The 237,102-nt window shown below is 45.2% G+C and overlaps 11 protein-coding genes across 36 annotated transcripts; 7 read left to right on the plus strand and 4 right to left on the minus strand.

Annotated features, from left to right (window-relative positions):
• Window positions 1–25,318: 25,318 nt before the first annotated feature.
• Window positions 25,319–34,273, minus strand: AARSD1 (alanyl-tRNA synthetase domain containing 1). Of its 2 annotated transcripts, XM_081161358.1 has the most exons (12): window positions 34,130–34,273; window positions 33,879–34,010; window positions 32,035–32,194; window positions 30,514–30,571; window positions 29,914–30,070; window positions 29,701–29,817; window positions 29,342–29,472; window positions 29,078–29,144; window positions 28,801–28,892; window positions 28,268–28,322; window positions 26,751–26,845; window positions 25,319–25,548 (listed from the first exon to the last, which is right to left on the minus strand). In XM_081161358.1, the coding sequence occupies exons 1-12, from the start codon at window positions 34,166–34,168 to the stop codon at window positions 25,413–25,415; spliced, it is 1,239 nt and encodes a 412-aa protein (XP_081017484.1). In that variant the 5' UTR covers window positions 34,169–34,273; the 3' UTR covers window positions 25,319–25,412. The 2 variants fall into 2 exon arrangements, with proteins under 2 accessions (XP_081017484.1, XP_081017485.1); XM_081161359.1 differs by lacking the exon at window positions 26,751–26,845 and having other exon boundaries at window positions 34,130–34,255.
• A 249-nt stretch (window positions 34,274–34,522) lies between these two features.
• PTGES3L (prostaglandin E synthase 3 like) lies at window positions 34,523–40,946 on the minus strand. 4 transcript variants are annotated; one of them, XM_081161363.1, is made up of 8 exons: window positions 40,537–40,940; window positions 40,060–40,220; window positions 39,887–39,953; window positions 39,683–39,781; window positions 37,658–37,747; window positions 36,932–36,985; window positions 35,898–35,925; window positions 34,523–35,712 (listed from the first exon to the last, which is right to left on the minus strand). In XM_081161363.1, exons 2-8 carry the CDS (start codon window positions 40,125–40,127, stop codon window positions 35,705–35,707), a joined length of 414 nt encoding a protein of 137 aa, XP_081017489.1. In that variant the 5' UTR covers window positions 40,128–40,220; window positions 40,537–40,940; the 3' UTR covers window positions 34,523–35,704. The 4 variants fall into 4 exon arrangements, with proteins under 4 accessions (XP_081017489.1, XP_081017487.1, XP_081017488.1 ...); XM_081161361.1 differs by having other exon boundaries at window positions 40,060–40,173; window positions 40,537–40,934; XM_081161362.1 differs by lacking the exon at window positions 35,898–35,925 and having other exon boundaries at window positions 40,537–40,946.
• A 73-nt stretch (window positions 40,947–41,019) lies between these two features.
• On the plus strand, window positions 41,020–50,108 carry RUNDC1 (RUN domain containing 1). Its single transcript, XM_081115604.1, has 5 exons — window positions 41,020–41,556; window positions 45,386–45,544; window positions 46,584–46,782; window positions 47,461–47,580; window positions 48,004–50,108. Exons 1-5 carry the CDS (start codon window positions 41,059–41,061, stop codon window positions 48,867–48,869), a joined length of 1,842 nt encoding a protein of 613 aa, XP_080971730.1. The 5' UTR covers window positions 41,020–41,058; the 3' UTR covers window positions 48,870–50,108.
• On the minus strand, window positions 47,291–74,249 carry VAT1 (vesicle amine transport 1). Of its 3 annotated transcripts, none has more exons than XM_081115607.1 (7): window positions 73,751–74,227; window positions 70,745–70,952; window positions 70,176–70,346; window positions 69,993–70,082; window positions 69,144–69,385; window positions 54,683–54,720; window positions 47,291–47,608 (listed from the first exon to the last, which is right to left on the minus strand). In XM_081115607.1, exons 1-7 carry the CDS (start codon window positions 74,153–74,155, stop codon window positions 47,599–47,601), a joined length of 1,164 nt encoding a protein of 387 aa, XP_080971733.1. In that variant the 5' UTR covers window positions 74,156–74,227; the 3' UTR covers window positions 47,291–47,598. The 3 variants fall into 3 exon arrangements, with proteins under 3 accessions (XP_080971733.1, XP_080971731.1, XP_080971732.1); XM_081115605.1 differs by lacking the exon at window positions 47,291–47,608 and adding an exon at window positions 54,336–54,467 and having other exon boundaries at window positions 73,751–74,228; XM_081115606.1 differs by lacking the exons at window positions 47,291–47,608; window positions 54,683–54,720 and adding an exon at window positions 67,409–68,986 and having other exon boundaries at window positions 73,751–74,249.
• Window positions 54,255–56,644, plus strand: RPL27 (ribosomal protein L27). The gene is made up of 4 exons (XM_081115609.1): window positions 54,255–54,336; window positions 55,313–55,482; window positions 56,343–56,453; window positions 56,559–56,644. The coding sequence occupies exons 1-4, from the start codon at window positions 54,256–54,258 to the stop codon at window positions 56,605–56,607; spliced, it is 411 nt and encodes a 136-aa protein (XP_080971735.1). The 5' UTR covers window position 54,255; the 3' UTR covers window positions 56,608–56,644.
• IFI35 (interferon induced protein 35) lies at window positions 58,090–67,858 on the plus strand. Its single transcript, XM_081115608.1, has 7 exons — window positions 58,090–58,331; window positions 65,385–65,501; window positions 65,880–66,027; window positions 66,100–66,206; window positions 66,307–66,493; window positions 66,589–66,695; window positions 66,911–67,858. Exons 1-7 carry the CDS (start codon window positions 58,311–58,313, stop codon window positions 67,100–67,102), a joined length of 879 nt encoding a protein of 292 aa, XP_080971734.1. The 5' UTR covers window positions 58,090–58,310; the 3' UTR covers window positions 67,103–67,858.
• A 1,572-nt stretch (window positions 74,250–75,821) lies between the features above and the next one.
• Window positions 75,822–81,603, plus strand: RND2 (Rho family GTPase 2). Its single transcript, XM_081161969.1, has 5 exons — window positions 75,822–76,064; window positions 76,557–76,644; window positions 77,406–77,515; window positions 78,201–78,335; window positions 78,559–81,603. The coding sequence occupies exons 1-5, from the start codon at window positions 75,963–75,965 to the stop codon at window positions 78,811–78,813; spliced, it is 690 nt and encodes a 229-aa protein (XP_081018095.1). The 5' UTR covers window positions 75,822–75,962; the 3' UTR covers window positions 78,814–81,603.
• Window positions 81,604–91,997: 10,394 nt separating this feature from the next.
• BRCA1 (BRCA1 DNA repair associated) lies at window positions 91,998–142,541 on the minus strand. Of its 12 annotated transcripts, none has more exons than XM_081161600.1 (24): window positions 142,264–142,541; window positions 141,239–141,337; window positions 134,908–134,961; window positions 128,964–129,041; window positions 127,253–127,341; window positions 126,577–126,716; window positions 125,240–125,342; window positions 124,047–124,092; window positions 122,105–122,140; window positions 121,599–121,675; window positions 120,890–121,003; window positions 117,163–117,251; window positions 113,836–114,007; window positions 111,129–111,255; window positions 109,315–109,505; window positions 107,349–107,656; window positions 104,526–104,613; window positions 102,118–102,195; window positions 101,575–101,615; window positions 99,627–99,710; window positions 96,008–96,062; window positions 94,402–94,475; window positions 93,953–94,013; window positions 91,998–93,145 (listed from the first exon to the last, which is right to left on the minus strand). In XM_081161600.1, the coding sequence occupies exons 2-24, from the start codon at window positions 141,316–141,318 to the stop codon at window positions 92,973–92,975; spliced, it is 2,358 nt and encodes a 785-aa protein (XP_081017726.1). In that variant the 5' UTR covers window positions 141,319–141,337; window positions 142,264–142,541; the 3' UTR covers window positions 91,998–92,972. The 12 variants fall into 12 exon arrangements, with proteins under 12 accessions (XP_081017726.1, XP_081017728.1, XP_081017727.1 ...); XM_081161604.1 differs by having other exon boundaries at window positions 92,000–93,145; window positions 117,626–121,003; XM_081161609.1 differs by having other exon boundaries at window positions 92,000–93,145; window positions 125,240–125,345.
• Window positions 142,542–142,653: 112 nt separating this feature from the next.
• On the plus strand, window positions 142,654–167,851 carry NBR1 (NBR1 autophagy cargo receptor). Of its 6 annotated transcripts, none has more exons than XM_081161613.1 (21): window positions 142,654–143,077; window positions 146,461–146,571; window positions 148,596–148,658; window positions 149,345–149,363; window positions 150,357–150,379; window positions 152,455–152,649; window positions 152,989–153,063; window positions 153,758–153,972; window positions 154,478–154,645; window positions 154,994–155,203; window positions 156,010–156,169; window positions 156,261–156,551; window positions 157,192–157,341; window positions 157,821–157,896; window positions 158,406–158,516; window positions 158,790–158,954; window positions 160,579–161,008; window positions 161,785–161,879; window positions 162,765–162,822; window positions 163,544–163,652; window positions 165,951–167,851. In XM_081161613.1, exons 2-21 carry the CDS (start codon window positions 146,470–146,472, stop codon window positions 166,122–166,124), a joined length of 2,889 nt encoding a protein of 962 aa, XP_081017739.1. In that variant the 5' UTR covers window positions 142,654–143,077; window positions 146,461–146,469; the 3' UTR covers window positions 166,125–167,851. The 6 variants fall into 6 exon arrangements, with proteins under 6 accessions (XP_081017739.1, XP_081017737.1, XP_081017742.1 ...); XM_081161611.1 differs by lacking the exon at window positions 142,654–143,077 and adding an exon at window positions 143,332–143,451; XM_081161612.1 differs by lacking the exon at window positions 142,654–143,077 and adding an exon at window positions 143,631–143,720.
• A 124-nt stretch (window positions 167,852–167,975) lies between these two features.
• Window positions 167,976–174,699, plus strand: TMEM106A (transmembrane protein 106A). Of its 4 annotated transcripts, none has more exons than XM_081160853.1 (9): window positions 167,999–168,078; window positions 168,496–168,529; window positions 169,310–169,536; window positions 170,053–170,116; window positions 171,286–171,439; window positions 171,910–172,050; window positions 172,163–172,206; window positions 172,727–172,780; window positions 173,133–174,699. In XM_081160853.1, exons 3-9 carry the CDS (start codon window positions 169,329–169,331, stop codon window positions 173,251–173,253), a joined length of 786 nt encoding a protein of 261 aa, XP_081016979.1. In that variant the 5' UTR covers window positions 167,999–168,078; window positions 168,496–168,529; window positions 169,310–169,328; the 3' UTR covers window positions 173,254–174,699. The 4 variants fall into 4 exon arrangements, with proteins under 4 accessions (XP_081016981.1, XP_081016979.1, XP_081016980.1 ...); XM_081160854.1 differs by having other exon boundaries at window positions 168,027–168,110; XM_081160855.1 differs by lacking the exon at window positions 168,496–168,529 and having other exon boundaries at window positions 167,976–168,078.
• A 31,856-nt stretch (window positions 174,700–206,555) lies between these two features.
• On the plus strand, window positions 206,556–208,484 carry ARL4D (ARF like GTPase 4D). The gene is made up of 2 exons (XM_081162523.1): window positions 206,556–206,648; window positions 207,214–208,484. Exon 2 carries the CDS (start codon window positions 207,309–207,311, stop codon window positions 207,909–207,911), a length of 603 nt encoding a protein of 200 aa, XP_081018649.1. The 5' UTR covers window positions 206,556–206,648; window positions 207,214–207,308; the 3' UTR covers window positions 207,912–208,484.
• Window positions 208,485–237,102: the final 28,618 nt, after the last annotated feature.

Raw genomic sequence — 237,102 nt, forward strand, 5'->3', positions numbered from 1 at the left:
TCTTGTTGATTACTATATTTTAGATGCAATGAGATCTGAAGCTTCTAATTCTGGCTCGGCTAAATTTCTAGCTCTTTCTCTGTTTCCCTAAACAAATGCTTTAGTTTCTGTGTTTTCCCTTTGGAGAAAAAAGGTGCTTTATGTTGAGTTGATCAGGAGTCCCAGTTGAGTTGGGGAGACTTATAAAGTGTCCATGGGGCACAGGTAGAGTTGAGTGCAATATCTTTCGCCAAGATTGAACATTAGTTATCAGAACACAGGTCAGCCTGAGTTGCTCTAGGGGATCAAACCAACTTGGGAGCAGACAAGCAGGGTCATTACCAAACTAAACATTCAGGGAATGTAAGTTGTAGCAATAGAACGAGACTGGGCAGACTCTGGAATCCATAACCTGGCGTCAGCAAGATTTGGGGTTATAGTTAAAGAAAGTCTTCAGGACAGGTCATAGCTCCAAGGAGTGCTCAAGGGAGCTATTGCAAGTTTCCCTGCTGAATGATTTACTTCACCCTGGGTCCAAAGGCCTTGACTCACCAGCATAACCCTGGATCTACTGAGGGTGAGATCTTCTCACTCATCTCAGAACTTTGAAATGTATTTATTTAGGGAAAGTTGAGTCTCCCTACTGAATTTGTCTTTTTCAGGGGGAACCAGGCTTCAAGAGACTCTAATGGTCTCATCAAGGGAGAAGGGAAATGTCTTGTTCTATCTGAATTGAACCCTAGTGCTTAGGCAGGGACCCCCATCCTTAATGTTTATTTGCTCTCAGGGACCAAGTCCAGGCTCCTTGCAATGAGATTCTGGCACAAAGTAAATAGTGCCTCTGCCCCCGACAGTTGGTGAGGTTGATAAGGCCTCACAATAACAAATTAAATGTATTGAGTGCTTACTACATGCAGGCTCTGTTCTATGCATTTTATTTATTTATACAGTTAACTCACTTAATTCTCCTGACATCTCTGTGCGGTGGGTGCTATAGTTTACCCTCAAATTACATATGAACAGACTTAGAGGGGTTAGGTGCCTTGCCCAGAACTGTGAAGCCAGTTTAAAAACCAGTCACTCAGCCTTAGCCGGTTTGACTCAGTGGTTAGAGTGTCAGCCTGCAAACTAAAGGGTTCGATTCTGGCCAAGGGCACATGAGCTTCGGTTGCAGGCTCAATCCCTGGCCCTAGTTGGAGCTCGTGCAAGAGGCAGCCAAGAGATGTGTCTCTCTCACATCAATGTTTCTCTCTCTCTCTCTCTTTCTTTCTCTCTCTCTCTTTCACTCTCTCTCCCTTCCTCTCTCTCTGAAAAACAATGGAAAAAATATCCTCTGGTAAGAATTAAAAACAAAACAAAAAAAAACAGATGGCCTGACTCCAGAGTCCATGCCCCACCATTTACCTTCCTCACCCCCATACCCAGCATCTGTATCAAACTATCCTTCAGATACCAGATATGGTTCTTAATTCAAACCATGGAAATTTTGATTTCTTGTGGGCTAAGGACATTATAAAATTTAGAATAGTCCTCCCAGTGAGCCAGTACTCATTTCTAAGTATGAAGATACCATATTTCAAAGGTATTTCATAAAATAACCATTAGAACAGGCACAATCATGTTAAATAGCAGTGTCGAAAACAACTTTAGCTCTTTGTTTTCTTTCTTTCTTTCAAGAAAGAGATTAAAAGTCATGCTCAGACTATCTGGGTCAGACAGTAGGATAACTTACTTCTATTTCTAGAATCAAGATAAAGAAAGAAGATAGAATTACCACAAAGAACTTTGGGTATAAATCCATACACAGACATAGAAAATAGAGACACTGTGGAAGCTTGTTTAGATCAGAGACTCCACAAATACACGATTGCTACCTTTTATTGGAATGGGCAAAGTCTAGAAATGGACAGCCCCAAAGGCTTAGAATTTGTAATGGGTAAAGCCTAGAAAGGGGGTGAGCCCACAATCAACTCGGAATATAGCCATTGTAATAGCACATTTTATCACTGATCTCTCCCCAAGTTACAGAGGGGAAGTGACTGTGAATCCTCAGGAAGGAAATAAGTTTAAGTGGCCAATGACAGTTTTAAACCAAGGTCCATGGCATGTTATAATATAATTTACTAAATTGTTCTGGCAGCCTAGCAGTTTTGAGGAGGTGGGTTGGGGATCACACACACACACACACACACACACACACACACACACACACACTACAATTGTATTATTGCCCAGGGAAAACAGACCCATTAAGAAAGTGCAACTTCTGCTCTCTGGGTTAATGCTGCTGCACCAAAGGCTTAAGGCTTTGGTTTTTGCTTTTGTACTTTAACAAAATATATATAGCTTTTAAAAAATTTATAACAACTTTTTTGAGATTTAATTTACATACCATACAATTTATCCATTTAAACTATACAATTCAATGGTTTTTAGCATATTCAGAGAATTGTATAACCATTAGCACAAGTCAATTTTAGAACATTTTTTGTCATTCCATAAAGAAACCCCATACCCATTAGAAGTCACCTCCACTTCACCCCAACCCATCCAGCCCTAGGCAACCACTAATCTACTTTTTGTCTCATAGATCTGCCAGTTCTAGACAGTTCATATGAATGGAATGGCTTCTTTCACTCAGCATGATGTTTTCAAGGATCATCCATGTTGTATGGCCAAACGATATTCCATTGTATGGATATACTAAATTTTGTTTATCTGTTCATCAGTTGATGGATATTTGGATTGTCTCCACTTTGGGGCTGTAATAAATAATACTGTTATGAACATTTGTGTACTAGTTTTTGCAAGGAACCATGATCTCATTTTCCTTGCGTATATATCCCTAGGAGTGGAATTGCTGAGTCATATGGTAACTCTGTTTAACCTTTTAAGGAGCTGTCAGCCTGTTTTCCCAAAGGCTTAGTAAGGAAGTTTTACAGTGGTTTTTGTTTTGCCATCTCTTTGGATTTCCTAGGATCATACGCTGTATAACTTAGTCTAATTCTTTGCTTTGGAAGAGTTTTAAAGCAAGATTGATCAGGTGATCAGATTTTTAAAAAAATATATCTTTATTGATTTCAGAGAGAAGAAGGGAGAGGGAGAGAGAGGGATAGAAACATCAATGATGAGAAAGTCACTGATGGGGGGCCTCCTGCACGCCCCAGACTGGAGATGGAGCCCACAACCCGGGCATGTGCCCTGACCGGGAATCGAACTGCCATCTCCTGGATCCTAGGTCGATGCTCAACCGCTGAGCCACACCCAGCCGGGCAGGTGATCAGATTTTAATGATGAAATGTCAATGGGCTCCTCCTACTTTTGTTGGCAATGGCTCTATTGTTCCAGTGTGCATCCCAAGAGCATTTCATTTGAAGACATGTCTGGATACCTGAAGTTCCAGCCCTAATCAATTGACTAGCTGTTTGTAACGTGTCAAAATTTGCTGACTTGTTTCCTTGAAAACCATTACTTTAGCTGCTGAATTATTAACACTTACTGATTTTGCTCTGTAGTAACTGCCAAACTAGGATACTTGCCTTTAAGGCCTGTATATGTAAATAAAACAGGAAAATATCATTTGTATCCAAGAGTTTTTCAAGAGCCTCTTGGGAATGGAAAACACTCTGGGCCAAATAGCCTTCTGATGATGTTGTTAAGGAAAGAATCAACTTGAAACAGTATAGAGAAACAGTCAACAAAAGCCACTTCCATTAGAGAACAAAAAAACCTAATGAATCTGGGAGAGAAACTAGAAATTGTCCAGTCCAGTGATGGGCAACCCAAAGCCCAAAATCTAATTTCAGAGTAAAATATTAAAGAGCTGCTGCTGTGTTGTTGCTTCTCAATAAAAAGAAAAAAGTCTATAAATAATTTTCTTTTTCCTGAATTGGCCCCTTTTTAAAAGTTGCTCACTATTAATTCTATTCAATTTATTTTTTCATTTCACAGATTCAGAAAGTAAGGCCTAGAGAGATAAATTAGCTCCTCTAAGTCACATAAGTGATCTGTCCCCAGGTCTCCTGATTCTTAGCAGAGAGCAGTCTCCCCTTTGCCGTCTCCTGCACTGGCCTGGGCTGCTATGTCGACGTGAAGCTGTTGAAACAGAAGTGAAAGACATAAGTCAACAGTGAACTCGCTTATTTGAGCCAGATCCAGGGTTTGTTAACCAAATTAAAGCCACAGCTAGAATAACTGTATGCAAGGTGGCCTGTTCCTAATTATGTTATGTGCTCCTCTCTTCTTTTGCTTTCATAAATCTTTCCAGGGCAGAAATGTAACTACAACAAGAAACAACTTGGTGTTTTTATGGGGTTTTTTTTTAGCATGAGGGTAGTTTTCCAGCCAGCAAATTTTCAATGCTTTCCTTTACGCCGCCTCTCTCCTTCTTCTTTGGTCCTCGTGTACCACAGTCCTTGCCTTCAGCTCAGCTCAGCTCACTCCAAGGTTTGAAGGCTGGAAGAGCTCCACTCATTTTGCTCCATCCCAGAATCTGGGATCCAGTCCTTTATTAGGTGCATTACTTTCTATCCAGAGGAAAATGATGGAAAATGATGGAAATCTAATTCCTTTCTCCTCCACTGTGAATGGTTTGGGACCCCTTGGCCGAGGCCTGCCGTCACAATTTCATCTTTCCGTCGCCTTATTTCACTCTGGTCTCCTCCCTCAACACCAGCCCATTGGCCACATGCCGCTGATCCGTGCTTGATCACCCTAGTAATGAACTCAAGTGAGCCTTCTGAGAGATGTCATTAGGCTTAATGGATTTGATAACCCAAGTGGCATAAATCAATTTCGTTTGGTCATGCCTTTAGGCTGCCAGTGTCCTCCTAACCAGCCTCCCCCCCCATACAGTGACTGCAATGGGATGACAATGGCATCGTCTTTCCCTACAGGCTGTAATGAAACCACCACGGACACGCTGCACCAGAGTCTCCAAAAAGTTTCTTGGCTTTAGAAGACTTAGGGGAGGCCCTGGGTCCTGACAGGTATCAGGGTTGATTCAGGAAAAGCTGATTCAGCAGCCCCAGTCCCCAGTCTGATCTGGCTCTCCAAGCTTTGTCAGCAGGTTCCCTAGTTACAGTGGCTGCCAAACTTTTATCTCCAGACCTATGCCCTTCCTCGTTTTCTATCTACAGTGCTCTGCACAACTAAACAACATGCTTCTAAGAACTTCCAAAGGTCAAGTGACCCCAAACATAATGACTGGTGAGTTAATTCCTCAAGTTGAAGGGTGGCTGAACTATTATGTCCACACAAAATACCTAATAATACAATGGTTCCCAACTGAAGGCAATTTTGCTTCTCAGGTGACATTTGGCAATATCTGGAGACATTTTTTGGTTGTCATTACTGGAGGGGGTGCTACAGGTGTCTCGAGGGGGAGACCATGCAGACTGCTAAACATCCTGCAATGCACAGCTGCCCACAACATAGGATCATTCTGCCAGAAATATTAATAGTGCCAGGATTGAGAAACCCTGTAACAAACTAGAGGAGAATCATCACGATTTTCTTCCAGTGAATGTTTTTCAACTCAGCATCAGAGCACTGCTGTGCAAGTGGGTCATTCTGGTGTGCCAGAACCTTTCCCTCCAACGAGGTCAACTTGTTCACGTAACTGGAGTCCTTGCCTCTGGGCTCATGTGAGTAAAACCACTCTCACCTCTAGGCCTTTTGCAGAGATTCTGAAGCTGAATGAGTTACTAAGTATCCACAGATGTGGACCTCATTAAATCCAGGATAAAATGTGTAAACAACTGAGAATTTTAGGTGGAGTTAGGGTAAGAGGGGAGGGGTCTGGCAAAGAGCCACCTATTGTAAGAGTTTCATAGACAAACTGCCCTCCTCTCCCAAAAGGCTCTGGATATAGTTAATATTGTTGTTAAATCACCAGGGAGAGGGGTGAGTAAAACAAAACATATCCTTAGATGAATAAACAAAGAACGTAGTTAAGACACACTGCATAACACCAGTGCTGAATCCCACTGAGTTTGGACTTTGGAGAAGACCTAAGAGATGAGTAACTTTCTTGATGTCTCCTTGCTACAAAACTCAGTGTTCAATTCCATTAAAACTCCTGTTTTAATTTCAGTTACTTGCCGAAGGGAAAAGCCTAATTTCATTGCGTCTTACTGCCCAAGTTAAGGTTGAGAAAGGAAAAAAAACAAACAATCCCAGGCCAGATAGCCTTCTGATGATGATGATGTTAAGGTAAGAATTCACTAGAAAACTGATTTTAAGTGCTGTGTAAACTTTAATAATAGTTTATTCCAGTGACTGTTTCCTTGCTTTCTAGTTGTTAAAGAGTAACCCATACCCAAGATACATTATTTTTAAAATATTCTATATATCCTGAACTTGCCACAAATATCCACCCATCTTTTTCCTGTTTCTCACATCGCCTTGATTTAATGTCCTCTTAGTTTCTGGATCTGGCCATCCAGTTCCCTATTCTGAACTCTTTCCTTTCTAGTTTTTGTTGTTGTTTTAAAAGAAGTGAGTCAGGCTGTAGGTCTGACTCTGTAATAGTAACTGAAGAGCCGGTGTTACTTTTTTTGTAAATGTCTCTTTGGCATCTCTGATATATTCTGGCCTCTCAAATCTAATTATCTTCTCTTTGCCCATTTAAAAAGTAGGTCCCTGCCGCTGGGCTGGTTATTGGTAAGGCTTCAGCCGGGTCTGAGGATTGTCTGCCAGGGACAGTAGGCTGACCCCAAACAGGCCGTGATACGCAGCATGTCTTTTCTGCAGCTCTGGTCCTTTCTTGGTGTCTCTAGATTCTATAGCAAAAAGTTCTGATGCTAGAGCTCACACTTCCCCGTGCCTTGGCACGTAACTACGAAGACTTTTTGCTGCAAAACAAAACCTGCTGGTCTATTTTATAACCTCAAATAGCTGTTTTAAGCTCAAAATGGTCAGACCCTGGAGGGTATTGCAGCTCACAAGCAACTTTGCAGAAGAGGCATCGAACTCAACTCTAAACTATATTTCCCTTTCCTCAAAATTCATTTCCAATTTTTTTTGTGTGCAACACAAATTTTACATAGTTGTAAACTTCCCCTTCGGTGTGTTTTGTCACTTAAAGAAATTTAATCTACACATTCCCAGCAGAGGCTCCATTCCTGTCATTGAAAATAGTTCACTGGTGTTTCCTTATGTCACTATAACATAATTTGCCGAGCCATTCCCTTATTTGGCATTTGGCTTATTTCCAATTCTTCACTCCTATAAATAACAGCACATAAACATCTTTGCACAAATTACATTTTTTCCCTTTTGGGTTATTTCCTTAGGGTATATTCCCAAAACTGGCAGTAGTGGGTCAAAGGTTTGAAACGTTTCATAGCTCTTGTTACCCGCTGCCAGAATATTCTGTAGGCAGGCTGTGGCATATTTGAGCATTTCAAATGTTTCACTGGGTTTCCCACGATATACAAGATTAACTTTCCTGCCCTGGCCAGTTTTGCTCAGTGGTTACAGCGTCAGCCCAAAGACTGAAGGGTCCCGGGTTCGATTCCGGCCAAGGGCATGTACCTCGGCTGCAGGCTTGATCCCCACCCAGCCCTGGTTGGGACAAGTGCAGGAGGCAGCCAACCGATGTGTCTCTCTCACATCCATGTTCCTCTCTCTCTCCCCCTTCCACTCTCTCTGAAAGGCAATGGAATAAATATCCTCAGGTGAGGATTAAAAAAATGCAAAAGATTAACTTTCCTCTTCTGCTCTTCTTGCATAATCATGCTACCCCACCAGGGCTGGGATGAAATATTCATATTCCAGGCAGAATAGAAAATGACACCCAAGGTCTGTGAAGTTGTGTCAGCTGATGATATCTGAGACTGAGATGGTTTCAGGGACAATGCAAAGCTGGCAAGTGATGAATGATCGGCAAGATTCGGTAAAGGGGGTGGGAGAGAGGCAGAAAATGAAAAGAATGCGAACTCCGGTCATCACTGCCTTTGGGGTGATGGCACCAGCAGTGAGGGAAATAAACCGGTTCTGTGCCTTTGAGATTCAGATTACCCACCATCCCGAGGTGACTTCTAAGAACTTCCAACGCTTAAGGAACCTTAGTTTCCTTGGTTTAAGAATCAAAACCAAACCAAACCAAAACAAAACAAAAATAACCCACTGAGTCATCCTTACCACCTAGTTCCTTGAGCTGATTATAGTGATGATGGTGACAGTGATGATGATGGTGATGGTGGTGATCAGCATGTACTAAGTACTTACTGGGTGCCTGTCACTTTTTTAAAAATTGATTAGAGAGAGAGGAAGAAAGAGAGACATCAATTTGTCATTCCATTTATTTATGCATCATTGGTTGCTTCTTGCATGGGCCCTGACTGGGGATCGAACCCGCCACCTTGGCGTATCAGGCTGGCACTCTAACCAACTGAGCTACCTGGCCAGGCTTCACACATATAACTCACTTCATCCCCCAACAATCATTGTTATCCCCACTTTACAGACGAGGAAACAGAATCGGAAAGCCAAGAAACTTCCTCAAGGTCACAGAGCTAGTAAATGTTTGAGCCGGGTTCAAACCAAGTCAGTTGAGCACCAGACCTGTGCTCTGACCACTGCACACACATAGGGCCTCAGGTGCTACGATGGAAAATGGCTCACACATGGTTAAACGATGCTCTAGAATATCCAATTTTAGGTTCTTTTAAAAACTTCTGAATGTTTAAAATTACTTGCTTTCTTTCTACTCATCTAAATTGGAAAAAATGGGTTATTCAAATGTGTCTTATTTAAGCTTAAACTATATACATGTGTGTATAGCAAAAATGGTTTTTAATTGCCTAAGAAAGAATGAAAGCCAATACACCAAAACGACACGGAATCGTGGGTATTTTTTTTCTTTCCACATTTCTGTTTTTCTCAATTGTCACATAATAAGCATGTTACCATTTTTTTCCTACTCTTTATTTTGGAAAAAAATTTCAAGTTAAAAATAAAATGCAATGAACTTCTATATACCCTTCATCTAAAATATATCACCAGTGATTCACATTTTGCCATGTTTGCCTTAGCACTATCTCTCGCTGTATATATGTACATATTCTTTTTTTTTAAACACTTCTTTAAGAGTAATTAGCGAACATTATTACTCCTTTCCCCTTTTTTTTTAAATCCTCACCCAAGGATATTTTTTTCCATTGCTTTTCAGGGAGAGTGAAAGGAGGAGAGAGAGAAACATCAATGTGAGAGAGACACACCGAATGGTTGCCCCCTGCTCGCACACGGACCAGGGCCCGGGATCAAGCCTGCAACCAAGGTATGTGCCCTTGGCCGTAATCGAACCCAGGACCCTTCAGTTCGCAGGCTGATGCTTTAACCACTGAGCCAAATTGCCAAGGGTTCTTTTACCTTCTACATACTTCATGTTATCTCCTAAGAACAAGGACATTCTCTTACGTAACCACAGTAGCGTGTTTCTTTTCTAATCCAAAAGAACCTCAGTTTTCCCGGCCAGGGTGGCTCAGCTGTTGAACATCAACCTAGGATCCAGAAGATCGGGGTTCGATTCCCAGTCAGGGCACATGCCCAGGTTGCGGGGTTGATCCCCAGTAGGGGGCGTGCAGGAGTCAGCCGATCAATGACTCTCTCATCATTGATGTTTCTATCTCTCTCTCTCCCTCTCCTTTCCTCTCTCTGAAATCAATAAAAGAATATTAAAAAAAATAAACTAAGGCAAATATAATATTTTCTGTTTCAATACATTGCACTCTGGGCTAAATAACCTTTCCTTGCTCACTGAAGCTCACTTGCCCTGCCCAGTCTTTGTCCACATGCCTGGCTGTGGCCCCTCCCTCCTGGGGAACCTTCCAGAACACCCTTGATTCCTTGGCATCACTGCGCCTGTTTCCTGTTGTTAACGGAAACCACGATGGGGCTTGGGGCTGCCTGTTGCTGTATCCAATTCAACTGGAGGCAGGGTGGACTGTGTAAGGCGTTAATTGAGAAGGCGGGCCAACCAAGAAGACAGGGCACATACCAGCATCCAAAACCGGTCTTCAGGAGTGGCCTCAGGGATCAGGTCACATGGGGCAAACTGAGGCTGGGAACAGAACGCAGCTACGTGCAGGCCTGGAAGTCATTCTTTTGATCTTAGTCACCTGGGGATGTCTGGATGATAAGGTGATATCTTAACCCATTGTTCACAGCTGTGTCACCTCCTGAATTGCTTCAGTCCTGGGTCAAGGTGAGTGCAGGGTGCAGAGGCCTAGGAGAAAGAAGCCTAAGAAAAAAAAAAATTAAATCCCTGCTTATATATGTCTTCTACAATTTTATAAGTAATATAATTATATTTCAGATTAATTCAGGTGCTCAATCTTTGGAAATTATAAGTGCCCTTATCACTGTCAGTGTTCTGGGTGTCTGTGCCAATCTATGCTCCTTCCCTCTCTGAAAACCAACAAGCGGATTATTCAATAAGCATTTAGATTACTGTTGGTTCAAAGTCACTATCTTCTTTTTTTTTTCCCCCCCCCGTATTGAAAAAATTTACAACCCTAAAAGTTTTTAATTCTTTTTCCTTTTTTTAAAAAAGAAAATCTCCTACAATTATTACTCAGGGGGCCATCTTTTAATTTAACTTAATAATTTTTTAGCTAGAATAATTTATTCATTTAACAAATATTTTATATATCAGACATTGCTGAAATGAAAATTGCTAGCACTTTTGAGCAATTACTATGTCCCAGGTACTTCACCTGGAATACCTAAGTTAATCCTCACAACTATTACCATTTTAATATCCCAGAAAGGTAAATGGAGAAGTTAAGTCATTTGTCCAAGGTCCTGTGGCTAGCCAGAATTCAGGCCCAGCTGTCTGCCTCTGTCCCGAACCTGTGTCACAGGCACCAGGTAAACTGCTGCGGGTGCCTTAAGGGAGACTTATTTGAGGGGTCAGCCAGGGCACTATAATTTGTGAGATAGTGAGGATTCTTGCCTTAGATGGAATTGCTTGTGGTCAAGGGAGGGACCCAAAATGCAGTTGCATTTTCCCTGCTTCAGGGCTCTAGCAGATAAAAGTGATAAAAGCAAGAAAATTATGGGTCTGTGTGTGGGCCTGGAGCTGAAATACAACTGAGGTTTAGATGTTATCTCTAGAGAGGGAAGGTCAGGGGGTCTAAACTGCATGACCAGCAATATACTAGGGGAGGAAAGGTCACCCTGGGATTGAGGTCCCACCCTACAATTGTCCCTTGCTAGGCATCCTGGTGACCTTCTGTACCTGGCCCAGCGTCCTTGCACTGCTCATGTCTGTCTAACTGCCTACCACGGAAACAGATGGCATATTCCAACTGGATACTTCTAGAAGAGTTTAAGAAACGTATTGTTTACGAGAGTGCAGGCAAGGCTGAAGGGTGACTGGAAGCCAAAGAGAGCTGTGTGGAGAGGCGGGGCCCCACAGTAGCTGTGGACTTCTATGAGGGGCACCGCCAAAGCTTAGTGACCCTTGTTCAAAACAAAACAAAACAAAACACAGGCCCCAAACAGCATCCCTCGTGCTAAAAGCCCGTGATACCAAAACTAAATTTAATGCCCGATCAAACTGCAGTTGCAGCCTCTCCCAGAAACAAAATCTTAATCAATCGGTGTGGAATTTCCCGGTTACGCAGCACTAAGGTAATGTTATGAGCTCACTGAAGAAAGAAGAGGCCGCCTGCATGATCAAAACCCTTCCTGTGCCCTTCCCCCAGAGAAAAGGTGTCCGGGCCCCAACTCTGGATATACTAAAAAAAAAAAGAATTGTATAGTTTACATGGATGAATTTTATGGTATGTGAATTATATCTCCATTAAGCTCTTAACCCCACCCCCAGTATATTATTATAAGGCTTGATCTGGGCTCACCTGCCTTGCCTCCCCCACCTCGGTCCATGTGCCACACTTCAGCCTCTTCTGGGCTTCTGCACAGCCCTCCTCTCAGAACACTCTCCCCCCACTTCACACAGTAAATTCCTCCCCATTCAGTGTCACTTTCTGAGGGAAACCTCCTCGCCCACCCATCTTCAGTGTAGGCCAAGAGCCCTCGCTAAGCCTGCGCATAGCCCCCTTTACTCTTCCTCCAGCAAGTGTCAGTTGGTGGTTATTTGAGTGACGTCTGTCTTCCCCCCTGGGCTCTAAGCCCCGTGAGGGCAGCTCCAAGCCTGCTTTGATCACCACTGTACGTGATCTCAGGGCCTCATGAAAAAGGAGGCCTCCGTAAGTCTTTGTTTAATAATAAATGAAAAATATACAATTATTTGTGGCCAAGTTGGAAAACCAGCTAACAAATTATAGATTCAAGTAGTTTAGAATTCCACAAATGACTCGATAAAAAGACATCCTTAGGCACTCCCAATTCAAAATTACAAAGAGGCTGAAAACCCAAAGAACAGGGCAGGCTTTTATAGAAACATTGACCTTTTCCCAGGAGAAGTTTCTCCCTAGTACCCGGGAACAAACTGAGCAGCCAACTACTAGGAAGTCATGACTAAGATTTGTTGCCATTTTTCAAGATAGAGATGGTCTCTCAAAGGTTCTAGGGTAAGGGAGATAGTGTGAACCAAACCTTCAGCCCCATGGGTTTTCAGTGCAGGCCTTTTGCTTTTTGCTGGCAGTCACAGACCTATTGGTGGCTTAACAATAACCATATTGCCTCCACCCCTGTGACACTCCAGCTCCTTGTCACCTTTCTGATGCTTCAAACATCATGTAAGCAGAGAAAACACAAAACACCCAGTGATAACAGAATTCATTATTACACACCTACACTTAGTTACGTAAGTATTAATACCATGGGTGTCAGTTTTCTTTTTTAATTTTTTTGCTTTTCTTGATATTTAGAGAAAGAGAAAGGGAAAGAGAGAAAAACATCGATGTGAGAGGGAAACATCAATCAGCTGCATCCTACACACACCCCTACCAGGGATTGAGTCCAAAACCCTGGCATGTGCCCTGATGGAATCGAACTGACAACCTTTTGGTGCATGAGATGACACCCAACCAACTGAGCCACACCAGCCAGGGTGGGTGTCAGTTTTCATCTTCATCATCTCTATACATTCTTCTTGCTTTCCTGGGTCATCTTTCCCAGGTTATTTGACACTCTCCTAGGTTCACAGAAATTTTTATTCCTATGTCTTTGTAAGCTACAGTAATATTCAGAAACTAGAGAAAAAAGAATAATAAATCTGACCTGCTAAGGTTCAGACTTTGCATTGTAAACCACTTGGCTGTGGACCAGGATATGGACCTGCTCATACTTTTCAACCCCAGTTCCCACTTTCTATTTAAACTTGACTTGATACATCAATAAGATTTTAAAAATTCATCCCTTGGAACCTGGTGTCTCTTACCAAAATAATGCATTCTACAGTCTTGCTCAGCCAAATCCCACTGCCTTATCATTGAGATATGCAGTATTGACTGAATCTGTTACAAGTATTAAAAATGTATGTGTGCCCTCTCATATCTCATTATGATTAATAGTGAGCTCTGAGGTTCCACCTTTCCTCTTTTAGAATATTTGGGTAAGCCCTGATTGGTGTGGCTCAGCGGTTAGAGCATCAGCCCGGGCACTGAAGGGACAGTACCAGAAAAACATGTTTCTGTTAAAAGACCTCATTTTACAATGATTTTTCCAATTCAATTTACATTTCCTTTTCTTTTTTATTTCTTGTATGCCTTGCCAACCACCATTATGCCATCCCTTTGTTGACATGATGTCTATGGGGTTGGTCTCCTTGCTCCAGTTGACTTCGTTCATAAGCAGCAGGAAACACAACCCCCCAACACACACACACACACACACACACGCACACACACACACCCCAGAGCCAGCATTCTTCTGTGCATTGTTGGAGGCAGCCAGGCTCCTGACAGCCAGACATCCTTTTAAGACAATGACTCCTTCTGGAGTAAAATCATAACTCAAGAGTTTCAGGGCACTTTTGCTTCTGTTGTTTTATTGTTTTGCTGAGTTGACATTTGGGAAGCTGACATTTGTTCTCACAGGATATTTTCTTTTAATTTTTAAAAATTACAGTTCTTGCCTGGCCAGGCGTGGCTCAGCGGTTGAGCATCAACCTAGGATCCAGGCGATCGGGGTTCGATTCCCGGTCAGGGCACGTGCCCAGGTTGCGGGCTCGATCAATGACTCTCTCATCATTGATGTTTCTATCTCTCTCTCCCTCTCCCTCTCCCTTCCTCTCTCTGAAATCAATAAAGATATATTTTTTAAAAATTATAGTTCTTGCTTTTTCTGATTAGAAAAGTATCACACAAAGAAATTATAAAGAAGACCATTTCCCTAAGAAGTGTTGGAAGCTACTGAAAAAGTATTAAGATGAAAATTGAAACAATTGAAAGGTGTTTTATTTTTAAAAATAAAAATCCTATCTTATCACCAAGAAATAACTTCTGCTAACCTTTTGAAGTAAAAAGTATTGAATGTCGCAAAAAAAGAAAAGAAATCAACATGAAATTAAAAAGCTGCTGGTCAGACAAATATTTCATCAGACACATTAGAGATTTCTCTAAAAGGTAAAAAAAAAAAAAAAAAAGTAAAAAATATTAGGAGTCAGTTGGGCCACTGTGATTTTGTTTCTATATCCACCTTATACAATTGTAATGAAAGTCATCAAAATGGTATAGCTCTGATTTAAAAGTATGTATTTACAAGAAAACATGTCCTGAGTTAAAACATCCTTACAATCAAAATGGCAAAATAAAAACTGTGGTGACCAAAAGTGTCAGGCTTTCCCTAACTGTTTTCATTTTTGTTTACTATACTTTATTGTTGTCTTTGAATTAACTTGAGCAACATTTGTTTCTAGATGGCTAAACTTAGTCAATCCCATAAAGATCAGAAGACCTCTTTGATATGTAACTGGATAATCAAAAACCTATTTTTTAATTAAAAAAAAAAAGTTTAAGATCCAAGCCTACTTTTAAGTTAATTCTCCAAGAAAAAGGAATAGGGAAAAGCTGAGCTAAAGCACACTATCCAGGGCTGCTACCAGCCACTGAGCACCATTATAGACGCTGGCTGTGCAGAGCTCCCCAAGTGTCCCTGCTATACTGGCACCTCCCTTGGGGCCCTCACCCGCCATCACCTAGCAAGGGGCTCCCACGGCCTTGCTCCAGAGCCCCAGCCCTTCCTGACTGGCACCCTCCTTCGAGCCCAGGGGTCATCCTTTACTGCTCTCTCACACTCACTCCCACAACCAATCAGCCAGGAAGTCCCCGTGGCTCAACCTTCAAGTATACCCAGAACCCACCAGAACATGGATCTGAGCCACATGTTCAGCTCAATCACCTGGTTTACAGCGTTAGCCTGCAACAGACCCCCAAGTCCCCCCATGCCTCCTCCAGTCTTCTCTTGACAGAACAGCCACGCTGATTATTTTAAAATGAAAGTCAGGCATGGGAGGTCCTTGTACTTAAAATGCTTCAGTGGGTGGGATGACATTCAGAGTAAGAGCTACACTCCTGACAGGTCCACAAGACCCTTATCTCTCTGAGCTCCTCTCCTTCTAGTCCAGCCCAACCCCAGCCACTCTGGCTCCTTGCGGTCTGGGGAGCAGGCCAGGCGCATTCCAGCCTAAGGGCTTGGCACTCTGCCCCACGCTCTGCCCTCAGATACCCCCTCGCCTGGTGCCCTCATCTCTGTCAAGCTGTCAAGTCTTTGCTGGATTCTCATCTTCTCAATGAGGCCTTCCTTGCCCAGCCGATTTCAAATTTCAACCCACTCAACGACTTTCCTCTCCCCCCTCCCAATTCTCCTTCCCTTCTACCTTTTTTGTTTTCCCGTATTGATCAGATTTATTGTTTACTGTGTGTCTCCATTACTAAAACATAAGCTCTACTGGGGCAGGAATTGTTTCGTTCACTGTTGGTATTCTAAGCACCTAGAATAGTGCCTGCCACATGGTAGGTGCTCAGTAAATACTTGTTGAAATTGGTCAGTGCTCATTTCATAGCAATTTAATAAATAATTTGAATACATCACCTAAAAATGTCCTATAAAACTATCCTATAAACAGCAGTCAATGGAAAAAGAAACAACTAAGTGCATCATGGGGAAACAATTGTGGTTAGCAACTATTAAAATCAAAATTATTGTACCCAAATTCAGAGTATCCGGCAGTCCCACCCCCACCCCAGATTACCTGACTAAAGGAGGCTTGGCCTTGTGGCTATAGAAAACAGTGCTCCTTCTGCTCCGTCAGTTCTCAAATTCATTTCAAAATTATGGCTTGCTTTATTTTCAGATGGTGACTTTCTTGACCAGTGTCTCTCTTTTTTTTTTTAGAAGTTTCTAATTGTCTTTCCATTTTCTCTTTGGAAGATAAGACATATGCCTTCAGCTCCTCAAGGACTTTAACGCTCCTTGTTATATGACTCAGCTGCTACATTGCAATTTCTTTACCTGCAGTCCTCAATCAGTTTTGCTGTTGTTTAAATCCTGTTTTCCTCTTTCTTGAATACTTCTCTTGTTTTGCTGAAGTTCACCCAACAAATCAGAAAGGAAGCACAGGCGCTGATCTTTCCAAGTCTTTCCGCCAGGTATGCCCATTGCGTTCATGTCTAGAATCTTGTCAAGTTTCTATTCCAGGTGAGTGCTGATGCCGTCAGAGGCTGGTTTGCAGCCACAGCTCTCTTCCTATGCTGCCCGTGGTCCCTCTGCATGTCCCACTCACAGTGGCTCTGAAGCCACAGGAACAGCTAAAGGCAGCTCTCCAGGATAGATATGCTCTATGCTTGTAAGAAGCAGTGAACGAATTCTATGTGTGTCTATCAAGTAATATTATGAACTCATCAATGTGTCTTGCCATGAAAGCCTCCTGGGAAGGGTTTTATAAAAAGGAATTGCCCATTGATTTATCACTGGGGAACATCTATATTCTTATAAAGCACATTTGCTTAGAGCAAAGCATGCTGAAGGAGCCAGAAATATGGAACGTCATTGTTGCTTTCTATCAAACACATCTAATTCTTTTAAAAGGGCTGTAGGAAGTCAGGAAGATGAAAAAAAAAAAAATGAGTTAAAGATGCAGAATGTCAGGAAGGTAGAGAAAGACTGAGAGACAACCTGGAGGTAACAGTCAAGCCTCAGCTTTAAAAAAAAAGAAAAAAAGAAAAAAAAAATGTTATCTTGTCATCCATGGGTAGGATTAGAATTCAGAGGGAGCCTAGGAAAATGGGAATAATAAATGCTGTTTTCTGAAGTGAATTAGAACCCACCACTATTCAGAATCTCTGGTCTTGGTGGAGTTAAATGCGTAAAACATCAAGCATCAATTTAATCAGAGAAGGGTTAACATTCTCAAAAACGCAAATGACAAGATTACTTCCAGAAGGCCACACCTCAGCTCTTGATTCCCTGCTGGCATTTTGGGAAACGTCTGATTACTCCACAGCCCGCAGACAAGGTCTTCAAAAGCAGCCAGAGGACAAGACCATTAGGAGCCTTCTGGCGGGCTGGCCGGGCGTTCGCCGCGGCCCTTGCAGCTTTTCTCTTCCAGGCCGAGGCCTGGGCAACCACAGGCTCTCAGCACCCTCTGCTGTTACATTTCCAAAGACGGCGCCCGGTGCTGGGGCTGAGACTGCTCAAGGATTCTGGTCTGGGGCAAGAGGCAAATTTTACAAGAGCTGAAGAAATTCAAAGTTTGTTTTCATGCAAACCTTCAGGATGAGTTAATGTTGCCGGTAACAGCAAAGACAAAGCAAAATAAAGAGGGCAGCTGAACTTGTCCAGCAAGGCGGCCTTTCAGCCTTTTCCAAGCAGAGTGGAAATCCCCCAGTCACCCACACCAAGGCTCCAGAACAGGAAAAAACACACTTTTTCTAGCACCATTTGTGAAACACATCTAATTCCGTCTCCATAGACATCGAGCCCAGAGTAACTGAAAGGGGGAGATAGGATTCGAATTAAATGTAGGGAGTTAGGGGCTTCTCTTTTGGACCCTAAAAGAATAAGCCCCTGGCTTTTTGGTTCCAGGGTTACAATGTGTGTACCTGCCCTGCCAGAGGTAAAATTAGAGGCTGCATGGCAGCATTATAATGGAAGGTTTTCACCTTTATTTATAGCTTGCTTATTTGGTCATTTCCCCTCGCCAAAAGCACCAGACGGCCTCAAGGTCCTTAAACGCCCTCGTCCTAAAATCACTTATTTCACCATGAGAGAGGCTAGTTTATAAAAGAAAAGATATTGGTCACAGATAGAATTTGTGTGCTCTTTTAAAGTATGTTAATGGGCATACCAAGAAGCCACGATCATCTGGCAGATGGACTTGAGAGCCAGGCTGCTGGTTCAAAGCCGTGCCCTGCCAGTTACTAGCTCAGGCAAGCTCCTGTGCCTCGGTGTACTCATCTGTAAATGGGGATGAAACTGGATCCGTCTCCCGGGGTTTTAATGAAGATCAAATGAGTTGGTAATTATAAAGTACTTAGAACAGTGCCTGGTAGAACTGTGTAAGCGTTGGTTTAATACCAACTAATAATTAATACAATAAAAATTGTGCAGCGGACTAAAGTCTGCTTTTCATTCTTTGAAACTGCACCTGGCAGAGGCGTCTGTCAAGCATACCTTCCCTGTGCTCATGAGGTCTTTTTCGGACTGTTGTGTCTGTCACCTTCCTCCTCCGAGGTGTGACGCAGGGTTTACCTCCTGCAAATGGGGAGGAAGGGGGGCCTCAGGGGTCAGAAGAGATGGCCTAGCGGAGGTGAGAGGGGCTCATCTGGGTGAAGAGCAGCACAGCTTCATGTTGGTTCTACTCTTTGCTTCCTTGTAACCGCCACATAAAAGGTCCCCAGGATATGTACAACCCACCGATGAATCCAGCAGCCTCCTCAAGATCCTGGTCACCTTCTGGGGCTGAAGACTATTCCCAGCTCCAGATTTTCTACAAAGAAGGGGCTTAGCAATGGCCATCCGCTTGTAAGAGAAGCCATGAGGATTGTCTTAAAATAAACTGTTAGTTTTGTTTGCCTGTTAAGCACATGGCTTTATTTGAGATGGCCTGGATGCTGGAGATCAGGAGAGGACTAACCTCTCCCCGAGCCTCCCTTGTCACTGTCACCACCCTCCCCTGCTGCCCCCACCCCACTTTGCTTCACCCTGTTCTGTTCTTTGATTTAACAGATGTATAGTTTTACATCTATTCGCTTGGGTTTTTCCTATCTTTTTTCTCCATGGCCATAAATGCTGAAAGAACAGTGACCACAACTGTATCACTCATCGATGTGGCCAGGTCTTAAAACAGTGTCCGCGCACACGACTCTCAATAAGTATCTGTTGAATAAACGAACAGATGAATTCTGTGATTATTATATGCGCAGGAACAACAACAAACATGAGTAAGAGAAAACGAAAGGAAGAGGGACTGTCATTTACTCAGGAGAAACTGGTGACCACCCTTACTTCTGAAACACTTGGCCTTGAGATTGGTGCTTAGAGGTGAACAGGAGTATTTCCCAGCAAGCCTCTGCCGAAGGTTGCTTCTGCAGGGAGCTTATGAAAAGACTCAGCAAAAGAGAGAGCAGGGGGTCCCTAGGAGCGGCTCTTCTGCTCCGGACACAGGCCCAGGATGGTTAACTGAGACCCGCTCTTGTTCCTTAAAGTTGAAAGCCTGGCACGCTACCAGCAGTCGTCTGCACACAAGGTGCAGACCTGCCTGGAAAAAGAAAGAAACTTCTCCATCACTCTTTCCCAAGTAGCCCCGGTTGCCCTCCACCGAGGGCGCTTTAGTCATAGTTTGGACCCAACTCAGGAAACGAATGGGAGACACAGAAGCTTTCTGCAAGAGAGTTTCTCAATAGGGTATGTTGAGCTGTCTGTGTTCCCAGAGGGGCCCTGGAGTTTATTTAAGTTCTTATTAAAGACCTGGCATTCGAGCACAGCTTGGCCGACTCGCTGGTTTCCACTCAGGACTGAAGGGTGGGGTGGGGTATAGGACATTTAGTCACAATAACTTCCTGAATTCACTCTGTCACTGCTCTTTGTCTGCTTCTCATACTAATATCTGACCTATTTGTGCACGTACAGTTACACAGGAAACCCTCACTTTGGCACAAGCCACAGCGTCTATGTCTTTGGCAATTTATGGGAACTTAGGTCACAAGACTTTCTTAGACAAAGTGTCCCTTTTCACTATTTCTAAGCTGTAAAAGTGGGTTATAATAATGCTCCAGGATATATAATCTATTATATGTGTGTGTACATAAAACTCTATGACATTTTGTGCTAATAAAAAACCTATTATTCTGTCTGTGCTAATTTAATGTTACTCTAATAAAGGATTAAACTCGTTCTGCTTTGTTTCCTGGTGAACCTCATGAAAGACAATCCAGCCGTCCCCTGAATACAAACTGTTCCTCTCCCCCTGCCCCCTCTCCTTGGGGCATTGGAATAGGGCCCCTTTCACAGGCGCGAATGACATCACCAGTCCGAAAAACAGCTGCTTTATTTTCCCTTTCTTTATACAACTAATTACTGTTTTCACATAATTTGCTCAAGTGTTTATGTATTTTCCTAACTGAGTTATTTCAGAAAGTTCTTTCTTTCTTAGGATGCTGTCTTCACATCCCTTTATTGATTTATTTATTGATTTATTGATTTATTTAGAGAATAGTTTCTTGGTATTTTAGAGCAGGGGTGGGGAACATCCACCCGAGGGCCATATGTGGCCTGCAAAATCATTTGGTCTGGCCCTGCCAAGGCAACCGCAGGCGGGACTCGAAATTCAATAAATCTAGAAGATTTTTTTCATAGCTGATTTTTAAGTTGATACTTTTATATTGCCCACAAACGATGTTATAAATATCCAAATGGCCCTTGGCAGGAAAAAGGCTCCCCAGTCCTGTTTTGGAGCGAGAGGGAGAAGACGGAAACCTCGATGCGAGGCAGGCCGCCTCCTGCGCGCCCCTGGCCTGAGCCTGCAGGCCGGCCGCGTGCCCTCACAGGCAATCGGGGCGCGAACCAGCAACCTCTCGGCGCGCAGGACGGCCGCCAACCAGCTGAGCCACACGGGCCGGGGCTCACCCCCCCATTGTTAGGTAAAGAGACTCAGGGGGAGTCTCCGTGGGGAGACCAGACACCTGGTGTGCCTGAGACCGTCCTGGTTTGTGACTGTGGGTCTGCTGTGATGCTGGAGCACCCCTTTCACTCTCAGATAATAACCAGAACCCACCTGAGTGACGGGCAGCAAGGGTGGCCTCCAGTCCACCGCTCTTTTTATTCTGCACTGATGAAGCAAAGACATAGAGGGACAGAGGGAGGTCACGCACACACGCACACACACGCACACACGCACGAGACAATGAATTCACGTGGGTCTCTGTTCAAGGGAATTCTGCCTGAGTCCTTCTGTAAGGAATCTTCTTTGAAGCAAATTATGCTTCCCCGTGTCCCAACAATGAGTCATTTCGCACTGCATGAATTTTATACTATGGCTCTGACTTAAAATATGGCGCTCATTTAACTGAGAAAAGCAAAACCCAGAGGAGTGTACGGCATATACCAAAAGAGGGAAGATTTATGCACATCTATGAAAAAATACTCCCAGAGGATACTACTGAGAAAGCGATGACAGTTGCTGTCTCTGGCAAGGGAAATTGGGTGGCTCAGGGGCAGGGTTGGAGAAAGGCTTTAAAAAACTACATTTAAAAAAATCTCTTGATGATGCCTTTTGTACCCGTAGATATGCTAAATTTTGCCTCAGAAACTCGAATTCCCCTTCCTTCTGGCCACCTCCCTGCAGCCCCAGGTCTCCCACTCGCTGCCTCCTGGCTCCAGGTGAAATCCTCAGACTCCAGATCCCTGTCCCAGACAAGTAGGTTGCTTTGTGGCTTTCAGTCTTACTAGACAAGTTGTTTCAGCTTCTTTCACTTTGGGAGAGGGCTCATTGGACCCTGTCACTCTCTCCTTAGGGGCTCTTGACACAAGAGGAAACATGATTGCCCGCCAGAGCTGTACCCACCCAGAGGCCCAGTCTATGCAACTTCAGTTCTCTCTCATTAAACCGTGTTTACAGCCAGACGCTCATTTAATGATGCTCCTCTCAGGGTTGGAAGAAGAATATGGAAACAGCTGCCCACAACCACAGCTTATCTCCCCTGGGTGTCAGTTTTCTTCTTATTTCTCGTCTGTTATTTCATCCTGGCTGTCTATGCCTTGACCATCTTTATGTGGCTAAAGTTATAGCTGGATCTGAGTGTCAGGCTGGTTTCAGTTTAAGATCCGAATTAGAAAGGTGAATAATTTTTGCCAACACCAATAGAGAGCTTTTCCCCCAAATGAGGGGCTAAATGTTTATCACTGTACATGGCAATGTCAGCTTTGGGCTCATCATGGATTCGGCTGTTTTAATTACTCACATGTAATTGGAGTTGGTGCGTTATTTGTACGAGGTCACCTGGGCTATGAAACCTTGAGTTTTGAGGCAGTGCTCTGCAGTAGGAAGAGATGCCTCTGGGCAAGTCACTGAAGAGTTTATCTCCTTTAATGGTGAAAATGTTAAACTTTTGTTGTTTATTTTACCACATTAAAGAAGAAAAAAAAGAGTTTATTCCCTCATTTGCCAGATCAGATTGTCAATCTCTAAGGTTCCCTCCAAGTCTAGAATTCTGTTTTGATTCTGTGACCTTACTTAGGATAGTCCTGAAACCAATTTGGAAAATAGGGAATCAGTACTAGACAGCTTCTAAAATTGGCATTGTGTTTAAATAAGAGGTAACTTGGAAATAAATATCTCTTCCTTTTTATTTCAAAGACCGAAAGGATTATCAGTGGGATTTCCTAGTTTTGCAGGCTACATCCTTATGAATAGTACCCTGAACCTTCTACAGGCATGTCACGTGCACATGCAATCACACCACTTCACCAGGAGACTCAGGATTCAACTATAAGTTTGATTTGAAGGACCAGCACAACTCCAAACATCGTACTAACATGTCCTGTGCGGAAAAAAACTCAGGGGCTGTTTGGGGGGATTTGTCTACGCTTTACATGGAATGGCATGCTGCCCTGGCCGGGTAGTTCAGTTGGATAGAGCATCATCCTGATACACCAAGGTTGTAGGTTTGATCCCCAGCCAGGGCACATACAAGAATCAACCAATGAATGCATAAATAAGTGGAATAATAAATCAATGTTTCTCTCTTCACTCTCTCTGTCTCCCTTTCTCTCTCTCTAAAATCAATAAATAGCCCTGACCAATATGGCTCAGTTCGTTGTGTACCGAAAAGTTGCTGGTTCGATTCTCACTCAGGGCATATGCCCCAGGGTTGCTGGCTCCATCCCCAGTAGGGGGCATGCAGGAGGCAGCCCATCGATGTTTCGTTCTCGCATCAATGTTTCTCTCTCTCTTCCTCTCCCTTCCCCTCTCTCTAAAAATCAACAAAAATATTTAAAATAAATAAATAAATATAAATTTTAAAATTTAAAAAGAATAAATGGAAGGGCACATTAAATATTACTTGTTAAATTTGAAGCTAATCTTTTCAAGTAACTACCTCAGGAGCTTATTGCACTATGGAACAATTACGTGTTCTTAGGTCAACTTGGGGAATTGAGTGCTACATCTGAATGCTACCCCACGACACCCCAGACAACTAGGTACTTCCCTTACTGCCACGTTATCAGTGAGGAAACTGAAGGTTGAAAAGGCAAGATAACTTCCCAAGGCAAGTGAAAGAACCAGAGTGTTTTTCAGTGTATTCTTAAATTGTGAAATATAGCCTCATGGAATAAAGGATACATGTAAACTATAATGAATTTTATAAGCAAACACCTATGTAATTGCTACCCGAGTCAAACAATGGAATATTGTGGGCATCCCAGAAACCACCCTCACACTCCCATCTTGCGTCCCTTCTCCATCCTGCTTCACACTCCCTCCCCCAGAGGTAAATGCTGGCCTGACTTTTCAAAGTAATCACTTCCTTGTTTGTTTGTTTGTTTAACTAATTTTACCACCTAATGAATGCACAAAGCCAGGATTTCTACTCAGGTCTGTGAAACCCCAAAGTCTGTGCTCTTAACCTCAAGATAATACCTCCTCTTGTTCTATCAGTTGCTAATAGATTAATTTAAATCTCCTATCAATTGTGGATTTGTTTCTCCTTTTAGATCTGCCAATGTCTGCATGATGTATTTTGAGGCTGTTGCTAGAGACATACCAATTTAGAACTATTTTATGTCCCTCTTGACTCTAACAATGATTCTTTTTAAAAAAAAAAAAATTTTTTTTTTTAATTGATTTCAGAGAGAGGAAGGGAGAGATAGAAACACCAATGATGAGAGAATCATTGACTGGCTGCCTCCTGCATGTCACCTACTGGGGATCAGGCCGCCAATCCGGGCCTGTGCCATGACTGGACATAGAACTTCGATCTCCTGGATCATAGGTCGATGCTCAACCTCAGCCATGCCTGCCAGCCGGGCTCTTTTGTTTTTTGATTTTTAGAGAGAGGAAGGGAGAGGAAAAAGATACAATGAAACATCGATTTGTTGTTCCATTTATTCATGCACTCATTGGGGTTTTTTTTAAATGTTTTTATTGATTTTGAGAGAGAGAGAGGGAGAGGAACTGGGAGAGAAGCATCAATCCGCTGTCTCCTGCTCACCCCCTACTGGGGATTGAGCCCCAAACCCCAGCATGCGTTCTGACCAGGTATCGTGCCTGTGACCTTAGTGAATGGCGCAATGCTCAACCAACTGAGTACACCAACCAGGACTAATTGGTTGCTTCTTGTATGTGCCCTGGCCAAGGATCAAACCCACAACCTTGGCATATCGGGACAATGCTCTAACCAAGTGAGCTACCTGGCCAGGGCTCTAACAAGGATTCTTAAGGTTTTATAGTTTAGAGCCTTAAAGTCTCATTTGTCTGATTTTAATAATGCTACACCAGCTTCCTTTGGATTAGTGTTCATGGTATCTTTTTCCATTTTTTTTCTGCCTCAATAAGACTTGGAGCATCTTTCTATATATTTTTGTGGCTTCTTGACCTATTTGCAAAGTCATCGGTACTTTCTAGTTCTGAAATACAAGACTAGAACAAGAAATAAGTAAAAAAGAAAACAAAAAGATGAGAATGAGTCTAAGCCTGAGGTCAAGCCCCCAGCCTGACTTGCACTGTCCTTTGGCAGCTATATTTCTATGTGAAGAAAGGTCGCAGCTGGGTTTCCATAAATTAGTGCACTTTGTCAACATAACACTCATTCACGTAGGTTATGTCTAGTGGGTCCAAATTAGTAAGCTGTTTATTCACAGATACTTATTGCATAAGCACACTGGAGTATACTACATAAATTAGTTAAACGTGGTACCACAATCATTGCAAGTCAAAGAATTTTATTGTCCAAGAGACTCTTTCTGCTGACACAGGAGGCCTGTTCTCAAAGGCAGGAGCACCAGGAGGTGCCCAGTCCTCACTCCTCCGCACTCTGTGTGCTGATGTAGTCCTGGAGAAGCACCTGTGCCTCTGCCCGCCGGCTCATCTTGGTGGCCTTACCCTGAAAGCGGCCTTTCTTCCCCGCTCCTTTGCCTTCCAGCACCTCAGCCACCCTGGGAAGCAGAGATACAGTCAAGGGGGAAAGAAGTCTTCAAGGGAAAAGCCACAGAAAAACCCAGAGCAGCCCTGAGTCTTTCCCCGTGGGCTGGGGGTGAGGGAAAGGAAGAACAGATGGCTTCTAGAGATCCTTCTTAAACACATTTGCACATGTGCACATAGGTAGTATAAGAGTGAATCACTGGAGACAACAGAAGTGACTAGAAATGGGCTAAATTATGGCATCTCCAGGGAGCAGGGTGAGTGTACACTAGGGGTAAGGAGCTACAGACATGCCTGTGGGGAGCAGCAGTGAGGCAAACTGGGGGTGGGCGAGAAAGGTGGGACTGTGGCAACCTGGACAAGCCTGTCGTGTCTGAAGAGGGCGGCCACTGCTCAGGTTCCTTGTAGCTACTACAGTGTGAGAATGTGAGCCTGGTGTTGCCTTTTCCCCCTCTTTTTTTGAGAAAAGCTAGAACGATGTATTTTTATGTAAAAATCTCCTGATTTTAAAATGTAGCAACTAATTTTTAAAATATTAAATAGTATAAGGCCAAACCAGTCTACAGGCCAATTGTGGCTGCCTGTCAGGAACCTCTGCTCTAAAAGCTTGTGTTTTCCTACAATGCATTACAGCAAGAGCATATTCATTGAGGGTCACTCAGGACTTTGCAAACTCTGTTAGAAAGAATAGGAGGCACTACACCACCATACCTAATTTAAAATAAAATATAAACAATAACATAAGGGGAAAGAAGCCCAACAAAGTTCTAATTGCTACTTAACAATTACATCAATGCCTTTTTAAATTTTGTTTCAAAATCCTAATTTTTCTCCCCAGAGTATGTGCCTCTGCTTTGCTTGTGCCTTAAGCATCTGCCTCATTTGCCTACTGATAACCCGGCACCTGTACTCATGTATCACTTATGAATCTCAATTTCTAAAAGAAAAAACAAAGCACATGAGATTTGAAGCCAAAAGACCTGGGTTCAAGTCCCAGTTCTGCCACTTTGTGAGATCCCAGGCAACTGGTGTGCCATCCCTCACCTATAAAACTAGGAATGATAGTTGGTGATAATTATTTCAGCTCACCTTGCAGGCCTGTGATGTGAATCAAAATGAGACTGCAGATGTGGCAGCCTTTGTCATCAGTAAAGGGCTTTACTGGGTTAGGCTTACAGGCTCTCCCACCCATGCAAGGCAGTCCACGGAAGATTACCTGGGTCCCAGGGTCTCTACCGCCTCATCTGGCCCTGCCAGTAAGAAGAGCCCAGCGCCTTTTTCATCGCCTACAGTTAAGAACAGGAGGGTCTCCTAGGAGGTAAGACAAGGAGATGAACCCTAATACTTAAGGATGTGGGCTCAACTCCCTAAACTGTGCACTCTCCTCTGCCTCCAGAACAGATTTATAAATCATATTGCAATTATAAATGTATCAAATCAACATGCTGTACACCTTAAATGACACAATGTCCTAATCCAACTAAAAAAAAAACAGGCTTTTTTCCCTAAACCACAAGTGATGTTCTGGATGAGTGATAATGCAGCCTCTCCATTCTGGCCCACAGAGCCAAGAAACTTTTTGAGAGTGATCACAAGAACTTAGGTTCAACACTAAGAAGATAAGCCCTGGCTGGTTTTGCTCAGTGGTTAGAGCACTGGCCTTGTAGACTAAAGGGTCCCGGGTTCAATTCCAGCCAAGGGCACATATGTCGGTTACAGGCTCAATCCCTGGCCCCAGTGCAGGCATGTGTGGGAGGCAACCAGTCAATGTGTCTCTCACTTCGATGTTTCTCTCCCTGCAGCCCCACCCCTTCCACTCTCCATGAAAAGCAATGGAAAAAATATCCTCATGTGAAGGTTAAAAATAAATAAAATATTTAAAAAAAACAAAACACCAAAAAGATAGAAGGCTGACGACCATGGCCAACATAAAACACCTTTCGTGATCTGACTCCCGCCAACCTTTACAGCCTGGCCACCACCAGTACCCCACATACCCTGTTTCCTAAACCTCCATGTGTCCCTCTGCCTGGCCACCTTTGCTCCATTGTCTATGACCACTAAGCAGTCTCCAAGGCCTCCTCCCATCAAATAGGTAATGTGCTCCTCTGCCTCTAGTATTTACCATCCTAAATTATAAATGTCGACAGAGTTCTGAAAAGAGATATAAACACTGCTCGACCCACAATAGGTATTCCAAGTGATTTCTGGAGTAAATGTTAAAGAGAGACCTGGAAGTTACTAAGCCCTGGACTGTCAGGATGGGGAAGGGCAGTGGAAGCCAGAGGAAAAGGGAAATGGAAGGGATGGCCTTCAAAGGGCCTAGCCGATCCTCCCATTTCTAAATAGGCCCAATCCTGGCCGGTGTGGCCCAGTAGTTAGAGCATCAGCCCACACACTGAAGGGTTATGGGTTCAATTCCCAGTAAGGGCACCTAGTTGGGTTGCAAGTTCGATCCCTGGCCCCAGTTGGGGTGCGTGCAAGAAGCAACCAATTGATGTCTCTCCCACATCAACGTTTCTCTCTCTCTCTCCCTCCTAACCTCCCTCCCACTCTCTCTAAAAAAACAAAAAATCAATGAAAAAATATCGGGTGAGGATTAAAAAAAAACAGTACCAAATAAATTTCTAGTCCTTGGTCTTCATGTGCTCATGTGGAGGGACTTCACCTAAACTAACACCCCTCATTTAGGTCTCTACCCAGAATGCATGGAGAACCTCATGCGCCTCTTACCTCTGAGCTGATCTCGTTGGCAATGATATTCATGAACTCAGAATCACCCTCCTTCCTACAACAAAAGGCACAGACGTGAGATCCAAGCTGGAGAGGGAGCTAGGAAACCCCATGATGCCCAGCTCCTCCTCGGGAGGTTGGCCTCCCTGCTGCCTGTTTGTGTGAAGTTGGGAGTCTGGCTTCCCTGACTGTTTGTGTGAGTCCCAGACTCCCTTAGCAAAGGGAAAAAGTGTGGGCTGGGGACCAGCAGGACATTCTTCTCAACATCAGCAGTTCATAACAAGCTTTGCATTTATTTCTGTCTCCCTTTAATAGGATTCACCAAGGTAAGTGGAGATCTGTGAGATGGTGAAGGAGGTGAGGGAAGATGCTAATGAAAGAGAGATGTTTATATCAAACCCTAGAAATCTTGTAGGTAACACATTTCTTAGGGTCTCCCCAGCCTTGAGAATATCAGTGAGTGACCCGCGACCCACTGCATACAGGGGAGAGGCTGAGCCCTAAAGCCTAAGGGCCCCTGCCTTGTTTCTCACCTGTGTAATGTGACCACACCTCCCCAGTCTGGGCTGTTCCTGAGGCTGTGGGCAATGTGCACAGCTAGGTCTCTCAGCAGATTCAGGTTGTTCTGAAATGGATGTCAGATCTGAGTAGACAGGAAGAAAGGATAACAAGAGCACCACCTCCCTCCATTGCGTTCTCCCCTCACTCTCCCCTCTGACAAACTACACATCTGGTTAGGCGGAGGGGCCGAGTTCGGGGAGCCTATGCCAGGCAGAGCCCATGCCTCTCTACCCTCCATGGAATAACCACCTTCTGCAGGAGTTTGGTGGAGTTCTGCAGCTTCTTCACTGCCTCCACATGATCCTCTGCTCCACACCTGCAAGTGAAAGGTCCGTGGAGATCTGCCCAGCTCCCCAATTGCTTTGGTGTTGGGCATACATCCACAGCACTTTATCACTTATGATCACATCTTAACCCCCCGAGACAGGTTATTCTGTCTGCCTTCCAGGCAGGAAAGCTGAGTCCCGGGGTGTCCAGGACCTGAGAAACAGGAAATAACAGAAGGAGATATACTTAAGCAGAGAGGTCAGTGCTTTTTCAGTTCCATAACTTCTTTCCATCCACTTCAGCACCCGGTTCCCAGCCAGAAATATCAGGTTGGTTTTGTTCTTTTTCCCCTTCTCAGTGCCCAGAAGTTTAATGACCTACATGAGGCAAGGGGGTAACACACACACACACACGCAGAAACCACAGTGGGTGCTGGACCCGAAGGTAGGAGACACCTAGATCTCCCCCTCAGCTGGGAAGCAATAAAGGAGTGATTTCACTCAAGACTCCCCAATTGTCCCCCTCTATCATTCCCAACCCTGTCATGATCCCACACTCCCCTGGCACCTTCTCTCCTCACCATTCAAAAGCCCTTCCTCACCTACCTGAAGGTCACTGAGATTGCTCACATGGGTCCCACAGCACATGTTGGAATCAACACTCTTGATGGTAACAACTCGAATGGGCCCAGCATGGTCATCTGGCAAACCGCGGCCCCTCACCTAAAACACAGGGGAGGGAGAAGGGCTGTCTGAATTTTGATGAGGAGCCCTCAGAGGGCGATTCTACAGAAGCCACCCCACTGGCTCTCCCCTCACCTGTTCCACCTCAGGATCATCTAGGCTCAGTTCTCGCACACTCACGGGCAGCCGATCTCTGATTTTTTCATTGACCCTCTGCTCAATGGCAGCTACTTGCTCTGCAGTCACAGAGGGGCTGTCCAGCTCAATCACACTCCGGAGTCGCCCTAATTCCCTGTCAGAAGAAGTAGAGTAGCCACAGGATGCTGATGATGACAATAATAATAATATAAGAAAGTTTACAGTTTACAAAGACTGTCCACATAAATTACTTAATCCTCACAAAAATCCTGCAATGTAAGGATTGTCATTTCCATCTTACAGGTGAGGGGTAATATGAACATGATCAAGGTCACACAGCCAGGATTCACCCCACAGGTCTTTAGGCTCAAAATGCTATGTTCTTTTCTAAGCAAAAGCAGATATCTCTCCTCTCATCCTAGTGTTTCCCCCAAGAAACACAAGGTCATCCACCCCTGCCTTCAAGGGGATCAGGAGAACACAGCAGATTTTGAACACTGCTCCTTCTTTTAGCCTCCTATCCCCTGACCCATTACTGGGAAAAGAGCTGGTAGTCAGGGCCCATGCTCTACAGTTTGTCTTACGCCTCCTGCTCACCACGATGTTGTTTTCAGCCCAAACAGATGATCGGCAACCGCTGTGATGAGATGCTGACCTGAGAAGAGAAAACAAGAGACAAAAGAGTGAGAAGCCCAGTCAGTCACATACTCCCATATCATCACAGAAATTTTCCTTGCTGAAGACCTGCCAGGCAATGGGTAATATTCTTGAGATACTTTATTGAATATCCTCACGAGAATTCTGCATGAGGCTTTATGATGCCATTTCAAAATGAGGAAACTGAGGTCTAGAGATGTCCAATAACTTGCCAAAGCAATGTAGCTTATCAGAGGCAGGATCTGAACTGAAGTTCTAATGTGCCACATTCATCCAACAAATATTTATCAAGTGCCTACCACATGCAGGGCTTGACATTAGAAATACAGCATTATCCTTGACTGATGACAGTGGGGAGGAGGAGGGGGAGGAGGAATTAACTGTGAAGGCAATGGGAATAATACAGCCAAAGGCCTTGAAGGAGGAAAGAAGCAAGATGTGTTCAAGGAATGGAGAAGAAGGTCAGTGTAGTCAGAATGCAATGCAGAGAGCAAGAGGGTAGGACGCCAGCTGAGGCTGGAGCAGCAGACAAGTGCCAGCCCAGGCAGGGATTGGGGGCCATGGTAAGTTTAGCTTTATCATGAACAACAGGAAGCTCTTGAAAAGCTTTAAGCTGGAGAGTTCCATGATCAGATTTTAATTTTTAAAAGATTATTCTGGCTGCTTTGTGAAGAATGGACTGCAAGAAGCAAAACTGAATGTGGGAGACTAGCCAGGAGGCTATTACAAAGGTCTGGGGAAAGACAATGAGAGCTGGGGCCTAGATGATCACATTGACAGTGGGAGGAAATAGGGAAGTATTTAGAAAAACCGACAGGACTCAGTGATTGACTGGCTATCCCCAAAGAGGCATCTGGACTAACTTCCAGGATTTCAGCAACTGGGTGGATGCTGATGTCATGCACTAAACACAGAGAATGCTAATGGAAGACCAGGTCTGGGGGAATGGGTGACTTTTTTTTAAATATATTTTTATTGATTTTAGAGAGAGAAGAAAGCAGAGGGAGAGAGAGAGAAGTATCAATCGGTTGTCTCCTGCACACACCCTGACCAGTAACGGAGCCTGCAACCTGGGTGTGTACCCTGATCGGGAATCAAACCAGTGACCTTTCGGCGCAAGGAACAACACTCAACTGAGCCACACCAGCCAGGGCTGGAATGGGTGACTTTTAAATACCATTTTGGACATTTTGAGTTTAAGAAGTCTATGAGATATCCAGATAAAGATACCAAGTGGGAAGCTGGTAATACTCAAATCCAGCAGTTATTCTAATACTTTTAATTGCTATATTGTTTTTATAACATCTATCATAACCCGCCTCAGTTGGAGCTGATTCTGAATACGTCTGACTTTTCCAAAAGGCTAACTCCTAGAAAACCCAAACCATATCTCAATCATCGTGGTATCCCTAAACATAGCAGCTACTCCTCTGATAGATTCTCTTATCCTGCCCCACCCACCTGAGTGCTGCTGCATGTGGTCAAACCTCCGCTCCCAGTCCACCCGGACGCGAACCTCAGTCCCAGGGGTCAAGGGTGTCTGTGTGAAATGATCAGCCTCGGTCCCTCGGCGGGTCACTCTCAGCACAGAAATGTCATTGATTGTACCATGGTCATCAGGCTGGGGAAAAGAAGATAATCAGCAGTGGAAGGCAGGGCTCACCCTAACTCCTGGATACAAAGACCCTCTAGGGAAAGTGTGTGAGAAACACACTCAGAATTTGAGATTCCCTATGGAATGCCAAGTGAGGAGGTCCACTTTGTTCCATGAGGGAACTGTCTCTGTCCTCTTCACTCTGAACATTTATAAAACAAAGATTGCAACTACAGCAATGAAGATTTTAACAAAACCCAAAGAACCTTAATCCTTACTCTCATTCCCTTAGTTTAGATCCTTCTTTCAATAGCTTCTAAAATGATCTGACTTTTCTTCCCTCTCTCCAGTCCATCCTCTGCACTGCTACTAGAATTAGATTAAAAAGTATTCACTCATTCATTTTTTGAAATATCAAGTGCCAACTGCTTATAAGACACTGTGCCAGCCTAAACACACAATGTAAACAAGATGTGATCCCTCGTGGAACTTTAGAGTCTGGAGAAAAATACAGACATGCAAACAAGTAATTGTAATATGATGTACAACATGTCATGAAAAACATGTCATGTGCAACATGAAAAAGTACACTGTTCTAGAGGAGCTCAAAGGAAAGAAACCTAACAGTCTTAGGGAATCAGGGAAGACTTCCTAAAGTAAGTGATGTATAAAATGAAACATCTATGGTTGCCTGAGGTCAAAAATTTTCTTTAGTAGATCAGAAAACATCCATGTTGGAAAAATCACTGTAATAATGACACTGATATGAAACTGGAACTATCTCACTATCAAGTTTACTGAACATGTCCTTTCACGTCATTTTTTTGCCTATGTACCTCCATGGCTTACCATAGATTCCTGAATGAAGTCCACACACCTTAACACATCTTTGAAGGACCTCTGAAATGGCACCCACTTACCTTTCCAAAGTCACCTCCAGCCTGTCATCAACCAAGACACACCACAGACTCTGACTCTGACTATTTGCAGTTGACTAGACTTGTTAGATTCTTTCAGGCTTCCCTGCCATTTTTTGCGCTACTATCTCTGCTGGAAAAGCCTCTCCCACAATGCCCACCTTTGGCATTATTATCCTCCTTTCCCATGTTCACACTGCACCTTGTTGCTACCCCATCACAGCACTGATAAGTCTGCCCTCTGTTGTGCTGGCTCAGAGGAATCATTTTTAGTTCCTGTCAAACACACAAGCAAATGCCTATCTCAGGGCCTATGCACTTGCTATTCCTGCTACCTGGAAAACTTCCCCCTCTCCCACCAGCACTAGACAATTGCAATGGCTTACCCCTCACTCCCCTTAGGTCTCTACTGAAATAACTTGCCCCCTACCTAGGAGAACATCCCATCACTCTTTCCCTCAAGCTTTATTTATAGCACTTATCATACCTGGCATACTATTTACCTATTCCCAGTTTTGTCTGTCTTCTTCAATACATATTCCATGTATGTAGAGGAACTGTTTTGTTAACCCCTTACCCTTAAAGCCTGGAATAGTACCCAGAATGTGTTACGGCTATTTAAGTATTTGTTGATCAACATCTGTTGAATGGACAAATGAACTGAACTGAACTGAACTTCCATCTGATTTCACTACGGCAGGGACAGAGGAGGGGCAGGAGCACATTTTCCACCTGGGCAGAAAGGAGCTAGGGGCTTCGCGGGAGGGGGGGGAGGGAAGGACGGCGCCGGGTACCTGTCCCCCGCCCTCCGGGAAAAGCAGCGTGTCTTCCAGCACCACTTGGAAGCCGCTCAGCACTTCCTTCTTGCCTTTGCTCCCTTCGGTCTGTAGCTCCGCCGGACGGCAGGAGACCACGGTGGTGGTGAACTGAACAGAGGAATGAAAGAATAAACTGAATCTCGCTCGGCTCCCCCCCGCACGGCGCCCTCTTCCCGCCCCGCCCCGTCCGCTCCGCAGCATCAGGTCCCTCGCTGAGCCGCCCGCACCTCCCGGGCGTAGCTGTCCCGCTGACACCGGAACGCCATCGCCACGGTTCCCCGGGACGCGGGGATCCCAGCTCTGAGGCGCCTGGGGGCGGACGGAGGCCGGCGCGGGACAATCCTCCTTGCGGACGCGTCTCTGCGCAGAAGCGCGAGAACGAGGAACGGGGTGTGGTTGGGACAAATTTGTTGAAAACGCGACTTGCAGACGTTCCGGGCTGTTTAGCAACTGTTTTATGACTTCTAAAGGACCAGAGAACAAAACAAAACTGTGCCCTGAACTTGCCAAGGCACTTTTTAGCCCGTTGGGCTCCGGGGATGTGTGGTAGATTGAGGTGGGGATGGTACCGGTTTGGATACTCGACAGCGTGCGCAACAGAAATAATGCAAGCCACGTTTGTCAATAACACATTTTACTTAAATCAGTATATCCAGAATTTTTCATCATGTAATAGGCACATAAAAATAAACTTTTTCCAGTATAAAATTTTCGAAACCTGGTCTATTTTACACTCACATCTCATTACAGATTAGCCACAATTCAAGCGCCACATGTGACGAGTGCTACCGAATTGGGACAGTGTAGACAGAGGTTAAGAGAAGTTAACAAACTGCAGTCAATGCCTTAAAACTTTGAACCGTTTCAAAGTTAAAGTTAATTTACTTTCTGCTCTTTCAAATTAACTAATAAATAGCCTGAAGACTCCAGATGTTTCAGAATTTAGGATTTTTCAGATTTTAGGAAGTAATGGAGAGCATACTCCATGTGTTACTTAACACACTCCATTTGGAACTCAGGAGCAATATCATGTAATCAAAATCATTAATATTTATGAGAAATAAATACACTAAATGGAATAAACAGACTATAAATAGCCTCACATCATTTTAGGTCATGTTTTGCTGTCAAATGAGTTTTGGTGTCAATTTTTGTTGTTGTTGGTTTTCAGGAATTTTCATATTTCAGAATTGTGGATAAGGGGACATGCTATACAAATTCAAGTTCCAACTTTGCCACTTATTGTAACCTGTTTGATTACCTATGAAGAAAAGACTAATCATTTTATAGGGTCCATAGGACATTCAAAAAATTTTAAAGAGAAAATAGTAAATTGTAAAACATAATACAAATATAACTTTGTATTAGCAGTATTTTTCTTAAAGAACTAATGCCACCTTTAAAAGTATAAAGAGATTCTGGAGTGTGCGGGAAGCTGAGGTGGGTTTCTGGCTGGTTCTAGGGGTGGCAGTATTAGCCACATAGGGAAAGGCTGGTTTCTCGAGCAATGAGGGCCAGGATCTCTGACATCCACTCCTGCCCCCTCCCTTAAAGAGAAACTATAGAGGGAGAAGAGGCTTGCCTCCAGGAGGAAGAAATACAAGCAGGAAAGAGACAGACCAGTTCCTAGAGATTTATTATAATCTATATGCTGCTTCTTTGGCTTTTGCTCTACCTCATACACACACATGCTCAAATACTCAAGGGAGCCCAAACACGGAGATGATAGCTAATTGGTAGGAAGTCAGCAGTCCCACCGGTCTACTTCTCTGCTATTTTGCCATTTGATGCTGCAGCCATAGTCAAGTACCTAGGAGGGAAAAATAAAGCATGAAGGAGGACCCTTAATTAAGAGCTTCAAGGAAAGATCTGAGATCCCAGAGGACCATGGTACACAGCCAAAGAGCTGGACAAAAGCCCAGGCTCTGGCTTGTCAGAATGACTGGAAGATAGCCACAGCTTCCTCCCCAGCTCTGCTTCGCAGAAGTTAATTACTTGTTGCATCGGCACTGTCAGAATCATCCTAGAAAAAAAAGATGAAAGTACTTGTAGAGTATGGAAAGAGTGAACATTTGTGTTCACTGTTCAGTCCCTTCTGCTTTCCAAGTTTTCTTTTGTGATTTTCTGAGTCACACAACTTCTTGTGAGGCTACTATGGAAGGATTTAAACTTTGGAAAATAAAATAAACCACTAGTGTTCACTAAACAGCACTGTGTCATTTATCATTTAGTTTCAGGATATCAATTAATGCTGCTGCTCCTTACAACTGTAAAGATAGTCAACAGGGCCAGATCTGCTCTAGGATGGAGAAGCAGAGGGAGAGATGAAAATGAGGAGGGTCTTGCTAGGGTTTTCTTTTTCTTTCTTTTTTTTTATATGCAAAAGTTTATGTAGAAAGTAAGAGAGGTAGACGTGAGCCATAGAAGAAATGGGTTCAGGCCTGGCCAGTGTAGTTCAGTGGTTGAGCATCAACCCATGAAACTGGAGGTCACTGATTGCCGGTCAGGGCACATGCCAGGGGTTGCAGGCTAGATCTCCAGCAGGGGGCATGCAGGAGGCAGTTGATCAAGTATTCTCTCTCATTATTGATATTTCCATCATCTCTCTCTCTCCCTTCCTCTCTCTGAAATCAATAAAAACATTTAAAAAATTAAATTAAAATAAAAAATAAAATAAAATAAATGGATTCAGGAAACAAGTTACAGAGGCAAAAGAAGGGCCCTTGGAGCTTAGGAGAAAGAGAGAAAGGTAAAAGTAGCATGCCTGGGGGGGAAGAAGAGAGGAAAGTAAAGGCTCCGGTGTGCTCTCAAGAGGGAGAGCACTTGCTGGGGTGGTTTTTCCAAAGCCTGGAGAAGAACATTCTCCCTCCTGTATCAAATTCAAATTTGGCTAAAAGAAAAAATCAAATTTGGCCAACATGTATTGAGAACTGCTGTGTGCTAGGGACTGAGACAGGAGCTTTCTAGTATCTTATTTTTAAGAGCAAAAAGGAAACTGAATGAAGGGTTGAGGGGCAGGCCTTACTTACATCCAGATCGTCCATGGCAGGGGGAGGTCTCTTGGTGCTGACTTTCTGCAAAAGCTAAAGGGAAAAGCAGTCACAAGGGAGAAGAGCAACCCACATACTGATGGACCATAGGAGAACGGTCCCAGCCAGACAACTGCCCTCTCTTTAAAGGCCCTAACAGATCAGTGGAATGAGTTAGAGAAAAGTAAATGGATCCCTTTTTAAAAAATTTAAACACACACAGACCACCCTCCTTACTAATCCAGGTCAGGATCTGCTAGTGTTTTTGCAACTTGAATAACTAGTACTAAAATTCTGAAACCAAGTAATTTATTGGGAAATAGTAATCCTTTAATGTGAATTTTGTACTGCTTAGTTTGAGCTTCCCATGAAATTGTCTGGCTCAATACAAACACACACGTGGGTGCATGTACACACATGCACACACACACAAGAAAGAACAAAAATTACAGAAAAATAGGAAAAGGTTTTGCCAAACTTTTTTCAGAACACAGGCTCTACTCTATGAATAGTGAGTGAATCTATGTATACAATTTCACTAATAGAATATTCATTTTTCCCAACCCTGCTCCATAAACATTGCACAAAATATGTAAAGAATATCAGCACCAATGAGCAGTCAGTCTAAGGAGCTCATATATCTCTGCCCAGCCCTGATGACAATCCTGCAGAGAAATGTGTGCAGGGATACACAGTATGATCAAGATGGGCAGGAAGTGGCATTACCTCTGCATAATGTTCCACCTGAGCCAGCTCCACCTCTTCATCCCCTTCCCAGTCTCTCCAGTTATCAAAGTCCACAGACAACCACACTGGCTGCAAGAGAAAGCACAAAGAGTGACAGGCCAGGAGGGTAGCAGAAGTGTGGTTCTGTGCACAGGAGCATGCTTGGGGAAGGTCAGTGGGAGTGGTCTTCCCAACAGCACCACTTTGAGTAACCCCACCTCCAGGCTGCCATGTCATCATCATCATCCATAAAGACTTACCAAGAGCCTACTAAACAAAATGCCAGGATTTGTAGGAGATGGAAAAGCATAGAAATTCTGCCCTCCAAGAGCAGATTGGCTAGGAAGATAACACATCCAGAAATATAACTGTGTCATAAAGTATCATAGAGTCAACAAAGCAAGACAGGGCCAAGCTTTCAAGATCCATGTTCCAAGTTCCCACACTTAGACAGAGAAAGAAGTTATTCACTAATTCATTTAAAAGATATTTATTGAACAGATACTATGGGTTAGACTCTGAGATTGGCACAGGGATTATAAAAATGTTTAATACATAGTCCCAGCCATCAAGAAGCAAATGGGGAAGGGAAATGTAAATAAACCATTATAATACAGTGTGAAAAGGATGGTAGGAGGTTATGTAGGGGATATCTTGGGAACCCAGGTTTCCTGGAGTCCTGGCCTTGAAGGATGAGCAGGGGTTAGGTAGGAGAAGGTGGTGGTGATGATCAAGGCTTCCAGGAAGAAGGCACAGCTTGAGTAAAGGTACAAAACTGAGAAACAGCCTGATGTGTGCAAAAGAGCTGCAAGCTGTTTGCTGTGGCTGGAATGTGAAGTTTGAGGGAGAGAGTAACGGGATATAAAGCTGCAGAGGGAGGAATAGCCAGGTCATCATCTTATATATCACGGTATGGTGCTTGGATTTCAACCTAAAGGGCAGAAGTTATGAGTTCAAATGCCTGAAAGAGTCATGAAGATAATGAAAAGGAGTAAACTGAGGTGGACCACATGTCCCATTTAAAGTTCCAACTCTAGGCAATTGGGAATTTTAGACCAGTGTGGCCAAAATCTCCATTTTTGGGGAGAAGCTAATAATCCGTATTTGTAGGTGAAATCTCCACATTTTTATATGTCAGCAACTAATCAAAACTTCAAAATAATTTTTATTTTAATCCTCACCCAAGGATATTTTTCCCATTGCTTTTCAGAGTGTATGGAAGGAAAGACAGAGAGAGAGAGAGAAAGACATCAATGTGAGAGAGACACATCTATTAGTTACCCTCGAGCACCCGCCACAACCTGGGCCAGGGATGGAGCCTGCAGCCAAGGTACATGCCCTTGGCTGGAATCGAACCTGGGACCCTTCAGTCTGTGGGCTGATGCTCTAATCACTGAGCAAAACCAGCTAGGGACCAATCAAAATAATCTTTAACACTGTGAAAACTGTGAAAATAAACTTGAGAGCCAGATCCAACCAGCAGATGGCCAACTTACAATCTCTAGGAGAAAAGAAGCCACTAGAGCGTCTTAAGTAGGGGAGTGACAGGGTCAAATGTGTGTTTTATTTTTTTTAATGTTTTTATTGATTTGAGAGAGAGAGGAAGGGAGAGGGGAAGAGAGAGAAACATCAACTGGTTTGCTTCCTTGCATGCCCCCTACTGGGGATGGAGTCTGCAACCTGGGCATGTGCCCTGACCTGGATCTAACCTGCAACCTTTTGGTGCATGGGACAATGCTCACACCCGCCAGGGCTTAAATGTGTGTTTTAGACAGATAATGGGAGAGATGCATTAGACAGATTGGGGGGTGGGGCTGAAAATATGCAACAAACCCAATGATGGATGAGGCCTGAATTAGGAAGAAATGAAGTAACAGATTCAATACTATCCAGGTAGTCAAACAGGCAGGACCTGGTGAATGATCAATGTTGGCAGAAAAGGAGGCAAGGGTGATTCCCAGACCTCACTTGTGTACCTGCGGACATGGATACAGAGCACAGGAGAAAGACCAGGTCACTCCTTACCTTGATATCCTCCTTGGTGAGCCGGGGCCAGGCCACTTTTTCCTTCCATTTCCTCACAAAGCAAGTAATGGAGCGGCCAGAGCGCTTATCCTGGGAGTCCTGCCACAGAGAGAGCCTCATTCTTAGAGTCTGAGGTTTAAAAGAAATCTCCCATTTCCCATGCAGCCTTCCCATCCAAACCTTACTGTCCCACCCCATCCTTACCTTGGAGTTCACCTTGGCATAGAACTCAATCTCATTGTACAACTCCACTCCATCCGCATTCTTGCAGCTGAGGAGATAATGCAGCTGAGAAGATGTGGGAGGCTCAGTGCAGGGACATTAGGAGAAGGGAAAGGTTCCCAGGAAGCCAGGCTTTACAAAGGGGAGGCCATTACCTGAACACAATGCGGTGGTCTTCTAGGAGCACGTGGACATCGGTGCTGTCCTCAACACAAAACTCCATGAACACATACTTGGGCCTGTCATACCACAGGGTCCGGGCATGCTGCCTGAAGAGGAGTTGATGTGGGGCTTCACAGAGGTGGGAGAGGGAAGACTGAGAGCATTTGGGAAAGATGGAAGGAGGGGAAAATATAGGGATATTTTATGCTACAGCCCTGTCAAAATGAGACAGAAGGAGGTGGAATGGGAGTTATGGTAATGGGGGGGTGTGGTGAGGGTGAATCTGGAAAGAATAAGTGTGAGAATGGAGAGGTAGGGGATTATGGAGACCACTGAGTCACACTGCCCCTCACCACCCCAAAGTTAGAGACCTGGGGCCTGGGGTTCCCATGGGACTTCACCGAACCTAGAGCGCCCAGAAAATGTGGGGCAAGGAATCTAAAAAGAAAAGGGCGGCCGGGACCACTCACCGTGCCATGGCGGCTCCCGCAGCCCGGTGCCGTTAGGAGTCCGAGGCGGGGGCCGCTATCTTTAGATCCTGGTGACGCCCCCAGCAGCTGCCTTTCCTTATATGGTTGGTGGAAGGTTTTAGAGGCAGGAGAAACTTGGCCCTACACCCAAGGGAGCCACGCTCCGGAGAGACTGTGGGAAAACAATCCCTGCAGCCCTTCACATCTCCGGTGCCCAGAAATGTACAGCTTTGGGAAGAGACGGCCCGCCCTCTGGGACCAGGGCAAGGTACACACGGAATGACTTGTCCCCGGCTTCATACACCTGTTTCTCCAACGCTTAGTACATTCAGTGCCTGATTCACAATAGGCGCTCAATAAAAAAATTGTTGGCCCGAATTAAATCCCTGCGGAAGCCCGCCCTCGGTGACGAACTCGGTGACGTCTGAGCCCCGCCCACCCGCTCCTCGAGTTTCCCAGCCTGCCCGCCGTTGCCATGGCAGCAAGGGGGCGCAGCTGACGTGCGACGGCGTTTCCGGGAAGATGGCGGCTGTTGAAGTAGCTTCGGAGCCGGTAACGGTGGTGGCTGCCGTTGGACTGAAGGCGAAGGACGAAGAGGAGGAAGAAGAGGAGTCACTGTCACCGTGCGAGACAGTGCGCTGGGCCCCGGTGGGGGCGGTGGCGGAGGCCGGGCCTGGGGCGACTGCATTCTCGGAAGAGGTGGCTGCCGAGGAACCCGGTGCGGCCCCGTGCTCCCCGCCAGACTCGCCTGGCCGGACGCTGCGGCGGCTGCGGGCCGAGCGGCGGCAGCTGGACTCAGCGCTGCTCGCGCTGTCCTCACACTTTGCGCAGGTGCAGTTCCGCTTGCGCCAGGTGGTGCGCGGGGCGCCGGCGGAGCAGCAGCGCCTCCTGCGCGAGCTCGAGGACTTCGCCTTCCGCGGCTGCCCTCACGTCCTGGGTTATGGGGAGCCCGAGGACCCCGCGAGCGACGAGAGCGACGGGCTTCCGGGGCACCGGCCACAGTTGCGGGGCGAGGACCAGGTAAGCAGCTGGGGCCAGGGCCCGAGGGATGTGGGAATAGGAGGGGCTGGGTGGGTGGCGATGCTGACGAGGATGGAGGTAGCAGTGGTGAGAAGCCCACCCGTGTAGGTGAGTACGCGCGTCCGAGACATGAAGATTGAGACGACAGGTGTGAGGGGTCCGCTGAAGGGCAAAAGGACTGAGGCCTGGGAACCTGTGCTGAGAGGTGTCCATCGAAGGTGTGATGACGTGAAGAGCAGAGAAGCTGTAAGCGAAGACAGTGTTCCGAGGGCAACAGAGCAATTAATCAAAGCCTTGCTGCTTCCGCTCACCTTGCCTTCACCTTATGAAATATCTGAAGTCCTGGCACATTTGCTGATAGAGTGCCCCGACCCTGGAGATTGGCAAAATTGGCTGGTGAAGAGCGAGTGAATTGGAGATCATGGAAAATTAGATCTACTCTGTCCGTGCTTTCCTGGAATCTAGAGAATCTTTAATGTTTAGACTCTTGTCTGAGTGAGGGCTTTGGTGAACAGCAGGGTATCTTAGTAATTAAAAGAAACACAAATGAACCCTGGCCGGTGATGTTCAGTGGCAGAGCGTGGGCTTGCGCACCCAAGGGGTCGCGGGTTGGATTCCCAGTTAAGGGCATGTACCTGGGTTCCAGGTTTGTTCCATGCCACCCGGTCAGGGCCCGTGTGGGAGGCAACCAATCGGTCATCGACGTTTCTCTCTCCTCTCTCTCTCACTCACCCTCTCCACCCCACACACTATCTCTAAAGATCAATGGAAAAAATATCCTGGGGTGAGGATTAACAAAAAACAACAACGAAACAAGTGATTGCATGAATTTTCTAATGCTGGTATTTTAAAACTTCTTCCCCATCCTGCTTAATAATTAGGTATTCTAAGTGAGGTTCCTCTAGTATCTGACAAGATTCTTTTAGTTAGCCTACCTCAAGAAGTTATGAGAGTCAGTGTATCACACCAGGGGAACGTTTTCTTACAGTCTTTGAATCTCTGGAAGTGCCCAGCTGTAGATAGATGTTAAAGAGACTCTGTATTTTCTCCACCTTTATATTGTTTAAAGTTACAATCCACATGTGGCTTTCTTCCCACTTAAATTGATTTTAACCAGAAGACTTATCAGTAACAGATACTGAATTATTCTGATCTGAAATAGTTCCAGTGCAGTGCAGTGTTTATTGTTCCACCCTTCTCTCCACATACGCACAGCTCCTTGCGCAAACAAGGAGCGGCCACCTCAAATTGCCGGACTCTTAAGGAAGAGAAAGAGTAGAAAGAATTACTGTGGCCAAGCCCTGCTCAGGTGTGAGGAGCACCAAAGGTTCTCTGTGGACTTGCTCTTTTGGTTGTCATTTTCACTTGCAGAAACAGAGTACAACTTTGGGGGGGGGGGGACTCAAAAATACCTAATAAGCAGCTGTAATTTTGTGTGCATATATTGACACATGAACAGGTAGCGCCCAAGTGGAGGATATGTGTAAACCAAATGATTTACTTCTTAGCAGTTCTTGACTTTTTTAAAACCAGTATTTTATCTCACTTCATACTGGAAATTATTTATTTCCTGTCTTGCAGCAGAGCTCATTGTTCTATCCTATTAAGCTTGTTTGCTCACATTCCAATAAATAGTACCATTATGGCAAGTGACAAAGTTCAGCGGACATCCTCATCAAAACGGAATCAGGATTTATAGCTGGTTTGTTTGTTTCTTGGTTTCATAAAGTTGGGCTACAATGAAAACACAAAGTTTACCCAGTTCTTGCTCCTTGAGCTGGTTAGACAACTTCCTCTAGTCAGAGTTCATTATAGTAGTCCCCGCTTATCCTAGGGGAATTCTTTCAAAGACCCCCAGTGGATGCCTGATGCCTTGGGTAGTACTGAATATATACTATGTTTTTTCCTATATATACATACCTATGATAAAGTTTAACTTATAAATTAAATTATAAATCTCTTGTGTGTACAATAAGAGATTAACAATAAGAAGAAAATAGAACAATTACAACAATATACTGTAATAAAAGTTATGTGAATGGCGTTGGGCCGTTAGTAAGTAAAATACAGGTTACCTGAACACAAGCAGTCAATATAGCCAGAACAACTACTAAGTGACTGATAGGTGGGTGGTGGCTACAGCGTGGATACCTGCATAGTCTGCATAAAGGGATGATTCAGGCTCAGGATTTCATAACACTACTCAGGACAGTGCACTGTTAAAAATTTTTGAATTGCTTATTTCTGGAATTTTCTATGTAATATTTTTGGACCTCCATTGACTGCAGGTAACAAACCGCAGAAGGTGAAACTGCAGATAAGGGGGTACTATTGTGTTTGGAATGGGTTGTTCTGTACGTGATTCAGTAGCATAAAACAAATGTGTATTGAGAGCTTACCTTGTGCCAGACGCTGTGCTAGGCCTTGAGGGTGCAAAGCCAAGGCCCTTGCCTGTAAGGAGTTCATAGACTGGGGGAGACAGAATCCTAAACAAATAATTATAATGTGACTTGAGCTAGAGTAGAAGTGTGTACAAAATAGAGTGGAAGAAATGATCAATCAGTTCTGCTCGGGGAAATCAAGGAAACCTTTTAAAGAAAGGATAGCTAGGCCTGCACTAAGACAGAAAGAGGAACAGAAGAAAACACCACAACACTCAGAAAGGATTGGAGAGGGAGTATCCTGAAAAAAGGCTTGCTTTCTTGTTGACTAAGGGTAAAGTAAGAGCATTGCTTTTTAAATAACTTGAACAAAAAGTTAATTTGTTGTTTTCCATTTGTTCTCTCTCATACCTTACTTCTGGAGGGCTTGGTAAGTACCATTTTAAGGTTAAATTTAATATCCTGTAGACTTCTAGTTTAAAATGCAGCCTTATTCTTGCATGATTTGCTGGTTTGCTTTATTTTGATACTCAAGAAAGGCATGGAAGAAGCAATGTTTGAGTATATATTGGCCACCCTGAAGGGATTATAATAATTTAAATGCGGAAACTACCTGGTTGTCAATAGTGGGAAAAGGAGTCACTGCTCAGGGAAACTTACCAGACATTTTTTTTAAAAAACACTGTTACCGCCCTGGCCGGTTTGGCTCAGTAGTTAGAGCGTCATCCTGCAGACCAAAGGGTCTCGGGTTCCATTCCAGCCAACGGCACGTACCTCATTTGCAGGCTACCAATCAATGTCTCTCTCTCTCTCTCTCTTTTCCCCTCCTCCACTCTCTCTGAAAAGCAATGGAAAAAATAACCTAGGGTGAGGATTAAGAAAAAAAATTAAAGTTAAAAAAAAAAGTATATTTAAAAAAATCAAAACACTGTTACCTTCCCACCCCCATTACTTAGCTTTGGATTTTATTTATTGCCCCAGGTATCTGCGTTTATTCTTTTGATTTTGAAGACATCTATAAAACATTGAGTGGGCTTTGAATCTTAAAAAAACTGGTTATGAGTTATAAAGCCTTTCTCTACACCCTTACCTCCAGATTCTCTGCAGAAAATATTCAGGAGTTGTTCTGTGGTAATTGACTATAGAGGATGTCATGGGTAATTCTTGGGAAGCTGTCTTGGCTAAGATAAGTTGTCTCAATCTTAACTAGACCTTTGTGGGGGGAAAAGGCAATCTTAACAAAAGGCCCCATTGTAAAGAAAAAACATTTAATAAATTTCCCTGTATGAAATAATAATTCTTATTTTTTAGCCTACCTTATATATTCCATACTTCATCTGGATTATTTGGAAGCATTTTATATTTTGTTAGTCATTATTGGCTTGAGAGGATTCTTCATGTATCCTGAAATTTCCTGTGAAATAAACCTAAGTATTTTCTCATCTTAGAGTGATCAGGAGAAACGGGAACGTCTGGAAATCCAAAGGGAGAAGCAGAAGGAACTGATACTGCAGCTCAAAACCCAGCTAGATGACCTGGAAACATTTGCCTATCAAGAGGGCAATTACGATTCCCTGCCACAGTCCATGGTCTTGGAAAGACAGCGGGTAAGTAGATAACACCACTGCCTAAGGTTAGTTTGTTCCTTCCAGCGTTTATTGACTTTAGAGAGGAAGAGAGAGGGAGAGCAAGATAAAAACATCAATGATGAGAGAGTCATTGATCGGCAGCCTCCTGCACATCACCTGCTGGGGATCGAACCTGCAACCTGAGCATGTGCCCTGACCGGGAATCCAACCCAGATCTCCTGGATTATAGGTTGATGCTCAACCGCTGAGCCATGCTGGCAGGGTGGGGGCCAGTCTTTATTCATACATGGAAACATGCGTTCCAAAGCTTCATATGATGATTGAGCTCTACCTTTTTATTGGTGGTTATGAATAGTAATAGTAATACAGAATAATAACAGTTATACTTTCTTTCATTTGATCATTAAAACATTTCTACTTGGGCATATCATACAATGTAAACTAGCTTTTTTCCCCCATAACCAGTTGATAAGTATGCCAGAAATCCAGACTGACTTTAATGCTGTATTTATTTAAGCAACATCTGGGTAGACGGGTAAATCTGCTGGTAGAAATAGAGCCTTCCCTACATGTTTGCCTCTCCCTGTGATGTGGCTATTTCTCTGCCTGGGCTGGAGTTACACGACCTAGATTTCATTGTTCCTAATATTGTCATTAGGATATTTTGGCTGTCGTGTACCTTGATGTTTTGTAAACATTTTTTTCTCTTGGAGACCCTGGGGAAAGCTAAGTATGAGACTTTTTGGGTTATCAGCCACTACGGATTATTCACACTGTTGGTCGCCTGAGTGAAAGTTGCCTAGTCTGGTAGAACATTTGCAGTTAGAGAAACCACTTCTGTCAGACAGGAATCAAAGGTCCTTGTTACTTGCAGAGAAGTAAAGCGTCTGTCCTTGCCTTGATCAGCAGTTGCATCATTTCTCTCACAAATTTGATAGTTTTGTGTGTCTTTGATTTCTATATAAGAGTAGAAGGTATACCAGTAAAGATTCTCTTTCTTCCTAACCACCTCCCTGAAAATTCCAAAGGGTGTGCTCATTGCTTGTGGTGTTGATAGGTGGTCATAGATGAATTAATAAAGAAACTGGACATGAATCTGAATGAGGACATCAGTTCACTGTCCACTGAAGAGCTTCGGCAACGTGTGGACGCAGCTGTGGCTCAGATTGTAAATCCAGCCCGAGTGAAAGAACAGTTGGTTGAGCAGCTGAAAACTCAGATTCGAGACCTCGAGATGTTCATCAACTTCATCCAAGGTCAGAGGAGGGTGGACAGATGTTGTGATAATTATAAGTACTAAATACCTAAAGGTGCCAGTCTTGATGTACTGTTTAAGCAGTTTGATCACTTAGTAAGGGAGCCAGCATGCTCAAGTAGAAAGAACATGGATTTTAGAACCAAATAGCTAAAATCTCAACTCTGCCATTTACTGGCTTCATGTCCTTGGGCAGGTTCCTAACCTTTTTTTTTTTCTATAGATTTTTTTTAAATGTTTTTATTTTTATTTTTTTATTTCAGAGAGAGGAAGGGAGAGGGAGAGAGACACAGAAACATCAATGATGAGAGAAAATCATTGATGAGCTGCCTCCTGCACACCCCTTGCTGGGGATCAAGCCCAAAACCTGGGCATGTGCCCTGACTAGGAATTGAACCACAATCTCCTGGATCGTAGGTCGATGCTCACCCACTGAGCCATGCCAGCTGGGTGGTTCCTAACCTCTTTAGTCCCACTCTCCTCACCCATAAAATGATTCATGTTTCCTTCATTCAGCAAATATTTATTGAGCCAACTACTATATGCCAGTCACTGTTTTACACAAATAAAATACATTGTAAGTCTTGTCATGTAGGAGACACTAATAAATATTCTTCCTTTAAAAATCTGCCATCATGGGGCTAAAGAAGTATCTTCTTTTTGTAACTTCTGATTACAGATGAAGTGGGAAGCCCATTGCAGACAGATAATGGACATTGTGAGTGCAAGGCCAGTGGGAAGACAGGAAATGGAGCCACCAGAACTGGTAGCAGCAGACTGCCTCCAGGAAACAGCAAACGTAAGTACAGCTCCCAGATTAGGCAAATCTGTAGAGACAGAAAGTAGATTAGTGGTTGCTGAGGGCTTGGGAGGTTGGGAAGAAGGGTAGTGGGAAATGCTAATGGTACAGGGTTTATTTTGGGGATGATGGATACACAACTCTGTGAATATACTAAAAACCACTGAATTGTACACTTTAAATAGGTGAATTATATGGTATGTGAATTATATTTCAATATAGCTGTTACTAACCAAAGAAAGGGAAGCCCAGTGATATCCTTACCTTAAAAGAGTAAGTCCAGTGATATCCTAGGTGGCTCTTGGCTTCATGTGAGACCCATATATAGCTCAAAAGCAAGACTTGATCTCAGCTTGTGACTTGTTGAATGTACCTCTGTGCCATTATGGCCCTAACTCATGAGTTACTGTGTTTTCTAAACAGCAAAGGCAGAAGATGTGAAGAAAGTCCGGGAGACGGGGCTGCACCTGATGCGGCGAGCACTGGCAGTGCTCCAGATCTTTGCTGTTAGCCAGTTTGGTTGTGCCACAGGCCACATCCCGCAAACCCTGTGGCCAAGGGGCCAGGCTGACAGGGACTACTCTCCCTTACTGAAGAGGTTGGAGGTGTCAGTAGACAGAGTGAAGCAGCTAGCCTTAAGGCACCAACCATACGACCACGTCATCACCTCTGCCAACCTCCAGGACCTCTCTCTGGGAGGCAAGGACGAGCTGACTACAGCTGTGCGAAAGGAGCTGACAGTGGCTGTGAGGGACCTTCTGGCCCATGGACTGTATGCCTCCTCACCAGGGATGAGCCTTGTCATGGCCCCCATTGCTTGTTTGCTGCCAGCCTTCTCCTCAGCCCCCGAGGCCATGCACCCCTGGGAGCTCTTTGTAAAGTACTACCATGCTAAGAATGGCCGCGCTTATGTGGAATCCCCAGCCCGAAAGCTCTCCCAGTCCTTTGCCCTGCCTGTTATGGGAGGCACTGCTATGACCCCCAAGCAGAGTCTACTGACAGCCATCCATATGGTACTGACGGAGCACGACCCTTTTAAGCGCAGCGCAGACTCAGAGTTGAAGGCCTTAGTGTGCATGGCACTGAATGAGCAGCGTCTCGTGTCCTGGGTGAACCTTATCTGCAAGTCAGTGTCGCTCATTGAGTGCCACTACCAGCCTTGGAGCTACATGGCACACACAGGATTTGAGAGTGCCCTCAACCTGCTCAGTCGCCTCAGCAGCCTCAAGTTCAACCTCCCTGTAGACCTGGCTGTGCGCCAGCTCAAGAACATCAAAGATGCCTTTTGATGAGAGTGCCCTGGCTCTACCCCAGCACCTTGTTCAGTAAAGACAGATGGTTAGTCTTCTAAGATAGGAACAGAGAGTAGGAGGAAGGGTTAAAGATGTTTTTCCCTTGCCAAATGACTGCAAAGTCTGTTTTATTTAAAGGTTCTTCCCTGGTGTGTAACCACAGTGTACATGTGGCACATATGTTTGAGCCTCTGTAAAAGAAATTAGTCATGGTACATAGTTAATGTACCAACTCCTCATGCTAGGTCTAAATTTTAGAAAATCCAGGTTTCTCTAACCATTCTCTTTATGATAATGAGTGACAATATGAGTGAGTCGTTGGTCCTGGAAGACATTTGACTTAAGGCTACTATTGGTTAAGTTGGGAGCCAAGGTCAGGGGAGGCTGTATACTCCATAGCTGCTTCTAAAACTAGGAATGGGAATATTCTGAAACTAGCATTTCTAAGGGAGTTAACCACAAGTTAATTTTAATATGAGTCCTTTTTCATATAGAGTTAAGAACTGAAGTCTGTTCCTGACAAGGTGGTTCTCTTCTTACAGCACAGACAATGGTTTTTTTTTGTTTTGGAGAGGGTTGTTTGTAAGGAATGACAACCATTCTCCAGTACCATGTCCTCTGGCAAGTAACCTTTCCTCTGTGCACCTCCCAATGATACGCTGCCAGTCTTCTGAGAAGTAGATGTGTTAGAGGTATACCTCTCAAGAGAACCCTTGCCACTGAATCAAGTGTGGACAGGAAAACACATCAGTGAGCAGCAGCAACTTCTTCCTGGGCTGTGACTCCACTTGTCCTGGAGGCTGGATGATGGAGGAGGTCTGATCATGCAGTTGGTACTACAATGGGGGTGAGAACCATGGGAGATCGCTATTGAACACTTCATTGTAAAACAGACTCTAGAACGGTCCACTTTGGTCCTCCGTATTTTAGCCTTTTTAGTTTGTATATCATACTATTCCAGGACTGACCAAAGATGGACAAATTGTATCACTTTCTAGAAAACCAAATGGGTTCCCTTCTACTGATTCAGCGTTATTTCATGTATTAAATTGGCAGCTGCACTTTATGTCTGCACTATTGCATAGTGCATCTTAACCTTATTTTTTCCAGCAACATGTTATTTAAGATGTATTGAGAATTCATTAGAATTAGTTCTCCTGTGTGAAGCAGAATAAATGTAAAATGTTGTGAGAAATGATTATCTGTGGTTGCTAATAAAATCTAGTATTTTGTGTAGATTCTCTGTAAAGACCTTAGAGCCCCTTGGCTTTGATTTATAAGTCCATCTGGGCATTATCAGCCCATCTGATCCAGATAATTTCTTTGAGCTATGTCTGGCTCCTGGCCTTTCTGCCTCTTCTCTGACCTCTGACCTGGATCAACTCAGCTTTGGTGGTAGTTTTTTTCTCCCTGAATAAATTCATTAAAAAGTGCCCTTGGCTTTATCATCCCACCTCACCCAGACCTGCAGTCCTATCCCCACAGCAGATGTCGCCACACCTGCCACTTTTGGAATTGGCACTTTTAAACCCATTTGTCTGGATATCATTTAGGGTGGGTAATAATTGCTATAGCCATATGGCATAGCCCTGAATCACCCCAGTATTATCTTTTTCTAATAAAAAACTAATTTGTATTAAGGCTTTGTGCTAGCATCATGGGAAGCATTTTTGTTTGTGTTATCCTAACTTAATTCTCATTATTTGTAAGGCAGGACAATATCCCCATTTTATAGCTAAGGAAACTAAACTGCAGAAAGGTTAAATATTTTGCCTAGGTTTACATGATGAGCTAGGATTTGAACTCGAGTTGCCTGAATCCATATCCTATGGTCTTTTTTTTTTTTTTTAATATATCTTTATTGATTTCAGAGAGGAAAGGAGAGGAAGAGAGAGAGAAACATCAATGATAAGAGAATCATTGATCAGCTGCCTCCTGCACGCCCCCGACTGGGGATTGAGCCTGCAACCCGGGCATGTGCCCTGACCGGGAATTGAACCCTGATTGCCTGGATCCTAGGTCGACGCTGAACTGCTGAGCCACGCCAGGCTGAGCCATATCCTATGGTCTTTATACTCTATGATGTAACCTCATTGTATCATGCTGCTTCTAGATCTTTTGTTCTCTCTTTTTTCCACCCCCTCACTCTACCGTCACTTCAGGGAAGAGAAGGTATTTTTTACATACCTGCCAGAAATTTCACCTGCCAAAGGACTAGGCTGCAGGGAGATGGGCAGACAGCCATTGCTCTGCTGAGTTCTTCATGAGACAAAAATGTGTAAACACAGAGACAATCCCATCAGCCGCCAGGTAATCTGCTACTCACTGATACCACTTGCATTATATAACAGGACAGCTCTGCCTTGGCTTGGGGTGAGACTGACAGGACAACGGAGGAGAGGAGGAACAGGCAGCCCAGGTCTAAGGGTATGCAAGTGTAGATTGAAAAAGAGCCATGGATATGTATCCAATGAAAGTGCAAGGTCTGTTGTAAAGATTTCTGAGGTGCATTTATTCATTATTGCATGCCTGCCAACTGCCTGGGCCAGGCTAGATACTGAGGAGATTAAAAACAAACAAACAAACATGCCCAGCCAGGCGTGGCTCAGCGGTTGGGCACTGATCTAGGATCCAGGAGATCATGATTCAATTCCTGGTCAGGGCACATGTCCGAGTTGTGAGCTCAGCCCCCAGTGGAGGACGTGCAGGAGGCAGCCAGTGACTCTAATTATTGCTGTTTCTATCTCTCCCTTCCTCTCTCTGAAATCAATAAAGACATATTAGGAAAAAACCTCCCTGCGTTCAGGGAACACATACCTAGCTAAGGAGACACCAAGCCAAATGAAGATTTGGGTAGCTCGTTAAATTGCTGGGTCCCATCCCCAGAATGATTTATTTAGTAGCTCTGAAGTGGGGCCTGAGAATTTGCATTTCTAACAAGTCCCCAGGTTTTGTTGCTGCTACTGGTCTGGGGACCACACTTTGAGAAATGCTGATCCAAATCAACTAAGATATATTCTATAACAAAGATAAGTATGGACTGGATTGCTGAGGGAACATGGAAGAGATTAATTCTGCTTGGGAGAATTCTGAAGTGGCCTTGAAGGATGGATAGGATTTTGCCTGGCTGCAGTGAAGAATAAAGACATGTGGAACAGCCTGAGTAAAGACTCCAGGGCTCAGAAGAGGTTGAACTTTGAGTAGTTGAGCTGGATGGAACTCAAGGGGCAAAGGAAGGGTATGGAGGAGTCAGGAATTTATGCTGACCGAGAGGTGTGGGAGTTCAAACTTTAGTGGAGAGCCAACAAAGTGTTTCAAGCAGGTAAGTGGTGGACTTGAGAGTTGTGTTTAGGGACGTTCCTCAAGATCTACACATCATATGGGTCCACTCCAGACCTGAACTGGAATCTCTTGGGTTGGAGATACATCTTTAATAAGCACCCCAAGCAATTCTAACCCACACAAAAGTTTGAGGAGGGACTGGAGAAGAAAAAGAACTGAGGCTGGATTAGTTAGGGAGCAGGTGGAAAAGGACAGGAAAAAGGCTTCAAAGACGTGAGGCAAAATTCACAGGGTTTAGTTACTAATTTGATTCGGAGAGTGTTGTGAGAAGAGTCCAGGCAACGATACGATTTCAGGGTTTGGTTTCTATTTTCCAATGGAGCAACAGCAAAAAAGGCAGAAAAAGATAAAGAGGCTGAGAGAAGACCATGGAAGTAAAAATGGACAGCGTAGTGCATTATAGTGGGAAGAACACTGGGTTGGAAATGGGAAGACCTCATTTTTTGTCACCAATTCTGTGACTTTGCTGCTGTAGAACTGTCATCTTTTAGAGGCCAGGGTAGATCTCTGAGGTCCCGTCCAACTCTAAAATGTCATATTCCAAATTAAAGTAGAAAATATTTTAGTTGAATGTAGAAATATAAGTACATAATTAGGGTGATAAACCATTGAAATGAGGTCCTGAAGCCTGCAGGGAAAAATTGGTCCCTAGAGAACCTCAAGAAAAGAATTGATGAAACCCTGATTTGTCCCACATCTTGCCCAAGACCAACCCTACAGATTTTTCAACGTTCGGATGAGCAAAAGCTGCTTTCTTTTGATCTCGGAAGACACCTAAAGAACCACCTAAAAACACTTCCAGTGAGTGATGGAAAATTATTCAGTTTGAGAGCCAACTAGTTCAAACCTAAATTTGAATTCCATCTATGCTACTGATCAGGCTCAACCTGTGGTAACTTACCCTCTCTGAATCTGTTTCCTCATGTCTCAATGGGAAGAAAATAGCCAAGATTCAGAGTTGTGAGAATTAAATAGGCTATCGACTTACCTACATTGGGTAGGTGCTCAGTATGGTGACAGGGTAAACAGGATAGGCTCAGCAGGGCTGCTTGAGTCTGTGTTCCAGCTCCACCACTTACTTACTAGCTGTGAACTTTGGGCAAATTACTTTCTCTAAGACACAGTTTCTTCAACTGGAGAATGGAGAGAATAGTACCTATCTCCTAGTGTTGTGATGAGGATCAAATGAGAGAATACACGTAAATAGATTACCGCGACTTGGTACAGGGTAAACAGCTGCTGTCGCCATCGTCCTTCACCTCCTTGTTCTAGTCTGTAATGTCTATAACATCAGGAAACTCTAAATGTTGGGGGCAAGTACCCTTGCTTGATTGGTGTTCGTCTCTCCCTCCTTACGACTAACAACAGTTCACACAGTGGGCACTAAAAAAAATGTCCTATTTTGTTCCTGACTATTCCAAGGCAAAAAAGCAAATTTCAAACTGTGTCCCCCTCCTAGCGCCACAGAAAGGAACTACAGAAGCAGCGGAGCAGCTGAACCAAAAGGCCGCGAGCGTACAAGCCTTCCTTGCTCTTTCATCCGTACGCGATGGACTGCTCTCCTCGGCTCTTTTCTACTGCTGGATCTGCTAATAAAGTTTGATTTGAATAAGTGAGCGGCCAGGACCTGCTTTCCCCACAGTAGCTTCTTCCGCCAGCAACTCAGAGCCTGAGCGCCCCGCAACAGGCGGGCCGAGGCTTAAGGGGCGGTACAGGAAGTGAGGTCACCTCCCCGGGGTGAAAGGTTAGCGGAAGTGCGGTTCTTTCCTTTCTGCTCTAGGCCCGAGTGGCTACCTTCGGTGAGTAGAGATGCCTGGGGAGGGTCTTCCAATCCGCCGCCATCCGCGGCTTGGGGGTCGAGTTGTGGGGCGGTTTCGAGTCCGTTCCATTCCTCGGTCTCCGGCGGCTTCGTAGCCAGAGTCCTGTGAGCGGGGCCTGCGGGCGGCCTGGGCCAAGAGGATAGTAAGCGCAGCCTGAAGTTCCGAGCCCGCAGCCTGGGCTTGCGAATTTCTGAGTGGCCCCCTTGTTCCTCTCTGCAGAAATGGGCAAGTTTATGAAACCCGGGAAGGTGGTGCTGGTCCTGGCCGGACGCTACTCCGGACGCAAAGCGGTCATCGTGAAGGTACTATCCTCGCGAGCCTCTAACCCCGTGTTTCCCGCGATCGGCCGGTTTCGGAGGACGGCAAGCTTGGAAACCAAGAACTAGTTGAGCCATTGAACATTGCGTGTAGGGGTGGGGTGAATGCTTGATGGCTTTTGGAAGATGGAAAATAAAAACGAGTCGAATTGGGCACCTAACACAGAACGCGTCCTCTACCAAAGAGACTTTAAATAATAATATTGGCCAACATTTATTCAACGCTTGTTTGGTGCCTGGCACACGGCCTTACAGGTGTTTTCATGGCCAATCTTTGCAGTAACCATCGAGGATTCCTTTCTACTGCTGAGGTTTAGAGATGTTCACTTACCTGAAGTTAAACAGGTAGTAAGTGCTGCCGCTGGGATTCTGTAGAAAATGGAGAAATTGTTTCTACTGAAAAATGGTCATTTAGCATATTTTAGCGCTTCACTATTTGCCTTTTACCTACATCTTTTAGCCTGTTGAACTCTCCCTAAACTGTGACCACATACAGCACTGCTTTTAGCTGTTTGGGGGACGCTGGTATTCCTGATTCCCCTTCCCTCACCTACTTGAGACTGGTTTCTGGAGTTAGGCTGCCAGTTTTGGAATCCTGCCGCTACCCCTTACTAGCAGTGGAATCCTAGAGGAAGTTAAGACTTGTAAAGTCTTAAGAACCAGTGCTTGGCAGTAGCAAGCACTTCATAAATGTTAACTGTTGTTATTTTAAAATCTCTGACCTCCCAGAAGCCTTTCCAGATTCTTCCTGGGCAGCATGAATACCACACCCTGACCCTTACTACTCTTTGGGCATCTAGCATAGCACTTAGTGTCTGTTTTGTGTGGTTTTTCTCTGTAAGATAGTAGGTCTCAGAGACCTGTGGGTGGGGGTAACCTTTCTGTACATGCTGTACCTACATCTAGCACGGGGCCTAAGTATGCTGTAGGTTGATAACAAATGTAATTCTTGCTCGTTTAGAACATTGACGATGGCACCTCAGATCGCCCCTACAGCCATGCTCTGGTGGCTGGAATTGACCGCTATCCCCGCAAAGTGACAGCTGCCATGGGCAAGAAGAAAATTGCCAAGAGGTCAAAGATCAAGTCTTTTGTGAAAGTTTATAACTACAATCACCTCATGCCGACGAGGTGAGCATTTCAAGAATGGGAATAAATGTGACAACCCCACCCCACCCCCATAAGGAAACAACTCTACAGCCATTCCGTTGTGGGGGGAAATCTCTTCTGAGCTTGCTCTTCGTCTTTCTAAGTGTTGAGTAAAGATTTGTTTCCATCCACAGTAAACACGGGCATGGAATCTGGCCTGCCTTCTTCCATTGTTCCATTCTCATGAATAGCTATTATAAGCTATCAAAAGTGGTGAACAAATGAGAGCGAGTCTCCCTCAATTTCACTTGACTACCTGGCCCTTTAGTTCCTGGCCTTTCACAGTATTGTGTGGTGCATACACCATTCTGATGTAAGGGTTTTAAAAGAATACAAGATTTGAAAGTCCTGAGCAATAATTGTCACAACTCAGCAGCATGTGCCTTAGTTTGCTAGCCTAAAATAGCAGAGCCATTTCTCAGGTGCTGGAAAGCTGCAAGATTGAAGTAGCTAGCCGCCCTGGCTTTTGCATTGTCATAATGGGACACCCTGCCTAGGCAGAACTTGAACAGTACTAAGTACAGTGGCTCCAAATAGAAAGTTAGCCACCCACTGGGATCAAAGTAAAGTTCTAATACAGTGATGGTTCTTAGCTAGAAAATGAGTAGTTGGGAAAATTAAGATTGAATTTTGAAGTTTTCCGGTGGCTTAGATCTATGTAAATGAGTCTGTTAACATTGGAGATTTCCAAAAACTATCATCAGGACTTTGGAACAGCGTTTATTGATTACTCCTATGGAGTCAGATCCTGGTATTCCAGTGTCCCAGGAGGAAGGACTTGGGTGACTTTGAAGGCCCTGGCAGCACACTGGCTGATCCTACCTCCCCACCATTGTCCCCAGGTACTCTGTGGATATCCCCTTGGACAAAACTGTTGTCAACAAGGATGTCTTCAGAGACCCTGCTCTGAAACGCAAGGCCCGACGGGAGGCCAAGGTCAAGTTCGAAGAGAGGTAAGTTGGGCTTTGATGGTGGATGTTGGGGTATGGTGTTCCTAATTCCCATGAAGGGAATTTGTCACTGTGTTCCTCTTACTGGTGTCCTTTTTTCTCTTCTAGATACAAGACCGGCAAGAACAAATGGTTCTTCCAGAAGCTGCGGTTTTAGAGCTTTTTTGTTTCAGTCATTAAAAATTAAAAAAATACCCATGTCTGCCTGTTGCATGAATTGTTAATCTGGGAAAGGAGAACAGTCATAAGATGAAAGACTGGTGGATGAGGGACTGTGGAAAAATACAAAAATATAAAAGCTAATCTTCCTTTGTGAAACAAACTAGTCCTCGGCTTAGTAATCTTTTAGTGATCTGGCTGCTCTCAGTGGGTAAAGTGACCTACTAAACTTCCCAAAAGGCCTACTGCTGACATTTTTAGATGCAGAGTTTTTTGGGCATCCCTGGCTTCAGCTCATTATGTACTTAAAGAACCTGAGCCACTCACCACCAACTGTGACAACCAAGTGCCCCTCTGAGTGGGTGGGCACTGGCTACTTTGGACTGAGAGCTAACCTGAGGTTCTCAAACCTTAGCACTGGTGGTTTGTCAAACTAGAGTCCCACCCTATGATTTAGATTTAGATTTAGTTGGTAAGAATTTCTAGCAAGTTGTCTAGTGATACTGGTGCTCCTCTGATGAGACCACACTGGGTGGGGACAGAGGCCCAGAGCAGCCATTCCTAGTGGGTCCTGGGAGAGGTCCCCTAAAAGCCTGGCTAGCAGAGACTGGCAAGAAAGGGTGTGTTTCAAGGGGGCTTGGGATACTTGTGGCCCTGTTTTATGGATGCAATCGGCTCTCCAGGTCACTAGATGAAACTAGGATCCAGAGACCTATTTACCAAGCCTGAGGCACTTGGCATACTTCCACCTGGGGTGGGGGACTGTGAGAAAGGGGCTCAGTAAGTTATTCTTGGTATGAAAACCCTGGGCTAGGTGAAAATACTAGGGAACATAACTTTTATGTACTTTAATTTGGCTCCTCTCACCTTTAAGTATTGGGCATCTCAAGACACTCCCTATGAGTTTGTCTACTCAGTCACAAATGGAAATGAATTTAAACCCTGCTTTGACTAAAAATTCAAGTTCTCACTCTGCCTCAAAGCCCAAGTTCAAACACTGTCCAACCAGGTTTGGATACATGCTTCACTTCCTGTAATGTGACATTGGGCAAGTTTATATACCCCTGTACTTCAGAGGTTTAGTATCTCATCTGTAAAATCGGGAAACTAGAATTTAGAGGGGTTTGAAGATTGAGTTTATGCAAAGCAGAACCAGTATTGGGCACATACTGGTGCAGCTCTCAACAACTGCTGTTACGGCAGCTTTGTGAACTTGGTGGCAGGAGAGGGGGCGCTTTGTCCTTGTTGCACTTGTTACTCAGTTGTTTTATCAAAGACTGTGTGTGCCTATATTCTGGGCTCTAGGGAAATACCCTTTAACAAAGCAGACAAAAATCTACCTGTGGGCTTCTGGTGGGATTAACTGGCTGGGCATGGTTGATGGGGGTCAGGATTCATTTGCATTTAGTAAAGTAGCTCCCCCTGAGGCCTCATAGCTGCGGGAAGTCAACTGGAGACCTGGAAGGCTCCTCCCAAGGGTGGGGGAAAAACTGGAGGGCACGTGAGCACAAATGGGCAGGGATTTAGCTGAAATGAAAGTGGAAGCAAAGAGCCCGCAGGCAGAACCGTCTGAAGTGCTTTTCAGGCTCTGCTGGGGGAGATCAAGTCTCAGAAGGTAGAATCAAGAGTTCAGTCGGGTGGATTCTGCCACTTTGTTTCCAGTTCTGAAGACTCGGCTCTTGCCAACCAGATCCCAGACCTATGTCAGTGACTCAAGATGCCGTAAGTGAGAAGGAGGGTGTTGGGGGTGGGGAGAAGCAGAGAAGCACTCTTCTTGGCAGTGTTGGGTGGTCAAGCCTCTCCCAGTCAATCTCAAGTGTGGCTGGGATTTCCTTTTCCCAGTGGAGTTAGTTCCCTAACCCACTGCCTCAAAGACAAGTCTATATAATCTGCACCTCAGGAGCTGATGAATTCCTTGTGTGAATGCATTTTTCTGGAGAGAGAACCCGTAATTTTCATTAGATACTTAAAGGGTTCTGTGATCTAAAATTTTAAGAATTGCTCTCATGATGATTCTTAAACATTTAAGGCCCTGGCCAGATAGTTCAGTTGGTTAGAGCATTGTTCAACTGGTTGAATCCCCAGTCAGGGTACATACAAGAATATTCTTTTTAAAAATTAAGAAATGCTGCCCAGCCAGGCGTGGCTCAGTGGTTAAGCATCGATCTAGGATGCAGGAGATTGCGGTTCGATTCCTGGTCAGGATATGTGCCCCGGTTTTGGGCTCCGTCCCCAGTTGGCGTGCGGGAGGCAGCTGATCAATGTAGACTCTCATCACTGATGTTTCTCTCCCTTCCTCTCTCTGAAATCAATAAAGATATATTTTAAAAAGAAAAGAAAAGAAAAAGATGCTCACATTCTTATTTCCTGAGATCTTCCCCAACAAATCCTCCTCCTCATACTTCTATCTCAGCCTTGGGCCCTCTTCCAGGTCAGAGAAAGAAGTGCGCCTCCTCTGACTGTTAGCCTCCCACTGCCTGTTGTGGTCCACCGTTTCCTGACCTGTGAACACCCACACTCCTGCCAGACTAAGCTCTGTGAGGACCGGCCCCCAGTCTAGCCTGTTCACACTTGATCCCAGTACCTAGCACTGTTCTTGGCGTTCAGTGGACACTCAATAAACGGCTGTTGAATCAACGAATCTCATCCCTTCCCCAGTTTCTTCAGTCTTTTCTTCCTTGATTCTACCCCATTACAAATATGATGATCTCTCACTTAGAAATTTTTCATTTGCCCCTTAAGACCGCAGTCTCTGAAGCCAACCTAACTGGTTTTATTTTTTTTAATTCTCACCTGAGGATATTTTTTCAGAGAGAGTGGAAGGGAGAGAGAGAGAGAGAAATATCAATGTGAGAGAGACACTTTGATTGGTTGCCTCCCACACCGGGGATCGAGCCTAAAACTGAGGTACGTGCCCTTGTCTGGAATCGAACCCAGGACCCTTCAGTCCATGGGCTGGCACTCTAACCACTGAACCAAACCGGCTAGGGCCAACCTGCCTGATTTTAAACCCTGGTTCCTACAATTGTGTGGCCCTGAGCAAATTAGCCATTTTAAAGTTGTCACCTAAGCCCCATTGCCTTATCTATAAAATGAGAATGATAGATAGCAAAGCTTCCTCATAAGAATATTTACCTGCAAGAATCAAACTAGATAATCCATAAATTAATATAGTAAAAACTTAGCACACTGCTTGGCATATGCTGAGTGCTCAATACATGTTCATTATTGTTAATATTATCACCAACCTTTTCAGAACCCCAGTTCCCCAGAACCATCTTGATTCACCCCCACCTCATGCCTGCGTCTCTGCTAAACCTCCTTTAAAGGGCCTTTACATATTAAAAAGGAAAGAAGGAAAGTGGGTTCAGGAAACTTTTTAAAATCACACTAAATTCGTTATTGAGAGACAACCTTTATTAATAACATTTTGGTGTCTCTTCCCAGGGTTTTTAAATGCATTTTTATGCATTAATAAATATCCTTATGAATTAAAAGTTTTTAAATCAACAGAATAGGGATCCAACATTATGTATAGTTTCATATTTTGCTTTTTTGCCTTATTGTGAGCATTTTTCCATGTTGTTAAATGTTCTTCATTAATGTCTTTTAATTGCTACATGATATTTTATATTTATTTAGCTATTCATCTGTGGTTGGACATTTTCTTTTTTTTATTATAAACAATGCTGCAGCCCGGCCTGCGTGGCTCGGTGCCTGAGCGTCAACCTAGGATCCAGGAGATCGCGGTTCAATCCCCAGTCAGGGCACGTGCCCAGATTTTGGGCTCAATTCTCAGTAGGGAGCGTGCAGGAGGCAGTCAATCAATGACTCTCTCATTATTGATGTTTCTATCTCTCTCTCTCCCTCTCTCTGAAATCAATAAAGATATATTTAGAAAATAAATAAAAAATAAACAAAGCTACAATAATAAGAATTCTTGAACATGAACTTTTGACCAGGACTTTTTTTTGTCGCTCAATCTCAGTGGTCATTTTCATTCCTCATCTTTTTAAAAAAAAATTTTAAATATGTTTTTATTGATTTTAGAGAGAGAGGAAGGGAGAGGGAGAGAGAAACATCGAAATGGGAGAGAAACATCCCCGCACGCACCCTGACAAGGAACCGAGCCCATAACTTGTGCCCTGACCAGGAATCGAACCATGATCTCCTGGGTCCTAGGTCAATGCTCAATCGCTGAGCCACACCTGGATGGGCAATAAAATCATATTTTTTTAAAAAATAAATAAGACTGTCCTCCAACATTCTCTGTCCTCCCTTCTTTTTGTTTTTATCCATAACATTTATCACTGATATAATGTATATTTTACTTATTTTGCTTATTGCTTGGCTTGTCCCTAGAGTGTAAATTCCACAAGGAAGTTTTGTCTGTTTTGTTCGCTTCCATATCTCCAGAGCCTAGAACTGGGCCTGGCAATAAGCGGGGCCTGGCAGACGGTAGATGCTAATCGCTGAGAGTGAGCAGGCAAGTGAGCAGTGAGCGAGGGGCCTTCTGGTAGCCATTTCCTTGCAGCTCAGTTTCATCCCTCCTCCCCCTTTCTGTCTGACATTTCCCAATCCTGGTCCTGACCCTGCTTATCTCTGACCAGTCTTCTGTTTCTTCTCTGCATTGTCTCCTGATCCCTGACCAGATAGCCTCGAAGATTACATTTTTAAGGCTCTTTTCCTCAGAAAGCTCTTCCATCCTCTTGGCTTCAACTATCTCCACATGCTGTTCTAACCCAGAGTCTTATCCACCAAGTCCTGTCTCTGACCTCATGTGCATTCAATAGCCTTGGGTTTGACTTACTTTGGCCCATTAGTTAACCTTAATGAACCTCAGGTTGCTCATCTATAAAGTGGATTTTATCAAAATAGAAAACATGCAACAAAGCATTTATGTGCCAGGTACCACTTCCAAACAAAATTAAATACAGGTGCCTGGCCAGGTGGCTCAGTTGGTTGGAGCGGTGTCCTGTACACCAAAAGGTTGTGGGTTCAATTCCCAGTCAGGGCACATACCTAGGTTGTGGGTTCGATCCCCAGTCCAGGCAGGTACAAGAGGCAACCGATCGATGTTTCTCTCTCTCTTTCTCCCCCTTCCTCTCTCTCTAAAATCAATAAAAACTTATCCTAGGATGATTAAAAAAAGTAAAAACAGGTGGAAACTACTATTATGCCCATTTTACAGGTGAGGAAACCAGGGCACAGAGAGTTTAAAAACTTGCAGTAGTAAAAGGAGCTGATGTACAAACCCCAGAGGTTTGGCCCCAGAGTTTGTGCTCTTAACTGTCATGCTAAACTGCCTCCTAATACTCCCGAGATGAACATAGATAGCATGAGGTTTTATCATGAGGTTTTACAGGGTGGTGAGGTTCTAAACTCAGCAAGTAGGGCGGAAGAATGTATGTAGTCAAAATTAACTTTAAATCATGAACTTACCCCAAAAGTATCCAGAATTTACAGTCTCTCAATGAGCTCAATATAGATTGGATTGCAAGTTTTTTCAGTTGAGCACCAGATGGACAGTGAATTGCATTTATTTTTAGATATGTTTTTATTGATTTTAGAGAAGAAGAGAGAGAAAGCAAGAGAGAAACATCTGATGTGAGAGAGAGACATCCATCAGCTGCCTCCTGCACACCCCTATCGAGGATTGATCCCAAAACCAGGGCATGTGCCCTGACCGGGAATCAAACCAGCGATCTTTTGGTGCACAGGACGATGCTGAACCAACTGAGCCACACTGACCAGGGCATGGCTTACATTTAGAGACCATGTTGTTATCTTGTATAAATAAATAGCCTGTATAGTTGAATTCAAGTTAAGTGACTACAATTGGCCTGTGTTACCCTTAAGAGAGTGCTGTAGAGACAAGTTTCAGTTGGGAGTTGGAGACAGGGGACAGTTTTGTGATAGTTAAATGAGATAGAATCCAACTTTGCCTGGCATTTAGGCCTGGCTCTCTTTCCTTGCCCTCTAGATCAATGGCATTATACCAAACTCTGGGGCACCCGGGTCTGCAACCTGACATCATCTCTCCGCTTCATTCCCTCTGTCTCCTTAATACAAACATCCACAGAGTCTGGGAGCTTTTCCTCGTGAAATGTACTCATCCGCATGTGCTCCTTTGTTGCCTCCTGCTAGAGGCCCAGGTCAGCTCCTGTCACATGGGTAGGAACTAGAGTCACAGAGCCTGGGTTTGTTTCCCCTCACGCTACAGTTCCTGCCCCAGCTCATCCTGGCAACATTGTCAGGATCTCTTTTAAACACCACATCCATCACCTCACTCCCCCTTTCAGAAATCTTCACTAGTTCCCCATTTCCTGCTGATATCACATCTAAACTCCCCTGCTTGAATTTTTCTTTAAAATACTCTATTTATAAAGCTATTCTTTATTTTTATTAAGCTATTTTTATTTATTTTTATATATATATATTTTTTAATCCTCACCAGAAGATTTTTTTTTTCCATTTCTTTTTCAAGGAGGGAGGAAGGGAGAGAGAGAGGGAGAGAGAGAGGGAGAGAGAGAGAGAGACAGACATCTATGTGAAAGAGACATGTCAATTGGTGGACTCCCACACGTGCCCAGACTGGGGCCAAGCCTGCAACCGAGGTACGTGCCTTTGGCTAGAATTGAACCCGGAATCCTTCAGAGTGCAGGCCAACACTCTAACCACTGAGCAAACCGGCTACGGTCTAAGCTATTTATTAAATAGCATTGCCAATTACTAGATTCTCAATTATGTATAATTGGATCAAGATTTAAAGCAGAAGTAAAAAGAGGATGGACTGAATCCAGCCCACTAATGTATTTTATTTTTCATATATTTTTTACAACAAGCCATCTTTTTCAAATAAAAATCCAGATTTCTGATTTCCCTTAAAAATGGGGAGATACAGGATACTGGAACCACATTACCATGTGAAAAAACTTGGTTAGAGCTAAAAAGAGGTTGCCACTTTACTTTTTTTTAAATTTTTTTAAATATATCTTTATTGATTTCAGAGAGAGGAGGGGAGAGGGAGAGAGATAGAAACATCAATGATGAGAGTCATTGATCGGCTGCCTCCTGCACGTCCCCGACTGGGGATTGAGCCTGCAACCTGGGCATGTGCCCTGACCGGAATTGAACCTCGAACTCCTGGATTCTAGGTTGATGCTCAACTGCTGAGCCATGCCAGCCGGGCGAGGTTGCCACTTTAGAGGGGATATGCTCTCTCCAGTTTGTCAGAGCCCCCACCACTCCCTGTCATACTATACTGGCTCCCTTGACTCATTGATGTCATCTAACTGGCACTGAGTTTACAACCCCTTGTTTACAGAAATATAAACAATGAGGTACCTTTCTCACTTTTCATAAACCTGCATTATTCAAGCCCTGGTTTTCCTGCTTAAAATAAGAGTGAACTCACTGAATGTCTTTAATGCCCTCTGTAATATGCTTCCGTCCTATTATTCATTCACTTCATTCATTCATTCAACACATATTTGCCGAATGCCTGTTTTGTACCAGGAACTCTGCTGAGCATCGGAGATACAGAGAAGGCCAGGACAGAGTCCTGTCACCCCAAGTGAGCTTACACTTAGACTCTGGCTGACCTTATTTTCAGGCTTCCCAACCACAGGGTGAACTATGCCAGCTAACATCTGCTCCAACCCACAAACAAAGGTGCATTTATTCATATCCCTGGTGTCATTCCCCTGCCTGGGTTGTCAGCCCTCTCTCTGGACCTGCTCCAAATTACACTCAGCCTGAAAGGCTGCTTGGAACAATGAAAAGAGTGGCAGTCAAGGGACAAGCTGGGAGATGTGGGGTAAATTACTCCCCAACTCTGGGCTTGATTTCTTCACTGTAAAGCAGAAATTAGCAGTGTGGAGTCAGACTGCCTAGGGCTGAATTACTTCAGGCAAGTCACTGACCTCTCTGAGCTTCAGGTTTCCTCATCTGTAAAATAAGGATATAAGGACAAGAGCGTTGCTGGAAGAACTGAGTGATATAATCTGTATAAATGGCTTAGCACAGGTGCCCTGCCTCTCAGGAGCACGCCTGTGCTTTCCCTTCCTCCTCTCCTTCCCTCTGGGCGAGTTACCTTCGCCTTTCTCTCCTAAGCTCCAACGACCCTTCTTCTGCCTCTGTAACTTGTTTCCTGAGCCTATGCAGCCCCCTGGCTCACTTCTACTACCTCTGGAACTTTCTAAATAAACTTTCTCTTATCATTTGAAAAAATAAATGGCGTGGCACAATGCCTGACATGTTAATGCTTAATATGTGTGAGCTAATAGTATTATGACATTTTGCAACTCTCAGCACCCATTCCTCCTGGGGGTCTCCCTAGCTGTGTTAACCTCTTTGCGACTGTCCCTCCTCCAAACTCCTGCTGTCCTTCACAGTCAGTCATGTGATTGTGCACAGTCTTGGGTTCTGTTTTGTAACAAGCCTGAGGGCTAAACCCTGGTCTTTCACTGCCTTGTGTCCGTACCCAGCACCTCACAGCAGGAGCTCAATCAGTGTTTGTTAAACTCTAGGTCTCAATAATAAACCAGCCATAGCTGCTGCAAAGGTTCCAGCCCTTCAGAGTGTCTGAGGCCACCAAATCTTGAGTAGAGGGGACCAGGACCAGCCCAAGGCCCAGTAAAGGGGTTGGGCTGTTATTGGGCTGAGCATCAATTCTGCTCCTGGATAGTCCAGAGTAGGAACCCCCTTCCCCTGGGATCATTCATTGTCTGGAAAGGCCAGTGGATATCTGGTTGTTCCCCTCTGCTCTAATAGGCACTCTTCAGAGGGAACCTATTCCACACCCTTCTGGAGGAGCAGGCTGTACTAAAGATGAGGCTGCAAGAACTGCAGCAGCTGAAAAGGGAGCTCAGGAACTCCCCCCAAGTAGAGGTAAGCTGGGAGAATGGGTGTGGCTTGGTAGAAAGAGCTGGAGAGTTCTTAGTTTCACTCCTGGCTCTGCCACTTCCTTGCTGTGTGACCTAGAGTATGTTACTTGAACTCTCTGAATCTGTTTTCTCATCTGTAAAGTAAAGCTACTTCTCTCACAGGCTTGTGTGAGGACAAACTAAGATCTTGTATGTAAAGTGCCAGAACAGGCTTGACCTGCTTTCATCCAATCATTTATTCAGCTCTTCTTCCAATAATAAATGTATTCATCCCTTGCATGCAGTGTTAATCACATGGAACTGGGGACATTTTCCTCCTAGGAGGGAGTGGGGAGCTCTCCCACCCTTGAAGGCTACATCAGCCTCCTCTCCCCATCTCCAGGTCCCATTTCCAGTGCCTGAAGTCCCTGTAGTGTTCCGAGGACACACTCAGCAGAGCATGGAAATGCCCAAGTCTTTGGTTTCCAACCTGCAGATCTGTTACCCTCTACCCGGAGGCTCTGCTCTAATCACCTTTGATGACCCCAAAGGTGAGCTCTCTGGGAAACCTTGGGAGGGAGGCTGGGAGGCTTCCCAGTACTGATCCTGCTCTCCCCACCCAGTGGCCAAGCAGGTGCTACAACAAAAGGAGCATGAGATTGACATGGAAGAGTGCCGGCTGCGGGTGCAGGTCCAACCCTTGGAGCTACCTGTAGTGACAACCATCCAGGTGATAGAATAGCAGCGTCTTTGGGACATGCAGGGGGTGCCATGCACCTGGGCACTAGGGAGTTGGACTGTGCCTGGAACCACTCCTTATCTACCCCTAGGTGTCCAGCCAAATGAGTAGCCACAGAGTGCTGGTCAGTGGGTTTCCTGCTGGGCTAAAGCTGAGTGAGGAGGAGCTGCTGGACAAGCTGGAGATCTTCTTTGGCAAGAGCAAGAACGGGGGTGGTGATGTGGAGACACGGGAGCTGCTGCATGGGGGTGTCATGCTGGGCTTTGCTAAGGATGAAGGTAAGGGCCCTACCAGGGAGATTAGGGCAGATACATCAGGCCCCGGAGGAGAAAAGCTCTTGATGCTAAAGGTCTACCCCTTCCTGTCCCTGCAGTGGCACAGAACCTGTGCCGGATTGGCCAGTTCACAGTGCCATTGGGTGGACAGCAGTTCCCTCTGAAAGTCTCTCCCTATATGAGCGGAGAGATTCAGAAGGCAGAGGTAAGTAAAAAGGTGGAGAATGGGGGCTGGGCCAGGTAGCCTGCCTGCCTGCCAGAAGCTTGCCCAAGAAAGGATACAAACCCACAAATCCCAGTGACCTACCCACTACCAGCCTCTTGCCCCTCCCATACTCCCATGGGTACTACCTGCTCTAACCTCTGCCCCCAGCCCCTGACTCTCATGAGCCCTTGCTCATCTCTGGACTTCTTTTCCAGATCAAGTCCCAGCCAGTGCCCCAGTCAGTGCTGGTGCTCAATATTCCCGATGTCCTGGATGGCCCGGAGCTGCAGGATGTCCTGCAGATCCACTTCCAGAAGCCCACCCGTGGGGGAGGGGAGGTGGAGGCCCTGACAGTCGTGCCGCCAGGAAAGCGAGGCCTGGCGGTCTTCACCACCCAGTCGAGCTAGGAGCCTGTCTCATCACCCTCCACCTCTCTGCCAAGGTTCTCAAAGTGGGCTGGGGTTGGGTGCATGCGGATGAGCGACATCATGGTAGTCAACAGAGGGCAGGCCTCTGACTTGTGAAACACTGCCCCAGAACAGTAAAAGTGCCTGCATGGCGTGATCTTCTTCCTCATTTCATTTCATGAAAGGAAACTTGATTTGGGTCTTGAAGGAGGCCGGGGACAGGGCAGAAACCCTAACCTTCCATTATCAGCACTAGCCTTTCACCAGCTCACCTTCCCTCAGCTCTCAGAGGCAATATCCAGGACCCAGGGTTTGGCTTTTTATTGACACAAACACAAAGGCAGCTTCGGTAATGGGGTGGGGTACACAAAAGCAGAAGTCGCACTTCACACCGTTTAGGCCTCATTTGGACAATGAAGAGGCTGAGCCCCTCCCTGCCACCTCCCACTGGCAATGGCTGGGGCAATAACCCTTCCTAATTCCAGCTCAGAGAGCAGAGGGAGTTACACCCCTACCCCAGGAAGTCCCTACTTTGGTTCCAGGGGCCCAGGTCCTAACCCGCGCCACCCTCCCTGCCCCTTTTTACTCCCCTGCTCCATCTCCCCACCCATGTAAACAAAGTTTGGGGCTGAATTTGAAATGATGCCTCCCTGCTCTGAGAGGGCAGGGGGCAGGGGCCCTCCCATGACAGCACGGGGATGTGCTTTAATTTTTACTTTGGTCCCAGAATAAGGAATAAACAGCATTGCCTCCCGGAGCTCTGGCTGGTAAATGCCACACTTATCTGCAAGGCTGAGAAAACTTCCCCACCTCTTTTTCCTCAAGCACTGATAGAGAAATGGGAGCCCAGAGAGAGACAGGACATGGCACGGAACCCAGGAGGCTCGGGGCTGCCCCCACCCCCCACACTGGCACACACACAGATTTTTGGCAGTGTTGTGGGACTGGGGAGCAGCAAAATCCCAGCTCCACCAGAACAAGGAAGGCACTGGGGAGTACAGGGGTAGAAAAGGAGGTGCGAGACAGGGACCCCCACCCCCATACACAAGCACAGGTTTTCCATTGCTAAGGCACTGAGAACAGATCCAGAGAACTCAGTGAAGGAAAGGGGGTGCTCTGTGTCCCTCCCACAGGGTTGTGACCTAGGGGAGCAGGTGTGATTCCTGCCCTTGTTGTAAGAAGCAACCTTGGTTAAGAGTGGCAGAAAACCTGGAGGTGGACGAAGCCCAGTTGTGCTTAAGAAGTTGGGGACGAGAAGACAAGGCCATGCAACAAGGCAAAGAATTCAGAGGTGGGCGCTGGTCGGCCCAGGTTGAAGGGACACTAGGGCGAAACAGGGACATGCTGGACTCACACAGATTGGCCCCATATCCTGAGCTGACATTTCAATTCTTTGGGGAAGGTAGTGGGGCAGGGGCAGGAGGGGAGATGAGGCAGAGGCGGAAGCACGTAGAACAGAACGGGAAGGGATTGGCTAGCCTTGGCACAAAAGCAGCACAGCAGGCCCGGGGAAAGGGTGGGGGCAGGAAGCAGCCGGTCTCCCTCTGTCCCTCCCTGTCCCCTTGGCAGGGCCCAGACATCCAAGTGGTCACTTCCCAACCTCTTCAGAGGGCAGGAAGGAGGGAGGGGGCAGCCCTGGCTAAAGAGAAAGAACAGGGCATGGGGGAGGTCATCACCACAGACCTTTGGGGGAGAGAGGGCAGAGCATTACGACAAAGGATGAAATGCGAGGGTACGGGGCAGTCACGTGGCTTCCCAGCTTCTCTCTTCCCGGGTCCTGGGGGTCTCCCAGCCCCCGTCCTAGTTCTCCTTCTCTGGCCCAGGCACCAGGAGCACTTTGCCCACATTCTTCTTCTCCTGCATCTGCCTCATGGCATCCACCACCTGAAGAGGAAGGCAAGACTCTGCTCCCAGTGCCATCCAGCCCCTCCAGAGACTCAGCCTACAGGAGGCGGCTCCCCTCCTCCCAGGAATCCTACCCCCGTGACCCCAAGCTTCCAGGGTCCTACCCAGGCCCTCCCTGCAGAGCCAGCACACTCACCTTCTCGAAGGGCCACACAGAGTCAATGTGAGGTTTGATGTGGCCCTGATTGTACAGAGTCACGAGGTGGGTCACCACCCTATTGAGCAGCTCCACCTCACCATCCAGGTAGCCCAGGTGGTAGCCACACACAGCTCGGTTGGCCGACAGCAGCTGCAGAGCTGTCACGCTGAACTGATTCCACCATGTGCGTGCCATGGCCACCAGGCTCCGCTTGGGGCCTGTCACTAGGCTGGCCATTCCTGAGAGACAAGGAGACACAGCCTGTGAACCCAGGTGCCAGGCACATCCCTAGGTGTCTGGATCCATGTTCATCTGCCCACTGTGGGCCCCTTATAATTATCCACAGCAGTGCCAGGAAGTGACAGGGTAATCCCCCATCTGCAGGCCACCAGGTCCAAAAAGGCTCCTTCTAACTCAAAAATTGTTCTAATCTTTATGTTTTATTTTTATCTGAAATGGTTTTTTAATTTTAATTTTTCAATTACAGTTTACATTCAATATTATTTTATATTAGTTTAAGGTATATAAAGTAGTTTTTAAAATGAAAATGCAGCTACCCCAAGAAGCCCAGGAAGGTAGGACAGAAGAAGGCAGACTGGTTGATTTTGCATCAGGAATAATCCCCAATCAGGAGCACAGAAAGAGCACAAAATTTACTATGATTCACATGAAAGGTTGTGAAAGAAAATGACAGTAGCTGCGCCCAGGAGGCAGCAATCTGAATGAACATTCTAATTCTGGCACTCTTCCTAGAGCACCTGGGTCCCTGCCTTCACTCAAAAGCCCTGGGCCCCTATATCCCACTCTGCTTCCCCTTTCCCTCTCCATTCCAGCCAACTGACTCACCATAAGTGATCACTTTGCCCATGGGTTTAAGGAGGTTGTAGCCCTTGGCAGTATCTGATCCACCCAGAGGGTCCATGACGATGTCCACGCCTGTCACAGAATGAGGGGAGCCAGGAACAGCGTTAGAATCACCAGTCTGGAGACCTGCCTCTCTGTCCCATGCCACCCCATACACTACCCTACCTTTGGGGGAGATCTTCTTGATCTCATCCACGTAGTCAGTCGTGTGGTAGTCAATGGGGTATGTGACCCCGTTCTCCTTCAGCACGTTGTGCTTACTGGCCGAGGCCGTTCCGAACACCGTCACATTCTCCACTGTGCGGCACAGCTGCAAGGCAGCTATACCCACACCCCCTGCAGCAAGACACCTTCATAAGGAGGGGATATAGAGTCACCCAGCCACCACTTCATTCTTGCCTCTCAAAGACCGATCCCATCACTTTCATTTTGCCTGGGCTCTTTTGGAGGCTTTCTGCCCCCCTCTCATGTCCAATTTCTGTGATTGAGAATTGTGCGAAGGGTGGCTGGCAAGGAAGGGGTGCTGGGAGAGGGCATGTTGCTATGGATAGCACACCAGGCTGGATCTGGTGCCTGAATGTTGCCACGGCAACAATACTACCAAGGCCTTGGGCGCCATAGGCCAAGGCAGCCTGGTGTTACCATGACAACAGTCCAGCCGTGCTGCAGAGAAGGGGCCTAGGAGGGAATCTGGGTAAGGTAAGGAGGGAGGGTAAAGGAAAGGGGCCTGTCACCTGCAGCCATGTGTACCAAAACGCTGTTCCCAGGCCGTAGGTTGCCAAAATCAAAGAGGACCATGTATGCTGTGATGTAATTGACCAGCAAAGCAGCGGCGTCCTCAAAAGTCATGGCCTCAGGCATCAGGAAGGTCTGGGCTGAGGGCACAGTCACCTCCTCCTGCCACATGCCCGAACGGATCAATACCATCACCCGGTCCCCTACCTTGAAGAATGGAAGAAGAGTATGATTCAGTCATTCATTCATCCTTTGGCAATTTATGACCTTCTGTTACGTACAAGGCTCTCTTCCTGGTAATGAAGTAGCAGCAGAAGGAGCAGCAGTAGTTATGGTAATAATAATAATAATAATAATGTCATAAAAAACAGTAACAACTTACCTTTATTGAGTACTTCCCAAGGTCCAGGACCTACTGTAAGTGCTTTATATGTAAACAATTAACCCTTAGGCCAGCTCTTTGAGGTAGATACTATCCTTATCTCCATTTTACAGATATTAGACTTCACTATTATTTAAGGTTCCTGATGCAAGAAGCTTACAGTTAGGGCAGCATAAAGTATTGTTGAACAGATCAAACTGCTTCTGTTAAACAAAACAAAACAGGCTCCACTGTTTACTGATGAGACATTGGGCAAACAGAAAATTACTTAACCTTTTTGAGCTCCAGTTTTCCTATCAGTAAAATAGGGCAGTTATGAGGATTAAGTGACAAAGTATTTAGTCATTTTTTTAGCCAAATGTTGGCCACCTAGTAGACACTTAGTACTGTTAGCGAATAATAATAATGACAATAACAGTAACTAGGAGGGGAGGTCACCATTCCAGTAACTGAAGGAAGAGGGAGTATGTGATAAGGTCCATACCACAGCACAGGTAAAGATCTCTGAGCAGTTAGGGCTGGGTGTGTACCCTCAGGAAAAGTATCTGAGCCAGCACTGGGGGCCCAGAAGACACTTTCACCCAGAGATGGGGGGGGGGCGTGATGGGCAAGGAGAGCCACACAATCCCTCCCACCAGCAAAAGGCATTTTCCTCACTCTCAGTCACCTGTAGGAGAGCCTCCTTTCAGGAACGAAAGGGAGCAAACAAAACAGAACCCTTCTCTCCCGCTTAGGGCAGGGAAAAGGGGGCATTCTCAGGAGAAAGGAAGGCCTCTCCTCACTCTCTGAAGAGCGTGAAGAGGGAGGTGTGGGTGCTGCTCAGGGATAATCCAGGTCTGTCTTGGTCCCTGCCAGGAATGCTGGGAATGCTGTATATTAATGAGATTTGGAATCCATGGGGAAGGGGGATGGGACTCTGCCACACACCCTTTTTCGTGTCCTCAAGGCCCCACATTTCATCGACAAGGAGAATTGAGGGCAGGCTAGGATCTTTCCCTGCAAGCACTGATCTGAGATGAAGTGTGGGGAATGAAAGCATTCCACCCCAGAACTCAGGATTGGCAGACTCGGCAATCACCCTGGAGGACTAAGAAAAGTGCAGTGGTCACTCTGGGTGGTGACCAGGCCCAGATCTGGCCTAGAACAAGGCTCATCACTTACCCACACTAATGCCTACCTCTCAGCCCATCACAGAGCAGGGTCAACCCTGATATCAGGAGGCAGGGAGGGCTCTCCCCACAGAATCCAGCCTCTTACAATCAGATTCTTGCCCTGGACAGGATATCCTGTATTTACCAAGTGGAAAGTGTTGGAAGGAGAGGTTAGGTGGGTGGCCTTCAGCAGCAGCATGAACTACAACTCCCCCCACTTAAAAAAAAGTAGATTTCTCAAGAGTGGGATTATTTAGAAGTCAGTGGAAAGGGTGGGGCCAGAGCTGAATCCAGGAAGAGGCCCTTTAAAGAGGATGTTTGCATGTACAAATAATCCAAGAATTCCAGCTCTGGGATGTAGGACTAGCAGGTCCAGCAAGAGAAAGGCTGCATCTAAGGAGATTCTCTTGCAGGGGCTTGATTTGAAAAGAAACCCCAAAACAAATGACAGGCAAAGACTCACCCCAAGTCTCCCAAAAAGTTGGTCATTTTGAACTCTCCGGTGTTCAGGGTTGTGGCCAAGATTAATGATAAATGTAGAGGAGAAACAGACCGGCAGAGCTGGGCCAACCTGCTCCCGGTGCCACACCCCCCACCCCAGTCCAAATAAGCACAGCCAGGGTTTCTGAGGGTCCTCCACAGGAAAGGCTTCCGCACGTTCCGCCCGCTGGGACGTTCCCAAGGGCAGCCACCGGGGTCGTAACCCGTAACCCGTAACCCAATGGCTGAGTCACTGGAGGAGGAGATATTGCAGTCACGGGAGACAGAGTCCAAAACAAAGATCCAGAGACCCAATCTCAACCCTGTATCTGAACCTCCCCCTGGCCCCCACCAAAATCAGACTAGGGCCGGTGGTGGGGGTGGGGGGTGGCAGGCTCCCTCTCTTCCATAAGATGGGCGTGTCTCGTCTCTAGGCCCTGTTCTGGGAGGGGCCGCCTCACACCCCCACACACCACGGGGCTGCATGTGACCAGGGCTCTGGCACAGCCTTGTGCCGCCGCCCAACTCCGACTACATAGCTCCTCAAGCTCCCTTGAGGAACGAGGCACCAACCGTCATTTGGGGTCACAGACCACAATTACCCGGGCAGTGTTTGATGGGCAGGGGTACAAGTGTGGTTTTACTGGGGATTGAGGGTCGGGGGAGCGCGGGGGGGGGGGGGTACGGTCATTGCGCGCATGCGCATGGTTGCCTTATTGTTTCCCCCCACACACCCACCACCACCACCGCTGCTTCTGGGGGGCGGCCACAATTACACATGGTTGGGAAGGGGGCGATAACTCCGTCTTCGCCCCCCACTCCCAAATATAAATCCAGTTTTCCAGGAGCCTCAGAGCCCAGGCTCCTTTCCTACATCTTCCATGCCCGTCTACCCAGGTCGGTGCCAGTTTGCCCCACCCTGCCACACCCCCGGCGCCCGCCCACTACTGCCCCACTACCCTCACAGCCCTGCCCTGGGCTGGTCCGTTTACCTTGCGGTCGTTGACTCCCTCGCCCACCGCGGTCACGACTCCCGCGCCCTCCATGCCCGGAATGACGGGCAGCTGCGGCAGGCGGTCGTAAAGCCCCTGCCGGGCCATAACGTCCGCGAAGTTGAGCCCACTGGCCCGGACGCGCAGCGTCAGCTGCCCGGGGCCGGGGGCCGGGGGCGCGGCCGGCCGGCTCTGCAGCTTCACCTTGTCGTAGCCGCCAAAGCCAGTGAGCACCAGAGAGCGCAGCCGCGGCTGCGAGGCGGCGGCCCCCTCGGAGGCCGCGGGTGCGGGGGCGTCGCCCGCTGCTGCGGCATTCGGGGGCGGCGAAGAGGCTTCCTCTACTGCCCCTGCCTCGGCCGCCGCCACCAAGGTGGCCACCTCGGCTACCTCTCTCTCGGCGGACATGGCTGGGACTCACGACGTGCGCACACAGCTGGACGAAGGGTGTACAGCTGCGAAGGGCGGAGCGCGAGTCCGGCTGAGCCGCCGCTGCGGACTCTGAGAAGGGGCGGGGCGCCTGCCCAGGGGCGGGCCCCTTAAAGAGCCAGGGCCACAGTGCGGGTGCTGCCGGGTTGTGAAAAGTGGGGACGAGGAATGTCTGCGTACAGACACACGCTAGGGCATTCTTGGAGTCATGCAGGTCGCGATTTAATTTACATAATAAACCTTACGCAAGTTAAAAAATATGTTAAGGGGCAGTTTGAAGGACGAACCCCAAACCTGCGCTGACATTTGGAGAGCTAGCCACCTGTGGACCAGAACCCAACCAAGTTGTTCCTCAGGCTCTGATTCTATCCATAAGTGACCCGTTCCGCGTGGTCTATCAGTGGCTAACTTGGAGCAGGGAGATAGAGTCTTTAAAACTTTCCATTTGATTCTTGATGATTAAAACTCTGTGCCTCAATTTTCCCTTCTGTGAAATGGTGGAGATGTTGCTTGGTAAAGGGTAAAGATAAAATTAAATCGAGTGTCCCCGATGTAAAGAAGGGCTTTTAAAAAGTAAAAGATGACAGGCCGGCATGGCTCAGCGGTTGAGCATCCACCTAGGATCCAGGATGTCGCGGATCGATTCCTGGTCAGGGCACATGTCCGGGTTGCGGGCTTGATCCCCAGTGCCAGGCAGTGCAGGAGGCAGTTTATCAATGACTCTCTCATCGTTGATGTTTCTATCGCTCTCTCTCCCTTTCCCTTCCTCTCTCTGAAATCAATACAGATATATTTTTTAAATAATAATAAATAAAACAAAAGGTAAAAGATGTCATACAAATGCAAAACAGTAGCTCGATTATTGTTAGATTTCGGATCAAGCCTGAAATGACTAGAGCTTGTCTCTGGCTCCAGCAGGGCTGTCACTCTGGGCAATTTGATCTGCCGCTTCTTCGCTCCCCCTGTCTCCCCGAGATATCCACCAGAGGACGCAGCTCCCCCAAAACTTTTCACCCTGTGCTTGGCTGGAGAGACTCATTCTTGCCTCCCTGTTAGTCCATGCCGGTCCTTAAGTCACCATAGCCCGAGACTGGGCCATCCGTTGCCATGGGGACGGAAAGCCATGACGTCACCATTTTCCTGGTTGGGGTGACGGAGTCTACACCGTCCTAATCCCAAGACTTCCTGCAGGGACCTGAGCATGGAGGAGGGAGACTGAACCCAAAAGACTCCCTCCTTCCCCTACCGTCTCGAGCGTCTTCCTATTCAGGAAGTGGGTGGTTGCCGCCTCGCGTGTCCGCACTAGCACACCGGAGTGCACGCGTGGGCACGCAAAAGGCCCGAACCTTAAGAGTGTGCTGATCCCATCCTACCCCTCCGAACTTCGCCCAAGCTCCGCCCCCACCCTACCCTCACCCCCACCCTCAAGGAAGTCAAATCAGTCAAATAGCCCAGCTCCGCCTGCCCCAAACCAGCAGGGGCCCCTTGGCTCCCACTAGCGCGCTGGAACCCTGCTCTCCCGCCTAGGTTTCCCGGGGTCCCGGCCAGCTCCCCTGGGCCCCGCCTCCAGGCTGCGCGACCGGGAGGCGGGGCCGGGGGCGCGGCCGCCGGGCTGGGGGCGGGGCAGAGGGGGGGCCGCGGCCCCGCGTGGGGGCTCGGCGCGGGCCCGCGAGATGCCGGTGTCGGCGGCCCGAGTGGCTGCAGCTGCAGCAGCGGGGGAGGCGGGGGAGGCGGCATCGGGGCCCGGGAGGGGGGCTGCGCGGGGGGCCGGCGCGTAGCCGGGACCATGGAGGGGCAGAGCGGCCGCTGCAAGATCGTGGTGGTGGGGGACGCGGAGTGCGGCAAGACGGCGCTGCTGCAGGTGTTCGCCAAGGACGCCTACCCTGGGGTGAGGGACCGGCGTCTTGGGAGGGGGAAGCTGAGGTCGCGGGGATGGGTGACTGGGGCCCGGGGGACGGACAGCAATGGGTGCTGGGGTAACCAGGGACAAGAGATAGAGGCTTGGAGGACCGGGGCGGGGGGGCGGGGAGGGAGTGTTGGGGGCTCTGGAAGGACTGCAGAGGATTGGGGTGGGAGGAACTAGGGATCAGGGTGAGATGATTGGGGTTTGGAGGAAGCAGAGGATCCCAGAGGGGGTGCTAGGGGGATGTCGGGGGTCCTGGGCATCGGAGAGGGGACGAACTAGGGGCTGAAAGGGCCAGAAGGGGTTCTGGAAGCCTAGCAGAGATTCCCTGAGGCAGCCGCTCCCAGGATCTCCCCTTTGCCCAACATCAAACCAACTTGCGTTCAGGTGCTGGGCTGGACGGGGTGTGGGAATGAGTTGGGCATTTGTCTGGGGTGAGGACTGGAGGATCTCATCTTGACCCATCTCTGTCTGCAGAGTTATGTCCCCACCGTGTTTGAGAACTACACCGCAAGCTTTGAGATAGACAAGCGTCGCATTGAGCTCAACATGTGGGACACTTCAGGTAGCCAACTCCCTGGGGTCACCCTGACTTCCAAGGCCCTCCTCCCTGGCTAAACCTTTAGGCTTCAGGTCAGCTCAGCCCATCCATCTAATTCTAGGAGGAAGGAAAATCTATTTTCTGCTTAAAGCCAGGGAAACTAAGGCAGAGCTTGCTGACATACATAGAAACCAATGCTGAAAGAGAAAAGCCCAGTATCCAATCCCCTCCGCTGGATTCTGCCTACCTGGGAAAGTTGAGAAGGAATGTTTTTTTATTTGGGAACATGTGTTTTAGGGGATTGGACTGGGTATAGGAAAGACATTTAGAATTTCTTTGGGTATGGGAACTACTTCTCTAGACTCAACTATAGAAATCTGAGATCAAGTCCCGAGAGAATGGGAGAGCTCTCTCCCTTCTCCAAAAAGGAGGAGGGTTTTTATTTTTACTCTGGTACCCTGGAGGTCATTAGAAGATGTCTGTCAGAGCCCAAAAAGCACATGCAGAATTTTGTGAGAATGTCGATTGATTTCATGAGCTTCTCAGACTCAGAAAAGATGAAGAATAATTACTTTTAGAGAAACCCCTAGGGAAGTAGCGAACTGTTTTCTGCCATCTAACCTCCCCTCTGCCTGCCCCCGCCTTGGAGAAACATAGACTCTTTGATGGTTATTAATAACTGCTCTTTTCCATTCTCTGATCCTAGCATCAGGTCCCCCATTCCCTTCCAGGCCTTCCACACACTCAGGATCCTGGTCTGCCCTCTCCCCTCTGTTTTCTCTCAGGTTCCTCTTACTATGATAATGTCCGGCCCCTGGCCTATCCTGATTCAGACGCTGTGCTCATCTGCTTCGACATTAGCCGACCAGAAACACTGGACAGTGTCCTCAAGAAGGTGGGAGCCTAGGGAAGCAGGAAGCTAGACTGAGGGAGACCAGAAACCATGGTCCTGACACAACATGAATCATCAGCTGGAGAGTGTGTGATGTTCTCATTCTCCCAACCCCCCTTTCCTGAAAATCAGTCCTCAGAGCTGGGTAGGGAATCTGGGGGTCATGGGGGAGAGCAGAGAGAGGTGCTCAAGAGATTCCTTAGCCACCCTCCCTATCTCCTTGGCCGTGGGAGCCCCAGATGGACTGGATGAGAATGCTGCTCTGGGAGCTCAGGAAACCCCTGTGGTGTCCTCTCCAGGCCCCTATTTCCATGAGAAAAGCCTATGGTGAAAGGACAGAAGTCAGCTAAGGCAGCCCCAGTTCCCAGGTGGGGGAGGGGAGGGCTGGATTTGTCTGTTCCCAGGAGCAAACTTGGGAAAGGGGGTCAGAATGGGAAGGCTCCAGGCTGGCAGGCGCTTCATGGCCCCTGAATTAGAAGCAGAGTGCAGACCTTCCAGCCCTCCCCCAGCCCTCTCCCCCTTCCCCCTCTCCCACACCCCATCTCCGCTTTCAGCTCAAGCCCACCATCCCACCTGCTTGCTCACACAGGAGTCCAGAGGGGTGTTGGTTTCTGCATGCTCTGATAAAGGGTGGCCTCCTGGTGTGGAGCATGGTTCACCCTTAACTCTACTTTCTTTCCCCAAATAGTGGCAAGGGGAGACTCAGGAGTTTTGCCCCAATGCCAAGGTTGTGCTGGTTGGCTGTAAACTGGACATGCGGACTGACCTGGCCACACTGAGGGAGCTGTCCAAGCAGAGGCTTATCCCAGTTACACATGAACAGGTGGGACCCTTGACCTTTGACCTCATCCCAGCCTAAATCTCCCACTTCTGACCCTCTGAGTCTCTGATTTGAAAACACCCTATTTTATTCATCCATTGTCTTGGCCTCTAACCTCTGATTTGATCCCTTGACCTCCTCCCTCCCCCAGCCCTCAGCCTCTCTGCGCCTTGCTGAAGCTGCAAGCTAGGCCTCATAACTTCCTTCATGCGCTCCATCCTTCCAGGGCACTGTGCTGGCCAAGCAGGTGGGGGCCGTGTCCTACGTGGAGTGCTCCTCCAGGTCCTCTGAGCGCAGCGTCAGGGATGTCTTCCACGTGGCCACAGTGGCCTCCCTTGGCCGTGGCCATAGGCAGCTGCGCCGTACTGACTCACGCCGGGGACTGCAGCGATCCACTCAGCTGGCGGGAAGGCCAGACCGGGGGAGCGGGAATGAAGGCGAGATACACAAGGATCGAGCCAAGAGTTGCAACCTCATGTGAGGAGCCGGCGAGGGGCAGAGTGTCAAGAGGGGTGGTGAAGGGCACAGTTGTTCCCCTGCCTGCACCCTGGCTTCCTGACCTCCTGCCTCTGGCTGGAACTTCAGGGCAGGCTGAGTGAGCAATTCTCCTGGGCAAGGGACCCAGAGGCAGAGGGTGCCACCATTCCCAGCATCCTCACCCCCCTCCTCTCCACAGGAAGTTGAGGGAGCTAGCAGGGCAGGCATCTGGGCCAGGAGCTGGGATGGGGCAGGGGGCTTAGAGAAACTGCCATCGAGCAGTGACCTTGGTTGAGTCTCAGCATGTGAAGGGTGCCTTCCCTCCCCGCCTCCAGTTCCCATATCTTGATCCTGGCTTCCTTCCCTAAGGAAAGTGTCCATTCCACGACCTTTCCTTTTCTTCTCCTCTCACTTCTACAGCTGTTCTCACTCATCCTAACCTCCAGGCAACATGCACTAAATTAAAAATCGAGTTGAGAAGCCCCTCCCCCCACATACCCACCAGTCCTAGCTTCTCCCTCTCTTCCCCCAACAGTCCCCAAATAAAGCCCGTGTCCATGGAAAACGGCTGTGGCTTTAGTTTTGTTGCTTTCTAAAAAACCAGTCTACCAATCTCTAGCAGCAGGAGGAAAAGTTAGACTTTAGGAAGAACTTTCCTGTCTATGCTCACAGAAGCAGCAGAGGAGGTCACGGTTTGGATCAGCAGTGTCCTTCTAGGAGCCAGAGGTGGGGAAGTGAGATATCTTGGGAATTTTCATATCAGTTAATGAGCCAGACGATCCTAAAGCCATCAGGGGGTTTTAAAGTGGACTGATGTGCAATTCATTACTCAGCCCAGCTGGGGCCCCCTGCTAGTGTGGGAAGGGTCCTGCTGAAGTGGTCCAGGCCCTTTGCTTACCACCTCCATACACCCTCGCCTTGGAGTCTGCTGGTGCCCTGGGAGTTGTGGGGGTGGGGACTGTATCAAAAACCCCCACATTACAGAAGCTGACCCTCTGCTGAGGGAAGTTTCCCAAGGGGACAGAGGTTTGGTTCTGGGGTCTCCTCAGAGGGGGAGCAGGAGTTCTCACCCTCTTTCCATCCTGAGCTCTTTGATGATTTTGGAGGGAGATCAGCTGAGTTTAGGGCCACCCCCCCCTCCCCAATCCCCTAGAGAAGGAAAGCTGGTGGAGGGGCTGGCTGGAGCACTTGTTGTCAGGAAAGACAGTGCTGGTCTGTTTTCTCCGGAGTCTGGTTTCACATTGTCCTGTATTCCCTCCCTGGCTCTGGTCCCACTGGCCTCTTTTCGGTGACATTCTCCCCCAGGAACCATCCCTGGCCCTCCCCTCCCCCAGCCCCAGACGGTTCTTCCAGACATACTCTGAGAGAGAACACAGACCTTACCCTCCCATCTGCTGGGATTCCTCCCCTAAATCACAGCCCATCCCTCCCTCATTCATTCAGCAAATATGTACTGAACACAAACTGTGTGCCAGACACTGGCTTGGGAGGCTGAAAGGACCAGTCTCTTTGCTCTGGGGGACCAGCCCATTAGAAAAAAGAGGTGCCCCAGGTATGACAGTGCCTTGGCTGTGGGAGTTCCTTACAGCCTCAGGAGCCAGTCCTCTGAGCCAGGTCCTGAGGGTTGAAGAGGAGTTCGCCAGGCAGGAAGGGGGTAGGAAGGGCACTCGGGACAGAGGGTAGAGGATGTGCGAACACATGGAGGTGAGAAACAACATGGCACTGTTGGGGCTGCCATGGCCAGAAGGGCAGAAGACAAGGCTGGGAAGGTACATTAAGGCCACTGCAGGGCCCACAAAGGAACCAGGACTTCCTTCTGAGGATGTGAGGAGGGATTTCAAGCAGAGAATGAAGTGGCCAGATTTGGGTTTTGGATAGATGGTTATCTGGATGAGGTGATGGGGGGTGGGGGACTTGATTCTGAGGCGTATCATTTAAAATAGCTTCTCCTTTCCCTATGCCTTGAGTGGAAGAGAAGTCCCCACACACTCCTGGCTCATCCGATACTCTTTTCCCTCCCTCTCCTCCTGGACACTGTCCTGGTCCATCTCAACCAATCTCCTCAAAGATTCTGGGACAGTTTCAAGGGCATGGGGCACCCCACCCTCTCAGACTGTGACCTGGTTAGAGGCTGACTCTGAGACCCTCCTCAAGGACCCTAAATCCTGGGTTGAGGGTTCCAGAAAGGGCTGGGGCTCCCAGGTCCATCTCTCAGTCTGATCCCAGAGGACTGACTCCCCCCCTCCCCCTCCAGAGAACTGCCATACCATCAACTTGGGATTTTGGGCCTTGTAGCTTCTCTTCCACTTTGGACTTGGTACAAAGCAGGCTCAAGCCTGTAGCTGCCAAAGTGCAGTGTTTGTGTCCCTTTCTTCTCCCAACCTCCCTCTCCTGCTGCGCTCGGGGAATGCAAACGCATTTCAATATCCGCCTAAAGCAAACATAATTAGGAAGATAAATCAGCTGGAGGAGCCCCCAAAGTTTAATACATTTCCAATACCACTGGCAACAGATTTTGGTCCCCTCTGCAGGTCTGGGTTGCCAGACGTTTTATTTCTAGGGAGGGGCTGTACCTCTGGGCTGAGGAGCCCAGTAGGTGGGAGGAGGGAATGAGGCAGTGCCTTGACCTTCAAAGCCTCTGCAGGCTGGAGGGAGGGAACCTACCCCCTACCCCAATTCCAAGAGTCAGACTCAGCTTCCTCCTCTGCAGCTGTTTCCCCCACAAATTAGACACCCGTTTGGGAAACAATGTAGCCTCGTTAATCATTTAATGAAATAAACAACTAATCACTCTGTGATGCTTCCAGTGTTTCTTAACCTCAGCAGTCAGCCTGCCCAGGAGGGAGGAGGGGGAAGAAAGGGCTGGGGTTGAGACTGGGGCAGGGGCAGGGGCAGGGACTTGGTCTAACCCCTGAAATGCTTCAGCTGACAGAGGGTCATCTCCTTGTGACTCCAGCCTTCCCAGCAGGCACAGTCATGTAAAGAGCTTAAGAATGGGAGGCAGGGATTGAGGGCCTGGGTCCCAGCTCTTCCCCTCCCTCCCTAGGGAGCCTTTGGCAAGTCCCTGCACCTGTCTGAACCTCAGTTTTCACACCTGGAAAAAGGGAGCTGGTCACCACATCTACCTCGTGTTGTTGAGGAAGATTCAGAGGAGAAAGGATGTAGAAGAACTGTTTGACCCTTTAAAGAGGGCTGAGCTGAAGTCAACCTTTATTCTTGACCACTTAGATATCCAGTGCTGCTGAGCTGGGCCTGAGGGAATCAGGAAGGGCTTCTTGGAGAGGGCTTCCTGAGCTAGGGATTCCAAGGCTGGAAGAAGGCAAAACACACGAAGGGCAGGTGGCTGTGTCTTGCTATCCTAAGGACTAGAGAGGGCTATAGTGACTCCAAAGACTGAGGTCCCCATTTCTCTAAATGCCCCCATTACCTTTTCTGAAGTCTCTGGGTGAGGACTCCACGTTGCCATGGTGACCCCACGGCAGACACCCTCAGCCTGAAGGCTGAGGGAGGTAGGAGGAAGGGGTCATGTCTGAGGTTGCCAGTGGGCACCATCAATCCTGGCACAGCTCTCTCCACCAACTCCACACTCTCTTCCCCAGGAAAGGGGTTCAGCTCTTCTAAAGTATCCCCACTTCCCTCTCTGCTAACAAAAGACTTTCTTCTACACACTACAGCCCCTCTCCAGCCTTCGCCCTACTGAGTTCCCAGGCCTCCCTCCATCTCTCTAGTCAATCCCCTGTTCCCTCTCCTGAAGGTTTGGGGGTGAGAGTCAGAAAGGGGGAGGCTCCAGGTCCAGGCTGTGGGGTGATTCCCAAGCAGCTACCTCCCAGGAGCCAGAGAGACAAGAGGGACATGTACATAAGTGCTCCTCCCCCCAAGAAAATGCCTCTGCTGTTGACTCCTAAATAACAGATGTCTGTCTGCATATTAATGAGATTGGACGAATAATTGGTGAGTTTTTCATTCAGTGTCAGAATGAACCCGGAGGCCTTATGTTCATGCACATAGACACCCACTCACACCCCGGCTCTCCCCTTCCCCCAGAGCACAATGAGACAGACGCAGATGCTGGCAAGCTTGACCCACAGAGGGGAGGAGCAGACAGGAAACTGGGAGGGGGTGTCAGCAGGAGGGATACCTCTGAGGTCTGGGACTGGGTTTGTCTTGATTGCCATCTCCCCAGCCCCCCAGGGGCATAAGCTTGCATTTGTGAGATTTCACCAGTGAGCAGAAGGGGCCCAGAGGAAGGTGGGAACCTGAGGGTAAAGAGGGTTGGGGGGGCAGTGTGCGAGGCAGGAGCTGCCTAGGGGGAGCAACAAAGCAGTGGCCTCCTTCAGAGAGGTTGTGCCTCCCCCAAACCTGGAATCAGCAGGTCTCTTACCCTCTTTAGCTCCTGTGCCAGGGTGTGAGGTGGATCAGTAAGCTACCACTTAGCAGCTGGGTGCTCTAGTGCAAGTTACCCAACCTCTCTGAGCCTCCTTGTCTCTAAGAATACCTACCTACCTTGCAAAATTGTAAGAAAATGAGTGTCATGTGTCTTAGTGCTTGGTTTATAACAGGTCACAACACATATTTGTCTTCTCCCCACCTATCCCCCTAAACACACCAACACAGTTTCAAAATTGCTGCCTCTCCTGCCAGACCCACCCTTGTTAGGGCAGGGGTTAATTAGAAGTTTACTAATTATCCTGGCTGCCTGGAAACTGAGAGGAAATGATAGAGAGGGGCAGGAACGGAGAAAGAGGCGATTAGATGGCCACAGGAGAGAAAACTGAGGGAAACCAAGGTCTGGAATAGAAGGAAAGAAACCAGAGATAAAGAACGCTGAGCCAGCTGGAAATGGAGTAGGTATTGCAGGCAAGTGGAGTGAACCCTGGGATGAGTCTAGAATCTAGACTGTAGATTCTAGAAGCCCCAGTTCTGCCATGAACTCACTGTTAACCTTAGCAAGTCTCACCCCCCCTTAGCATCTCAGTCTCCTTATCTGTAAAAGGATGAGATTGGTGCACTCTGTAAGGCCCCTTCTCATTGTGTGAGAGTCCCAGTGGCCTGGGGGAGCACCAGGGAGGGAAGGTGGGCTTGCCACCTCCCCACTATGGCCCATCAGTCACTCTTGCTCTGTCTCTTCTTCCCCTTGGTAAATGGATCTGCTGCGCCAGCAAACAACTGTCCATTGTGTCCTAATGAGAGACGAGCCGGGAAAACCAATCACTTATGATGCAAATGAGCGGCGGCTGCAGCCTCTCGCTTTCACTGAGTGCCTCTCTTCTGTCCAGACCCCATCGCTGCCCCAGTTGGGCCTTTCTGCCTAGCCCCAGTTCCCATCTGGTCCTGGAGGAAGAGGGGGGAGGCCCTTCCCATTGTCACTCATTGCCACTCCCTGCAAGGAGCCTCAACCCTCACAGCCTTGAGAGGCCCAGCTTCTCTCTCAGGGCAGCTCAGTTTTTGTTTTCAATTGAGGTGAAATTCGCATAATATACAATTAGCCATTTTAAGGTGTACAGTTCTGTGACATTTCACGCATCCACAGGGTGGTGCAACCACCCCCTCTCTGGGCTCAGGTGTTCTCTGCCCACCTCCACACCCCACAGCCTCCAGTCAGTGGTGCAGGGAAGCTGCTGAGGCCTCAGCCAAAAGTCAAGGAATAATAGAGGCTGGTGTTGGGTAACAGCTGAGAAAAATCCAGAGCTGGCCTGGGGTGAAGGGGACAAGCCCTGCACTTTAGGATGGAGCCAGGGGAGAAGGCTTGGGCTTTGCTGGGAAGGGAAAGATCATTAGATTATCACTGCCTTCCCCATCACAGCCCTGGGGCCATATCTTTAGGAAATGGCCTTTTGAATTCCTATGTAGATTTTTTTTTTTTAAGTTTCTCTGGCATTTGGTTAGAAACCAGATCTTGGTTTCCATGACTTTCAGAGCATCTATGGGCTTGGGGATGATCCCACCTTGGCAGCTGTGGAGGGACCTAGAACAGCCCTCACAGGCCACATGCCTCCAGGAGAGACTTTTCCTCACCAGGCCCCCAGGAACAGTCTTCACCAAGGGAAGATTTTCTACCTACTTGGCACTAGTCTATTCCAGAGTCCCAGAGCCTGACAGCTGGGAAGACCCACATAAGTTGTAGTCTGAGTTTTCTCTTGCTACTATACAATACCATTTGTTTTTGTGTCATTTTGAAAAGAAGATGGCAAACATCTGCTTACCTGTGTGTCTATTACCTTCAGATTCACCTTTTCCCCCCTTCTCTAATCTAGGACAGCTGGTAATGTTTAAAAAAACCAAAAAGCTCTTCTGGAATGAACCAGTGCCAACTGCTGCAGCATTGCAGAGAAGAAACTTTACAGGGTCACAAACTTTCTTTTCTTTTCTGCAGCCCCTGCTCCTACTCAAGTGGAGTCCACACTCCCACTCTGCGAGACAAAACAGTCTAGACAATGTAATGAGGGAATTTCCATCTGTGGCCTAATGAATAGGGTTACCTGGGCTGGTTAGCTCCAGGTCTGCTACCAAAATTCACTGGGTGACCTTTGGCAAGGCCCTGGCTTTAGTTTTATCACCTATAAAGTGGGATAACAATCTTTACCCTGCCATTTCCCAGGGAACAAGTCAGGGGAGAGAAATAATGGTTGCGCCAGGGCTTTGAACTTGCACAGAGATTATCATGAACATCATAATCATTTCTGCAGTGATGGCGGCAGCAGTTTATCTGCTTTGAGTAACCAGCTTGGAGGTGGCCTTGCTGGAGGTCACATGGATAGGGGACGCTCATGTTCTCAGTCTGGGTGGGTGTTCTGTTTGTTTTTCTAAATTTTATTTATTGAATTAAAAGAGAGATTTGTTGTTCCACTTATTCATGCATTCATTGGTTGATTCTTTTATGTGCCCTGCAACCCTGGTGTAGGGTGAATGTTGTTGTTTTTTAAAAATATGTTTTTATTAATTTTTTTTTAGAGAGGCAGAGGGAGAGATAGAAACATTGATGAGAGAGAAACATCGATTGGCTGCCTCCTGCACGCCCCCTATGGGGATCGAGCCTGCAACCCAGGCATGTGCCCTAGACCTGGAATTGAACCTCTTGGTGCATGGGTGGATGCTCAATCCACCCAGCCACATTGGCCTGGCAGGTGGGTGTTGTTTTGATTAACAAAGGAGTAGGCTTCATGATAGGCAAGAGAGAATTGAGGAGGAAATCTGTAGATGTGGGCTGAGAGAGGAAGAGGGATTCTTGGGCATTTAGATCTCATATTGTTTTTGGAGTAAATTGGGGTCCTAGAAAAATGAGTGGGGGAGATTGAAGGGAATTAGCACTCCCAGTGGCAGAATGTGGATAGCTTATCAGGGACCAAAGTTCTTGAGGGTGGGGCCAGCAGTTGGATAAACCCTTCACTCAGTGACACCATTCATTCATCCTTAACCAAAAAAAAAATTATATATATATGTATTAGATTTCAGAGAGAGAACAGGAGAGGGAGAAATAGAAATATCAATTATGAGAGTCATTGATTGGCTGCTTCTTGCACGCCCCCTACTGGGGATCGAGCCCACAACCTGGGCATGTGCCCTGACCAGGAATCAAACCTCCATCTCCTAGATCATAGGTCAATGCTCAACTGCTGAGCCACGCCGGCCAGGCGCGTTTGTTCATCCTTGAACTTATTCACTTGGCAATTACTCGTTGAGTACCTAACAAGGAATGTGCCAGGCACACAGCTGGATTACAACAAAGATAAAATGATAATAATCTTGTCCATTAAGACCTTCTAGTCACAGAAATAACTTATTGAAGGGAGAAAGTATCCTAAATAAAGCAAAAATTCTGGGGTGTTCTGAGTGGGGAGATTCTGGCCTGGAAGACCTGGGAAGGCTCTATGGAGGAGGTTGGGCAGGGGCTGGGGGTGGGGTGTCAGGATTTGGGCCTGCAGAGATGGCAGAGCAGAATTGGCTCAGCACAAGAGAGTGTGAGCAAAGTCTGTGGGTCCCCATATTTGTTGGTCAGGGTGCCTGAAAGGGAGCAGCAGGTGAAGCATGAAGAGGTTGGGTTTCGGCTTGGGATAGAAAGTCTGGGGAGACTGGGTGAGTGGCTCAGAGAAATGTATCCTTAGAAGACTGTTCTATATTTTCTCTTTCTGGATCAGGCGCTCCTTCCCCCAATTCTGCCAGGTGGGGTTCTTACCTGGGCTTTCTGGAATCTTCCTGGCTTCCTTTTTACCTGGCCAAATCCTTCCCAAGTTCCACCCAGAAGTTCCCCCATAGCAGGCAGAGTCTGACCCCACCACACAGCCCCCAAAGGGCTTCTGAACCAGAAGGCACAATTCTGCAAAGGTTTTCTGTAGCTCTTCTTGCCTAACTCATTGAATGGCAAGCACTTTAAAGGCCAGGAATGGATCTTTTCTCCCTTCCACAACCCTAGTATGCACACATACACACACACAGGCTACCCCAGAACTGGGCACGGATCCTCCCCTCAATCATTTTTTTAAAAATATATCTTTATTGATTTCAGAGAGAGGAAGGGAGAGGGAGAGAGAGAAACATCAGTGATGAGAGGGTCACCATTGATCGGCTGCCTCCTACACACCTCTGACTGGGGATGGAGCCTGAAACCCAGGCATGTGTCCTCACCGGGAATTGAACCGTGATCTCCTGGATCCTAGGTTGATGCTCAACTGCTGAGCCACACCGGCTGGGTGGCTGCCCTCAATCATTGACCTTATTGTTATTCACCTGCACCACCTCCTAGGGCTGGTTCTCAGCACAATTTAGCTTCATACAAATCTTTGAATCAAGGCTTTGCAACTCCTTTTATTGTGTGACCTCAGGCAAGCTGCTTAACCTCTTAAGGCATAATTTTCCTCCTTTATATGTTGGGAATAGTGCATGGCACTTAGTAGGAGTGTGGCAAGTGATAGTCATTAATGATGATTATTATTATTCTTGTTTTCCTGAAAGACAGCAAGATCAGATGGCTCTCAGAACACTGGGCTGGGTTTCCATTTTCCTTTCAATTGAGTCGTCCTCTCCCATCTGCCTCCTGTTCTGTCCAATTTGGGTCTTTCCTGTCACCAGTCCACAGGTCTGCCTACCTTTCTCCCTCTAGGCTGCCTTTCTCTTCTCTCAGAAAGCCCACTGGTAGCTGACTCTCACTGGGCAGGTTGTCTGTGCCTTGCCCTTCATCAGGCAATAAAAATAAATCACAAAATCATTTTTTATTTGTTCTTGGTACCTTGAGGGCTGCCTGCAATTCCTCTCTTTAGAAAGCTGTATTTGCATATCTCTGTGCTGGGGTCAAAGGCTGCAGCTGTGGTTTCACTGCAATTTAAATATTAATAAAACCTCCTAAACCTCTAGCTGTGTGTTTTTTGTTTTGTTTTTTCCAAGCAGTCTGGCCCTTCTGCTCCTAGGTTGCTAATATAATTTAATCTTTGTTCTTTGTATTTGTTTAAAGGGCCATTTTAGAGTCAACTGAAGCCAGCTGCTGCAACCTTGTAGATAACTAATCAGCTAATAAACCTTAGTCTTTTTCTTTCTTTCTTTCTTTTCTTTCTTTCTTTCTTTCTTTCTTTCTTTCTTTCTTTCTTTCTTTCTTTCTTTCTTTCTTTCTTTTTCTTTCTTTCTTCCTTCTTTCTCTCTCTCTCTCTCTCTCTCTCTCTCTCCTTCCTTCCTTCCTTCCTTCCTTCCTTCCTTCCTTCCTTCCTTCCTTCCTTCCTTCCTTCCTTCCTTCCTTCCTTCCTTCCTTCCTTCCTTCCTTCCCTCTTTTTCATTTCTTTCTTCTTTCTCTCTCTCTTTCTTTCGATTGATTTTATTTTATTTTTAAATTTTATTTTTGTTTAAAATATTACAGATGTCCCTTTTTCTCCCCAATGACCTGTTCCACCCCTCGACTGATTTTAAAGAGGGAAAGTGAGAGAACTTTGCTGTCCCACTTACTGACGCATTCATTGGTTGATTCTTGTATGAGACCTGACCAGGGATGGACACGCTACCATGGCGTATCAGGACACGCTAACAAACTGAGCTACCTGGCCAGGGCAACCTTAGTTTTGTTTTTTCTGTTTTTTTTTTTTAACAACCCTAAGAGTCACCTCTTCCGGCGGTAAAAGATTAGACCGTAGGTAACACTTTATACCAATTAGCAGCCCCTTTCACTGCGCCAGTGGTCTTCAAACTTGAGCTTGCTTCAGAATCAGGTTGCTGGGGCCCACCCCGGTTCTAATTCAGCGGGTCTAGAGTGAGGCAACAGGATTTGCATATTTAACAAATTCCTAGATGATATTGTTACCTACCCCTCTTCCCCATCAGGGGACCACAGTTTGAGAATCACTTCATTAACGGGCATATTAAGCTGGTTTATCATTCCAGGCCCCTGAAGCTAGGAATCCAAAGTTCTTGTTCCCCGGGCCCTATAAAATGGGGGGAGTCTCTCCAGTTCTCCGTCCCCTCAAACCATGACTTAGATTTTCCTGATCATTCAGACTCATTTCAGGATTAGTTCCCTCTGCACCTCCCTAGTCCCTGCTCTCCACAGGACCTGGCTGTCTCCAGTTCTCCTTAATTATCTATTTGCCCAGATTCATTTCTTTAATTTTCTCCTTATTAGGGGCAGATTTACAGGCTGTTTGAGGGAGCTAAACATCACTGAAGAACGGTAAAGGGGCCTCTGGCTCAGCCATTTTACAGCCTTTGATAAGCAAGCTCCCAAGGTGCCTGGCTAGCGAGCCCCACTCTCCCTTGGGTTTCTGCAAGTAGATCTGCAGTTCCCTCCCTCACCCTGCCTTCTCTCTGCGCTGCCTGCCGCTGGGGCTGCCCTTATCTGCTCCTCGCAGCCTTCACAGGATACATTCTGGGCAGCTTGGCTCCTTCCGCTCCAACCACCCCAACACTGATTCCTTTCTTTTTCTCCTGCACGTTTTTGAGCCCATACTTTGTTGGTGATTCTGGTTGCATTTTTCAGGAGAGAGATAATCTACCAGGCTCTTCTCTAGACCTCTCCCTGCGCCTGCAGGATAATCCCTCCTCTTCTTCCTTTCCGGTTCCTTTGAAGAAGTTCATTTTGTGAAATGAGATAAAGACAGTACAGGAACCAGTTCCCCCAAATGCTGCTTTGCCCAGAGAGGGCTAAAATTGTGGGATGGAAAACAGGGAGGGCATCTTTTTTTTTTTTTTTAAATATGTCTTTATTGATTTCAGAGAGAGGAAGGGAGAGGGAGGGAGAGAGAGAATTATCAATGACCCCCACTGGGGACTGAGCCCACACCCCAGCATATGCCCTGACCAGGGACTCGAACCGAGATTTCCTGGATCATAGGTCGAAGCTCAACCGCTGAGCCACGCTGGCAGGGCTGGGAGGGCATCTTAAAGCCAGAGGTGAAAGGAACAAGTAGATTTACTCTGTCATCAGAAGACTCAAATCCAGCCAAAGATCATGAGGCTGGGCCAGAAGTTGACTTCCAGGAAAAGGTTAGAGTTCAAAAAACAGATAGGGTGGACAATTGTTGGGAGACTTTGAGAAACAATCACAGGAAATGTCTTAATGTCTTTAGTAATCTCTGCTTTCACCTAGGATTCCTGGGAAGGCAAGCTGTTCTAGGTAGATGTTGCTTTTTCTACTAACCTATCAGTGATGGGGGCAGCAGGCTCAGAGCCCTGGCTCATCCCCAGGGTCCAGTAAGCTATGGTTTGTCATTGGAAATAAAACACTTTTGACTAAAGACTGGGTGTGCATCACTTGCTTCCTGCTTGCCTTTACTGAGACCCACGGACTCCCTGGCAGGTAGACAAGGAGCTGGCATGGGCCCTTGAGAGGTGGTGCTGTAGGTGAGGCTGAACTGCAAGGCTCTGACAACTGAAAGATAAGCAGTCATAAGCTGGGAGGCTGGGTGGGCGCAGAAATAGTAGTAGCCATGATCCAATCCTGTAAGTCCCTTTGCCTAGGGCTGCTTTCTCAGGCAGAGCTGCCATTCGGAGGCAGGAACCTTCTACTGCCTCCCACCATGACCCATAAAGGAAGCTAGAGTGCTAGATCCCCTCCCAACCCACTCCTCTCCCCAAATTTCCTTGAGGCTTGAAGCGGTGCCTTCTGACCTGGGGTCAGTGGCTGATGTAGATGGGAAGCTGAATGATGGGATAGAAAGGGCATGGGTTCAGATTTCTGAGTTGTCATTTACTAGCTGTACAAACTTTTGAGCAAAATTTTTTTTTTCAGTTCCCATTCTTCAGATGAGGTGACAAATAACCCACTTCATAGACCTGTGATGAAGACGGAATGAGATAAAAATATAATAATGGCAGTCAGTTCCATTTTCTCTACTCTTCCCTCAACTTCTTACAAATATGGCAGCACTGAATTGTGTGGATTTCATTTTTTGCCTCAAAGAGGATTCCAACCTATGACAGTATAAAGACCAAGAAATGATAGACTATTATCCGTGGATTAAGTATGTTAAACAGGAGTGGCTGTCAGAATTCTAAAGATGTCCTCCCTATATTTCTGTCCCCTGGTTGTTCAAATAGGAACCTAGGTACCATTGTGAGGGGTTTCACATTAAGGCTCTGTCTGGGCCATAAGACAGGGAGATCACGCTGGACTGCCTGGTGGGCACATTCTAATCACTTGAGCCCTTAAAAACAAGAATTCTTTGGCAGGGTTTAAGAGACATGAGGCAGAAGAGGAGGTCAGAGAGAGTCCAAATGTGAGACTTGACCAGCCATTGCTGGTTTCAAAGATGGAAGTAGGGGGTCAGAAGCCTAGGAGTGTGGGTGGCCTCTGGAACCTAAGGATGACCTCTGGCCAACAGCCAGCAAGGATTCTACAACTGCAAGGAACAATTTGGCCAACAACATGAAATGAGCTTGGAAGTGGATTCATCCCCCTACTAGAACCTCTAGTATAGCGAAAAGGCTCTGAGAAGTCTGCAGGTGTGAGCATAAAGAACAGTCATATGGCCCGGCCAGGTGTGGCTCAGTGGTTGAGCATCGACCTAGGATCCAAGAGATGGCAGTTGGATTCCCAGTCAGGGCACATGCCTGGGTTGCAGGTTCGATCCCCAGTTGGATGGTGTGTAGGAGGCAGCTGATCAATGACAATTCTCTCATTATTGATGTTTCTATCTCTCTCTCTCCCTCTCCCTTCCTTTCTCTGAAATCAATAAAAGATATATTAAAAAAAAAAAAAAGAACAGTCATACATGTGGAAGTGTTTGCTACCAAGTTTATTTGCAGGTGAATAGTGCATTTACAAGACATATTTTGTACAATCAAGTCTGTACTGCCCTCACACACTAGGGGCTAAGGAAGACATAGTCTTTCCAGCAGCTATAAACAGTCCCAGGTAATGAGTTTATGAAAAACACTTTCTCTTCCTCCAGCAAACAAAATTATTTATGAAGCTGTACAGTTCAACAATAGAGAGCAAAAGGAAAAAAATTACCTCAAGGAAAGCAACAGCTCCTTTCCTGGTGGGATCCGTCATTTTATAGACATGAAATATTCATATCAGAGATATTATATTTCAAGAGGAATGGGTTACATATCAGATCTACAACAATAAACATTTTATTTATTACCAACGGAATCAGAAGACTCTCTTTGGATACCAATTCTTGCCCAGACTTTTGGAGATCAGGGATAGCATGACACTCCTCTAATTAACCCTCAATTTTCAGATTTATATCTATTACCTGCCTCTGAATTCCCTTCCCAATGCTCCACTCCAACATTTGAGAGCTCTCCAAGGACTGTTCTGATTTTAAGTTGCATCACAGATCCCTAAGTACTCACCTTCCATTTAAGGGTTTGACTCTTGGCCTTTATGAACACAGGGTTTTAGAGAAACAAATTCAGGGAAACCATCTATTCTCCTGAGCCCAGCTACTCTGTGCCACCAGCTCTAAGCCGACAGCCCCAGTATAATAAATAGGGCTGATAAATAATGAATCAGTATCTTGCTCAACTGGTGGCATTTAAAATTCTTTTCAGGTGAAAAATTACCACAATTTTGTGCTCATGGCAGATTTCAAAGGGAGACTTGAAGCAAAAAATCTTTGAGGGACCCTTACACAACCAGAAGTAGTTTTCAGGCTGATGTACATAAAATATTTAGTAACCGGGATAGTGGAAGGACTAAAGAGGAGCTACCAGGACATGGAAAAAGGCCATTTTTTAAGCTTATTCTTGGGGTCCTGTGGAGACAGGCTCTACACATGGTTGGCAGGAATCAGCAGCAGCTCCGGGGATCTGGAGTACCAGGTAGGTGTCCAGCTCCTGGCACTGGTAGAGGGCTACGCTGTCCAATACCCACTCTCGGGTCACCACAGGCACCTCACACATCTGCCCAATCACTGAGGACAGAGAACACAAGTAGAGATTAGTGTCAATTCGCATTTTCCCAGTCCAGACGCCAGTCAGTCTATTCCAGGGACGTGGTTGTACGAGTTCTTAGGGTTACTCAGGAAGGAGCAAAAGTGTTGATTGTAAGCAACGCTTTAGGACATAGGACCTTACTCAGACTTTATTAATAAACTTTATTAACATGAGCCCCAGTCTGTTAAAGGAAAAGTCATCAGAGAGCAAAGCAGCACTGCAATGTAATGATGGGAAAACATATTTGCAGTATCTTAAGTGAAAAAGCAAAACAGTATGAGCATGATCACACTGTGTAAAATACATGTACACACACACAACACACGCCTGGAAGAATTCCATGGTGATCATCTCCAAGTGGCAGGATTACTTCAGTTCTTTTATTGTTTGTGTTCCTTTTTATTTTATGTGATTAACATTCATATTTAACCCTCCCCCCCCAATGGAAATAGCTCATGCATGACTTTTATAATACAAAATAAACAATCAACAAAAAAGTTTTAAAAGGACATTTTAACCATTCATTCAACAAATATTTATTGAGCACCTTGAATGTGCTGAGAACTGTGTTAATTAAGCACTGAGTAACCTGTGGTGAACCAAACTCATCCAGGACTCTATATGACACAGGCACATGCTGTGGCCTTAAGTCCCACACAGGTTCACCATCCATTCCAGTTGATCTAAACAGGACATTTAGACCTAAAATCACCACAGTAATTTGCACACTGAACCGGGCCCTCTATCCCACACTTCTCTGGATGAAGGCTTATAGCAAGACTTACCATGGAAGCCACTGTCATCTGTCCAGGCATCCGGCTGCATGACCACAATAGGGTGAGTACCCTGCATCCCCAGGAAGGAAACAACATTGAAGGTATCAGAATAGAACTTCGGGAACAGTCACATAACCATTTCTTAGAGGGGTATTGAAGCAGACTACTCTGGGGCAACCACACAAAGGGGGGGGGGCGCACAGCATAAAGGAAGGATTAGAGGTAAAGAGCCTTTCCTCAGTATATTAAATACCTATAGCTCTTAGGTCTTCACTCCTCCCTTACAGATGGAGTCTTCTGGCACAGATGCATGGTTGGAGAAGGCTTGGGGAGAAGAGGCTTCTCAAGCTACACTGGGGTGCAGAGGGGCGGTTCACAGGGACTGATAAGTGCCACCTTGCTCAATCACCAGATAGAATATTGTGTCCTTCCCCTCTGGAAGGGCACTAAATGCTTACCTTGCCGAGGGTGAATGATGAAGGTTCCTTTACCACAGAAGCCCCACAAAGCTGCACCATCCATTCTAGTTGATCTAAATAGGCATTCAGACAGAAAATCACCACAGTAATTCACACATTTAATCTGGGCCCCCTACTGCATACACCTTTGAATAAAGGCTTACAGCAAGATTCTCAGTGGGAGTCCCTGTCTCCTTACCTGAAAGGGACAGAAAGGCCTTAAGCTAGAGTGGTATGGATTCTATTAACTTGCCACTGATATGCTACCTACTCTGGTTATCTATCAGTCCCAAGAAGGCCACTTGGTAGATAAGGTTTAATAGTCTCTCAAATAAAACACAAGAAAAAAAAAAGATCTAATTTCCATTAATTTGCTAAACTGCTGGCTAAGATACTGTTAAAAAACACCAACCTGTCTTCCCTCCCTCCTTGCCTAATTCTGTGTTGGTAATTGATAATCACAGCCACTGAGCATACTCAGTGGTAATTACTATAAATGTCAAGAGATAGGAAGATAATTAATTAAAAAACAAAAAAAACACACCCCAAAACACTTGTCATCCTGGACAGAGATTCAGCACATCAGCTGGGAAGGGCAACACGCTGAGCTGGTATCACACTCAGGGGAACAGAAATCAGAAGAGACTGTATGTGGACTGTACTTGTACCTGGAAAACTAGTGGAACTGACCAATGGGTGGCTTCTGGGCCCCTTTGGGCACTCTTTTCTATCAATCCATTTCTGGGGATTGCTAAGGTGTTCCTGTTTGAGTATATATTGAGGTCAACTGACTCACCTCCAAAATGATACCTGCTACAGCCCTGGTTTTCATTATATCAAAGTACAAAACCACTGAGAAATACACATGTGGCACGTTGAAATTTCATAAAAATTCAATCAATAACCAATAAAAAAAGACGTAAGCAAAATTACTTTGCCAGGCTCTCTTGCTGCCACTCATCTATCCCTGACCACATGCTAAGGCCACTGTCTGAGAAGTAAGAGGACCTGATCCCTGGGGCAGAAGTGGACATAGAGGTAACAGTAGGGAGCCTTCATTTAGAAAAGAATGAGCCAAATCCATACATACGCCAGGACCTCAGTACTGCACAAACCCAGAGTTGAGCCCCATAGCACTCTTAAACAGCACATCATATTCAGCATCAACTTTAATTAGAAAACGCTCAAGTCTTCCCCTGCTCTGGGCTTGTATGGGGGGTCCAAGTTCACAGGGCTTATGCAGCTGCTGTGCTTTCTTCACTATCAAATGAAGATGGTTTGGTAAGAACAGAGTTCTCTCCCTAACTTATTTCTCCCCTTTTCTTAAACCAAAGGGCAGTAAGGGCAGCTCTGCCCCATCTCAACACAGAACATACTGTGTCCTAGATGTTAATTCTTCACTGCCTTCTAGCTCTTGAGAAGGGGCACAGGGCTAGTTTTTTTGTCATAGGGTAACAATTAAGTACAGTTTTGTCTGACAGGTGGTAGAGAAACAGACTAACTTCTCATCAGTCTGAGGAACCTCCATAAGATGACCCCTCCTATAACACTCCACTATGTAAGGGAAAGGCTGGTGCTGGACTTTGCAGTTCCACCAGTCTCTTACCTGTGGCCATATTGGTAAAGGGCCCATAGCAACAGATTTCTAGGCCCTTGAAGATCTGGGAGAAAAGAGGAACAGAGGGACAGAGAAAAAAGCAAAACCCTAGTTAAAGAGTATGAATTTTATTTAAAAAACAACATAAAGAGACTCTCACAAATTAAGAACTTTCTTTTTTCTTTACCACCTGATGATTTCTGCTGCTACTTCCCAGAGACAATCAGTCCAATGTCCAGAACACTGGTGGATTTTAGAAGACACTTCTGAAGCGTGTATGCAGTTGATCTACTCTACAGTCATGCTTTGTCATCCCACCTTGCCCCACCAATCACGCCCAGGCTCCTCCCTGGATGACCTTTTCCAGGTGACTTCACTTCTATTTTTTTTTTTTAATCCTCACCTGAGGATATTTTTTCCATTGCTTTTCAGAGAGAGTGGAAGGGGAGAGAGAGAGAAACATCGATGTGAGAGAGACACATTGATTGGTTGCCTCCCACATGCAGCCCCGCTTGGGTCCGGAGGTCCAGTCTGCAAACGAGGTACGTGCAGAATCAAACCTGGGACCCTTCAGTCCACAGGCCAACGTTTAACCACTGAGCCAAACTGGCCAGGGCTCAGTCCTTGTTAGAGATGAGGGGGGAAAATCCTTCTTTTGTTTAATGGCAAGAAATTCAGCTATTTAGTTGATTTTTGATGTTTATCCAAACTTGGTACATCAGTACTAACCAAGACCCTAGTTGGCAGAGAGGTCTACGTTTATTTTATATGTACATGCTCCTTTCCTCCTTTCTTCTGGTCTCCAAGCATCTGCTCCTGCCCTCGCACTGCTCTGGGAATGCCCACTGTTCCTGCAGGAAATGAAGTGAAGCATGGTGCTGCCTCTCCTCACTGAGCCAAGCTGACCGCCCCGTTTCCAGGAGACACAGATCACACTGCCCCTCCTCAGGGCCTCTTTCACTTAGTGTTCGATAGCACTATACAGAAGAACTTTCTGTGATGATGGGAAATGTTCTATATTTGTATTAATAAGGAGCTACTGAGCCCCTAAAATGTGGTTGGGCTGAGGAAGAAACTAAACTTAGTATTTTATTTAATTTTAGTTATTTACAATTTAAGCAGCCCCATGTGGCTGGTGCTGTGCCAGAAAGGCAAATTCTTACACATGCACTGGCACTGGTTCTTAGGGAAGGACTTGGGTATCATTTAAAAGAAGGAATTTAAGCTGTGCCATCCTGTCTTCTTCTCCCCTTTCCACTAAAAAGAAAACTGCCTAGGCCTAGAACTCACCTCATTTAAAATATAAGACTAGGGTAGAGAAAAATCAGGAAGCTAAAAGCACATGACTACCTTTTAGGAAATGCCCCTCCCCCGTTTTAACTACAACCAGAGAAATGAGAAAAGACAACAAGACAAATCTGTTTCTGTTTTAAGTGGCAATCTACATCTGTGCCATTCTCACTGTGTGCATAAACTGAATCCCCAACCTGTTGACAGGACCTAGATGCTTATAATGTTAAAAGTTTTCCCAGGGCAGCCAGCTGGAGCCAAATGTTGCTGTAAAAAGTACAAAAGATTAGAACTTTTTCCATCCAGGCTGGTACTCACGGAGGAGGATGTCTAGTTATGAGATAAGAAATCTGAAGTTTCACCTCTACAAATACATTTCTCTTCCACAGGAAATACTATGGTGATATTTTGTATCTTCAGAATGTCATTACTTTGACCATCATTGCCACCCCAAATGCAGGGGAAAAAACCCAAAACACTGAAATTTCCTTTGAAAGAGGGAAAAATCTGGTGCTAGTTCTGCCTTGTATACAGTGGAATAAAAAAAAAAAGGCTGGGGCCCTCCCTCTTGGGAGCATGCCCTCGCCTTTCCCTTACCCCTCTTCTTCCCTCCAGGCGAGTTACCTTTGCCTTTCTCTCTCCTAAGCTACAAGGGCCCTTGTTTTGCTTCAGTAACTTGTTTTCTTAGTCTACACAGCCCAGCTGGCTCACTTCTGCTACCTCTGTAACTTTCTAAATAAACTTTCTCTTTTAATTTGGAAAAAAAAGAAGAAAAAAGGGCTGGCTCACAGAGCTCCCCTGGGGTGAAGACAGAAACAGAAACAGGGTCAGAAGCTTTTCTTGGCATCTGGAAGTTACTTGATAGGTTAAGGTGAGGGTGGGCTGACCCCAGGAATTCAGAGCTCCAGGGCTTGATTTGTGATCATCTCCCAAAGCAGTTTTCCTTGGAAAATCACCTCTACTGGTTCTCCCTCCAGTTCTGTAAAGGGACAGAAGGTGCTCCTTGTGGGGATGTTCCAAAATGCCTGGTGGTGCACACTTGAAAGAGGAAGAGATGAAGACTGGGAACATAAGCACTCAGTCAGGGACCTGAGAAAGCTGCTGGCTCAGGCCTGACAGGCAGGTATGGACTCCTTCCCGAGAGGACATGGTTTTTGGCTACATCATTTGCTACAGGATGATCTGGGGAATGTCACTGAGTGTTCCTGGGCGTCTAGTCCTTCATTTTCAAAGATGATAGAGTAATCGATTTTTCTCCTCGGTGAAACCTGTAATTTTTTAAGAAACTAGAATATTGTCATTAAGAGCTCAGATTCCAGGCTCTGGCCAAGTAGCTCAGTTGGTTAGAGCACTGTCCCAGTATGCTAAGGTTGATGGTTCGATCCCCGGTCAGGGCACATACAAGAATCAATCAATGAATGCATAAATGAATGGAACAACAAATCGATGTTTCTCTCTCTCTCTTCATCTCTCTATAAAATCAATCAATCAATAAAAAAAAAGAGTTCAGATTCTAGAGCTAGACTACCTGGGTTCAACTTCTAGTTGTGGGTTCACCACTAGCTGTGTGAGTTTGAACAACTTACTTCACCTCATTGAGACTCAATTTTCTCATCTATAAAATAGACACAATTATTGTACATGTCTCATAGGGTTACTATAAAATTGTTAATCAGTTAAAACATGGTTGCATATTTATTTATTTATTTAAAATATATCTTTATTGATTTCAGAGAGAGAGGAAAGGAGAGGGAGAGAGAGAGATAGAAACATCAATGATGAGAGAGTCATTGATCGGCTGCCTCCCACAGGCCCCCTGCTGAGGATCGAGCCCGAAACCTGGGCATGTGCCCTGACTGGGAATCGAACCCCGATCGCCTGGATCCTAGGTTGACGCTCAACCGCTGAGCCATGCCCGGCCGGGCGCATATTTAGAACTGGCATATAGTGAACATTGTATAGACGTTAGCTATTGATTATCAATCACTTTCTCTTCTATGCATCCACAGACAGCACTGCACACATCCCCTTTACAGCACTCAACACACTGGTTTAGAGCAACACACTATGGTTAAGCGGAAAGAGCAAAGGCTTAGATTCATATGTTTCAAATCCCAGCTCTGCCACTTAGCAGCTGAGATTTGAATCCCAGGCTGTACCAAATAACACTGCTTCTCTAACCTCTAAGTCCCCTCATTCTTTAAATGGATATAATACTTATTTACCTTGTTGGACTAGAACTGAAAAAAGAACCATATATGGAAGCACCTTAAAAGTTGAACTAAGGGGGCTGGAGTGCAGAGGGTGGTGGGGTTTTCATGGAGGAGGAGGGCTTTACCTTTCTGTCCTGGGATTCTCTTGCTCGCTTTGGACCTTGGTGGTTCCTTCCATTGATAACATCTCCTCTGACTTCAAAATCATGCTGAAAGAAACCAAAGGCAAACCACAGGGATCAGAGAAAAAGAAGAAGCCTCCCTCAATGGAAGCAGAGTAGATGCGTCATATTTGAGGAACTGAGTATTGCCAGTCAATGTTTTGACCGCTCCCCTCAAATCATTCTTTTTGGTGGACTGGATGAAACAACCAGTATCTCAGCTGCTGAAATCAATTCCTTGAAGCAAATCTTTGTGGGCAGGAATTAACAACTGGCTTTTCACCTCACTGGGACTTAATGTATTTTAATTTTCAACATCTATCTCCTCTCAAAACATTCACTTAGCATTTAGATTAAACTGCTAATACTGTGCTGTTATAAAGATAACAGGAGAATTCCTGATCTCTTAAATCAATTGCGTATTACCATCTAAGGGCTTTTTAGATTTTCACTGAGAGATTTAGTTAATAAAACCAAATGATAAAATAGACACTTCATACACTGAAGAAAACAGTTTTTCATATCACTATTTTCAGTGGTTAAGGATGAGAGCAATGGGATTGGGGAGGTTAGGACTTTGGGGAGAAATTAGAGGAAGAATGCTTAGAAACAATTCTGACTAAAACTCAGATTATAGGGGAAGATCCTATCTATTCCCAAGAGTATTACAAAATAAAACAAAGTCATGATAGTATAACCACAGGCTAATATTAGGGGAAAGACCACTTAATACTTCCTTGTCGCTTGAATGAGAAGAGTCTAAGGATAAATGTCATCTATTTGGAAATGACTCTTAAATTTATAGGCCTGATTGTACCCCTGCTCCTACTTAACTTCTCTACCTGGATGTCTAGTATAAATCTCCAAATTTACACATCTAATCCCTTGTCTAACCTCTGCTCCCTACATATTACTCACCAGTTACTACCCTTCAGCTACACTAGTCTATTTTTCTTTAAAAAACAAGCTCATTCCTATTTCATGACCCTCATGCTTGCTGTTCTTCTGCCTATAAAACTTGTTACCTACATTTTCTAAGGCCAACTCTTTCTTGTGTTTTAGGTTTCAGTTCAAGCATTTCAGAAGCCATCCCTGGTCCCCTTAACTAAAGTAGTCAATCTCTGTCTCTGGTCAATTACTAACCTGCTGTTCATAGTATTTATTGGTATTTTAAATGATCTTTATTACTGTGTATTTTCCCTTAACAGAACAAGAATCTGACCAGAGCATGGACCTGTCAGTCTTGTTTACTGCTGTATTCCTGGTACCTAGCACATAGTAGGCTCCCAATAATATAAGCCACTGAATGAAAGTTAAAACCAACAAAAATATCACTTAATTATGAATATACTGAATAGTATATAATAGTTTAAAACGATTTTTGCTAGTTTTATTTTCCCTAATCTGTTTGTTGTCACCAGGAGCTCTTAGATGGCTCTGTTCTAAAATTATTTCTCCTCCTACACCCATCTTATTTACCTCTCACTGTTCTCAGTATCATAAAGAGTAACATCTCTTTGAAGGAATCTGATTTCTAAACAAATACATTTGCATATTAATATGAAGGATTTTTCTTCAACAGCAGTGAACAAACAGTTCTCTATCGAGCAAGGTCTATGTATATAGATTTAGGTGGGCTTATTTCTTTTGCTTATGAATCTTTTTTCTGCTTTACAAATTCCTTTTCCTTCTTCCAAGGAAAGGATTGTTTCTATTGAAATTTAGAACAAGTGAGTGAGGACACAGAATTTCTGGGTTTGCTCTGCATAACTCTTGATGATCCCCATCATCAAAGAAAAGTGATGCAAGGAAGTGAAAAGTGGTGCGAGGAAGGAAGCAGCTAAATTTGCAGTGATTATGTGACTAAATGGAATCAAGTCTTTCTGATTAATTTGTAACATCGAGTACCTACCTCATCTAGAATTTTTCTTTCTTTAATAGACTGGGTCACCCCTAAAGAGATTACAGAAAAGACAGGTCACAATGCAGAAGAACACGCTCTTTTCATGGACGTGGATAGTGAAGCAATTCATGTAAGAACCTGGGAGGAACAGCACTGAGCTGAAGTCCCCTCTCAATAAAGCCACAGTTCCTTAATAAGACTTGTAGTAGTGATTTCTTTCTGGAGACACAGTTGATGCATAAACCAAACATTATAACAGTGTTTGCTGCACATGAACTTCTGCCTACTATTAAAGAAATCCCTAGTTCATATGCTAACATTGCTAGAAGCAAATTAGGTCCTATTAGTTATAAAAAGTAATCCATTTTCCCAACATCACCAGCTTATCTGAACAAAGACATATGCGTTAAAGATAAAGCTAGTTTAGCATTATCATTAAAGACCTTTTGGTAATCCAGATTCACCATCAGCAAAAAACCTTAGGTGCTAAGATGTTAGGTGTAAAAATGTAATTCTGAAGTGTTAAAGGGAGAGAGGGATAAATGCACTTACAGAAATAGCTAACTACCCATTTTCCTCCTGCAATTCCCAGAAAATATTTCAGTGTCCGTTCACATACAAACTCAGCATCTGCAGAATGAAAAATATCCGAAGGATTAGTAGAGGTTGAAAACAAAGTCAGGAAGTGCTGCTCTAACAAGCTAAAGAGCTCCAGCTCCATATGCTATTTGAACTCAATCTGGATCGATTATTCCAATACCCTGGTGATAGAATCAGAGGCTGGAAGCACCCCTAATTATAACCAGCATGGGTGGATCTTTGGAAGTTGGAAAAGGCTGACATGAAGTTAAAACCACAGGAGATGCCTGCCCTTTCTTCTAGAAGCCAAGACTAGCTACAGACCTCCATCAGTATGTTCAGGGAATTATCTACACCAGTAGTACTGAAACATGTGGATGGGTAAGATCTGTTTTACTGAATGGCAATATGTGGAAGGAAAAGAAAACAGAATTGTTGAAATCCTATATCTGAAATGTCAATGTAAGTGACAAATTTTCACCCCCCGACTTCTACCTGGGGAATCCTAACCTCCTAATTCCTAATTCCCCTGAGAAGGACAGAAAAATACAGAGTATTTTCAATGCTTTTCTCCCCTCTACATAAGTATTTCAGAAAGCAGTAGCTGAAGAATCGCTTCTGTTTATTTCCTAGTGTTTCAAAAACCTTTCTGAAGAACTAAGCAAACTGAGGAAATAAATGTATTTAACTAAATCGTAAACACAGCAGTCCATTTGCCAATAGTAGCAACAGCCATTCTCTCTCACAGAATTCTTCACAAATTATTACAATCTTTTTTCTTTCATCACAGTTTTATAGCTTTTTGTTTAACTGCTATGAAAGCTGATTTAATAATATGCTTTAAACGCAGAAATGTTAGCTCATTTTTAGTTCAAAAGTTTTATTGCCTTTAAGTTTAAAGACTAATTACTTTAGATTTAATTTACATTTTAAAGTTTTATTTTCACCTTCCAGCAGCTTTGATCCAAACCTACAGTTTAAGATATATTAAACTTTAATGACCTCCAACTCTAAAATAGCACGTTTCGAGGTAACTTGTTCTGGCACCTGGTTCCTGTGAGTATTATCCTCTGACCCTGTGGTATGACATGTATACAGTATAAGTTAACATCTTAGAAATTCTAAGGCAATGTGCTTCTGCCAAGGAGTCTGGACCCTGTACTCAAGGACCTGCAGTGATATGAACAGAGTGGATCATTGTATTTCCTCAGAGTCAATTTTGTTAGAAAGGTTTTAAGAACTGCATGCACTGGTCTCTGCTTCCTAGAGCCAATGAGAACATCTAACTTCTCTTCCAGATAATAACTCTTCAAATATTTAAAGAGAGTGGTCTTGTTCTCTTAAGTCTTCTCATTCCTTTATCTGTTCTTCAGATGACGTTGTTCTGAATTCCTTTTTCTTCATCATCTACCTCGGGATAAACACTCTCTAACATGTTAGTGACCAGCTCAAAAAGCATAGTGCCCAAAACAGAGCCCATATCTTCCAGGCATTCCAGCAGAGAATGCTGTGGTGGTGGTGTTTGGGGGGTGTCAGGATTTTTTTTTTAAATCCTCATCTGAGGATATTTTTTCCCCATTGCTTTTTCAGAGAGAGTAGAAGGGAGGGAGAGAGAGAAACATTGACTGGTTGCCTCTTGCTCACAACCAGACTGGGGCGGAGTTACATGCCCTTGGCCAGAATCAAACCGGGACCCTTGGCTGTAAGCACGGAACCAAACCGGCCAGGGCAGGATTTTTACTTTACTTGTACCAGACATTAGGTTTGCATTACTGAGGTCCAACTTCAAATGAGTCTGAAATGTCTACTCAGATTTAGCTTACAGTCAACTAAAAGCCTCTGAAGTCTCTGTTATCTTGAGAGTCATAATTAAGATTTAAAAAGGGCAAGGTGTAGGACAAATGAATTTTCCCCTTCTGTTTTTCCTTTTTCATATGCTAGGCTATCTCAGAGCTGACATCAGACTTAAATCCTGAAAAACGCTCAACACTACACTCAAACTAGTGTTTGTGTGGAGCAAGGACATGGAATGGAGTTAGGGTTTCCAACCACACAGATTTTGAATAAAGACTCACTTCCGTCCCATTCTCTTCTTTGCCCTACTTGCTCCTCCAGGATCTGAGCTCTGTCTTACCAGAAAGCCCTTCACACAGAGCAGTCAGGGCAGGGTGGACTAGTACAAGTGGCGCATCACTCTCCAAATCTTAACCCAAAACAAAACGGGGTTAGGAAGTAGCAAAGCTGTTAATTTTCTTTCACAAAACAATAGTTGATCACCTACTGGAAGACTTTCACCCATGCAATGCTTAACAAATACTCCCATTTCTTCATGTAGTTCTCTGCAACAGATGCAACACATTCTATAAAGGTTCTTGGTATACCTGTTTTCATAATGACATGAGTAGTCTCTTCAGTAATTAGATCAGTTAAAGTGATGTGGTATTTTCTGGCAAACTTGTGCACATGCATCTGAAATCAAATCATATATTATTATAAATTACCTCTAGTGCACAGCTTAGAGCATTAGTTATCCTAGCTCTGAATCTCCATCTTTCTCTTCACAGAAAAGGTACATTCTTTTTATTCTGACATGTCTGAAGTCTCAATTTAATACAAAATATGTATGAATCAGAGGAAGAAATTCTAAAGTAGTTCATGTTAGGAAACATGAACTATCATGAAACATGAACTATAACCAAGGATTCAAAATAATTATTTATTTTCCCTTTAATAGCAGATATCATTGAATTCCCTAAGACATCTAGTTCTTTGCAGAGTGCTACTCTACTGTACTATAATACAGATTTATCAGCCTACACTATATAAGCTGAGAGGTAATTAGCCTACACAGAAAGTTATGTTACAGATATGTGGCTTAAAAACAAGATGCACCTGGCTGGAGAGGCTCAGTTGGTTGAGTGACCTGTGCACCAAAAGATTGCTGGTTTGATTCCTGGTCAGGGCACATACCTGGGTTGTGGGTTCAATCCCCGGTTGGGGCATATACGGAAGGCAACCAATTGATGTTTCTCTCTCTCTCTCTCTAAGCATAATTTCAGGTGCAAACAAAAGTCAAACAAACAAGATGCAACATTCTGATAACTATAAAACATTCAAGAGTGCAAAAACCATCAATTCCTCTTAAGGAGAAGGACTGGAAGAGACTCATATTATTCCCAAAAGAAATCTAGAGCCTTCTAGCTATTATCTAAAAATCAAATAAAAATCAATAGGCAGTAAAAGAAATTAACCAGATCCATTATGGACAGAGTTGACATAATTAGTAGCTGCTTGGTAAATAACTCTGTTTACAAAGAGCCATCATTTATTAATCATCACTGCCCATGCCAATATTTATGTGCTGCACAATACTGCAATGGAGATCAGGCCATCCTTCTTTCACGCTGCCTCATTCCATACTGCCACAGTGCACTAAAAAGGCAGGCTAGAGAAGCTAATGACATCCTCCCCCCCTTTGCCACTGCCCTCTGCCAGGATCATTAGCAATTCTGAACTGATTAATTGCTGAAATCCCAACCTTGAACACTGTTCAGTTAGAAGAGCAACTGCTGAAAAGATCATCTTAATATGGGCTTCAAAATTAATCATGTGTAATACAGTCAGCAGCTTTTATAATAAATTTACCACACTTCAAATCTGAATAGAGCTGAAAAGTTTTCCTCTTTGCTTATTTAAAGACAATATGTACCCAAGCCACTTATAGTCTAATCTGTAGGTCAGAATTGCCCATGGCAAGAAAGATTAGATCACTTTAGCCTTCTCTGAAAAGCTGAACTTCAAAACATGAAATGCTAATTTTCTTTCTTTTAATCTTCACCTAAGAATATTTTTTCAGTTGCTTTTCAGAGAGTGGAAGGGAAAGGGAGAGAGAGAAACATCGACGTGAGAGAGGCATATCAATTGGTTGCCTCCTGCACGCACCCCAACTGGGGGTGGGGATCGAGCCTGCAACTGAGGTACATGTCCTTGGCCAGGATCAGACCTGGGAACCTTCAGTCCTCAGGCCGATGCTCTAACCACTGAGCCAAACCAGCCAGAGCAAGAAATGCTAATTTTCAATGAATGGATTTATTCATTGCATCTTCTAGGGCAGACATAGCTTACTTTGCCCTTTTAGTAGTGGGACACATCTGGCCACAGAGAATGTTATGCTGAGCTGCTACCCAGAGAGAACTTAGATGAGAAATGGTTCTTAATCTAGGAAGGGTATATTAAAAAAGACACTTAAGAAAGACTGGGTCATCTCTCAGTGTGTAATAAATTACACCCACTATTGAATCCATTTGATACTCTGGTGTGTTATCTTATCACGGTCTTTTAAGATATATTCACTCAATTATTATCTTATTATGAAATGATACCAATGGTGATTAATTACACATGAGGTAAATTTCCTAAGATGTCTGAAATCTACACTCAGCCTAAGCAGAAATGATGTTTCAGGGGTCTTAATATTTTAATGGGTATTTTTCCATAGTGTGAAACAATTCCTGTCTCTGGCATGAGGAGCCCAAGGAGATGTCAAAATCCTAATAGGGAGGAGGGCTGTTGTAGAGCAGAAATGATAGGGCAGGTTATTGAATAACTGTCACAAGCCAGGATAAAGGCAAATAAACACTGGATAAATGCCATTATCTGGCAGTGTGCTTGGAACCAATTTGAATTTAGTTAATTATGCTGGTGCATTCTCTGACGTGAACCAAGGTAGGGGAAAGATGCCTTCTGGGGAGTAGAGCTACACTTACTTGCTTAAATAAAATTAAAGTAAAATAAGCTCTATATCATACCCAAAACCATAATCTCTCTAATAAAATTTTCTTTTTTTGAAAAAATTTTAAATTGATTTGAGAGAGAAAAACATTGATTTCATTGGTTGCTTCTTGCGTGTGCCATGACCAGGGATCGAACCGACAACCTTGGCCTATCAGGACAACACTCTAACCAGCTGAGCTACCCAACCAGGCTAAAAATTATTCTTAAGTAAATTTATACAAAATAATCCATGCTTTAGTTTTACCTAGGTCCAAAATTTCAGAAATTAGTAATGAAAATTAAATTACATAGAATTGTGCCGTTTCCTAGATTTCTTCCTATAAGTTATTTATCACTAGTACCTATTTAAAACTATTGTAGTATGTAAATGAAGTCTCAGTCTTTAGGGAGATACATATGGATACACTTACAAATTCTTTTGTGGTCAAGCCTGAGGCCACCATAGATATTCTTCTGTTGACTGTTTTTGTTGAAGATATCACTTCTGGCTTCATTCCGCTCACACTTTCTTCCCTCACATTATACCCAGCAGTAGTAGTCTGAGCAGCAGCTAGACTCTTGGCAGATTCTCCCACTTGAAATTGGGGTAATTTCAATGCAGAGGTTGAAGTTGGCATGCTGCAAACATGAGCTGGCTCTGGGGCTCTGTCTTCAGAGGGATCAGACTCTGGGTCGTCAGAGAAGAGGCTGACTCCAGATTCTAGGTAAGGCGTTCCCTCTGAAAAGAATGGGGGGAAAATTTAATCTACATGACAATGAACCTTGAATTACAATGTCTAGGCTCTGATAAGAATTAAAAGGACAGACCAAGTTAGGTTAAAAGAAAAATGGGTGCGCTAATACAATGTTGGTTGGGGTGCAAAGTGGCTTAACTTTTCTAAAGGACAATTTGGCATTATATTCCAAAAACCATGTGTGTTTACACTTTCAGTCAATAATTCAAGTTTTAGAAATGTATCTTAAGGAAATAAAAAGCTGAATAGCTTTAAAAAAAGAAAATCCTGTCACACACCACAAACATGAATGAACTGAGGACATTATGCTAAGTCAGTGATTTTCAACTGGTGTGCCACAGTAATTTTTTTAAAGAATAGTTTATTGATTTTTAGACAGAGAGGAAGGGAGAAGGGGAGAGAAACATTGATATCAGAACACAACATCGAGTGGCTGCCTCCTGCACGTCCCCTACTGGGGACTGAGTCCAAAACCCAGGCATGTGCCCTTGACTGGCAATCAAACCGGCAACCTCCTGGTGCACAGGTCAATGCTCCACCAACTGAGCCACACCAGCCAGGGCAACTGGCTGTCTGTGGGAGGCAAGTGATTTGGTGTGTCTCTCTAACATCGGTGTTTCTCTCTCTCTCTCCCTCCCTCCCTCCCTCCCTCCCTACCCTCCCTTCCACTCTCTCTGAAAAGCAATGGAAAAAATAGCCTCGGGTGAGGATTAAAAAAGAATAATTTAAAAAATTAAAAGATTCCATTGATTTTAAGATGGTATCCTATTTCAGAGTCCTAACATGAAAAAAATTTGCACCTTAGAATCCATGAAATGAAATATTATAAGGTCTGCTTTCTATAATTTCGATCATTTTATCTAGTTTAAATAACCTTTTTTAGTCACCATTTGGGAATGAACATATAATACTTTAATAAGGAAGGAAAAAAAATTGAAATATGAAAAATACTCAAACTTAAAATCATCAGATATCATTACCATATTAAAACTAGGAGAGAAAAAAACAAACAGGAGAATATCCCTGAAACACTTCAGAAAATGTCACTCCATCAGGAAGTAAGCATAACTAAGTAGAATGTTTGAGATTCCTAAAATGATCCTAATTAAAATGGCCAAATACCTCATTTAGATGCCAAAGAGCACTTTTTATGATAACGTGTTTCTGAGGCTTAATTCATAATTTTCTTTACTAAATCAAACTTTGATTCACAAGTCAAAAAACACACTGGTCATTTAAAGTGATTTATAAAGTCTAAAATATAGTCATTTATATTCATTAATTCAGAAAATAAGAGCTTACTTTGGAGATTTGACTCATCTTTCAATCAAGGACAGGCCTAAACCTTTATTCTAGGGCCCTAGAACTTTTATCTAGCAGTTGAAATAAAACATGATTTAGAGCACACCAAGATTCTCTCATCTTCAAAAAGTGTTAAACCAATATAGACAGATTAACAACTGCAATAATTTTCAAGTAAACTTGGATTAACATTCAAGCTATTTTTAAAAAATGAATTTAAGTATAACAGATGCATTCATGATATAATACTACATCTGAAAGATGATTAACCAGAATACCTTTAGGTAAGATTCAGAGTAAAATAAAAGTGTTTTGTCCAACAGAGCAGATGAAATATTACCTAGATCTTGTCTTGGCAAATAAGACTGCTCCATTAAATCTTGGGTCTCAGACTTGGTCGGTTGTTGCTCCAATACATCAACACTCTCAATGAGCTCCTTTTGAGGTGGGCGGTTTCTGTTCTGAAGGCTCTGTGAGTGGCTCGGCACATACCACCTATCATCTAACAACTGGGATGTAGAAGGAGAAGATCTGGCAAAGATGAAAAGAGAAAGTTATCACCACAGCTCATGAAAGGATTTATCATACTTCCCAGGCAGCCAAAGCATAAGTGAAACAGCTCATTCTTGGAGAGACACCCAAGTGATGGACTAGAAGTCTGGATTCATGATGTCTGCCAACATGTCAGGGTTGACACAGAACATCTCCCCTTACGGTCTGGTCTGAGGCAGTAAGTGTGTCTCCTACCTGTTTAAAAGCATGCCAGCAAATTGCAGCAAATTATCTACTACCACTTACTCAAATTCTATAAAATAGAAAGTCTATTCCACTTGGGTCCCCATGGATGTGTTAGAATCACATCTTCTCATGAAAGTAAAAAGTTAATGATTAATTTTGACATCGCTACACTCATTCTTTCTATATCCAATTTCAGTAAAATTCACAGATTCATCCTTATCTCCTGCCTTTTCAATGTCGAATCATTCTGAAAACAAAAGCCAGCTATAAAACAGTTAGAAGAGTCTATGCACACAGTAATTCCTTTACTCTTTCAGGTTTTAGGACTTTGCTGGTTAAGATACTTAAAAGATTTAAAGGACGTCAGAGATCAGCTCAATTCAATTAATTCAAACAAATATTAGGTATTTACTAAGAGTCAGGCACTAAAACTAGGCGTTGTGGATTAAAGATGAGGGAGACCTAAACTGCTGCTCTCAAGTTGTCTAGCAGGAGGAAGTTCAATCAAATGTGTAGGTTCTTTGACAGAAGTCTCTTAGGGGGAGGGGGAGGAAGAGCAGAAATATTTGGTATAAATATTAAATGGGTGCTTAGCTCAACTAGTTAAAGCGTGGCAATGAAGTCATTACCTTTAAACATAGGTTTAGTGCCTTTGGAGGCCAGATCTTTTAATTTTGTCACAGCCTTAGTGCCAGTACCCCAGACTCAAAATATCCTTAGTCCAGTCCAAGAGGTTTGGAAAATATGGTGTGATTAGATTTTGAAAGGAGAAACTTGTCACTATTCCCAGAAAAAGAAGTAAAAATGTACATATACTCATCAGTAGGAGCTCAATAAATATAAATTCCTTTTCCTTCCTAGAGAAGTGAGATGTGTGACTCTAATGTCTCTGAGATTCTCCTGAATCATCAAATAGGAACAACAGTCCAGAACTTGTCCTTTTATCTTCACAGTGTTGTTGTAAAGATCAAATGAGCAAGTAGGTAAAGTATTTTTGAAAATATAAAGTACTATACAGTCTAATCTCAATAGTGATTTGAATAGACACCCCAAAGATACTGTGAATATTTCCTGGGGTAAATCAGTACACTTTTTCCAGAAAGGCAAAACCTTCCCTTTAATTAGGGTAAGGGCTGCCTTGGAGAACTCTACCATTAGCCTCCATGTTTGTTAAGGTTTTAGTTCTAAGCTTTGTTCTGCCCTTCAGAAGGACAGATATACTGTGCATTTCTCATGTTGTAGCTCATGCCTTGTGTAGGTCCAAAAAGCCTATATATAATTACACAAAAGAAGTATCCTAGAGCAATGGGGTTGGAAATGTCTGCATACAAAAAACAAGTTTGGTGAAAAATATTTAAGAGTTCAATGTAAAGAAAGGTTTTACTTAGATACCACAATTTGACATTTATTACTTACCTTTCCACTCCTGGCTCTTTATTTTTGTATCTGCTAGAAGTATCTAGAGGCTCTTGAAACTTGTCTGCAGAAAGGCTTTCTGGATTCAGGCTTATAGGATATTCATTACTTTTCTCTGAAGTTAATACTGTTTTAAATGGAATGGGAAAACAAAGAAATTTACTGCTTTGTCCTGATGGTAATAATTCAGGTAAGTATATCAATTTTTTTCTTAATTTTTATTTATTGATTTTAGAGAGAGGAAGAGAGAGAGAGAGAGAGAGAGAAAGAAACATTGATTTGTCATTCCACTTATTTATGCATTCATTGGTTCATTCTTGTATGTGCCCTGACTGGGAATCAAACCCATAACCTTGGCATATCAGGACAAAGCGCTAACCAACTGGGCTATCCGGCCAGGGTGAGTATATTGATTTTCAAAAGCAGCAATCTGTGACAATCAAGTTGCTTTTTAAGCAAGTATATCAGACAGAATTTTATAAACACAAATGATCCTGCACCAAATGGAACTAAAAAATAAATAAAAGGAACACTTTAAGACTGGGTAACTAAAGATACTCAACTGAGAAAGGGTTATAAAAAAAAAAAAGTATAGGGAGGAAGCCTCAGACATACAGATATTAAAAAGTCATTCCATCACATTTGAACATTTAGCATACGAGTTCCTCTTTGCACTACAATGGGGTCAAGCTAGGAAGAAAATAAGCTAATCTCAGTTAGAATTCAATTATTCAATAGTACCTAAAAACATAGGGCAAAATTTTTCTGTTCTTCTTTTCCCTTAATCCATATTTCATAAATGCAGGGATCCAGAGCCCAAGTACTGGGAGAGTACCATAGTACCCCTTAAATAATTTCCTCATCTGGGGATCTTAACATGTTATATATTATATTTTTCATGGGTAGGGAATATGGGCCAGAGCTAATCTTTAATAAATTTACTGACTGCCTATTATGTGCAAAGTATTGGGAGAATCAAAGGAAAACACACTGGGAAGAAGGAAAGAGATATTAAGAAATGATCAACTATAAAGAACCCATAAGGAAATACAGCTTTAAAAAGCATATAACTCATCCACCCAGTTGATTCAGAATTTCTAGGAGAGGAGCATAGGAATTTTTAACAAGTGCTTCCAGGAATGAATATACTACAAGACAAAAAAAGCCCTGATGTATCTAAAAATCACTTCCACTGTAACAGACTATAGTCTTATAAATGCTAATATTTGCTTTCTGAATGACAGGTAATCCAGGAGAAAAAAATGACAAAGTGCCTGATATGAAATAACTTTACCAGCAGAGGGAGGTACACATAATTTATAATGGGTAGATACATGTGCACAAAAATATTACGCAGGCTTGGAACTGACACTTAGATAAACAGTAGGGCAGAACTATGCTGAGGGCAGGACATTTGATGCAAAGACCCTAGAACAATGAGTAAGTTTATTACAAAAGATAAAGTAAAACCTCCTAATAAAAATGCAAAAATGTTTTATATAGAGATTCATAAGAAATTTTCAAAAAGGTTTTCAAATCCATGCTAAAAATGTATACAAATATAACATTTATAAAATTAAAAAAAAAAAAAAAGGCCACAAAGAAACATTTTGTCTACAGATCTTCAGGAAAAAATAAACACCCCTCCCCTAAAAATGAGATAAGATTTACACATATGATCAAAGCCAGACAATAACATTTTATAAGCTGTGCATAAAAATGAAAAGTCTAGTCTGTTTTTTAGACCGAAGATGGGGAAAGCACCTCAAAGAAGAGAATTGTGCTGGGGACTAGACTTTGGGCTTTATTGTCTGGGAGATGAAACAAATGAAGATACAGCTACAAAGAAAGCATTTAAGGAAATACATTCGAACCACTGCCATAGCAACAGAGTTCCTAACTTCTTATGTATAAGCTACTATTTCTCCTTGAACATAAAAATATAGCAAGGCACACTCCCTGACCAAGGCCACAATTCTGAATAATTAAGACCTGGTGCCTAACCTCTCATCTACTTGGCTACATATTTGCCCCTATTTAAAAACCTGCCCAATGTACTGTCTTTCATAATGCTTTTTTCAACTAAATACTCAAAATTTCATCTTACTATCCTTCATTTATGCCATGTTATCCCTCAGCTCAGAGCTGACTTCTTACAGGAAGTCAGCTCTGATCAACTCCATCTACCTGGTCATTCCAAATGCCTTCTTAGAGATACATCTAGTCTTGTTGGGATAAAGCACCTGATTCTACCACATAATTGGGTTTTCTGTGGCTCAAGATGCAGTTCTTCAAGTAAAGTGCATCTCTACATATAAACCAGAAAGCACATTGGATAGGGCTTTGTGATCTGACACCTGGGGTATAAAGAATATGAGTGTTTTACAAGCTTTCTAAAATCATGGGGTTACCTATTTCCAGTCTCTCCCATTGCACTCAACTTCCTATGGGCTCCTCATAGCATCTCCTCATTGTAGGTATTCAGTCAGACAATGACACTTAATGGCTGTCTCGATCTCTCTGAATGGTAAATTAGTTGTAAGCAGGGACTAGAACCAAGGCTCTAAAATTATCCATGGAGTGACTCAGAAAATATATGCTGAGCAAAGATCATAAAATGTTCACATTAGATCCACATTTTTCTGGAGATAAAGGCTTAGGGAGGGGAATAATTTTGCTTAAGAGGAATTTGGCCGGTATTACAAACCTTTTTCTGATGTGTTTTGTTCCAGATTTAGTAGATCCTCAGAAGCACAAGAATCAGCTATGAGGGAAGGGGACTTGTCATAAGGCTGGCTCTCCTGCTGCTCTAACACAGCTTTCAGTTGGTCCATTTCCTGCTTGATCTTTATCAGGTTATCTTGCATGGTATCCCTCTGCTACAGACACAAAAGATGACACCAAGAAAGTTACACTTTCAGAAATTTGCCAGAATGCAAGAATATGTCATACCAATTAATTTTAACATGGGAATTAAAATCACCTACTATGGAATTATAAGTTCTGGCTGAACACCTTTTAATCCAACCATATTAATGCAATTAATACCCATGAAATTATTTCAGACTGCTGTTAAAGGAGGAAAAAAATTCCTCACTCTCCCAAGTGGACTTGCTTTATTGTGATGTCCTTTTGAAGTTGATTACTTTCTTTTAAAAGCTCAGGAATGAAAAAATAATTAAGGTGTTTAAACACTTTTTAAAAAAAAAAAATCTTTATTGATTTCAGAGAGACAAGGGGAGAGAGAAAGAGAGAGAGAGAGAGAGAGAGAGAGAGAAACGTCAACGATGAGGGTTGTCACTGATTGGCTGCTTCCTGCACTCCCCCGATTGGGGATTGAGCCTGCAAGCCTAGCATGTGCCCTGACCGGGAATCGAACCGTGATCTCCTGGATCCTAGGTCGATGCTCAGCCTCTGAGCCATGCTCAGTCGGGCAAGGTGCTTAAACACTTTTGGTATTTAAAATTAGCATGACTCAGTTAACATTTTACATAGCCTGTGTTTCAAAGGTTTAGTATTGTGGGACTCATAAGAGATTTGGGTTAGTCCATATAAAAATGTGATTTCTGGCTTGTGAGGACGCTTCTTTTTCTAAGATTCTTTGAACATTTAGTTTCTAACAGAAAGAAGAGCTAATTCATTAATTTATCTATTTGTTCATCCCATAACTATTTGTTGACCATCTATTATATGTCAGACACTGTCCTAGTGCTGGGGATATGGCCTGCATGGTGCTGCCATTCTAGATGGGGAGAGAACTTCAGAGAGAAGGATCTGTTAGAGAGAAGGAGCCAACAGAAACAGCCCTAGGAAAGCCTATAAGGACAGTTAATGTTTCCAACTTAAGACAAGAGGCTCTTCTTTGCTTATGGGGCTCATGTTTATTTCTCCATTTCAAAAAGAAATCTGTGCCCTGGCCGGGTAGCTCAGTTGGTTACAGCATCGTCCTGATACACCAAGGTTGTGGGTTCAATCCTGTGTCAGGGCACATATAAGAATCAACCAATGGATGCATAGAATAAGTGGAACAACAAACCGATGTTTCTCTCTCTCCCCCCTCCTCTCTCTAAAATCAATAAATTAAAAAAAACAAAACCTGAGGCTAAAATAAAAAAAATTAAAAGAAAAAGAAACCTGCTAAGTATAAAGGTTTTCTTTCTTTTTTGTTGTTCTCACGTTTTCTTCTTTCTTGAGTCTAAGATTTTTGATAAGCAAAGTATTTCATAATTAAGGAGATTTACAAAATATACCCTTCTTCATTACTTTTAGAAGGAACATCAATGGCTGCCAGCAAACCCTAGGGAAACAGATTGTTTCACCCTCTGTTTCTTCTTCTGATCCTTGAAAATGACTGCCCTCCACTAAAAACTAGCCATCTACTTTCTCCTGCTACACTGAGTTCTTAGTTTTCAGGTTTTTATGGCCATAAAATGTATTCCCAGCTTCACAAAGGCTTTCAATGCTATGCTGAGATTGTTTTGCTGCCAATGGCCACAATAGCGCCATTGCCACCACGTGGTGCTTCTGAGTAGTTCCATTACTGATCAAGAAGGGCTTGCCTAAGTATATCTGGAAAGAAATCACAGATATCCGTAAGCTTCAGAAGCTGTTCTAGACACTGCTGTCACAACCATCACATTTCACCTCTATGTGGTAATTAAATCGGTTAGAAAATCAGGAAAAAACAGTAATGGAAGAATTAGATAACTTTCCTTTGTGTTTTCCCAAAGGAATGACTTTATAATTTGGACAATTCCCCCGTAGGCAATTGGCCAGATATATTTGGGAGACCAAAACCAAATTGGTTACCAAGTTTCCTTAATTGTAATTCTTAAGTGTTTCTTAAATTAGCTCTATTTCTTTTATTTTCCACTATGCTGCTCTGATCTTTACTTTTATTATTTTTTTGAATTGTCATAAGATTGTATTTGAGCCAAACTGACAACAGTTGCCAGGAAGCAAGATCTCAAATGCTTCCTGCTCTCTACATTTTTTTTTTAATCCTAACTGGAGAATATTTTTTTCCATTGATTTTTTAGAGAGTATGGAAGGGAAGGAGGAGGAGGGGGAAGAGAGAGAAAAAAACATCAATGTGAGAGAGACACATCGATTGGTTGCCTCCCACACACACTTGGACCAAAGCCAGGGATTGAACCTGCAACCAAGGTATGTGCCCTTGACCAGGAACTGAACCTGCGATTCTTTGGTCCATGGGATGACGCTCTAACTACTGAGCAAAACTGGCCAGGGCCTGATCTCTACTTTTAATACAGACAGCTAGATTACTGTGGAAGTTCCTTAAATGCATGTTTATCATGTCTTTTTCTTCCATAAGGACCTTGGTGGTATACCACTGCTCAGATAAGGTAATGCATTCTGAAAACTAAATAATTATTACTCATTATAGCCCTCAGGATAAAGTCCAAATTCCTAAGCAGAGCATTCAAAAGGCCCTTCATACCTTCTTATCTTTTATTTCCCCCCCAAACCACCATATGCCATTTTCTAGTCACACAGAACAACTTTGTGCTTCCTGGGCATTTTATGCCTTTGTGCCTTTGCCTGGATTGCTGCCTCCCTTCTCTTTCCACCTGGAAAAATTCTTCTCATCTTTCAAGGCCCAGTTTGAATGTATCCTTCGAAAATCCCCACCAACTGACGATCCCTCACTATTTCATTTATACTGCTAATGCATTAGTATACCAAAATGGAATGCATGACCCTCCTTTGATACAGTAGTGCTTTCACATATGTTTTTGCTATAGGGCAAGTGGGTTTCAAAGGTTTAGCTTATTCATTAACTTCGGTATCTAGTGTTCTGCAGTGAGCTCAGTGGTATGTATGTGAGTACATATGAAATAAAAGGTAGCATGACTTCAATCCAGGTGATTACAATCTAATTTGAGGAGACAAGATACCACACATGACTGTTATATCATTAACTCTAAGGGATGATAAAAGCAAATGTAAGAATGCGGGATGCATACTACTGAATGCACAAGACATCACACACACATCCACACATGCTTTTTACCTGAGTTGTTAAAATATCACTCTGAGAGGACAGCTCCGAACAGTCTTCAGAGAGGTTTGTTTCACTCTCATACTCAGATGCTGCTTCATCTTAAATGATAATAAAAATAGAGATTCAGATGTAAAAACAGACAGCAAATTCTGCAATTTGCTATCTGTTTCTTCCCATTGGCAGGACAAGTATCACTTTCATGTCACAGAAAATGATTACACGCCTTGTTTTGGGACACCTTGATTTCCTCTAGAAATCCTAACAATGAAAACCAGAAGCAAGTCCACTGACAATTAGTGCAATAAATCTCATTCAAATAGAGATGTTCTAGCTACGCGAAGGACTTTTAAGGAAAAGCACCTTAGGAGGAACATGCTTAAAGTTTAAGAAGCACTTACTTTAATTGTATTTGGAAACTCGTAAAATGTGCTCCCCCAAAGCCAAAAACATTTAGCTCATTTCTACAAAATACCTAAGTTTGAATCGGCACTCTGCTCTTCTTGACTATTCTCTTCGAGGCCAGTTTCCCTTTCATCATCTGAAATCAATTCCTTGTCACTCAGAACTTCCTGGTTTTCAGGCTGACACTTCACTTGCTGGGAAGGAGGCTCAAACATCAAGAAAGGATCCTGGGTGTTTGTATTAGTGGTCAAGTCTTCTGATGCACTGTACTGTGAGGAAAATAAGCTCCTAGAACATCTCGCTTCCTCACTAAGGTGATGTTTCTGGGATGCCTTTGCAGACATCACCTGGTTACTGCAGTTATTTAAGCTACTCTTTAATGATATTAGGTTCTCCTCTGTTTCCTTAGACAGACGTGTGGCAACAGCATTATGTCTGGTAGATGGAGAAGGTATATTGGTTACTTTACCAAATAGTAAGTGTTGGAAACAAGGAAGCTCTTCATCCTCACTAGACATGTCCTCTTCTGAGGACTCTAATTTTCTGGCCCTCCTTTGGCGACGTTGAGTCAAATGTGTATTGGCTAAGGGGCTAGGGCTCCTTCTGAATTCTTCTTTCTGGACACTTTTGCTAAAAACAGCAGATCTTTCCTTAACGTCACTTTCATCAAAGCTGCTCTTCTCCTTTATTTCATCATCATTTAACAAGTCATCTGGTGTCTCAGAACAAACCTGAGAAACAGAATTACTTCCCATAGGTTGTTCTAGGTTATCTGAAATTTGACATGGAGAGAAATATGCACTAACAGCCTGAACTACTTCTTCATTTTCTCCTTGCGATTTTATTTCAGGATGTTTACAATTACTTATAGGAAGGCTTGGCTTATAGACTTCAGGCTGCATGAGACCTAGTCTGAGCATAGCATTTAATTTTGATCCTCTATTTCTATCTAGTTCTGCTTGAATATTTTCATCACTGGAACCTACTTCATTGATACTAGAGCCTACTTCATTAGTACTACTTGAGCTGCCATCTTTAAAAGCACTCTCTCTAATGTTATTTAGGCTAATTGGGCTCACTGTACTTTGAATGTCCTCATTTCCCATTGCTCTTTCAGGTGGGGACACTGAATGTTCCTCAAACTTTTCTTCTGACAGGTTTTTCTTACTTACAGTTTTAACAAATGACCTGATGGAAGAAATGGATGGTACATGATATGGGTTTTGTGAAATCCCGTGTTTATCTGCAAGAGTGAGTTCAGTTTCATTGCCTCTGAACTGAGATAACTGACAAAGCCTAGAGGTTCCTTTTATGCTATATTTGGCATACTCTCCTGGCTTTTTGTCTTTCTCACAAACCACAGGAAAGCCTGCAGTTGTGTGAACTGCCTGCACATGCTTGATTTTAGATTCTTCCTCTTCCTGATTTTCTTCTTTTTGTCCACAATCAAGAGTGACTTCTGGACTTTGTTTCCTTAAGGACCTGGAGTGGGCATAGTCTGCTGCACATTCCTTTTCCAGATTTGAAAACAGAGCAAATGACTGACGCTTTGAAACCTTGAATGTATTCTGTAAATATTGTGTATCAAGTTCACTCTCTTCCATTTCTATGCTTGTCTCCTGAGAGTGGTTAACTTCACATTTCAACAGATCCTTAAAGCCCTCTCTGTTATTTTTTGTATCTTTAGAACCATAGATAAGCTCATTGGGGTTTTTAATTGCTGTACACAGACCCGCACATTGATTTGGAGCTGCTTCTGCCTCCCCTGCAGTGTCAGGTTCCAGTAATGAGACACTATCCTGTGTGCCATAATCAGTTTCAGGTACCAATACAACATTGGTACTCTCCATAGATCCATCAGTTTGCAAACTTCTTCCCCCACTTAGCACCGAGTCTTTGGCACCATTAGGCATCTGAATTGTTCCCACATCCCCTTCTAGTTCTTCTCTTTGAGGGTCAGGATTGACTGACTCTTGAAGTTTACTAGTACTCGAACCATTAGTGAAAAAACCAGGTATGTTTGTTAAATTCAGTTCTGGAAAAGCATCATTAGCAAGTTTTTTATTTATTTGTTCATTTGACTTGTTACTCTTCCTGGCTCCAGTTGCAGATTCTTTACCTTCCATGAGTTGGCACTTTTGGCTGTGTCTGACTGGTACTTGGTCAGAATTTTTTTCCTTCATCTCTTCACTGCTAGAACAACTATCAATTTGTAGTTCAGTATGACCAGGTGGGCTTAGATTTCTATTGACTACTAGTTCAAGTGCATAGATATGCCTGGTAGAGGACTTCCTCTTCAGCCTGTTCTTCCTAGGTGCTTTTGAGCTGTGGGTATTTAATTCTAGTTCCATACTGCTTACGCTGCTGCTTATAGGTTTGGCTTTAGTTGTGAAAGCAGATTCTTTTTCCACTGATTCTGTTGGGTTAGCATTTTTCTCTTTCTGAACATAATCACCTTTTGTTTCATTGTCAGGACGATTATTAGTAATATTCACCACATGACCACTCTGCTCTACTTGGTCTGTTCCCTCAATTATCTTTTCAGGAGTCTCTTCAACAACTGCTAAATCTACTTTCTTGATAAAATCCTCAGGATGAAGGCCTGATGTACTTCTCCTTTTACGCTTTAGTTTATTTGTGAGGGGACACTCTTGTGTTATCTGAGGCTCTATAGCAGATGCTCCAATAATTAGATTTTCAGTTATGTGGCTCAAGTTAGGGAGGCTTGCCTTCCTCCGATAGGTTTTCCCAAATATTTTATCTTCAATATTACTTTCTACTGGTTTGGAGTGGACTCTTTCACTTTCACAGATTAAAGCACCATGAGGATCACGGGCCATTAAGGTTATTTTCTCTGGAGAACCAAAATATCCATCTCCTTCATTTGGAACTTCTACTGCACCAGCTACTTCAACATTTGACTCAGATGTCCCATTATGTGAGCCATCAGAAGTTAATATTTCATCACGTCTGGAAAACCACTCATTAACTTTCTGTATGCTACTATTCCGTGTTATCCAAGGAAAATCTTGGGAATCTCTAGGATGGTCAGAGCATGGAGGTTCTTTTCTCTCATTCAGAGGATCAGCATTCAGAACTACCCTTTTCTCTGTGCTGGGATTCTGCCTATCATTACATGTTTCTTTACTTTCAGCCCATCTGCTCTGCTGGCTCCTTGCTAAGCCAAGCTGCTTGCTTTTATTACAGAATTCAGCCTTTTCTACATTCATTCTGTCTTTAGTGAGTAGTAAACTGCTGTTCTCATGCTGTAACAACGATCTGGCATGAGTATCTGTGCCGCATGGCTCCACATGCAAGTTTGAAACAGAAATACCCTGATACTTTTCTATATGCTTCTCAGTTGCATGCTTCTCCATGGTGGTCAAATCTTTATTACTAGATTGATGATGTTCAATATTTATTATGTCCTCAGAAAACTCACAAGCAGCTGAAAGTATACAAAAACAACAGGTAATTAACAACTGAAATTATCATGAAAAAATACTTAATACAACTTGGGGGTAGAAATGAAACAACTGGCTATTTTCAGAGAAACTATCCTTTAAACAGCCAAGTATACTGAAGATGTAGCCCATACCCTCTCATGTAATTCCTTTTACTGTATTCTCATTAGTTCTACTCAAGATAATTAAAATTTTAATTTCAGAATTCTCCTTCCTCATAAACTACACTTCCTATTTCCCTAACCTGTAATAGTGAATTAAAAGCAGACTTTGGGTATCAGACATACTCTGTTCCATCTTCAGACTCATACTCCCTATATTTAAATACCAATATGAAAAAGATGAAATATAAACACATAAATTTAAAGTAAAAGGGTACTGTTACAATCACATCAGTCTAGTGCCACTGAAATAGATCAGGCTGTACCATAACATCTGAGAAAGAATGATATTATAACTGTGCTAAGAGATGTTGTGAATTATAAATGTCCCAAATGGTCTTCAGAATAATTTAATTACAGTACTGTATCTACCCATTCTCTCTTCAGTGCCTGTTATGTTGGGAAGACTTGACATTACCCCTTTTTGCAGGATTCAAAGTGGCTTCAGTCCTGGCTTCTGGAGGGGTGATTTCTAACAATTCATGATCCCTCACACTATAGGGAAAAGACAGAAGCCTAATGAGAAACACTAGTTACATGTTCAAAGAGTTGTCAAATGAGCAAGATCAAGTATTTTAGTCCCTTTAGGTAAGGTGGCAGTAAGCTGATCAATTTGATTCACTTTTTGAAATCTGCTCTCTCCTTTAATAACTTCTAGTCAAAACTGACGGGTCAAAGACTGACATACAGTCACAAAAATCAGAGCAGGAGTGCAGGACATTGTTTTATGGACATGTAAATGAGAACCAAAATTTAAATGATAGCCTGTTTAAATACAAATAATAACCAAAAGACAGTAAAGCAAAAAAACCCCACATAACTTAAAAATATATTTTAATGCGCCCTGGCTGGTGTGGCTCAGTGGTGGAGTGTCGGGTGTGCACCAAAGGGTTGCAGGTTGAATTCCTGGTCAAGGGCACATACCTGGGTTGCAATTTGTTCTGGTCCCGGTCAGGGAACCTGTGGGAGACAATCAATGTGTCTCTCTCACATCAATGTTTCTCTCTCTCCCTCTCTGTCTGTCTCTCCTCTTTCCCTCCCTCCCTTCCACTCTCTCTAAAATAAAAATTAAAAAAAAAAAAAAGGAAAAAATATCCTCAGGTGAAGATTAACAATAACAACAAAAGTATATCTTAATGAGAATGCAAGAACAAAGATATCTAAACAAAGGGAACACTGGGATGAAGCAGACATCCCAAAAGAACGCAGCATTCTGCCATTTAGCCTTCTTTGCTTTTTTAAAAATATATCTTTATTGATTTCAGAGAGAGGAAAGGAGAGGGAGAGAGATAGAAACATCAATGATGAGAGAGTCATTGATCGGCTGCCTCCTGCTCGCCCTCAACTGGGGATCGAGCCCACAACCAGGGCATGTGCCCTGACCGGGAATTGAACCCCAATCACCTGGATCCTAGGTCGATACTCAACCGCTGAGCCACGCCCAGCCGGGCTCTATGCTTCTTTTAAACTTAAAACCACTTCCTCTCAATTGAGAGATTACGAAAAAGTCATTTACAAACAAAATTTGATTTCCAATGACACCATTATAGTTCAGACCAGACATCACAGATCTTAAGGTGAAGCAATTAATTCCTAAGGAAAGCAATTTGCCAGGTAACACAGTTGGGGGCTGCTTGTAGATTATTGTATAATTTACATAAAGTTTGTGGAGTAGATGAAATTAAGAAACAGAGGAAGGAAAGAAAAATGTAGTCCTCTAATATTTTCATCAGCCACAATTACCGCTGTGCCAATACTACTGTACACGAGGAACTAAGCTCTAGCAGAGCAGAACCATCCACTGGACACAATTCTGTGCAGAACTGTTACCTTAAATTCTTTCGGACTCCTTACTAAAAAATCAAACAAATAAGGGGCCTGGCGAAGTAGCTCAGTTGGTTAGAACATTGTCTTGATGTGCCAAAGTTGCAGGTTTGATCTCCGGTCAGGGCACATACAAGAAGCAACCAATGAATAAATAAGTGGAACAACAAATGGATGTTCCCCTCCCTCCAATCAATCGATAAATTTTTTTTTAAACAAGAAGCTCTTAAAAAAAAAACAAACACACACACACACATATATATATATATATCTTTATTGATTTCAGAAAGAGGAAGAGAGAAAGAGATAGAAACATCAATGATGAGAGAGTCATTGATAGGCTGCCTCCTGCACGTCCCCCATTGGGGATCGAGCCCAAAACCCTGGCATTCCTGACCAGGAATCAAACCCTGATCTCCTGGATCCTAGGTCGATGCTCAACCGCTGAGCCACGCGCAGCCGGGCAAAAAAAGTAATATTTTTAAAAAAGGAGGGTGAGGAAGGACTGGGGCGGGATGGGAGCCAGGCAGAGGGGGGCAATGGGAGAAAAAATAGGGGGGAACATCTGTAATACTCTCAACAATAAAGATAATATAGATAAACAAAATTTTAAAAAATATCTTACTTATTAAAAAAATAAAAATAAAAAGGGTATTTTCTCAGCTATAAAACGAGATTAAAGTAGACAGTCTATTCCAATGTCATAATTCTAACCTAAAAAAATACCAGTTCTTGCTTGGCTGGCATCGCTCAGCAGTTGCGCATCGACCTATGATCCAGGAGATCGTGGTTCGATTCCTGGTCAAGGCACATGCCCGGGTTGCGGGCTCAATCCCTAGTGGGAGATGTGCAGAAGGCAACAGATCAATGACTCTCTCATCATTGATGTTTCTCTCTCTCTCCCTCTCTCTCTCTCTTCTCCTTTCCCTTCCTCTCTCTGAAATCAATAAAGGTATATATTTTTTATAATCCCAAAACAATTCTTAATATTAACTAAATATAAAAATGCCACCTTAATAGACGAAGGCTCCCTTGAACTTACCTGTAATAACTTGCCTTGTTAACTGCATCTTCAGAAGAATCAGATCCTAAAAAAATTCCCCAAATACCCCCAAATAACAAATCAATAAAAGAATTTTTATTGAAAGGGTTAAACTCAAAAAATGTACTTTTTGCAAAACAGATGCTCATTCAATAAATATTTACTAATGCCAGGCACGTGATACACATGTCAGGAAATACAGAGAAGCAGTTATAAGCACAGGCTCTGAAGCCTGAATTCCTAGGTTTGAATCACGGCTCTGCCACTTACTAGTGTCACTACTTTGGAAAAATTTAACCTCTCTGTGCCTTAACCTCCTCATCTGTAAAAGAAATATAATCCTAGGAACAACCTCAGGGCTTTGTCAGGCCTCTTAGATGAGTTTTACAAGTAAAGTACAACAGTGCCTGGACTACACTAAGTGCTCTTAAATATTTACTACTATAATTACTTTATCTTTGTGATACAACACTGCTGTGTCACCAAATTAATCAAAATTTAAAAATCGTAAGTCTAGGAACTTATGATTTTAAAAGGAGAAAAGACATACAAGTAACTTCCAAGAGAATCTGGTAAACATATGGTGCTGCTTGAAAGCCCAAAGAAGGGCCCCTCTTTCCAATTATAAACATATTCTAAAGGACAAAACAATTAGAGAAAACTGAACTGAGCTCAGCTCTTCTTACGTCTGTCTAGTCTAGTACAGTTTATCTTGGATCCTTCCAAATGCTGTAGCCAGCCCATCATGTTCTTTCTTATTCCTACTTTCCAAAGTATAGTAAGCCCACACTTAACGTCATCAATTGGTTCTACGACTTCAAGCAAAACGACATATAACAAAACCAATTTTACCACAGACTACTTGATATAAGAGTTACATTCCTTTGGCATCTCATCCACATTATAACAAAACAACGTTGAAAGAAACAACATTATTCAAGGACCTGCTACAAGTTTACCCATACTTATAACCAGACATCTTTCTTTTGCTCTCTTTGTAAAGTAAGCTTCTTCAAGGTAAGAGCTGCATCTTTTACATTATTTCTAAACACATCATAAGGCTAATAGTATTATTTTATTTCTGCTTCCCAAAGCTCCCTGCCATTGTGTGAATTATGACCAAGGTTTCTGGTAAAGCTGTAAGATAAAAAATCTAGCAACTGTTCTAAACTTTAAAAATGTAAGACTCTTACCCAATTCAATGTAGACAGACTTTTTCTTAGATTGTACCTGCTGCTTTGTCTTCAGTGATCTCACAATTCCAAGGTTAGAGAGTTGGACACTAAGACTGGTTTCCTGCTAAGCAGTAAAGAATGATCAACTAATTATTGGCCAGTTCTTTGCTTTTTTCCTTGAAGAGAAACTCGAGGCCACAGACAAAAGAAACAGGCCATAATAAATAAGCTAAAATCTATGACACCTAGAAAAAACACTTGGCAAACCACACACCAAAATGTATGAGCTATGCTCTAATGGTTTGAATATTTTTTCTTCTGTTGTTTTAAATTTTTCTAAACAGAATATGTATTATCTGTGTAATTTTTTGAAGTATAGGAAAAGCATATTTTGAAGCTAATACTTTATATTATAGTGTAGTATAGAAAGGGAATAAGATTCATCTAGTACACATTTCCAAACACATCTCATAACAGAGTTGGCAACTAAGATAAAATAAATTTTAAAAAAAGATAAGTGAAAATAATAACAAACCTGCAAAATCTTTTTATCCCTAGCTGATTTTGCTCAGTGGTTACAGCGTCAGCCCTCAGACTGAAGGGTCCTGGGTCTGATCCCAGCCCTGGTCAGGGTGCACGAGGGAGGCAACCAATCGATGTCTCTCTCTCTCACACTGATGTTTCTCTCTCTCGCTCTCCCACTCTCTTGGAATAGCAATGGGAAAAATATCCTTGGGTGAGGATTTAAGAAAAATAATAATAATATTGAAAAACCCAACAGTATTCCAGTGAAGTTCTCCTTTTTGAGCCCTTCGACATCTACTGAAAAATGAATGCTGGTATCACAAGAACTATTATTTTTGAGACTTCCATTAGTCATTCACAAATGAGTAACAACAGAGCAAATCATGCTTTTTTTTTTTTTTTTACAATTACATCTTTTAAGTTGAAGCAATTTTCAAATGTAAAAACTGATTTTTTTTTTCAGGCAACTTTTCAGAGCAAATAAAATAAATACACTTCCTCATGCCTGGAGAACTGCCATAAGATGGTTATTGTAAAAAGTAGTAGCTTAAAACCTTCCGTGACCTTGTGGCTATTTTAGACAAGCATCAGGATAGATAAAACGCTAATGTAGGGGAAGGGCCTGTAAGATCTCTCCTGACCACAATAGGTACACGGATCTTCTCTCAATTCCTCTAACTCTTGTTCATTAGAACATCTGTCCAACCACTTAATTTAGCATCTTACCTTGTTTACTGACTTTTTATATAAATCCATGAGCATCTAGCACATTCACTATTTCATAATACTCAGTAAAGAGATTTTACCAGAATAAATGAAAATGGCTTTACCAAGGTAGGATTTTCAGGTTCACTCTGTCGAAGTCTTAAGGCACGGTTTCGGAAGCCCAAACTCTGGATCATAGAAACTTCCTCCTTCATATGCTCAGGACTGTTATTTCCTTTTTTTGAAAAGTTATAACTGTTTGCAACTGTGAATTACAAAGGAAACATTATTTTTATAATTGTAATCAAAGAACCAAGAGAAATCCTGTGTATGCTCTTTGTTATATTAGGACAATGCATTAAAGGTTACCTATAATTTTTTTAAACCAAATTTGGAAATTCTACTCTTAGGAAACAAACACACAGACTGTCAAAGTTATTTCTACTCCTTTTTTTTCCACCACAATACTAACAAATTTGCCTATTAATACTATAGTTCACTGAATCTAAGATACCAATGATGTAAGAAGCACCATTATTCTCTATACCACACAATTAAACAATGACACACCATTGATGGTAAATTGTCCCCGATTTATGTGAAAAACTTGCAACTTAGGATGGATAAAATAAGGTGTGAGAGGAGTGGGAATTATTTAACAAATAGATTAGTTAAAGAGCTACAATTAACCTAGACCAAAAGGTCTTATCACCTATTCACAGAAAATAATTGCGTAAAACTCCTCCTGAGTTTTAACTACAGCCACTTGAGCACTGGCCCCTGGGGCTATACAACACTTACACTGCAATCCTGTGTCAAGCTCAAAAGCATGAATAATTTTCAATAGCTCTTCAACAAGTTGACTAAATCTTGTACTTTCTTGTAGGCTTCTGAAATTAAATTATTTGAGAGACACACTTAGCAAGTACTTAGCAATTTTTTAAGGACACTAAAATAAGGAAAGACATATATACTAATAAAAAAAAGAGGCAGCAACAGTAGAAAAATGATATTCAAAGAACGGAAGTATTTAGTGATGTCACATAATCAAAACACCATTCCCTGGCCGGTGTTGCTCAGTGGTTAGAGTGTCAGCCCTCAAACCAAAGGGTCGGGGGTTCAATTCCCGGACAAGGGCTCAATTCTGGTCTAGGGTACGATCCCTGCCCCAGTTAGGCTGCATGCAGGAGGCAACCAATGGATGCTCTCCCCAAAATAATGGAAAAAATATTCTCAGGTGAGGATGAACAAAAAACAAACAAAACATCATTGATATCAGTACTGATTATTCTTATAATATCTTTTTTGCCATTTAAACCTACCAAAAGAGCCCCGGCCAGATGTGGCTTAGCGGTTGAGCGTTGACCTAGGATCCAGGTGGTCGGGGTTCGATTCCAGGTCAGGGCACATGCCCGGGGTTGCGGGCTCGATCCCCAGTTGCGGGTGGGCAGGAGGCAGCGGATCAATGGCCCTCTCATGATTGATGTTTCTATCTCTCTCTCTCCCTCTCCTTTCCTCTCTCTGAAATCAATAAAGATATATTATAAAAATAAATAAATAAGCCTACCAAAAGATATAACCATCTAAAATAGTATTCTGAATCAATAGTAGATGTAAATCCACTGCACAGAGAACTTACTATTCTTTTTCTTTTTTTTAAATATATCTTTATTGATTCCAGAGAGAGGAAGGGAGAGGGGGAGAGAGAGATAGAAACTTCAGTGATGAGAGGGTCATTGATCTGCTGCCTCCTGCACGACCCCGACTGGGGATCGAGTCCACAACCTGGGCATGTGCCCTGACTGGGAATCGAACCAAAATCTCCTGGATCATAGGTCAGTGCTCAATTGCTGAGCCATGCTGGCCAGGTGAGAACTTACTATTCTTAACATCTGAACCCCATCCATCCAACCTCCCACTTTTAGCTCTCAGGAATTTCTGTCAAATGATGATTATATTATTTGGAAAGCACAAATAGATGAAAATGTCCAAAGAAAGATTCTGATACAGTAAAGTTTTAGGACAATATAATTTATTTGTTCCTTTAAATATCTGAGGGACTACTATGTACCAAGCACTGGAAAAACAGTGTAGACTGAAACAGACAAAGCCAGTGCCCTAATAGAACTTCAATCCTGGCCAGAGGGATGCACAATATATAAATACATTGTATGTGTGTGTAAATAATTAAGTAGAAATTAACTGTGCAAGGAAGCAAAATAAAAGGATCAGGAGACAATGGGGGCAGGTGGTACACTCCTACTTTAGATAAGACTACAAGTTCTGGCACCATTCAGAAGCATTAGAAAAAGGCAACCAATTGCTAATACCTGTATAAGGTACCATAAAACTTCCAGGAAAATAATATAAGAAATAATTTATTCTGTCAGCTTAAAACCCTTTTATACATTTTTCTCCTGAGGAATGGTTTGACAGGAACAGCGATAGTAGTACAAATTTCTACTTTTTCCTGTTGTTGCTTCCAACTTCCCATCACTACCCAATTATATACCTTTTGGTTATATCATTCTTACACAAAGGACACTGTGAAGGCCCTTTCTTCTGGTTGAGAAGTTTCAGCATGCAAAATCTACAAATTATAAAGAATGAAAAGAACAATTCAAGTTACTCTTTTTTGTAGAGAGAATATTCAAAAGGCAAATAGCCATGAAAAAAATAATCTCACAACATTAAGAGCCATTTTAAAGGTAATAGCAGGTGAATTACAACCAATGGCTTTCTTTAATTGTTTTAAATGCTGCATAAGCAGAAAACCAAACTACATAAGCAATGATCTATGAAAACCGAACTTACATGCATATGGTTTACTGTTATGATCAAATAAAACTTATTAAAGAGTTAATATGGTATATTTAATGATAATTATTTCATGCTGCATAATCAGATATAAATGGAAATAGTTCAAGTAAAATGATTATAATTAGTTTAAAAACTCAGCAGCACCTCACTACAAAGCTACAGTAATCAAGACAGTGTGGTACTGGCATAGGGACAGACATACACATCAATGGAACAAGATTAAGAGTACAGAAATAAATCTATTCATATATGGTTAACTGATTTTCAACAATGGCACCAAGATAAGGAAATGGAGAAAGAAACAACAAACAGCGCTGGGACAACTAAATATCCACATACAAAAAGTGAAGATACACTTCTACCTCATACAATACAAAAAAATTAACTCAAAATGGATCACAGAACTAAATGTAAGAGCTAAAACTAAACCTTTGTGACCTTGGGTTAAACAATGATTTCTTAAACAAACAAACACCAAAAGCACAAGCAACCAAAGGAAAAACTAGATACACTGGACTACATTAAACTTAAAAACTTCTGTGCTACAATATCATGAAGAAAGTTAAAGGACAATCCACAGAATGGGAGAAAATTTTTGAAAATCATATGTATTCGATAAGGAACTTGTATCCAGAATATACGAAGAACTCTTACAACTCAATAATAAACAGAGAAATAAGTTAAAATATGGGTAAAGGATTTGAATAGACATTTTCTCCACAGGAGATATACAAGTAGTCAACAAGCACATGAAAAGATATTCAATACAGTCATTATGAAAATGCAAATTAAAGCCACAATGAGATACCACTTTACACCCTCTAGAATGGCCTGTACAAATAAAAAGAACAGATAAGAAGTATTAGAGAAGATGTGGAGAAACTGAAATCCTCATTCATTGCTAGTGAAAATATAAACCAATGTAACCACTTTGGAATACAGTCTGGCAGTTCCTCAAAATGTTAAACATAGAGTTGCCACATTACTCTGCAATTCTACTCTTAGATTTGCAGATTCTTCCCTGGAGAAATGAAAACATTAGTCCATATAAAACTTGTACACAAATGTTCATAGAAGCATTACTCATAATAGCCAAAAAGCAGAAACAATCCCGATGTCCATCAATCAATGAACAGAAAGACAAAATGTGTACAACCACACAACAAAATATAATTCAGCCATAGAAAATAAAGTACTGATAAAAGCTACAATGCTGAATGAACCTTGAAAACATTACTTTAGTGAAAAAAGCCAGACACAAAAGCCCATATACAGTATGATCCCATTTATATGAAGTGTCCAGAATAGACAAATCTGGAGACAGAAAGTAGATTTGTGGTTGCCTAAAAGGAGGTGGGAGGTGGGAGGTGGGAGGTGGGAGGTGGGAGGTGGGAGGTGGGAGGTGGGAGGTGGGAGGTGGGAGGTGGGAGGTACGAATAGGGAGTAGCTGCAAATAGGGTTTCTTTTAGGGATGATGAAAATGTTCTAAACTTAGATTGTAGTGATGGTTGTACAACTCTAAATATACTAAAAAAACGGAATTGTACAATTTTTAGTGAATTTTATAGCATGTAAATTATATCTCAATAAAAATGTTTTTAAAAAACATTTTAAAAAGTCGAGGGAGAAAATATACTTGTTTTTATATTCACAATGCCTGACATAGTGTCTTATAAACCAAACTGCTCACTAGAAGCCTAAGGAATGAAGAAGGTTCCATCCTTCTGAGACACTGGGCTTTTAGAATGGCTCTGGATGTAGAATAGGTCTAAGACTTGAAGAACAAAGGCAACACATTCTAATGATTTAGCTTCTTAAACAAAGGAAAACACTGCTTCCATTGGCTGGAGGTATCTATAAAGATCAATGTTCCCTTAGGAAGAAGACAAAATAAGATTCGAGAAGAGAGGTAGGAAGGAAAAAAGAAACGAGAACAGTAGAGGTAGCCATGGTTATCATTAAAAGCAGTGATTCAGTCACCAATGTTTATTACATGTCCAATACTGTTATAGATGAAAGAGATTCAGCAGAAAAGCAAAATAAAATCCCTGCCATTATAAAGGACATATTTGGCTAGGGAGGTGACTAGGGAATGGAGTAGAGAGCAGATGCTGACACTGAAAAGAGCCAGAAGCCCGGCCGGGCGTGGCTCAGCGGCTGAGCGTCAACCTAGGATCCAGGCGATTGGGGTTCGATTCCCGGTCAGGGCACATGCCCGAGTTGCGGGCTAGGCAGCCGATCAATGACTCTCTCATCATTGATGTTTCTCTCTCTCTCTCCCTCTCTCTGAAATCAATAAAGATATATTTAAAATTTTAAAAAAAGAAAGAAAAAAAAAAAAAGAGCCAGGAAAGACAAGATTAAGGGCACTGAAAAGGCAGTGGGACTGGTGAGCCAGCCAGCAGACACTTAGTGCTTTTTTACTAGCCAGGTCCTTTAACATGCATTGCCCTCTCTTCATTCACACAACAACCCTGGAGAATTATCTTCATGTTATAGTACAGACTTGTCCCAGGTCACACAGTAATCAAGCGGTGAAGGTGGTACTGGATCTAAAATTGAAGTGTAGCCCAGCCCATGTCTTTTTACCAGAGAAAGTGAATGTAGTTAGGTATGGTCAAGGAGACTCAGAGGACCTTCTTCACTTATACAGATGCTTTACCCGGCAACAACTCAATAGTTTAAGGAAAAGGGATATAAAAAACTACCTGTATTATATGTAAATTCCCTTTCAAGAGCCACAGAATAGAGGCTACCACTCCTTGAGAAGATGCAAATTACTACGTGTAATCTACCATAATGGCTCTAGGAGGCATCAATGCATTACACTGGCAAATGGTACAATTCAACAATTCTGAGTGGAGTAGGGAGGGAATTCCCTGAACAGAGTACTGCAGAATACAGTAGCTCAGCTATAGAGTGTGGAAGCCTGTACAAGAATTACATAAATAATACAGGGGAACCAGGTATATGTAGAAATCAACCAACATATGGGTTCCAAGCTTTCTTTATGCTAGCAAAAGAACACAGACATAAAGGTTGTTAACCCAAAAGAGAAAATAACCTTGAATGTGACTTGGAAAGACTGAACTAAGGAAAATATTGACAGGTCAAGAGAACATTGGCATATCTTTCAGGGCTCAGAATTTATTAGATTCTGTTTATAGAGTCCTGGGGAATCTGTGACACACCAATAAAATAAAGACACATATGTAAGTTGACACGAGGTCCTTGTGAAGAGGTCAGAGACAAGTTTTGAGCTTCTTGGATTTCTTTTTTTTCTTTTTAAATATATCTTTATTGATTTCAGAGAGAGGAAGGGAGAGGGAGAGAGAGATAGAAACATCAATGATGAGAGAGTCATTGGTTGAGCCCGCAACCCGGGCATGTGCCCTGACCGGGAATCGAACCCCGATCACCTGGATCCCAGGTCGATGCTCAACCGCTGAGCCACGCCTGACCGGGCGAGCTTCTTGGATTTCTAATGCTTAAGGAAAGGCAATACTTTTTTAAAAAATATTTTTTTATTGATTTTTAGGTACAGAGGAAGAGGGAGAGACAGAAACATCTGATCAGCTGCCTCCTGCACGCCTCCTACTGGGGAACAAGCCCGCAACCCAGGTACGTGGCCTGACTGGGAATTGAACCTCGATCTCCTAGATCATAGGTCTATGCTAAACCCGAGCCACACCAGCCAGACCACACTTTTAATTCTAATACAGCACTTAAAATATGGCTGTTTCTTCTGTTTATCATATTCTCCATATAAGGAGCTGCAAGCCTTTCTCACTCTCCTCCAGTTGCCAACTTTAACTCTTTCAATCTCAACTGATGTCTTCACCTCCAACTTCAGAGTTCAAGCTACCTCAACTCTCCCTGCTCTACTTCAAAATCTTTCTACCTCGAAAGTAGAATTTCTCTACTTTTCCTTCATTACTTCTTATGAATAATAACTATTTCTTTTTCTTGCATTCATTTTCTATTTCCAACCCATCTACCTTCTCTTGCAAATGTCATCTCCTCTCTGAAGGAGTCCTTCCTCTTCTCACACAAATCCTATATACATGTGCAAAGTTAGTTTCTTTTTTCGGGACATAGTCTTTCTTCTCTTCTTACCTTTGCTCATATTATTTCCTCTGCCTTAAATTTCCTTCCACAAGCTCTCAAAGTAATGAATGTTTATACTATCTGTAACCTTTTAAATACTGGGACTTTTAAATTTTGTTTTACAAAAGTATCAATCTGTGAAGAAACTGGTCCTATACTACAGATAGTTTGAGAAGCTTCCCTCTAGAGGCCACAAAGAGATAAAGTTGTGCTGCCCTGGCACCTGAATGAGAAGGACCTAAGGAATCAGAAGGAAACTGTTGGGAACAGATCTAGGCCAGTGGGGTGACATGAGAAAAGGGTAAGAGACAATGGAAATGGGCTCTGGATCCTTGTTAGGACAGATGAATGGGAAGAATAATACAGAATGCAGGAGAAGGAAGGAGGCAGCCAGCTGGCAGACTAGTGCTTGGAGGATATCCCTCCAACATGAACAGGTTTCCCTCAGCTCTAGCCAGCTCTCATTATCCTTAATGGAGGTGTTCTTCACATTTTTTAGGTTATGAAAACATGCTAAGAATCTGATGAAAATTACTGATTGTCTTCTGGGAAAATTGCACATGCCTGGCGTTTCTAATATAGTTGAACTTAAACTTGAATATAATTATAGGACATTCATGAAACCAACGAATCCCAGAATTAAAAACTCTTGAAATTTAAAAATTCCTCAGAAGATACATAAGAAAGTGATCACTGTCATTTCTGGGGAGGGCAGAGGAAGGCAGGAATTTGGGGTTAGAAGGGAAACATACTTTGCGTCATATAACCTTTTGTGCTAATAAACTCATTACCATGGACATGCCTTGCTTTTTCAATTGAAAAAGAAAAAATACTTAAAAGAAGTTAGTTGGCCCTGGCGGGGTTGCTCAGTGGTTAGAGCATCAGCCTGCGGACTGGAGGACCCTGGGTTCCACTCTGGCCAAGGGCACGTACCTTGGCTGCAGGCTCAATCCCTGGCCCCAGTGGGGCGGTTGGGACACATGCTGGAGGAAACCAATCCATGTGTCTTTCACATTGATGTTCTCTCTCTCTCTCTCTCTCTCTCTCTCTCTCTCTCTCTCTCTCTCTCTCTCTCTCTCCCCCTCTCCCCTCCTCTCTCTGAAATCAATAAAGATATATTAAAAAACAAAACAAAAACTCAAAACATTAAAATACATGTATATATAACTGGAATCATTAGTATGAATGAATTTAAGCCTAAATAATAACCAACATCAGATCCTTTCCTAGCTTTACAAGGATTATGAAGCAGACAAACGCTGACCCTCAGAAGCGGGAAAAGTGGGACATGCAAAATGTACAGAAAAGAGAAATTGGCAAGGCTAAGACACAATTTGTTTATTGCATAATTGCTTACAATCTGCTTTCACCCATGGACACAAAAAACAAACAGCTGTTCAAAGTGAGTCGATACCCCACCAGATAAATATGCCAATATTTTACCAGAAACTTTGGTTACAACCAACTTATGGTGATGAAGGATAAGCACAAAAGCCAATAATGGAGCCACATAAAACACTCAAACTTACTTGCAAAATATGTGGTCACATTTTGTGGAAACAGGCTCTTTGATTAACTCCAGGCTAGAAGGGTGGGGGGAAAAAGAAAAAGAAATTCAGATCAATCATTCATTTAAAAATAAATAATTCTTAGTAAAGAAATTCAACTTTAAGTGACTATAACTAAGCCAAGGTAAGGTTTTAAGTTCATTCAATAAATATTTATTAAATGTCTGCTGTGTCAGGAGCCAAAAATACAGCAGAGAATATGATCCTTAGCCTCACTGAGCTTTCAGATATCAAAACAGAATGAATACATATCACTCTTTTCAATATTCTACATAATCTATAGCATTTAAAAGGTTAGCTGATATTCATATCAATTAGGTTTCACTGATATTCTTTTTTGAGCTATCAGTGGGTGCACATCCTATATCTAAACTAGACTTTAAGCTCCACAAAAACAAAAACTTCTTGTATTTCTTTTGGATTCCCTGACAGCACTTTTTTTTTAAAAATTTTTGTGTGTGTGATTGCTTTTAATTTCTTCATATGGAAAATTTCAAGCATTTATACAAATAAAATAGTAAAACGAACTCCATGTATCACCCAGTTTCAACAGTTATCTACTCACAGCCAATGTTATATCGTCCATGGCTGACACTCACCCAAAGCCTAGATTATTTTAAAATAAATCCCAGCTATCATATCATTTCATCTTTAAATATTTCGGAACATATCTTCAAAAGAGAAAGACTTTTTTAGCATAACCATGAAACCATTATTAATCCTAAAAAATAATTTCCTTAATATCATCTAATATATAATTAATGTTCTAATTTTCCTCACTTTCTCATAAAAATTTAATAATTAAATCTACATAAAACAGTATACACACAAGATCCACACATTGCCTTCGGTTGATATGTCTTAAGTCTCTCTCTTTTTTAAAGTCTATTTTAAAGTCTTTAGCTTTCATTCTGAGAGCTTTAGAAACTGATTTTTGGTAAAGTTTAGGCAGGATATCAGACAACAGGTAACCTGTGTATGACAGGAATGTGGTTCTTTTCATTAAAAGTTTAACTTTTTAGAAAAGTATCGCAAGAAAAGTTGGGAGGGTGCTTGTGCCTTTCCCACTCCCCTCATCTTCCCCTGCAGGTGCCTTATCTTTGCCTTTCCCTCTCCTAAGCTCCAATGGCCCTTCTTTTGCTTCTGTAACTTGCTTCCTGAGTCTAGCAGCCCAGCTGGCTCACTCCTACTACCTCTGGAACTTTCTAAAGAAACTTCCTCAAAATTTGAGTTCTTGGGTCTGAAATCTTCCTTGAGGAATTCAAGAACCAAGGTCAAATTTCGCTGCCAACTCCTCAGTAACAGATCAGGACAAGCAAACAGAAGAAAGAAACTTATAGGAAGCAGCGATAATGCAGGAGACGGCAATCAATAAACATGAAACAAGAGCAGGACCCTTCTGGGGGGAAAAAAAGAAAATAGCCTTCAGAGAATGGTCCTGGATATTAAAAGTAAAAACAAAAAATGAGTAGAAGTTTTAAAAAATGAAGTAGAACGTGTCAAAACTGTCATTTGTACTCAAATTAGCCTGACTCCAAAGCCCATAAAAATAAAAGATTAAAAAGATAAAAAGCTGGGGGACAATAGCCCTGTTGTGAAGAGTTTGGTAACACAACTCTTATAATCATGGGGTTTCTGACGCAGCACAGGGAAAGAAAAAGAAAAATACCACAGTAAGTCAGAAGGCTAGGTTTCTACTACCAGGTCTCCTTTTCATTAGCAGAGTGACCTTAGTGCAAACACTCTACCTGACTGAACCTCAGTTTCCGGTAAGGAAACTGTCACCCACTCCACCGGTCTCTTCAGGCTACTGTGAGAATAAAATTTTTTTTTCCTTTTTTTCCCCCCGTTGAGAATAAAATTAAATGCTATTTGGGAAAATGTTCATAACCTGAGGTGACTTGTACTGTTAGTGGTATTATTGGAACTGAATGTAATTAAAAAAACACAAAACAAACAAACAAAAACTGACAAAGAGAACTCTAATCTGTTACCAAATCACTACTCCTCGGATAAGCTAGATATCAAAGACATTCTCAGTAAAAGAGAAAGTGGATTTAGTTATACCAGATGGCTTTCATTCTCACCACTAACTCAATTCTGAAATAATTATATTTCAGTCTAGTAATTATAAGCCAAACTATACAAACATACTCTAAACAAACTGAACAGATGAAAACTCCATGTAAAAAGGTAATAAATGTTGAAGGAAAAGCTTGAAGAGGAAATGGGAATGAAAAGACAAAAGTTAAAATGTTCCTCTTCTAGGACCTGATGAGAGTAAATGTTTCCTATGAAAGTGACTCAAGCCCGGCCGGGTAGCCCAGTTGGTTGAGTGTCATCCTGTACACCAAAAAGGCTGTGGGTTCCATTACGGGTCAGGGCACATACCTAGATTTCAGGTTTGATCCCCAGTAGGGGGCGAGTACAGGAGGCAACCCAACTGATGATTTTCTCTCTCTCTCTCTCTCCCCCTCTCCCTCCCCTCCCCTCCCTCTCTCCCCCCTCCCCCTCCCCCTCCCCCTCCCTCTCTCCCTCTCTCCCTCTCTCCCTCTCTCCCTCTCCCTCTCTCTCTCTCCTTCCTCCTAAAATCAATGAAAAAATATCTTCGGGTGAGGATTAAAAAAAAAAGTGACTTAAATATTTTAAACACTTTTTAAACCAGTCAATACTTTAGGCCTAACGACATGTCTACATTCTGAGCTCCCAAAATGGATGTGATTAGAAAAAGAAGCTAGATTAGGTCAAAAAATAACCATCCACCAGGATATACATTTAAAAAACTCTTTTGGAAGTAAAAAGTTTTATATAGTCATATGTAAAATGTTAGAAAGAACTACCAGTTATCAGAAATAAATGCCAGTAATGACTTAGAGGCCAACAGAAGGAATTTTAGCTCTCGAGACCTCAAAAAAGCTAGAAACCACCTGGCCAGGCATGGCTCAGCAGCTGAGCATCGACCTATGATCCAGGAGATGGTGGTTTGATTCCTGGTCAGGGAACATGCCCAGGTTGCAGGCTCGATCCCCAATGTGGGGCATGCAGGAGGCAGTCGATCAATGACTCTCTCATTGATGTCTCTATCTCTCCCTCTCCCTTACTCTCTCTGAAATCAATAAAGATATATTAAAAAAAGAAAGAAAAGCTAGAAACCTACTCTACAGCTACCAGAAGTAACACTGTTTCCAGTTACAATCAGAAACTATTTATTAAGACATAACAGCAAATTGTACTGTTCTGGGCTCTGTTAAAAAAAAAAAAAAGTGAAGTAGATATGATTCCCATCCTAGAACTTTCCATTTAAATGAGTTTAACAATGACTAGGATGCACAGTTTTAGTTTAAAAAACCTAAGTGTATTTCTAATAGAAAACAGATAGAAAATATAAGCTGTAAAATATACAGTATTTGACCAAAATGAAAATTTAGCATTAACTTTCACCTTGCATCTTTAATTTTTATGTATCTGAGTTTTTTAATTGCTGGTTTAATTTTCTGTGGAAATGTAAAATAAATGGACCCAAATGCCACACTATTGAGGACTTTTTAATCACTCTTTATAATTATTAGTTTTATGACTTTTCAAAAGCAATTTTTTCCTCAATTGCCATTTCCTGCTCCTCTGGCTTTGATGTTTCATAAATTAAGCTGCAAATCTCATTTAGCTCATTTTTGTTTGGCTGAAATGTTAAGGGCCGAGGGAGAGGTTTACTTATAAATCTTATATTTCTCTGAAAACACAACGTGTATTTTCTTTAGTTTTATTTTTTTTTACTCCAAATATATTAAACTTTCATGAAGCACAAAGGAAAATCTACTTAAATTTATTCTCCTTTGTTCAAGGTAAGGAGCAACAGGTGCAGCTTTCCAATTTATTTTTTGACTGTTATCCACCACTAACCATCACCATGTTAAAAACCAATGAACTATCAAAAAGCCAATTTAGTTTATTGTTTAGTATCTTCAACAAATGTTTACCGAGTGGCTACTATGTCCAAGGCACTGCTTTAACTCCTGAGGACACCAAAGTAAACAAATAAAAACCTCTGCCCTCATGGAGTTTATATTCTGTGGGGATGGAGAGAAAAATTAAATTATATATAATGTTGGACAGTAATAAGAGTTATAGAGAAAAATAAAACAGGAAAAGGGTATAAGGAGTGTATTGGGGGTAGAGGTGTTACAATTTTAAGTAGGGTTGTCTGAAAATTCCTCTTTGAAAAGCTGGTATTTCAGTCAAGATTTGCAAGTCATGCAGTTATCACAGGAAGAACATTTCAGAGGAAACATCCGGCATAAAAGCTCAGAAGCAGGAGAATATGTAGCAGGTCTGAAGAACAGTTGTGACCAGAGTAAAGAGATTAAAAGGGGAAAGGGTAGGCAATAATTTTTCTAAATTTCTTTTCTGGCTTTTTACCAAGAGACTGAGGTATGGTTTTTCATTTATTTTGTAGATTTAAGAGCTACCATAGAGATCATCTAGTGACTGCTTGATGAGGTTATCATTTGCTGTGCCATGAACCCCCGTTGGCAGCTGGTAAAGCTCATGAACTCCCTTCTTTTCTTTTAAATATTTTTATTGATTTTTTTAGAGAGAAAGAAAGGGAGAGAGAGAGAAATAAAAACATCGATAGCCTGCCTCCTGCACGCCCCCTAAGGGGGATCCAGCCTTCAACGCAACCAGGACATGTGCTCTGACCAGAAATTGAACCATCAACCTTTTGGTGCGTAGGACAAGGCCCAACCAACTGAGCCACATAGGCCAGGGTATGAACCCCCTTCTTAAAGTAATGCTTTTAAATGCATAAAATAAAATATATAAAATTATATAAGAAACTAATTATATTGAAATAGTCTTATTCACAGAGCTCCAAAGGTTGTGGAGGGTGGCCAAGTTAAGAGCTACTGACTACACACAAGAAAACTTTTCAAGGTGATGGAATATTCTATATCTTGACTGGATTACACAGATATGTGTGTGTGTGTATATATATATATATATATACACATATGTGTATATATATACATACACACACATATATATGTATGCGTGTCAAAACTCATTCATTTACACACTTAAGATCTCTGCATTTCACATTATTATACTTCAATTTTTAAAAAACTTGAGTATTCTAGTCTCCTCTTTATTTTGCAGATGAAGACAAAGATCACTCAGTCAGAGACATGTGGCTTTGAGGACTTGCACTAATCTCATTTAAATATACAGGGCTGCCCTGGCCGGTGTGGCTCAGTTGGTTGGTGCATCATCCCTTACACAGAAAGGTCGAGGGTTCAATTCCCAGTCAGGACAAGTGTGGGAGGCAACCAATGGATGTTCCGCTCTCACACCGATGTTTCTCTTCCCCCACCTCCCTTCCTCTCTCTAAAATCAATGGAAGCATGTCCTTGGGTGAGAATTAAAAAAAAAAAAAAAAAATATATATATATATATATATATAAACCAATGAACTATCAAAAAGCCAATTTAGTTTATTGTTTAGTATCTTCAACAAATGTTTACCAAGTGGCTACTATGTCCAAGGCACTGCTTTAACTCCTGAGGACACCAAAGTAAACAAAATAAAAACCTCTGCCCTCATGGAGTTTATATTCTGTGGGGATATATATATGGCTAGTTTCATCCAAAGATTCTCCCAAAGATCTACCCACTCACAGATATCAATCATTCCTAATTTTAATTTGCCATTATTAAGTATGTCCATTCCAAGTGATCAAACTGGCTTTAAAGCTGGATGGAAAGCCCAAGTGCCACTCAATCCAAACCACATCTCTGCCCCAATGTGGAACGAGTCAAGACAGTGTGTGGCCCCGCCAGGAGTGGCTCAGCAGTTGAGCATCGACCTAGGGTCCAGGAGATCGGGGTTCGATTCCCGGTCAGGGCATATGCCCAGGTGGCGGGCTAGGCAGCCGATAATGACTCTCATCATTGATGTTTCTATCTCTCTCTCTTTCTCTCCCCCTTCCTTTCCTCTCTCTGAAATCAATAAAGATATGTGTTTTTTTAAAAAAAAGACAGTGTGTGGACTAGGAAAAACAGGAGGCTATGTGTGTTGAGGAGGTATAAAGGGAGGGGAGAGGAAGAGTGGAGAAAAAGGAGTAATTTTCTATATTCTTAAAGCTCTTCAGTTAAGAAAATCAGTAGCTTTAATAGCCTAATTTTAACAGACATTATAGTTTTTTCTCCTTACTATGTAAGGTCAATTCTGTTCATCTGCATAGAATGTAATCATCAAGGAAAAATCTCAAATTAATAAATTCTTCTGTTGACTTACCAGATTGGGCACTCTAAGATTTTCTGCATAGCATTAAGGACATTTTGTACTTCTTCAACGCGATCCACACATAAATTCATCTCTTCCTATTACAATGAACTGTAAAGGATAAATAAATCACCTTAAAAGGCTTAAAAAACAACAGCTTAGTTTCATTAAGTGTCATTTTTAAGTAAGAGAAATTTAAGATTGGAGTGCTTTAGAATTATACCAACCATAAAATAGCAAAAGCCTTATTTTTTTAAATTGTAAGTTTTTCATTGTAATTAAGACCACTTTAAATTCTCTATTTTTTCATATATAGCCTCCAATCACTTCCTTTTGGTCTTTTCCTTTCTGCAAGCAAGGGAAAGCCACAGTGGGGTGAATTGGTGGTAGCCTAAGCTTTCTCCAATCATCCTGGCTGTTTTATTTTTCTTGCATAAAACTATAATCAACAAAAACAAAACCAACACCAACGAAGGCTCCCCACCCCTGTCCTTCCCCAGTGTTTTCCACCGGCTTGCACTCATCGCGGGAGCCTCAGGCACATTCATGGCAGCGGCATCTGTGACTAGTAATGCCCCTTCCTCTACTTTCCTCTTGTCTCTCTCGGAAACCCATAAGAATCCAGTTCTTAAGGGCTCTCCCTCCCACAAAACCCTGTCTCCTCCTCTTCCCAGACACATTCCTGCTCCTATTCTTCCTCAGGGTTCCCTTCTCACGTATACCACCCCGTCTTTTTACATTATGGTGTCCCCTCAAAACACATTCCAGCTCCAACCATCAGGATTCCCCTTCAGACACACCCAGCCACCGTCCTTATCCTTGGTGCCTCCCCCTACACCGCAACCCACAAAATGCACACCTCCCCACGATTATCCCATACTCGATATCAGGTTCCACCCTCCCGCCTGCCCTAGCCATACGACACCCATCTTGCTATCCTTCAGACGTCCCTTCCCCCACTCCCTCCACACCCGTTTCTTGCCTGTCCGCCAGAGTACCTCTTGGGCCCCCTGAGCCCTTCCCCAAAGCTCTCTCACCTTTACTCAGATCAGAGTCTGGGCTTTCCCGGCCTAGGGACTCAGTTATCTGAAAGGCCTCCCGGACAGTCCTGGGTCCGGAGAGCTCCGCCAGCTTACGCTGCGCAGTCGCAGTTTCAATTTATCTGAAATTCCCGCGCTTTTCCGTTGCCACGGAAACCGGCCGCTGAGGGTGAGCGAGAGCCTCTCAGAACGCGAGCTCGAAACACGTTACGGAAGGGCGGAGCAGAAAGAGCCAAAAGTCTTTCGGGGTTCGCAATTGGTCAGCCATTCTTTCCCTGTGTTACGTAATTAGTAAGAGACGGAAGAGAAGGAATTCTCTTGGAGTTTTCAATCAGGCGCCCACCATCTCACCTCTACGCTTCCAGTGGCGGCTTATTATTACGTCACAGTGATTGCCTTACTAGGGTCGGAATCGCTGAGACCCGAATTGAACGCAAGGTAGTGCCTACACACTCCTAAGAAGAGGTCTCGTTACCTTACGTTTCCGCCGCAATGGAAGTCTCCAGTTTAGGTAAATAAAAGGATTGTAGGCAAAACCCCCTACGATTTCCAGCATGCATTGCGGATCAGAAGACCTTCGCCACAGAGTTCCTTGGAAACTGTAGTCTTATGGAGAGGAGCTTCCGACACTGGAAGCGGGCACGATCCTCAGGGCAGCCCAGTTGATAGAGTGAAGACCTCCACACACTTAGGCACATCAACAGATATGGATTGGAATGTTGTGTTTTCGTATCTTAAGAGCGGAGAATAAGCTAAGGAACCTACAAGTCCTAGGAAAACTACAATTCCCATCCAGCCCCGCGAGTCTCGAGTAAGTAGTCATCTAAGGTCAGTGACCTAAGGGAACGCAGATGGGTGCCGAATTTACCTGGGAAGGGGACCTCGGTTCCAGCCCACGGCTGCGCACTCGTAGTTCCGCCCCTCAGCCCCAGTGTTTGTTATTGTTGTGCGGTTCAGGCAGCTCTTGCCCAGCCCCCGCAAACGCATCCTCGACCAATCAATAGGGTAGGAGTTTTGAGGGACAAGTAGTAAGAGCCAATCATCTTGTTGGAAACTCAGAAACTGGGGACTAGCCCCTGTGTCTATCCGCCATGTTAGATTCACCCCGCAGGGGTAGCAGCAACGCTGGCAGCGAACGGTCCCTGCACTGGCCTCTGGCAGGCGCCCCCCGGGGGCGGGAAGCTGGTAAGGAAGCCGCTGCGATTACCTAGGGATGGGGTCACGTCGCACTGAGAGGGCTTGGGGAAGTTCAGGGGAGGAGTCCTGCAAAGAAGAGGGGCGACTTTTTCCATATCTGGGGGCAGCCGTTCTTTTCACTGACCGGATGGGAGAGCTGTTCGTGTTCTGAGGGGCCGAGGGGGCGGATACCGCCGGTGGGAGGGAGATTCGGTGGCTGAGAACTGCCGGCTTCTGCTGATGGAAGGCCGAGACTCACCGGCACAAAGAGGGCCTAGGTAAAGAAAATGAGATCTTTAGGGGGTGATGACACGGTCTTGGGGACATGGAGTGCTAGGAGAGGATAACTGGAAGACTTAAGATGAAGTCTGCAAGAAAAAAAAAAGATGACACCGTATAGCCTCCTCACCCCCGTCCCCCTTCATTTCAAGAACCTCATAAAGTAGTTTCCTTGCTCAGGGACCTCTGGTATTAGAAAGGTACCGTTTTTCTGTTTTGTCAAACACTCAGCTTTCCAGGTCACACATTTTAACGTCCGGGATATCTTGTACAGGCCTTTGGTGGAGACAGTAGTCAAAGCTCAGGTTCCCAGGCCTGTTTTATTAAAGAGATTTTTGGTATCCTGAAAAAAATCGATGTAGAGGAAAAGCTGACTGTGCTAAGCCAAGGTGAGTCAGTGGCATGAAGTTATAATAATGCCAGTTAATTAAAGTTGAAGGCCTAGGCCCCAGCTTCATGACTTTACTGACTTTAAACCCACAAGGACAGAAGGGTCGACCCATAGCTTTAGTGTTTCCACAAGTTCAAGACTAATGCTCTTGCTAAAAGAATTTTCAACATATAAGCCAAACGGAAACAGGCAGCAGGCAGCTCTTTAGGAAGACCTGGACATGATCCAACTCAGCTAGCCTCCCCCACTTCCTGTTTTCTCTCCAGCAGCAGCCCAGCTGGATGAGCTCCAAAGTATCTAAACTAATTTCCAATTGTGAAATTTGAGAAAAAAGGGGCAAGATTAGTTTCCTCTGGACTCTGAGAAGTGTTGAAGTGTGTTTCTTGGAAGTTGAAAAATGAGACTCTTTCAGAGTCCCCCACTTTTGGCAGACTGAATCAGTCACTTCATTTCCCTGATTTTTCTTTCCCCCCCCTCAAGATTCTGGGGCACTGACAAGAATTCTTTGCAAGTTTTAAGGACCCCCCAAATTGCATTCCATATGACTAGATGTCAGCAGGATTGCCAGAAACCGGTGTTATTTTGGTGGTGAACTTAACTCTAGGTGGAGACAAAGAATAAAAAGAAGGGGGTGGGGACGGACGGACGGTAATTGTTTTTGTATTTAAAAAAAAATCCTTGATCCTTAAACCTTCAAGGTCCTTTTTAATGACCTTGTATTGTTTCACAGGATAGTACATTATACTGTGGAAAACAGGACTATTTTAGGTTCTAAAGACTGATTTATCATCATTTTACATTTGAGTAACATTTTCAAAGAATTTGCGCACACATTTTTATTTGATCCTTATGATGACATTGTGAGGTGTCAAAGCAGAGATATTAGAACTATTTTACAGATTCAGGAATTGAAGCTCAGAGGTTAAATGACTTGTTCAGTTGTATGGCCAGTAGTGTGCCAGAGTAATGTGTCTAGAACTCAATTCTTTTAACCCTTGTGCTCCCTCCCCTATTATGCTATAAACTTCTGGGACTTAATCTTGTTCATCTATCTCCTGTGCCTGGATCAGAATCTGGCTCTTTGTAGATGCTTATTAAAGATTTGCCAATGAATATGTTTAAAAGCTGACATTTTTCATTACAGCTTATGTTTAGATTTAAACAAACTTTTTTGTTTTTATAAAGTCATAAAAACAAATCTACCTAACAACTCATCAGTAAACAAAATCCTTAAGTAAAAACAGTCCCTGGCCCAATAGATAGCTCAGCAGGTTAGAGCGTCATCCAGATACACCAAGGTTGCTGCTTTGATCGAGTCAGGGCACATACGAGAATCGACCAATGAATGCATAAATAAGTAGAAAAACAAATCTCTATTTCTCTATCTCTCTCTCCCTCCCACTCTCTCCCTCCTCCTTCCTCTCCCCCTTTCCTCTCCTGAGTTGATGTTAATTATGGAAGATAGCAGTTGGGCTCATAGGGGTTCAGTATATATTAATCTCTTTTTGTATGGATTTAAATTTTCCCATAATAATTTTTTTTAATTAGATTGCTATCGCTCCTTGGCCTTTATGCCAAAATCAAGTGTAAAAATTAAATTGCTGTAGTTTGGTTAAAACATTAGTTGACCACAGTCAATCCACATTGGGGGGATTGAGGATATGCAGGGATATAGTTGAAGTAAGGATAACCTTGAGTTGATCGTTGTTAGAAGTGTTCATTACTTTCCACTTTTATGTAGGTGTGAAATTCTCCATAAAAGAAAAAAGACTACAAATACAAATTCCCTTATGGTAGAGACCTAATCCAATTTATTTATCTTAATATCTTGCTATTAGCAGATAATAGGTATGTGTTTAGTTAACCAATCATTATGTTTTTATTGATTTTTTTTAGAGAGGAGGGGGGAGGGAAAGAGAAACATTGATCAGTTGCTTCCCGCAGCACCCCAGCTGGGGACCGGACCTGAAACCTGGGCTTGTGCCCTGACTGGGAATTGAACCGTGACCTCTGGGTCCACAGATGACGCTCAACCAAATGAGCCACAGCGGCCAGGGATTAACCAATCATTATGAAGTTCCAGAAAATCCTAAAGGATTTTACAAATATTAGATTATTTTTGTGGGCGTGGCCAACATTTACATTCAGCAAACATTTAACCTTGAGATTTGTTTTAAACTGCCCACTAGATTTTTAGTAGCAGAAGAGCAGACATTGTCTTTTCATTCACTACTGTGTCCTCCTCGCCTAGCCCAGCCTATATTAAATCCTCGTATTTGTTGAGTATATGTTTATGCAGTTTACACTCTTTCTAATGTTTTTTCTCTCACTCGTCCTCTCAATTCTAGCCCCACAGCATGGAACCACAGGTTACTCTAAATGTGACTTTTAAAAATGAAACTCAAAGCTTTCTGGTTTCCGATCCAGAAAATACAACTTGGGCTGATGTCGAAGCTATGGTGAGCATTAACTTTTGTTTCTCCATCCTTTAAGCATAGATTTTTTCCCCCCAGAGGTAGCTATTTTTAGCAGTGTTGTTTCATAGCTGCAAAAAGTCTGTCATATTTACTATTTCTGAGCCTTTTGGAAAATTATTTTTGACAAGGACTCAGTATTCATATAGGAGATGTGTCCCAATAAGGGAACAAATAAATTTCTTTTGAAGAATTTAGAAAGGAAAGGTAAGGTTATGTTTTTAAGTGAGATAGGACTGAGAAAATCTATTAATTTTAGAAACAGCCTGAGGAATGAATTGGTGTGGGCCCCACCCTAATCAGGCTCCAGAGGAATGTTCTCTTGCCTGAGAGCAAATATATTACTGTGGCTTGTGAACCATTAAGGATATAACTTAACACTTTGCAAGAGCTGATTGATTGCTTTTATTGCTAAGTCAGAGATTATCTCAAAGTTGAGCAGAAAAAATGTATACAGGTGCTTAGACAGCAGCTCATGTATTCCTTTTTTATTCCTTTTTCTCTTTGTTTTTTTGTTAATGCTTTTCCTCCTCTTGGTTTGCCCTTTGTACTCTTGTTTGGTTTGCAGTAGTGAATGTTTTACTTCCTGTATAACTTTATCTAATAAACCCTTTGGTAAAAACCTACTTTTACCTGGTTAGTAAAAACCTCTTAACTGGTTATGTGTTATGGCAACTAAAAAGGAAATGAAATGGTGGAGAAACCACAAATTATGGTCTGCTCTAGTCCTCTCTCTTCCATCAGGTAACTTCTTTATACTGTTTAGACATTAGACAGATGGTTATCTGGAAAGTTGGATCTTGTTTGTCAAATTATCTGAAAATCAAGCACAGTTCATCTTTTATTCCTAGTAGTTTAATGGGCTGACAGCTTGCCTTTTTTCTTTATTGTAAATGTTAAGTCGTAAAAGTGCAATATGTGCCCATTATAAATAGAAGTAAAGCAAGCCAAACATATATAAAGAAAAAGTTAATATCTCTCCACCCACTGTTCCCATCTCTCTGGGGTAATTATAATTTAACCATCCCTTACTGAAAGATTGTGTATAGTTTTTTTAATTGAGATATGATTGGCATATTTTATTGGTTTCAGGTGTACAATATGCTTCTGTATACATACCACAACAAGTCTAGTTAACATCCATCACCACACATAGTTACAACTTTTTTAACTGGAAGTTTGTACCTTCACCCATTTCACCCACCTTCCACCCTGCCTCCGGCAACCACAGTGTGTTCTCTGTGTGTCTGAGTTCGTTTGTCTATTTTTAAGATTCCACTTGTAAGTGAAATCATAGTTATTTGTCTTTCTCTGTCTGGCTTATTTCACTTAGCATAATGCCCTCAAGGTCAAAGGGTTTTTTGGGGGTTTTTTAACCACTATAAAATAAACTATAGGGAATAGCTCTTTGTATATAATTTATGTACTGTTCTTTAGGATAAAGTTTCCCAAAATGAAATTAATGGGTCATAAGACGTGTGATTTTAATTTTAATGAATACTGCGAGATGCTTTGCAAAACAATTATAGTACCTCAGAGAAATATATTACAGTGCACTAAATTTTTGAAAACATTGGATGCTATGGCTTTAATTTTTTTTTTTTGCCATTCTGTTGAGATTATATCTCATTGCTTTAATTTACTTTGTTCTGACTACCATTAAAGTTTAACATCTCTTCATATATTTGTTAGGCATATCTGATTTCTTTTCCTGTGAAATTTCTGTACATTTTTGCCCACTTTTATCTGGGTTGTTAATCTTGTGGTTAGCAGTTTTGCAGATGCTCTTTGTGTATTGCAAATATTAACCCTTTGTTATGAGTTGCAAATATTTTTCCCAGTCTGTTGTTTGTCTTTTGACTTTGTTTATGGTGTGTTTTTTAACCATAGGAAATGTTCAGTTTTTATGTTGTGAAATATGCCCATCCTTTCGTTTATGAGGTCCAGGTTTCTGTTACAAACTACGTTTCTGATATCTTGATCATTTAGTGTGTACATTTCATTTGCAGGTAAAAGTTTCGTTTGATCTGAACACTATTCAGATAAAATACCTGGATGAGGAAAATGAAGAGGTAAAGTATAGTATGGTACCCATTGCCAAGTATCCAAAATAGAGATCTTATTACTCAAAACTGATGTGGGGCTCAAATTGTTCAGAACGCTACTTATCACATTTGTGTAGGGGTTTAAATGTATTTGATAATTGCATGTTCTAAGCTGACTTGTGGCATTTGAGATGAAGTTGAGAAATGGGGAAGCAACACTGAAGAAAATTTGAGAGAGAACTTTTAAAACTATGTAGTGATCTTAAGTTTAAATAAGTCACAAATTACCATTTAGTTTATAATAATAAAAATGACACTGGCCAACCTTTATTGAGTGGTTACTGTGTGTCAGTCTAAAAGCAATACTATGTATTAGGTACTTCATTCACTCTTTACCCATGAGGAAACAGACTGAGAGGTTAAGTAGCTTGCCCAAAGGCACAGAAGCTGGGGAGTAGTAAAGGATCATTTCTTTATCCTCCGGCTCTGGAGCCCAGGCTCCTAGCCACTGTTGTGCTGCTGCTTAATGTACCTGAAGTAAAGGGGAACAAAGTAATTAAGCAATAATATTCCTTAATTAGTTACAACTAGTTCGTAGTGCTGGGGAAGCTGACCCCCAACCTGAGATTTAGCATCTGTCCTGTGAGGCTGGTCCTCGTAACCTTAGGTAATGAGAGGTTTATAATTCACGGTTGCATTTTTTTCTTTTACAGGTATCCATCAACAGTCAAGGTGAGTCAGAAGCCTTTATCTGTTCATGGGTGTATGTATTTCCATGTCCATGTAATCTTACTGCAATATTCATCTTCGAGTAGAATTTGGTATACAGTAAATTGACATTGCACTCACTTATCCATGGGCATTAGTTACATAGCAGATTTTTATTTTATAGCACTTTTTGTATATAGGTTGGTACCTTTGGAGCCTAAGGACAGTAGTTGTTTTTTAAATCCTCACCTGAGGATATGTTGTTTTTTTTATTGATTTTTGAGGGGGAGAGAAAAACATCATTTGGTTGCCTCCTATATGAGCCCCAACTGGGGATTGAACCCTCAACATAGGTATGTGCCGTGACCAGAAATTGAACCCACAACCTGTCAGTATACAGAATGACACTCCAATCAACTGAGCCACCCAGCCAAGGCAGCTTTAATGGGAGATTCTCTTATGTTTAAGATGCTCATCTTCTGATAATATGCCTCCCAGCTTAACACATACAGTTTGTTCTCCTGGTGTAGCATTTGTCTTTTACTTGGTATATATATGTTAATGTCAATTTATAAACAGGTGGTATTCTAGAAGCTATGTAAGATGGTAGTTCAGAGGTTAGAGTGCATTTTCCCACAGGAACAATGTTATATTTTAAGGCTAGGTTCCCAGGCTAGCCCCCAAAAGCTTATTTTAACCAGCTGAAATGATAGTATTAACACTATTCATGAACTCCTTCGAGTCTTGAGCATCACTAAGCCTCGTGTAAGGGAACTGAGTGGAGGTTTCGTAACTAGAAGACTTCAGTAGCAAAGAGAGAGACTTAAAGGGAAGAACTAACCTGCAAGTAGTTACTGTTTGCAATGTGATAAGAAGGGAGTTTGTCAGCAAAAAGATAGTAGCTCCTCATGTGTAAGGATTTTGAGCTAAAAATTCTTAACAGTAAGGATTGGCTGTTCTTAATAGAATGTTTTGGGCTGGTGAAGAAATATCACACTGTATTTTTTGTCCTTTTAGGAGAATATGAAGAAGCACTTAAGGTAATGGTTATTGCATCTTATTTTCAAGTAATTTTTAAAATGTTTACTGACTAAAAGTTGAACCTGAATTCCATTAGCCATGGGGAGAAATTAATGAATATACACAGAGCAAAACCTGTTTTTAGGGAAACTGATGAGTGGGACATACCACTCAGCAAAAGGCAGTTCCTAATATAAAGGTTTTTTTCAGTTACCATTCCATCTCTCTGCTGATCTCAGTACCACCGTGCTAGCATTTAAAAATACAAAGAACTCTCCGGAATGGTGCTTTCTTGTTGACACTTTTTATCTTCTTCCTTCACCTTGATCCCCCTATAGAATGTTGCAGTATAATGTGGGAGAATTTAAGGTACAAAGCATCTGGTTACAAACAATCCCTTGGTTGTCGATGAATTAGAGCATTCCTCAAGGTCTCTTCTTTAAAGTTTGACTATCTTTTATGAACTCTAGTCCAAGACTAGCCTATTTTCCATAATCACTTTTGGTCTAGAGAGAGAGAGGCAAGATTTTTTCATTGGAAGCTGAATTTGCCCTTTTTGGTTTCTGGTCAGAATTGCTATTCTGGCCACTTGTTTCAGTAGTTCAGCCAATGTCTTCTTGGTTTTTACTCAGAAATCTTTTACCAGATAGTCTCTTGGTTTTGGATATTTAGGCCCTTCCCTGGATTCTCTTAGTTAAAATAACCCATCTCTGTTAATAATATTTCATGCTTCATAATTTCCCTCTGCCCCAATTTCATGTGGTCTTCCTATTTCCTCTCTGCTTTTAAGCTATTCCAGCATGCTGTCCCCCCATACCCTTCAGTCTTATCCAACTTTTCCTGGCTCTTTTCTTTCCCTATTCTCAGAAGCTATAGTAGTTTCTTCACTAAAAAAGTCTTCTAAGATCTTCAAAACTAATACCTTTCCCACAGTAACTATTATTTTACCTACTGAGTCAGAAATCTTGGACCTCAGTAGCCTAGAGTTTATATAAGCCTATCTTGCTTCAGGAAGCAAGACTTTATATATATATGTATGTGTATATTATGTGTGTGTGTGTGCATATAAGTATATATATCTATATGTGTGTATATATATATGACAGTACTATTTAATACTTAAGATTCCATGTTTATATTTAGACACATTTCTTTGAGCAATTTTTTCTTCAGGCTCTACCCACATTTTACTAAAAGCTTCTTGATTTATGATCTAAAATAGGGATTGGCAAACTATACCTAGTAGGCTACATTTTTTTTAATAAAGTTTTATTGGAACACAGTCATGCCCATTCATTATATATTGTTGTGACTGTTTTTGTGCTACAATAGCAGAGTTGAGTTGTGATAGGAACTTTATGTCCTGTAAGCCTAAAATGTTTATTATGTGGCCCTTTAAAAAGCTTGCTGATCCCTGATTTAAATAATATCTTTCAGACTTATTGGCCATGGAATGATGTTTTAAAATGAAATCTTAGCAAGTCTAATGTATAAAATAAATAGAATAGTTTTTGTCACTGAGTGACAAGTTAGGGAAACTAAAACCCCATGGACTTAACTTCTAATCTCTTGGACACTGGAGTACCTTCATGGAACCTCAAATGGCCCTTGCAGTAGAATTGTCAAAATAGGAATTGTAAGAAGATGTTCTTCAGAAAGAGGTTGACCACTTAAACATACTTTCCAAAATACTATTCTTAGTGGGAAAGTAAACAATTATGGGACATAGCTTTAAGTTTCTCAAGTTTTGGTAGTCATGGGTGGACTTTTTTGAAAAGTTGAGATTAAAATCCATAAATGAAGACCAGCATAAAAACCAACTAGACAGAAAAGTAGTAACCCAGTTAATGAAAACATCTCATCTAATAAAGTGCTGCATTAAAAACCTACTTTTGTGTTTTTAATAACAAAACCATTCTTAGTTAACATTCTTTGGCAAAGAAACAGCAGGCTGGCGTAGTATATGCCATTTGACTTAATTAAGCAAACATATTTTCCAGCGTAATTCACCACAGCTCTTCTGAATGTCTTTGAGTTTTCCTTTGGGAAAGGAGAATCTCACAGTATGTTTTTATTTCATAACATGTGCGTTCAGATGGCTGTTAAGCAGGGAAACCAACTGCAGATGCAAGTCCATGAAGGCTACCGTGTGGTTGATGAAGCCCCACCCCCAGTCGTAGCAGAAAGACAGCCAGTTTCCAGGGCAGGGAGGAAGCCACTTGCACATTATTCTTCGCTGATGAGAGTCTTGGGAACCGACATGAGGACCCCAGAGGAACCCGCAGCACAGGTAGGAAGGGAATGGACTCCCTCCCTATACAGTTTTCTTACCTTACGCTTCATTCTCTCTGGTGTGTAGGATTTTCTCTTCAGAAAAACTGGGAGTTGTGGTGGCCATGTCTGCCTGACCTTGAAACTGGTTAAGTGGTTCTTCTGGAGAGGGGGCAAGTAGGATGACACAGAGGCTTTTTCCTCTTATACTCCTTCATACTCTTGTCTCTGTTTTTAACCATGTATTTTGTTTGACAAAAAAAAAAAAGCCCTTCAAAATAATACATTTCAGGAAAATTATTTTAAATAGAAATGAAAAGTAACCTCCAAAATCTTGGATTGTCTTTTCTTGCTGCAGTTTCCACTTGCTCCATCTGATGCAGACCAGCCTCTAGACAAGCCCCCAGACTGGTTTACAAGCTACCTGGAGACAGTGAGTGTCCTCTGTGACTTGGGTTGTAGCAGCAGTATGTGGAATTTGGGAGAAATAGAAAGCCGAACCCAGATGGCTGCTGCCTCTGGTCGCTAATAATTTTCAAACTAGAGTAGTTCCAGTAAAGAAAGCTCTCAACTTTTGCAATAATGTACCAGAAAAAGAGGGCATTTAATTCTAAGGATGTAAGAAAAAGGGACAAATCTCTCTGCTTGAGAAGGAAGAAGTTGGAAATTTACTCACCAAAAGGATTTCTTGGTATTTTTTTTTTTTTTAATATATCTTTATTGATTTCAGAGAGAGGAAGGGAGAGAGATAGAAACATCAATGATGAGAGAGTCGTCATTGATCAGCTGCCTCCTGCACGCCCCACACTGGGGATGGAGCCTGCAACCCGGGCACATGCCCTGACCGGGAATCGAATCCTGACCGCCTGGATCCTAGGTTGATGCTCAACCGCTGAGCCACGCCTGGCCAGGCACTCTTGGTGTTTTGTTTTTTTTTTAACTGTTTTAGCTGTAAGAGAAATAGACCTCCTTTTGCTATGTTTCTGTCCATTTGTTCAGTAGATATTAGCTATTTATTATGTTCTTCTATTATACTGTAGATGGTGAGCTCTATTTGATATCTTCTTGCCTTTTCTCAATATTGGAACTGAGGGGTTCCCCCCCCCATCTTCTGCTCTGTGTTACAGTTCAGAGAGCAAGTGGTTAAAGAAACTGTTGAGAAGCTTGAACAGAAATTACATGAGAAGCTTGTCCTCCAGAACCCATCCTTGGGTTCCTGTCCCTCAGAAGTCTCAATGCCTATTTCAGAGGAAACACTGTTTTTGCCAGAAAACCAGTTCAACTGGCATATTTCTTGCAGCAGCTGCCAAAGGAGGATCTTTGGTGTGCGCTACCAGTGCAGGTAAGCAGTAACTTGGGAATAAAAAGCTATTAGTAGACCTTAGAGCAGGCCTTTCTGGCATTCTGGATAGGTAACAGGACATTGGATGTACTCTATCTCTGAGTATCAGATATAGCAGCTCTGAATTGGAAACAAGCTACTCTTCACCCGCAAGAAAAAAATAACTATTTGAATAACTATTCAGATTGTTGTATTCAGATAGACATTTATTTGAATTAATGGAACCAGACAAAATTATGTTCCCTAAAACAAAATTAGATCACCAGAAATTTTCTCCCTGTTGTTCTAAATACTTTCATATCTTGCTTTTTCCCATAGATTGTTCTTTGAAATAGATGTAGGTTAAATGTTATTTTCCTCATTTTATTAATGAGGAAAATTGAGACATGGCTTGATTGGGAGGCATGCTCAGGTTACCACTTAGCTGATAATAGAACAAATATGGAAGTTTGGTCCCATATCTCCCTACCCCAGGTACTTCCCACTGTGCCTTTTCCCCCCATAGCCTATGCCCATCCTATAATATCTGTGAAGATTGTGAATCAGGGCCATATGTCCATGACTCCAACCATGTCCTGCTAAAGTTGCGGAGACCTGTCGTGGGTTCCTCTGAACCGTTCTCTCACTCAAGGTTCTCTACTCCTCGACTTCCTGCTGCTCTGGAACAAGCCAGGTAAACCGTTTATACATGGGACATGTTGTTCTCTGTTTGGCTTCTTGGTTCTGGTGATAGGCTGTGAATCACAAAACTACAAATAGTCTACTAATTTCCTGTTCATTTCTAGTTGATGTGCAGTTTATCCAATTTCTATAAAATGGAAATGAGAACTATAGAAAGAGGTTAAGAAACTAAACTATATACTTGAAGCCTATATACTTTCATTAACCAGTGTCACCCCAATAAATTCAGTTTTAAAAAAAGGAAACTAAACTAAAAGCTGACACTGATGGAAACTACAAGTGGCTCAAAATAGCTTCAAGATTTGTAAGGTTTTTAAGATTATCATTTGTTATCTCACAGGCTTCAGAAACAGGTTGACAAGAACTTTCTTAAAGCAGAAAAGCAAAGGTTGAGAGCTGAGAAGAAACAGCGTAAGGCAGAGGTCAAGGAACTTAAAAAGCAGCTTAAACTCCGCAGGAAGATTCATCTGTGGAATTCCATCCATGGACTCCAGAGCCCCAAGTCTCCTTTGGGCCGACCTGAGAGCCTACTGCAGTCTAACACCCTAATGTAAGCCCAGGGCCAGGGTGGGAGGCAAGACTTGAGGTCCAGCCAACTTCTGTCATAATTATTGGCAGCTCCTAACATATATATATATAATATGTTTTTTATTTATTTCAGGGAGAGGGAGAGAGAGAGAAACATCAGTGATGAGATGGAGTCATTTATCGGCTGCCTCCTGCACGCCCCCCACCAGTAATTGAGCCGTGATCTCCTGGTTCATAGGTCGGTGCTCAGCCACTGAGTCATGCCAGCCCGGCTGGTCCTAGCATTTTTAAAGAGGGACTGAGTGATTGTCGCTTTCTTCAGAAAGCTAGAAACCAGTCCGGCCGGGCTTGGCTCAGCGGTTGAGCGTCAACCTAGGATCCAGGCGATTGGGGTTTGATTCCCGGTCAGGGCACATGCCCGGTTGCGGGCTCGATCAATGACTCTCTCATCATTGATGTGTCTCTCTCTCTCTCTCCCTCTCCTTTCCTCTCTCTGAAATCAATAAAGATATGTTTTAAAAAAAAAGAAAGCTAGAAACCAGTAAGGCTCAGAACTGGTGGTGTGAACTTTGCTGGAGGCAGTCTGGATTTGAAGCAAATATTTTGAGCCTGACTAGTAGTTTTGTTTGTAGACCATTTTAGTTACCCTTCTCGTAGCTTTTTAATTCAGGGGTCAGACCTGTCTTCTGTTTGTTAAAAAATGTTATTAGTATTACAAGGCAAATGCATTAATACATCCTCAAGAGCCAGAGTGTAAGCCTGCAGTGTTGGATATTCAGAAGCTATCGCACTCAGCAGCAGTGACTGAGGATCTGAATTTCTGTTCAGGCTCCCTTTGCAGCCCTGTGCCCCAGTTATGCCAACCCTCAGCGCAGCATTCGTGGATGAGAATTTGCCTGATGGGACTCACCTTCAGCCAGGAACCAAGTTTATCAAACACTGGAGGATGAAAAATACAGGAAACGTGAAGTGGAGTGCAGACACAAAGGTATCTCCCTCGGAAGTGTGGGGGTGACACAACTTGAAGCGATAGAGTGCCCAGCTGACAAGCTCGCTTTCTCTTGTCACTGTTATTTCAGCTCAAGTTCATGTGGGGAAACCTAACTATGGCTTCAACAGAAAAGAAGGATGTTTTGGTTCCCTGCCTGAAGGCCGGCCATGTGGGAATTGTGTCTGTGGAGTTCATTGCCCCAGCCTTGGAGGGAACATACACTTCCCACTGGCGTCTTTCTCACAAAGGCCAACAGTTTGGACCTCGGGTCTGGTGCAGTATCATAGTGGATCCTTTCTGCTCCACAGAGAGCTCTGATAACATTGAAAATGGCATGATCAACTCAAGCACAGCTGGTGGTCTCACCTGCCAGCAAGAGGTGAGCATTGGAAGGGGTGACCGAAACTAAAAGAGCCCACTCACAGCTGGTCATTCTTTCAGAAATCTGGAAAGGCTAGCTTCTCTCCTTGCCTGCAAAACATGGATATGCTTATATTGGGCCTAGTACTTGGGGGCTTTGTTTGTATAGTCTTAGGCTCTGGTGCAGGCACCCCTCACTGCTTTTGTATCTCTTCGAAATGATGCGTTGCCGGCCTCTTTGCTGCACTAGGGAAAGTAGGGCTGTCTGGCTGGCCTGTGGAACTGCTGGACTGATAGCTTTCCTCCTTAACATTCATCCCTCCTTAGTGAGTGTCCCTTGTGTGTGTTCCCTAAATGTTAATGAAGTCTTGCCCTAGTTGTAACTTGGTGCAGTTATTTTAGGCAACTTCTCTGTATTAGTTAGGCACTTTTTTAGAGTGTTTACTGTTTAAATTCAGTTACCCAGTATTAATGTCCTGGTTTTGACTGTTGTTACTATGGTTAACCTATGTTGTCATTATGGGTAGCTAGATGAAGGGGGTAATAAGTGAACTCTGTACTATTTTTGCAACTTTCTGTAAGTTAAAATGTGAGGTGCAGTGGTGTTTGCAGTAGTTTTTGAGTTCTGTTGAAGGGCCTAAAATGGTTTTTCTCTATAGGAAGCTTTTCTTCTGGCTAAAGAAGAAATTCAGCTCAGTGAAGCAGCTGAGCAAACAGAAGGAACAGGAACCTGCAGCCCACAGAAGACAAAAAATGTTGCCAGTGAGAGGGAGCTCTACATCCCATCTGTGGACCTTTTAACTGCCCAGGTGGGAGATTGAGCACTTTGAGGGGCAAGGGAGAGAAAGCACTAGGGAAAGAGTTCTTAACTTTTTGAAGAGAAGGTGGTATAGCCATAGATGGTGCCCAGAAAGTTAGAGATATGCCCAGTGATTCAGTCAAATGCATTGGCAAGGTCTATGGAAGCAAGCTTCTAAACTAAATGTTTGCTCTTTAAATTGAGAACTCAGTCTTGTGCTTCACCACAACTTCCCTTTAGTTGCCTCTTCATTTCTGCCTGTTGGTTCTTCTTCACCCCCACTGCATTTTCTCTCCTTCCTGCCATTTGGTTATTTGAACATCTAGTTCCCACTTAACTCTTCTTCCTTGTTTTCATTTGTTGGAGGTGAGGCATGAATTTGAACAGAGTTCAACCTGGGTAATGTGACAGTCAATAGCCTTGCAGGTCCCATGAAGACAAAACGTGGCCCCAATGTGCACTGCCTAACACTGCCTATTTTTTCCCCAGGATCTGCTGTCCTTTGAGCTGTTGGATATAAACATTGTCCAAGAGTTGGAGAGAGTGCCCCACAACACCCCTGTGGGTAAGAATGTCACTCAGTCCATCTTGTTTATTTTATTAACAGGCACAAGGGAACCACAGCCCAGACTCTGGCAGTATTTTATTCTGAGTAAATAGATGGCAAGTATTTCTCCCACAGTGTGATATTAAAACTACACCTATGGGTCACTTTTCCTTGTACGTCAGGCAACAATACAAGTTTGTGTAAGGCCTCCCCACCATAAAGGGACCCACATCTCCATTTTTCCCTAGATGTGTGCCCCTTTGTTCCTTTACATCATGGTTCTGTCTTGGACATGGCCTTCTGGACCAGACAACTATTTATGTTCCATCCTGCGTTGATTCATCTGTGAGAGATACTTACATACCTAATAGTCTGGAGAGCTTCTTTCCAATAGGTCTTGAAGCATATGTGGGTTTATTTTAGCCCTGTAGGAAGCAAGAAGCTTGTGAGCTGCTGCTTCTGGACACTGACTGTTGATGATGTTATGCTTTTTCTTGGTTGATGGTTCTCCTCTCTTCATTCTCCAGATATGACTCCCTGCATGTCTCCTCTGCCACATGACAGTCCTTTAATAGAGAAGCCAGGCTTGGGGCAGATACAGGAAGAGAGTGAAGGGGCGGGATTTAAAGCACTCTCTGGTAAGGGGTTAAATATTTGTAAAGTATTTGCATCCTCCCCTTTCATACCACACCCTGTTTTTACACATACCAACCCCCCTCCTAGCCCCTACTAACCCTACCTTAGCATGTAAATGGCTTTTCTGTAGCATCTCACATTTTTAAGTCTCTTCACCTTGACATGGCACAGATAGCAGCTATTCCTTGGCATAGTATCAGCATGGGTACATGATGACTGGAGAAAGGTTCTCAACACTTCAAAAACCAAGTATAGAAAAGGCTCATGTCTTTCAGATTCCACAGTGTCAGTAAAGAGGAGGGCTGAGAATATTACTTCATTGGAGGAGGCAGAAGATGACCTGAGTGGGACCCAGTTCGTGTGTGAGACTGTAATCCGATCTCTTACCTTGGATGCCGCCCCAGATCACAACCCACCTTGCAGACAGAAGTCCCTGCACAGTGAGTGTCCTGATTCCCCCCCACAGCAGGGTGGTACCTGAATTGTGATTGTCGAACCTGAATAGGTAGGAGTGCTCTTCACAGAGAGTGGAAGCAGGGTGATCTTTGTTAGAATTTGTTTCTTTAAACTCTGCATACTGTACCTGGCCATTTTAATTAGCTTCAGGAACAAAACAGCCACTATAACTCATTTCTGTACTTTCTCTGGGGCAGAATTACAGCTGCAGGCCACAGAGGAACAGCATTTAGTAGTGCTGCCTAGATTCTGCAGTAAGGAGTGTTCCTGTAAATTGACAGAGCTCCTTAGCAGAGACTCCCATTGGCAGCGGAATTTTCTCCTTTTTCCAAGGAGAGGAGTCAAGGAAATAGTGGGCAGGAGTCAAGGAAATAGTGGGCAGAAGCAGAGGTAGTCAACTAAGTTTCTCAAGGTTAAATTCTGCTATAGTAAATTTCTTTGTAACAGAAATTTCTAAATACCAAATACCATGTAGAACCAATACCATGTATTTCAAGGACTATACAAACATTCAAATTCTAGTGCATCAAAATTATATGGAAAAATCTCATTTTTATTATAGTGAATTTTGACCTATAACTTCAAATATTAGTAGTTTTACTTTTGTATAAAATATATGCACACACACATATATTTTCCCACACACACTTGTGTATAAATGCATAACAAAAAAGTCTGGAAGGACTTAACATCAAAATGTTCATAGTAGTACCTAGTGTGGTTCAGTTGGTTGGGCATCATTCTGTGCACTAAGAGGTTGCCAGTTTCATTCCTGGTCAGGGCACATGCCTGGGTTGCAGGCTCGAGCCCCAGTATGGGGTGTGCAGGAGGCAGCTGATCAATGTTTTGCTCATATATGGATGTTTCTTTCTCTCTCCCTTCTTCTCTAAAATAAGTTTTTTTTATAATTTTAAAAAAATACATCTTTATTGATTTCAGAGAGAGGAAGAAACATCAATGATGAGAGAGTCATCAATCGGCTGCCTCCTGCACACCCCCAACTGTGGATGGAGCCCTCAGCCCTGCATGTGCCCTGACCAGGAATCGAACCGCGATCTCCTGGGTCCTAGGTTGATGCTCAACCGCTGAGCCACAACCAGCCGGGCAAAACTTTTTTTTAAATGTTCACAGTAGTTATCTCTAGAATTGTAGGTACTTTCCCCCCCCATCAATGTTTTATCAATTCCTGCCATGACTACTTACTGCTTTCTAAAGAAGAGGAGGAAAGTAGGCATATAGTCCTGCAATACTCGCTACCTCACATTTTCTTCTCCTGTGGCTGGCCTGCCCGTTTTGCTTTGATCCCTATCTCAGTATATTAAACATTCTATGAAGAGGACAAGGGATGGGTCTTAGAGCTGCTCAGAGAAGCCTGGATGTTTCTGCTTATCTAGTTTTTATGAGTTTCAGTTCTGTACAGCTTTGCATAGGCTTCATACTTAGAATATGGCCGTGATATGGTTCCAGCAACAACCGTTCCCTCTGGGTCACCCCTCTCCTCTGGCTTTCATAATTGTAGCTCATGACCCACAAGGCTTTACCTGGTAAAGGTAGGTCCAGAGGCTGCTTTTAGCTTATGCCTTAAAATTGGTTGCTTTCATCCTTCAGTGAAATTTGCTTTGCCTGAAGAGGGACCACTTGGAGACGAGAGAGAGGAGATGGTCCATATCTCTGAGGAAGAAGCTGTCCTGGAGGAGGAGGAGGAGGAGGAGGATGAGCTTAAAGATGAAGTTCAGAGTCAGTCCTCTGCTTCTTCAGAGGACTACATCATCATCCTGCCTGAGTGCTTCGACACCAGCCGCCCCCTGGGGGACTCCATGTATAGCTCTGCCCTCTCACAGCCAGGCCTGGAGCGAGGGGCTGAAAGCGAGCCTGGAATTGAGGCTGGGCAGGAACCAGCCGAGGCTGGGGAAAGACCCCCTGGAGGGGAGAACCAGCCGCAGGGGTACAGCATCAATGACATCCTCATGACCTCACAAACTCTGGACACAGTGCCCCTAACCCCAGAGGTGGTGGGGCCTCCACCACGGCTGCCCAGGTACCATCCACACCCCCCTCAGCTGGGCTGTTCTTCAGAGGTGGAATAAAGAGAGAGGAACCAACTTCATCTCAAAACCTGTGTTTGTTTGTTTGTTTGTCAACAGGGGAAGAGACTATTTCCCATACATAGTAAAATCTGAATTTAGATGAATAAAAGTTGTACTTCCCAGTATTTGTGGATTCTGGATTCAAAGAAATATTTGTTTTAGTTTACCTTAACTATCTGGGTATCAGCTGTCTACTTATGTTTTGATCATTGAGAGTCAGTTTTTAAACACAAACATCCCTAGACCTTCCCTCCCTGTTCTATTGACTTGGGCAGACAGCAGAAACCCATTCTCATATTAACCCAACAAAGTATAATTAGGAAGTTTAATCTGTTACGGAAAGAGTATACTATGAAACCAGAGAGAAGTTATTTTAATTCTCTACTGGATTCTATCTGTGTCATTGCTCTCTCATAGGATGGAAAATGGAGCCTGGACTATAATTTAAACCATTTTCCCAGGAAACTAGACATTTCCCTTTATCACCACCAGTTGATATAGGGGAAGTGACAAGACTGAAGCCAGTCTTTCTAGCTTGACTATGGCTGAAGAGGAAAACCAGAAGGAGAATGAGCCCTTCTCACCTGACCCCTAATTTCAGACATGTGACCTGGATCAGAAATGTGAAGCTTCTGTAGAGAATTTGGACTGCTGTGCTTTGTGTACTGTTTCCCACCATTACCACAGGTGCCTTTCAACTTACTTTCAATATTGTGTCTTTCTGAAGGAGCCCTCCTTGTGCACAGCATCATGGCTCCCCAGGAGTGGATTTACCAGTTACCATACCAGAAGTTTCTTCAGTCCCTGATCAGATCAGAGGAGGTAATGACCAGCCTGAGCTTTATCTCTTTTTCTATGCTCCTTTCTAATGGAAACCAGGTATAAAGAGACACACTGTGATTCTTGGCAGTTTTTAGAAACTTGCCCTTTCACTCTTTCTGTGCTCCTCCCTCATACTCTTTTCTATTCTCTAGCTTAATATTTATTAAATAAACCTCGTAGAGGTTGGCATTGTGCTGTAGTAGAAACAACACAGGCTTTGGAGCCCGACCAGTTTAGGTTCCAGCCTCAGCTCCACGTTTCCTCTGTGTGTGACCTTGCAGTGGTTTGGCAGGTTTTTAACACCTGCAGGTCTGTTTCTGTACCTACGAAATAAGGGAAATGGCACCTTGAAGTTGGGAGTAGATCCTCAAAAGTCACTTCTTGCCCGGCCGGGCGTGGCTCAGCGGTTGAGCATCGACCCAGGATCCAGGCGATCAGGGTTCGATTCCCGGTCAGGGCACATGCCCGGGTTGCAGGCTCGATCCCCAGTCGGGGGCATGCAGGAGGCAGCCGATCAATGACTCTCTTATCATTGATGTTTCTCTCTCTATCCCTCTCCTTTCCTCTCTATGAAATCAATAAAGATATATTTTTAAAAAACAACAGAAGTCACTTCTCCCTCTTCCTCAAAGTATGAAACCTAAAAGTACTTAAGAACTAATAAGCCAGTATGATAGGATTATAGAATTAATTTTTCTGCTTCAGTAAATAGTTACCTTGCATTGCATTCTGGACCGCTTCTCCTTATCCCCTAAACCACCTGGAAAGTTTCCCAAATATTGAAGAGAGAGGTTGCCACCTGCGTCTATAATAGCCTCGCTGTGCGGTAGGAGACACTAGGTGCTTATGGATGCTGCATCTAACCAACAGCTCTTTTGCTTTTAGAGCCCAGAGGCTCATCAGGACTTGTAAACAGCAGACAGAAGAGCTATGACCACTCAAGGTAACGGGACCTTGTGCAGCCTCTTCTTCAGAAGCAGGTGGATATCCTAGTGTTGCTTCTGCTTAAACAAGCCTGTCGGAGCATGTGCCAGTCCAGAGAGCAGAGAAAGAGAGCCATCATTCCTTCTTGTTCTTATTTCTAGAACTTGTGAGCAACACTGAACAGACACCTAAGTTGATGTTCAAGAGTTTTCACATTCCACACTAGAAAGGAATGCCCTCAGATGCAACTCACCTTAGTACCAGAGGAGAAGGCAGGAAGGTCAAGCCCACTGTGCATTTTAGTAACTTTTTCTTAGACACACCTGCCTCTCTGCTCCCAATCTCAGAGCATTGTCAAGGTGGGCTCCTCCCTACAGTGTCCATAAAAATCACATTTCCTTTGGGAGGTGTCTCCTCTGTGGTGTTAATTGAGCAGACAGACTTCTAATACCCCAAGGTGCCCTTGACCACATTAATTTTAAGCTGGAACTCAACGCTGGCATGCTCACCAGAGTGGTGTTTTCTGCAGTTCCCATGTCTTGCAGCAGTAGAGCTGGGCCCTACAGCAAACCAAGATTTGTAGCTATAAAATTCATATGAAAACAGTTATATTCTTTTTTACAACTGATTTTTTTTCCTCAAGGAAATCTCATTTGCTTTTAAGGATTCGAGCTTAGATTATCTTGTAGAAAGATAATGGTTTGTGTTTTTTAGGGAGATAATTTAGTTTTCTTCCACAGGCACCACCACCATGGGAGCAGCATTGCTGGGGGACTGGTGAAGGGGGCTTTGTCAGTTGCTGCCTCTGCATACAAGGCCTTGTTTGCTGGACCACCAGTCACTGCACAGGTCAGTGTATGTTTTATTTTCCTGAGTCAAATCCAAGTCATCAATGAAAACTGGCATCTGTCTGGGTTGGAGAGTAGCATGACATTGTAGGAAGCATAAGCTTTAGGTTTAGTCTTTGATTAACACACAGTTGCACCACTTTCTAGCTGTATAACTTTGGCCAAGTTTCTTAAGGGAAGAAGGGGAAAACACCTAATGTTTGTTGAGGAACTACTATGTGTGGGGAGCTCTTCCAAGTGCCAGTGCCACCAGGTGAATAAGACCCCAGTCCTGCCCATAGTGGGAAACAAGTGAGGTAAACAGAAATTTATAGTAGACTGTAAGCTACTTTGTCAGTGTTCTTGACAGATGGAGCACCTCAGCCCAGTGTGGGCCCCTGGGTAGGGCACGGGAAGACTTCCTGGTCGGTGATGCCTGAACTAAGATCTAAAGGGCAGAATAAGTGCCAGGAAAGAAATAGGGAGGGCACTGTAGACAGAGTAGCCAGTAAAAAGATTTGGAAGTATGAGTCTGGAAGGCTGAGAAAAATAAAAGACCTTTGCTATGCAAGCAGGATGCTGTGTTAAGTGGTTTGGAGTTTAACACTAGTGGGAGGAGCTATTGGAGGGTTTTAGGGAAGTAATTAACATGATCAGATTTGTTCATAGTAAGATCACTCTAGTGTGGAAGCTGGTGGAGCTGGGAAATCCATTTGAGAATCCATGTGTCAGTGGTAAAGAAAGGTAGAAGAGAAATAGATAGAAATGGCAGAACTTGGCAACTGATTAAACAACTAGACGTCAAGGATAAATCCCAAGTTTCTGGCTTAAACAATCAATAGTACCATTCATTAAGAGACGATATGCAGGAAGAATATATTTGGGCAGGAGGAGAAGAAAATTGGGTCAGTTAGGGTAGTGCTGAACTCGAGGCACATCCAGGTAAAGTTATCCAGAGTGCAGTTGGGTATGGACATCCGGGTTACGGGAAAGATTTGGCCTGGAGGTAAAGTCATTTGTATACAGGTTATAGAAGGAGATATGATTGGATCAGATTTTTCGGGAAGAATGGGGAAAGCAAGAAGGAGCCTTTAAGGATCATGGAAAGGAGGGCCCCTTCAAAGAAGACTGGGAAGTCAGAGGCAAATGCAAGAGTTCTGTACTGGAACTTAACAAGGGAGTTTTAATGAAGAGGACATGGCCAGCAGCATCAGATGCTGCAGAGAAATGTAAACAGGTGGAAAGGACTTCTACAGTACAAAAATGCCTCACTTTAAAAAGCTGTACTACAAAGGGGAAAAGAGACTGAAAGCTAGAATACATAAATCAGAGGGAAACATTTTTAAAGGCGGGCTAGCCAGTAGCAAAAGAGATTAACAGTCAAGATGAGAGAGGATAGTTCATAGAAAAAAGATTTCTGAGGTAATGTTAATGAGATACAAAGAAAAGTACACGTGAAAAGATTAACTTGGCCAGGAGGATGGATAATTTATCCTGAAATAAGAGGGAGGAAGGGAACAGTGGAGTTAGGTGTAGAGGGACATGGCAGAGACTGCGCTCAACATATTTACACACCTTCTCATCTTAATCTTCTCATCCCTACAAAATAGGAAGTATTCTTTAACTCCATTTTCATAAATGAGGGAATTGATACTCCACACAGTAAATAAATGGTAAGAGTCAGGGTATTCTAAGTGTTAGGAGGATTTAAGAAGGTTATGTCCACCACAGAATTTGGCTCAAAGAAGGAGTAAATGAATGTTAGCCCCCTCTTACCTGGATCACTTCTATTCTTTAAAAAAAAGAAAAAAGGAACCCAGAAGGTCATCTAGGATGTAATTTTCCAAGCAATTTTTTTATCCAGCTCTTTTGCATATATCTGACTAAATTTCCCATACTAGTCATCTCTTGCTTATACTTGTCCCATCCTCAAGATTACCTTTATTTTCATAGAGCTTTCAGAGTTTGCATCTTTTCCTTCATCTGGCCAAAGAATACTTCCTTCTGAAAGTCCCCTCTGAAGCATTCTCCTCCTAGTTCTAAGGACAATTCATTAGTTGCCAGATTTGGGGTACAAGCCATACCTAATCCCAAAAAGGGCCTTCCCCATTCTTCCGCCTCAGATGCCCTATTAGGATCAGGTGGATAGGAGTGCCATGCCCTTGCATCTACCTAATATTTTTAATAAATAGTATGACAAGATAAACCTGTAAATTATACAGGAAATGGTCTGCTTTTCCTAAACATTTTCTTTCTTTTTAATTTATCTTTATTGTTGAAAGTATTACAGATGTTGTTCTGATTTTTTGACTCTGCACAGCCAATAGTTTCTGAAGATCAGACAGCAGCCCTGATGGCCCATCTCTTTGAAATGGGATTCTGTGACAGGCAGCTGAACCTGAGGCTGCTGAAGAAACACAATTACAACATCCTGCAGGTTGTGACAGAACTTCTTCAGGTCAACAACAACGACTGGTACAGCCACCGCTATTGAGGAGTCACCATGTATTAAATAACTTTGCCTGCTGCTCAGAGATGATTTTTATTGTCATTGGGGTGTGGGGCAGAAGCCCTTGCTTATTTTTTAATCTAATGAATATGTATAGAGCCCATCATTGAATTGTCAAGACAATACCAGTATTACAGTATTTTTTTGGAGCAAATCAAAGACCAAAACGTAAATTTTTGCTTTAGACATTGACTGAATAGTAGTAAGAGAGCTTTTCAGTTGATTTGGATAAAACTCCTTTCTCCATTTTAGTGCGTTGAAGAGTATAACTTGAACTTCCTATACCATTTTTCTTTTTGCTTGTATTGAAGTTGAGTATTTTTCTTGGTTAATGTGGATGTTTTTATGGGGTTATATGTTAATTGTCAGTTCTTAAAAGAAACCCTGAAAGTTGTTTTCAAGAAGTACTCATAATTTCTCTACCCTACCCCAAGCCTCATAGCAATGTGGTATTAAAATAATACCCAGAGCATGACAGGAATGTTAGTTACTCTTCCTTTCTCAAGGAGAAAGTCATTTCCTGCGAGACTTAACAATTGGCACTGTTTAGCCCACTGATGAATTTAAGAATATCTACTTTCTGGGTCTCTGCACTTCAGTGAAAGGAGAGGGGAGCGTGCTAATTAAACCACCAGCACCTTTTGAGCAGTGTTTATAATAGTAATTTTGCATAGTTTTCTTTTATTTAAGGGGGAAAAAATTAGGTAGTGTAAAATATTTTGCTAATCCTATAGAGGAAGGAAAAAAATTCTTCTGTTAAAGGGAAGGTAAATTTAACAGTTACTTTTTTTCTTATGTCAGGGCAAATCTTATTTGCAGTAGAGTTGGGGTAGGGGATAGAACTGTAAAAAGTGAAAGGCAGGCTCCTGTGTTAATCTCGGCCAGGTTCAGTGGTGGGTAATGAGTGTGCATGAGGCATAGGAAATCCTGATGACTTCTTGGATGTTTGAAATCTATTCAAGGGTACCTAGCCCTAGAGAGTCTAGAACAGAAAGAAGAGTCTGGTTTGCAAAACTTGGATGGGGGCAAACACTGAAAAAGTTTTGGTTTAACTCCAGGATGAGTGGAGAAGAGCTTGCTTCCAGGGGTGCAGGTCCTCACTTTGTTTACAGAAATGGGTCTTGGATACAATTGTTACCAAAAAAACACTAAAAGATATATTCATGAAAATGACTTCAAGAAGAATCTCACCCCAGCGCCAAGCTGGGGAAGGATAGTAAAATAGTATTATTTAACCTGGTTGGTGGTGTTTACAGAAGAGTCTTGGATACGATTGATGAAGAAAGACGTTACCAAAAACACTAAAAGATATATTCATGAAAATGATTTCAAGAAGAATCTCACCCCAGCCCAAAGGAAGGAAGGATAATAAAATAGTATTATTTAACCTGGTTGGTGTTTATAATAAATTACTTTAACATAATGATGATGTTTATTTACAGTATAACACTCGGATGCTAATTAATAAGCCAGGAGTCAGATTGCAGGCCAACCAGGCTGTTCATTATTTAAAACGTTTTTGTCGGGGCTTCTGGGTAGAGGCTGAGCGGCAGGGTGTGTGTAACTAATTGGGTTGATGTGCGGGCGGCACCTGTCTTGATCATCTGAGTCGTATTTTAGGGGTCCAGGAGGGCTTTGGGGTCCGGTCGTCCGCCCATTGTACTTGTACATAACTGCTGAAGAAATGGTGAAATAAAGGTTCTTTGAAAGTCCTACCTGGATTTGCTGGTCCTTGTAGAAGCCGCGTCGTGGCCCCGAGTGACCCTTGACGAGCGGAGAGCGTCTCTGGCCGCCTTGGCGAGAGGGGCGGGCCCTGCTGGGGGCGGGGGCGGGCGGGGGCGGAGCTCCCCAAGGCCCCCAGTCAAAGCTTGAGGCAAGCCCCTAGCTCCCGCACTTTCGATTCCGCTTGCAGCCGTTTCTGTCGCTGTGTAGCCCGGGGGTAAGGCGCTCATGGGACCCTTTCTCTGGGAGGTAAGGGCCACGGCACCTTCCGTGCCTCCTAGCCCAACACAGGCACACGCGGCTACCAGACTCGACTAACGGCCTCTCCGGGTGTCTGGTGGGACGTGAAATCCCCCTCAATGGAATTCCAGCCTCTCCGTCTGCTCCTACCCGCCACCCTCCCCCTTACCCCAACCCAGGCCTACGGCCCGCCCCAGAGTAGTGCGGGAAGCAGCTTGCCCTCCGGGGAGGCCAGGGCCGTCGCTTCCCACTCCCTCCAACGCGGTGCACTGGGTCCCCCAGGTCTGTTGAGGGGGCCCGGTTACCCTAGCGGGGCCCCAGCCGTGGCTCCTCGGACGGCCCCGCCCTGCAGGCCCTGTTCCTCACAGACGCAATCCCAAATCTGTTTTTGCAGCTCAGAGGAGCCCTGGATCCCAGACGTGAGCCAGGTGAGGCTCCCTTTACTTTAGCCCAGGAAGGCCTGAGTGCGGCTCACTTTACCCGCTCGCTCTGCCACCACTCTTGAGGCTGGGGGGAAGACCCTGGGTTTAGCCTTGGCCTTTCCTAGTGAAGGACAGATGGTGACTTTGCTGCTGCCCGCCCCCAGGGATTCTTTCCTACCCCACCTCAGTAGTGCGGAGGAGGTTTATTCTTCCTTCCAGGATTGTTGTAGGTTCTTAGCCTCACCTGGGACCAGTCTAGCATCCTTTCTCTTGTTTCAGAGAATCCTTGCCTTCCTATTAAAGCCTGCGCCTGCCCAGGCTCAGGAATGGAAGTTTCCCTCCCACACCCAGGCTGGGTGACCTCAGGCATTTCTGCCAGGGTGCTCTGGAGACCTCTTCAGAGTCATCTTGCTGCATAGGAAGAAGGGACTCTACTGACTGCTGTCCCCTGCCCTATCCAACTTACTTCCCCTGAAGTGAATGACTGCTCAGCAACTTTCACAGGAAAAAATAAGTGCTCTGCTATTCACTTATGGAAGTCCCTTAAAGTGAAATAACTTCTGCTTTTCTTTTCCCTCCTGTAGGCAGATTGAGCTCATCTACAATAATGAAAGGAATTGAAATGCATTGAGATTTCTGACCCAAGTCCAGTGTAACTGCTCGATTTTCCATACCCTAGCTCGTTTAGGCTTGAACTGGCTGAAATTGTGGTGGGACTCCTTGCCAATCTTGAGAACCTAAAACCTGAAAACAAGCTAGCACTGAACCTGGTTATTTTCTCATTAGTGAAAACGCCCCGTGGACGATGGGTGAGACGTTCTCCCAGCTGGACTCTCAGAAGGGTGAAAACCAGCCCATCCTTCCCCATGACCCAGCCGTTGGCAGCAAGGCTGCCAGATACGCCAGCAACGGTAGCAGCACGTTTTTTTCTTCCCGTGCGCCTTGTGAAAGGGCTGCTGGTGCCAGCTTTGTAACTTGTCCCACCTGCCAGGGCAGTGGGGAGATCCCTCGAGGTGAGTGGACCAAAGCTCTGGAAATAGCCTGAATTCAGGAAAAGCTCTTAGCGGTCAGCTGGCCCCCGGCCAGGCGCCTCTGAGACTCCTTGAATGGGATTGGGTCTCCCAGCTCTTGGTCCCCCAGTTTAAGGCTGGCCAGGGAGATGCTAACCCCTCCTGTCCCGGTTGTACTCCCCAGCCTTGGGCATTTCCAGCCTCTCTGCTCCCTTAGCAACAGTGTGCCTTAGGATTCAGGAAGTTACAAATGATTTCTCCGAAGAAGCTAGGCTCTGATGAAGAAATGCCAGAGATTCTTCACATCTATTTATGAAAATCTCACTTTCATTCTAGAGATGGCAAAACTGAGCTGCCAACTTTGGCAGTGTAGCCCAGTGCTCCCAGTCCTGCTCTGGGACAGAGGCAGCATTCTCTTGACATTGCTCTGTCGGGTGGAGGGGTATTTCTGGCAGGCTGGCACAGGAAACATTTGTCATGGACACTTCTTGTCCCTCCCTCTCACTTCTTTCTCTACAGAGCTAGAGAAGCAGCTGGTGGCCCTCATCCCCTATGGGGACCAGAGGCTGAAGCCCAGGCACACGTAAGCTCCTCTTCCTACTCCTCAGCTCCACAGGCCATTTCCCCTGGGGGCTATTCCTCTTTGTCTCCCCCATTCTGCCTCCCCCCGATTTTTCTTCATTGAGTCTCCCCCAAAATGCCCAAGCCCCACTGGGCTTAGATGTACTAGCCCCATTTCTGAGGACTTTCCTGATCTAAGAAACCCAGGGCATAGCTACCTGAAGCCACTTGGTGCCCTCCTCAGCATCACTGCCCCCAAGAAGCATGGTTCCCTTGTGAAGACAGAGGGGACCTCTTGACTCTGAGAGTCCTTCCAGGAGGGAGGGAGGGGCCCTGGCTGCAACTGGTTTGGGGAAGTTATTTTTCCTAAGAGCTTCCCTTGCTATAGCAGTTCAGACCTGCTTGTGCTCTTCCCAGGAGAGGTAGAAAACCAGTTGCTCCCTGGTCTGAGACACTTCAGAACCTTAGAGGCAGCCCTGAGTTTCTCTGGGCTGGGGTTGGGGGTCATGACCCTATCACCTGGGTCCATTTGACATGGATCCCTGCAACTTCCTCCCAAGGTCCTCAGCTTCAGTCTGGGAGCCAGCACCCAGCCTTCACCACCACTACACCAGAATCTAAATCTAGCATTGCCCATCATGAGATACTTACAAGGTGCTGTCTCTTTAATGCACGTCTCAATTTTGAATTAGATGCACAGATGATGCCCTGTTCTGAATATTCAGAACTCTCAAAATTCGTGTGGACTGACTTTTTCCAGTGGTAATAGCTTTTTTTTTTTTTTTTTAATAGCATTTGTTGAGCTTTAGCTATGTGCCAGGACCTTGGATTAGTGATTTTTTTTATGCATTAGCCTATATCAAATTCTATGAGATAGATACAATTATCTCCCATTTTATAGGCAAGAAAACTGAGGCTTAGGGTTGCTCCAGAGTTACTGGACCAGTGGGTACAGAAAGCTGGGAATGGAAGCCAAGTCTGCCACCCAGTCCTGTGCTCCTACCTGCTCTGGGCCACATCTAGGTGTATGTAGGCTGGTCCTTCACATGGGGGGGGGGGGCTGAATACATTTGGTGGGGCAGGGTGGAGAGGAGAGCCCTGTATACAGAGAGGAGTGTCTGAGTGCCCCCTGCCTGAGTTTCCGTGGTGTTCACACTTCACTCCTCTACCTTGGGCCCTGCTTTCCCACAGGAAGCTCTCTGTGTTCCTGGCAGTGTTCATCTGCCTGGTGACCTCCTCCCTCCTCATGTTTTTCCTGTTTCCGCGGTCCATCTCCGTGCAGCCTGCAGGCCTCAACTCCTCCACTGTGGCCTTCGATGAGGCTGATATCCACCTCAACATAACGGTGGGTGGGCGCCTGGGCCTCTGGACTCTGACCCCTACCTTCCCAGCAATACTTCTCCATAGCCCTCGTCCAGTGTTGTGACCCTGAGCACGCAGAGGGTGTTAGAAACCTGGGGAGAAGTAGGGGCAGCCCTGAGTCCCATAACAGGTGGTGTAGGATTGGAACTCCCCACAGTGAGGGGTCAGAATCCGGGCCCAAGAAATAAATCACAGGGTGTAATGGGGGTGGGGAGCTGTGCCTGAGACTCCCTGGGTGGGCAGGGTGAGGCTGGATCCTGAGCCAGCTTAATGGTTTTGTTAAAGTGACTCCTCACTATTAAGAGCCCCTGCAAGGGGCTCCTGGCCCTGATCCTCAGCAGCTGAGGCCCGTATTGGGGGTGGGGCTCAGGCAGGCTGGGGGTTTTAAAACTGTTTCACTTCTTTCCAAGGATGGCCACGCTCACCCCTCCCTTTCCTTGCCTTCATCCCCAGAACATCTTGAACATCTCCAATAGCAACTACTACCCCATCACTGTGACCCAGCTAACCATTGAGGTTCTGCACCTGTCCCTCGTGGTGGGGCAGGTCTCCAGCAGCCTCCTCCTACACATCGGCCCTTTGGCCAGCGAACAGGTGACTCCCACTCCCTGGCCAGCCCTGCCCACAAGTGTGTGGATGTCTGTGGTGGCGGGAAGAGGGCAGTGGCTGGAGTTGGGGCTCAATCCTGTGCCCATTTGGTCGACAGATGTTTTATGAAGTAGCCAACAGGATCTGGGATGAAAACACATAGTGAGTATCCCTTGATTTCTTCTCTCTCGGCCTCTTTTCCGGTTGGAAACCCGGTTTTAATTCCCACCAGGTTTCCTGATTGCTTAGCAAACCCTGCAGCTAGCATTTGGCCCGCTCTCATGGCTGAGGCTGCAGCTGTGCGAGGGTTCAGGGTCCCCAGCCTCTGCCTGTTTGGATCTAGGTTGGAATGAGAAACAGGCTAGAATGTGGTTAATCCTTACAATATGTGACCTTGGGCTCTTCAGCCTGAATTGCTGAGAAGGCTAAATGTAGTTTTCTGCTGAGGGAGGGGCCAGCATGTGCCTGGGCCAAGCCGGTGAGGATTGGAGAAGTGATATTGCAGCAACGGTGATATACTCACCTTAGACAGAGGGGGGTGAGGGGTAGAGTGGCATTTGGAGCCCCTGATGGAAAGGGGCCCAGGAGGTGACAAGGCTGGGATCTGCAGATCTTTAAGCCTTCTGATAGGCCCCTCAGTGTGAAACGTGGTCCAATGTGTTTCTCTCTCTCAATCTCTCAGCAAAATCTGTAGCTGGCTGAAAATCAAAGTCCACCATGTGCTTTTACATATCCAGTAAGTAGGGCTTGGAGCCCTGGTATCCCCTCTCCCTTCTGAATCCAGCCTCTCCTCAGCCCCGCCATGTGGGAGGAGAGCCATCCCAGCTGAGCCCATGAATGTTAGTTCTTGGGAAGGGCCGGCCCAGCCCCTCCTCTAGGTCCCACCTTGCTCCTAAGCTATTAGTGTGACAGCCACAGAGCTGTCTGCAACACAGGTGGGGCAGCAATCCCAGACACCTTAGCAAAGTGGGGAACAAAAAAGGGGGGGCAGTATCTGAGGGAGCCAGTCACCATCCTCAGACAGCGGGGCAGGGCCAGAGCCTTCCTCTACCTCGCAGACCTAGCAACAAAGCCTGTTTCCTCTCCAGGGGCACCTTGACCTGCACCTACCTAAGCCATTCAGAGCAGCTGGTCTTCCAGAGCTATGAATATGTGGACTGCCGGGGAAACAAATCAGTGCCCCACTTGCTGGTCCCTCACCCGACGTGACCTGTCTGCTGTCCCCAAACTCCAGGCACCTGCCAGCCTGGTCTGTATGTCTCACAACTCCGTGGTGCCCAAGGAAGGACTATGGTGACTTTGCCAAAGGAAAAACACTGCTTTATCATACGTGTCCCCCCCCCCCCATACCCTAAGCGCAGGAAGCTCTCTGATTTGCACAGGTGCACAAGCCTGGTTCTTCTAGGGGCTGCCACCAGGGTTTCCCCTTGATCTGTCCTGAGGAAAGTCTGGCCTGATGTTTCCTTGGACTCTAACCTTAGAGTCTGGAGGACTGCCCTTTCTGTCCTGAGCACCTTAGTTGCCCAGCTCCTCAGGTCTGGCCTTCCTCCTGCCTGAAAGTGGAGAAAGCTTTAATGTTATCTGGCTTTAAAAATATGAATTCTTTTCCGGCTCTCCACCTAGTGATGGGTGGGGAAGTGACTTGGGGAACATTCAGTGCTGTCCCCAGGGTCTTTTATGGCACATAGTTGCTCTCCTGTGCCTCCCTGCTTTGGTCATGTGACAAAAGTGATGGTCAGCTTGTCTCCTGGTAACTTGTCCCCGGCCAATCTGACAGTTGGATTGGCCAAGGCCCTTCGGCTCTGCATCCTTCCTGGTTAAAGACTGTCCTGGTTCCTAGGAAGACAGCAGTTCTCCAGCTCAAGCTTCTTCTCTCCATTAAAGTTACTATCTTCTTCACAGCAGGCGCAAACTAGTAGGGGAGGGGAGAGAGGCACCTGGCACCCCTTGGGTCTACACAGGAAAAACAGACAAAGCCAGAGTCGTTTTAAAAGGTATTTATTTATTGAAGGAGAGTTGGCCGCTGGTGAGCCCACAACCCTGAGCCCATGCAAGTCGACACAGGCAGGCCAAGCAGTGGGCCCAGCTGCTATCCCCTGAAAGCCTGCAGAGGTGAAGCTGTCAGTATCCAGCCAAGCTGCTGGGCTCTGCTGCATCAGGACCCACCCCCTGCTCCCAGAGGCCCTTGCTTTCCTTTGGGCATTGACAGTATGGAGCAGCGCATCAGTAGGGACTGGTCTAGCCCTCTTTGCTGTCGTTTAGATGAAGCTAAGCCCCAGGTCGTCCAGGTCAACTGGGCTCCAAGTGGAGGAGGTTTCTGTTCTTTAGCTGAGCAGAAATGGTATTTGCTCACTAAAGGTGGCTAAGGTTTTTATCAGATGGGTGGAGAGCTTAGGTGGTAGGAAAAACTGAACTTGAAGAGGTTGGGCGGAGAGGGGCAACTGGTGACAGAACCTGGTGACTGGCTGGCTGGGGGAACGAGAGGAAGGAGGTTGTGCTGTCTCCACATCATGGGTAAGAAGGGTCGAAGTGGTGCTGGCAACAGCACAGAAGGCCAGGAAGGCCAGGCTAGAGTTTCTGCTGTGTGTAGATCACCAAATGTAAAGACTTTATATTGTAGCCAATAAACTATACTTAACAATGTTTAAAAAAATGTCTTCTGTGAGTGGGAAGGGAGCTGGTTTCTCAGCCTGTTTCTTTTTTAAAACATTTTTTAAAAATATATGGTGTGTTTTGTTTTTTTAACATTGATTTCAGAGAGAGGAAGGGAGAGGGAGAGAGAGAAACATCAATGATGAGAATCATCGGGCTGCCTCCTGCATGCCCCCTACTGGGGATCAAGCCTGCAACCCGGGCATGTACCCTGACCTCCTGGTTCATGAATCGACGCTCAACCACTGAGCCACACCGTTTCAGCCTATTTCTTGGGGTCCGAGTGGGTGTGTCAAGGTCTTTTCCCCAGGCCCTGAGCCCCTTGATAACATGTCCTACCTTTCTGGCTTCTGAGAGATGGTTTCTAAGGAGCTTGCTCTCTCCCTTTCTCACTGAATATCTCTAAGATCCCTTCCAGCTTTAGTCCTGTTCTGTGTTCCCCCATGTGGCCCTCAGCCGCTCCCATCAGGAAACACTGCACTGAGGGACTCCTTTAGTCTGACTGAAGGAGTGTGACAAAGGTGATGCTGTGTGGGCCACAATAACAGGACCCAGGCATCCTCCTCTCTGATCCCAGGTGGAAGAGGGGTCCAGGCTGCAGGACCCTGATGTCAGCTTCAGGAAGTGGTGAGGGGGACTCCTGGGCCTTTGGAGCCTCTTGGCTGTTTCTGTTCCTTGGGAGGGCTGAGACTCAGGAAGGAAGAGGCCTGTGGATTTTTGTGGACCAGTCCCCCTCCCCTTCCCAGAGTCAGGTGTCCAGGGCCTGAGGCTATAGCTTCCCTTTACTCTGAGCTCGCTCTCTCCACTCCTGCCTCCCATCATCCACTCAATAGCTGAGTGCCCACTGTGGGCCGGGCATTACACTGGACTGGGGGGGCCCTCCCTCCCTGTCTGCCACCTCTTCCTACTGCTGCCCAGGCCTGCTCTGGTGGGAGGCAACCCCTCCTTCCCCAGCTGTGGCTCAGTAAGCATCGGCTAGGAGGAAGGGGTGACGGCGCCTGTGAGACAGAACTGTCATTGCTAAAGAAAAGGGCCAGCAGCTGGAGACTTGGGAGTCTAAGGCCAGTTCTCCCACTGGCTTTGCCTGGAGACGCATGCAGTTGCCTTCCACTTTCTTCTCTTGCCCTCTCCACCCCCTTCATGGGTCTTCCTGCCCCCTTCCCTTCATCCCAGGGTCACAGAGCCGACTAGTCTCAGTTCTTTCCAGGAAGAAGTAACTTTATTCCCGGCTAGCCTGTTCCAGAGTGGCTCAGGAGGGAGTGGCTCTCGGAGCGGAGATGTTGCTGCCTGGTGAGAGGTGGGCTTGCTCATGTGTTTCTTACTGATGCCCAGGCGGGTCTTGGGCTCTTTCTCTGGATCACCACTGCTGTACGTAATTCGTTGACTGAGAAGAGGGAGAGACAGGAGGCAAAACAGGTTAATTAGCAGTTTCTTGGCCTGCTGGTTTCAGGACATTAAGCCTTTTGAGGCCAGAGGAATCAAAGTGAAATGTAACAGCCCAGTCCTCACCCTAAAAGGGCTAGGAATGAGCCAGGCTCCAGGCTAAGTGCTTTTGGTGCCTTCTTGTCATTGCCACATGCGGTCTTCATGAAACCTCTGTGAAGGAGGTACTATTATCGTTATTAATTTATGGAGGGGGCAGCTGAGGCCTGGAGATTAAGCCATGCTACTAGGGAGTGGTGATCCTGACTGAGACCAACAAACTGACTGCAGGTCTTGACTTCCCCCCTCTCCAGCTGCCTCCACCCCAGTCGGCGCTTAAACAGCCCCCTTATTTTGCTTCTCTGGCACCTGTCCTATCTCTCCAAATAGACTGTCACCCTTCCACTTATGCTTAGTGCTGAGCAACAGCCCCTATTTAGACATTTTTAGGGGGTAAGCAGCAGGGTAACGATCCATCCAGAAGTGACTGAGGTAACTGCAGCCCTTCCCCGCTCCTGCCAGGGAAGCTCTCTGGACTCTACACCCACTCCTCCACTAGCACACTCAGACCGCAGCCAGTCTGCCTGCCTTTCACACTCTCACCGTGAATCGTGGGTACCCGGGTTGGTCTGATTTCCTGACACCTGATGATGAAACAAAGCATGTGTTACTCATCTGGCAATTTCCAAGACTAGAACATGGCAGAGCTGGACTCTTTACTATGTGACTGGGGACAGGTGGTGGACCCTACCTGGGGCAGGGCACAGACTGAGCTCACCCTAAAAGTTCTCAACTAGGAACTGGGACTCCCTCTTCCAGGCCTCACAGGGCTCTGTATATCTGTTGCTAAGCCTACAACTCATATTCTACCCTCTGACCACCCTCACCCCCGTCAGCCTCCCCTGGAGGAAGGTCTGACAACTTCTCAGCCACCCTCTGCAGAAGTTGGAAGCCTTCTTTGCACGCTAGGTTGGCACAAACAACACTCAGAAGGAGTGGCCCCCCAAAAAAGCCCAGGGTGCAGGGGAGAGTCACAGAGAGTGGGGTAACAGATGTGGAGTCTGGACCATAAGGCGGGGGGGGGAGGCTTCCCACTTACCAGGGTCTTGAGGCATTTTCTGCCCTCCTTGGAATTTGTCCTTAAAGTAGTTGGGTTGCCCTCTAGTTTGAGGGGTCCCTCCTGAGCCAAGCTGGGGACCAGGCTTTTGGGGATCCTGGAGATCATGCTTGGAGGTGTAGTGAGTAAGAGGGTCTTGGGCATTCTGTTGCCTTGGCTGAGGCGGTGCCTGCGCCTGGGACGGCTGTGGTGCAGATGGTGACTGCGATTGCGCTGCTGCTGATGGCCTTGGCTGCTGCTGTGACTCCGGAGGTGGCTGGGCTTTTTTCTCAGATTGGTATTTCTTCTCTTGGAGTTTCTCCAGTCCCTGGCAAGAAGCCCCCAGCAAGTGACAGCCTCCTTCCTCCCACCCAGTCACCCATCCGCCAGACACCATGGGGGACAAGACAAGCAAATCCAGAGGGAGAGGTACCCCGGGGATCTCTGTTCCCTGGAGTGGGAGGCTGAGGCTAAGTCCCTTCACCTACCACAGCACCCAAAAGCTGCTTCTCTGGTGACAGTACCCCCTGGCACAGCCCCTCCGCAGGATAATGGGTCTCTGAGCATCTACCTCCTAGCTTGGGAGCTGTGCACTGAAGAACAGTTTGCAGTACAGGAGGAGAGAGAATAATTTCATGCAGACACTTTGAAACACCGCTGTCCCATAGAAACCTAACATGTGCCCGTGGAATTTTAAATTTTCTACTAGCCACATAAAGAGTAAAAAGAAACACATTAAGCTAATTTTAATAATATACTTTATTTAACCCAATCCATCAAACTGGTAATCAATATGAAAATATTACATGATTTACATTTTCTGTTTTTGTATTAAGTCTTCAAAACCTAGCATGCATTTTACACTTAATAGCACATCTTATTTGGGACATGACATTTCAGCCAAAAGAATTTCGATTTAGATTTCATCAAATTTCCAGTTGAAAAAGTAGATTCACATATCTAAGTTATTCCAAACATAAAGTTTTCTAATATGTAAACTGAGTATTTGTTTTAAATTTTATATTTAAATGAATTAAGCATGTATAAAATTATAAATTCAGTTCCTCAGTCTCACTGGCCACATCTCAAGGGCTCGATAGCACACAGGTTGGTGGCCACCTTATTGGGCAACACAGCTTTAAAACCTCCCAGGCCACCTGGCCGGGCATGGCTCAGCGGTTGAGCGTCGACCTAGGATCCAGGAGATCAGGGTTCGGTACCTGGTCAGGGCACATGCCCGGGTTGCGGGCTCCATCAATGACTCTCTCATCATTGATGTTTTTATCTCTCTCCCTCTCCTTTCCTCTCTCTGAAATCAATAAAGATATATTTTTTAAAAAGCAGCAAAAAAACCCTCCCAGGCTGCCTGGCCAGGCGTGGCTCAGCAGTTGAGCATCACCCTAGGATCCAGGAGATCGCGGTTCAATTCCCGGTCAGGGCACATGCCCGGGTTGTGGGCTCGATCCCTAGTCGGGGGCGTGCAGGAGGCAGCCGATCAATGACTCTCTCATCATTGATGTTTCTATATCTCTCTCCCTCCCCCTTCCTCTCTCTGAAATCAATAAAGATATATTTACAAAACAAAACAAAACCTCCCAGGCTTGAGCTCCCTCAGTCCCCCAATACACACACACACACACACACACACACACACACACCCCCCCAAGAGAACACCAAAGGACCTTGCTTTCTTCCTATCCTCAGCTAAACAACGTTCACAGGACAATAGACAGCTCCCGAGGGTCTGTTTCCCCTCCCTATCGCTGTCCTAACCCTGGAAGGACCCTGATGAACTGACCCCTCTCATGCACCTTCTCTTGCTGTTGCTGTTCTTGCTGGGTCATCAGCCACTTCCTCCGGTCCAAAGCCATCTGCAGACGGCGGGCCTCCCAGTGGTAAGCACTGCCCATGATGGTAGGGGCGCCAGGAGGCCCAGGCAGGGGATGGGGCAGGCAGAGCCCAAGGTGTTGCCACTGCCCCCACCACCTCTGTTGCCTCTCTCACCCCAACCCCACTGCCTGTCACCAGAACCACCTCACAATGTGGCCATTACCAGGACAATTGGGCAGGACCCCCTGCCTTGGGGAGGAGGGAGGTGTTTTTCCCAAGCCTCCTAGGGAACATCTGTAATGTACCTGTCTTTCCAGGGCCCTGACCAGGTACAAGACACCTTCCTCCATTAGCTGTGAGTCTCCAGCGGTCCCTGGGACAATCCTGAAGTCAGCTGGCTTTTCTCTCTGGTTTCTTTCTCCCACCCTTGCTAAGATTCCAGCACCTTCATCTGGCCCTCTGCTGCCCGCCTTCCCCCAAGTGTTTCTGGAGTTATCTTTCCCTCAGTCTTCCTTCTCTTCCCCTGTGCTGAGTCAGGAGGAAAGAAAATACAAAATCCAGGTAACTCTCATGGACCTGAGCCCCATGAAGTGAAAGGTGGCTGACTGGAAAGTGCCCTCGTCCTGGGATGTGTAATGCAGGGCGCCAGCCTGGAGTCTAGCTCTTCCCCTCACCCTGCAGACCCTCCCTACCCTCTCTGGGCTTGTTTCCTTGCCTGCAGAACCAGAAGGATATTACTTGTTACCTTCTTGGTAACAAACGGATTAACGGATGAGAAATGTCCAAGAGGAAGTACAGAGGTGAGCTACAGGTTGGTATTATTTATCATCCTACCTGACTTGTGTCCCCAGTAGGTGGAGTGGCCAGGGGAGGGGATCATTTCCTACTGCCCAGGAAGCTTCTGGGGGCGGGGTCTGGGTAGACTATTGACCTACCTCCTGCCCGTACATGCCTTTACCTACAGACATAAATCTTTCTGGAAGCAGCAGAGCCTGAGTCTAACTTCAGGGCTGAGGGCAGGGTAAGGGTATAGGTTTAAAAAAAGGGACTTCACACCCAGCCCCAGCCTCACTGTGGTGGTAGAGGGGGGGTGCAGGGAGCAGCCACTGAACCAGAGAAGAGGTGCCCAGAGAGCCTGTCAATTCAGGCACCCGGCGTAGTGGGTCAGCTTGGGCTTTGACGTCAAAGACTCAGATTCAGGTTCAATCCTAGTCGTGTCACCTCCTAGCTGTGGGAATTTAGGTGGGTCACTCTGTGTTTGAGCCTTTCCTGTGCAGGTTGTTAGAAGGCCCCACGGTGGACACCAGGCTGTGGCCTGCTGGCAGCTCCCGGGCCTTGCTGGGTCTCTTTCCTCCTTTGCGTGTTCCTTCCCCTCCTCCTAGCACCCCGGGGTGTCATCTGTGACAGTAGATGACAAGGATTTCCAGATGCAGATGATATTGAGGCTTCTCACTCGACATTTATCGCCATATAAACTAATTCTAAAAACGTTTAGGTGGAAAAACGGTAGTAAGAGGAAGAGACTGGCACTCAGCTTCCCTGTCATTAAATATGCAGAGGAAGTGGGCTCCTTTCCGTCTCTGCCTCTCCCTTTCCCTCTAATTTTCCTCCTACCCTAGAGGGACCAGGGACCAGGGGCCAGTGGGGAAGCGCAGGGTGGGGGAGGTGGGCTGCGCTGAATTTAGGGAAATGTTCCCAGCCCTCTGAGCCGGTCCTCATGCCAGAGGAGGGGTTTTGTGAACATGCCAAGATTGTGCTCTCCCCTTCCTCGATCCTCACTGGAGGATGTTTAGCTCATGTGTTATAGGAGCCTTCCTTTTCTCTGTCTCTCACCACCAGAAGATTCTAGAAACTGCTTTGCAGACTCTGCAGGGATTTAGAAGGTAGGGGTGAGAAAAGAGTGGTGAGAAATTGGGTTTCATCTATTGGTAGTGGGAGTTGAGATCCTGAAAAATATATTTGCTGCTTCTCCCTCAGGCTCACTCCTTCCGTCATCAAGTCCTGTAGCAGAACACTTCTCAAACTTTAATGTGCATGTACACTCTAGGGGAGTTTTGTTAAAAATCAGATTCTGGATGAGTAGGTCTGAGACCCATGGTTCTGTGTTTGTAAAATGCTCCTAGGTGATGCCAGTGCTGCTTGTCAATACCACCCTTTAAGCAGCTGGGCTGTGGCAGAATGTCCCACCTTGAATCCTTTTAAAAACAGGGCACATGTAACCCTAACTTTGCTGGCTGTTGCTAGAAAAAAGTCTCCTCCCTACTGCAGTCACACAGACTGACCTAATTCTGTTGCTGGCCATAGAAGTGTAGACTTTTGAAGTGAATGCTTTTGTTTTGTAACCAGGGAAAAGGAGAGGGTGAGAGAGAGAACAACTGAGGAGGAAAGGGTCAGAGAGAAGGGAGAGAATTTCTAGAAAACAAAATGGTATCTCTCTCCACCAAGGTCTCTTCAATTAGTTGTGAAAACAGATGTGATGAAAAGAACCTGATGGAGCTGTCCAAGAGGACAGGGTGAAAACTGAGAAGGCAGGACTGCTGCAGGGTGAGGGAAACAGAGTGGGCCTAGACTTGAAGAGGCTGCCCTCCCCTGCTGGCAAAGCACCCAGCAGCCCTCTGATGCCCAAGAATGGAACACTTAGGAGCGCCTGGAGTTGGCAGCCTTGGCCAGGGCAGGCAGGCAGTCTCTGGTTGTGCACAGGCTTCCCCAGCAGCGTTGTGCGTAGTGGGTGTGGTTGAGTGGCAGTCGGAAGAGGAATGGAGAAGCATGGCAGATGTCCCTTGCTGACCACAGGGACAAGGTCATGTTCAGCTGTGTGATCCCAGGACCCACACAGTGGCGGGCACAGTGTATGTGTGAAGAACAGGTTGAATCAAAAAATTTTTTAAAAGCCAGGCTGCCCAGCCGGGCATGGCTCAGTGGTTGAGTATCAACCTAGGATCCAGGAGATCGCGGTTCGATTCTGGGTCGGGGCACATGGCTGGGTTGCGGGCTCAATCCTCAGTTGGGGACATGCAGGAGGCAGCTGATCAATGACTCTCATCATTGATGTTTCTATCTCTCTCTCTCCCTCCCCCTTCATCGTTCTGAAATCAATAAAGATATAAAAAAAGATAAAAGGCAGGCTATCAGATTTTTATATATATATATAAAAAAGCCCAGAAATAGGTCTAAATATACATATACATATTTAGATATAGAATTTTTACATGATAGAGGTAGCATCTGAAACTGATGGGCTATTCTATATATGATGCTGGGACAACTGGGCAGCCATCCAGAAAAAAAGCTCTATCCCTGAACTCATATACCAGGACACACAAAGTGGGACAGAGATAGAATGCAAAATGATCCACGATTCAAAGGACATCGGGCAAAAGACAGGAACACGCAATTCACAGCAAGAAAAGAGTAGTGGATCTTCAGCCTGTGAGAAGATGCACAAGCTTGCTCACACTAAGAGATACCATGGGATACCATCAAGTTTGACAGCACAACGGCTGGGTGAGACTGGGCAACAGACACTGGCTGAGAAGGCTAGTTGTGCTCAAGTCACAGCCCTTGGTAGATCATTCCCAACTCCCTGGCATTGACGGTAACCGGGTCCATAGTGAGACCATAGGACGCCTGGACAGGAGCTCACCAGGCAGCCAGGCTCTGGTGTTGCCCTAATGTTTGCAAGCACTTTGGTCTGTGCACGTTGATGTGAGCTGGCTGAAGGGGCCTGACTCACATTCACCAAAGTCACAAAAAGCTGGTGCGAGAATCTGAACGTTCAATCATGACTTATAAAATGCACGTTCTAATTCAGTGGGTGTTATGGACTGAATGAGTGAGTGGGGGAAGGGAGGAAGGGATGGGAAATATTGTATCTGTGTAGTTATTACTTAATTTCATATGTCAGCTGAAGATGGATTCGAGGCACCATTAGGTCTCCCATCTTCTCAGTTGGCGCCTTCTGGCTCAATTAACCTTTCCTTTCTCCCAACTCCGACGTTTTGAGTTTTGGCCTTTGGAAGTGTTAAGACTCTGGCTGGGGTGAGCGGGCCGAGGGGGTCTGGCTCGCTCACCAAAGTCACGAGAAGCCGGTGCACGAATCAGAACGTTCAATCACGACTTTAGAGCAGGAGCTGCTCCTTTGCAACGACGGAGCCCGCATGTCTGCAACCGAAGGAAGGCACCTCCTCCCTCCAAGGATCAAAATACCTGAGAAACTGAATCAGCGAGCACGACAAGATGGCCCGATAAACGTGGCAGCGAGCAGAAAGGGAACCAACGAAACGCCGAGAAACGCAGAGGGTCGTCATCATTACCACCAGCCGGGAGGTGTGCTACTCGCTTTCCACACGCACAAATCGCATTACTTAATACTTATTTATTCATTAACCCAACAACACCCCCCCGAAAACAGTAAGCGTCTAGTAATATGCCAGGCCCTGATCTGAGCCCTGGAGGTATAAACGTGGACAAGAGAGAAAAAGATCCCTGCTCCGGAGCTTACCGGCTATTAGGCTAAAAGGCAGCAGACAAGTAAGTGTACGCGATATTGGGTGCCATGGAGTACAATGTGCCAGGCAGCGGAGAACAGGGGCCCTGGGTGGGTGAGGGAAGGCTGAGCACAGGGCTGCACGCCAGCCGCTAAGGTTCCCGTTTTCCGGATGGAGACGAAGAGGCTAAGCTGCGGAGAGAGAAGTGACCTGCCTGAGCCCTTTTCCCTCGCGCTTGGTTCCTGCAGGCACAGGGTATGCCGGCCGTGTCTCGTTATTCCTAATAATGACGTCTATTAATTTCTCAAGTCATTCTCTCCGATTTACAGATGACCTGTCGCAGGCAGAGGGTGAAGCGAGGAGGCCGAGTCCAGTACCAGGCCACGGGGTTCCTGAGGTTCACGGGGGTCAGGGCCCAGGTCTTCCAAGTCTGCGCTCCTAGCGGCCCCCCCAGACGGCGGCTTGGTTCCTGTCTCCGCAGGCACAGGGCTTGTGCGGCAGGCTCAGCAACACTTGTTCCTCCTAGTGAGCTGGACACACAAACAAGAACATTTTCTTTCTTTTGGTGCCTTTTTCTAGGCCCCGCGCTCTCGGCTTCATGGGCGGATTTGGCCTCTTCCCCTAACCATGTGTGTGGTTTGGGGCAAGTTGCTTGACCTCTCGGTCTCAGCTACCCCACCTGTTAGGTCACCTTTGCAAGTGTGACGCGAGGCAAGCACTTAGCACAAAGCCTGGCCCGACCGATAATTCTTTCCTATTTGCAACGCAATGCAATGCAATACGGGCTCATCCGTTTCAGTGCCACAGCCAAATTCCTTTCAGTGCCACAGCCGACACTGAAACTTCCCCGGAACCTGGTCGGCACACTAGGATGCACACTGTAGACGACTAAGCCAAGGTGGCCTCATGAGCTCCGTGTAGGCTCCCTCAATCCCCCAAGGTGGGCATTAAGGTTCCCGCTTCTCCTATGGGGACACTAAGGCTGGGGAGGCGAAGGAGTTTGCTCAAGCCCCCCGCCGACAGGGTGGAGCGGGCTCCTGAGGCCCAGGGAGGGAGTCGGCCCTGGCGGGGCCGGACCTCCGCTACCAGCTTTTTTCTCTGCAGCCCCCGCCAGGCGACCCCGGACGGGCGCTTCCCGGCCGAGTCCTGGGCCTGGACCGAGCGAGTCCCGGGGCACCCCCTGTGTCTTCACAGCGACGACCCGAGGGCTTCCTTGGGAACTAGGACCCCCCTGTTCCAACTCCGGTCTACCGACCGCTCGGTTGGGAGGCGCCCAGATTCCCTCGGTTCCGTCATTTCGCGAGAACCGGCAGCGACGAGGAGCTCGTCCGCAGCCCAGTTTCCGCTCATGCGCGCAGAGGTCGTTCCAAGGGGGGGGGGGGGGGGGACGGACCCGCGCCGGTAGGCCTGCCCGCGTGGGAAAGGCGGGGCATGCAAATTAGGGTCGGCCCGTTAGCCACCGTGCCAAGCGGATATAAAAATTCACTGAAAAACGTAGGGAATTGAAAAGAAATCCTCACGGGGTCTAATGTATTCTACACATGTGTCAAGATGCTGTGGCGATGAGGCTTCGCTTGATGGTGCCACTGCTCACCGTGACTGAAATATGGGTGGCAGGAGCAGGGTGCCGGGTAGGCGCAAGCAACGGGCATCGCTTCTCGGCCTTTTGGCTAAGATCAAGTGTAGTATCTGTTCTTATCAGTTTAATATCTGATACGTCCTCTATCCGAGGACAATATATTAAATGGATTTTTGGAGCTGGGAGATGGAATAGGAGCTTGCTCCGTCCACTCCGCGCATCGACCCGGTATTGCAGTACCTCCGGGAACGGTGCACCCCCTCGGGGGACTACGACTGCTGGTTTGCAAGAGTAGAATTGCCTGGTCGTGGTGCTTTTTCGTGTCTCGCGCGCAGAGTGGCCTCGTCCTCTCCGGCGTGGAAACTGATGACCCTACGCGGGTGTCAAGGGGGGCGCGTGGGCAGGCCCCAGTGCCCAGCTTTGCGACGGAAAGGTGTTCCGTTCCGGTTCACGCAGCCCGGGCGATCCCCTTCCCAGAACGCATGGCGCCCGGGACCAAGGCGGCCGGCCCAAACAACGCGGACTCGGACGCGAGCAGAGACGTCCTGATCCGCGAGGCGCGGGGCTAGGGATGCGGGTGGCTGACGGAGCCGTGGTCATCGCGACCTGTGGGGCGCTGGCTGAGCGGGTAGGAGGCACGGTCTCCTTCACTGAACGGTTGTCGAGCGTGTGCAGTACGAGCGGGACGGTGAGGGGACCGGAGCAGTGAGCAAAACCAAGTTCTTGCTTTCAGGGCCTCCAACCGTGAGAGCTGCCACCGCGTCAGCTCTTCCTTCGCAGTCAAGTCCCGGGCGGCGCCCCTCCTCTACCATCTGGGCGCTGCCGGACCCCGCACGCCGGAACGTGGGGCCCCCCAGCCGGGTTTGGGACCAGCGCGCGCGGAGGCGGCGGGGAGCCTGGAGTCCGCGCGAGAGGCCGCGGCTCCTGGGGTGAGGGTGGGGACAAAAGGCGGGGCATGCAGATCAGAAATGGCTGTTCTGCGCGGGAACAACCAGGGGTACAGGATTTCTGGGTTAAAATGTAGAGCACAAAAATCTGCACGAGAGTCTGTTGATACCCACAGTACTGTGGGCGACGCAAAGAAATCAGATACGGAGTGAGGGTTAGGGTTCTCGCCGTGCCTTGAATGTGCGTGACACCAGGAGGGGGACGGCGAGGGGGGAGGGCACCGGCATCGCTTCTCGGCCTTTTGGCTAAGATCAAGTGTAGTATCTGTTCTTATCAGTTTAATATCTGATACGTCCTCTATCCGAGGACAACATATTAAGCGGATTTTTGGAGCTGGGAGATGGAATAGGGGCTTGCTCCGTCCACTCCGCGCATCGGCCCGGTATTGCAGTGTCTCCGGGAACGGTGCACCCCGTCGGGGGTAACCAGTCGTTGTTCAATGTCAGCTGCTACTCGGGAAGCTGCTCCTCTCTTTCTCCTCTGAACCGGCCAGGCGGGGCTTTATCTGTGCGGCCGGGAGGGTTTCTCTGGGCCAGAAAACACATGTTCGCCTTCCGGGGAAGGGGCTTTGGCTCTGGGGGCCTGTGCGCTTAGGCCTCACAGCTACTACTGGGGGGCTGGGACAAACACACACGGGCGCTCGTCAGTTTTATTGGGGTGACAACAGTTACTATGTACACATAGGTTTCAGGTGTGACTTTCTATGTTACAAGACCTACGTATTGCTCTGTGCTCCCACCAGCCCATACACGGGCGTCCTGAAAAGGGGCAGTTAGTTCATCACACGCAGCTGCAGCTCAGTTTGGACCTTATTTCATAGGGAAAGCAGGCAAATGAACTGATCAGACCCGTGTGTCAGGAAAAAAGTTGTTCTAGAAGCATACAAATATGGGGCTCTTGGCCTTCCAGTTTACAAAACAAGTAGTATGAAGTCAAAAGTAAAACGGTACAAAAAAAACCAAGCAAGGAATACCAAAAAGGAAGAAAGGACACTGAAAGTTGTGCAGTCTTTAAAAACGGAGTAATTAGCCCGGCCGGGCGTGGCTCAGCGGTTGAGCATCGACCTAGGATCCAAGTGATCAGGGTTCGATTCCCAGTCAGGGCACATGCCCTGGTGGCGGGCTCAGTCCCCAGTCGGGGGCGTGCAGGAGGCCGCTGATCAATGACTCTCTCTTATCATTGATGTTTCTCTCTCTCTCTCTCTCCCTTCCTCTCTCTGAAGTCAATAAAGGTATATTTTAAAAATAATAATAATAAAATAAAATAAAACGGAGTAATTAAAACAAGTTACAAAAAAGGCAAAAATAATACAAAATGCAGTGAGTATTCAGAAACTAGAGAAATCTTACATCACTGAGGGGAATTAGGAAAAATATTCCCTGAGATTGTCACTCTGGAACTGGACCTTTAATTATAAAGAGGTTTCAAGTATATAGAGTACTTTAAGGTGTAAGAACCCACAGGAGCAACGGGTATGAAGATGCATGGACTTGAAGGCTCAGAAGAGACGACAAGGAAATCCCATGTTCCAGGTAGTCTGAGCTTCATTTGATAGAGGCATTTCAGCCCTGGCCGGTGTGGTTCAGTTGGTTGAGCATAGTCTGGTGCACCAAAAGGTCACGGGATTCCTGGTCAGGGCGCATGCCCAGATTTCCGGTTTGGTCCCCTTTTGGGATACGTATGGGAGGCAGCTGATCAATGTTTCCTCCCTTCCTCTCTCAAATCAATAAAAACATAGAGATATTTCAGGATGGTGTCAATAGAGATGTGATTCAAGATGGATAATATGTAAATAATGTCTAGCATGTATTGATACGGAATAAAATTAAAACCTTTTGCTTTGTTTATGAGAAGCACCTGGTTGCTGGCTTCTCTGTTCAAAGAGTGGAATGAGTTAAGACTGCATTCTTAAGAGGAGAAAAAAAAAAGGGGAAAAAATACTGCATTCTTCCTTCCCCCTCCTTCCTCCTGTTCTCTTTCCGCTGGTTTCAAGGTGATTTAAGCTATGAATCCCTTTTGCCTCCTGTTGCTCCCTCTGCACCAACCCCCAATCCTGTGTGCTCAGGCATGTTCAGCTGAGAGTATCCGAGTAGAGATAAGACTAGCCTGTTATGACTGAGTTTAGAAAGCCTCTTTGTTCTATTTTAAACTCTGAACCTTTATAAACTGTAAACTAAACTTCCCTGCAGAAGGGGCTCAGACTTTGGAGTTGGACTCCTCTGGGCCCGCCCACATAAAGTAAACCTCCTGAACCCTCAGCCTCCGAGTGCCCCTTGGTCTTTCTGTAAGGTGAACGTCTCCGTTCCCCAACAGTATGATTGGGGAGAGAGCCAACACCAGTACTTCAGGCAAGAGATGAATTCCTGAGCCAGGACTGTGACAGTGTCACAGTAGAAAATAAATACATGAAATAGCATAGAGGAAGAATCAACAGAGCCTGGTCTCTCTGGGCGCTAGGAGACACTCTGAGGGAGTCAAAGATGAAGTGGAGATTTCCAACTCCTGACTCAAAGAATGGCAGTTTCTACAATAGAAATTGAGGAGGCATCCCCCCCTATGTGGTTCAGCGGTTGAGCATCGACCTATGGTCCAGGAGATCATGGTTCAATTCTGGGTCAGGGCACATGCCCCGGTTGGGCGCTGGATCCCCAGGAGGCTGCAGGAGGCAGCCGATCAATGACTCTCACCATTGATGTTTCTGTCTCTCCCTTCCTCTCTCTGAAATCAATGACATATTTTAAAATAAATAAATAAATAAATAGGGGAGGCATGAGGAAGAGCTCTTTGGAGAGAAAAGAATTTCTTAGAGCTTGGATATGATGATGACTTTACGATTCAGATAAAACACCTAGTTAGAAAGGATGAGAAGACAGCTGGCAATGCTTGGACTAGAATTTTTGGAAACAGTATGGAGGGGAGTTTCTCACATAAATAACAAAGGTAGAATCAGAGGAGATTATCTTACCACAGGTGAAAGTATCTAGGGATCTACAAAATAAGGAAAATCTTTAGGAATAATTGTATTTGAAGAATACAATTAGAAAATAAAAAAGCCACTAGTGATGGAACCAGAGGAGCCATAGTATCTATGAAAAATACATGGTATAAAGTTCAATGATAAAATACTATACAAAATTATATATACAGTATTAATCTAATTGTAGATGCACATAGGAGATTTTAAAATATATATCTTTATTGATTTCCAAGAGAGAAAGGGAGAGGGAGAGATAGAAACACCAATGATGAGGGAGAGTCATTGGCTGCCTCCTGCAGGCCCCTGACTGGGGACCAAGCCTGCAACTGGGGCATGTGCCCTCACCAGGAATCGAACCACAATCTCATGGACCATAGGTCGATGCTCAACTGCTGAGCCATGCTGGTCAGGCAGTAGTAGATTATTTTTGAGAAAATATACCAAAAATGATTTGGTACATATATACAGTCACAAAAAGGATTAAATATTTCCATTTGCAACATGTATGGGTCTTGAGAGTATCGTGCCAAGTAAAATAAGCCAGGTGGAAAAGAACAAGACCCATAGGATTTTACTCATATGTAGGATATAAAACAGAAAGGAACAAACAAAACAAACTCGTAGAAACAGACACTAGTATGGTGGTTACCAGAAGAGGGGAGGGTGAGGGTGAAAGGGTAAAAGGGGTCATATATAAGGTGACAGGAGACTAGTCTTTGGGTGGTAATCACACAATGCAATATACAAATGATGTATTATAAAATTGTACACCTGAAATTTATATAATGCTGTTAACCAATGTTACTTGAACAAACTGAATTTTAAAAAATGATTTGGAAATAGGAATGATGACTAATCCCAGCCTTGGAACTATGGGTTTTTTAAAAATTATGTACCACTCAGCTGGCTGTGGTTCAGCAGTTGAGTATGGACCTGGGATGCAGGAGATTGTGGTTCGATTCCCGGTCAGGGCACATGCCCGGGTTGCGGGCTCGATCCCCAGTCGGGGGCGTGCAGGAGGCAGCTGCTCAATGACTCTCGTCATTGATGTTTCTATCTCTCCCTCTTCCTTAGGACTCTCTGAAATCAATAAGGATATATATATATTTTTTTAATTATGTAGGGACTTTTCATACTACAATTTTTTTCAGAATCTCATGTAAACATTTCTTTTTGGTACAGGTGTTTAAATTTTTAAAGAGGTATATGGATCCTTTGAGTATGTGGAATTTAACTCAAAATGTATTTATTTAGACAAGTAGCATGATGGATTCTGGTTTGCAAAATGGGACAAACAAGCAAGTATTTATAGTAATGCTGTTTTTAAAAACACACACACAAATGTTTTATTTTAAAATAATGTTAGTTTTGCCCTGGCTCAGTTGGTTGGGCATCCTTCCTGGCACCAAAAGGTTGCTGGTTGGATTTCCAGTCAGGGCATATGCCCAAGTTGCGTGCTCAATCACATTGATGTCTCTCTCCTTTCCGCTCTTTCTAAAAATCAATTTAAAAATATTTTTAAAAGTAAAAAAAATGATAGTTTTACAGAAAAAATAAAAGGAAAAGTATCTTAATTTTACAGAAAATATGCAAAAGTAGTAAAGTTTATAAATTCTTCCATACACTCCATACCAGTTTCTCCTATTGTTAACATTTTAAATTACTACAGTACATTTATCACAACTATGTACATTTAACCAACAATGATACATTATTATAAACTAAACACCATACTTTAATCATATTTAACTTTCCTAATGTCTTTTTCCTATCCTAGGGTCCCATTCAAGATACCACATTTAAAAAAAAATTCATTGAGAGAGAGAGAGAGAGAGAGAGAGAGAGAGAGAAACATCAGTGTAAGAAAGAAACATAATAATCATCAATCAGTTGCTTCCTGTATGTGCCCTGACCCTGGATGGACACCTTTAATTTTAGATCTGATATTTTTCTCATAGGTAGACTGGAATTATGAGTATTTAGGAGAAAGACCACAGAGGTGAAATACCATTCTCAACACAAAAGGATTTTAACACAAAAGTATTAAAAGCAGATCAGCCCTGGCTGGGTAGCTCAGTTGGTTAGAGCATCCTCCCGACATGCCAAGGTTTCGGTTAGATTCCCTGGTCAGGGTACGTACAAGAAGCAACCAACCAATGCATAAACAAGTGAAACTGTTATGGGTGGAAATAGGGTTCGTAGGGTGCCACTGGAATACGAATTCTGTGCTGCTCCAGCACAGCTTCTCCAGGTGTTTCTGTGAATGAACCATATATCCTGGGCTCCCTTCGCCAGAGAGCCACAGGAGCATCAAGAACAAGAGAGAATTCCCTTGTCTAGGGGATTATGTAACCCCAAATTTCCCTGGGCTTGCCAAAGATTTCTGTTCCCAGGTTTGATAGGCATCTTCCCTAGTCACCCCGACTCACTGCGCAGGTGCCCATCTTCCACTTTGCCCAGTCCCTTCCCCCAGTAATCTGCGGGGAATGGGCCGGTGGTTCCCTGCTGAGTGCAAAGTTGCAGCTTCCTGGTGAAGCTGTCCAGACGGCCATGTCTATGTTTGCCTTCGCCCATAGTTCCTTTTCTATTAATAACTAGCTAATTACAAAACAACAAATCTGTTTCTCCCTCTCTAAAATAAATTACAAAAGGAAACAAGCAGATTAAAACAAACATACAGATCATACAGTTTTTCTCTGTCTGGAGCATTTCACTTAGCATAAGACCCTTTAGCTCATTCATGCCCAAAATGGCAAAATTTCTTTTTAATATAGCTGAATATTCTGCTGTTTAAATAACGTGGCTATTGTAAATGCCAATAATCATTTTTATCCTTATAACTTTCAGTCTCGTGTTACTGGAAGGCCAAGAGCCCCATATTTGTATGCTTCTAGAACAACTTTTTTCCTGACACACGGGTCTGATCAGTTCATTTGCCTGCTTTCCCTATGAAATAAGGTCCAAACTGAGCTGCAGCTGCGTGTGATGAACTAACTGCCCCTTTTCAGGACGCCCGTGTATGGGCTGGTGGGAGCACAGAGCAATACGTAGGTCTTGTAACATAGAAAGTCACACCTGAAACCTATGTGTACATAGTAACTGTTGTCACCCCAATAAAACTGACGAGCGCCCGTGTGTGTTTGTCCCAGCCCCCCAGTAGTAGCTGTGAGGCCTAAGCGCACAGGCCCCCAGAGCCAAAGCCCCTTCCCCGGAAGGCGAACATGTGTTTTCTGGCCCAGAGAAACCCTCCCGGCCGCACAGATAAAGCCCCGCCTGGCCGGTTCAGAGGAGAAAGAGAGGAGCAGCTTCCCGAGTAGCAGCTGACATTGAACAACGACTGGTTACCCCCGACGGGGTGCACCGTTCCCGGAGACACTGCAATACCGGGCCGATGCGCGGAGTGGACGGAGCAAGCCCCTATTCCATCTCCCAGCTCCAAAAATCCGCTTAATATGTTGTCCTCGGATAGAGGACGTATCAGATATTAAACTGATAAGAACAGATACTACACTTGATCTTAGCCAAAAGGCCGAGAAGCGATGCCGGTGCCCTCCCCCCTCGCCGTCCCCCTCCTGGTGTCACGCACATTCAAGGCACGGCGAGAACCCTAACCCTCACTCCGTATCTGATTTCTTTGCGTCGCCCACAGTACTGTGGGTATCAACAGACTCTCGTGCAGATTTTTGTGCTCTACATTTTAACCCAGAAATCCTGTACCCCTGGTTGTTCCCGCGCAGAACAGCCATTTCTGATCTGCATGCCCCGCCTTTTGTCCCCACCCTCACCCCAGGAGCCGCGGCCTCTCGCGCGGACTCCAGGCTCCCCGCCGCCTCCGCGCGCGCTGGTCCCAAACCCGGCTGGGGGGCCCCACGTTCCGGCGTGCGGGGTCCGGCAGCGCCCAGATGGTAGAGGAGGGGCGCCGCCCGGGACTTGACTGCGAAGGAAGAGCTGACGCGGTGGCAGCTCTCACGGTTGGAGGCCCTGAAAGCAAGAACTTGGTTTTGCTCACTGCTCCGGTCCCCTCACCGTCCCGCTCGTACTGCACACGCTCGACAACCGTTCAGTGAAGGAGACCGTGCCTCCTACCCGCTCAGCCAGCGCCCCACAGGTCGCGATGACCACGGCTCCGTCAGCCACCCGCATCCCTAGCCCCGCGCCTCGCGGATCAGGACGTCTCTGCTCGCGTCCGAGTCCGCGTTGTTTGGGCCGGCCGCCTTGGTCCCGGGCGCCATGCGTTCTGGGAAGGGGATCGCCCGGGCTGCGTGAACCGGAACGGAACACCTTTCCGTCGCAAAGCTGGGCACTGGGGCCTGCCCACGCGCCCCCCTTGACACCCGCGTAGGGTCATCAGTTTCCACGCCGGAGAGGACGAGGCCACTCTGCGCGCGAGACACGAAAAAGCACCACGACCAGGCAATTCTACTCTTGCAAACCAGCAGTCGTAGTCCCCCGAGGGGGTGCACCGTTCCCGGAGGTACTGCAATACCGGGTCGATGCGCGGAGTGGACGGAGCAAGCTCCTATTCCATCTCCCAGCTCCAAAAATCCATTTAATATATTGTCCTCGGATAGAGGACGTATCAGATATTAAACTGATAAGAACAGATACTACACTTGATCTTAGCCAAAAGGCCGAGAAGCGATGCCACCGGCCCGCCCCCTCGCCGCCGCCCTCCCCCGGCCACCCACATTACACTCATGGTGAGCGAGGTCTTCGGCAGTCGAGCTCTCGCTCCCTTTGCTTCCTTGGCAGAACCGTACCAGCCACCAGATGATAAGGCTCTCGTGCCGACTTTTAAAATTCTCTATATTTTAAAAGAGAAATTGTACGTCTCTCGTTGCACCATCCTTCGCGGGGGAAACGCCATTTCTAATTTGTATGCCCGCCCTTCCGCGCCCGGGAGGCGTGGCTCCGGCGGGCTGCCTCTTCCCTCGCGCAGCCTCTGAACCGCGGCCGGGCGGTCCAGCTCCTCGTTCGTACAACCGGAGAGAAAGGACGGGACCTGCGGGGGTCAGGGCTGGGCGGCAAGAGAGGCCTGTAGAAAGGGGCTGCTGGCAGAGCGTCTTCCTGAAGAAAGACCAGTCGCTAGAAACGCCCGGACTGTCTGTGTTGTGTGCAACTCGGTCGTCCGCCCCGCGGAAAGACGAGCTCCGAACCTGTCCCGTCGCGTGAGGGGCTCGTCCTGAGTCGCGGGAGCGCAAGGTCTGGAGGGGGGCTTTCCCGGAAGGCTGGGGGCAGACAGTGGGAAGGGGGGAGGCGCGTGCCGGACGGGAAGCCCCGGGCAGGGCAGGGCAGGGCAGGGCAGGGCAGGGCAGGGCAGCTGGAGGGGTCGTCTCCAGCTCCAGCGCCCGCGTCTCGCGGTGCTTCTGTGAATGAAGCAAATCCCGGGCCCCGCACATCAAGCTCCCTCCGCCGGCGACGTCGTTGCCCTTCCCCGCTTCCTCACCTATGTATTTCATCCGGCCCCGCAATTCACTTCAGGTACACCACTCACCACCCTTTGGGGCAATCCTTTACCTCCCCCACTGAAATCGAAGATCATTGAGGGCGGTGACCTCATCAGTGCTTATCTCTGGATCCCAGCGCTAGCCCAGTGCCGGGCATACAGTAGGTGCTCAGTAAACGTTTGAGTGACTAACCTGTGCCCGGGTCAGACTGATTCAGAGCAGCAGCAATTAGGAGGCTACTGGCCCCAACCAGGGAGGAAGGTGGGGGATCTGGCCAGGAGTGGCAGGACACCAGGGAGGAGAGAGGTGACTGCCGGGGATGCTCTGGGCATCAAGGCCAGTCAATACGTTAAGTAAGTGCCCGCCCCGGACCCCCGGACCGCCGGACCCCTCAGCCCCCGCCCCACCCAGTTCCTCCAGTTTTCCCTCTGTGGCAGAGACGGCCGGCTGCCCAGTCAGCATTTACCTTTCCCATCCTCCTCTCTAACAGAACTTCTGTGTAGTTGGGGAGTTTCTAGTTCTTTCGTTGGACCTCAGAAAAGCTAGAAGGTATCACGGATTTGAGACTGAAACCCAATCGGTCATTTCACCCTGAGCGGCCTGATCGCAGCTGTTGTCTGAGCCCTTCCCAGTGCCAGCCCCCTGGGCCGAGCGCTGTACCTGTATTACCTTATTTAATTCACTCTACACCCCTAAGAGGGAGTCATCGTCGTGGTCTCCTTCTTCTAATCACCACCACCATCATCATCATCATCATCAATATCAATCATTATTGTAGGGCCAGGACTAGGGTGAGGCCAGTGAAGCACTCGCCTTGAGGGGAGGGGGAGCGGGGGGGGGGGGGGGGGGGGGAGCCGCGGCTTTAGTGGAGTGTCCACACAAAAAATCCTTCCGTAATCAAGATAAGTACTATTTTAATACAATTCACCTTACCTTGATGATACTATATTTATCTTGATGACCAGGGTTTTTTGGTGTTCCCTTTTTTTAAATCCCACCCCCCCACCTCCACCCCCCCGTCAATTGAGGCAAGTGCCTCATGCCCACCTTGTTACCACCATCCCCATTCTATTGGCCTGCGCTGTCGCGGCCGACAGCCACATGGGGCCACCGAGCACTGGAAATGTGATTAGTCCGTGTCGAGATGTGCCGTAAGTGTAAAGTACACGTGGGATTTTGAAGACTTGGTAAAAGATATGTAAAATATCTCAAATTTTATATTGATTACATATTTAAGCAATATTTTAGATACGAGTTAAATAAAATGGCTTAATTTCACCGATTTATCTTTATCTTATATTTTAATGTGGCTACTAGAAAATCACGAATTACATATGCGACTCACATTTCTAGTGGACAGCACTGTTACAGACCGAAGCTCACAGAAGCTAAGCAATTTGCCTAAGGTCACACAGCTAATGTGAAGCAAAGTCCGGATTTAGGCAGTTTGTTCACCGCGCGGGGCCTCGGGCTTTTTAAACTGTAGAATGGGGATAATGATAACACCTCTCTAATTAGCGTCCTCGGGAAGCTACATTTCCTCGTGGAAGCGCCAAGCATATGCAGGCATCTCTTTACAAGCGCCCTCTATGGAAAGGCACTTCCACCTCACCTGTAAAAGAGAGAGAACACCCGTTTTATAGTGTCGGGAAGGCACTCTCCCTCCCATGCTGGGCACTGCTGCTTCCCATCCCACTTTACCTGGCTTCATTTTTCTGCCAGCTGCCAAGTCATTTAGGGACACCCATAATCATCACGTAGCCTGCACCTGACATGACCTTTCAGGCCTTCCCGTCCCATGCTCTCTGTTCAGGCCTGTGTGTATGAAACGGTCTTCTGCTCACCGCTTTGGTTCCCCCATCTCCTGGTTGTCAGGCGCCCCGGGTTGGACGCGGCGTGGGAGCAGGAAGGGTGCCCAGCCGTCTCTAGTCCCCAGCAGAGGACGAGGGGCGTCCAGTCCAGTTTCAGGCAGCCAAGGGCAAGGCAAACAAGTTAAGCGAAGAGCAAGTTAGGCTTGTAACGTGAAAGTAGTCCTTGGAGATAGTTACGAAAAGCCGCTCCTCGGAAACACTCGGGCGTAAAAGTTAAGGAAGGCCGTTTTACTACCACAACCTAGTAGCTGAGATCTAGTGGTGGCTCGGTCCCAAAGCAGACCATGAAGGACACAGCCGAAGTAACCCACGATTATCTTTCCTTTCAAACCACAGTTATTTCCCCCGAGGGGGTGCACCGTTCCCGGAGGTACTGCAATACCGGGTCGATGCGCGGAGTGGACGGAGCAAGCTCCTATTCCATCTCCCTGCTCCAAAAATACATTTAATATAATGTCCTCGGATAGAGGACGTATCAGATATTAAACTGATAAGAACAGATACTACACTTGATCTTAGCCAAAAGGCCGAGAAGCGATGCCCGTTGCTTGCGCCTACCCGGCACCCTGCTCCTGCCACCCATATTTCAGTCACGGTGAGCAGTGGCACCATCAAGCGAAGCCTCATCGCCACAGCATCTTGACACATGTGTAGAATACATTAGACCCCGTGAGGATTTCTTTTCAATTCCCTACGTTTTTCAGTGAATTTTTATATCCGCTTGGCACGGTGGCTAACGGGCCGACCCTAATTTGCATGCCCCGCCTTTCCCACGCGGGCAGGCCTACCGGCGCGGGTCCGTCCCCCCCCCCCCCCCCTTGGAACGACCTCTGCGCGCATGAGCGGAAACTGGGCTGCGGACGAGCTCCTCGTCGCTGCCGGTTCTCGCGAAATGACGGAACCGAGGGAATCTGGGCGCCTCCCAACCGAGCGGTCGGTAGACCGGAGTTGGAACAGGGGGGTCCTAGTTCCCAAGGAAGCCCTCGGGTCGTCGCTGTGAAGACACAGGGGGTGCCCCGGGACTCGCTCGGTCCAGGCCCAGGACTCGGCCGGGAAGCGCCCGTCCGGGGTCGCCTGGCGGGGGCTGCAGAGAAAAAAGCTGGTAGCGGAGGTCCGGCCCCGCCAGGGCCGACTCCCTCCCTGGGCCTCAGGAGCCCGCTCCACCCTGTCGGCGGGGGGCTTGAGCAAACTCCTTCGCCTCCCCAGCCTTAGTGTCCCCATAGGAGAAGCGGGAACCTTAATGCCCACCTTGGGGGATTGAGGGAGCCTACACGGAGCTCATGAGGCCACCTTGGCTTAGTCGTCTACAGTGTGCATCCTAGTGTGCCGACCAGGTTCCGGGGAAGTTTCAGTGTCGGCTGTGGCACTGAAAGGAATTTGGCTGTGGCACTGAAACGGATGAGCCCGTATTGCATTGCATTGCGTTGCAAATAGGAAAGAATTATCGGTCGGGCCAGGCTTTGTGCTAAGTGCTTGCCTCGCGTCACACTTGCAAAGGTGACCTAACAGGTGGGGTAGCTGAGACCGAGAGGTCAAGCAACTTGCCCCAAACCACACACATGGTTAGGGGAAGAGGCCAGATCCGCCCATGAAGCCGAGAGCGCGGGGCCTAGAAAAAGGCACCAAAAGAAAGAAAATGTTCTTGTTTGTGTGTCCAGCTCACTAGGAGGAACAAGTGTTGCTGAGCCTGCCGCACAAGCCCTGTGCCTGCGGAGACAGGAACCAAGCCGCCGTCTGGGGGGGCCGCTAGGAGCGCAGACTTGGAAGACCTGGGCCCTGACCCCCGTGAACCTCAGGAACCCCGTGGCCTGGTACTGGACTCGGCCTCCTCGCTTCACCCTCTGCCTGCGACAGGTCATCTGTAAATCGGAGAGAATGACTTGAGAAATTAATAGACGTCATTATTAGGAATAACGAGACACGGCCGGCATACCCTGTGCCTGCAGGAACCAAGCGCGAGGGAAAAGGGCTCAGGCAGGTCACTTCTCTCTCCGCAGCTTAGCCTCTTCGTCTCCATCCGGAAAACGGGAACCTTAGCGGCTGGCGTGCAGCCCTGTGCTCAGCCTTCCCTCACCCACCCAGGGCCCCTGTTCTCCGCTGCCTGGCACATTGTACTCCATGGCACCCAATATCGCGTACACTTACTTGTCTGCTGCCTTTTAGCCTAATAGCCGGTAAGCTCCGGAGCAGGGATCTTTTTCTCTCTTGTCCACGTTTATACCTCCAGGGCTCAGATCAGGGCCTGGCATATTACTAGACGCTTACTGTTTTCGGGGGGGTGTTGTTGGGTTAATGAATAAATAAGTATTAAGTAATGCGATTTGTGCGTGTGGAAAGCGAGTAGCACACCTCCCGGCTGGTGGTAATGATGACGACCCTCTGCGTTTCTCGGCGTTTCGTTGGTTCCCTTTCTGCTCGCTGCCACGTTTATCGGGCCATCTTGTCGTGCTCGCTGATTCAGTTTCTCAGGTATTTTGATCCTTGGAGGGAGGAGGTGCCTTCCTTCGGTTGCAGACATGCGGGCTCCGTCGTTGCAAAGGAGCAGCTCCTGCTCTAAAGTCGTGATTGAACGTTCTGATTCGTGCACCGGCTTCTCGTGACTTTGGTGAGCGAGCCAGACCCCCTCGGCCCGCTCACCCCAGCCAGAGTCTTAACACTTCCAAAGGCCAAAACTCAAAACGTCGGAGTTGGGAGAAAGGAAAGGTTAATTGAGCCAGAAGGCGCCAACTGAGAAGATGGGAGACCTAATGGTGCCTCGAATCCATCTTCAGCTGACATACGAAATTAAGTAATAACTACACAGATATAATATTTCCCATCCCCCCCCCTCACTCATTCTTGTCCTCTCAGCTGGGCTGGCTGCAGAACTTTGGTGGGACCCATTCAGTCCATAACACCCACTAAATTAGAATCTGCATTTTATAAGGTCCACAGGGGGTTTATGAGCACATTAAAGATTGAGTAGCAATGCTTTGAGTCACATACATTGGAAAAGAAATGGCAGTGGATGGTCAACCTGTACTAGTCATTTTGTATGTTATCTGATGAAGATATTCCACAACTGGCTTCCTCAGCCAGTGTTTTTTGTTTTGGTTGAAATACACTAATTTACTATCATCATAATAGCTACCAGGTGTAGAGGACTTGTATATGGCAAGCCCTTTGCTGAATACCTCACTTATTTTATTCTCATAATAACCCTGTGAGATAAGTATGATCATCCGACTTTACAGATGAAGATATTGAGGCTGGGAAAGATAAGTAATTTGCACAAGTGCTCAATGGAAAATGTCAAAGTCACGGCTGGAACTCCTCTTCCCAGCCAGTAGTCCTCATAATGTGGTCTCGGGGCCAGCAGCATCAGTATCACCTGAGAACTTGTTAGAAATGCACATTCTCCACCTGTGACTGATTGGTTGACAGGTATTCTGGAAATGGGGCCCAGCAATCTGTGTTTTATCAAGCCCTCCAGATGATTCTGATGTACTCACAAATTTGGGAACCACTATTTGAAGCTACACACTCTCTCAATGCATGCAAGACAACGTTGGTGAGTTGGTAGAGAAATCTCAAATAATAAAGACTAAATCAGACTGTTAAGGTCACTGGGGATTAGCTCCTGTTGTGAATGCTCCAAGGAGCCCATCAGCTTCCATAACTGGCCAGTCATCATGTTCCGTTCAGAGTGTGGTCATGGCTCTCCCCCACCTCATGCCTCTGCTTCTCTCTAATTTGGTTGTCCCTTCTCCCCCATCATTGCTCCCCAGGTGTTACCATCCTTTTGGGACTCCTTGTTGTGGTTCCTTGCTGATCACCCAAGTCCCCTTCTCCAGCCAGGGCCAACCCTGAGCACCAGGCTCCTATGCAAATGGATACTGGACACCATTCCCCACCTGGATCTTTCCCCACAAACACTGCAACATGGCAGCAACTGAGTTCTTCATAACCTTCCTTCCCTGCAGCCTCCTCCTGCCTCAGCCTCCCCTGCCCCTGTTTTTAGGCTCTCAGTAAAAGTAGGAGATGGGGGGTCAGGTGGGGTGGAGGGGATCAAGGGGGAAAAGGGAGCATGTAATACTTTGAACAATAAAGATAAGTTTTTAAAAAAGTATGAGAAATATAATTGAAATTAGATTTTATGCTCAAATAATGTTCATTCAAATATGATCTCACGTCCACAAAAAACTTGAAGAGGGTGGAATTGCCATTTCCAACCCTAAACTGTACGAAAGGTCCTGTCTGAAAGGACTCCAGAAGAGGCAAAGGAACCTGTACAACTTAACCTACTGCTCCACTTTTCTTCAGGAATCAAGCAGTGGCAAGCATATCCAGCAGGGGGCAGCATCTGCTGCTTTCCAGCCCTTGGCTGGGCTCTGGGACTTGGTTTTGGAAGGACTGCCTTTGAAAGGGCCGTTGGTAGGGGAGAAGGGTACCTATGGGGCCCTTCCACATTCCCCGCCCACCCCCTCCCCTCCCCGCGCGCGCGCGCGCACACACACACACACTCATTCCAGAGGTATGTTATGATTTTCCCCATTTTATTATTGAGGAAACAAAGCTGGGATTTGAAAAATGGGTCTTTGTGATTCCCAGGCTAACAGCTGCTCCTTGGAATCCACTACCCTACCCCACTGTCTCCTCCTTTCATTTGTGCACTCAGACAAGTACTTGGTTAGGATACTATGTTTCAGAGAAAATGATGTCCTCAGTGCCCTGGCCGGTGTGGCTCAGCTGGTTCAGCGTCATCCCGTGCTCCGAAAGGTCACCAGTTCAATTCCTGGTCAGGGCACATGCCCAGGTTTGATTGGTTTCTTTCTTGCATTGACGTTTCTCTCAAAAATAAATAAATAAAAAATATTAAAGGATGTCCTTAGCCACTTCTTAGCGGGGCTCCATCCACTCACTTCCCTCCCCTACTCTAGAGCATGGACTGTCATGGGGAAGGCACCTGGAATCATGAAGCCCCTCATCACATGCTGAGGAAACTGAGGCTCCCAGGGGGAAAGTGGCTTTTCCAAGCCACTCTACTAGTGAGGGACAGAACTCATGATGACTCTCAGCCCAGGGTTTCAGCCTGCCAGGCTTTGAGGCTGGCCGCTCCGGTGTCATCCCTCCCCCTAGCCTGTTTTTCTCCTCCAAGAAGCCACTCCTCCCCAGTAAAGGCCTGTGAGTTCAATGCTACTCAGTCCTTGTCAAGAATGCTCAACTCAGTATCAACAGGATCCCCAAGGGCTCAAGGACCCCAGACGAAGAAAGTCCCAGGCTGGGGGTGGATGTTTGGTTCCCATACTCGGGGAACCCCCTAGTACATTTAATCATTCCCTCATGCATACATGAATTCCTGCAAGATTTCCTGACTGCCTAGTGTGCCAGGCACGGTGCTAGGTACTACAGAGCTCTAGATGAAAAAACCCAGCTCTAGGGCTCAGGGCTTAGTCTTGGGGGGGAGACAGCTCTGAGGAAAAGCAGTGACACAGCAGCTGGAATCTGATCCAGGTGGGGGAGCCACTAGGGGGAAGCAGAAGGTCCCAGCTAGTCTGTCCTGTCTAGAATGCTCACTTGACTCATCACTTAAACCTTGGTTCTAATGCTACCAATTGGAGAGGGCTTCCTCAGTACCCCCTCAATCTAAAGTAGTTTCCTTCCCCCATCACTCTCCAGCACGTGTTTGCTTAATTTTCCTTGACTGCATGTATCACTATGTGAAATTAGCTTCTTTATCCACTGCCTGTCTCTCCCATTCCCCACCGTAATACACACTCCGCGGGCACAGATCCTTGTCCATCTCACTCGGGGCTGCATGCTCAGAACCTAGAGTGGAGCCTTGCATGCAGCAGACACTCCAAATATGAATGTTCAATGTACAAATGTTTGAATGTTTCCCACAGAGCAGCCCCTGACTCAGGCCAAAAAAAAAAAATGAATGTTTTCTGTAGCGAATCCCCCAGTACACTAGGTCCTGGGCTGTGATCTTGTGGAGAGAAATGGCTGTAGAGGTAAGAAGGCCAGGAAAGCAAATGATCGTTAATGGAGGAGGTTTCCTGAGGCCAGAGCTAGGGGTGCGGACTGGAGTTCCCATCTAAAGGAGACATGATCGGGGTAGACCCACAACCTGGTGCTGCCCCGACAAGCTGGGTCCCTTCCTTCCTCCCTCCCTTGCCCCACCTTCTCCTTCCTATTTGTTCATCAACACCTTCTGTGGCAAACACGAAAGGTGAAGGGTGGGGTGGGATTGCCAGTTTCACATCCTTTATCAGATAATCAAGTGACAATTTTCTTCTTGGGTGTGAGGCCCAGGAGATATAGGAGAAATGTTAAAGAAGTTTCAAAGATTGTTGAAGAAACACAAGACAATCTGTATGTTTTCAGTTCTCTGTTTCTGTGTGTTTTTTGGTTTCATAGCCACTGAAACATTTGTTCAAAGCCACGCTTGGACAATTTCTTGCTGGATAACCTTGGGTAAATTACCTAACCTTTCTGTGCTTTGGTTTCTTCCTTTTATTTTATTTATTTATTTTATTTTTTGTTACTCCTCACTGGAGGATATTTTTTTCCATTGATTTTTAGAGAGAGTGGGAGGGGGAGGAAGAGAGAGAGAGAGAAACATTCATGTGTCACATCAATTGGTTGCTTCCTGCACTCACCCTGACTGGGGTCTGGGATAGAACCTGTGATGACCCAAGTATACGTCATGCCCTTGACCAGGAATCAAACCTGCTTAGACAGATGCTCTAACCACCGAACGACACTGGCCAGCACTGATTTCTTCTTTTTAGAATAACCATACTTCTTGGGTTGTGTATTAAAAAAGGAAAAGTATTCCAAGCTCCTAGACCAGAGCCTGGCACGCAGTGGTCATTCACTGGGGTAGCAGTCACCTACCTCTTGGCTTGCTCTGTCTTCCCCCCTCCTAACTCACTGTGCTCAGCTCCACCTCTGTTCCTTTGCTCCTGCAACCATCTGCCACCCCCCAAAATGGGGGTGTAATAAACTCATTTCCTAAGGTCTTAATCTCATCAGGGATTCAAGGAGCTTCCAGCATCTTGGAGGTAACCAAGTGGCTGACTTTGTGGCAGGGAGGGGTAGAAGGAGGTGTCAGGGCAGGCTGGTGCTAAACAGATGGGGAACTAGTGGCAGGAAGGGCTAGGCCTTCCTGTCTGACAAAAACTGACCCTCCCCTTTTTCCAATCCCCCTCAGATATAGCCTTGAAAAGGTTGATGTTGAAGTACATAATAAACCAAGAACCCAGCCACCTTGTAAAAATGGAGATAGTAGATTTAAAATTTTATTCTCTTTTGCTCCTCTCCTCCTTGTCATCACGGTCCTCCTTTTGCTGTGATCCTTTTGGTCACACTGCCCCTTTGTGACACGCCCTCTTTAGGGATGCCCAGATTGTATCAGCCTGCAATGGCTGGGGAGGTGCTGCCCAGTTCTGAGCCCCTCTTAATAATCCTACACAGGGCTAATGAACTCCTAGAAACCTTTCCAGAAGCTTTCATTTGACACTCTGCCTCCCTTCTCTGAAGTTCTACTAGTCACGGTTTACAAAGGCCCAATACATACACTGTCCTGTACTGTCACTGTGTTCCCTGTGATTGATGAAACATTCAAACCTGTAGAGAATTTTTATGAGTTTATTTGAGTCCTGGCCAGTGTGACTCGGTTGGGTGTCGTCCAGTGCACCAAATGGCTGCCAGTTCCATTCCTGGTCAGAGCACATGCCTGGTTTCCAGCTCAGTTCCCGGTGGGGGGTGTGAAGGAGCGTCAATGCTGTTGTTTTTTCTCTCTCTCCCTCTCCCTTTCTCTCTTTTTAAAAATCAATAGAAAATATTTTTTAAAAATCAGTAGAAATGTTTTTAAAAAAAGTTTGTAAGCCAAAACTGATGACAATTGCTGGGAAGCAAGATCTCAAATGCTCCAGAGAATGACAATTTCGAAGTTTCTTTTATGCATTTAAAATTAAGCAGGGCCCGGCTGGTGTGCTCAGTGGTGGAGCATTGACCCATGAACCAGGAGGCCATGGTTCGATTCCTGGTCAGGGCACATGCCTGGGTTTCAGGCTTGATCCCCAGTGGGGGGCATGCAGGAGGCAGCCCATCGATGATTCTCTCTCATCATTGATGTTTCTAACTCTCTCTCCCTCTCCCTTCCTCTCTCTGAAATCAATAAAAACATATTTTTAAAAAATAGAATAAAATTAAGCAGGGAAACCTTGGCTGGTGTTGCTTCGTGGTTAGAGTTGCAAGCGAACTGAAGGGCCTCGGGTTTGACTCCTCATCAAGGGCACGTACCTGGGTTGCAGGTTCCATCCTGCCTTTGATGTTTCTCTCTCCCCCTCCCTTCCACTCTCTCTAAAAAAAATTCAATGGAAAAAATATCCTCAGTGAGAATTAACAACTACAATAAATAAGTAAGTAAGTAAATACAGTGGTACCTCGGTTTTCGAATGTGATCCATTCCGGAAGACCATTCAAGTTAGGAAACGTTCGAAAACCGAGGGATCCACAGCCGACAGCCAGGCCTCAGGATCTTGTCCTCAGCAGAAGCCGTGTGCCATGATCCACTTTCCAGGGGTGTTTGAAAACCAAAGCATTTCCTTCTGGGTTTACAGCGTGAAATGTTTGTCAAGGGAGACGTTTGAAAACCGAGGTACCACTGTAAATAAATAAAATTAAGCAGGAAAGTAAGAAAGAGTACATGAGGGCAGGAGAAAGCAAGATGGGGATTGGATTATAGCAGCGATTTTCAACCAGTGTGCTGCAGCAGGCACTCTGGTGTGCCACAAGAATTTAAAAAATATATATATCTTTATTGATTTCAGAGATAGGAAGGAGGGGAGAGAGAGAGAGAAACATCAATGATGAAAGAGCCATCATTGATTGGCTGCCTCCTGCACACCCTCAACTGGGGATCAAGCCCACAACCTGGGCATGTGCCCTGACCGGGAATTGAAGCACGATCTCCTGGATCCTAGGCCGATGCTCAACCGCTGGGCCACGCCTGGCCAGGCACCTTTTTTTTTAGAATGACAAAAAATATATTTTTTGATGTGCTGCAGAATTTTAGTAATTAATTTATGTGTGCCATGAGATGAAGAAAGTTTAAAATAGCTGGGTTACAGGATAGCTAACAAGATTCTGTGCTTCCCTGAGGGTAGTTAAGCTTTTGTCAAAGGTGTATTAATCTAGATGCACAAACATTGGACAAGGCTTGCTTAAGGGAAAGACAAACATTTTACTAAAAAGTTATATACCTGGGGTGTGACTGCTCACCATGACCTGCCCAGTTAGGAACTGGACTTTATGGTCAGATCACCCTGTGAGGTTACTTTTGGTAGAACCCCCTTTCGTCCCCACCTGTCTGTCAGTGGTCAGTCTTGTCTCTCTCAGTAGTGTAAGCCCACTGAGGCCAGACCCTGTGGCCTGAACATCCTCTATATCCCCATGGTCTCTCTGGCTCATGCAGAGCACACAGTGTGAATGAGGTCAACAAATGTCCACCCTGTGAAAAAGAATCCTGTCTTTATCTATTTGAACAAGGGAGGCCCTTGAGGGGTCTGTGGCTGGCCAGCACTCTGACCAGCGATTTAGGTTTTGTTTGCTGGGGATGTTTGACCCTACAGCCTCCTTGATGAGAGAAGATGGATAGTTCAGGGGTCAGGAGCCCAGACAATGGATTCAGGCAGGTTCTTGCTCAGCCTCTTACTAGCTGTGTGTGACCTCGGACCAGTCATTGAACCCTTTTGAGCTTCGCCTGCAAAATGCAGCAGCAGCACCAGTTTCTACCTCTAGGACTATTGCGAGAATCAGTAAGGGCGATGGATTTAGACTGTTTTATGGGGTTCCAGGTGACACAGTTCGAATATTGCATTAGCAAAGATAGAGGAGGAAGACTGGTCAGCAGCCCTGGAAAAGAGGCTGGTGGTGGGATTTTATACGTGGGTGGAAAACTCTGGGGGAGGGGGTGCAGCGGAATATTAAGTTCTTTACTTTTCACACGAGTTCAGCGCTGCCCCTCACACCATCTACCCTGCTCACTCCCGAGTTTAATACCGAATATTAGAAAAAAATCAATTAAAACGGTCACGGATCGAACAGATGCAGAGCGGTCCGGGCTGCGGGGCGCTTTTTCCACGCCCCCGCTCCGCCGCCGCGAGGCTGCTGATTGGCACGCGCGCCGTGACGTCACCCGCGGGTTTTAAGGCGAGTCCCGGCGCCGCAGCGCAGCGGCCGCTCGCGGGAGGCAGGCGCGGAGGTGGCGCGGCGTCGGGTGCCGGCCCGGAGCGTGGCCGGGAGAGGTAAAGGCGCTGTGCGGGCCCGGCCGCGGCCGCCCCGCTGCGGGGCCTGGGGAGCGGGAGTCGGCGATCAGAGGAAGGCTGGCTGGGGAGCGTCGCGAGGCGGCGGGGAAGGGGTCTCGGTGTGAGGAGGGGGTCGCGGCGTAAGGAGGGCGTGTCAGCCGCCTGGGGACGGGGAGGGTGCGAGCGGGCCTCAGTCTCGCGTCTCAGCGCCCGCACCCTAACTCTTAATTTGGGGGCGCTGTTCGACCTGCCCCTTCCCGGGAGGATTATCGCCTGGGGAATAGGGGTCTCGGCGTCCGTTACTGCATCACAATCGGAAGAAGAGGCGCTGGATCCAGCCCCCCCCCCCCCCCAGGCGTCCCGGGACCTCGGGGTTTCTCTAGATCTCATCCCCCTTGTGAGGGCTCCAGGGAGAGGGGAACGCCTTTATTACACCTGCAGCTTCTTTAAAAATAAAGGGAAGGGGGTGACAAGGAGGCTGGTTTAGGAAAGGATCAAGAAGTTGCACATTTCACGTTTGTTAAACCTCTTGTCCGATTTTCTCTCATGACCTTTCCCTGTTCAGATAACCCAGCTGTGGTCCCCAGAGCCTGCAATTTCAAGGCCACCTTCGTGCCTCTACTGTGAGCCCCAAGACCAGCACCTTAGCTGGAGCTCACCATGGGGAACCACTTGACAGAGATGGCGCCCAGCACCCCCTTCTTGCCCCATTTCCAGGCCCTGCATGTCGTGGTCATAGGGCTGGACTCAGCTGGAAAGACCTCTCTCCTTTACCGACTCAAGTTCAAGGAGTTTGTCCAGAGCGTCCCCACCAAAGGCTTCAACACGGAGAAGATCCGGGTGCCCCTGGGAGGGTCTCGTGGCACCACTTTCCAAGTGTGGGATGTCGGTGGGCAGGAGAAGTTGCGACCCCTGTGGCGCTCCTACACCCGCCGGACAGACGGGCTGGTGTTTGTGGTGGATGCTGCCGAGGCTGAGCGGCTGGAGGAGGCTAAGGTGGAGCTGCACCGAATCAGCCGGGCCTCAGACAACCAGGGTGTGCCCGTGTTGGTGCTGGCCAACAAGCAGGACCAGCCTGGGGCCCTGAGCGCTGGTGAGGTGGAGAAGAGGCTGGCAGTGCGAGAGCTGGCCGCTGCAACTCTCACCCACGTGCAGGGCTGCAGCGCCGTGGACGGGGCGGGTCTGCAGCCAGGCCTTGAGCGCCTGTATGAGATGATCCTCAAGAGGAAGAAAGCTGCCCGGGGAAGCAAGAAGCGACGATGACTCCAGGCCACCCCCTCCTCACTAGTAGGGGTCTGTATACTTGGACAGCCAGGCGGAGCCTGTGGCCCCTCACTTGGCCCCAGGGTGCAGGACTTGCCCACCTAAATGAAGGACTGAGGAGCGCACTGGGTGTCCTGCTTTGGTGTGGCATTGGGGAGGGGGATGTGAGATGGGCTGTCTACTCATATCTCTCCCTCATCCTCACCTCTGGAGATGTGGGGGCTACAGAACTGAGGAGCCTTCAATATAAACTGCAAATCTACCTCGACCTTGTTTCTTGTTTTTCTTTGGCTTTTTGATTAGATGTATTTTGGGACAAAGGAAAGTTGCTTGGAGAATGCATTTGGTATGGAGAACTGTCTCTGCCCTCCCCCCCCCCCCCCCCGCAATCCCCCAGACTGCTTTTCTAGGGATGTCAGTCATAATAGTCTTTATTTTTGTGTCTATGTGAAAGTGCCAAGAATCTCTCCCAACATTTGTAGATCCACTGCCATTTTATAAGCTATGTGTGTCCTCTGTATTAACTATTTTTTAGCATTTATCTATAAGTTATTAAAGATTGATGACACTATATCTAACCTTGGTCTGGCATTTTCTTTTCTCCTTACCTAGCCCTAGGGACAGTGCAACATTTCTATATGGGTAGGGGTGGGGTTTAGGGGTGGGTGGTGAGAGCACCTTATCTTGAAGTTGAATTTGCCAAGCAAGCGCTCTTCTAAAAATTAGAGTTGAACTGCTCCCCCAAGCTATTGCCTAATCTCTGCAGGGGTTTTTTGTTTTTTTTTGCTGGGGGTGGGGTGGAGTGGGTGAGTGTTTCTCCTTTCTCTTACTTTCCTCCTCTCCCCTTATCCTGTGGCTCTTACTTGTCCCTGATACCATCTGGTCTTGAAGATTTAACTTCAAGATTTGGTGGTCTGAGCTGTTCCCAGGTTTTTACCCTTGGGGACACAGCCTTAGGTCTATATAGGTAAGTCCTCAAAGAGCTGTTCTGTCCTATGGTTGGTCTGTTTTTTTGTTTGTTTGTTTCCCCTTGGGGGGATCCTGTGAGAACAGAAAGTAATTCCTTTCTGGCCTAAAGCCACCTCAGGGTGCTCAGCCTGCTGACTGTGCTTACTGGCAGCAATGGCAGTGGCTGGTGCTGGGGACGCCTGGGCTAGATCGAGCCAGCCTGGCTCTGACTAAGCCATTAGTCTCCTGGCTCTGGGGATGATAGCTATTCCCAGGAGAGGGGCAGTAGTAGCAGCTGTTAGTGCCTGGTGGGAGTGAGGACTGCCGGACATCCACCCCCAACCCTCCGGGAGAGGAAGGGGAGGGCCACTAACGTTAGCAGTGACAGTAAGACTAAAATGCTAACACTGAGAGCGCCTGAGTGCCCTTGCCCCTCCTCACCAGCATCAGCGCCGGCTGTGTCTGAGATAACAGAACAGAGCCTCCTAATAGGTGAGAGTAGTGAGTAAACACCCAGAACAATTCTTTCCAGCCTCCAGCCCTCCAGTCACACTCCCAGCCTTTGTGCAAACATGGGATCTTCCTTGCCAGATAAAAGGACCTGGGAAGGGAGAGAAGGTGCTGGCAACACTATTGGGGGGGGTGGGGGGGAGCCTTCCTAAGGCATTGCTTCTTCCTAGCTGGGCTGGCAGGAGCCAAGTTTTGCTGCTGAGTCTGGGCCAGTTTAGATTTGCTACCCCCCAGCCCCCACCCCGGTTGCTGGCAGGACAGGGGTGAGTGTGTATTGATCCGGAAGGGTGGCCAGCGTGCATCAGCGCTGGGGCCTACTTGACAGAGCTGCTGGGCTGGTTCTGCTGGGGACTTGTGCTGCCTGGCTACCCTCTACACATGCTGTGACTCATGGCTCCCAGTCCTCACAACAGAGTCCTCTTCTGCAGTCCAGGAATAGGCTGGAGAGAACCTGGCTAGAAGATCTGTTCTGCTGGCAGATCTTTCTTCTCCACTCCACCCAAATTCTGCTCTTTTGCCTTGAAATCTCCAAGGCAAATGTTTTCTCCATTTCTGGTCACCTGGAGGACTGAGGTCTCTGGGTTTGGGAGAAGGATGTGGGCACAGAGGCCTCCAATGTGCCGGCTTTTGGTTCTGGCTCTGCCTCCCTCCCTATCTGGTTAGGACCGTCTTCTGCCCCAGGGCAGGCTCCAGACCTGGGGGCCATGGTCCACAGAAGACCAGTGAATGTCCCAGCTCTTCCCTCTCTGGCCTGACCAGCTTGGGGTGGTGGTGGTGGAGGACTGCATGTAGGGGTGGGGGGTGCAAGTGAGAATGAGAAGCCAGCTACTTTGAAGGGGTTGTGGGGAGAGGGGAGCACTGAGGAATTCTAATTAGAAAGCTACATTCTGGCTGGGTGTAGGTGGGGAGCTTTGGAATAATCTTGCCGTGGTCCATCCTGCCTAGGCATTCTGCATGTTGAGCTTTTAGGCCAATGTTTTGGAGTGGGGGGTGGGATCAGGATTGGGGGTGGGTTGTAGGTCCCTTGTTCCAGCTTTTTTATTAAATAGACTTCCTTTGAGACCCTGAGATGCTGAGGGAGAGGATCTCTGGTGGCCAGGAGTGACGGGCAGGGGTCGGCTGCCTGTGAGGTGAAGCTGAAGGAAACCAGTGGGCCCAGAGTTGGGGCCCCCTTCTGACCTGCCCCCCCTCCTCACACAAGTTGGACTGTAAAATCCAGATGGAAGGCACTTTCTTTGGGGGCCCTGCCCTTCCCCAAGCCCCTCCTCATGAGGGCCAAGAAAACAGTGGTCCCCTTCCCATGCCCTCTCTAGTCCTATGCTGCACTTGCTTAAGGAAGAGAAAAATCAGAGGAAGGAAAGAAGTCCTTAAGGCCCAGAGGGGGCAGTGACTTGCCCAAGGACACACAACTCCTTAGTGGTATATCCAGATCCTTCCTCCCAGGCTGGCTTTTGTACTCCTGGTGCAGACAACAGAAGCCAAGCGGCATCTCAGAGCTCTGACCTCCCCTTCCCTTCCTCCCTCCTCGCCTTAATTAGACTAAGGGCCAGCTTTCCGCTCCCCCACTCCCCTTCCTGAGGAGTGGGAGTTTTATCTCTGAAGCCCATTACAGCCCTGGCCTCAAATCTGTGCAGAAGTCCCCACCCTTCTTTCACACTGACCATGTGTCATTCCTTGAGATGGGCGCCTGCACTGGGGCCTGGGAAGCACTGAATTCCACTGAAGCAGCGAGGACGCACAGGACAGCCTGTTCTCCAGCACAGGCGGTTTTGGAGGGAGGCCAGTGGGAGGGCGGGCTGAGCGCAGGCAGTGGGGGGGCCCGGCCAGCACCAGCACCGGGGTAAGGGGTGAGCAGTCTGTGACCACACATCATTTCCAAGGCCGTCTGCTGGACCACGGCTGGGGAGTCTGCGGGTGGGTGTGTGATATAGCCAGAGGAGGGTGTTTTCCTTCCTTCCTTTTTCAAATTTTTTTTTTACTTTTCTCTGCCTCCCCCACTTGCTTACAAAAATAATTGATCTTTGTTGTGGAAGCAGTTTAGAAACTTTGAAAATGGAGAACCCCAGAATGTAAACTTCAGAGCTAGCTACACATTTGAACAGGTTTTTATGTATCACTTTCCAGATATTTTTTCTTTGCATATACATAAAAGTTATGATACATAACACACATGGGATTATATAAGACATATTGTCATACAGTTTTGCATTTCTCTTCTTAAAAAATTTCCTTTAATTCTCACTCCAGGACATATTTGTTTATTTATTTATTATTGATTTTAGAGAGAGGAAGGAAGGTAGAGAGAGAGAGAAGAGAGAGAGAGAAACATCGGTGTGAGAGAAACATTGCCTCCCAAACGTATGTGCCCCGACTGGGGTCGAGCCTGCAAGCTGGGTATGTGCCCTGGCTGGAATGGAACCCGCAACCCTTCTGGTATAAAGCACGGTGCGCCAACCAACCAAGCTATCTGGCCAGGGCTTTTTTTTTTCCCCTTCAAACTATAAGAGAGAGTTTATTTAGAAAGTCACAGAGGTAGAAGAAGTGAGCTGGAGAAGAAATGGGCTCAGGAAACAAGTTACAGAGGCAGGAGAAGGGCCCTTGGAGCTTAGGAGAGAGAAAGGCGAAGGTAATGAGCCTGGGGGAAGGGGAGGGGCGGAAAGGCGGGTGTGCTCCCGAGAGCAGGGCCTGCTTTTCTCATTTATATCTTGGGCATTATTAAATGTCAGGGCAAATGGATTTTCCTCATTCTTTTTGATGACTACATGAGATTCCATTGTGTGAGTGCATCATCGTTTATTAATTAAGTCCACAGTGTCCACAGTAATGAACTTCCTTGCACATATTTCTTTGTACACTTGGGGGAAGATACCCTTTAAGAGAAATTCCTGGAAGTGTAATGGTTGTCGAAGGGTGTGTGTGTATATATATATATATATAATTTCAAGTTTTCATAGATGGTGCAAAGTGTGTGTGTAGAGGGGATTTGGGTGTGGGGAGAAGTTTAACCCTCTGCATCCCCAGATTTTAAGGCCTCTTGGAACTGAGGGGCATGTTAGTGTTATGTGGGGTAGACACTGTAGCACTCTTGCTTTTGTGGAGGTAAGAAATAAAACCAGCAGCAGCTTGGCAGAAGTCTTGCAGGCATGGGGAGCGAGCCTGGGCTGATTTACTGGGCTTGGGGATTGAGCCCCATGGGGCTTGCCCGGCTGATGGCGGAGGCGGGCAGGTGACGAGGACTCCCTCAGCACCACTTCTCACAGACGGCAGGCAGAGTGGGCGAAACAACTCCTAAAATAGATCCCCAGGACTTGGCTCAGGGAGGGAGTTGGGCTGAGACAGGAGTGCATGCTGTGAAGGGAACATGGGGAACAGACCTGGAACCTGAAGGGGGGAGGTAGGCAGCTCTGGACCTCCCCCAGGGAGGTCCCTGACTCCTCTAGTGGGGACCCCCACCAACTGCTATAGCTCATGGACTTCTGGAACAGGAAGCAGAAGCCTGAAGTGTCAGATATCTTAGCCACTCGGGGTGTTTGTGGCTCCACCTCTGATTAGTTCATTCAAGCTCCTGGCCTAATCTGGGGTCTAAGCCCCTTCAGATGGGGTGGTGGGAGGTGGGGAGGCAGGAGGGTTTCTCTCTTTCGCCCCTCCCACCCCTCCCAGTAGATTTGGTGAAGAGATTGGTGGGGGAGGGTAGGAATGACAGCTGGGTTTTAAAGATTGTTGAAAGTGAGGTTTTGTGCTTTTGATTGTATTTGCTTTTACAAGATTATCCATCGCTTTTCACTCCAGATGCTGACTCCTGTCCTTAGGGAGAGGGCGGGCAGAACTGCCTACTCACTCTCTGGATCTCTTCCAGTCTGATGGGGGAGGAACAGAAGAGCCACCAGCCTGACCAGGCAGCACCTCAGAAAGTCAGCCACAAAGCCATTCCTAGTCTCCTGGCCTCAGTTTACCCTTCTGTAAAGTGAGGGGGTTGAGTAAACAGTATCCGGTCTCTTCTGCTTCACTTTTATTTATTTATTTGTTTATTCTGTTTTTGTTGTTTCTTTGTTTTCCCCTCTTCTTTCCTTTTTCTGTTTCACTTTCTATGATTCTCAGCACCAGGTGAGCGTGGGGAACTCCTTAATGATCTTTCTCCCTTCATCTTATCATTCTCTGAAATTATCTGGTTTGTTTTGTTTTTAAGTTTGTTTACTGTCTGCTTTCATCTCTAGGCTATGCTTTTTAAGAGATCAGCCCTCATCCATTTTGTTTGCCACTGCATCACCAATGTGTGTGGCGGGGACATAGTAGGTGCTCAACTCATATCTGTGGAATGTGGGATGTCCACTCAAGAGTTGAAGGGTTGGGGTGTCATTTCAATAAAGAAGTGGTTTTAGTCTATAAATGCTGACAGCACTAGGGAAAGAAGCTATCAAGTAAGGTTGGAGAGTTTATCTGGGAAGGCTTCCTGGAGGAGGTGAGGAAAAGAAGCAGATTTAGAATGCTAATTAAGTATTCTGATTAACAAGGGACTCAAGGACCGTGAATTTAGGAGTACTTTATTCCCCTTACCTGCTACTCAGGAGGAAAGACCTGAGTCTAAGGTTTAATAGACACAGTTTCATTCCTCCCTCCTTAGTAATTAATTACCTGACCTGGGACGCTCCCTAGATTCTATTTACCACTACCCTCCCCCAGCTCCTCCCAAGGTTACCCCAGGATAGTCAAGCTGCATCTAGATTCCCATTCTCTGCCTCCCACCCCAGAGGAGCCCAGTGTGGGTCAGGTATTGGAAAGGGACTCCCAAGATTTAGACCTGTTCGGCCCTGTATGGCAGCCATCAGCCACATGTGGTGACTGAGCAGGGAATATGTGGCTGAACTGAACTGAGACACACTGTAAAATACACAACAGAGTTTGAAGACTTAGTACAAAAAAAAAAAAGTAAAACATCTCATTTATACTTTTTTCAAGTGTTGAAATGAAAAAAGTTTAATATATTGAGTTAAGTGAAAATACTTAAAAATGTGGCTACCAGAAATTCTGAAATGACATATGTGGTTCGCATCCTATTTCTATTGACAATGCAGTCCCAGATATCTGGAGGAAGGAGCATTATGGCTAAAAGAACGGGAGGGCCACCATTCTTCTTTTCTTCTGAAATCAGAAGAGAAACAGATCAAACTGCAGCAGCCTGGAAGGAGGGTAGGTGACTGGAAGGACTGAAAAACCTGACAGATCTTCGTACTCTCCTTCCTAAAGTTTTCTGAATAGCTGAAGACTTTGCATATCTTGAATTGTCTAAAAAGATCTTATCAAACTATGATTCTCAATGGTCCAATAGCAGACTATTTTCCTAGCTTCATTCAGGGTGTTTTCATTTTATAAACAGCAATTTAACTGTCTATTTGATGATCAGCCCAGATACCTGAATCCACAGAAAATTCCTAATGTGATATTACCCAATAGTTTCTGATCTTTCCCGACACTGCTGCGATTGTAGCAATAGTGTCAATAGACTGAGATTTCACCATCTGCCCTGCCCTGCTGCGTTCCTCTGCCCAAGCCACCCTGCACCCCACTGAAAGGTGCTGGAACAGAGAGAGGGCTCAGGCAGGTAATACTGAGCGGAAGGAGGCCAGCAGAGGGTCTGGATAATCCACAAACTGGATTATCTGCTCATGAGTTTGCACCTACTTAACTAGGTGGCCTATATGCAGACAGGAAGTACTGGGATGAACCACTGGAAATCAGGTTAACTGAGGGGGGTTGGAGTTCCTGCAATAAAATCTTCCACCTACTTATCTCCCATTCAGTGCATTAATTCAATCAGTCTCTCATCTTTTTCCAATCAACCACATATAATATAATATTTAGCATTACTGTGCACTAACACACTGTCCTAGGCACTGGAGTTCAGGTGCAATCTGTACACAAAGGCCTAGATCTGGTTTCCTGAGCCAGGGATTCAGGGGCACATGATTTATTGAGGGCAAAGTCTCCGAGAAGGGGAGCAGGATGGGGCAGGGGAGGAACAAGGGTGAGCTTTCACAGCTAGAGTCTAATTTTGGTGTGATCCTGTGGGGCAGCTCTGGATAGAGAAGGGAACCCAGAAAGGATCCCTCCGGAGAGGGGGAAGCTGGTCTTTTATATCCTCAGCAGCCAGCTAATTGGCTGCTGCTTATTCAAATCTCCAGAGAAGGGGCAGCCAAGAGCCCTTGGAAATACACTCACGGCTAGTCTAGGGGACCTGGGTGGGGCATCGAGGGCATCCTCTCAGGGTGCAGCCCTAGAAGACAAGAGCCAGCTGACCTGGGCAAGCCAGAGCCCTGATTGCTGCCTTTGGCAACCCGGCCCTCTCGCTACTCTCACTTTTGGCCTCAGCCTCAGCCCTTATCTGGCCTTGTCTCGCCTTGTTTCTCCTGCCACCCGTGTCTTTGTCCTTGGTTCCTGCATTTGATCTATCCCTCTCTTTTCTGCAGGTTTATCTGAAATTCAGGATGAAGTGCTGAGTTTCTTCCAGAGCCTCCAGGAAGCTGGGGCTACTGAGTCACCCCAGTTGACCTCTTTCCTTGCAATGGTGTTAACTGCCCCACTGCTCCCCCAGGCAGAAAGTTTTGGTGTCCCAGGGGACATTCGACTCAAACCCCTTCTCTTGTGCTCTCCCTTTACTGGGTGTATCCATCCCCACCTCCTCTGCCGGAGAAAGGACAGTTTAGGAGAAATTCACTCTCAAGGCATGACTTAAGCATCACAGGATACATTCCCTGGAAGGGAAGGGTGGGATCTGGGCTGGTTTCCTTAAAAACGTCAGCATAGAAAAGATGCCTCCTTTCCCTGCCCCCTCCCAAATTCAAACACGGACTGGGGGAGAGGAAGAGATGACTGTTTCCACCCAAAGGCTGGGGGATGGATGAACTGCATCTAACCTTCCTTTTCTCTGGCATAGCTCTGTTGGTAGAGGTGCCAGAATTCTGAAGCAAAAAACAAGAGAGAGAGAAAAAGAGCATTCTCCGAGGGCACTGGCTGCTCTTTCACACCCTAAATCACACCGAGGGCCCGGTGTCATGCCCTCCACATCTCCCTGTCTTTCATGTGTGGAGTTCTCATGGTATATCACACCACACCACACACACACACACACACACACACACACCCTCAAATTATTGAAACCAAGGCTGCTGGTGGCTCCAGGGAGGGGAGTGAGGTAGCAACTGTGGACAGGTGTGGGTGGCTACATACCTTTCCTTCTGGGAGGTGACACTTCCACTACACCTCCACAGGTTTCATCTGAACCTCACCCTCACCTTGGCCCGGTGGCCCCATGTGGTCAGGGTGGGCAGGAGGAGTTGAGAAGGCTCACTGCCAATGAAGAAAGCATTCTTTTTTTTAATTGATTTTTAGAGAGGAAGAGAGAGAGAGAAACACTGATGTGAAACAGAAACAGATTGTTGCTTCCAGTATGCTCCTGACCAGGGATCAGACCTCAACCTAGGTATGTGTCCTGACCAGGAATATGGGAATTGAACCCGCCACCTTTTGGTATAGGGGAAGACGCTCCAATCAAATGAGCTGCCAGGCCAGGGCAAGGAAAACATTCTTAACAGGCCCTTGAACTGTCAGCAAATCAATTCTCTCAAGGACCAAATCTGGGGGAAACTCATCTTAGGGAACAGTGGCAGGAACTGGTCTAGATTGCTGGGTGAACTTGAGTGATGGTTGAGAGGCACCCTGGAGAAGGTCGGGAAGCACGCATCCTCCCTGGTGTATTGGCTGAAGGCAGGGTGTGGGGCCAGGGTAAAGTTTGGGGTCTGGACCAGGGAAAGTGACCCTGGAGGCCCAAAGCACTTGGCACCTCTGAATCAGAGGAAGAGATTGCCTGACTGGACGTGTCACCCCCATTAGGCTGGGGCTGGGGCTGTAATTGCAGTAATTCGTTGATGAATGCAATTTGCAGCTGGCTTCTCTCCCTGTGACAGGCCTCAATTAGAGCTGCCAGAGGATCTAAAATGGGAGGGGGAGCTGAGCTGTTGTTTCCAACTGCCTCTCTCCGTCCCCTCTTGGCTCTCTGCCCCACCCCAAACGAGGGAGTTTTTTAGACTAATTAATTGTCCATCCTTCCCCTGAACTTATCCCCAGAGATATAATTTCAGAACAAGTGGCACTGGAGTGGGGAGGGAGAAAGGTATAAAATGAAGGATGCCTTCCTGCGGACTGGTCTGGGATGCTATAGATTTTAAAACTCAACCACGTTTAATTTAATTTAGTATTTTTTCATTTATTAATTTTTTTTTTAATCCTCACCTGAGGGTATTTTTCCCATTGATTTTTAGAGAGAGTGGAAGGGAGGGAGGCAGGAGGAAAGAGACAGAGAAACATCGATATGAGAGAGACAGATCAACTGGTTGCCTCCCGCACACGCCTCAAATGGGCTGGGGATTGAACCTGCAACCCAGGTACGTGCCCTTGACCAGGAATCAAACCGGAGACCCTTTTGTGTGTGGGCTGATACTCTAACCATTGAGCAACACCAGCCATGGCTTTCTTAATTATTTTAGAACTTCTAGAAGTCCTATAGGAAGGAAGGCTTTTGAGCCCAACTACTTATTTATAACTTATAGTCCCCTCTTTATCTCATCAAAGGAAAAAATACGAGGCAGAATAATGGAAAAGAGAGAGAAAAAAATCTGCTTTTCATAGATATACACTAATTTTAATTTCAAAAGACTGTAGGGACACTACAAATCACTTAGTCCAATGGTTTTCAAACTCTTTATAAAAAAGCAATGGCTGGTGTGGCTCAGTTGGTCAGGGCACACGCCCAGGTTGCGGGGCTGGATCCCTGGTTAGGATGCGTGCAGGAGGCAGCTGATCAATGTTTCTCTCTCTCTCCCTCTCCCTTCCTCTTTCTCTAAAAGCAATTAAAAAATACATATTAAAAAAAGCAATGGAGCCCAGCCAGCGTGGCTCACTGGTTGAGCATCGACATAGAAGTTAAATGTGTAAAACAAGTCACGACTGATTCAGTTAAAATGGAAGTAGGGGCTTTGAGGCTCCTGGACTGTCTCCCCGCTACCTCCTGCCTCTGTGGTCTCCCTATGATATCTGTAAGGTTCAGTTAGAGTGATCAACTCCTTCTAGTTTGTGTTATTTCAGCACTGCAACTCCTGAATCTCAAGAAATTACGAAAACTGGGCAAACCAGGACAGCTGAGTTGTTGCCCTACATCCAATGGAACGTAGAAAACCACTGATACAACCTCTTTGATCTACTAATGAAGATACTGAGGTCCAGAGAGGTGATGTGGTTTAAAGTCCCATAGATAGAGTCCCCATGCCCAGGAGTAGCCTATACACTGGAGGTAAACTGTATCTCTCTGACCTGTATCCCTGTCTACTTCCAAATCTCTCTCCTGCTTCAAGGACCTTTCTTATGAACCTCCCCTTATTCCTCTAGAAAAAGTTATGCCCTCTCTCCAAATTCTTCTCTTAGAGCGTTTATAAGGTAGAATCATTTTTATCTTGACTTCTTCCAATTTGGACTGGAAGGTTCTTAGTTCGATGTCTAATTTACTTTCCTATTCCTCAGCACCCAGTGCAGTGTCTGACATAGAACAGAAATTAAAAAGATATTTTTAGATAGATATATGGATGGTGAATGGATGGACAGATGGATGAAGTTGGAGGATGGATGGATGGATGGATGGATGGATGGATGGATGGATGGATGGACTGAAAGACAGATAGATGGAATGAATGTGTGGATAGAAAGATAGATAGAAGGCTGAGTGCCATGTTGAAGGCCTTTGGGTGGAACAACTGGGCACTTTGTAGGCAAGTTCCTCTATCAGTTTTCCCTAATATGGCCATTTTGCTTGAACTTGATTTTTGGAATATCTAACACACCTATATTTAGAGGCAAGGACCAAAGCAGCTTCCCAGTCCAATTAGAAGTCATTTGAATTGAGCATTTTTGGATTATTTGTGGCATTGCTTTCCTGTATGCAATTACACAGATACAATATTTGATGAAAATACCTCAAATAGGCAGCTGATGGCAGTGACGAATACTGCCTGAAAATAAAACAGTTTAAAAATATCAGACAAGGGAGAGTGTAGGAGGCAAAGAGAGAGGGTGAGCAGTTGGTGAACGTAGTCAGCAAGGCGATCAGGACTCCGGGACTGGGAAGGCTGGAATCCTGATAGGATTCCAATGATCAGGATCAAGAGACAATAGGATAGAAAATTTTGAAAGAAAGGGGGATATGGCGTTGATCATGTGGGAAAGTAAAACATTATCCTAAGTGACTAGTGATTCTTTCTTGGCTTACTATTTACTCAACTACAATTTATTGAGAGTCCATTCTGACCCACGTGTCCCAACAAGCACTTTCACTTACAGTGTCTCAACCCTTCGTGCCTGGGGGCGAGAAGACAGAGTCTACACCTCTCTGATTTGCATGTTCTTCTTGGGTGATCTCATCCACACCCATGGCTTTAGCCACAGCAGCTATGCTGACTCCCAAGCCCAGACCTCTTGTTGAGTCCCACACCTTACCTCTACCCCACTGCTGAATACCTCCCCCTGGATGTCTGCAGACCGCACATTGAACTCATTTGTTTCCTGTCAAACTTTCTCCACCACCCAGATTCCTCATCTCTATTCATGGTACCTTTATCTGACCCACTCAACACCCAAGTCAAAGCCTGGGCATCATGCTCTTCCCCCCCCCCCCCCCATGCTGGTCACATCTCCATATCCAGTGATCCTACTCCCTAAATACCTCACAGATCATGTGCCCTCCTTTTCCTCCCCATGGCAACCACCTTAAGTTCAGGCCCTCCCCGTTTGTCCCTGGGTTGCCTTCCTCAGTGGCCTCCTACTTTGTGTACCCATCTTGCATCCTGGGAATCTGTTCCTCAGGTAGTTGCCAGGCTCATTTTTCCAAAATGCAAATCTGTTACCTCTTCCTCCTCTTAAAGCCTTTGATGAAAGCTCAAATGTCCTTAAAATAACATTCAAATTCCTTATCGTCTGCTACAAAGACTTTCATAGTCTAATTGCCCCTCTGCTTCACCCCTCACTCAGCTGCACTGAATTCTGGCCCCTACTGGCCCTGCTCTCTCTTTGTCAGCCCCGTGCCTTTGCACAGGCTACTCCTGCTGCCTCGGAATGTCTCTCCTCCCCTTTTCATCCATGCAATTCCTCCTTGTTCTTCACAACTCAGCGTTTTGGGTGTCACCTCCTCCAGGCGGACTTTCTGACTACACCTTCCCTTCTGAATCTGGGTGATGTGCACCCCCTTCTGACCTCTTATTGTTTCCAGTGTTCGTCTCTTCCTCACCTCTGATCACATTGCAGTACAGGTGCTTGTTTACTTGCCTGTTTCTCCACTCCAATGTGAGATTTCTCAGGACAGATATCCTGTCTTTCACGCCTGCTTTCCTTGTGCTGAGTGCTGAGTGTGTTGCTTGGCGGGTAGTGTGCCCAGTAAGTGTTTGTCGAATAAATGTATGACCTCCTGTAGTTCTCTATCATCTATGGGCCTTTGATCTTATTCTCTGTCTCGAGGAGGCCAATTCAGTTCAATTTAAGATAGTGCTCAGGCTGTGCTGTGGAAACCAGTACATTTTCCTCTCTCCCCCTCCTCTGCAGCTCTCAGATTTTGCTGGCAGCCGCGCCCTTGGCACAGATAGAGGCAGCTCCGTCTGCAGAACGTCAGCTGGCAGCGAACAGCCCTTCCCTTCCTCCCTGGCTCTGTCTCCTCTCAGCACGAATAGTTTTTCCTTTTTGGGTGTTCAGAGCTCTGATAGCAGAGGGCTAGGTGGGAGGGTGGGAGCATCAAGCCGTCTGTAGGGAGGCAGAAAAGGGGGGTGCGGGGAGCCAGGACATGGATGAAAGCATCGCTGTATAGGCCCTTTTGAGGGAGAAAGAAAATTTAGCTCTTTGCAGCTGCCTGGGGTGAAGCAGCTGGGGTACACTTGTCCCCCTTTGCTCTCTGGGAGCTGAGATTGCGCTGTTGATATTTCACTCTTAACTATTGATGGGTTTTCTAAGGGAGGGGGAGAGAGATAGAGATGTGGGATGGGGAGAGAAAGAGAGATTATGGGTTTTCAGAATTGGCCTTGTATAGTCCCTTGCTACCAAACCACTGGGCAGAACCTTGGGGATCAGGCTACTATTGTTATGTTTGTTTGTTTGATTTGTTTTGGAGAGAATCTGTCACATACTTGATTGATTGATTGATCGATCGATTGATTCATTCATTCATTCATGGGCGATGCCAGATGAAAAAGGCCTAGTGCTCTTGGAGCTCTCCGTCTAAGAGGGGATGAGACGTTTAAGTAGATAAGTTACAACGAAGCAACCCGGTGTGGTCTGGGATGGCCGTGAGAGCAAGGGCTCCGGGGGCTTGGAGAGCATGTCACTCTGTCCCTGGCAAGGCATCATCTGAGAAGGTGACACTGGCCCTCTAGGATAGATTTTGGCATAGTCTTGGTCTCACAACTGCCTCCAACTTCAGTTCCTCAGAGGAGACTCCCTTTAACTCTTTCTTTTTTTACTTATGTTTTAAAATTTTTACTTATTAATTGATCTTAGAGATAGAGAAAGGGAGAGAGAGAGAGAGACATCGATTTGTTGTTCCACTTTGTACCCTGACCGGGGATTGAACCCAAAACCTTGGCGTATCAGGACGATACTCTAACCTCTTTAACTCTTTTTTAAAAATCGATTTTAGAGAGAGAAGAAGGGAAAGAGAAACACTGATGTGAGAGAAAAACATCGATCGGTTGCCTCGTAATGCACCCCAAGTAGGGACTGAACCTGCAACCTGAGTATGTGCCCTGACTAGGAATAGAACCTGTAATGTTTGGTGTATGGGAGGATGTTCCAACCAACTAAGCCCCCCAGCCAGGGCTCTTTAACTCTATGAGGAGAGTAGCAGCATATATGGTAGAGAGAGTACTGCCCTGGCTGGCAGCTCAGCTGGTTAGAGCATCGTCCCCATACACCAAGGTTGCAGGTTCGATCTCTGGCCAGGGCACATACAAGAAGCACCCAATGAAAGCATAAATAAGTAGGACAGCAAATCAACGTTTCTCTCTTTTTTCCTCTCTCTCTCTCTCAAATCAATAAATAAAAATTTAAAAAGAAAAAAAGAAAAGAAAGAGCACTGAATTTGGAGAAGACCACATGGTTATAGATCCTGGCTCACCAACTCCATTCATTCATTCATTCATTCATTCATACAATAAATGCCTCTGGATCAGATGTGAGACCTTGAAAAATTGACATCATTTCTCTGATCTTCAGTTTTCTCATTTATATAATTGAGATGCTGGTGACACCCACCTTCTCGTTTTTTCCCAGAGGATTATATAAACTAATATACGTGACAATGCTTTGTAAACTGCACAGTACTTTGCAAATGTGATCTGTTATTTGTCCTTCCACCGAAGCACTCATTCAGCCAGCCAGTGACTCTCTAGTGCCCTTTTCTAAGGCCTGACAAACCCCTCTTCGAGGCGGGAGCCTGCTTCGTGCACGTGGGTGTATACGTGTGTGTGAGTTACTGTAGCGCCTTCATCACGCAGCAACCGTCTGCTCTGTCTGAAGGGAAGTCCCAGCTTCCCCAGCACCCACGCAGGGAAGGGACATGCTCTCTTCCCTCTCCTGTCTTCCTCGGTTGGTGGACGCTGGTACATGGAGGAGGCCGGGGGTGCATGACTCACCAGCCTTAGTCACCCTGCCACAGGACTTCTGTTCCTCCAAGACAGAGACCCAAAATAAAAACATGGCTGGAGAGAAAGTTAGTGTTCTAGGCTGCGTCTCTGCTGGACATGGCGTCTGAGCCACCAGGAAGGGAGCTGAATTTATTATTTTGTGCTTCCCCCGGCCCCCCAATACTCACGTCAGAAGCAATCTGGAGAACCCCAGAGCTGAAGGGGCCCTGGCGTAGGGGTGAGTGGGAGACTAGAGGTGACTTTTCCACCATAGTCATTCTCAGCAGATCCTGGTCAGCCACATCATCAGCTCCAATGCGTGTAAGGTCCTTTACAGTTTATAAAGTGGTTTTTCTCTCATTTGAGTCTCACAGGAACCTGTGAAGCCATTACTGGGAGGCAGAATAGCATTGAAATGGAGTGCGTGGCCTCTGGAGCTAAATAGCTTCTATTTGAATCCATGTCTATTGCTTACCTGCTGTGGGACTGAGCAAACCCCTTAACTTCTCTCTGTCTCAGTTTCCTCATTTAAAAAATAGGAATAATAATAGCAAGTGCTCTCTATAGTTTTTGTAAGGATTAATAGCTTACTCCTTACTGTTCATCTTCCCAAATTAGGCTGTAAACTGTACAAAGAAGCCATCTTTGTTTTGTTTACTGCGTGTCTGGAGTATTTGGGAAAGTGCCCAACAGAGAGAGGTTTGCAAACAATATTTGTGCATATTGCATGAGATATCAGATGTGAAAATGCTTTGTAATCTAAAAAGGACCAGGAGAGGGGCCCAGCCAGTTACCTTCCTATTAGAAGGCACAATCCCAGCGACATAGTGTCTTCCTGTGGACACATGGTGGTTCCTGAAGAAATGCCTTTTGAGGAGTGTTTTATGGTCAGAACATACTCTCTGCACCCTCTCAGTCTTTCATCCATTTGATTGTTTGTTCATGTGGCCCACACCCTTGAGTACTGCTCCATGCCAGCCCCTGTTCTGGGCAAGGGCACAGAGTTCACTGGTGTGAACAAAGCAAATAGGGTCCTTGTCTAGCAAACAGTCTGTGGGACAGAGAGAGTCCCAGAGGGTTCCCGTGCTGTGTGGTTGCTGCCGGATTATAAGGACACACGGGGGCTTTATGATCACATAATCCTCATATTGCTCTTTTCCAGCTTATGGGGGGGGGCCTGTCTGCCCAGAGTGGATTCCTTCAGCTCAACCTGAGATATCCCCTTTCTCTAGCTCATGGGTCCAGAGTGGAAGCTCTAGGAAGACCCCACAGGAGGAACCCAGGCTGGTCACAGTGCTGCTGAAACCCTGCTGCCCGGGCCCCTGTGTCTCCCTGTACGATGTCTGTAGAGCCAGCCATGCCATTTTACCCTTCCCCAATTAAGCATTAATTGGGGAGACTTGGAGTGCAGCCTGGCCAACTGGTTATTTATTCTATCACTTGAATCACAATACATCTCCAAATTTCTCTTGATTTGGTTAACTCAAGAGATTAAGGCCCAGATGTGATGGAGGCAGGGTTGCCACTCAGTGTCACAAACTTCATTTTGTACCAGCTGATGGGAGATGGTAATTGCCCAGATGGTGAGAAAGCATGATTAGTGCCTCTTTTATGCCAAGCCCCGAGAGACTGGAATTAATCATGGAGCCCGGGTGGGAGGGCGCTCCTGTCCCATCGCTCTCTCAAGTTGGCAGGAAGGCCCCTGATGAATGTGCAGGAGAGGAAGCTGGTCAGTGTTCCCGCTTAGCTCCAGTCAGGCCCGGCTGTCGCTTAGGGTCCTGGCTGACTCTGTGCTCAGTACAGCTTTCCTTCCAAGTCTTCTCCCTCTGCTGCATGTTTTGTTTCCCCTTTTTTCCTGCACACTTCATCTCTTCACCTCCCACTCACTCCTTTCGACATGTTTTTATGTTCTTGGCAACACTGTTACCAAGGTCAAGAGTGACCTCCTACTCACCGAGATTGATGACCTCCAGACTTGTCTTCATCTATTTGACCTCCCTATAATGTTTGAAGCTGTTGGTCACTTCTTCCTTCTGGAAACTCTCTTTTCTTGTCTTCTGGAACTCTCTCCTCCTGCTTTCCTGACTTCTTTTTCTCCATCCCCACGCCCCTCACCCCCTTCCCAAGCTGAAAATGTTGACAAGTTCCCAGTTCTCCGTCTCAGGCCTTTGTCTGTTCTCTTGGCTCCCTCAGAGAGTGGCAGATACTGTTGGTCACCCACTCAGTAATCATTCTCTCTTTTTCCCTTGTTCAGGGAAGGTGACCCTCCAAGGGATGAATCATAATTGGTCCAAGAAATCACAGTAAATAATTTATTTTTTGCCTGTGATTTGTTTAAGGGTAGGCAGGTGACATTGTTCTGGCCAGTGGGGCATGAGTAGGAGTTTGAGGGGAGGGATTTCAGGGAACAAATGTGTGAGGAGAAGCAGCCCTTCTTGCCTTTAAACCAGATGTGAGGGTATAGTATCTGAAGCTGCAGCATCCATCTTGTGAGCCTGGGGAGACCAACAGGCTCAATCCCAGCGATGCTGCCCTGGAACTTTGATGTAGTTAAGCCTGATGTAGTTGATGTATCGGTCCTGGCCTGGTCCTGCTGATTTTTAAGCTGCTGAAAGCATCCCAGATATACTGGGAGATACTAACATCTCTCATGATTTCAACTACGAGCTCTCCGCTGATGCCACCCAAGTTGATATGTTTAATTCAGACCTCTTGCTTGCAGCATCACAGACATCTTCACCTGGATATCCCTCAAACCTAATGTCTAGAACAAAACCCTGTCTATATATCCTCTTATTCTCAGACCAAGTAAATTTGCCTCCTGTCATCCTGCAGTACTTTATTCAGACCTCAGTTATTTGTTTTAACTGTTTGTCTTCTCCTCTAGAATTTAAACTCCCAGAGGGTTGGAAACATCCACCCCTGAATCCCTAGTATCAAGTAGGAGCTCATTAGGTTCTTGTTGAACAGATTAATTTACAAATGTCAGATGTGTTCATCTGCAAGTAATACAAAACCTAAAGAACAGTAACTTAAAATGTAAAGGCATTTAATTGTCTCACAAAACATGAAGTCTGAAGGTGCTTCCAGGATTAGTTAAGCAGCTCAGCAAGGTCAGGGCACTGATCAGAATCTCTGGGATTCTCTTGGCTCAGGATCTCTGAGAATCTCTGAGATTCTTCATGGTTGCAAGGTAGCTGCCACAGCTCCAGCATTCTAACACCACATCCTCACACAACAGCCTTCCAGACAGGAAACAAGAATGAGGGAGGGTGGGGAGAGGTGGTTCTTGGTCCCAGCAAAAGGGCTTCACACATCACGTACTTCTCTTTTGGGAGACGCAAATCTCATTGGTAGGTAGAACTGTTAAATGCTCCCTTGGGCCAATCTCTAACAAAGGGAACAGTGATTACTACCAGAAAAAGCTTAGACCAATCCCAAGTCATCCTTGGTGCTGGGCACATTGCTGTGGCACAAAAGCAGGGTTCCGAATATGGGCAGAAGAGGGAAGTATCTACTGTATCAATGATGCTTGCCACGGATGTGCTCTCTTTGTCCAAGTTCTTGCAGAGCCTTCGCTGCTTTCTTAGGCACTCACTTCCAAGATACCTGTGGCTCTATGGTGAGTGAACCTCCGCAGGAAGAAGCCCTAAATGCTCTGCAGCTGAGACGGATTATGTGCAGTCCTACAACCTTGTGAACTTGCCCTCTAGAAGGGCTGCTGCAGACAATTGTGAGGGTTGTTTTTTTATACATGGGGCCAGTGTCAAGGGGGACAAGATGGGGCTGAAAATCAAATCTGTTTGTGGCATGGGGTTGTGTCTGTTTGGAGGTAAAGGAGTCTTGTTTCCATTCTCACAAAGGCACCCAAAGGGCTGGGGCTGCCCTGACTTTCAGAAAGGCTGCACCAAGTTACACATCCACCAGCAGTATGTGAGAATGCTCATCTATGTATCCTCTCCTTTACTAGGTATTATCACTTTAGAAACTCTTTAAAATCTCTTATCTGGTGCCTCTGGCTCCAGCCTTTCTCTATGTACTTGCTATCTACTCCCAGATTTATCTTCCCCAAGAGCTTCTCAGGACCTATGACCGTTTCTTACAAATGAGTTAACTCCCTTACGTGGCATTCTGGCCCCTCAGGATCTGGCCCCACCCTATGCTCCCAGTCTTATTTTCTCATTACATTATGAATCTTTTGCCTAAACCAAATGTGCTTATGCTGTTCTCCACCCTCAAATTCCTTTCTTCTTTCCTGCTCATTCTTGGAGCCATGGCTCATATCCCACCACCTGCAGAAACATTCCTTGGCTATCCTAGCCTACCCTCTTATCACCTCTGCATTCCTTCAATTCAGTGGTTCTCAAGCTTGGCTGCATGCTGGGATCACCCGGGAAGCTTTAGAAAATACCAATGCCTGGGTCTACCCACAGACATTCTGATTTAATCTGGGTGCCAGACCGGGCACTGGGACTTTAGACTCTCCAGGTGATTCTAATGTGCAGCTAAGTTCCAGAACCACCTATTGGAATCATTTGGGCATCGCCTTGTATATATGAGAGCTGGCTGGGGGAGCTTTAAAAACCAGATTCCCTGGCTGCACCCCTGGAGGTTCTGACATCTGAATATTTTTTAAAGCTTCCCAGGTGATTCTAACGTTCAACTTGATTGTGGATCACTGTGTTACGCATATATATACAAATTTTTTTTTAATTTTTATTTATTGATTTTAGAGAGAGAAAGAGAGAGGACCGTTGATTTGTTGTCCCACTTATTTATGCATTAATTGGTTGATTCTTGTAGGTGCCCTGACAAGGGATCAAAACCTAAATCTTGGTGTATTGGGATGACACTCTAATCATTTATGCTTATATTTTTTAGATTTCCCATGGGGCCATGTACACAGCAAGTACTTAATAATGTCTAATTTTTAAAAATACATTGGCTGATTAAGGAGAAATAGAATGACATATGTGTAAAAGAGATTTAACAACTGTAATGTGCTGGACAAGCATAAAAGTTTTATTCTTGAGCTCATTATTACTATTTTAAAGTTCAAGTTTATCTTTGCAGTTTTTGAGGTGGGGGTGGCTCTGTTTGGTGCTAGTTTGTTGAATGTGCACATGAAAGGGAGCCCTTTATAATACTGTGATGCTGCACAGTACTCAGGTTACAGTCTTGACATAGGGCTTACCAATGTCCTAGACTGTGGCGACCCAGTTCGGTTTGGAGAATGGGTTAGGGCCTTGAATACCTAAGTTACTAAGGCTTGTCTTTTTAGTTCAGAGCCAAAACCCATAAAAAACCCCACTTCCACCCTAGCTGGTTTGGCTCAGTGGTTAAAGTGTTGGCCCATGGACTGAAGGGTGCTGGGTTCAATTCCGGCCAAGGACAATTTAACTCAGTTGCAGGTTCCATCTCTGGCCCCAATTGGGGAGTGTGCGGGAGGAGACCAGTCGATGTGTCTCTCTCACATCGATGTTTCTCTCTCTCTCTCCCCTCCACTCTGTCTAAGAAAATCAATGGAAAAAATATCCTAGAGTGAGGATTAAAAAAAAAAGTTAAAAAGATGGTCAACTGCACTCAAGTTAAATGTGACTTAAAACCATACTGGAAATACTACTTCTTATTGATCGATTTGTTAACACACACACACAAACCACTTCCACCTAACTGGTGTGGCTTAGTGGTTGAGCGTCAACCCATGAACCAGGAGGTCATTGGTTCGATTCCTGGTCAGGACAAAAGCCGGGGTTTCAGGCTCCATCCCCCGTGAGGAGCGTGAAGGAGGCAGCCAATCAATGTTTTCTCTCATAAACAAACAAACAAACAAACAAAGACAGTAAATATTTTAGGCTTTGCAGGTCATAAGGTCTGTTGGAACTACTTAACTCCTGTACTGTAGCACGAGAACAGTCACAGACAACACAAACAAATGAGCGTGGCTATGTTCAAATAAAACTTTGTTTACAAAGCAGGAGACAGGTCCATTTGAGGCAGGATAGTGAGAAGCTAGGAAATTCCTTAGCAAGTAGGATGGGAAACTGAGACAGCTAACAAACTGGCCGAGAAATTTACAGCCAAATACAGGAGGTCACCTCCCTGGAGATAACATCTAGACCTCAGCTGTAGTTCAACTGCAGGCCCAGTGGCAATGACTAACAACCCCCTGGCACTGACCAATCAGTGGAGGCCACAGCCCTGAAAGAGCACACCTGGAAAGCTGAGGAAACTTCTATTGAATATTCTATTGAGACATTCCCCTGGGACCTCCCCTAAGATTTCCACCTGCAAGAAAGAGAGAATATGCTCAGGACAAAGGACCCGGGGAGCAGGCCAGTGCCATCTCCATCCCCCTTCTTCCCTCTGAGGGAGCCCCACAAAACATGCAACCAGGGGAACAATGGGCAGCGGCAGCTTGTCCTGAGCTTACCCCTGAACCTGTCTCCAAGGCCCCTTCTCTCTCTGACTCCTCAGGGAGCAGAGCAGCCCGGCATAGGCGCTCCTGTTACTTCTATGATCTTCCTTGTTTCACTGTCCCAAGTTTACTTTTGGTGCCATCATGGACCCAATACCCTTTGACTCAGTGCTCTTCCCTTTGGATGTCCCCATCCCCTACCCCTCTTTCCTTAAGTAAATTCAATTTTTCTTTATCAACCATCTAACACGGCTATTTAGCCTGCCTGCACACCGCTGACCTTAACCTTTCACTCTCAATACCAACTGGAATCCTGCTGTGAAATCTTCCCTGCCCCGAGTTAAGAACTCACACGCTGTCTGCTGGCCCTAGACAGACCCACTCAGGGGCCAGGTCCCCTGTCTGGTAACACATTTGGCCATTGGGTGTGGTTTGCCAACTCCTGTTCTATAGCATTATTATTATTTTTTAAAATTTATCTTTATTGTTGAAAGTATTAAAGATCTCCCCCTCCCCCTCCATTGACCACCTTCACCCCACTCCCTCCCCCCTCTTCAGGCCTTCCCTGAACTACTTACTGTCTGTCCATGGGCTATGCATATATCCATAAAAATTCATTGGTTAATCTCTTCCTTTTCCCCTCCTCTGCCCCCTTCTTTCTGAAATACATCAGTCTGTTGCATGCTTCAATTTCTCTGGATTTTTTTGTTCATCAGTTTATTTTGTTCATTAGATTCCACATATAAATGAGATCTTGTGATACTTGTCTTTCTCTGACTGGCTTATTTCACTTAGCATAATACTCTCCAGGTCCCTCCATGCTGTCTGAAAGGGTAAAAGATCCTTCTTTTTTATAGCTGCATAGTATTCCATTGTGTATAGCATTGTTTTTGAAGAGCTTACTAGGTTCCCATTGTATGCCTTTTTTTGGTTTTCTTCCCTTGAACATTATTAAGTCATTTCCACTTAAAAACATTACACATATTACTGCAAGTAATATCTGTGTACCTTTTTTCTCCCCCTTAGGATAAATTTGGGATAAATTCCTAGAAGTGTGAATGCTGAGGCATGGGGCATGGGATTTCCTTAATTTTTAGGGCTTGTGACAAACTGCGCAGTTGCCATCTTTCTCGAATTCTTGCCAACACTGGCAACACTGTTTGTCAATTTGATAGGTTTAAGAAAATTTTTTTAAATCCTCACCAGAGGATATTTTTTCCCATTCTTTTTCAGAGAGAGTGGAAAGAAGAGAAAGAGAGACATCAGTGTGAGAGAGACACATCGATTGGTTGCCTTCCGTACGAGCCCGGACAGGGGGCCAGGGATCAAGCCTGCAAATGAGTTACGTGCCCTTGACCAGAATCGAACCCATGATCCTCTGGTGCGCAGGCTGATGCTCTAATCTCTTGGCCTAGCTGGTCAAGGCAATTTGCTAGGTTTAAAAAAAAAAAAAATTATATATATATATATATATATATATATATATATATATATATATATATAAATAAATTTATTTTATTTTATTTTTTTACTACTGTGATTGTAACCCCATGGTGTCTTCATTTAATTGTTTCTGTTTGCAGGTCATGACCTTGAGACACTGGTTTTACTAGTCCTTTGTCTCCAAGGCTGTGGGCTTTTGACATACTATGAGTCTGCAATAAGGACAGTTAAACAAATGTCTTGCTCTGGGCTGCCACTCCAGATTCCTGCTCACAGAGAAGTATGCAGTGGAGAGTAAGGTAGGGAGATGGCCATAATTCTAAAACTAGGTATCCTTTTTCCCCACTTCCAATAAAAGGAGAAATCTCTTGGAACTTATGTAAAAAACATCTTTGTGATTTTGCCTGTGTAAACAAACCCTGGTTTTAAGCCCCGGGACTGGTGGTCCACCCCCAGGGCGATGTCCTGTCCAGTCACACAGGAAGTGGGGCCTTGGTGTGGCTTCCAGGCTCTGCTGGCTCTTTAGGAGTTTGCTTTGTGCAAGAGAGGGTAAAAGGCAATTTAAGTTGCTGCCATCGTTTCTCATGATGAATGGCTAAGTGAAGATGCTGATGAGCAATTTGCATGTAAGAGGCGGTTTGGGAATTCGGTGAATAGCCCGTGATTGCAGATAAACACCACCTGCCATGCTGCCCAGCAGCCCCCTTCTGCTTGGGAGGGAGCGTTTTCTCCCGGGCAGAAGAGCTGCTCCCCTTTTCCTTCACGCTCCAATTTTTTACGTTAATGTTTGGGAGCTAGACTGAGAAAACTGGAGTTACAGGAAGTTTAGTTGGTTCCTTTGGGAAGAAGGAAGAGCCATTTTCAATTGAGGCTCCTCTACTTTTGATTAAATTGGAAAAGCGGTAGCTGCAGAGATCCTTTCCCAGTCCCCAAAGGTCCCCTTAGTGTGTTCTGTGGGCGTCGTGCTGGTTGGAATGCAAATTCCATGGCCCTGACACCAGACCCAAGGTAGGCTGGAATCTTGAACAAGCACCCCTGGGTGAACTTATGAACCCTGAGGTGGTGGGTTCTAGGTTAAAAACTGTACATTTGCAGGCCCCAGTCCCTGGATATTCTGATTCCTTAGGTCAGGAATCCTTGAGTGGGAAGTGGGAAGTGGGAAGTGGGAAGTGGGAAGTGGGAAGGGTTCTTTCAAGGGATTTTGGGAAGCAGCCAGGTCTGGGAATCACTACCCTCAGGAATTGATCAGATGTGAAACACTGGGAACCCCCCTATTCATTCTACAGGCCTCAGAACAGAAGAGGCAGGGAAGGAGGCTGAGGGCTGGGATCTGGGGCCATGACTTGGAGCCAGATGGGTATTAACTACAGAGCTCAGAGGCCCTTTGAATCAGCCCCTCACAGGCTCCTTGGTGGAAATGGCATCCTGCAAGCTGATTTCTGCACTGAGCCTTCCTGACCAGGGGAGGCTGAGGTGGGGTGGGAAGAGCACTGGGTTACACTAAGCAAGTCAGAAATTTCCTTCTAAGTTTGATCAACTCTGTGAACTTGGGCAACTTTTCCTAACCTCTCTGGGCAGGGTTTTGATGTGCAAGATGAAGATAATAATTACCACTCTAGACATTATCTACAATTAATTTTTTTGTTTTAATTATTTTATTTTATTTCATTCTTTTTAATGTACCATTTATTAATGTAAGGAGGACTACAAATAATAAACAGCACCAGGAAAATGTACAAAATCACAGAAATGCAAATTTAATCCAAATACCGCCATTTCACATAAGTGAAAGAGAGTCTTTAATGCTGGGGAATTGCAGTTAAGTTGATGCACTCATGGACTGTTGGGAAACATTGCAAATTGGTACATACCTCTTAGAAAGTGATATGGAACTTCTTGCCAAAGCCCATAAGGATAACCACACCCTTTGACTCAGTAATCACATTTCTGGAAATTTTCTGAATAATTAAAACAGAAGCAGCCCTGGCCAGGTGGCTCGGTTGGAGCGTCCTTCCAACGTGCCAGGGTTGTGGTTCCATCTGGGTCGGGGCACAAGCAGAAGCAGCCAGTGAGTGAATGGATGGGTCTAACGGCAGATGGATGTTTCTCTCTCTATCTCTCGCTCCCCCTTCCTCTCTCTCTGGAATCAGTGAGTGGAAAAACACACATACACACAAAACAGAAGCAGAGTTATGTGCATAAAAATGCAGGGTGGGGCAAAAGTAGGTTTACAATTGTTCATATGGAAAATAATGCAATAATTAATAAGTAATAATGCAAGAATAAACTGTTTCACATACTCACAACTGTAAACTCACTTTCGCCCCACCCTGTATGTGTTGTAGCATTACTGATAAAGCAAAAAACCCCCCAAAAAACCTCCAAAACAATAAACCTGGAAATTAACTAAACATTTCAAAAAATTGTTTTATTTATTGATTTTAGAGAGAGAGAGGAAGGGAGAGAGAGGAAGAGAAACACTGATTTGTTGTCCCACTTATTTATGCATCATTGGTTGCTTCTTGTATGTGCCCTGACTGGAGATTGAACCCACAACCTTGGCGTATCAGGACGATACTCTACCCAACTGAACTACCCGGCCAGAACCTAAATTAGCTGAACATTTAACACTTGGGAATTAAAGTAGATCTATGCAATAGAACACTGTGCAGACATTCAAAAGATCATTTATTATGAAGTCTCTGTAGCAACATGGAAAACATTTATAAACATTAAGTGAAAATAGCAGAACCCCAGGTGGTGTGCTTTTTGACTATAACCCTGTGCACTGTGAGAGGGAGTGTAGACAGGGAGTGGAGGTAACAGGCAAAATAGTAGTTATGCAGAGGGAAGGATTATATGTGCTTTTCTCTTTTTCAGAATGAAAAAGAATTTTACTCTTTCATCTTTTTCATAATAGAAATTACTAATTTCTAAACTGAAAACTGTCGTATGTTCGTGAAAGCTTGTTGGAGGTGAATCTACCAAGTGTGGCTCATAATTTCATCCCCGTCACCCCAGGGTGGTAAGTAAGAGTGGACACCCTCTTCATTCAGTGCCCACCCAAATCCTGGCGAGGGCACATGAAGCGAGCCTGCTGGGCACCTTCAGGCCCTAGGGACAGCGCGTGTCCTGCACTTGCAGAGAGAATGTGTGCAGGGTTCCCTGGGCCATTGCTGGGGGAGGGGGAAAAGAAGACCCATGGCTATTAGGTTTCAAGGGGCTCACAGCATAGAGAGGTAGAAACCTTTTGGGGTGTCTATCCCTGTGGTTCTCAGCTGAGGCTGGTATTCTCCCCCAGGGGACATTCTGACAGTCACAATGATTGGAGGGTGTACTGCTACTGGTATTTACTAAATGTGGTTGACATACATAGTCCTATTGACAAACGATCTGACCCAAATGCTCACAGTGCTCGTTGAGAAACACTGATCTAGCCCACATCCCATAGTCAGGGCCGCTGTGTGCGGGGGCACAGGTTGCCCGCTGCACAACTCTTGAGGCATCTCTCACACGGTGGTTAAATGTTTCTGAAACTAAACAGCCTGAGTTCAAATGCCAGTTGGAAGGCCTTGGACACTCTGCTTATCTTCAGTGTACCTTAGTTTCCCCATTTATAAAATGGGAATAGTAATGGTAATGCCCTTCATAATAATAACAGTAAGGTAAGAACAACCTCATAGGGTTATTCTGAGGATTAAATAAGGTAACATATGTAGAATTTAGACCAGTGCCTGGCCCCTGGTAAATGTTCAATTCATGTTAGGCGATTATTCTTCTTTGCGATCTAATGTCCCCATCCGCTAGGGTGGGGCCCGGTCTTGACCATGTATGCTTGGATCCCCGCTCTCCCTGAGGCTTAACTTTTCCTGGTCCTACCCGTACCTTATAAACTCCCTTGCTTAAGCTTGCTTGCGTCAGTTTTTGTAATCTGTAACCAAGTCTTGATAACTAAGACAGGGAGAAAAGACACAGCTGCATGGAACAACAATGGCTAATACAAAAGAGCTTTCCATTAAGGGTGAGATTGCTTGGCCTAGAAAGCCCATAAATGCCACAGACAATACCTAATCATAATTGAATGAAAGTTTGATTCAAAACACAAGCCATTAAGCAGATGGAATGCTCGGCTCTCATTCTGTGTTCTAAGAAAACAGGCAGGCCAGACAATCAGGACCAGTCCAGACAGGGACTGAGCAGTCAACGGAAAGTGACCCTCTCTCTCCAAAGCACCCCTACTACACCTGAGGGCCTGTCCTTAGCCATTCATGCCTTTGTTTAGCAGGGGGTCTTCTCTGAATATGTGAATGACCCTGGAAAGGGTCACCCAGAAAGCCTGCAGCACCCTCCTGTGAATGTGTTTATTAAGTGGCTTCCTCCTGCCTCCTCCACTTTCCTTCCCGTTACCAATGGGGCAGCGGCAGAGCCTGAGGGGGGCGGGGGAGGCCGAGTGTGGCAGAAGGAACCTTCCAGCAATTGTTGATGGTCTCTTACAGAGAGAGCAGTGAGCCGCAAGGAACTGGAAAGAATGTTCTGATTTGCTTCTGTCCAGCATAGCCAGCGGTGGGAATGACTACAGCGTTCTCTTTGCCAGGGACCAATCTGATCTGAAGGGGGAGCAGGGCTGGGTTTTGGCTTCAGAATGGTCATCACCCATTTACTAAGCCAGTGGCTCTCAAATTTGGCTGCAATTAGAATCATCTTGGAAGCTTTAAAAACTCTAGGTACTCAGTTTGCACCCAGATCAGTTAAGTCATAACATCTGGGGGTGGTTGTCAGGCATCAGAAGATGTTTAAGACGCCCCCCCCCCCCGGGTGGTTCTGAGTCGCTGTCCTAAGCATTTAGTGTGTGAGGCGCCTTAGGTGACAAAACAGGTGAGAACCTGGTTCCTGCCCTCCAGACACAATGCTCAATTAAATTTTTTAAAAAACTGATTTATTTTATTTTATTTTATTTTATTTTATTTTATTTTATTTATTTTTTTACCCTTACCTGAGGATATTTTTTCCATTGCTTTTCAGAGAGAGTGGAAGAGAGAGAGAGAGAAACATCGATGTGAGAGAGACACATTAATTGGTCGCCTCTCACAAGTGCCAGGGACCCAGCCTGCAACCGAGGTATGTGCCCTTGGCCGGAATTGAACCTGGGACCCTTCAGTCCGAGGGCCAATGCTCTAACCACTAAGCCAAACCAGCTAGGGCAATTTTTAAAAAATTTTTTTTTAGAGAAAGAAAGGGAGAGGGAGAGAGGGAGAGAGAGAGAAAGATCAATGTGAGAGCAGAACATGGATCAGCTGCCTCCTGCATGCCCCCTGCTGGGGATCAAGTCAGCAACCCTGGCATGTGCTCAGATAGGGAATCGAATCCGGGCACGGGAAGACATCCAACCAACTGAGCTATTCCTGCCAGGACAGCACTTTATTCCTTTTTATTGCCAAGTAATATTTCATTGTATGGACATACCACATTTTGCTTACCAGTTCATCAGCTGATGGACACTTGGGTTTCCACTTTTTAGTTTTGTGAATAATGCTGCTATGAACATTTGTGTACAAGTTTTTTATGTGTGTGCGTGGATCAACGTTTTATTCTCTTAGCATATATCTAAGACTGAAATTACGACACCATATGGGAACTCTATGTTTAACCTTTTGAGGGACTGCCGGACTGTTTTTCAAAGTGGCTGCAGAATTTTACATTCCTACCAGCAATGTATGAGGGCTCTGCTTTCTTCACATCCTTGCCAATGCTTGTTATTATGTCTTTTGATTATAGCCATCCCCGTGGGTAGTTCTATAAATTTTGACACATATATAGATTTATATAACCACCACCATAATCAGGATCCGGGGTTGCTCCATCACTCTCCACCACCGTTAGCTATTATTATTTCTTTTTATAGCAACACTGTTCTGTGGCAATCAGTGAGAGCTCCCTGGAGGAAGTGTCCTTTGAGCCGAGCCTCAGGGACTGGAAGGACTTCTAGAAGTTGACATGGGGGCAGTGACGAGGTGGAAGCTGCTCTGTGGAACGATACACTTTGTCCCAAAGCTTGCATTTCTTCTCTCTTCCTCGGTCTGTCCCCTCCCCTCTTCAGCTTGTGCTCTCATTTCACGGTCTCTTCCTTTCCTCTCCCGTCCTCTCCCCTTTTCCTATTCACCCAGCG

The sequence above is a fragment of the Miniopterus schreibersii genome, assembly GCF_964146895.1.
Source record: "Miniopterus schreibersii genome assembly, chromosome: 16".
Classification (NCBI taxonomy): Eukaryota; Metazoa; Chordata; class Mammalia; order Chiroptera; family Miniopteridae; genus Miniopterus; species Miniopterus schreibersii.

Excerpts from the sequence above, each read along its gene's own strand:
- AARSD1 (XM_081161358.1), bottom strand. The coding sequence starts at position 34,168 with ATGGCGTTCCGGTGTCAGCGGGACAGCTACGCCCGGGAG. Across the intron at positions 28,893-29,077 it reads CCACCAAACTCCTGCAGAAG|AACAACCTGAATCTGCTGAG; the intron begins GTGGTTATTCCA and ends CATCCATTTCAG. Across the intron at positions 26,846-28,267 it reads CCAACGAGATCAGCTCAGAG|GAGACCCTCCTGTTCTTAAC; the intron begins GTAAGAGGCGCA and ends CTTACCTCCTAG.
- PTGES3L (XM_081161360.1), bottom strand. Across the intron at positions 39,954-40,059 it reads GACCACCGCATTGTGTTCAG|CTGCAAGAATGCGGATGGAG; the intron begins GTAATGGCCTCC and ends TTATCTCCTCAG. Across the intron at positions 35,713-36,931 it reads CTGCCATGGACGATCTGGAT|GTACTTGACTATGGCTGCAG; the intron begins GTAAGTAAGGCC and ends TTTCCCTCCTAG.
- RUNDC1 (XM_081115604.1), top strand. The coding sequence starts at position 41,059 with ATGGCGGCTGTTGAAGTAGCTTCGGAGCCGGTAACGGTGGTGGCTGCC. Across the intron at positions 41,557-45,385 it reads AGTTGCGGGGCGAGGACCAG|AGTGATCAGGAGAAACGGGA; the intron begins GTAAGCAGCTGG and ends TTCTCATCTTAG. Across the intron at positions 47,581-48,003 it reads GCCTCCAGGAAACAGCAAAC|CAAAGGCAGAAGATGTGAAG; the intron begins GTAAGTACAGCT and ends TTTTCTAAACAG.
- RPL27 (XM_081115609.1), top strand. The coding sequence starts at position 54,256 with ATGGGCAAGTTTATGAAACCCGGGAAGGTGGTGCTGGTCCTGGCCGGA. Across the intron at positions 54,337-55,312 it reads GCAAAGCGGTCATCGTGAAG|AACATTGACGATGGCACCTC; the intron begins GTACTATCCTCG and ends TTGCTCGTTTAG. Across the intron at positions 55,483-56,342 it reads AATCACCTCATGCCGACGAG|GTACTCTGTGGATATCCCCT; the intron begins GTGAGCATTTCA and ends CATTGTCCCCAG.
- IFI35 (XM_081115608.1), top strand. The coding sequence starts at position 58,311 with ATGTCAGTGACTCAAGATGCC. Across the intron at positions 58,332-65,384 it reads TGTCAGTGACTCAAGATGCC|GCACTCTTCAGAGGGAACCT; the intron begins GTAAGTGAGAAG and ends CTGCTCTAATAG. Across the intron at positions 65,502-65,879 it reads GGAACTCCCCCCAAGTAGAG|GTCCCATTTCCAGTGCCTGA; the intron begins GTAAGCTGGGAG and ends CCCCATCTCCAG.
- VAT1 (XM_081115605.1), bottom strand. The coding sequence starts at position 74,155 with ATGTCCGCCGAGAGAGAGGTAGCCGAGGTGGCCACCTTGGTGGCGGCG. Across the intron at positions 70,083-70,175 it reads CAAGAAGATCTCCCCCAAAG|GCGTGGACATCGTCATGGAC; the intron begins GTAGGGTAGTGT and ends ATTCTGTGACAG. Across the intron at positions 54,468-54,682 it reads TACTACCTGTTTAACTTCAG|CCATCAAGCATTCACCCCAC; the intron begins GTAAGTGAACAT and ends ATCTTCCAAAAG.
- RND2 (XM_081161969.1), top strand. The coding sequence starts at position 75,963 with ATGGAGGGGCAGAGCGGCCGCTGCAAGATCGTGGTGGTGGGGGACGCG. Across the intron at positions 77,516-78,200 it reads TGGACAGTGTCCTCAAGAAG|TGGCAAGGGGAGACTCAGGA; the intron begins GTGGGAGCCTAG and ends TTCCCCAAATAG. Across the intron at positions 78,336-78,558 it reads TCCCAGTTACACATGAACAG|GGCACTGTGCTGGCCAAGCA; the intron begins GTGGGACCCTTG and ends CCATCCTTCCAG.
- BRCA1 (XM_081161599.1), bottom strand. The coding sequence starts at position 141,318 with ATGAATTTATGTGTGGATCGCGTTGAAGAAGTACAAAATGTCCTTAAT. Across the intron at positions 122,141-124,046 it reads AACAAGGCAAGTTATTACAG|GTTCCCTGACCGGGACCAGA; the intron begins GTAAGTTCAAGG and ends TGTCTCCCACAG. Across the intron at positions 111,256-113,835 it reads ACAAAACACATCAGAAAAAG|TATTAACTTCAGAGAAAAGT; the intron begins GTTTGTAATACC and ends CATTTAAAACAG.
- NBR1 (XM_081161613.1), top strand. The coding sequence starts at position 146,470 with ATGGAACCACAGGTTACTCTAAATGTGACTTTTAAAAATGAAACTCAA. Across the intron at positions 156,170-156,260 it reads AGTGGAGTGCAGACACAAAG|CTCAAGTTCATGTGGGGAAA; the intron begins GTATCTCCCTCG and ends CTGTTATTTCAG. Across the intron at positions 161,880-162,764 it reads CCCTGATCAGATCAGAGGAG|AGCCCAGAGGCTCATCAGGA; the intron begins GTAATGACCAGC and ends TTTTGCTTTTAG.
- TMEM106A (XM_081160855.1), top strand. The coding sequence starts at position 169,329 with ATGGGTGAGACGTTCTCCCAGCTGGACTCTCAGAAGGGTGAAAACCAG. Across the intron at positions 172,051-172,162 it reads GCCCTTTGGCCAGCGAACAG|ATGTTTTATGAAGTAGCCAA; the intron begins GTGACTCCCACT and ends TTTGGTCGACAG. Across the intron at positions 172,781-173,132 it reads CATGTGCTTTTACATATCCA|GGGCACCTTGACCTGCACCT; the intron begins GTAAGTAGGGCT and ends TTTCCTCTCCAG.
- ARL4D (XM_081162523.1), top strand. The coding sequence starts at position 207,309 with ATGGGGAACCACTTGACAGAGATGGCGCCCAGCACCCCCTTCTTGCCC.